Source organism: Lithobates pipiens, unplaced genomic scaffold (assembly GCF_037356315.1).
Source record: "Lithobates pipiens isolate NorthernLeopardFrog02 unplaced genomic scaffold, aLitPip1_a1.2 Scaffold_1, whole genome shotgun sequence".
NCBI classification, from domain to species: Eukaryota; Metazoa; Chordata; class Amphibia; order Anura; family Ranidae; genus Lithobates; species Lithobates pipiens.
Genome location: NW_027507685.1, coordinates 186,000,488 through 186,288,845, shown reverse-complemented (window position 1 = coordinate 186,288,845; position 288,358 = coordinate 186,000,488). Strand labels below are relative to the sequence as shown.

At 45.5% G+C, this 288,358-nt stretch overlaps 1 protein-coding gene across 6 annotated transcripts; it reads left to right on the top strand.

The window, feature by feature from the left end:
* Positions 1-109,954: 109,954 nt before the first annotated feature.
* GAPVD1 (GTPase activating protein and VPS9 domains 1) lies at positions 109,955-253,572 on the top strand. 6 transcript variants are annotated; one of them, XM_077479007.1, is made up of 26 exons: positions 109,955-110,063; positions 153,652-153,866; positions 169,261-170,104; positions 172,626-172,712; positions 179,577-179,711; positions 182,561-182,744; positions 190,455-190,606; positions 199,821-199,950; positions 211,346-211,477; positions 211,565-211,738; positions 215,585-215,725; positions 215,835-215,969; positions 216,058-216,177; positions 219,562-219,645; positions 226,153-226,514; positions 226,696-226,783; positions 230,374-230,451; positions 230,540-230,662; positions 232,408-232,534; positions 239,119-239,228; positions 242,431-242,590; positions 243,728-243,915; positions 246,276-246,489; positions 249,106-249,178; positions 249,270-249,467; positions 253,158-253,572. In XM_077479007.1, the coding sequence occupies exons 2-26, from the start codon at positions 153,682-153,684 to the stop codon at positions 253,296-253,298; spliced, it is 4,365 nt and encodes a 1,454-aa protein (XP_077335133.1). In that variant the 5' UTR covers positions 109,955-110,063; positions 153,652-153,681; the 3' UTR covers positions 253,299-253,572. The 6 variants fall into 6 exon arrangements, with proteins under 6 accessions (XP_077335133.1, XP_077335130.1, XP_077335132.1 ...); XM_077479004.1 differs by having other exon boundaries at positions 219,493-219,645; XM_077479006.1 differs by having other exon boundaries at positions 211,322-211,477; positions 215,838-215,969.
* The last annotated feature ends 34,786 nt before the right edge of the window (positions 253,573-288,358 follow it).

The window sequence follows — 288,358 nt, the reverse complement described above, 5'->3', positions numbered from 1 at the left end:
ACGTACCAGACGTAGGCGTACGATCGCTCCGACGCGCCCGCGGCGTGACCCGGCCAGTTCCCCTATTTAAACGTTCGCCTGACACTCCTGCATTGCTGGATTATCGTCAGCTCTCCTGAGAACCTGTACCTGTGCTTCCTGTTACCTGATCTTCTGTGCACCGACCCGGCTTGTCTGACCCGTTCCTGTTGTCTTCCTGGCTCCGACTCTTGGCTTGTACCTGACGTTCCAGATCTGCTTCCTGAACCCGACCTCGGCCTGTCTTGACCACTCTCTGGACTTCCGCTGCCTATTCTCGGATCTCCTAAGCACGGTTGCCCATCCAGGCTTGTCCATCTGCTACCTGGTCTCTACTATTGCTACCCGGCAACCCGTGCCACTGTGGGCACTACATCCCTGTGCCAACTTCAGGGTTGTGCTGCGTTCGGCCGCAAGGGGAGCCCTCTCAGCATTTCGGCCTCATCCTAGACTCTGACACATGTTTCATCTACGTACTCATCGTACAGTTTGTGCTGTGCAGGGGTTCTTACTTTGACTTTGACACAAGCCCTTTGGCTTGTGTCAAAGTCAAAGTAAGAACCCCTGCACAGCACAAACTATACGATGAGTACGTAGATGAAACATGTTTGGAAAACAGTCGGCTGGTCAGAACGGACACCAGAAACCAACGCTAAACAGCAAGGCCTGAAAGGACGACCTGAATAGCAGAAGCAAGCAGACAATAAAAAATGCCTTTCAAAGCGTACTATACCAAGATAGAGTCCACAATGAGAAGCAAATACTTAATGACTGCACGCACTGATTATCAGATACGCAAAGACAAGCACAAACTGAAGAGCAGTAGCGATCTGAATCACTAATCTGAAAAGCGCGAATCGTCTTTCACCAAACTTCTACTAAAACACGAGATCAGCAGAAGGAGCCCAAAGGGTGCCGGACGTGGTGCTGAACTTCCTTTTTCTAGTCCCGCCATACACGGCTTACGTCACCGCGTTCTTGGCAACCGTGAAATCAGACAACTTGGCCCGACCGTGTGTATGCAACAGTTTCGGACACAACGGGCGGGCAAAATCCGACGGATTTGGTTGGCAAAATCTCCGACCGTGTGTACGTGGGCTTATACCTTGTACACACAGTCGGACATTTCGACCACAAAATCCGTTGGATTTTTTCCGACGGATTTTGTCCTGAACTGGTGTTGCATACACACGGTCGGACAAAGTTGACAGAATTTCCGATCGCCAAGAACGCGGTGATGTAAACCGTGTACAACGGGACTATAAAAGGGAAGTTCAGCACCACGTGCTGCATCCTTTTGGCTCCTTCTGCTGATCTCGTGTTTATCGCGTGTTAGTTAGGCCAGGGACCTGTTCTGCCATCATTCAGGTCCTGCAGAAGGACTATATTAAGGTAATATTTCTCATTTAACATCACATTCTATGTATTTAATGTTTGCTAATGTATTGTATTGTTTTTGTCCTCCATGCATATTTGCCTTCACTAACCTCCCCAGCATGCTCTTCTGGGCCCATACACCTCTAGCCCAGTCACTTAGCAATGTATTTTGTGAGCTCCATAGTAGTGCTTTCCCCTAAACACCCCCTAAAATCTGTAAAAATGTTATGTGTGTTCTTAAATTCATGCAGAGTGCCAGAGGTTTTGTTTTTTGCTGGGCCAAACTCATTAGGACCCCCCCCCCCCCAATCGCTAAGTCAGCTGATACAAATCCTCTATCTGCTGACTTTGCCAAACCCATACACACTATACCTACCTTTTTTGTGGTCAGATTTATGGATGAATTCACCAAAGCATGTTGTGCAAGGGCCTGCCTCAATACTTTCAAATGCTACTGTTTAAAGTTTTTTTATCCTATTATTATCATGATAGGTAATAGCAGAATGTAAAAATGTGCTTCCATTTGTTCAGTGTGTATTTTTATTTTTTGGTATTATGACACTTTTTACCTGTCCAGTGGGCTGCCAATAGTGTAAGTAAGGAGCAGCTGGCCAAAGTATCACACATTATTTATGCATTCAGCTCTCAATGAAGTGGAGAGGGTTACCTGTCCAAAACATCCCCACCTCTATTTTTTTGCAATGGGCCATCAGATGGGGTGAGGAATCTGATAAGGGGACCTTATACTTTTGGCTTTAAATACTAATTTCCAAAAATGTTATACTGATCTTGGCCAAAAATGTTTGTGTCTAATCAGCTTGCAATTTTGATGTGCAAAATGACAATTTTTTTTTCTTGTTTGACTCCACAGTTTCCTTCACGTCACAGGAATGGCAACCTGTGGCCTCCCATTTTGCCACCCAGTGGGACTTTCCCAATTGTGGAGGTGCAATTGATGGGAAACACGTCCGCATCATCCCGCCCCCCCAACTTGGGCTCCTACTATTATAATTACAAGGGGTATAATAGTATCGTGATGTTGGTGGTGGTGTCAGCGACATACGACTTCCTGTATGTGGACATGGGGAAAAATGCCCGGATGTCGGATGGTGGAATGATCGAGCAGACGGAGTTCTACTGGCATCTCCAGAGTGGCAGTCTGAGCTTGTCACCTTCAGAGGAGAATGTGGAAGGACTCCCCTTCCCCTTCGTCTCGTATGAAGCGTTTGCGCTGGAAAACCATATTATGCGGCCATTCCCGATGAGGACCCTTACCCCAGACCAGAGGGTTTTTAATTTCCAGCTGCCCAAAGCTAGAAGAGTAGTTGAGAACACTTTCGGGATAATGGCCAACCGGTTCCACCTATTTTTGACACCCATCCACATGGCGGAATATAAACTGAATCATATTGTGCTTTCCTGCTACATTCTGCACAAAAAAAGTACTCTCCAAACTATGTGGCCTCAGTTGGGCCTGACACAGACTTATTACCAGAACATGCCAACTTGACAGCCCTTGAATCTGACCGTCCTGGCTTACCCCTCCAAAGTGCTTGTGAGGTCAGAAACCGATACATGGAGTATTTTGCGGGTAGGTGGGCCATTGATATGCCAGACAATGTCTGAGAGGTCTTTTTTTTAATAAATTTCACTTTCAAACTGCAATAATATTTGTATTCATTTACTGCTTGGGTTTGTTTTAGGTGTCTCCTAGCCTTCTTTTTAATTTTTTTTTTTTGGGGGGCCTTTTTCTTCAACAGTGCAAAACTTTTTTTTCTGTGTGAGATGAGGTGACAGTCTCTTCTTCAGATAATATTATTATGCTGTGGGTCTGCTACACACACACCTTGTTTTTGTTGTTAATGTATGTAATGCATTACTGACAAAAATATTGCTCATTTTCAGCACCATGATAGAAATGTGTGGAGTCATGAAAATGGCGTGATTGAGGAAAATTAAAAAGCACTGTGGGTGTTATTTACTAAAGGCAAATCCACTATGCACTACAAGTGCACTGTAATAGTATAGCCAGTGCACCAATTTGTTATATGGAATACCAATGTGGATATTTTAATAGAGATTGGGATGTCAAAGCCATTATGTACAGTACTAGAGTCTCATTTGACCCTGACACACCACTATGCGCCCTTAAACACTTTCCCAAAAGGATTCTTTTTTTGCACGTACATAAACAACTGTTGTGTACTGTAATGCCGCATACACACGTAGCCAACTATCCGGCGGACTTAGTCTGACGGACTTCCCGCCATACTATCCGTCGGACTTTCCGAACGAGCTACTTGCCCACACACGGCACTTTTTCAGCGGACTAATATGGCGTACTAAGTCCGCCGGACTATCCGCCGTACTTTTGAAATGAACGGACTCGCCCACACACGTGGAGGAAAGTCCGCTCATTTTGAGCGCGTCTCCAGGTAGCCGGGGCCAGCGAAGGAGGCGTCGCTGGCCCCGTCATCTGGTATGGACTTAAAGGGGAACCCCTACACCGAAAAATCGGCGTGGGGGTCCCCCCCAGGTCCACATCAGACCCTTGTCCGAGCACGCTACCCGGCCGGTCAGGAAAGGGAGAGGGGACGAGCGAGCGCCCCCCCCCCCTCCTGAGGCGTGCCAGGCCGCGTGCCCTCAACATGGGTGGTGCCTTGGGGAAGGGGGGGGCCGCGCAGCCCCCCGAACCCAAAGCACCTTGTCCCCATGTTGATGAGGACAAGGGCCTCTTCCCGACAACCCTGGGCGTTGGTTGTCGGGGTCTGTGGGTGGGGGGCTTATCGTAATCCGTGTGCCCCCTTTAATAAGGGGGCCCCCGGATACCGGCCTCCAACCCTATGTGAATGAGTATGGGGTAAAATGTACCCCTACCCATTCACCTGTAAAAAAAAGTAAAAAAAACACAACACACAAGGGTTAAAATAGTTTATTGCACAGCTCCGGGGGTCTTCCGTCTTCGGGGGTCTTCTCGCCGGACTCCTCCGCTATCTTCTGCTAGCTCTTTTACTAGCGGAGGAGCCCAGCTTTCTTCTTCGCCGCCGCCCTCTTCTTCCGACTTCGGGGGTCTTGTCCCCCTCTTCGGGGGTCCTGTCCCCCTCTTTGGTTCTTCTTGCCGGGCCACCACGCCTTCTTCTAGCTCTTTTACAAGCAGTGGCCCGGTCTTCTGTCGCCGCTGTCGCCGTCTTCTGTTCTTCTCTTCTTTTCTTCTCTTCAGATGTTGCCTCGTCGCTGCCTCCGCTCACAATGGCAGGGACGCGGCGTGCGGCGACTTATATAGGGACATCTCCAGATGATGTCCCCACCCATTATGATGACACAGTCCCAGAGGATGCTAGGAATGTGACATCATAATGGGCGGGGACATCATCCGGAGATGTCCCTATATAAGTCGCCGCGCGCCGGGTCCCTGCCATTGTGAGCGGAGGCAGCGACGAGGCAACATCTGAAGAGAAGAGAAGAAGAGAACAGAAGACGGTGACAGAAGACCGGGCCACCGCTTGTGAAAGAGCTAGAAGAAGGCACGGTGGCCCGGCAAGAAGAACCGAAGAGGGGGACAGGACCCCGAAGTCGGAAGAAGAGGGCAGCGGCGAAGAAGAAAGCCGGCTCCTCCACTAGTAAAAGAGCTAGCAGAAGATAGCGGAGGAGTCTGGTGAGAAGACCCCCGAAGACAGAAGACCCCCGGAGCTGTGCAATAAACTATTTTAACCCTTGTGTGTTGTGTTTTTTTAACTTTTTTTTTACAGGTGAATGGTTAGGGGTACATTGTACCAACCAATGGCCAGGGTTGTCGGGAAGAGGCCCTTGTCCTCATCAACATGGGGACAAGGTGCTTTGGGTTAGGGGGGCAGCGCAGCCAGCGACGCCTCCTTTGCTGGCCCCGGCTACCTGGAGACGCGCTCAAAATGAGCGGACTTTTCTCCGCGCGGTAAAAGTCTGCTCATTTCAAAAGTCCAGCGGACTGGCACACGCACTGCCGTACTGTCTGCCGAAAAGCGAGTTTGGCGGACAGATTGGAGTGCAAAACTACTTTCTTAGTCCGCTGGACTTTTGGGTAAAAAAAGTCCGCCGGAGGCTACACACGGGCGGATTGTCCGGCGGACTTGAGTTTGCCAGACTTTTTCACCGGATTGTTTGATCGTGTGTACGCGGCATAAGTGATACTTTTTTGATTTGTACTAACATCCAAATTTTCAGGACAAGCTATCAGGGTGTAAGCAATACTAATACCTTTCGAATATACACAAATTTGTTTAAGTTAACCCACCAATTGAAAATTGATCATTTTAATGGCAGCCAAGGAATATTGCTACCTTAGTCAACTTACTTGAGTAGTAAGTGGAAAAATAGCACTGGATCTGTGGGGTTATCTCACTGGTATTGCTATCTTAACCCCCTGTTGGTATTCCTGAGTCTGGCTTGGGGTGGAATTTCAGTACCATTAGCGGTAACCCCAAGCCAGACTTGGGATCCCATTGCAGGATACAGGGAGAGTTACTTACCTTGGATCCTGCGATGTCCTCCCCGTTGTGTGTGTGAGCTGTCCTCTGCCCGATTCACACAGTGCCCGAGTGCCACTAAGCTCCATTCCCTGTGACGCACGGGAGTGGAGATCGGAGCCAAATTCAAAAAAGTAAAAACACACAATACACATACAGTACTGTAATCTTACATATTACAGTACTGTATAAAAAAAATACACACCCCCTTTGTCCCTGGTGGTCTGTCCAGTGCCCTGCATGTAATTTTATATTATAAATACAGTTTTTTCTGCCTGGAATTTGGAGATTGTCCATAGAAACCAAAAAGTGTCCCTTTATGTCAAAAGTGGTGATAGACCAGCTAGAAAACAGCGATAATAAATTATAATCACTTGCAGAATTGAGCGATAGTGATTTGTGGGGAAATTCGTCATCAAACACTAAATCTAATGATGGCGACAATTCTGCAACTGAGCAAATTTCAGTGTTTTTGATTTGATTACACTATTGAATATTTTTTATTATTATTATATTATTATTTGTTATAATTATTTATAGTTATTTATTATATTATAATTTATGATTTTGTGTTTCATCTACTATCATACCCAGGATAAGTTATTCCTAAGAATTGCAGGCCTACAATATAAAACGCCAAATTTCCATGCAAAATAATGGTACTGCTTTCAGCCCCTAAAATCAGAAATAATCATACCGCCAGGGAGGTTAAAGTGGTTCTATGCATTATGGTAAAAAAAACTTCTGGGTGCAGCTCCCCCAAGCCCCCCTTACACTTACCTGAGCACCATCTCAATCCAGCAATGTGCATGAGAGCAGCAGTTCTCCTGGGTCTTGCCTGCCTCTTTGGCTCGCACAACAGTGAGAGCAATTGGCTCCTGCTGCTGTCAATTACAGCCAGTGAGCCAATGAGGAGAGAGGGCGGGGCCAAGCCGCGCTATGTGTGAATGGACAATGTCCATTCATAGGAGTATGGGTCAGAAGCAAGCCTGCTTGAGTGCCCCCATAGCAAGAGGCTTGATATTGGGGGGCACTTGGCAGGGGGGCGGAGCCAGGACCACCAGTGGGGGACCCAAAAAGAAAAGGACTGTGACTGCTCTGTGCAAAATCATTGCACAGAGCAGGTGATTATAAACTGTTATTTTACAAATAAGCTATACATTTAGAATCTCTTCATTATTGATGTTGATGTAAATGACCTGGTTCCTGGGAAGGCAGCTTCTACACTCCAGGGGATCTCCAAGGTCTCCTTGGCTTGTAGTGTAATGTAACAAATATGGAAATTATAAAGCCACACTGCCTCTAAGAGGTTCAGATACAACTTCCAATAAAAGTCAGGGGGATGATCCAAAAAGCAGCCAACATGGGGTCCAATGGTTTCGCCTTCATCAGGGCTTGATTGACAACAGTGTGAAAAGACTAGAAGTGAGCTGGACCTATAAGTGTATTTCTTCCAGTGTGATTGCAAGCAAACCAGCTACTGACAAGGTCTGTGCCCCTTTAGAATTTTATTGCAATAAAGTATCTGGACCTCTTAGCAGTGGTGTGGCACTTCAATTTCCATTTTTGTTACTTGGGAGGTAAGTCCTTCTAAAAATGTAGCATATTGCCTCTGTTAGGGAATACAAACTGATACAGCGTATGCCATTGTGTATTTAACGGTATTTCCTCTTCCCCACCTTTATTATTCTTGATAAGCTGCCACCAAACCATATTTCCAGTTAATGCTCCTGTTTTGCCTGGGGTAGCAATTACTGTTATAATCTATTTCCTTAAATTAATGATGGACAACGCCAGATGAGTATTATGATGCATAGGTTAGATATCATCTGAAAAATGCTCATTTTTTTACTTGGAACAGATTATGATGCATTTCACCATCCTTTTGGCAGGAGAATCACAAAGCACATTGCATTATTGGAGAAAAAAAAAACTAGTTCATTCTTGCTCCTGTTTTTTCTTACCATTAGTTGTTAAATATTAGCTTGGTGTCAATTGCATATTTACTGTAAAATACTTGTTTTGAGGAACAGAGCAAATTTCCCGAAAGCTACATTTTTTAATGTTTTGGGACTGTTGGTAAAGTATATTGCTGAGGCCTGGTTTAAATTTAGCATATGTTTTTTTTATTAACCACTTAAGGACCGGAAGGTTTTGCCCCCTTAATGTCCAGGCCATTTTTTGCGATACAGCACTGCTTCTCTTTAACTGACAATTGCGTGCTCGTGTGACATTGTACTCAAACAAAATTGATGTCCTTCTTTTCCCATAAATATAGCTTTCTTTTGGTGGTATTTGATCAGCTCTGCATTTTTTTTATTTTTGTGCTATAAACAAAAAAGAGCAAAAAATTTTGAAAAAAAAAACAATATTTTTTACTTTTTGCTATAATAGGTATCCCCAATTTTTTTTTTAAACCCCAAATTTCTTTATCAGTTTCGGCCAATATGTATCCTTCTATATATTTGTGGTAAAAAAAAAAAAAAAATCACAGTAGGCTTATATTGATTGTTTTGTGCAAAAGTTATAATGTCTACAAAATAGGGGACACATTTATGGCATTTTTTTAAATGTATTTATGTTTTTACTAGTATTGGCAGCGATCTGCGAATTTTTGCGGGACTGCGACATTGTGGCGAACAGATCGGACACTTTTGCCAAATTTTTTAGACAACTGACACTTATACAGCAGTCAGTGCTATAAAAATGCACTGATTACTGTGTAAATGTCACTGGCAGGGAAGGGATTAACACTAGGGATCAGGCTAGGCTACACTGGCGATCAAAAGGTGTTCCCTGGGAGGTGTTTTTAACTGTGGGGGGATGGGACTGACTGGAGGAGGAGAGAGATCAATGTTTCTAATCACTAGGAACAGCAGATCTGTCTCTCCTCCCCTCTCAGAACGGGGATCTGTCTGTTTACATTGACAGATCCCCATTCTGGCTCTCTGTGGAGTGATCGCGGGTGGCCGGCAGACATCTCATCCAAAGCCCAGAATTTACACAGCTTTTGTGAGCTTCAGAAGGCAGAGTGCAGGGATCTGACATAACACACTGCCCAGCATAGACCAGAGAAATTAGTGTAATCTGAGACCTGAGACAAGTGAATGGGCACACACCCCCTTTACACAGTCTCACAGGGAAACATAACAGCTGAGGCAGTCTATGAGCTGCTGTGTGCCGGAGGGGGGGTTAGGCCATCTCCCGGGATTGTCTGGAGTTGGCATAGACTGTTATGCCACGTACACATGATTGCGCATTCCAACAACAAAATCCATGTTTTTTTTCCAACAGATTTTGGCTCAAACTTGTCTTGCATACACACGGTAACACAAATTTTGTCGTAAATTCCAAACATCAAGAATGTGCTGACATACAACACGTACGACGGCACTATAAAGAGGAAGTTCAATAGCTAGTGCACCACCCTTTGGGCTCCTTGTGCTAATCTCATGTTAACAGAAGTTTGGTGAGAGACGATTCATGCTTTTCAGCCTCGTGCTTTTCCGATCGTTAATGCTCTTCAGTTTGTGCTTTGTGGGTTCGTATTTATATTACGTATTTAATTCTCGTTTCTGATTTTAAGCTCCGGCCTTTCTGTTTTTCAGTGCTTTCTGTTTGTTTGTTTTGACCAGCCGACCGTTTTGAAGACATGAGGACCCTCAACCTGGGCCAGAGGTTTTTTAACTACCGTCTGCCCAGAGCCAGAAGAGTGGTGGAGAACGCTTTCAGGATAATGGCCAACTGGTTCCGCCTATTCCTTACATCAGTCAACATGGCGGAATATAAACGTAACCATATAATTCTTGCATGCTGCATTCTCCACAACTATTTAAGGAGAAATTCAATTAACTATGTGGCCTCAGTTGGGCCTGAGACTGGACTTCAGAAAAAAACCCTGACAGCACTTGAAGCTGGCCGTCCTGGCTTTCCCCCGAAGTAAGACAGAAGTATGTTGAGTAGTTTGCTGGTAGGCGGTAATTGATATTTTAAACATTTTAAACATTAAGAAACATTTTCCAAACAAATGTTTTACTTAAACTGAAATAAGATTTACTGCATGGGTTTCTTTTTGCTGTCTCCTAGGTTCTCCAATGGGCTTTTGTTTTTGGCCATTTTCTTCAATAGTGCAAATGTAATTTATTTGATACATGAGGTGACAATCTTTTCTTCAGCTATTATTATGTTGTGGGTCTGCTACACACACACCTTGTTTTTGTTGGTAATGTATGTAATGCATTAATGATAAAAATATTTATCATTTTCATAATATCATATTCATGATATTCATCATTTTCAGCACCATGAATGAATTTTGGTGAGTCACGAAAATGGCATTGTTGTGGCAAATTATAAAGCACTGTGGGAGTTATTTACTAAAGGAAAATACACTTTGCACTCCAAGTGCACTGCAAAGTGCACATGAAGCTGCACTTGAAAATGCAAAGTGGATTTGCCTTTAGTAAATAACATCCATTTCAGTGTAGACACCAACTTAGTCTAAAAAATGATATTGAGCCTTGAAAGAACAAGCCACACATTGTTGAGTAGAAAACTTTTTACTCTGTGCACATTGACATGTTTAGTTAGAAAAGGGTTTTTAAACAAACCAACATATTTTAGTAATACATTTTTTTTTTGGACAGTACAAATAGCCTTTTTTTGTGTTAAAACAGGCATGTTTAACCACTTAAGGACCGCCGCATGGCAATGTACGTCGGCACGATGGCACAGACAGGCACAAGCACGTACATGTACGTGCTTGCCTTCCAGCGGGTGGGGGGTCCAATCGGACCCCCTCTTGCTGGCTGAGGCGGTCCGTTTAGCTTCAGAAGCGATCCGGAATGAGGGGATAGCCATTGGTTTCTTGCCATACCCTCTCGATCGCTCCTGGCGAATGAGAAGCTTCCCCCGCCTGTGTAGTGTAAACACAGGCAGGGAGGAAGTGATGTCATTCTCCTCGAGGCGGTCTTTTTGACTGGACTGCGAGGAGAACACATAGTAAGTGCACCAAACACTACACTGACACGTAGGTACACATAGGCACACAAATTACCACCACCTCCCAGTCACAGTGTCACTGATTGCAGTGATCATTTATTTACTGATCACTGCATTTAGTGTCAGTTGTGTCAGTAAAAAGTGTCAGGGCAGTTAGTGTTAGGTCCAGGGTAGCCCCCTACCCCCCTAATAAAGGTTTAACCCCCTGATTACCCCTAGAGTTAACCCTTTCACCCCCTTTTGCCAGTGTCACTAAGCGATAATTTTTCTGATCGCTGCATTAGTGTCACTGGTGCCGCTAGGTAGCTAGTTATTTTTTTAGGTTCACCGCCAGGTTTTTATAGCGCTAGGTACCCCCATATACTACCCAATAAAGGTTTTCACCCCCTGATTGCCCCTAGAGTTAACCCTTTCACCAGCGATCACCGTATAAGTGTCACTGGTGACGCTGGATAGCCAGTTAGTTATTTCGTTATTTAGGTTCCCCGTCAGGTTTTTATATAGCGTCCGGGACCCCCATATACTACCTAATAAAAGTTTTAACCCCCTTATTGCCCCCAGGTAACCCTTTCACCCCTTTTGCCAGTGTCACTAAGCGATCATTTTTCTGATCGCTGCATTAGTGCCACTGGTGCCCCTAGATAGCTAGTTATTTTTTATGTTCACCGCCAGGTTTTTATAGCGTTAGGTACCCCCATATACTACCTAATAAAGATTTTAACCCCCTGATTGCCCCTAGAGTTAACCCTTTCACCAGCGATCACCGTATAAGTGTCACTGGTGACGCTGGTTAGCCAGTTATTTAGGTTCCCCGTCAGGTTTTTATATAGCATCAGGGACCCCCATATACGACCTAATAAAGATTTTAACCCCCTGATTGCCCCTAGTTAACCTTTTCACCAGTGATCACCGTATAAGTGTTATGGGTGACTCTGGTTAGTTAGTTTGCTTTTTATAGCATCAGGGCACCCACCATTTATTACCCAATAAAGTTTAACCCCCTGATCACCCAGCGGGTGATATCAGTTAGGTTTTAGGGTCAGGGTCTGCGTCGCCCCAGGCAGAGCTAGGTTAGTGCCAGTACCGCTAACACCCACAAGCAAAGCATACACCTCCCGTAGTGGTATAGTATCTGAACAAATCAATATCTGATCAGATCTATACTAGCATTCCCAGCAGTTTAGGGTTCCAAAAAAACGCATTGTTAGCGGGATCAGCCCAGATACCTGCTAGCACCTGCGTTTTGCCCCTCCGCCCAGCCCACCCAAGTGCAGTATCGATCGATCACTGTCACTTACAAAACACTAAACACATCACTGCAGCGTTCGCAGAGTCAGGCCTGATCCCTGTGATCGCTAACAGTTTTTTTTGGTAGCGTTTTATATTTAAATCCTGAAGGCAGTGCTTGGTTTTCGGGGTCCTGTACGTGGCTAGGCTCCCAAAAAGTCCCCCACATGTGGTATCCCTGTATTCGGGAGAAGCAGCAGAATTTATTTTGGGGTGTAATTTCACTTATGCCCATAGCATGTGTGAGCAATATATCATTTAGTGACAACTTTGTGCAAAAAAAACTAAATTGTAATATTCCTGCAACTTGTGGCAAAATATAAAATATTTCATGGACTCAACATGCCTCTCAGTAAATAGCTTGGGGTGTCTACTTTCCAAAATGGGGTCATTTGGGGGGGTTTTGTGCTATTTTGGCATTTTATGGCCTTCGAAACTGTGATAGGTAGTGAGGAGTGAAATCAAAAATTTGCACCCTTAGAAATCCTGAAGGCAGTGATTGGTTTTCGGGGTGCCGTACGCGGCTAGGCTCCCAAAAAGTCCCACATATGTGGTATCCCCATACTCTGGAGTAGCAGCAGAATATATTTTGGGGTGCAATTCCACATATAACTATGGCATGTGTGAGCAATATATCATTTAGTGACAACTTTTTCTAAACTTTTTTTTTGTGTCATTATTCAATCACTTGGGACAAAAAAAAACAAATATTCAATGGGCTCAACATGCCCCTGAGCAATTTCCTTGGGGTGTCTACTTTCCAAAATGGGGTCATTTGGGGGGGGGGGTTGTACTACCCTGCCATTTTAGCACATCAAGAAATGAGATAGGCAGTCATAAATTAAAAGCTATGTAAATTCCAGAAAATGTACTCTAGTTTGTAGACACTATAACTTTTGCGCAAACCAATAAATATACGCTTATTGACATTTTTTTTACTAAAGACATGTGGCTGAATACATTTTGGCCTAAATGTATGACTAAAATTTAGTTTATTCGATTTTACTTATAACAAAAAGTAGAAAATATTTTATTTTTTTAAAATTTTCAGTCTTTTTCCTTTTATATCGTAAAAAATAAATATTGCAGACGCAATCAAATACCATAAAAAGAAAGCTCTATTTGTGAGAAGAAAAGGACGCAAATTTTGTTTGGGTACAACATTGCATGACCGCGCAATTACCAGTTAAAGCAGTGCAGTGCGAAATTGTAAAAAGACCTCTGGTCCTTAGGCTGACAATTGGTCCGGGGCTTAAGTGGTTAAAACAATAACACAATACACAACTCAGGAACTTACAAATAGAGATGGACGAACTTTCGACGGGACGTAACGCGAACGCGGCCAAAAGTTCGCAAACCGCAAAGTTTGCGGCGGGCCCCATTGACTTCAATGGCAGGCGAACCTTAAAAACCTACAGGTCATATTTTCAGCCACAAAATACTTACTAGCTGTGCACACATAGTCCCACCACATGGCCACTGACATAACACATGTATGAAGTGAATCTGGGATCGACAACTACAAGCATTCTTTTTTTTATCTGTGAAATTTTGACAATTCAGGACTCGGGAGCTCATGAAGGCAATGGATGAGAGGAAAGGTCAGGGTAGGTTATGAAGAGGGTGCAGGAGATGATCACCAGCACCGTGATAGAGAGCACTGACACCAGCACCGTGATAGAGAGCACTGACACCAGCACTGTGATATAGAGCACTGACACCAGCACCGAGATAGAAAGCACTGACACCAGCACCGTGATATAGAGCACTGACACCAGCACCGTGATATAGAGCACTGACACCAGCAATGTGATAGAGAGCACTGACACCAGCACCGTGATATAGAGCACTGACACCAGCACCGTGATATAGAACACTGACACCAGCCCCGTGATATAGAGCACTGACACCAGCACCGTGATAGAGTGCACTGACACCAGCACCGTGATAGAGTGCACTGACACCAGCACCGTGATATAGAACACTGACACCAGCACCGAGATAGAGAGCACTGACACCACACCAGCACCGAGATAGAGAGAGAGCACTGACACCAGCACCAAGATAGAGAGCACTGACAGCAGCACTGATACCAGCAACTCGCTGCTGGGCACCAAAAAGATCACACCGCTCAACCTCTTCAAACAGGAGGGTACGGGCATATAGTACGGTGTGCTTTTTTTATACAAGGAAATGAGACAAATGTAGAAAAAAGCTCTGTGTGCTCGATTAAATAAATCATTTATAGAAATATACATGATCTACTGGTCACATGTGTTGAATTCCTCCGAGATCATCCGATCTGAGATTCCTGCCTCATTCTTTCTTATAAATGTCAGGTAGTCAACACTGTCGTGAGCTAGACGAGTGCGCTTATCGGTCACGATCCCCCCTGCTGCGCTGAACGTCCTTTCCGACATGACACTGGACGAATGGCAAGCCAACAGTTCCATTGCAAATTGGGCAAGCTCTGGCCAGAGGTCAAGCCTGCCCACCCAGTAGTCCAGGGATTCATCACTCCTCAGAGCATCCACAACGGCCGTTAACCCAATGTAGTCGGACACCTGTTGGTCTAGGCATTCCCTGATGCTGTATCCGGATGAGACCTGTCAATGGGTCGGCTGAAAGAATGACCTCATATCAGAAGTCACCAACACATCTTCAAACCGCCCTCTTCTTGCAGGCGCTGTTGAATTGGTACCCGCAACTCTTTCTCTGGGAGTGGTAATTCCTCCTCTGCCAGCGCACGCAAAAGCAGAATGCAGCATTTCTCGAAGCAAGGCCTGGAAGTGCTCCATTCTGACAGCCCTCTGTGACAGTGGTAACATTTGCGCCATTTTGTGTTTGTAGCGGGGGTCCAAGTACGTTGCCACCCAGTACTGGTCTTTGACCCTTGTGCTTTTTATACGGGGATCCCTGTTAAAACACTGGAGCATGAAGGCCCCTATTTGCACTAAACTGGAAGCGGTGTGTTGGCCTGGCTCCTGCTCATCATCCAGGATAATGTCGTCCTCCTCGTTCTCCTCTCCCCATCCACGCACAACAACAGGGATCCCAGAAAGGTTTAAAGCATGCTCTTCTTGCTCCTCCTCATCCGCCCCGGCACCATCCTCCTCTGACTCCTCTTCAGACTCCTGTTGTTGACTTGTCTCAAGAGTAGCCCCCCCGGGAATTCATCCAGCATTGCGACTTCCGCATCTTGCTGCTCCTGCTCCTCCACGGCTTGATCAATGACACAACGCAATGCACGCTCCATAAAGAAGGCATAAGGTACCATGTCACTGATGGCGCCATGGCTGCAACTGACCAGTTTGGTGATCTCATCAAATGGCCGCAGAAGTCTGCATGCTTCGCTCATGAGCAGCCACTGGCATGGTGAAAAAAACCAAGCTCCCAGAACCTGTTCTGCCACAGAGTTCGTACAGGTAGACGTTAACTGCACGTTTCTGCTGGAACAGCCTATCAAGCATATAGAAGGTTGTGTTCCATCACGTCGGGCAATCGCAAATAAGACGTCTGACCGGCAGATTGTGTCACCGCTGAATGTCAGCAAGGCGAGCCATGGCCGTGTAAGATTTTCGGAAATGGGCCGAGATTTTCCTTGCCTGCCGCAAGATGTCCTGGACCCCAGGGTATTTTACAACGAATCGCTGCACGACCAAGTTTAAGACATGTGCCATGCATGGCATGTGCGTAATTTTGTCCTGTTTCAATTCACTAAGCAGATTGGCACCGTTGTCACACACCACTTTACCAACTGTCAAATTGAGTGGTGTTAGCCACTGATCTGCCTGTGAACGCAAAACTGAAAGGAGTGCAGGGCCAGTGTGGCTCTTGGCTAACAGGCACAACAGATGCAGCACAGAATGGCAACGTCTCACCTGGCATGTCAAATAGGTTATGGGGAGCTTGGGCAGCGAAGGGGAAGAGACACTAGCAGCGGAAAAGGAGGAGTCAGCCGAGGAGGAGAGGGAGGAGGATGGAGTAGGAAGAAGAGAAGAGCCAGGCCTGCATGCAATCCGTGGCGGTAAAACCAAATCTACACGAGTGCCACGGGTTACATGCTTGATGGCCGTCAACAGGTTCATCCAGTGGGCAGTAAAAGTGATATACCTTCCCTGCCCGTGTTTGCTAGACCACGTGTCTGTGGTCAGATGTATCTTGGCACCGACACTGTGTGCCAGAGATACATTCACTTGCCGCTGAACATGGCCATATATCTCTGGGATGCCCTTCTGTGAGAAATACTTCCTTCCTGGGACCTTCCATTGTGGTGTTCCAATGGCCACAAATTTTCGAAAGGCCTCCGAGTCCACCAGTTTATATGGCAGTAGTTGTCGGGCTATCAGTTCTGACAAGCCAGCCGTCAACCGTTGGGCAAGAGGGTTATCCGGCATCATAATTTTTTTACGCTCAAATATTTGGCCCAAGGAAGCCTGCCTTTTTGCAGAAAAACGTGAGGATGGCGTGATGAAAGGTGGAGTGGAGGACAATTGTAAGGAGAGAGGAGAAGTAGAAGACGAGGCTGGATGGTGAGAGCCTGGAGTGTGGCTTTGTGTGTTCCCTTGCTCCCACTGGGCTCGGTGATGGCAGCTCATGCGCCTTCTTAAGGCGGTCGTCCATAGGTGAGTTTTGGGCTTACTGTGACTTATGCGTTAACTGCAAAGATTGCAGATGGCAACACTATTGTCAGCAGCGGACACGTTAAAAAAAGCCCACACTGCGGAGCCATGTGCCAGCATCCTGGGAGCGCCAGATGTGACCGTACATGGTTGATGCCTCACTCCTGATACATTAGCAGTCTACTTTGTCCCTCCTGTGCAATGTAAGTTCTTCCTGCTTCTCCTCCCTATCTGCTGGTCCATATCTCCCTCTGAACTCCCCTCCTCTTCCTCTCTTGTGGGCACCCACGTGACATCACTAGACACGTCATCATCGACGTCACCTTCCCCACCGCTTTAATTAGAGATCTAGATTAGAGAGTAGGCAGCAACACCGGGGACCAACCTCCTTGGGCTGCTCTGGATATTGTCGTTAGACTGCTGAGTGGCGGTTGTTGCTACCTCCTCTTCCTGATCCAATGCCAAGAGTGGCTGCTCATCGGAAATGTCTTGATATGGATCGGAAAATAATTCCTGTGACTCAAGCGGAAGGTATATGGTGGTGGTGGTGTTGGTGGTAGTGTCTTTGGGGGTGCACACAGCAGAGAGTGAAGAAGAGGGTGCAGATCGAGAGGATGAGGAGGGTGCAGAAAAGTAAGGCTGAGTGAGCCACTCAACCAAGTCTGGTGCGTCCTTTGACGTAATCCCACGCACCTTCTGCAATTTGCCACTTTGACTCAAGCCTGTTGCTTCTGCCCTACCCCTACCACCCCTGCGGAAGGGCCTGCCTCTTCCTCTGCCTGTCATTTTTTAAATGACCCTATGACAAAAGTCTCTAGAGAAGTGCAGTATGTATGTAGAAGAAGGTATATAACACCCCGCTTCAATCTGTCGTTTTTGGGGGCCACTGGTCTATCACACCAGTTATAATACATTTTTTTTATTGCATTTGTCACTCTTTGTAGTATCGCTGCAGAACCGCTCAGCAGTCACAATGCTGCACAGTGGAAATGCACTATACTATGCTTTCTATATGTGAAAGTATTTTATACGTGTATTACACACCTATATACTGCACACCAAATAGTACACCTATGCCAGTCCTTAAAAGGACCTTTGTGGACCTAGTAGCTAGTGATTTGCAGACTGTCCCTCAGCCCCTACACTGATAAAAGACAGCTGCAGAAACTAGCAGTAATCTGCAGCACAGCCCTGCACCAGCACCCTATATATTGTACACCTATACCAGTGCTTAAAAGGACCTTTGGTGGACCTAGTAGCTAGTGATTTGCAGACTGTCCCTCAGTCCCTACACTGATAAAAGACAGCTGCAGAAACTAGCAGTAATCTGCAGCACAGCAATGCACCAGCACCCTATATATTGTACACCTATACCAGTCCTTAAAAGGACCTTTGTGGACCTAATGGTAATAGCTAGCTAGTGATTAAACTGACTGTCCCGGCTGCACACAGCGTCCTGTCACTACACTGACAAAAGACAGCTGCAATCACCAGCACAGCAGTGCACTGAACCCTATATACTGTACTACACCTATACCAGTCCTTAAAAGGACTTTTGTGGACCTAACAGCTAGCGATTTGTGTCACTACAGTCTGTCTCTGCTCCACATAGCAACCTATCCCTACACTGACATAAGACAGAATGTAAAATGGCCTCCAGATCAGGTCTATTTATAAAGTAGGGGGTATGTCCAATTGTCCATGTGCTGAAATATCTCAATTGGCTGTCCTGTACCCCATGATGGATGTGTCATCATGGGTCAAAGTTCTTTCACACTGTAAACACATATGTCCGCCGGGCGAACAGCGGCTATAGTCCGCCGGTTTGGCGAATCGCCAACACGCAAAATTTGCCGCGAACCGACCACCGGGTGAACAGTTCGGCCATCCCTACTTACAAAGTTCAACTTTGACAAAGTGAAGGCAATATCAGACATTATTATGTCCAAACTGTGTTGATCTTGCCTTCATCGGATGGGGTGATGTCACCCCTGTGAAAACCAAATTTTGAAGATGCACACAAATTGACAGTCAAAATCGGGATTTCCCTCCTGATCCCATGCCTAATGTCAACACATGCTAGCTCCCATCATGGGGGATCAATGGACGTGTTTCAGAGGTGCAACCCCTTGCTCTCAGCTACGTGAATTGCCAGGAAGGGTTTGCACCCCAAAAACACGTACCTTGATATTCCGTGATGCCAGATAGCACATGTTGACACACTGTCTGCATCTTCAAATTTTGGCTTTTAAAATTTTGGAGAAAAATTTGAAAAATAGAAACAATTTTATAATGTTGGTGTGTTTTCGATTCTGCCTAAAACATCAATGATGTTTTTGAGTATTTTGTCAACATCATTGATGTCTTCCTTGATCTTCTGTAAACCTCGATTGCACACCATGATCTCCCCGATGAAGACATGCACTTGCACTTGTGAAATGAGATTCTTTTTCCACAACATCCACATTCCCTAAAAGAAAAAAACACACCATGTAAATATGCAGGCATTCATCTATTACTTGAAGCTGTGGTCTCGGGCACTCACCTGTTGTGGTCACTATTTCGCTAAATAAACCTCTCCTTCCTCCATATCTTCTTGCTGTTGTTTTTGGATTTCCTCTTCTTTAGGAGGTTGGGGGTCCCTGGTGACCTCAGATGACCCAAGTCTTTTCTCCCCTATGCGAATGAGGTATACTTAGCAGACAGATATTTGAGGCAAGAAATAGGAATATGCAAGTGTCGTACAACTGTCTGTTTTGGCAGAGTTCAAAGCTGAAGACATGATTTTATCCCTTTACAAAGCTGGAATACTTACTTTTTTGTTAAAGTATCACACATGTAGACACCCCTTGTATCCACTGGAGCACCTGTGTGGGACACCCTAAAAAGTTTGTTCAGGTGTCCCCACACTAGTGCACCTGCATCCATATGTGTAAACAGCTGCTGAGTGTCCTCTTCTTACACTGAATCAAGTTTGCCTTTCATTCTAGTTACAAACCCAACTAGACGACAATGTACTAAACTAAATAGGCATGACCAAATGTAGTTAACCTGCATCTGCAAAAAACATTGTTTTAGTGGGCGAACTAACAATGTTTACTACAAACGATTACTGTGCCCACGAACCTGAATCTTGCCATTTTATACTGTACAACAGTAAAGAAAAGCACATGGAGCAGCACGAACATAATAAGAAGAATAGGAACACACAACAAAATACTTACTTTTTTGTAGCACTCTCTGGATTCTTTTGTACTGATCCTGCTCTGCTCCCTCAATTTGAGGTCTGACCATCGTTTCCTTGGTTGATCCTTTGATTGCCGTACCCCAAAATTCTTCGGCTGACTTTTCACAACTTTAGTCATGATCTTGGCATTTCTCACATTTGGGTTGCTGCTTGTTCTAACGAGAAGTGTCCCCCCATATGATAGTGTCCGCCCTATACTGCGCATCTGTTGTCGGAAATTCCGATCATGTGTACACAATTCTGACGCACAAAGTTCCACGCATGCTCGAAATCAAGCAGAAGAGCCGCACTGGCTACTGAACTTCAATTTTCTTGGCTTGTCTTACGCCACCACGTTCTTGACGTTCAGAATTTCCAACAACATTGTGTGGCCGTGTGTATGCAAGACAAGTTTGAGCCAATATCCGTCAGAAAAAAAGAGTGGGAGGTAACATTGTCATTTTCGACAATGCCTCATATATTAATATGTGTACCAAGATTTTGCGCAATACTGAGTGGTATCGGCGAGTCCCGGCCGATATAGTTCCCAAGTACAACGAGTTTTATTCTCTCGTAGATACCGCATATTCACATCAGGTAATCACTAAACAAACTTGGGAATATATCCGCAATAAATTTCCCCGCACCTCTGTGTTTTACACATTACCCAAGCTTCACAAGGACGCAAAAAAAACCCCCTGGTAGGCCTATTATTTCCGGCATGGGGCCATAAGCGACGCTAGCAAACTCATAGATGAATTCCTTAAACCTTTGGTCATAGCACTGCCCTCTTTTGTTAAAAACACGTTACATTTCCTTCAGATTTTGGAAAACTTACGAATTCCGGATAGCGCTCTTTTCGTTACAGTGGATGTAGAATCCCTCAATAGTTGTATTCCCCATACCAAAGGGTTGGCGATTATCAAACATCTCATACAGAGGGAACAACATTTGGACCCCATGTATGGTGAATTTGTGGGCTCTATGCTAGATTTCATTTTACAACACAACTTGTTTACTTTCAATGGCTCCCATTACCTCCAGGTGCAGGGGGTAGCGATGGGCACTTGTTGTGCCCTGTCCTATGCCAACCTGTACCTGGGGGAGTGGGAGGCCATGGTCCTAGATGACAAGGACTTATCGATGTACTCGGACCACATTCTATGTTGGTACCAGTACATCGATGACATCTTCATCTGGGATGGCTCCCCTGACCTTTTGGAACAGTGGTTGTGTAGAATCAACAAGAATGACTTTAATTTGCAATTCACAATGTCCTTTGATTCACAACATGTCACCTTTTTGGATGTTGAAGTGTACTGAAAAGATAAAGGTCTCATTGGTAGTAAACTGTACAGAAAACCCACGGCAGGTAATTCCATCCTTTACGCCTCTAGCTTCCACCCGCAACCTTTGCTAAATTCCATCCCCTACAGTCAGTATCTGAGGATACGCCATAACTGTTCTGATGAGTCTGTTTTCAGGGAGGAGGCGAATAAGCTCCGCGACCGTCTATTGTCGTGGGGTTATTTGCATGCCTCCCTGAAACGCTCATTTAAGCAAGCCTGTACCCGTACTAGTGAATCTTTACTCCATTCCACCAAATCCTCTGATGATATCAATATCACCAGAATCATTACGAGATACAATACTCAACTCAATGATATAAAAAATTATCGCTAAATACTGGCACTTGTTGGTGTGTGACCCCTCTCTGGGGAAATTTGTCACCCCTACACCCCATTTTACCTTTAGAGGGGCCACCTCCATTGGTGACAGATTGGTAAACAGTGAATTTCGGGGAGAGGACAGGAACCGCCACTGTAAATTTAAGGGTACTTTCATATGTGGCAAATGCCACTACTGTAAATGCATGCTAGTACAAAAAAAAAATCAGACTTTACCCAATGGCCAAACTTTTTACCCAAGACATTTTGCCAATTGCCGCACGGCAGGGGTAGTATATTTGTTACTTTGTGAATGCCAATGCTTTTATGTTGGTAAAACGAAATTAGAGTTTTGGAGAAGAGCATACAGACACATTACTAGCATGCAGTCATGCGACCCAGATCTACCTCTGGGCCGACATACGACTGTAGTCCACAACGGTAAATTCCCTAAGATCCAGTTTTTAATTTTGGATCGTATACATCCTAGTCCTAGGGAGGGCGACTGGAACAAAATCCTTTTACAAGTTGAATCTCGCTGGATTTTTAAACTAAAGGCTACACAGCCACCAGGCCTTAACGACTGTATTTGGTTTAAACCATTTCTTGAAGGGTTCTCAACAGGACATAGGGAAAAATAACCGTATTATTATAAATAGGCATTTTGTATTTATATACTATTATATAATTAGTAAATAATTTAATTACATATTTTTTTGTCAATTACCATTATTGTTATTTATTATTATTATTATTATTATGATAATGTTTATCGGTAATTAATTATTATTTTTTGTTCATATCTTTATTATATATATTCTTGTCATGTGGTTTTCTGGTTTTCCGGGCTCTTTAAATCTTTATGATTGACAATTTCATAAGTTTCTATTTATTATTCATTGATATACATTTTTTCCCCTTTTTTTGCTTTTTCCTTTTTATACTCCACACTGTCTATTAGTGTCGCTCCCATACACCTTTTTTTTTCTTTTTTCCCCCCTTTGGCTCAGTGTCCCGATCAGGGATCACCCGACACACAAAGCCGCCAGGATTTATTTATGATGGCGGCTTGGGAGGAGATGCGACCACTGTCTTGTACAGCGGCCGCCCTCCATCTTGCAACCCCAGCGGACATGCGCTGTCTGCTCGGGGAAGCTTGACGTGTCGGCGGGTGGAGGGGGCGGAGCCCCGTTTCAGCGCTGATTGTTTACGCCAGCTGATTGGAGGGCTCTGCCTTTTTACAGCTTGACCGCACACTCGTCGGCACTCCACAACTGTCGTTGTGAGATGCTGAGCGAAGGGTCTTGCTGCCTCTCATCTGTCCATACCTCCAAGTAACTTCTGTTCATGTTTTTTTCTTCACTGGCTACCCCTATCTTTTTGACTTGGAGCCCTGTGAGCCTTTGGTTTGACCACAGAGGCTCCGCCATTTTTTTTTTTTTTTTTATTCCCTTTTTTCATTTTTCTTGTTCCTTTTTTCTTCAGGGTCTTCTGCCATTTATGCCTCAGTGGCCCCCTCGGTGTACAACCTGTAGCCAATCCCACTCCACTGGACAAGGAATTGGGGTCCCCTTTGGGCTCCCCCTATATATGTTTTACACTTTGGAGCTCTATCAGAAAGGCCAGTCCTGAGCACTGGAATACTAAGCATGACATTTGTTTGATTTATTTTAATTATTCATACACTACATGCATCTACTCCTGTAATTATACATTTAAGTACGATAATGTCTATATGTACCCTCATTTCCTTTTGGCTGTTCTGTCTCATTAACACCCTGTTACTTGTGCTCTTTTTTAGAAAGGTGCCTTTTTCTTTATACCTACCCCTGATGAAGGAGACCAGCACTTCTCCAAAACGCATAGGGTTTTTGAGCACCCTGGCCTACCTTATGTTACATGGGTGACTCCTCATCTACTACTGTCACCCCATTACAGATATTACTGCATGTATTTTAATCATGTTATGATTTTCATATATGTTTTTTGATTGTTATATCTGTACACACATTTTGTTAAATACTGTTTTATTCTACCCTTGATTACTGTACATGCCGTGAAAGTCCAAACAATAGGGGGTTCTCCTTTTTTCAGAACTCTCTTGTAGGTTAATCTGCTATGTTTGCGTGTTATATTCACTATGCGATTTTCATCAATATGCTGTCATTGTTTGCAACTTCCATCCATTTGTGTAAGTATCGTGGTCCTCCTCCCTCACTCACTCTCAGGTCTGGGCGCTCTTTGCTTCACTCCCGGCATGTGGGGTCCCTTTTTTACCCCTCCACTTTTTGGTGGGTGGCCTGGGATATTGTTATGGCTATGGGTTCCCCAGTTCCCAGGTTTTTCTTTGTTTTGCACTCCACCCTGGAGCGCTGACACCAGCCGCTCACGAGTCGGCAGCGTGGTGACACAGGAAGTGACTCCACTTCCTCTGGGCAGGCTTGTGCTGCGCGTCATCATGCCGGGGGACTTTATGGGTGGCGTTTCCCAGCAATTTCGGCCACGTCTCTCTGCCCGTCTACTGAGGCCAGCTGATGGCCATCACAATCAATGTATCAGGGAATTATTAGACCAGACTGTGTGGACTGCACAGAGAAAACCCAAAAGGCATGTACCGTATATACTCGAGTATAAGCCGAGATTTTCAGCCTCTTTTTTGAGGCTGAAAGTGCCCCCCTCGGCTTATACTCGAGTCATCGCTGTCTGCCCGCTCGATCAGCGTGTCGAGCAGACAGACAGCGGCCATTCTATAATTCAAAAGCCGCGCCTCCGGCTCCGCCTTCGCCTGTGATAGGCGGAACACTGAATTTCCCAGCAGCCTGTGTTCCGCCTATCACGGACATCGTATCATCCTCGTACTACGGACGAGGATGATACGATGTCCGTGATAGGCGGAACACAGGCTGCTGGGAAATTCAGTGTTCCGCCTATCACAGGCGAAGGCGGAGGCGCGGCTTTTGAATTTTACAATGGCCGCCGAGGCGCCGACGAAGAGGGCACGGGACGGAGGCAAGGCAAGGCACGGCACGGGACGGGACGGGACGGAGGCAAGGCAAGGCACGACACGGGACGGAGGCAAGGCACGGCACGGGACGGAGGCAAGGAGGCAAGGCACGGGACGGAGGCTCGGGACAAAGGCTCGGGACACAGGTAGGCTGGACACACACACACACACACACACACACACACACACACACACACACACACACACACACACGGATGGATGGATGGAGACACACACACACACAGGGATGGATGGATACACACACACACAGGGATGGATGGATGGATGGAGACACACACACACAGGGATGGATGGATGGAGACACACACACACAGGGATGGATGGATGGATGGATGGAGACACACACACACAGGGATGGATGGATGGATGGACACACACACACACAGGGATGGATGGACGGACACACAGGGATGGACGGACACACAGGGATGGACGGACACACAGGGATGGACGGACACACACACAGGGATGGACAGGCATGTCTCACCCTCGGCTTATACACGAGTCAATAAGTTTGCCAGTTTTTTTGGGGGTAAATTGGGGGCCTCGGCTTATATTCGGGTCGGCCTATACTCGAGTATATACGGTAGGTGAAATAACAATAGTGTTTATTATAAGTGACAAAAAAGTGAAAACAAACAGTGCACTACCAACCACAAACAACAAGTAATATATACGATAAATGGGAAATACCAGAGTCGTAAACAAAAGCCAGACCGAGGTCATACATTGGGGAATCAGTAGATGGGTAAGGATAGGGAACCAGCAGGAGAGGGAGAGGACGGGTGGATGGACTGCAGAGCAGGGATCTTTAGGTAACAGGATACAAGAGGGACAGGTCCAGGATGGGCTCAGGATCGGGAGGGATCAGGTCGGGTAGATACAGGCTCAAGGTCCAAGTACAGGCAACAAGGTCAGGGCACATGGAGAGAGCAATACCAAGGCAAGCATGTAAGGGGTTGCCGGGTATTTATAAGCCTACCAATGATTAACCTCACATAACAACTGAGCGCAGAAGGTGCTGTCTGCTCCACACTGCCGGAGTACACCCGCTGGTGGGCACTGGTACTACAGCCCAAGGATCCAACAGTGCCACCAGGAGGTAGGTCCTCTTATTACAGGCCCTGGGTGTTAGAAGACACCCGCTGGTGGACACTGGTACTGCAATCCAAGAGACCAACAGCGCCACCAATGGGTGGACCTTTTCATGACAGTACCCCCCCTCAAAGGAGCAGCCTCCGGACGCTCCAACTAGATGTAATTGTCCAAAGTTAATGGCCTTAACCCAAACCGCACAACGGATGAGGGCACTTCAAGCTGGGCACCGGGTACTTCAAGCTGGGCAGCGGATATGTCAAAGCAGACAGCGGGCACATCAAAGCAGGCAGCAATCTCCGGGTCGTCGGGCTGGGCTACAGGCTCCCGGACCTTAGGCCGAACAGCAAGTACCATAAGGGCAAGCTGGATCACAGGCACCGGCTCAGCAAGCTGGGTAACGGGCCCTGGCCTAGCGGGCTGGGTGACAGGCCCCGGCTCAGCGAGCTGGACAACAGACACTGGTCCAGCAAGCCGGTGACGTACTCTGGTTCAGAAGACTGGGTAATGGGCACCGGCTCCGCAGACTGGGACTCGGGCACCGAAACTTCAGGCTGGGACATGGGCACATCAGTCTGGGAGGCTGGCACATCAGACTGGGAAGCCGGAACATCAGACTGGAAGGCTGGCACATCCGGCTGGGAAGCAGAGAGATCAAACTGGAAGGCTGGCACATCAGACTGGGAAGCTGGCACATCAGACTGGGAAGCAGAGACATCAAACTGGAAGGCTGGCACATCAGACTGGGAAGCCGGCACATCAGGCTGGGAAGCCGGCACATCAGGCTGGGAAGCCGGCACATCAAGCTGGGAAGCCGGCACATCAGACTGGGAAGCCGACACATCAGGCTGGGAAGCAGAGACATCAAACTGGAAGGCCGGAACATCAGACGGAAAGACTGGTACATCAGACTGGGAAGCAGATACATCAAGCTGGGAAGCCGGAACATCAGGCTGGGAAGCAGAGACATCCAACTGGAAAGCCGGAACATCAGGCTGGGAAGCTGGCACATCAGACGGAAAGACTGGCACATCAGATGGAAAGACTGGCACATCAGACTGGGAAGCAGAGACATCAAGCTGGGAAGCTGGCACAGCAGGCTGGGAAGCTGGCAGCAGGACATCAGACTGAAAGGCTGGCACGTCGGACTGGAAGGCAGGCAGCGGGACATCAGACTGGAAGGCTGGCACGTTGGACTGGAAGGCAGGCGACAGGACATCAGACTGGAAGGCTGGCACGTTGGACTGGAATGCAGGCACTAGGACGTCCGGCTGGGTAGCTGGAACTGGGACGTCCGGCTGGGTAGCTGGAACTGGGCTTTGTATGTAGGTGCAGGGCTGTAAGAAAATAAAGTATCTGGGCAAAAGGAAGACCAAGGAACAGTGGCAGGAGGAGGGTTTTGTGGGATTGTTGCAGGTGGAGGAGAAGAGGCAGGTGGATTGAAGGCAGGATAGGTGCTACACTTGGTGACAGGATAATAGTATTTGGTATGAAGTGGAGTAAACTGGGCTGTAGCTGAGGTTGCCATAGGCAATGGGGAGATAGATACTTGGGAAGGCAGGTGATTAATGACAGGACTGGAATGTTGTGGCTTAGCTAAATGCAGGAGATCTGACCATGCCTTTAGCACAGGTTGAACAAACGCTGATTCACACACAGCCTGACTAACCAGAGATTGCACTGAATGGATGCAATCAGACAACACCTGCTGTGGACAAGAGGAATAACATTCCATGAAAAAGGCTGGATCATCCTCTAACAACCATACCAGAGATTCAACTTGGCCAGAATTGAAGGGGGGAGAAAAATCATCACTTCCTTCGGGATAACATGATAGGGCTGGCTTTGCACATAATTTGATTAAGGGCTGAACTTTCTCAAATGACATGTAGCCCTGATCCACCAGGGAATGAGCTGATTGGATGGTTTCCATCAGCTGGTCACTATTCCACCTTTTTAGAAGCTGGCGACAATACTCACCATCCTCTTCTGCCAGCAGAGAATAATAAGTGATTTCATTTAAATCCATATTGGCAGACTAACAGGTCAGGATAGTTCCTCAATGCAGCCACGTCTGGTCAGGGATGGCCTTGGTATACTATCAGGGAATTATTAGACCAGACTGTGTGGACTGCACAGAGGAAACCCAAAATGCATGTAGGTGAAATAACAATAGAGTTTATTATAAGTGATAAGAAAGTGAAAACAAACAGTGCACTACCAACCACAAACAACAAGTAATATATACAATAAAGGGGAAATACCAGAGTCGTAAACAAAAGCCAGGCCGAGGTCATACATCGGGGAATCAGTAGATGGGTAAGGATAGGGAACCAGCAGGAGAGGGAGAGGACGGGTGGATGGACTGCAGAGCAGGGATCTTTAGGTAACAGGATACAAGAGGGACAGGTCCAGGATGGGCTCAGGATCGGGAGGGATCAGGTCGGGTAGATACAGGCTGATCTTACTTGTCATTCTTTTTTACAGACCTTAACCTTTTGCAGCCTTATTGGAGCTGCCAAGTCTTTATCTTGTGCTCCATTGGATGCACTTAATATACCCAGTAGTGACCCTTTGTTATGCCTTATATTTTTTAATATAGTGACATTGGCTCAGTACAAGCAGGACCTATTTGCTCCATAGTCTTGAGTCCTTGTAGTGAAGCACTGGCTGCCTTGTTTTTTTTTGAATTTGTTGGGCCCTGGAGTGGATCGTGTATGCTTCCCATGGTTGGAATCACCATTAGTTCCATCTTTTATCCCTCAGACTTACCCTGTGTGGGGTTATTTTATCCTGTAAGTAGTCCCCACACATGGTTAAACATACATGATTATTTCTGTATACTTCCTGAGTCCTTTGCAATTGTTATGATATTGATTACTTTACTTTTGTTAATTACTGTATACTAAACTGTACTATTTGCATACTTTTTCTATTGTAGACATTCTTTACCCATCTGACTTAAATTAACCTCTGAAGAAGGACTTTGTAGGCCGTAACATGTAAGGTGTTTATGTCTGTATGAATCATCACTAGTCCGTTAGTTTCAGGATTGTGGTTTCTTCAACTGTACAATTGGGTATCAAACATTGTTTTTATTTACTGATCTATATGCACATTATTGCTACATTTAATAAAATGTATACTTTTTATACTGAATATTTTGGTCTGTCTATACTAGACCCCTAGGAGTTCCAACCGTGCCCTTTGCCATTAGTTTTTTTTCCTTGTTCTTAAAGGCACAGGGCACGGGCAGGTGTTGGGCTACAAGAATTAAGAGACTGCATTTAAATAACGCAGTAGGAAATTGACCAGAAGCAGAACAATACTGTTTACAGAGAATAGGTCTAACCGATGTATGTCTAACTTTTATTTTTACTATGTGGCAGGGGGTAAGGGGGCAATGAATATATGCTATATGACGTGAGATGGTTTAGGTAAACACTGTTTTTGCACTTGGGTTATTGTCGTTTCAACTGATACGGCAGCGAGCTATGAACAAAAAGGTAGCTCTAAAAGCAGATGATCAGCAACAAGTAAATGCTGCACTTGGAGCACCTACCAAAATGGTCCTCATACACATTGTAAGGGATCTTCCCGGGGTAGGGTGTGTTTGGACACAGTTCACAGCAGACTTGGAATTTATAAAGCAGATCTTGGCGTTTATTCGTGGTACAAACAGTCCAGCAAACAAAATATACAGCAACACCGTGCTTTCTAAGTACAACAAAAATAAAAGTCCTAGCCCGGCTGGGCGCTTACTAACAGGTTCTGCTCACCTATCTGACACTTACAAACACAGCGTCTTTCACCTGGATATCGCAGGGTGAGTTTTAGCTCCAGCAGTGGCTGTGCTTGCAGCTTCCTCAAACACACAGACTGTTCGTTTCCCTGGCTGAGAGCAATCACCTGCAGACCCTGCAGAGCCGTTAGCTTCCCAGGCTAATTAGGATCAAAGCTCACCTGATCCCAAACCCAGGACTGGATCGGGGGATGTGGAATGACAGGTCCCTCTACCAAACCTACCTGCCATTCCATATAAACCCAGGCCCGGCAAAATTAAATAACAACTCAGCAGCATATCGCTGCTGAGAAACTGATCCATCCTGGATTTACCATCTCACACTGTGTAGCAACCTAGGTGAGATGTACACCCCCTCGATCACTTCTCCAGTGACATGTCTACATATCCCCCCCCTCTTTTTCAGACCGGAGGGCTGAGCCTTTTGTCCCCACAGACAACTTACCCTTGACAATGCGTCAGCATTTGCCTGTAATTTCCCTGGCCTGTGTTCCACAGTGAAATTAAAGTTTTGTAGGGAGAGAAACCATCTAGTCACTCTTGCATTTCTCTCCTTGTTTAACTTCATCCATGTTAGGGGGGCATGGTCTGTCACCAACTTGAATTTCCTGCCTAGCAAGTAATACTTTAACGATTCTAGGGCCCACTTCACTGCCCGCATTCTCCACCAATTGTAAGGGATCTTCCCGGGGTAGGGTGTGTTTGGACACAGTTCACAGCAGACTTGGAATTTATAAAGCAGATCTTGGCGTTTATTCGTGGTACAAACAGTCCAGCAAACAAAATATACAGCAACACCGTGCTTTCTAAGTACAACAAAAATAAAAGTCCTAGCCCGGCTGGGTGCTTACTAACAGGTTCTGCTCACCTATCTGACACTTACAAACACAGCGTCTTTCACCTGGATATCGCAGGGTGAGTTTTAGCTCCAGCAGTGGCTGTGCTTGCAGCTTCCTCAAACACACAGACTGTTCGTTTCCCTGGCTGAGAGCAATCACCTGCAGACCCTGCAGAGCCTTTAGCTTCCCAGGCTAATTAGGATCAAAGCTCACCTGATCCCAAACCCAGAACTGGATCGGGGGATGTGGAATGACAGGTCCCTCTACCAAACCTACCTGCCATTCCATATAAACCCAGGCCCGGCAAAATTAAATAACAACTCAGCAGCATATCGCTGCTGAGAAACTGATCCATCCTGGATTTACCATCTCACACTGTGTAGCAACCTAGGTGAGATGTACACCCCCTCGATCACTTCTCCAGTGACATGTCTACAACATACAATAAAAAAACATTTTATACCCCAAAAGAAATGAAACCCTAAAATACCACTCATCTGAAACAGAAGCCAACTTAGGAAAAAAAGAAAAAAAATGCACATTTCAGGCCTGAACAAAGAGCAGATAGCTACTGTAACAGGGGCGGATTCAGGGGGGCAATTAGGATAGCCTATTTAGAGGTAAGCAGTAGTTGAGGTGGGAGATGACCAGGGAGTGGATTAGAAGCTTTGTGTTGACATTGCTTAGGAAGGGGCGTATCTTGGAAATGTTGCGGAGGCTGAGATGGCAAATATTGGATAGCGATAGGATGTGGGGCCGAAAGGTTAGTTCAGAGTCCAGGATTACACCTAGGACCTTGGCATGGGGGGACAAGTTGATAGTTGAGCCATTGATATTGACAGAGAAATCAGGGGAAGTGGAACCTGAGGGAGGAAATATCATGAGCTTTGGGAGAAACCAGGGAGGTGGTGTAGATTGAGAAAAGGAGAGGTCCAGGAACAGAACCTTGGGGACCCCAATGGAGAAAAGAAGAGGAGAGGAGGAAGTAGAGTTGTAAGTGACACTGAAGGAGCGGTGGGATAGGTAGGATGAGAACCAGCAAAGAGTACAGTCCGCATCTGGGCGCAGGCGACGTGGCAAGTGACAATCCGCAATGTGTGGCAGGTGACGTGGCAAGTGACAATCTGCATCTGGTGACAGGCGACGTGGCAAGTGACAATTCGCAACGTGTGGCAGGTGGCATGGCAAGTGACAATCCGCAACGCGTGATGGGTGACGTGGCAAGTGACAATCTGCATCTGGCGACAGGGGTAGTGGCAAGTGACAATCCGCAATGTGTGGCAGGTGTCGTGGAATTTTCGTAAGATATATTTTAATGTATTGTCATAAGAGTCTGCCAGGGTTAGCACTCCTGAAGGCCACTCTAAAATGCTGACTGGGGCAGACTGACGCTGGTTGAGATCCATTAGGTAGTGGAAAACTTCCTGGGATTGGAGAGAGGTGTTTGCAGAGTGGGGGTATGTCCACGAGCGAAAGGGCCCCTGTGCATTGCATCGTCTGAGGGGATATGTTTGCTCTGCAAGGATCGGTTATGGGCGCATGTACGCTCTTTGTCTCTGCTGTGTCTGATCAGCACGTGTCGAGATTCGCAGCATGCACCTGCTGATAGCCTTCCATCTACAAGGAAGGGTAGCATAATCCAGGTATGCATTGTTCTCTGGAACAATGCATAATAAGGATTTCTATCGGAATTGTAGTCATCGTTCATCTGTTATTGTATGGCCTCTTTCACACTGATGTCCCGTTCAGGCCCGCCTGTCAGTTTTTCAGGCGGACCTGAACGGGTGCTCCATAGAGGTCTATGGAGCGTCGGATGTCAGCGGTGACATGTCCGCTGACATCCGACCCGCTCCGATCCGAAAAAGTGTAACGGAGGGAAAAGCTATTTTTCCATCCGTCTGCGGATCGGATCGGATGACGACCGGCACTGCGGTCCGTCGTCATCCGATCTCCCATAGGGGAGAGCGGCGCTGTGACAGGTCCGTCCCTGCGCAGTGTGCAGAGACGGAGCTGTCATCTCTCTGCTCAGCGGGGATCGGCGGAGTGATCCCCGCTGAGCAAACGGATATCCACGGGGCGGATCAGAACTGATCCGCCCCGTGTGAAAGGACCCTATATATTAATTTATCCTGTGCTACATCCTGTTTTGATCATTCACATCCTGTGTTGTTCATTTCCCAGGTCACAATCTGTGTAGGAGGTGATTGGCTGTTGAAGCCAATCCCTCCTCTTTTAAAATGTATTTTGTTGTCTGTGAATAAAAGAAAGAGGTAACTGCTCAAAGGCATCCGTGCTTAGATGAGGACGTAAGAATGTGGTAATGTCTGTTTACTGGGGTATGGGGAACCAGAGGGGAGGAATGGCTGAGGGGAGACATGGATCAAAAGGCTGCATTATACCATCATGGTGGAAGGGTGCTTATTAGCACAAGAGTGTAGTGCAATATCCTAGACACAGGCAACTTGGCAAGTGACAGTCTGAATCTGGTGGCAGGCGACGTGGCAAGTAACACTTTCACTGATTCTGCATTATAGTGAGTTTAACTATTTCATTTTATATAACAATGTAATAATCGAAATAATGCGCTTCAATCATCCTGACACCATAACAACCATGGCGCCGTGATGAAGCCATTTCCCTGTACTGTACTGTATATAACAGCTAGCAGCAGTGGTGGCCTAATGGACAGGCTGCCACTGGCTAGCAATTATTATTGACTGCGGATCCTGCTCTAATGAAGGTCTGAATAAGAAAATATCTCAGCTTGGGTTGACCAGACCAACACATATTTGTACTGGTTCAGGAAACAAATGCCCCCCCCCCCCCCTTTCTCTTGCTGGCTTCATTCTCTTGCATTGCATGGAGATTCTTTGCTCTCTGATATACAAAAACTAGAAGCTACAAATTATATTAAAACATATGTTGTAAAGTAAACATACTCAAACGTTAAAAATGGCCAATATTTATTTATATTTTTGAAACATCGTGAACTCCATTTCTTCCCACTGAATTGGAGCTTTAGTTGAAGGCCTTTTCCATACCAATGTTAACATTTCAGCAAAAAATTGGAATACGCTGTGAATTCCATTACACTTTTCCTTCCACAGTTATTAAAAAGCAATTAATGCAAACATTTCCGGCCTTCCCTGTTTTTACCACATGGGACAAAAAAGGTTACAGTCAGAGAAAAGAGGTTACAGGAGGACAAAGAGAGAAAATGTATTTAAATGGAACATACAGAGAATTGTGACTTTACTGATTAGAAGACACTGATAGATCACTAAGATCATTTTTAGTAAGACTTTTTTTACTTGAACATTTATATATATATATATATATATATATATATATATATATATATATATATATATATTGCACTACCCCCTTAGGGGCTGCTAATTTTGTTCTTTTACCTTATGCCAGCCTGCTCCGGTTCTGATCCTCCCATGCAATTCCTCGTTCAAAAGTTTTTATTTTATGTTAAAATAAATTACATGTACAGAATATAAGACAAATTATTTGATACCAGAAATAAAAAGACATATTGAAGTACGGATGATATAAAGCAAAGAAGAATTTCAAGATATTCTCGTGGAAATGACAATAAATGACCTTATATATTTTAGAATTTGAAAACATTCTTATAGCTGAGTTTTAAACATTTTAATCACAAGAAAATATAAATATGTCTAAAAGAAAATATATGATTTTAAAGTTTTGACCATAACTTCTAAAGTATGTTTATAGTAAGTATTATATAGTAAGAGAGGAACATAAAAGGTATATAGGAGGGGAAGGGGAGGGAATAATTCTCTGGAGGAGGTTTTATATATCAGCTAATGTTGTAATTCTATAAAAAATCTTAATCACCATAACAATAAAACTCGGTTATCAATATTATCTGACGTATAATATTTAATCCAGGGTTTCCATATGATATCAAGCTTTGTCATCTGGTTTTTATCTATAGTGTCCATTTTAGCATGGATGAAAGATTGATTAATTCTACGTTTGGTTTCTGCAATAGTCACCACGTCTGTTTTCCACGCATTGGCTATAGTCTGCTTTGCGACTATCAGGAGTGTAAGAACTAATTTGAATCCTCCCATGCAATTCCATAACACAGCACTTCACACTCTGAACTTTTCAAGTTGCTTTATTTGGGAATAGGGATGAGCTTCGTGTTCGAGTCGAACGTACGTTCGACTCGAACATTGGCTGTTCGTCTGTTCGGCGAAATCCGAACATTTTGGTCCGTTCGTGTCAAATTCGTGTGGCGCTCACGGCCCACAATGCACTGCGATGGCGCAGTGCATTGCTGGCTCATGATTGGCCAAGCATGCACTGTGACCCCGCATGCTTGGCCAATCGCAGCGCCAGCAGCGAGGAGAGCCATGATTGGCCACAGGCAGGATGCCTGTGGCCAATCATAGCTCAGGCTGTGTAGTGCACGCCCCACACTATATAAGGCTGCCATTGCGGCGGCCTCGTGTAGTGTGTTGGAGTCTGAAGCAGTGGGTGTTCTGTGTACCTTTAACACAGTACACACCGATCGTTTTCGGCTGATTTCCTATCTTGCTGTTGTGTAGTGGCTATTGTCTGCGTGCCCTGACCGCAGTATACACCACTATATTCACCTCACCTATATAGCTAGTGATCTATCTTTAATAATAGAGCTTGCAGTCAGTAGTGTTAGGAGATAGTGCGTGCTGTCTGCGTGCTCTGTACTCAGTACATACCGCTATATCCACCTACATAGCTGTTCTCTATTTGATCCCACTTGCCATCTGCAGGAGTTATTGGAAGTAGTGTGTGCCTCCAGCACAGCACAGTATACATCTGTATATACCCCTTTATCTCTGCTGTTTTCTGGTTGTTGTCTGCGTGCCCTGACCGCAGTATACACCGCGATATTCACCTCGCCTATATAGCTAGTGATCTATCTTTAATAATAGAGCTTGCAGTCAGTAGTGTTAGGAGATAGTGCGTGCTGTCTGCGTGCTCTGTACCCAGTACATACTGCTATATCCACCTACATAGCTGTTCTCTATTTGAGCCCAATTGCCATCTGCAGGAGTTGATGGAAGTTGTGTGTGCCTCCAGCACAGCACAGTATACATCTGTATATACCCCTTTATCTCTGCTGTTTTCTGGTTGTTGTCTGCGTGCCCTGACCGCAGTATACACCGCGATATTCACCTCACCTATATAGCTAGTGATCTATCTTTAATAATAGAGCTTGCAGTCAGTAGTGTTAGGAGATAGTGCGTGCTGTCTGCGTGCTCTGTACCCAGTACATACCGCTATATCCACCTACATAGCTGTTCTCTATTTGAGCCCACTTGCCATCTGCAGGAGTTATTGGAAGTTGTGTGTGCCTCCAGCACAGCACAGTATACATCTGTATATACCCCTTTATCTCTGCTGTTTTCTGGTTATTGTCTGCGTGCCCTGACCGCAGTATACACCGCGATATTCACCTCACCTATATAGCTAGTGATCTATCTTTAATAATAGAGCTTGCAGTCAGTAGTGTTAGGAGATAGTGCGTGCTGTCTGCGTGCTCTGTACCCAGTACATACCGCTATATCCACCTACATAGCTGTTCTCTATTTGAGCCCACTTGCCATCTGCAGGAGTTATTGGAAGTTGTGTGTGCCTCCAGCACAGCACAGTATACATCTGTATATACCCCTTTATCTCTGGTGTTCTATAAAAAAGGCATCTGCAGGAGTTAGTGGGTGTTGTGTGCCTCCAGCACAATATAAACTACCCAACTGCTGTTTTACCCAACTCCCTTCAGGCCATTACCATGTCTGGAAGGCCAGCAAGGAGAGGCAGACAGGCGCGAGCCGATAAAAGAGGGCAAGCAGGCTCTGTGTCTAGAGACAACAGTGCTGGTCGTGGACGCGGTGCATTGTCATCAGCACGTGGCCATGGGACATGCTTGTCCTTCTTTTCGGCAGCTGGACATGTTGAACCGCAACATGCCAACGACTTGGTAGAGTGGATGACCAAGCCCTCTTCATCCTCCTCATCCTCTCTCACCCAGTCTCAGGGTAGTAGCAAAGCAGCTGCCAACGCATCGTCTTCCCTCCTCTCAATGTCATCATCAGTGACTCCTTCCCTAGACCCACCACGTCCTCCTGAGGAGTCTCCTGAACTCTTTGAGCACAGTGTTGGGTACATGCTCCAGGAGGATGCCCAGTGTTTTGTGGGCTCTGATGATGACACTCAGCTAGAGGAAGGCAGTAGCGTGAGCGCAGAGAGAGGGGATGCTCAAGAAGGACAGCAATCTGGCAGTCATGTTCCACAAGCTGCAGCATACTGCCAGGTTTGCTACAGCGATGAAGAGGGAGGGGATGATGAGGGCACTGACTCCACGTGGGTGCCTGGAAGGAGGGAGGAGGAGGAGGAGGCACATGTCCAACGAGGCAGGATGCCCTCCGGGGGCCAGCTTAGGGGCAGCACACCGACTGAATCACACCGCAGAGCTCCGCCTGTGCAGAGCGCTGCCTCTGCGCGTTATTCTAAAAGTTCTTTGGTGTGGGCCTTTTTTGAGACGAGTGCATCAGATCGCACCGCTGCTATTTGCAACATATGTCTCAAGCGTATCTCACCTGGCCAAAACATCAGCCGCTTGGGCACCACATGCTTGACCAGACATATGTTGACCTGCCATGCAGCTCGTTGGCAAGCGTACCTCAAAGACCCACACCAAAGCGGACCTCTCCTTGCTCCTCATCAGCTGGCATCTCCAACCCCACTAGACCTTCAGTCCTCTCTGAAACCTGCTCTGAGAGGAATGAAGGTGTAGAATTAGGTGTGTCACAGCCAAGTGCTTCCGGGAACTCTGCTAGCGGTACACCCACGTCCGATTATAGCAGGCAAATGTCCCTGCCCCAGCTGCTGGACCGGCGGAAGAAGTTTACTCCCAGCCATCCACATGCCCAGCGGTTGAATGCTAGCTTGGCTAAATTGCTAGCACTTCAACTGCTGCCTTTTCAGTTGGTAGACTCTGCCCCCTTCCGTGAGTTTGTACAATGTGCGGTTCCTCAGTGGCAGGTCCCCAAACGCCACTTTTTCTCACGGAAGGCGATTCCGGCTCTCTACCGGCATGTGGAAGGCAATGTCCTTGCCTCGCTGGACAGGGCGGTCAGCGGTAGGGTGCATATTACCGCTGACTCATGGTCCAGCAGGCATGGACAGGGACGTTACCTGTCTTTCACGGCCCATTGGGTCACTCTTCTGGCTGCTGGGAAGGATGCAGGACAAGGTGCAGTAGTGTTGGAGGTTGTTCCGCCACCACGCCTCCAAAATGCTACTATTGGTTGTGACACACCTCTCTCCTCCACCCCCTCCTCTTCTTCTTCCTCCATGGCCTCTTCCAGTGCTCTGTCCTCAGAACCAGCGGTGCTCCGTAGGCGTTCCAGGGGCTACGCAAGTACGCAGGCAAAACGATGCCATGCCGTGCTTGCGCTGGTTTGTTTGGGGGACAGGAGCCACACTGGGGCGGATGTTTTGTCAGCTCTGCAGGGGCAGGCCGAGAGGTGGTTGACGCCATGCCAGCTTAAGCCAGGAATGGTGGTTTGCGACAATGGCACCAACCTCCTCTCCGCCCTCCGACAGGGACAACTGACCCATGTGCCCTGTGTAGCTCACGTCCTTAACCTGGTGGTGCAGCGGTTCTTGGGCAGGTACGCCGGCTTACAGGATGTCCTGAAGCAGGCCAGGAAAGTCTGTGTGCATTTCCGCCGATCATTTGCCTGTGCTCGGCTGGCTGAGCTCCAAAAGGAGTTGAACCTGCCCAAGAACCGCCTTATATGTGACATGCCCACCAGATGGAACTCAACATTGGCCATGCTGCAGCGGCTGCACACGCAGCAGAGGGCCATCAATGAGTACCTGTGCGACTACGGCACCAGGACAGGGTCAGGGGAGCTTGGTTTTTTCTCACCACGCCAGTGGGGCATGATCAGGGATGCATGCACTGTCCTGTCACCGTTTGAGGAGGCCACAAGGATGGTGAGCAGTGACAGTGCATGCATCAGTGACACTGTACCTCTTGTCCACCTCTTGGAGCATACGCTGCGTGGAATAATGGACAGGGCACTTGAGGCAGAACAGAGGCAGGAAGAGGAGGACTTCCTTGCCTCTAAAGGCCACCTTTATCCAGACAGTGTTCCTGCTGTGCCACCCATCACACAGGAAGAGGATGAGGAGGAAGAGGAGGAGGAGGATGATTGTGTCAGCATGGAGGTGGAGGCTGGCACTCAGCAGCAGCAGCAGCAGTCTTATAGGGATGGTTTACAGTCCCAAGAAACACGTGGACTTGTACGTGGCTGGGAGGAGGTAGCTGCGGATCATGTTGTCCTTAGTGACCCAGAGGACTCCGGACCAAATGCCTCAGCTAACCTACGCTGCATGGCCTCCCTGATCCTGCAAAGCCTGCGGAAGGATCCTCGTATTCTTCGGATCAAGGAGAGGGACCATTACTGGCTGGTCACTCTCCTTGATCCACGGTACAAGGGTAAGGTTGCCGACCTTATCTTGCCATCGCAGAGGGAGCAGAGGATGAGACATCTCCGGGAGGCCTTGCAGAAAGGTCTGTGCAACGCGTTCCCAGAGACTGGGAGGTTACAAACTCCTGGTCCTGGACAACGTGTTGCTGAGGCATCGGTCAGAAGGAGCGGTGGAGAAGGTGGCCGTCTGACTAATGCTTTCAGACAATTTTTTAGTCTGCAGCCCCAAGGTATGATCAGTTCCAGCACCCATCGCCAGCGTCTGATTTACATGGTGCAGGAATACCTAGGGGCAAGGTCAGACTTGGACACCTTTCCTACCGAAAATCCTCTGGCTTACTGGGTCTTGAGGATGGATCACTGGCCAGAGCTTGCACAGTATGCAATTGAGCTACTGGCCTGTCCTGCATCCAGCGTTCTTTCGGAACGCACCTTCAGTGCTGCTGGTGGCTTTGTTACCGATCACAGGGTGCGCCTGTCCACCGAATCAGTTGATCGACTGACCTTCATCAAGATGAATCAGTCTTGGATCACCCACAGCTACCAAGCACCTGAAGCTGATGTAACCGAATAATTTTTTTTGAAATACCACATCCCTTCAAGACTGCCTATGCTGATGCTGAGTGACTGTCCTGTTATGTTGATTGTCTATCCTCTTCCTCCTCCGCTGATATGTTGGAAGAACATTTTTAGTTCTGGGTGATGCCAGCAGCCCAATTTTTCTGCCCCTGTTTAACAGGGGCGTTTAATTACAATTTTTGATGCAATGCTTTGCAGCAGGGCTAATTCCTGCAATAAAACTAGAGTATATGGCAGAGGTTGCAGTGTGGTGGCACCAGCACCAGTGCCTAAGGCCCAATTTTTCTGCCCCTGTTTAACAGGGGCGTTTAAGTACAATTTTTGATGCAATGCTTTGCAGCAGGGCTAATTCCTGCAATAAAACTAGAGTATATGGCAGAGGTTGCAGTGTGGTGGCACCAGCGCCAGTGCCTAAGGCCCAATTTTTCTGCCCCTGTTTAACAGGGGCGTTTAAGTACAATTTTTGATGCAATGCTTTGCAGCAGGGCTAATTCCTGCAATAAAACTAGAGTATATGGCAGAGGTTGCAGTGTGGTGGCACCAGCACCAGTGCCTAAGGCCCAATTTTTCTGCCCCTGTTTAACAGGGGCGTTTAAGTACAATTTTTGATGCAATGCTTTGCAGCAGGGCTAATTCCTGCAATAAAACTAGAGTATATGGCAGAGGTTGCAGTGTGGTGGCACCAGCACCAGTGCCTAAGGCCCAATTTGTCTGCCCCTGTTTAACAGGGGCGTTTAAGTACAATTTTTGATGCAATGCTTTGCAGCAGGGCTAATTCCTGCAATAAAACTAGAGTATATGGCAGAGGTTGCAGTGTGGTGGCACCAGCACCAGTGCCTAAGGCCCAATTTTTCTGCCCCTGTTTAACAGGGGCGTTTAAGTACAATTTTTGATGCAATGCTTTGCAGCAGGGCTAATTCCTGCAATAAAACTAGAGTATATGGCAGAGGTTGCAGTGTGGTGGCACCAGCACCAGTGCCTAAGGCCCAATTTTTCTGCCCCTGTTTAACAGGGACATGTAATTACAATTCTTGATATAATATTTCACAGGAGGGCCCCTTCCTGTGCCCACCCAGAGTAACGGTGAGGACTTATAGTGTTGTGGCACCAGCACCACAACCACCAAAGGTCAATTTTTCTACCACTGTTCAACAATGGCATGTAATTACAATTCTTGATATAATCGTTCACAGCAGGGCGCTCCAGCGCCCACCAAGAGTCACTTTGAGGGCTTACAATGTTGTGGCAAAACCAACACCTTGTTCCGCCATTTCTGCAGAGCATATAGGGCAGGCCTCTACTTTCAAACATCCAATTTACAAACATCTCCTACTTGCAAACGGAAGGAGACAACAGCAAGTGAGATGAAAAAAGATTGACGACAAAACAAATTATACAGGACTGGAGCTACACTTTAAAAATGTACCAGTTGAAAATTACAAACAGATTCAACTTAACACAACAAACCTACACAGTCCCTGTCTTGTTTGCACCGCCTGTATACTGCTGTTCTGAGTATATAGGGCCTGGGGGGCCACACGCATTTCCTTTTTTTAATATGGGTATGGGGTTCCCCTTAATATGCGTACAAGACCCAAATAGGCTGGTAATGGGCAGGGAGGGCTACCCATGCCATTTTTCTCAATGATTTTCAACCATATTGCAGGAACCAGATATAACATTAAAACCGCAAGCAGTTTTAAATGGTGTTATTTCCGTTAAATGTCATTTTGTGCAGGGACTGTTCTAAACACGGGAAACACGTGGCACTTCACAGGCATACTACAGACACCCCACAGGCACCATATTTAAAGGAATATTTCACTTTTTTTTTTTCACTTTAATCGTCATTAAAATCAGTGCTCCCGCCAAAACGGCCGTTTTTAAAACTTTTTTTTGCATTGACCCATGTCCCCTGGGGCAGGAGCCAGGTCCCCAAACCCTTTTTAGGACAGTATCTTGCATATTAGCCGTTAAAATAAGCACTTTTCATTTCGAACGTTCGAGTCCCATTTGGGGTCCGTTCGAAAGTTCTGGTGCGAACCGAACCGGGGGGTGTTCGGCTCATCCCTATTTGGGAATACATTTATAGGGCGGTCTAATGAAGCATATGAGATGCCCTGTTAATTCCCAAATTTGAAATGAAAGGGAATATTAAATCATAGCCATAGCTTTTTGGATTAGATTTCCCTGTCAGCGATCCCTCTCGGATTTCTCTCTTTCTTTAATGCACTCTCGCTATGGGCAGCTGGGCATCACTCTGAATAATGCTGTGGATGTTGAAACTCAAAGTCCTAGGCCTCCCCACCTATTTCCATGACTTGCAGTGTCTAACTTCCTTCACTAGCCCGAGAAGTTTAATACTGTGGTCCTTGGATACACAGCACAGAATTTCTGAATAGATCCACTGGGTTTGCACTCCCTTTGCACTCTCCTAACAACAGTCCATGCTCTACTCACAGAAGGTTGTTTCTCAGTCTTCTTCCTCCTCTTAGTTCCTACTTCCTCCTCCCGCACAATCCAGTACATCCCCGCTTGGGACGTCCCGGTATTCCTCCAGCGTTAAATGAGGACTCCTGCTCCCGGGGACCCGACTTCAGCCTCCCTGGAGTCACCTCCGGCTGTCTGGCCCCAGGATCTCTCAACTCCCGGGCCTTCAAGCCCCCTCCCGGGCCTCTGGTCCCAAACCTCCGGATCTCAAACTCCCTTCCTTGAACTCCCGAGGACATTTGACCCCCCCTTTTATGAGAGACCTCCTTCTGTGACCACAAAAATGAACCACTGGTCAAGTCTCTCACATGAGGTTTCCTGCCACTCAGGTCTCAGCTCATCCTCTCTGTCCAGCACACCCACCGTCCAGCAGAGGAGACATCCCTGAGCCCAAGTGTAGGCAGTCACACCCCCTTCTACTCTGACACTCCCAACCCCAAATCCACAACCAGGCCCAGCAAAAAGACATGGCCCTGGCCGAATTTACCTATCTCTACACCCCACACAATCAAAAACACCACTAGGCACCTACCAAAAAGGTAGGGGGTGCTATATATATAGATCTTTTATATATATATATATATATATATATATATATATATATATATATATATATATATATATATATATTTTACATGAGTAAAAATAGGCACTATTATTTGGAAAAATAAAGCTGCCTATATTTGTATAAACAGTGTGGAAATGTCTTTGTTAAACCTTAGGAATTCAATGGATTTCTTCATAAATGGCTCCTGAAATGTCATCTGATATTGATCTAAATTGTAATAAAGACTGCTGAACAACAAATATATTTTACACTGTAATATCGTTATTCAAAAAAGTTTTTTTTAACATTTTTTTTTATCCCATATGATATTTTCTGCTATCTGGTGCTCCGTTAGAGAGGATTTCCCTCATTTACTGCTCTGAAGAAGTGAAACTTCAAATTAACACCATAACGACCCAAATCCATCCCAACTCTCATAACCTCCAACATTTTAAGTAAAATAGGTACATCTTGCCCTGCACCAACATTCTTCCCACTTTCCAGGTAATGATGAGGGGATCACTTGCTGGCAAAAAATAGGTGTGATTACATTGCACTAAATATTGGCCATATACTAAATGGGCATATTAGCTGCATTTTATGGGCATAAAGTCTGCATATGATGGGCACAATTGGCTGAATATGATGCGCAGAGTTGGCTGCAATTGATGGCACAATGAGGCTGCAATTGATGATGTTTTTGTTTCAGTATTTTTCAGAATTTTTCAGTTCGTTTGCGCTCCCCCACAAAAAATTTTGAGTACCAGCTGCCAGTGGTTTTGAATGTGTTCTTTCTTTTCTGGGCATGCGTAGTCTGAGTACATATCTCAAAAAAGGGTTAATGGCTGTGGTGTGCCTTCACCTGCCTGTGTCATTTCCTCCTTCTGGAGGTGATATATGCAGAAGGGACTGTACAGCACTTATAGCAAGGGATAATGAGAATGTTATGTTTTTTTCTTGATTTTGCACTAGCTGTGTTCCTATGGAAACTGCTCGTAAACTGTGTGTATCACCAGGCTATTTCACTAAGAGAAGTTCTGGTTAAGTAGCTATGTTTGGTCTGATTTATTTGAGGAAGAGAGAATGCGTTTTTACAGTGTATTGGTGAACTGGGGAACGAAGTGTACAACTACAAGTTTACCTCTTGGGTTATGAAGTAAGGAGAGCAGTAAGCTCGAAAGAAGGAACAGTAGTGACTAGTGATGGAAGTTCTATAGGTAGGGCGACCTGGCCTTTGGTGCACTTTACTGATCACCTGGGTCCCTATCTTGGGATGCTCAAATTGGAGCCCTCCTAGATAATGGACCTGTGTGCAAGGCCTCATGAATTAAGTACTAACAAAAAAATTATCTCCTTGTCTTTTTGTACCGAATAGCCAAGCCATTGTTCTCTACTGCCAGCATATGCTGCCTTATGCTAAGACCACTGGCTGAGGAAGCTGTAAACACCCCCATAAAACAGTACTGTACCAGCTAAATCAATGCCGTTGGAGAGCATATGCACTTCAAAATTAAAGCGGTTCTTCACCCTAAAGGGGAAGTTCCGCTAGTATTATCCCTCCCCCCCTCCGGTGCCACAATCGGCACCTTTCGGGGGGAGGGGGGTGCAGTTACCTGGATAATCCAGGTAACTGCACCCACTTCCGGCCAGACCGCCGCATGGCTCCGCCCACCGCCGCATGGCTCCGCCCCCCGTTGTGTTCTGGGAAACACACAGTTCCCAGAGACACAGCGGGGAACCAGCGCAGCGCGACTCGCGCATGCGCAGTAGGGAACCGGGCAGTGAAGCCCTCTTGCTTCACTTCCCGATTCCCTGACAGAGGATGGCGGCGGTGGCTGCAGCGAGACGAGCGATCGCTCGTCATCTGCCGCCGACATCGCTGGAACCTGGGACAGGTAAGTGTGATATTATTAAAAGTCAGCAGCTGCAATATTAGTAGCTGCTGGCTTTTAATATTTTTTTTTTTGTGCAGCTCCTCTTTAACTTACAGTGTATTGGTGAACTGGGGAACGAAGTGTATGAATAAATGAATGAAATATTTGTATAGCGCACAATGCGAACTGAATCGCCTCTAGGCGCTGTACAACTACAAGTTTACCTCTTGGATTCTGAAGTAAGGAGAGCAGTAAGCTAGAAAGACGGAATGGTGGTGACTAGTGATGGAAGTTCTATATGTAGGGCGGCCTGGCCTTTGGTGCACTTTATTGATCGTCTTGGTCCCTAACTTAAGATGCTCAAAATGGAGCCCTCCTAGATACTGGACCTGGAACCACAGTGTGCAAGGCCTCATGAAGTACTAACAAAAAAATTATCTCCTTGTCTTTTTGTACCGAATAACCAAGTCATTGTTCTCTACTGCCAGCATATGCTGCCTTATGCTAAGACCACTGGCTGAGGAAGCTGTAAACACTACCAAGCCAACGCAGTGACACGTGACATAAGGCTAATTCCCCCGTAATGTATGTGTTAAGATTTTTTCAATCTTCAGAGAATTTATGAACTCTGATTCAATCACGGAAATATTCGGTTCAATAGAAAATTCATAAATCGGATGCCAGGCATTGGCTTGTTGCCTGTTTGTTAATGGGCTATAAATAAATTCTATTAGTCACAGAATGTATATTTGAAAAATGCATACCTGTTTATCTATCAAAACTGCATGTAAATTCGTTCTGTGAGAATGGGGCAAAAATCTAATTTTCTCTAGCTATATTTTCTGCAATTCCAATGTGGAAATGTGGAAAATACCACATTATGGCCATAAGATGGGGCTAAGGAGTATACTTATTACTATCATAGTCAGTCCCATCTAGTGGGCATTCAGCAATATTTTCCACATTTACAGATTCGAATTACAGAAAATTACACAATTGGTGAGGTTCAAAAAGGACCTCAGTCCATGCAATTCAACCTGTGGTGTGTGTGTATGTGTCTATGTTAATAGTACATTGTATACCACTGTATGTTGTGGTTGTTGAGGTGCCCACCTAATAGCTTTTTAAAACTATCGATTCTCCCTGCTGATACCACTGCTTGTGGAAGAGAATTCCACAACCTTACTGCTCTCACAGTAAAGAACCCTCAACGCAGTTTATTGGTCTCCTCCAAATTTAGTGAATGCCCATGTCTTTTTAAATTCCCTTTCACTCGTTTTTTACCAATGCTAGGGTCACCAGCTTCTCTGGACTCTCTGCAGTTCCAGCACATCCTTCCTGAGGACTGGTGCCCAGAACTGGATGGCATATTCAAGATACCGCCGGACCAGAGTCTTGTAGAGCAGGAGAATTACTGTTTTATTCCTGGAGTGAATCCGCTTTTTAATGCATGCCAATATTCTGTTGGCTTTGCTTGCAGCAGCTTGGCATTGCATGCCATTGCTGAGCCTATCATCTCCTGAGATCCCCAGGTCCTTTTCCATCCTAGATTCCCCCAGAGGTTCTCCCCCCCCTAGCCAGTAACTTGCGTTCTTATTTTTGGTCCCCAAATGCATTACCTTACATTTTTCAACATTAAACCTCATTTGCCATGTAATTGCCCACCCCATTATTTTGTTTAGGTCTTCTTGAAAGGTTTGTGCCAAAGTTATCCCCCTGCTTAACTTGGTATTGTCTGCAAATACAGCCAGAGAACTTATGATTTTGCCCCATGTGCACAGAATCTATTTACATGCAGTGTTGATGGATGGATGTTTTTTTTAATACCTCCTTAGGCCGCGTACACACGGGCGGATTGTCTGGCCAACTTAGTCCGCTGAAACGTGTTTCAGCGGACAATCCGCTCGTGTGTGGGCTTCAGCGGACTTTTTCAGCGGACAGTCTGGCGGACTAAGTCTTTCGGAATTTCCGTAATACAGTCCGTCCAAACTTGGTTTCAGCGGACAGTCCGCTCGTGAGTAGGCAAGTTGGATGGACTAAGTATGGCGCATGCTCAGAAAGGATTTACACGGCCGAAGGTTGCATTGCAGTGTATTGGACGTCGAATTTCTAGTCCCGTCGTACGTGCCGTACACGTCATCGCGCAAGCTTTCAGCGGACTGTCTGTTCGTCGTGTGTGGTCAAGTCCGTTCATTCAAAAGTAGGACGGACTGTCTGTCGGATTGTCTGACGAACTTAGTTGGCCAGACAATCCGCCCGTGTGTACGCGGCCTTAGAGTTTTTCTGTTCCACGTTTACTATAATGGAATCTGGAAATTGTTACATATCTCTATAATACATGTAAATAAGGGATTAGACTTTCCTATTGGTATAAATATTATCTCTCTACAGTGTGGTACGTGTATCTATTCATGTGGCTCTTCCCTCGAGAGGAACTCCTGTTCAGAGTTATTTTTCCAGTTTTGTTGCGTTTCAGGCTCAGGATTTCCAAGCACCATGCCCAGAGTTTGTATCTGTGTGATTACCATAGCTTGAATGACACCTAGGGGCAGTGTCTAAAATTACTTCTTAAGCCCCATACACACTATCAGATTTTCTGCTGATTTTTGTCTTCAAAAACCATGTAATATGAGGTCAAACCTTAGGAGTTTCAATGTGTATGCAATCAGGCAGGCCCTTGCACTACATGGTTTTGGTAAATCTGAAGACAAAAATCAGCAGAAAATCTTATAGTGTGTATGGAGTTTAGAAACCCTGTGCATTTTTTATTATTATTATTATTATTTTATGTATTTAGAGTCAGGTAACTTTTTTTTTTTTTTACTTTAGATCTCTCAGTTTTTTTTTTGATGCTTCCCTACTGGTGATATTTCTGACCTGGTGACAAGCTTGTCACTGCAACAGATGGCGAGATCTCTAACTGAGAAATATTAGCAATAAAAATAAACTATTTTCAGATGTCCAAGGGGGATGGTAGAACTATTATTGGTTTTTATTTCTATTGAAGATATCCCTTCATATGGTGTCCTTCATACAAGGGATACTGAGCAGAAAGCTACTACAGAACAGATGGTACATGGCTACAAATGTGCCACTAAGTGTGACTGCACTACTGCGTTTAACATTTTTATATTAATCTTCTCTCCCAACGTGAATGTCAGTCAGCATTTTCACAAACTAAGAAAAATTAAAGGGATTTTTTTTAAATCAGTTTCGCCCATAGTTTATTGGGGGGCAGATACAGCCAGCTTCAGAACTGATGAGTTATATCTACCTCCACAAAGACAATTGGCAAAGCTCCCAGTAGTGGTGATACTCCTGCAGGGCCGGACTGGGAATAAAAACCAGCCCTAGAAATAATTTCATACCAGCCCCAGAGCATTATTATACCAGCCCCACAGCATAACGTTATTATTTTCTTGTTCACAAAAGGGAAAACCATACATTAAAAAGCACATTTGAAGAGTGTGTTATATATAGATAGAGAGACGTGGAATTTACAAACAGCACCAATTGTTTACTGGCAAAAAATCATGGCATTTAGGCTACTTTCACACTGAGGTGCTGGGCGCGCTGGCTGTAAAGCTGTGCTATATTTAGCGCCGCTTCACCATCGTTTTAGCTTTTTTTTTTTGCGCTTTTCGGCAGCTAGCGAGGCAGTTTTAACTCCCGCTAGCAGCCGAAAAAGGGTTAAAACCGCCCGCAAAGCGCCGCTGCATCTGCGCTTTGCAGGGGGGTTTGGAGCGCTGCCCCATTGTTTTCAATGGGAAGGGGCGCTTTAGGAGCGGTAAATACACCGCTCCTACAACGCTCCAAAGATGCGGCTTGCAGGACATTTTTCAGCGTCCTGCAAGCGCACCGCTCCAGTGTAAAAGCCCTCGAGCTTTCACACTGGAGAGACAGCAGCGGCTGTTTGAGGGCGCTTTGCAGTCGCTATTTTTAGCACTCTAGCGCTTGCAAAGCGCCTCAGTGTGAAAGGGGCCTTACTGGCACATTTTTTACTGACACTGCAAAAAAAAGGTGCCAAAAATGGCAGTTTTCAGTGCAAATATCAAAATTTACGCTATAAACATATAGCTAATGCTATTAGCAATGTGTTTAAGTTAAACAAAAGTCAAAAACCATATTTGTCCATTTATATGAAGGTCAGATTAATATAACCCAGCACAAGAGTTCCCCCTTACATCAGAAGGATTCCCCTTTTACAGTGCAAGGGAACTCTGACATAAAGGGGAACATTGCAGATCATGATCTAAGCGGGACCACTGCATTCGCCTTTATATCAGAGTTCTCACTTACATCAGGGTCTGCAGCATTGTCCTTTACATCAGAGTTCCCCCTTGCACTGTAAGGTGGAATCCTGCAGACTATGATGTAAAGGGGAACTCTGGGAATGTGGGGAGGACTCTGATGACCAGAGACCATCTTCTGCAGAAAGAAAACACTAAGATAAGAAAGTTTACCGATATAAGGGGGAAATCTTTATATCAGTGCCCCCTTACAATATTGTATTGACCTCCCACCCCCCTCTCAGGCTGGCCTGGCATTGCTGTCACTAACTTCCTCTCAGGTGCACCGTGCAGGGCTCAGTCAGTCGGCTTCAGCTCGGTGGCTCTGGTTTTATCCCATAGTTTCCTCTCCACAGTCCATACATGTCTGACTTCTCCCTTGACCCCCATCCTAGCGGCACTCCCACTCTTGACTCCTCTCCAGAGGATGTCAGAGGCTGCAGATGGCACAGGGGAGGCCAATGGCTGCGCAGGTGATGACAGGGGTGGTCAGAGGCTGCGCAGGGGATGACAGGGGAGGTCAGAGGCTGCGCAGGGGACGATAGGGGAGGTCAGAGGCGGGAACGAAAGGAGAGGTCAGAGGCTGCGGAGTGGAGAACAGGGGAGGTCAGAGGCTGCGGAAGGAGGAACAGGGGAGGTCAGAGGCTGCGGATGGGGTAACAGGGGAGGTCAGAGGCTGCGGAGGAGGGGGGACAGGGGAGGTCAGAGGCTGTGGAGGAGGGGGGCAGGGGAGGTCAAAGGCTGTGGAGGAGGGGGGCAGGGGAGGTCAGAGGCTGTGGAGGAGGGGGGCAGGGGAGGTCAGAGGCTGCGGAGGAGGGGGGACAGGGGAGGTCAGAGTCTGCGGCGGAGGGGGGACAGGGGAGGTCAGAGGCTGCAGGGAGGGACAGGAGGTCAGAGGCTGCAGAGGAGGGGGGACAGGGGAAGTCAGAGGCTGCGGAGGAGGGGGGCAGGGGAGGTCAGAGGCGGAGGAGGAGGTGGGACAGGAGGTCAGAGGCTGCAGGGGGGACAGGGGAGGACAGAGGCTGCATAGGGGGAACAGGAGAGGTCAGAGGCTGTAGAGGGGGGAACAGGAGAGGTCAGAGGCTGCAGAGGGGGGAACAGGGGAGGCCAGAGACAGCAGGGGGGGACAGGGGAGGCCAGAGGCAGCAGGGGGGCAGGGGAGGCCAGAGGCTGCAGGGGGGGAACAGGGTAGATACAGGTGTATACTGTGCTGTAGGCACACAACACCCACTAACTCCTGCAGATGCCTGTATGAGAGAACATCAGCAATAAAGGGTGGATACAGGTATATACTGTGCTGGAGGCACATTATACAGGTGTATAATGTGCTGTGCTGTAGGCACACAACACCCACTGTCTCCTGCAGATGCCTGTATAAGAGAACAACAACAATAAAGGGTAGATACAGGTGTATACTGTGCCGTGTTGTAGGCACACAACACCCACTAACTCCTGCAGATGCCTGTATGAGAGAACACCAGCAATGAAGGGTAGATACAGGTGCATGCTGTGTTGTGCTGGAGGCACACAACACCCACTAACTCCTGCAAATGCCTGTATGAGAGAACACCAGCAATAAAGGGTAGATACAGGTGTATACTGTGCTGGAGGCACACAACACCTACTAACTCCTGCAGATGCCTGTATGAGAGAACACTGGTAATAAATGGTAGATGCAGGTGTATACTGTGCTGTGCTGGAGGCACACAACACCCATTAACTCCTGTAGATGCCTGTATGAGAGAACACCAGCAATAAAGGGTAGATACAGGTGTATACTGTACTGTGCTGTAGGCACACAACACCCACTAACTCCTGCAGATGCCTGTATGAGAGAACATCAGCAATAAAGGGTAGAAACAGGTGTATACTGTGCTGTGCTGGAGGCACACAACACCCACTAACTCCTGCAGATGCCTGTATGAAAGAACACCAGCAATAAAGGGTAGATACAGGTGTATACTGTGCTGGAGGCACACAACACCCACTAACTCCTGCAGATGCCTGTATGAGAGAACACCAGCAATAAAGGGTAGATGCAGGTGTATACTGTGCTGTAGGCACATAACACCCACTGACTCCTGCAGATGCCTGTATGAGAGAACACCAGCAATAAAGGGTAGATACAGGTGTATAAACCCACTAAATCCTGCAGATGCCTGAGAAAAAAAACACACTGTCCCTGCCTATCTAGCTCTTTCCCTGCACACCGGAACACACTACACAAGGGCGCCGCGCTGGTGGCGTTATATAGTGTGAGGGGGGCGTACTACACCCCCCCAGCTATAATTGTCCACAGGCATCCTGCCTGTGGCCAATTATTGCTCTCTTCGCTGCCAGCGATGTGATTGGCCAAGCATGTGGGGTCACAGTGCATGCTTGGCCAATCATGAGCCATCAATGCACTGTGATGGCACAGTGCATTGTGGGCCGTGAGTGCCACACGAATTTGGCGCGAACAGCCCATAACGTTCGGTATTCGCCGAACGTGCGAACAGCCGATGTTCGAGTTGAACATACGTTCGAATCGAACACCAAGCTCATCCTTACTCCTGAATCTACAGCATATGCTCAGGAGTAGCAAGCGGTGAGCAAATAGTAATAACAGAAGATACCCTTCCTGAGGAACATCTTAGCTATGGCAACAGGCCAACAACAAAGAAAGAACAAAGATAAGGATTTTATGGCGAGTACAAAAAATGTTCTCCTTCCAACATTTATTCATGAAGAGGCAACAGGACTTTATTCTGAAATAAATGGGATGTCCCCAGGCAGTCGCTAAGAAAAAAAAGGGGGCACCAAACAAAGTGCTAAGCTATACTGACTCGGAGTGCGAATCGGGGGGAAGGAAGGTGACACTTTCTGAAACTCTAATGGAAGGGAAGCTGAGGCCTGCCCATAAACCTTGTACAGTAGAGACAGGAAATTCTACAGGAAAGAAATATAGGATGTGAGCCAGAAATACTAGCTGTTCTGACTTTGGAAAGAACCAAAGATTGATCAGAGTGCAGTGGGAAGTAGCTAATATGAAGACCAGGAAATATCACAGACTGACTCATTCTTGGATCTTTAAAAAAGAAGTTGCAGTCAGTACAGAAACAAATGAAGGCTGGCTGTGGGGTTCTGGCACTATCAGCATGGTAATTAGTACTTAATGTTATGGGTGTAGGACATGTTGGCAAAATTATGAAACAGTTCCAAGGATGGTTTCATGTGGCACGACTTTAAGAATCTCATTGAATATAAAGTTAAAACTGGGCAGAGAGGTAAACATGGATGAAAGGGCAAATCTATTGGCCCCTAGGATAGCACTTAGTTGCCAGGTTGTACTCATTAAGCAGATAGAATTACAGTGCCTTGAAATAGTTTTCATACCCCTTGACATTTTCCACATTTTGGCATGTTACAACCCAAACCATTAGTGTTTTTTATGTGGATCTTTTGTAATAGACCAACACAAAGTTTCACATAATTGTGAAGTGGAAGGAAAATGATAAAAGGTTGTCAACATTTTTTACAAATTAATTTCTGAAAAGTGTGGCTTGCATTTGTATTCAGCCCCCTTTACTCTGAAATCCATAATGTAAAGTAAAACCAGTTGCCTTCAGAAGTCACCTGATTAGTAAAGAGAGCCCACCTGTGTGCAATTTAATCTCAGGATAAATACAGCTGTTCTGTGAAGCCCTCAGAGGTTTTTTAGAGAACCTTAGTGAACCAACAGCATCATGAAGGCCAAGGAACACACCAAACATGTCAGGGATAAAGTTGCAGAGAAGTTTAAGGCAGGGTTAGCTTATAAAAAAAATCCCAAGCTTTGAACATATCACGGAGCACTGTTCAATCTATCATCTGAAAATGGAAAGAGTATGGCACAACTGCAAACCTACCAAGATATGGCCGTCCACCTAAACTGACAGGCCAGGCAAGGAGAACATTAATCAGAGAAGCAGCCAAGAAGCCCATGGTAACTCTGGAGGAGCTTCAGAGATCCACAGCTCAGGCGGCAGAATCTGTCCACAGGACAACTAGTAGTTGTGCACTCCACAAATCTAGCATTCATGGTAGAGTGGCAAGAAGAAAGCCATTGTTGAAAGAAAGCCATAAAAAGTCCCATTTGCAGTTTATGCAAAGCACAGCAAACATGTGGAAGAAGATGTTCTTTTATAAATATTATGTATGGCAGAAAACTAACACTACACATCACCCTGAACACATCATCCCCAGCGTGAAACATGGTGGTGGGAGCATCATTTTGTGGGGATGCTTTTCTTCAGCAGGGACAGGGAAGCTGGTCAGAGTTGATGGGAAAATGGATGGAGCCAAGTACAGCACAATCTTAGAAGAAACCCTGTTAGAGTCTGCAAAAGAATTGAGACTGGGGTGGAGGTTCACCTTCCAGCAGGACAACGATCTTAAACATACAGCCAGAAAGGTAGTAGAAACTGCACTACGGCTGCACTGTATTGTGTACTGTGTACACCACCAGACCAGTAGTAGCAACTGTACTACGGCTGCACTATATTGTGTACTATGTACATCACCAGAAAAGTAGTAGCGAGGATTGATTATGTAGGTGGGCCTTAACACCAGTCTGGCCAGGCTGTATTTAGAAGTTCTGTCTGGTCATGTAGACGGTGAGGTGCACATGACAGGCCAGAACCAGGTCTGGTTGGATGTTTGGGTATCGGCCTTCTCTGAGCCAATCAGTGGGAGTGCTGGGGCCCACTGAGGAGTCTGGGCAGGGGGTACTTAAGCAGTGTGGGTCATGTGGTTCGGGAGAGGTGTTCATGAGACACGTGTGGTCTGTTCTGGTTCCAGGAACTGGGTAGTCCCGTGAGGGGTCGCGGTCATGGGGTGTTAGACATCCCGCAACATGTTCCTGTTAGTGGCCCCTGATGGACCTGCCTGGTCTGGGGTGGGGATCTGTCTGTTCCTGAGTCTCGGAACCTGCTGGTCCGAGGTGCAGTAACTGAGGGAGGATTCAAAGTGTCCAGGTGTACTCTTGGCTTGGAGGGACACCGCAGCTCATGGAAGTGACCGGGGGAGGACTCTTCAGAGGAGGGTCGGCAAGTGGCATCCTGAGAAGTGCCTGGTTACTGAGTTGGGAAGGACACTGGCAAATTCACACTTTTCCAGTACCATTGAGGAGACTAGAAATGTTCCAGGTAAGGCGGAAAAAGGTTCCTGTTCACCCTTAGTTGATTGATCAAGTTTCAGTTAACGTGCTGACTGCCATGATCTCTGGCTAAAGATCTGTTCAGCCTTGAAGTACCCAGCTGCGAGTGGCTACTCTCTGGGTGGAAATAGAGACTTTGCTAGACCTGCAGTTCAAGGTGCCTGAGTTGTTCACCTGTGCCCTTTGTTCCCTAAGAGACTGTGTTATCTGAAGGTTCTTGATGCAAAATAAAACCTTTTTTAAAGAGGACTTCATCAGTCAGTGTTAAAGTCGTTGGGTATCAACCCTGGGAACCCTTAGACGTGGAGGAGCAGGCCACGAGAAGGTAACTGGTAAGCCCATTAAGTCAAGGCTGCCTGGCAACGGGTTATGGCCGATACATATATAAAATCAAATACACTGCCACTAACTGAATAACCTGCCTGCTTAATTTAAATCAAGCTATCTTTCTGTCCACACCAACAACATTATACCGTGTAGGCAGCCTTATATAGTGTGGGGTGTGGACTTAGTCCCCCTGAGCCATGATTGGCCAAAGTCACCCTGCCTGTGGCCAATTATGGCTCTCTTAGCTGGAATTGGCATGCTGGTCAGGTGCGTGCTTTGATCAATCATCATACAGAAATGCACTGCGATCTCGCAGTGCATTATGGGGCGTTCCGTGTCACTCGAACTTGCTGCGAACGCCCCATAATGTTCGTTCTTCGGCGATTTCATTTGGAAATCAAGGTCCCAGAGTCTGTAGGAAGAGTGGAGAGGCAGAGAGTCCACGTTGCATGAGGTCCAGTGTGAAGTTTCCACAATCAGTGTGGATTTGGGGACTAGAGACATATTACATGAGACATCTGTAACAGGGCAAGAGGAAAACCTGGCCGTAACAACCCCGCCCCACAGAGGGTGGCACCCTAACCCGATCGACCAATCAGAACTGCCTTATCCCTATTTGACCACATCCAATATGGTGGTCGAGATGCCTGATGAAGGAGCACGTATGCTCCGAACGCGTGCAACGTAACGAACGTCATCACAGCGTGACCCCGCACGACCAACGAACGGACCTCCCTGACGCTGCTACACTGGGCCGTGAGACGCTGGGAACCACCGGCGCCACCGGACGAAAGAAACAGCTGAAAGAGAAACCGCTTCTCCTCGGGAGCCCTGCGATGTCCCCCAGAAACCTTTCCTCACACGTAAAACGTGATGTGCCTGAAACATTCTGGTAGAGAGTGAGTGTATTACTTTACAAATAAATACCTGTGATCTAAAAATACTGCACTTAGGTTGGCGCTGTTTTTCTTCTGCTTGTATATCTTCTAAAGGTGCCTTCTACCCTTGAACATGCTGCCTACCTGCTTGTGCTAAGAAATCCTCCCTTTTCCATGGCTATCCTTACAACTATTAACTATTGACTATAACTAGTGATGGACGAACGTTTCGCCCGGCGGTCGTTTCGCGGCGAATTTCCGACTTTCGCCGTCCGCGGGTTCGAACGCCTTTTTCCGTCGTTCGCCCCGGCGGACTTACGTGTTTAATGTATACAAGAACTTTAACCTTTCGTGACACGTTTATCATGTGTTACAGGACAACCAATTGAGACATGACAGCTCATGGACACTTGGACATTCCCCCTAACCTATAAATACACCCGATCCGGTGGCCATTTTACATTCTTTCTTCTGTCACTGTAGGGAAAGGATCCTGTGTGGAGTAGGGACAGAGAAAACGCTAGCTATTTGGTACACAAAAGTTCTTTTCAGGACTGGTATAGGTGTTAGGTCAGCAGCCTGAGTTTCTTTTGTCAGTTTAGATAAAGGGACAGAGCGCTGTATGCTGCTATTTTAGGGACAGCTCAGCCAGATTAGTCTTTCTTCATCATCATCATCATCATCATCATTAGCTGTTACTATCAGGTCCACAAAAGAGCTGTTCCAGCTAATCGTTCCAGCCTACTCTTTTTTGCCAATTTGTATAGGGACAGGCAGGAAGCAGTGTGTCAGGCAGTGAGGATAATTTTAAAGACTTGCTGTTACTATTAGTTCCACAAAGGTTCTTTTCAGGACTGGTATCAGTGGTACGGTAATAGGCTTGTACACGTATAATATTCTTTCTTCCAAATATAGAAAGAATATTATACTTGACTGCTGCCCTTCTGCTGCAGTCTGCTAATCATTCACAACTCACTTGTTCCACAAAGCTCTTTATCAGGACTGGTAACTTGGTCTGTCTAGGGTGCTACGGTACATAGGCTTGGGTGCGGTACAGTCTGCTGTTCTGTAAGGACCGCTATCGGTCCACAATACATAGGGTTGCCGTGCACTACTGCTGACCGCTGCCCTATACTGCAGCAGTCCTTCAGCGGTATAGGGACTGACGCACAGTCTGCTAAACACTAATACACAACCTGCTTGGTCCACAAAAGTTCTTATAAGGACTGGTAACTTGGTATAGGGTGCTACGGTACATAGGCCTGAGTGCGTTACAGTCTGCTGTTCTGTAAGGACCGCTATCGGTCCACAATACATAGGGTTGACGTGCACTACTGCTGACCGCTGCCCTATACTGCAGCAGTCCTTCAGCGGTATAGGGACTGACGCACAGTCTGCTAAACACTAACACACAACCTGCTTGGTCCACAAAAGTTCTTATAAGGACTGGTAACTTGGTATAGGGTGCTACGGTACATAGGCCTGAGTGCAGTACAGTCTGCTGTTCTGTAAGGACTGCTATCGGTCCACAATACATAGGGTTGCCGTGCACTACTGCTGACCGCTGCCCTATACTGCAGCAGTCCTTCAGCGGTATAGGGACTGACGCACAGTCTGCTAAACACTAATACACAACCTGCTTGGTCCACAAAAGTTCTTATAAGGACTGGTAACTTGGTATAGGGTGCTACGGTACATAGGCCTGAGTGCAGTACAGTCTGCTGTTCTGTAAGGACCGCTATCGGTCCACAATACATAGGGTTGCCGTGCACTACTGCTGACCGCTGCCCTATACTGCAGCAGTCCTTCATTGGTATAGGGACTGACGTACAGTCTGCTAATCACTAACACACAACCTGCTTGGTCCACAAAAGTTCTTATAAGGACTGGTAACTTGGTATAGGGTGCTACGGTACATAGGCCTGAGTGCGTTACAGTCTGCTGTTCTGTAAGGACCGCTATCGGTCCACAATACATAGGGTTGCCGTGCACTACTGCTGACCGCTGCCCTATACTGCAGCAGTCCTTCAGCGGTATAGGGACTGACGCACAGTCTGCTAAACACTAACACACAACCTGCTTGGTCCACAAAAGTTTTTATAAGGACTGGTAACTTGGTATAGGGTGCTACGGTACATAGGCCTGAGTGCAGTACAGTCTGCTGTTCTGTAAGGACCGCTATCGGTCCACAATACATAGGGTTGCCGTGCACTACTGCTGACCGCTGCCCTATACTGCAGCAGTCCTTCATTGGTATAGGGACTGACGTACAGTCTGCTAATCACTAACACACAACCTGCTTGGTCCACAAAAGTTCTTATAAGGACTGGTAACTTGGTATAGGGTGCTACGGTACATAGGCCTGAGTGCGTTACAGTCTGCTGTTCTGTAAGGACCGCTATCGGTCCACAATACATAGGGTTGCCGTGCACTACTGCTGACCGCTGCCCTATACTGCAGCAGTCCTTCAGCGGTATAGGGACTGACGCACAGTCTGCTAAACACTAACACACAACCTGCTTGGTCCACAAAAGTTTTTATAAGGACTGGTAACTTGGTATAGGGTGCTACGGTACATAGGCCTGAGTGCAGTACAGTCTGCTGTTCTGTAAGGACCGCTATCGGTCCACAATACATAGGGTTGACGTGCACTACTGCTGACCGCTGCCCTATACTGCAGCAGTCCTTCAGCGGTATAGGGACTAAGAGTTTTGTCACAGGGTGATTTAAAAAATGACAGGCAGAGGAAGAGGCAGGCCCTTCCGCAGGGGTGGTAGGGGTAGGGCAGGAGCAACAGCCTTGAGCCAAAGTGGGAAGTTGCAGAAGGTGCGTTCAATTACTTTAAAGGACGCACCAGACTTGGTTGAGTGGCTCACTCAGCCTTATTCTTCTGCACCCTCCTCATCCTCTCGATCTGCACCCTCTTCTTCACTCTCTGCTATGTGCACCCCCAAAGACACTACCACCAACAACACCACCACCACCACATACCTTCCGCTTGAGTGCAAATGGGGGCCTTCATGCTCCAGTGTTTTAATAGGGACCCCCGTATAAAAAGCATGAGGGTCAAGGACCAGTACTGGGTGGCAACGTACTTAGATCCCCGGTACAAACACAAAATGGCGGAAATGTTACCGCCGTCGCAGAGGGCTGTCAGAATGCAGCACTTCCAGGCCTTGCTTCGAGAAATGCTGCATTCTGCTTTTGCGTGCGCTGGCAGAGGAGCAATTCCCACTCCCAGAGAAGGATTTGCGGGTACCAATCCAACAGCGCCTGCAAGAAGAGGCCGGTTTGAAGATGTGTTGGTGACTTCGGATATGAGGTCATTCTTTCAGCCGACCCATCGACAGGTGTCATCCGGATCCAGCATCAGGGAACGCCTAGACCGTCAGGTGTCCGACTACATTGGGTTAACGGCCGATGTGGACGCTCTGAGGAGTGATGAACCCCTAGACTACTGGGTGGGCAGGCTTGACCTCTGGCCAGAGCTTGCCCAATTTGCAATCGAACTGTTGGCTTGCCCCTCATCCAGTGTCCTGTCCGAAAGGACGTTCAGCGCAGCAGGGGGGATTGTGACCGATAAGCGTACTCGCCTAGCTCACGACAGTGTTAACTACCTCACATTTCTAAAAATGAATGAGGCATGGATCTCGGAGGAATTCAACACATGTGATCAGTAGACCATGTATATGTCTATAAACAATTTTTGGAATCAAGCACACAGACCTTCTTAATTCATTTGGCTCACTTCCCTGACCCAAAAAAGCACACCGTACTATATGCCCCTACCCTCCTCTTTGAAGAGGTTGAGCGGTGTCATATTTCTACTGGGGCTGCTTATTATGAGGGGTTCCCACCATCCCTGTGCTGTGCTGACTTCCTCCTGGGTGTTCTTATTATGAGGGGCTCCCACCATCCCTGTGCTGTGCTGACTTCCTCCTGGGGGTTCTTATTATGAGGGGATCACACCATCCCTGTGCTGTGCTGACTTCCTCCTGGGGCTGCTTACGGTGCTGCTGTCAGCGCTGTATGTCACGGAGCTGCTGTCAGCGCTGTATGTCACGGAGCTGCTGTCAGCGCTGTATGTCACGGAGCTGCTGTCAGCGCTGTATGTCACGGAGCTGCTGTCAGCGCTGTATGTCACGGAGCTGCTGTCAGCGCTGTATGTCACGGAGCTGCTGTCAGCGCTGTATGTCACGGAGCTGCTGTCAGCGCTGTATGTCACGGAGCTGCTGTCAGCGCTGTATGTCACGGTGCTGCTGTCAGCGCTGTATGTCACGGAGCTGCTGTCAGCGCTGTATGTCACGGAGCTGCTGTCAGCGCTGTATGTCACGGAGCTGCTGTCAGCGCTGTATGTCACGGAGCTGCTGTCAGCGCTGTATGTCACGGTGCTGCTGTCAGCGCTGTATGTCACGGAGCTGCTGTCAGCGCTGTATGTCACGGAGCTGCTGTCAGCGCTGTATGTCACGGAGCTGCTGTCAGCGCTGTATGTCACGGAGCTGCTGTCAGCGCTGTATGTCACGGAGCTGCTGTCAGCGCTATATGTCACGGAGCTGCTGTCAGCGCTGTATGTCACGGTGCTGATGTCAGTGCTCTGTATTACGGTGCTGCTGTCAGTGCTCTGTATCTCCTGCACCCTCTTGTTTGCCTACCCTGGTCCCTGACCTTCCCTCTCCTCCATTGCCTTCATTAGCTCCATAGTCCTGAATTGTCAGAACAATTTCCCAAATAAAAAAAAAATGCTTGTAGTTATCGATCCCAAATTCACCTCATACATGTATTATGCTATTGTCCAGGTGGTGGGACTACGTGCTACCCCCTAATAATTACCCCGTGGCCGCAAATTCGACCTAAAGGTTTGCGAAATTCGCCTCCCATTGAAGTCAATGGAGCCCGCGGCGAACGGTCGTTTTCGCGAACGTTTGTGTCCGTTCGCGTTTCGCGTTCGCGAAACGTCCCGTCGGAAGTTCGTCCATCACTAACTATAACCTATGATCCTGTCAGCTACCTATTGACTATTATCTGCCATATCTACTGCCATATTCACTAAGGACTGCAAAACTCTGCGGAGCAGCAGACTTGAAACCCTAAATCTGTTATACACATAAACTATAGCAGATACCCCCATTTCCCCATCCCATTTCTCTCCCCTCCATTTTTTCCGGGTTTTTTCCCCCAAAACCCCCCCCCCTTTTCCTCCCCCCCTCCCCCCATCCTGGATATATATAATCCAGCAGCGCAACGCACAAAAAAACATTTTGGTTTACCAAGAGGAAAACATAGATTAGTGTCTGCAGGGGACCTGGACCTACACAAAATGTGCCAAAAGACCACAGGTTGGCCAACATAGGTTAAGATATTCTAAATGAATAAATGCTTTTGTTTGACCAAACCCATCATTCACCACCATCGTATTTCTCCAGGAGGGGTCCCAGGTCTTTCTCGCTCTTAGCAAAGCCCTGATTATACTGTATCATATTCTAAGCAGAAATGCAATCTAATGATGTACCAGATTCTATCAATCCCAGATCCTGTATTGTAATTTAGGCCTGCAAATCCCATTACTTTATGGATTTAGGACATTTCTTTATTTTATTCAACTGTAATAAGAATTTAAGCACAACTTCAGCAAAAAAACAAGATAAAAATGAACAGTGCAAGAATGATAAAATAACAAATCCAGTTTTTGCTGCAACATTCAACTTGAGTCCAGAGAATTGATATTTTCATTAAAGTACTTTTTTTTAACCACTAGATGTTCTCATTCTGATGACCAGCATCATTCAACCCACTTCCTCTGAGCCCAGTTCCAACTGGACCTGTCCCAGTCTGTGAATGGACAGTGGAAAGAGAAGCAGCACAGAGATGAGCTTACCTTTCTGCTGATCATGGTTTCTCCACTTATCTGCATTCTTCTTGTCAGAACATTGACTATTTGGCTCCTTGTGCTGCTTCTTCCTCTCAAACTCCAGGCCTGCTGTACAGGGACTGGAGCCAGCTCAAATTTAGGAACGTGCACTACATGTATTGAAATAATGCATTAAAAATTATGTATACCAAAAACTCTTGTCAATTTTGGATAGAAGAGGGAAAGTTAAACTACTGGCAGTTTGTTTTTTGCTGACCATGTCCTACTGTGGAGACAGGACAGGATGTGAGAGTAAATTTCTATAAAGCAAGGGAAATTACCTTCTTAGGCAGTTCCCTCCAAAACAATGGTCCTCCTTGGAGGACTGTAAAATGTTATATTTCCCATCATTTTTCAGTGCCATTAGCCAACAGGACAAATGAAGATGATGAATCTCCAAAGTGGACAAAGGGTCCACTTGATTTACGTTGCCCTCCATCATGAAGGTGTTGAATATTCATAAAAAATATACTCAATGAATATCATGATAGAAAGGTGACTATAATATATCTTACATTGGACAAACTGATAAAAACAACAAGCAAAAAATATTATAAAAAAGTATAAAAGAAAGCATCAGAGAGGAGCAGAAAAGTCAGCTACAGTATAAAAAGAATACTGTATACTCTATGTGCTGACAATTGCACTATTAGCCTTAAACCACTAGAAGGAACCAAAGTACCTACTAAACCACAGAAAAGCCAGGTCAACTAATTCCTTAGAATACTGAAAATAAATTGTGTCACACTGTGTCAGGGACTTAAAGCGGTATTAAACCCAAAACCGAAAATGCATAATATTGCAGCTTACCAATCATTAAATGCGCTGGCTGCATTTTATTTTATTTATTTTTTGTGGCTTTTTCCCTCTGTTTTCACTGGTGATCTGGCCAGTAACATACCTTCTCTATTAGAGAAATGCCACACTGGATGAAGGCGCATATGAGGCACAGCAGAGAGCAGCATTTCCAGTCTGGGGGGAGGCGAGTGTTAGATTTAATTGCAGATTTAACTACACTAACAAATTGAAGCCAAACTCCAGATAATACTTTATAATCAGTTACAGTTGTTTTTTTTCCTTTTGGGAAAAAGATTTTGCATGAATAATTAAAAACTGATCATTTTAATCACCCTTGTCAGTGGTATATGGTTTTTCTCATCCATGTATTCTGATACATTCTGTTGGAGAGCTTGTTCTTTGAAAGACAACAGACTCCCTGGCTGGATCACCATAAGAAAATAGAAGAAAGCCTAAAAAGAAAGCTAATGCAGCCATCACATCTAAGAATTGGTAAGCTGCAATTTAATAAATGTTTTCTTTTGTGTTTATTACATTTTTAAGGTTGGGTTCACGCTGTTGTGCGGAGCAGCTCACAGTAGGGGTCTGGTGAGTCCCTGTTCTGCGCTTCAGGGATGAATCAGGCCAGAAGACATACAGGACTCTTCTACAAACTGCTTCGCAGCTGTCCGGGAGATGTGTGAACCGGCTCCATTGAGAGCAAATCACAGTCTTCTGTCATGTGAATTGGATGCGGGGAATCCCATACCAAATTTGCACTAGTGTGAACCCAGCCTCACTGTATTAAAGCAGAGCTTCACCCAAAAGCTGAAGCTCCGCTTGTTTACTTTCTCCCCCTCTCCGCTGCTACATTTGGCACCTTTTGGGGGGGAGCAGGTACCTGGTTTTGATAGCTACCTAGTCCCACTTTCAGCTGACTTCATTGCGGTGACCTCAGCCAGAAGTTCATCCCCCTCCTCCTCCTTCCCCTGTCACCGGGCCATTCACAAAGCGCATCGCGCTTCACGCATGCACAGTAGGGAACCGGCTGTGAAGCCGCAAGGTTTCCCTTAGCCAATTGAAAAACTTATGGAAGAGTGGCAAGAAGAAAGCCATTGTTGAAAAAAAGCCATAAGAAGTCCCGTTTGCATTTTGCAAGAAGCTATGTGGGGGACACAGGAACCATGTGGAAGAAGGTGCTCTGTTCAGATAAGACCAATATTGAACTTTTTGGCCTAAAAGCAAAACACTATGTGTGGGGAAAAACAAACACTGCACATCACCCTGAGCACACTGTGAAACATGGTGGTGGCAGCATCATGTTGTGGGGATGCTTTTCTTCAGCAGGGGCAGAGAAGCTGGTCAGAGTTGATGGCAAAATGGATGGAGTCAAATACAGGGCAGTCTTAGAAGAAAGCCTGTAATGCCCCATACACACGAAATTCTGCCAGCAAAAGTCGGATGTGAGCTTTTGGTCAGAAATTTTGACCCTGTGTATGCTTCTTCGGACTTTTGCTGGCAGAATTCCAGCCAGCAAAAGATTGAGAGCAGGCTCTCTATTTTTCAGTTGGAAAAAGTTCCGATCAGAAATTCCGATCATCTGTACAAATTCCAACATGCAAAATTCCTAAGCATGCTCGGAAGCATTGAACTTCATTTTCTCGGCTCATTATAGTGTTGTACGTCGCCGCATTCTTGATGGTCGAAAGGTCAGTGAACTTTTGTGTGACAGTGTGTATGCAAGCCAAGCTTGAGCGGAATTCTGTCGGAAAAACCATCCAAGTTTTTTCAGTGTCTGCAAAAGACTTGATACTGGGGTGGAGGTTCAACTTCCAGCAGGACAATAACCCTAAACATACATCCAGAGCAGGGCCGTTTTTAAGGCAGGGAAAAAGGGGCAGCTTCCCTGCCCAAAGCAGCTGCCTCATACTTGCCAACTATCCCAGTTTAAATTCCCTTATCCCTTGAAGATTTAGTCCCGTACTGTGTCCCGATACCTCAGTGTAAACTGTTGCTGCCTAGCTCTGCCTTATTGCCATGTGTAGATGACTCACCTGCAGACCCTGTGTTTACATGTAAATAATCTGCATTGATATGTAAATAGTCATGGACCATGGCATTGATATGTAAATAGAGGCAGCATTCATATGTATATCATGTCCCCTGAAGTCATATCCACCATCACTTCTTCTGAATGCTGCCCACTGGGGAGGTAAAGGAACATGCTTTAAAGTCCTGCCTACAACTGCGGTCATTAAGCCTAATATCGGTAAGCAAATTGGAGGTGGAACCCTTCTTCAAAATAACATGGTGCCACAGCACCCTGAATTTTGGTTCATGTGAATATGCAGGCAGGCAGTGAGGAGATAAAGTGCTGTAATCTTTAGCCCTTGTACACACAGTCGGACATTCTGACAACCAAATCCGTTGGATTTTGTCAGACGGATTTTGTCCGAAACTGTTGCATGCACACGGTCGGACAAAGTTGTCGAAAAATCCGATTGTACATAACGTGATGACGTTATTTAGTTACGACGGGACTACATTCAGGCTAGTAGCCAATAGCTTTGGTCTAGGAATTTGATCTGAGCATGCGTGGCACTTTGTCCGTCGGAGTAGGCTACACATGATCGGAGTATGTCCGATCGGAGCATTTTGTCTGAAAATTTTACCGGCAAGTTGGAAAAGTTGGTCCGTCGGATATTCCGACGGAAACAGTCCGATGGAGACCACACACAGTCGGAATATCCGACAAAACAGTCCGATAGGACACATGCCGTTGGAATCTCCGACCGTGTGTACAAGGGCTTAGCAGCCAATCAGTGAGCAGTAATGCTGTGCACTAACCTCTTGCAACCAACTGGTGAGCAGTAATAATGTGCAGTAACCTCTAACAACCAATTAGTGGGTGGTAAAGATGTTCTGTAACCTCTAGCAATCAGTCAGTGAGCAGTATTGATGTACAGTAATCTCTAGCAACCAATCAATAAGCAGAAGTCATGTGCTGTAACCTCTAGAAAAAAACAGTGAGCCATAAAAGTGTGCTGTAACCTCTAGCATCCAGTCAGTGAGCGGTAATGATACACTGTAACCTCTGGCAACCAAACGCAATCGCTGCCTGATCTGATTCAGTAAACTGATTTTGAGTCTAGCTGCTATTTATTGTATGTCTCAAAGCATGTGGAGAGCAAAATTGCATGGAAGAGGGGGCCCAAGAAAATGTTTGTTTAACCAGGGTCCAATCAATATTAAAGATGGCCCTGATCCAGAGCTACGATGGAATGGTTTAGATCAAAGCATATTCATGTGTTAGAATGGCCCAGTCAAAGTCCAGTTGTGAATCTTTGTCAAGACTTGAAAATTGCTGTTCACAGATGCTCTCCATCAAGTCTGACAGAGCTTGAACTATTTTGCATAGAAGGAATGTGCAAAAATGCCACTCTCTAGATGTGCAAAGCTGGTAGAGACATCCCCAAAAAGACTTGCAGCTGTAATTGCAGTGAAAGGTGGTTCTACAAAGTATTGACTGAATACAAATGCATGCCACACTTTTTGCTTATTTATTTGTAAAAAAAATTGAAAATCATTTTTTATTTTCCTTCCACTGCACAATTATATGCCACTTTGTGTTGGTCTATCACAAGTTTTTGGTTGTAACATGACAAAATGTGGAAAATGTAAAGGGGTATGAATACTTTCTCAAGGCACTGTATATCCCATGGTTTGTAGACGCCATAACTTTTGCGCAAACCAATCAATATACGCTTATTCTGATTTTTTTAACGAAAAATATATTGCACAGTATATCACCAAATTAAGTGAATAATTATGAACATATAGTGAACCATACAAAATATAAGAAATATATAAAATTCCTTCTGTGTAATGGTAACAATAGAGCAAACATTTGCCACAGGTAAAAGAATATCACATTCCACTGTGTACAAACCAAAGTCTCTGCCAATAAATTCACATATGTGGGACTAGATAATCAAGCCTTAATAAACCTTCTGAGTAACAGATGGTTCATTCAGAGATTCCAATGCTAATTCCCATGGATGAACTTCCAACTTTCAGTAGGCTTCCATAACATGAAAAACAAAGAACAAACAAGACCATTGCGCAGATAGTATAACGAAGTGATCCCTATTTAGTTAAGGTGAACCTCACTCATGCTTCCCTGCAGGATAGATCGCATATGAAATGATCAGTTGCATACAGCATAACACTGGGATCTCTTCATATGCTGACAGTGCACACAAAACACTGCTGGTAACGTCACAGGCTCCTCCTCCCGACTAGTTGTGTCACTGGACATGTGACTTTTTCAAGGGTAAAGCGCAATTATTCATTTAAAACAATTTATTTTTGTATATCAGTTCACATTTATAATTGCAGCTATATTATTTACCTATGTTTTAATATTCATTTCTCACATATTTTAATATTTATTCACATCAGCGCTTTAGTATATTTGTACATATATTTTATCAAAAATATGTTGCAGCATACATATTGGCCTAAATTTATGAAGAAATTTGAATTTTTTTTTATGTTTTAAGATATGTTTTATAGCGGAAAGTAAAAAATTATATATATTTTTAAATTGTCTATATTTTTTTGTTTATCGCACAATTTTTTTTAAAATTAAAATAAATCAAATACTACCAAAAGAAAGCTCTATTTGTGGGGAAAAAATCCTATATATTTTATTTGGGTACAGCGTGGCATGACTGTACAATTGTCAGTTAAAATAATGCAGTGCCTGGTCATGTAAATCTTGCGGCAGTCAAGTGGTTAAAACAATCTACGGAGCTAGCCAGAACCAACTCTTGAGGGAGTCTATTCCACATTTTCAGAGCTCTAAGGGCATCTAAGACTGCACATAATATGGTCACTAGAGTAGCTGATGAATTGATTTATTGCAAGCAAGACAAATTAATGCGTGCCATAATGCAGGTTACATCGTGACAAGTCTATCAGGTTCAGTTCACACACTGCACACTGGGACTCTGCTTTTGTTTTCCTTTTTTATGTATTTTTTCACTTGAAATATTTCAAAATTGTGTTATGCTGTTATTTTATTAGCGCTGCACCTACTTTACTTATATACAAAATAATGGAAAGCCTGAAAATGTGACCTGTTGGGGGTACTGGATGACTGGAGCTAAGGTTACCAAGAGCAAAATCTGGCCCTGACTGCAAACATAATTTTTCAGGGGGAGGTATAAAAGAAAAAGATCCAGTGAAAAAGCACCTGCATATGGACTAGAGTTGTTACTTATCTTCATTTTGGGCATTATCTCTCCAGCCTTGCATAGCTAACAGCTAATATACACTTTATCTCTGCCATTATATATTCACCATCTTCTGTATGTGCTAACTAAGGATGAGCTCGGTTTTCGACTCGAACGCATGTTCGACTCGAAAACGGGCCGTTCGCCTGTTCGGCGAATTCAGAACTTTGCGGACCGTTCGCACCATATTTGTGCGGCGCGAACGGCCCACAATGCACTACTCCATCTCAGTGCATTGCTGGCTCATGATTGGCCAAGCATGCACTGTGAGCCCGCATGCTTGGCCAATCACAGCGCCGGCAGCGAGGAGAGCCATAAATGGCCACAGGCAGGATACCTGTGGTCAATTATAGCTCAGGGAGGTTTAGTACATGCCTCACACTATATAAGGCCACCAGCACGGCGGACTTGTGTAGTGTGTTGGCGTGCAGGGAAAGAGCAAGATAGGCAGGGACAGTGTCTTTTTGCTTGGGAACCTAGCGTTGTTACAGTGGGTGTTGTGTGCCTCCTGCACAGTATACACCTGAAGCTACACCTTGTTGCTGGTGTTGTTCTGATTCTGTAATACAGGCATCTGCAGCAGTTACAGTGGGTGTAGTGTGCCTCCTGCACAGTATAAACCTGAAGATACCCCTTATTGCTGGTGTTCTGTTTCTGTAATACAGGCATCTGCAGCATTTACAGTGCGTGTTGTGTGCCTGTCAGGGCTGGCTTGTCCAGCTCACTTCACCTCTGCCTTCGCCTTGGTCACATCACAAGAAACCATCTCCTGCGGTTCTGTTTAAAGACTGGCTTGCTGACATCCCTTCTGGCTCCTTATCCTGCTTACTGTTGCTCTACTTGGATCCCTGTCTTCTGGCTTGGCTGAATACCCGATCTGGTTATTGAACTCTGGCCTGGCTGACTACTCGATCCGATTACTGGACTCTGGCTATGCTTTGACTACGCTTTTTCTATTTACCTTTTTATTTTTATTTAATAAACAAGTGTGATTTAATTGTACTTCTGTCTTGGTCTGATTCATGGTTTCTGACAGCAGGCGAAGGCCATGAATTCAGAAGATACAGTCAATCCACTTGTTGGTAATATTTTTTCCAGATTGGATGAGCAAGATCACCGCATGGATCAGTTTGCCATGGTGTTACAAACGCTCCTGAGTCGCACGGCTCACCTGGAATCCCCCATGGTGGCTGTTCCAGTACAACCTGAGTCACAGGCCATCCCTGCTGCTGCACCAGTCTCTGTGCAGGCACCCGCCTCGAGCATTACCTCTATAAGAGGTCTGTCTGGTTCCGCTCCGCTTCCCCAGCGATTTGGGGGTGATCCAGTTCAATGCAGAGGGTTTCTCAATCAGGTTGATATATTCTTCGAGATGCTGCCCCAGGCGTTTCCCACGGACAGAAGCAAAGTAGGTTTCGTGATATCTTTGCTTTCTGAGAGAGCCTTGGCCTGGGCTAACCCTCTATGGGAGACGCAAAAACCTGTTGTCTTGAGTTACCCTGAGTTTGTGGCCTCCTTTAAAAGGGTATTTGATGTTCCCGTAAACTCCGCTTCTGCTGCCAAGTGCCTCATGTCCATCAAACAGAGTATGAGAACTGTTGCCGACTACGCCATTGACTTCCGTACTCTGGCAGCAGAGGTTGCTTGGAACAATGAGGCCTTCGTGGCTGCTTTTTCTCATGGTCTCTCAGATTCCATCAAGGATGAGATAGCAGCCCTAGATATACCCACTGAGCTGGAGAGCTTGATCTCATTTGCCATCCTCATTGACTCCAGACTCAGAGAAAGACTTTCTCTTAAGGAGCGCTTGCGGAAGCCTCCTGTATGTTTGCCTCCAAGCTTTGTAGTCCCACACATGCCTCCCTCACCTCCCATGCCTCCTGGTACCGAGTCGGTCAGTGAAGATAAACCCATGCTCCTGGGCTTCAAGTGTCTCTCTGCGGATGAGAGAGCCTTTAGGAGGAGGGAGAGATTGTGCCTTTATTGTGGCCAGGCAGGTCACTTTTTGAAGTCTTGTCCTACCCATCCAGGGAACGCCCGAACCTTAAGGTCCTGTCATGGACAGACCTTAAGTGGCGTAGTTTCGTCCCCAGTTCTCCAGAAGGATAAGCCCCTGGTTTCGGTCACCCTTTCTTGGGCTGAGTCATCCATCGAGATACAGGCTCTAATCGACTCTGGGACTGCAGGCCTGTTCAATGATGCTGCATTTGTTTTGCAGCACTCTATTCCACTGCAGCTGCGTGACACTCCACTTGCCATTGAGGCTCTTGATGGGAGACCTTTACAGCCTGCCCATGTGACTCATGAGACGGTTCCATTGTCCATGGCAGTAGGGGCTCTTCACCATGAGATAATCCAATTCTAAGTTATTTCCTTACCCAGGTTTCCGCTGGTTATTGGTTATCCTTAGTTACAGAGGCACAACCTCTCTTTTGATTGGCTTTGTGCTGAGGTTCTCTCCTGGTCACCACAATGCAGTGAGACATGCTTCCTGAAGGTATCCAAGGTCCTGTGCACCTCTTCACTCCCCTCCCTGCCGGAGGAGTACCGCGATTTTAGCAATGTCTTTGATAAAGGTCAAGCTGGTAGTTTGCCTCCACACTGGTCTTATGATTGCGCAATTGACCTTCAACCTGGTGCCATACCTCCTCGTGGCCGGGTTTACCCTTTGTTGGTCTTGGAGGATAAGGCCATGGAGGAGTATGTTGCTGACGCACTTTCTCGAGGTTTCATCCACAAATCCTCGTCTCCTGCTGGTGCTGGTTTCTTCTTTGTGAAGATGAAGAGCGGTGAACTGAGACCTTGTATAGATTATAGGGGTCTCAATCGTGTCACGATTAAGAATGACTACCCGATTCTATAGATTACAGAGTTATTTGACCGCCTCAAGGGAGGAACGGTTATCACGAAGCTTGACTTGAGAGGGGCATACAATCTTGTGCGCATTAAGGAGGGTGACGAGTGTAAAACTGTGTTTAATACCAGAACAGGCCATTATGAATACCTGGTAATGCCTTTTGGCCTTTGTAACGCCCCGGCAGTTTTCCAGGAATTTATTAACGATGTCTTGCGAGATTTGTTGCAGTTATGTGTGGTGGTTTATCGCGATGATATCCTCATATTTTCCAAGTCCCTGGAGAGCCACCACACAGATGTCTGTTGTGTGCTTCAGAAACTAAGAGAGAACAATCTCTATTGTAAACTGGAGAAGTGCGAGTTCCAACGTGAACAGGTTATATTCCTGTAATTTCCACTGCTGGTTTTTCGATGGAGCCAGAGAAACTTCCGGCAATCCTACAGTGGCCTCGACCCATGGGCTTACGTCCTCTGCAGCGTTTCCTGGCTTTCGCTACTACTATCGGAAGTTTATTCGTGACTTCTCATCTCTGGTCAAGCCCCTGACTGATATGACCAGAAAGGACGGTAACCCACAGAGTTGGTCTCCGGGGTCCATTAAGGCCTTTGAGACTCTCAAGGCTGCCTTTGTTTCTGCTCCTGTGTTGGCACAGCCTGATCCTATGTTGCCTTTTATCCTAGAAGTTGATGCTTCTAAGACTGGAGTTGGCGCCCTTCTGACTCAACGTCCTAACTCTGAGAGCGCTATACATCCTTGTGGCTACTTTTCCAAGAAATTGTCACCTGCTGAGTGCAATTATGAGATTGGTGACAGAGAGCTGTTGGTGATCATTTTAGCCCTGAAAGAATGGAGACATCTCCTTGAAGGTACCACTGCACCTGTTCTTATTCTTACTGACCATAAGAATCTTACATTCTTGTCTGAGGCTAAACGACTCTTTCCCAGAAGGGGCGCGATGGGCTCTTTTCTTGTCGAGCTTTAATCACATTGTCTTATTCTTACCCGGTACTAAGAATGTAAGGGCTGATGCCTTGTCACGACAATTTTGCTCCACTTCCAAGTCGGAGTCGGTTTCGGTTCCTATGATTCCTCCTGAACGTATCTTGACTACGGTTCGCACCAGTCTTACTTCTCCTTTGGGTGACAAAATTCTTGCTGCTCAGGTCCATGCTCCTCCTGAGAAACCTTGTGACTGCTGCTTTGTCCCAGAGAGTCCCCGTACTGCAGTGCTCCAGACTTACCATTCTCCCAAGGCAGCTGGCCATCCTGGGAAGAATCAACTTATTTGGGCCATTTCCCAACAATTCTGGTGGCCTAGTCTACGGGCTGATGTTACTGCCTTCGTAGCTGCCTGTCCCGTGTGTGCTCAGAGTAAGACTCCACGACACCTTCCAGTGGGCCTCCTACAATCCATACCCAATGGAGAGAGGCCCTGGACTCACCTGTCAATGGATTTCATTGTGGAGTTGCCCAACTCCCAAGGCAACACTGTTATCCTTATGGTGGTTGATCGGTTCTCAAAGATGTGTCATTGTATTCTACTTAAGAAGTTGCCTACCTCTAAGGAACTGGCTTCCATTTTTGCCCAGGATATCTTTCGCTTACATGGGCTACCCAAGGTGATTGTCTCGGACAGGGGCAGTCAGTTTGTCGCCTGGTCCTGGCTAGCCTTTTGTGCACAGTTGGGAATCCAGCTTGCGTTCTCTTCTTCGTATCACCCGCAGTCTAATGGGGCCGCAGAGCAAGCCAATCAGTCCTTGGAGCAATTCCTACGTTGCTATATTTCTGACCACCATAACAACTGGTCAGACCTATTACCATGGGAAGAGTTTGCTCACAACAGTGCCTTGAATTCTGCCTCCCGATTGTCTCCATTTATGGCGAATTATGGTTTCCAACCTTCCATGTTGCCTGACTCGTTTGTTTCGCAGAGTATTCCTGCATTAGAGGAGCATCTCCGTGGTCTTCGTTCCACTTGGGTACAAGTCCAGGAGGCTTTGCGTCATGCTAATGATAGGTACAGACTCCATGCTGACCGCAGACGCCTGCCTGCACCTTCCTACCAGTTTGGGGACAGGGTCTCGCTGTCATCTCGCAACCTCCGGCTTCGTGTTCCCTCACTGAAGTTTGCACCTCGGTTTATTGGGCCTTTCCGTATCCTTCGCAGGATTAACCCAGTGGCTTACGCATTGGACCTTCCTCCTAGTTAGGGATGGCTGAACGGTTCGCCCAGCGGTCGTTTCGGTGCGAATTTCGGCTGTTCGCCGTCCGCCCGAACTGCGGACTATTGCCGCCGTTCGCCCGGCGGACTTCCGTGTTTACTGTGTAAAAGAACTTTGACCTATGATGACACATCCATCATGGGGTACAGGACAGCCAATTGAGACATTACAGCACATGGACACTTGGACATTCCCCCTAATTTATAAATAGACCCGATCCGGTGGCCATTTTACATTCTTTCTACTGTCACTATAGGGAGAGGTTGCTGTGTGGAGCAGGGAGAGACTTCAGTGACCCAAATCGCTAGCTATTAGGTCCACAAAAGTTCTTTTAAGGACTGGTATCATGGTTTAGGTGTTAGGTGTAGTTCAGGATATAGGTTTGAGGCACTGCTGTGCTAGTGATTGTTGCAGCAGCCTGAGTGTCTTTTGTCAGTGTAGAGAAAGGGACAGGACGCTGTGTGCAGCAGGGACAGTCAGTTTAATCATTAGCTGTTACTATTAGGTCCACAAAAGTCCTTTTCAGGACTGGTATGGTAAAGTAGTACAGGATATAGTTTTGAGTGCTATTCAAGTTATTGTTCCAGCAGCCTGTGTTTTGTCAGTTTAAATAGGGACAGGCAGGAAGCTGTGTGTAGCAGTGAGGGACAGTCAGTTTAAACAGTAGCTGTTACTATTAGGTCCACAAAGGTTCTTTTCAGGACTGGAATGGTAATAGGCTTGTACACGTATAATATTCTTTCTTCCAAATATAGAAAGAATATTATACTTGACTGCTGCCCTTCTGCTGCAGTAGTCCTTTATCAGTATAGGGACTGAGGTACAGTCTTCTAATCATTCACAACCTACTAGTTCCACAAAGGTCCTTATAAGGACTGGTAAGGTATAGGGTACTTCATAGGGTTGCCACCTTTTCGCCAAGCCAAACCCGAACACTTTAGCGGCGCACTGCAATTTGTTTTGTAGTACATGCTATAGGATTGTAGTAGACTTGGGATACCTTTGAGTTACCCTAGGAGAGTAGTAAGGAGTAGTAAGGAGGTGCGCATAGCTGCTGCGAACAGTGGCTGTGGCCAAAGGGGTATGGTTAAATAAAACAAACTCATTTGTGTGACCATAAAATATGAATAGATTAATAAAAGAGATGTCACAGTTAAAATATGAACCTAGCCTACCTTAAAAGTGGACACTGTCAGTCAGTAGGGCAGAGGATGGTGTCAGTGGGCAGAGTGCGGTGTCAGTGGACGGTGTCAGTGGGCAGACTGCGGTGTCAGTGGGCAGAGTGTGGCGTCAGTGGGCAGAGTGCGGTGTCAGTGGGCAGAGTGCGGTGTCACTGGATGGTGTCAGTGGGGCAGAGTGCGATGTCACTGGTTGGTATCAGTGGGGCAGAGTGTGGTGGCAGTGGATGTGTCAGTGGGGCAGAGTTCGGTCTCAGTGGATGGTGTCAGCGGAGCAGAGTGCGTGGCAGTGGATATGTCAGTGGGGCAGAGTGCTGTGTCAGTGGATGGTGTCAGTGGGGCAGAGTGCGGTGGCAGTGGATGTGTCAGTGGGGCAGAGTGCAGTGTGAGTGGGGCCGTGTCAGTGGGGACGAGTGCCGTGTCAGTGGGGCCGAGTGCCGTGTCAGTGGATGGTGTCAGTGGGGCCGTGTCAGTGGGGCCGTGTCAGTGGGGCCGTGTCAGTGGGGCCGTGTCAGTGGGGCCGAGTGCGGTGTCAGTGGGGCCGAGTGCGGTGTCAGTGGGGCCGAGTGTGGTGTCAGTGGACGGTGTCAGTGGGGCCGAGTGCAGTGTCAGTGGGGCCGAGTGCGGTGTCAGTGGGGCAGAGTGTGGTGGCAGTGGATGTGTCAGTGGGGCAGAGTGCGGTGTCAGTGGGGCCGTGTCAGTGGGGTCGAGTGCGGTGTCAGTGGGGTCGAGTGCGGTGTCAGTGGGGTCGAGTGCGGTGTCAGTGGGGCCGAGTGCGGTGTCAGTGGATGGTGTCAGTGGGGCACAGTGCGGTGGCAGTGGATGTATCAGTGGAGCAGAGTGCGGTGTCAGTGGGGCCATGTCAGTGGGGCCGAGTGTGGTGTCAGTGGGGCCGAGTGCGGTGTGAGTGGGGCCGAGTGCGGTGTGAGTGGGGCCGAGTGCAGTGTCAGTGGGGCCGAGTGCGGTGTCAGTGGGGCCGAGTGCGGTGTCAGTGGACGGTGTCAGTGGGGCCGAGTGCAGTGTCAGTGGGGCCGAGTGCGGTGTCAGTGGGGCAGAGTGTGGTGGCAGTGGATGTGTCAGTGGGGCAGAGTGCGGTGTCAGTGGGGCCATGTCAGTGGGGCCGAGTGCGGTGTCAGTGGGGCCGAGTGCGGTGTCAGTGGATGGTGTCAGTGGGGCACAGTGCGGTGGCAGTGGATGTGTCAGTGGAGCAGAGTGCGGTGTCAGTGGGGCCGAGTGTGGTATCAGTGGGGCCGTGTCAGTGGGGCCGAGTGCGGTGTGAGTGGGGCCGAGTGCAGTGTCAATGGGCAGAGTGCGGTGTCAGTGGATGTGTCAGTGGGACAGAGTGCGGTGTCAGTGGGGCCATGTCAGTGGGGCCGAGTGCGGTGTGAGTGGGGCCGAGTGCAGTGTCAGTGGGGCAGAGTGCGGTGTCAGTGGACGGTGTCAGTGGGGCAGAGTGTGGTGGCAGTGGATGTGTCAGTGGGGCAGAGTGCGGTGGCAGTGGATGTGTCAGTGGGGCAGAGTGCAGTGTGAGTGGGGCCGTGTCAGTGGGGCCGAGTGCCGTGTCAGTGGGGCCGAGTGCCGTGTCAGTGGATGGTGTCAGTGGGGCCGAGTGCGGTGTCAGTGGGGCCGAGTGCGGTGTCAGTGGGGCCGAGTGTGGTGTCAGTGGACGGTGTCAGTGGGGCCGAGTGCAGTGTCAGTGGGGCCGAGTGCGGTGTCAGTGGGGCAGAGTGTGGTGGCAGTGGATGTGTCAGTGGGGCAGAGTGCGGTGTCAGTGGGGCCGTGTCAGTGGGGTCGAGTGCGGTGTCAGTGGGGTCGAGTGCGGTGTCAGTGGGGCCGAGTGCGGTGTCAGTGGATGGTGTCAGTGGGGCACAGTGCGGTGGCAGTGGATGTATCAGTGGAGCAGAGTGCGGTGTCAGTGGGGCCATGTCAGTGGGGCCGAGTGTGGTGTCAGTGGGGCCGAGTGTGGTGTCAGTGGGGCCGAGTGCGGTGTGAGTGGGGCCGAGTGCAGTGTCAGTGGGGCCGAGTGCGGTGTCAGTGGGGCCGAGTGCGGTGTCAGTGGACGGTGTCAGTGGGGCCGAGTGCAGTGTCAGTGGGGCCGAGTGCGGTGTCAGTGGGGCAGAGTGTGGTGGCAGTGGATGTGTCAGTGGGGCAGAGTGCGGTGTCAGTGGGGCCATGTCAGTGGGGCCGAGTGCGGTGTCAGTGGGGCCGAGTGCGGTGTCAGTGGATGGTGTCAGTGGGGCACAGTGCGGTGGCAGTGGATGTGTCAGTGGAGCAGAGTGCGGTGTCAGTGGGGCCGAGTGTGGTATCAGTGGGGCCGTGTCAGTGGGGCCGAGTGCGGTGTGAGTGGGGCCGAGTGCAGTGTCAATGGGCAGAGTGCGGTGTCAGTGGATGTGTCAGTGGGACAGAGTGCGGTGTCAGTGGGGCCATGTCAGTGGGGCCGAGTGCGGTGTGAGTGGGGCCGAGTGCAGTGTCAGTAGGGCAGAGTGCGGTGTCAGTGGACGGTGTCAGTGGGGCAGAGTGCGGTGTCAGTGGACGGTGTCAGTGGAGCCGAGTGCGGTGTCAGTGGACGGTGTCAGTGGAGCTGAGTGCGGTGTCAGTGGACGGTGTCAGTGGGCAGAGTGCGGTGTCACTGGATGGTGTCAGTGGGGCAGAGTGTGGTGTCAATGGATGTGTCAGTGGGGCAGAGTGCGGTGTCAGTGGGGCCGAGTGCGGTGTGAGTGGGGCCGAGTGCAGTGTCAGTGGGCAGAGTGCGGTGTCAGTGGGCAGAGTGCGGTGTCAGTGGACGGTGTCAGTGGGGCAAAGTGCGGTGTCAGTGGACGGTGTCAGTGGGGCAGAGTGTGGTGTCAGTGGACGGTGTCAGTGGGGCAAAGTGTGGTGTCAGTGGACGGTGTCAGTGGGGCAGAGTGCGGTGTCAGTGGACGGTGTCAGTGGGGCAGAGTGCGGTGTCAGTGGATGGTGTCAGTGGGGCAGAGTGCGGTGTCAGTGGACGGTGTCAGTGTGGCAGAGTGCGGTGTCAGTGGACGGTGTCAGTGGGCAGAGTGCGGTGTCACTGGATGGTGTCAGTGGGGCAGAGTGTGGTGGCAGTGGATGGTGTCAGTGGGGCAGAGTGCGGTGTCAGTGGACGGTGTCAGTGGGCAGAGTGCGGTGTCACTGGATGGTGTCAGTGGGGCAGAGTGTGGTGGCAGTGGATGGTGTCAGTGGGGCAGAGTGCGGTGTCAGTGGATGGTGTCAGTGGGGCAGAGTGCGGTGTCAGTGGGGCAGAGTGCGGTGTCAGTGGGGCAGTTGACTTTTAATTACCAAAAAATAAAATAAAATAAAAAATAAAAGATATGCACAAATAGAGAAGAAAAGATATTAGATAAAGGCTACTGAGTGGGCACTGCACAATGAAGTACTTATGCCAGGATGAGATGGTACTGCAGGGAGAACTAGACTGCAATCTTCAACCAGCAGCCCTGGAATGTTCCGGGAAAGACCAGACTGAACTGCAGGAAAGTGAAGACCCTCAGCTCTGCACTCACCCAGCATTCTGTCTGTGTCCCCTTATCTCGCTCGGCAGGCTCTCTGTGTGTGTTCCTCTCGTTTTCTGGACAGGTCACATGATCGGCTGGCAGAGGGGAAGAGCCGAGGCTGTGTGTCTGCAGGGCGGCTGTGAGGGGGGAGAGAAGTGCCAGTGTCCACTCCGTGCAATGTGTCTCAAACACAGCGCCGGAGACTCGGCCAGAGCGCCGGGCAGTGCAGGCAGGGAGGGAGACACCTGCACGGGGAATCCCATTACAGAGTAATAATAGGAGACTCCTCAGCACTGTGTCCGGGGCTCAGGCGGACTGATCCCTGGACATAGGATTCAAAACCCGTACTGTCCGGGTGAATCCCGGACGGGTGGCAACCCTAGTACTACAGTACATAGGGTTGAGTGAGGTACAGTCTGCTATTCCTTAAGGACTGGTATAGGTCCACAATATATAGGGTTGAGGTGCACTACTGCTGACTGCTGCCCTATACTGCAGCAGTCCTTTATGAGTATAGGGACTGAGGTACAGTCTGCTAATCATTCACAACCTACTAGTTCCACAAAGGTCCTTATAAGGACTGGTAAGTAGGGATGAGCCGAACACCCCCCTGTTCGGTTCGCACCAGAACCTGCGAACAGACCTAAACTTCGTGTGAACTTTAGAACCCTATTAAAGTCTATGGGACTCGAACGTTCACAATCTAAAGTGCTCATTTTAAAGGGTAATATGCAGGTTACTGTCCTAAAAAGTGTTTGGGGACCTGGGTCCTGCCCCAGGGGACATGGATCAATGCAAAAAAAAGTTTTAAAAACGGCCGTTTTTTCAGGAGCAGTGATTTTAATAATGATCAAAGTGAAACAATAAAAGTGTAATATTCCTTTAAATTTCGTAGCTGGGGGGTATCTATAGTATGCCTGTGAAGGGGCGCATGTTTCTGGTGCTTAGAACTGTCCCTGCACAAAGTGTCATTTGTGCAGGAAAAAAAGTCTTTTAAAATCACTTGCGGCTAAATTGTCGGGTCTCCGTAATACAGAGAACACTCAATGAGTGATCTCTGTATTAGCCGACAATTCATTCATTCATTGATTAAAAAAAAAAAAAAAAAAGCGTGGGGGTTTCCCTAAATTCAATTACCAGGCCCTTCAGGTCTGACATGGATATTAAGGGGAACCCCGTGTCAAATTAAAAAAAAAATTGACGTGGGGGTCCCCCCAAATATCCATACCAGACCCTTCAGGTCTGATATGGATATTAAGGGGAACCCCGCATCAAATTTAAAAAAAAAATTGACGTGGGGGTCCCCCTAAAAATCCATATCAGACCCTTTATCCGAGCACGCAACCTGGCAGGCCGCAGGAAAAGAGGGGGGGACGAGAGAGCGGCCCCCCCTCCCTCCTGAACCGTACCAGGCCACATACCCTCAACATTGGGAGGATGCTTTGGGGGTCTGTGACCCCTCAAAGCACCTTGTCCCCATGTTGATAAGGACAAGGGCCTTATCCTCACAACCCTGGCCGTTGGTTGTGAGGGTCTGCGGGCGGGGGGCTTATCAGAATCTGGAAGCCCCCTTTAACAAGGGGACCCCCAGATCCCGGCCCCCCCCTGTTTGAAATGGTAAGGGGGTACAAAAGTACCCCTACCATTTCACAAAGAAAGTGTCAAAATGGTTAAATAAGACAAACACACTTTTGAAAAATTCCTTTATTAAAAATGAAAAAAATAAAAAAAAGATTCCAGCGGTGCTAATCCACTCTTGCTATCCAGCGACGGATCTCCGGGGTCCAGCGATGGATGATCATATCCAGCGACGGGGGATCTCTCAGTCCAGCGCTGTCCATACATCCTTCTTCTGTCTCCACTCCGGAGACAATGCAGAGAGCCCAGCGCTGACGTTTCTTATATTAGGAGGGCGGGGCCACCCGTCACCTGACCCCGCCCCTCTGACGCTGGAGAGGGAAGCCAGGGGTTCCCCAGTGACGTGTGGGTGACCCCGCCCCCTCTGATGTAACGCAGGTTTCCGTTACATCAGAGGGGGCGGGGTCACCCACACGTCACTGGGGAACCCCTGGCTCCCTTCACCAGCGTCAGAGGGGGCGGGGTCAGGTGACGGGTGGCCCCGCCCTCCTAATATAAGAAACGTCAGCGCTGGGCTCTCTGCAGTGTCTCCGGAGTGGAGACAGAAGAAAGATGTATGGACAGCGCTTGACTGAGAGATCCCCCGTCGCTGGATATGATCATCCATCGCTGGACCCCGGAGATTCGTCGCTGGATAGCAAGAGTGGATTAGCACCGCTGGAATCTTTTTTTTATTTTTTTCATTTTTAATAAAGGAATTTTTCAAAAGTGTGTTTGTCTTATTTAACCATTTTGACACTTTCTTTGTGAAATGGTAGGGGTACTTTTATACCCCCTTACCATTTCAAACAGGGGGGGGGCCGGGATCTGGGGGTCCCCTTGTTCAAGGGGGCTTCCAGATTCTGATAAGCCCCCCGCCCGCAGACCCTCACAACCAACGGCCAGGGTTGTGAGGATGAGGCCCTTGTCCTTATCAACATGGGGACAAGGTGCTTTGAGGGGTCACAGACCCCCAAAGCATCCTCCCAATGTTGAGGGTATGTGGCCTGGTACGGTTCAGGAGGGAGGGGGGGCCGCTCTCTCATCCCCCCCTCTTTTCCTGCGGCCTGCCAGGTTGCGTGCTCGGATAAAGGGTCTGATATGGATTTTTAGGGGGACCCCCACGGCAATTTTTTTTTTAATTTGATGCGGGGTTCCCCTTAATATCCATATCAGACCTGAAGGGTCTGGTATGGATATTTGGGGGGACCCCCACGTCAATTTTTTTTTTAAATTTGACACGGGGTTCCCCTTAATATCCATGTCAGACCTGAAGGGCCTGGTAATTGAATTTAGGGGAACCCCCACGCTTTTTTTTTTTTTTTTTTTTTTTAATCAATGAATGAATGAATTGTCGGCTAATACAGAGAACACTCATTGAGTGTTCTCTGTATTACGGAGACCCGACAATTTAGCCACAAGTGATTTTAAAAGACTTTTTTTCCTGCACAAATGACACTTTGTGCAGGGACAGTTCTAAGCACCAGAAACATGCGCCCCTTCACAGGCATACTATAGATACCCCCCAGCTACGAAATTTAAAGGAATATTACACTTTTATTGTTTCACTTTAATCATTATTAAAATCACTGCTCCTGAAAAAACGTCCGTTTTTAAAACTTTTTTTTGCATTGATCCATGTCCCCTGGGGCAGGACCCAGGTCCCCTAACACTTTTTAGGACAGTAACCTGCATATTACCCTTTAAAATGAGCACTTTAGATTTCTCCCATAGACTTGTATAGGGTGTTCCGGCTTTTCGAATTTGCTGCGAACAGCCCAAATTGTTCACTGTTCGCTGAACAGGCGAACAGGCAATGTTCGAGAAGAACATGAGTTCGACTCGAACTCGAAGCTCATCCCTACTGGTAAGGTATAGGGTACTACAGTACATAGGGTTGAGTGAGGTACAGTCTGCTATTCCTTAAGGACTGGTATAGGTCCACAATATATAGGGTTGAGGTGCACTACTGCTGACTGCTGCCCTATACTGCAGCAGTCCTTTATGAGTATAGGGACTGAGGCACAGTCTGCTAATCATTCACAACCTACTAGTTCCACAAAGGTCCTTATAAGGACTGGTAAGGTATAGGGTACTACAGTACATAGGGTTGAGTGAGGTACAGTCTGCTATTCCTTAAGGACTGGTATAGGTCCACAATATATAGGGTTGAGGTACACTACTGCTGACTGCTGCCCTATACTGCAGCAGTCCTTTATCAGTATAGGGACTGAGGTACAGTCTGCTAATCATTCACAACCTACTAGTTCCACAAAGTTCCTTATAAGGACTGGTAAGGTATAGGGTACTACAGTACATAGGGTTGAGTGAGGTACAGTCTGCTATTCCTTAAGGACTGGTATAGGTCCACAATATATAGGGTTAAGGTGCACTACTGCTGACTGCTGCCCTATTCTGCAGCAGTCCTTTATCGGTATAGGGACTGAGAGTTTTGTCACAGGGTCATTTAAAAAATGACAGGCAGAGGAAGAGGCAGGCCCTTCCGCAGGGGTGGTAGGGGTAAGGCAGGAGCAACAGGCTTGAGCCAAAGTGGGAAGTTGCAGAAGGTGTGTTCAATTACTTTAAAGGACGCACCAGACTTGGTTGAGTGGCTCACTCAGCCTTACTCTTCTGCACCCTCCTCATCCTCTCGATCTGCACCCTCTTCTTCACTCTCTGCTATGTGCACCCCCAAAGACACTACCACCAACAACACCACCACCACCACATACCTTCCGCTTGAGTCACAGGAATTATTTTCCGATCCATATCAAGACATTTCTGATGCGCAGCCACTCTTGGCATTGGATCAGGAAGAGGAGGTAGCAACAACCGCCACTCAGCAGTCTGACAACAGTACCCAGATCAGCCCAAGGAGGAGGTTGGTCCCCGGTGTTGCTGCCTACTCCGAGATCTCTACTTATAGCGGTGGGGAAGGTGACGTCGATGAAGACGTGTCTAGTGATGTCACGTGGGTGCCCACAAGAGAGGAAGAGGAGGGGAGTTCAGAGGGAGATATGGACCAGCAGATAGGGATGAGAAACAGGAATAACTTACATTGCACAGGAGGGACAAAGCAGACTGCAAATGTATCAGGAGCGAGTCATCGACCATGTACGGTCACTTCTGGCGCTCCCAGGACGCCGGCACATGGCTCCGCAGTGTGGGCTTTTTTTAATGTGTCCGCTGCTGACAATAGCTTTGCCATCTGCTATCTTTGCAGTCAACGCATTAGTCGCGGTAAGCCCAACACTCACCTAGGGACGACCGCCTTAAGAAGGCACATGAGCAGCCATCACCGAGCCCAGTGGGAGCAACGGAACACACAAAGCCACATTCTAGGCTCTCACCGTCCAGCCTCGTCTTCTACTTCTCCTTCTCCTCTCTCCTCACAATTGTCCTCCACTCCACCTTCCATCACGCCAAGCTCACGTTTTTCTGCAAAAAGGCAGGCTTCCGTGGGCCTAATGTTTGAGCGTAAAAAAATGATGACGCCGGATAACCCTCTTGCCCAACGGTTGACGGCTGGCTTGTCAGAACTGATAGCCCGCCAACTACTGCCATATAAACTGGTGGACTCGGAGGCCTTTCGAAAATTTGTGGCCATTGGAACACCACAATGGAAGGTCCCAGGAAGGAAGTATTTCTCAGAGAAGGGCATCCCAGAGCTATATGGTCATGTTCAGCGGCAAGTGAATGTATCTCTGGCACACAGTGTCGGTGCCAAGATACATCTGACCACAGACACGTGGTCTAACAAACACGGGCAGGGAAGGTATATCACTTTTACTGCCCACTGGGTGAACCTTCTGACGGCCATCAAGCATGTAACCCGTGGCACCCGTGTAAATTTGGTTTTACCGCCACGGATTGCATGCAGGCCTGGCTCTTCTTCTCCTCCTCCTCCTACTCCATCCTCCTCCCTCTCCTCCTCGGCTGACTCCTCCTTTTCCGCTGCTAGCGTCTCTTCCGCTGCACCGCCCAAGCTCCCCAGAACCTATTCGACATGGCAGGTGAGACGTTGCCATGCCGTGCTGCATCTGTTGTGCCTGGAAGCCAAGAGCCACACTGGCCCGACACTCCTTTCAGCTTTGCGTTCAGAGGCAGATCAGTGGCTAACACCGCTCAATTTGACAGTTGCTAAAGTGGTGTGTGACAACGGTGCCAATCTGCTTAGCGCATTGAAACAGGGCAAAATCACGCACGTGCCATGCATGGCACACGTCTTAAACTTGGTCGTGCAGCGATTCGTTGTCAAACACCCTGGGGTCCAGGATATCTTGTGGCAGGCAAGGAAAATCTCGGCCCATTTCAGAAGATCTTACACTTGCTGACATTCAGCGGTGACACAATCTGCCGGTCAGACGTCTTATTTGCGATTGCCCGACACGATGGAACTCAACCTTCTATATGCTTGATAGGCTGCTCCAGCAGAAACGTGCAGTTAATGTCTACCTGTATGAACTCTGCGGCAGAACAGGTTCTGGGGAGCTGGGTTTTTTTCACTGCGCCAGTGGCTGCTAATGCGCGACGCATGTAGACTTCTGCGCCCATTTGAGGAGATCACCAAACTGGTCAGTCGCAGCCATGGCGCCATCAGTGACATGGTACCTTATGCCTTCTTTATAGAGCATGCATTGCATCGTGTCATTGATCAAGCTGTGGAGGAGCAGGAGCGGGAAGATGAGGAAGTCGCAATGCTGGATGAATTCCCAGGGGGGGCTACTCTATCTGAGACAAGTCAACAACAGGAGTCTGAAGAGGAGTCAGAGGAGGATGGTGCCGGGGCGGATGAGGAGGAGCAAGAAGAGCATGCTTTAAACCTTTCTGGGATCCCTGTTGTTGTGCGTGGATGGGGAGAGGAGAATGAAGAGGACGACATTATCCTGGATGATGAGCAGGAGCCAGGCCACCACACCGCTTCCAGTTTAGTGCAAATGGGGGCCTTCATGCTCCAGTGTTTTAATAGGGACCCCCGTATAAAAAGCATAAGGGTCAAGGACCAGTACTGGGTGGCAACGTACTTAGACCCCCGGTACAAACACAAAATGGCGGAAATGTTACCGCCGTCACAGAGGCAGAGGAAGAGGCAGGCCCTTCCGCAGGGGTGGTAGGGGTAAGGCAGGAGCAACAGGCTTGAGCCAAAGTGGGAAGTTGCAGAAGGTGCGTTCAATTACTTTAAAGGACGCACCAGACTTGGTTGAGTGGCTCACTCAGCCTTACTCTTCTGCACCCTCCTCATCCTCTCGATCTGCACCCTCTTCTTCACTCTCTGCTATGTGCACCCCCAAAGACACTACCACCAACAACACCACCACCACCACATACCTTCCGCTTGAGTCACAGGAATTATTTTCCGATCCATATCAAGACATTTCTGATGCGCAGCCACTCTTGGCATTGGATCAGGAAGAGGAGGTAGCAACAACCGCCACTCAGCAGTCTGACAACAGTACCCAGATCAGCCCAAGGAGGAGGTTGGTCCCCGGTGTTGCTGCCTACTCCGAGATCTCTACTTATAGCGGTGGGGAAGGTGACGTCGATGAAGACGTGTCTAGTGATGTCACGTGGGTGCCCACAAGAGAGGAAGAGGAGGGGAGTTCAGAGGGAGATATGGACCAGCAGATAGGGATGAGAAACAGGAATAACTTACATTGCACAGGAGGGACAAAGCAGACTGCAAATGTATCAGGAGCGAGTCATCGACCATGTACGGTCACTTCTGGCGCTCCCAGGACGCCGGCACATGGCTCCGCAGTGTGGACTTTTTTTAATGTGTCCGCTGCTGACAATAGCTTTGCCATCTGCAATCTTTGCAGTCAACGCATTAGTCGCGGTAAGCCCAACACTCACCTAGGGACGACCGCCTTAAGAAGGCACATGAGCAGCCATCACCGAGCCCAGTGGGAGCAACGGAACACACAAAGCCACATTCTAGGCTCTCACCGTCCAGCCTCGTCTTCTACTTCTCCTCTCTCCTCACAATTGTCCTCCACTCCACCTTCCATCACGCCAAGCTCACGTTTTTCTGCAAAAAGGCAGGCTTCCGTGGGCTTAATGTTTGAGCGTAAAAAAATGATGACGCCGGATAACCCTCTTGCCCAACGGTTGACGGCTGGCTTGTCAGAACTGATAGCCCGCCAACTACTGCCATATAAACTGGTGGACTCGGAGGCCTTTCGAAAATTTGTGGCCATTGGAACACCACAATGGAAGGTCCCAGGAAGGAAGTATTTCTCAGAGAAGGGCATCCCAGAGCTATATGGCCATGTTCAGCGGCAAGTGAATGTATCTCTGGCACACAGTGTCGGTGCCAAGATACATCTGACCACAGACACGTGGTCTAACAAACACGGGCAGGGAAGGTATATCACTTTTACTGCCCACTGGGTGAACCTTCTGACGGCCATCAAGCATGTAACCCGTGGCACCCGTGTAAATTTGGTTTTACCGCCACGGATTGCATGCAGGCCTGGCTCTTCTTCTCCTCCTCCTCCTACTCCATCCTCCTCCCTCTCCTCCTCGGCTGACTCCTCCTTTTCCGCTGCTAGCGTCTCTTCCGCTGCACCGCCCAAGCTCCCCAGAACCTATTCGACATGGCAGGTGAGACGTTGCCATGCCGTGCTGCATCTGTTGTGCCTGGAAGCCAAGAGCCACACTAGCCCGACACTCCTTTCAGCTTTGCGTTCAGAGGCAGATCAGTGGCTAACACCGCTCAATTTGACAGTTGCTAAAGTGGTGTGTGACAACGGTGCCAATCTGCTTAGCGCATTGAAACAGGGCAAAATCACGCACGTGCCATGCATGGCACACGTCTTAAACTTGGTCGTGCAGCGATTCGTTGTCAAACACCCTGGGGTCCAAGATATCTTGCGGCAGGCAAGGAAAATCTCGGCCCATTTCAGAAGATCTTACACTTGCTGACATTCAGCGGTGACACAATCTGCCGGTCAGACGTCTTATTTGCGATTGCCCGACACGATGGAACTCAACCTTCTATATGCTTGATAGGCTGCTCCAGCAGAAACGTGCAGTTAATGTCTACCTGTATGAACTCTGCGGCAGAACAGGTTCTGGGGAGCTGGGTTTTTTTCACTGCGCCAGTGGCTGCTAATGCGCGACGCATGTAGACTTCTGCGCCCATTTGAGGAGATCACCAAACTGGTCAGTCGCAGCCATGGCGCCATCAGTGACATGGTACCTTATGCCTTCTTTATAGAGCATGCATTGCATCGTGTCATTGATCAAGCTGTGGAGGAGCAGGAGCGGGAAGATGAGGAAGTCGCAATGCTGGATGAATTCCCAGGGGGGGCTACTCTATCTGAGACAAGTCAACAACAGGAGTCTGAAGAGGAGTCAGAGGAGGATGGTGCCGGGGGGCGGATGAGGAGGAGCAAGAAGAGCATGCTTTAAACCTTTCTGGGATCCCTGTTGTTGTGCGTGGATGGGGAGAGGAGAATGAAGAGGACGACATTATCCTGGATGATGAGCAGGAGCCAGGCCACCACACCGCTTCCAGTTTAGTGCAAATGGGGGCCTTCATGCTCCAGTGTTTTAATAGGGACCCCCGTATAAAAAGCATAAGGGTCAAGGACCAGTACTGGGTGGCAACGTACTTAGACCCCCGGTACAAACACAAAATGGCGGAAATGTTACCGCCGTCACAGAGGGCTGTCAGAATGGAGCACTTCCAGGCCTTGCTTCGAGAAATGCTGCATTCTGCTTTTGCGTGCACTGGCAAAGGAGCAATTCCCACTCCCAGAGAAGAAGTTGCGGGTACCAATCCAACAGCGCCTGCAAGAAGAGGCCGGTTTGAAGATGTGTTGGCGACTTCGGATATGAGGTCATTCTTTCAGCCGACCCATCGACAGGTGTCACCCGGATCCAGCATCAAGGAATGCCTAGACCGTCAGGTGTCCGACTACATCAGGTTAACGGCCGATGTGGACGCTCTGAGGAGTGATGAACCCCTGGACTACTGGGTGGGCAGGCTTGACCTCTGGCCAGAGCTTGCCCAATTTGCAATCAAACTGTTGGCTTGCCCCTAGTCCAGTGTCCTGTCCGAAAGGACGTTCAGCGCAGCAGGGGGGATCGTGACCGATAAGCGTACTCGCCTAGCTCACGACAGTGTTAACTACCTCACATTTCTAAAAATGAATGAGGCATGGATCTCGGAGGAATTTAACACATGTGACCAGTAGACCATGTATATGTCTAGAAACTGTTTTTTTAATCAAGCATACAGACCTTCTTTCTTCATTCGGCTCACTTCCTTGTCCAAAAAAAGCACATCGTACTATATGCCCGTACCCTCCTGTTTGAAGAGGTTGAGCGGTGTCATATTTCTACTGGGGCTGCTTATTATGAGGGGCACCCACCATCCCTGTGCTGTGCTGACATCCTCCTGGGGCTGCTTATTATGAGGGGCTCCCACCATCCCTGTGCTGTGCTGACTTCCTCCTGGGGCTGTACCTCTGCTGTGCATATTATGAGGGGCTCCCACCATCCCTGTGCTATGCTCATTATGAGGGGCTCCCACCATCCCTGTGCTATGCTCATTATGAGGGGCTCCCACCATCCCTGTGCTATGCTGACATCCTCCTGGGGCTGCTTATTATGAGGGGCTCCCACCATCCCTGTGCTGTGCTGACTTCCTCCTGGGGCTGTACCTCTGCTGTGCATATTATGAGGGGCTCCCACCATCCCTGTGCTATGCTCATTATGAGGGGTTCTTACCATCCCTGTGCTATGCTGACTTCCTCCTGGGGCTGCTTGCGGTGCAGGTGTCATTGCTGTATGTCACGCTGCTGATGTCAGTGCTGTATATCACAGTGCTGGTGTCAGTGCTGTATATCACGGTGCTGGTGTCAGTGCTTTATGTCACGCTGCTGATGTCAGTGCTCTCTATCACGGTGCTGCTGTCAGATCACTCTATCACGGTGCAGGTGTCATTGGTGTATGTCACGCTGCTGATGTCAGTGCTCTCTATCACGGTGTTGGTGTCAGATGACTCTATCACGGTGCAGATGTCATTGCTGTATGTCACGCTCTGGTGATCATCTCCTGCACCCTCTTCTTTGCCTACCCTGACCTTCCCTCTCCTCCATTGCCTTCATGCGCTCCACAGTCCTGAATTGTCACAACAATTTCACATATAAAAAAAGAATGCTTGTAGTTGTCGATCCCAGATTCACCTCATACATGTGTTATGTCATTGGCCATGTGGTGGGACTATGTTTGCTCAGCTAGTAATTATTTTGTGACTGCAAATTTGACCTGTAGGTTTGCAAATTTCGCCTCCCATTGAAGTCAATGGGGCCCGCCGCGAACGTTCCGGTTCGCGAACTATCGGCCGATTCGCGGTCCGCGTTTGCGAAACGTCCCGTCGGAAGTTCGTCCATCACTACTCCTAGTATGCACATCTCAAATGTGTTTCATGTCTCCTTATTGAAACCATTGGTCTGTAACCGATTTACCACCTCTGTGCCACGTCCTCACCCTATTCAGGTTGAGAACCATGAGGAGTATGAGGTACAATCCATTGTTAACTCCCATAGGTTCTGTGGGCACATACAGTACCTGGTGCATTGGAAGGGGTACGGTCCGGAGGAACGCTCCTGGGTTTCATCCTCGGATGTACATGCCCCTGTCCTCCTCCGCGAGTTCCATAGACATTTTTCCCCCAAGCCCGGTGGTCCTCCGTGGGAGAGGGGTCATTGAGGAGGGGGTACTGTCAGGAATGGCTTAGCCCTTCATTCTCTGGGCTGGCTGCTCAGCTGTCAGCTAATTGCCAGCTCTCATCTCTCTCCACAGTTACCAGCTGTTCCTTATACAGCTCGTCTGACCTACCTACTTAAAGCTGTCCAGCTCACTTCATATCTGCCTTTGCCTTGGTCACATCACAAGAAACCATCTCCTGTGTGTCTGTTTAAAGACTGGATTGCTGACATCCCTTCTGCCTCTTTATCCTGCTTGCTGTTGCTCCACTTGGATCCCTGACTTCTGGCCTGGCTGATTACCCGATCTGGTTATTGAACTTTGGACTGGCTGATTACTCGATCTGGTTACTGGACTCTGGCTATGCTTTGGATATGCTTACTCTATTTACCTTTTTATTTTTATTAATAAACAAGTGTGATTTATTTGTACTTCTGTCTCGGTCTGATTCATGGTTTCTGACACTGGGAGAGGTTGCAGTGTCGTGGCACCAGCACCAGTGCCTAAGGCCCAGTTTTTCAGCCCCTGTTTAACAGGGGCATGTAATTACAATTTTTAATGCAATGCTTTGCAGCAGGGCTCATTCCTGCACTCCAACTAGAGTATCTGGGAGAGGTTGCAGTGTCGTGGTACTGGCACCAGTGCCTAAGGCCCACTTTTTCAGCCCCTGTTTAACAGGGGCATGTAATTACAATTTTTGATGCAATGCTTTGCAGCAGGGCTCATTCCTGCACTCCAACTAGATTATCTGGGAGAGGTTGCAGTGTCGTGGTGCTGGCACCAGTGCCTAAGGCCCAATATTTCAGCCCCTGTTTAACAGGTGCATGTAATTACAATTCTTGATATAATTTTTCACAGCAGGGCCCGTTCCTGTGCCCAACGAGAGTAACTGTGAGGACTTACAGTGCTGTGGTACCAGCACCACCACCACCACAACCACCAAAGGCCCAATTGTTCTACCACTGTTCAACAATGGCATGTAATTACAATTCTTGATATAATAGTTCACAGCAGTGCGATCCAGCGCCCACCAAGAGTCACTTTGAGGGCTTACAGTGTTAACTTGTGGCAACACCAACACCTTAGGCCCCCATTTCTGCAGAGCATATAGGGCAGGCCCCTACTTTCAAACATCCAACTTACATACGTCTCCTACTTGCAAACGGAAGGAGACAACAGGAAGTGAGATGAAAAAAGAAGGACGGCCCAAAAAATTATACAGGGGTGATAACCCTTCCCTATGTTTTCCAAAAAGCTTAAAAATAGATTTTTTGACTGGAGCTACACTTGAAAAATGTACCAGTTCAAAATTACAAACAGATTCTACTTAACACAACAAACCTACACAATCCCTGTCTTGTTTGCACCGCCTGTATACTGCTGTTCTGAGTATATAGGGCCTGGGGCCCCCACCCTTTTACTTTTGTACAAGACCCAAAGGGGCTGGTAATGGGTAGGGGGGCTACCCATGCCATTTTTTTTAATGATTTTAATCCGTATTGTCGGAACCAGACATTAAATTAAGCCCTTGTACACACGGTCGGACATTCTGACAACCAAATCCGTTTGATTTTGTCCGACGGATTTTGTCCGAAATTGTTGCATACACACAGTCAGACAAAGTTGTCGGAAAATCCGATTGTACATAACGTGATGACGTTAGTTCGTTACGACGGGACTACGTTCAGGCTAGTAGCCAATAGCTTTAGTCTAGGAATTTGATCTGAGCATGCGTGGCACTTTGTCCGTCGGAGTAGGCTACACATGATCGGAGTATGTCCGATCGGAGCATTTTGGTGGAAAATTTTACCGGCAAGTTGGAAAAGTTGGTCCGTCGGATATTCCGCCAGAAACATTTCGATGGAGACCACTCACAGTCGGAATATCCGACAAAACGGTCCGATAGGACACATTCCGTCAGAATCTCCGACCGTGTGTACAAGGGCAAAAACTGCAAGTAGTTTTAAATGACTTTTCTTCCGTTAAATGTCATTTTGTGCAGGGACTGTTCTAAACACAGAAAACACGTGCCACTCCACAGGCATACTATAGACACCCCCCAGGCACGATATTTAAGAGAATATTTCACTTTTTTTTTCATTTTAATCGTCATTAAAATCAGTGCTCCCGAAAAAACGGTCATTTTAAAAAATGCATTGATCCATGTCCCCTGGGGCAGGAGCCGGGTCCCCAAACCCTTTTTAGGACAATATCTTGCATATTAGCCTTTAAAATTAGCACTTTTGATTTCGAACGTTCGAGTCCCACAGACTTTAATGGGGTTCTAAAGTTCGTACGAATTTTAGGTCCGTTCGCAGGTTCAGGTGCGAACCGAATCGGGGGGTGTTCGGCTCATCCCTAGTGCTAACAAATAACATATTCAGGTATTATATAACATAAGCAAATGTGTGTCTGTCGATAAAAGTGTTAATCTAGGCCGAGTTGTTTTTGACTTCTGGTTATTTAACCACTTGCTTACTGGGCACTTAAACCCCCCCTGCCCAGACCAATTTTCAGCTTTCAGCGCTGATGCACTTTGAATAAAAACTGCGCGGTCATACAACACTGTACCCAAATTAAATTTTTATCATTTTTTTCCACTAATAGAGCTTTCTTTTGGTGGTATTTAAAGTGGTTGTAGGGGGCGTGGCCTGGACATGGCGGAGTAGAGACGTGCATTGCTTGAGCTCCCGGCCGTCTCCCACCTTACCTGTGGACGTTTTCAGCTTACCGCACTATGCCAACCTCAAAAAAGCGGGCAGCGCTAAGGAAAAGCATACCTGCTAAACCGGCTCTTCCCACGCCGCAATCTGGTGATATTGAGCGGCTTTTCCAGCTTTCTCAACTCCGCTCCCACTGGGCCCTGTCATGGCGGCACCACGTGACCACGGAAGCGGAGGCCGCGCTGACTGCGCCTCGCCGGACCTCGACCCCGATGCCTCCACTTCGGATCCACTGCCGGACACCCCATCGGCTTTCCACCGGGAAGTTCCTGACACGCAGCGGGTGGCGGTGCCGACGCTACAATTGGATGCGGAGCTTCGCTCGCTATTGCACTCCCTCCCTACCAAGTCAGACATCACCTCGCTTATTGGAGCGGTGGAAGCTGCTCACCGTAAGGAGATAGCCCTCGTCCGAGAGGAGGTGAAGGTCCTCAACACCAGAGTGACTGGCGGCGAGACGTCCTTGGCGTCTCTGGAAGAACGGGTGGCGGCTTTGGAGGACGTTCGGAACACCCAAGCGAACGCTTTGCTGATGCAGCAGCTGAGGCTGGAGGAATTTGAAGATCGTAGTCGTAGGAACAACCTGCGACTACGGGGTCTCCCAGAAGCGACGGGGCCGGAGGATCTAACGGACACGGTGGCGGCGATATTCCGGAGCATTCCTGGAGTTGACCTACCACCTCGCCTGGAATTTGATCGGGTTCATAGAGCCCTTGGCCCACGATCGACGGACCCCGACAGGCCGCGCGATGTAGTCTGCCGACTGCACCACTACCAACACAAGGAGGAGGTCCTGCGGAAGGCCTGGGAAGCCCCTGCCGTGGAGCTTGATGGCGTGGACCTGAAAATTTTACCGGACATATCCCGTGCGACACTGCAGAGGCGAGCCCTATTAAAGCCTCTGCTGGAGCTGGCCCGACGTAGAGGAGTAACTTACCGCTGGGGCTACGCCTTGTCGGTCACGTTCCGAAAGGACCAGCGGTTTTTTACGCTCCGCCACCCCGGCTCCTTGCCAGACCTGTTTGCCTTTTTAGCGGCGGACCCCATTACCCTCCCGGATTGGCTGGCTCCTCTGCCCCGCGTCCAGGGTACAGAGGCAGGTCCTGGGCACCGGGGAGGCCTGCCGCCCAGACAGCAGAGAGGCCGTCGGAGGCCCAGAGCGCCCTCTCCGGAGATCTCCCGGGAACTCTGAGGTAACTTTTTCCTTTGGACTTCACCCTCTCCCTTCTCCCACTTACCGCGGCTGATGCCGCTGACTCCCAGGACGGCCTGTCCACCTCTGTCCCCCTGGTGACCGGCTGCGTTTGGCCAGCTCTCCCCTGTTCACTGGTCACAACCGTGATAGCTGATGTGGCTCCCCCCCCGACTCCCTGGGCCACACGCTGCGGCGGTGGTCCACCACCTCTGCCCGAACCGCTGTGCAGCTCCCCCCCCCGCTGATGTACATGTTGTTGCGCGTGACTTGTTTAGGGATGCTGATTGACGTTGCAGAGACCTCTCTGCCTCCTGCTCTGACTCTCGGGGTCCCCTGAGGGATCTGGACCCTACTGTGCTCTGGCCTACGGGGGTCTTCCCCCGCAACGCATGATGTCTCGCTCTCCCTGGACTGTTGGTGGGTTCCTCCGCTCCCCCCCCCCCTGTTGTTCTGCCCTCTGCTACCCGCTCACGCCTGTTCCCTATGACCTACAGTGGAAGTGTCTGCCCGCCCTCCTGGGAGTCTTGGGTGCACTGTTATCTATGTGGCGGCTTGAGGATCGTACGGAGCTGTCGTTCCGAAGAGGATTGTATGTTCTGTGGGTGGGGGCTCTGGACCTTGTGGGGGGTGGGTGGGGTGCTGATAGATCTCCCCCTGATGTGACTGCGGGGACACCCTCCCGGAGATATTTGGTGAACGCTGCTCCACCCTCGTCTAATGGTTTTGGTACTGGGGTTGGGTGAGGGCGGAGGTTGTGTACAGGAGCGGAGGGGACTGAGGTTGGGTCTCCTGTGTTGGGGCGAGACGACCGATGCGTGGCACCCATACCTAGGTCTCAGTTGGCACGGGTGGGGCCTTGTATCGCCCGGCTCGGCTACTCAATCGGGGGCCCACGTGTCCTTTTTTTTTTTTTTTTCCTTTCCTGGGTGTGGAGGCGGGTGGGAGGGGTTGGGTAGGTGCCCATTTATGGGCACTCTGCGGATAGTGCGGGGTCTCAGTACCTGGCTGTGAATGCGTATGGCCTGAGCCGTGCATTGTCTGGGTTCGGTTTACCTTTGTAGCTACTGTAGTTCCTTAACTGTTTTTCGACCTTGCTATCTGTTCACTGGTTAAATGCGGGATGTTTGCTATTTTGCCGATTTTTTGTTTACTTATGCTTTTTTCTTTCCTCTTTTTGTGTATAATTTTATCTGCAGATGTGCATTGTGCTATGGTGATACCACAAGGTGGGTGGCGGGCTTAGGGAGCTGTTCCCTGTGCTCCCTGCCCGGTTCACTCCCCCCATAGGCTAGCATGTTTTGCTAGAGGGTATGTTGTATCCTCGAAGCATTGTGTGCACATAACTAATTTAGTTTTTACTGGAGACACAGGGCGCTAGGCCCGGTTTCCGATCACAGTTCCCCTTCTTTGCTTTCTTGTCTTTTCCTTCTTTCCTGTTCGTTCCTCCCTCTCCCCCCACTTCCCCTCTGTCTTTCCCTTGCCCCCCCTTACCCCCTTTCCGGCTCCCTCCGTCTCCCTTGCGCCCCCTCCTGTTCACCTTCCCTAGTTATGGCCTCGTCTCGCCTCCGCCTTTTATCGCTTAACGCGAAAGGCCTCAATACACCCGAAAAGCGGCGTATCCTGATGGCGGACCTGAAAAGGCTGCACACGGATATTGCCTTTATACAAGAAACGCATTTTAAATCCCGTGCGTTACCATACCTCCGTAATAGACACTACCCTTTCTCATACCACTCTATAAATCCGACAGCCAAGTCCAAAGGGGTCTCCATCCTTCTTTCCCACAAAATCCCGTGGAAATACCAGGATTCTCTGATAGACGCTGCCGGCCGTTATGTTTTCCTGAAAGGTCTCGTTGGCACGGTTCAAGTGACTCTGGCGTCCATATATGCACCTAATGAACTTCAGGCCGCTTTTGTGGAGGGAATTATGGAGAAACTGCAGGGCTTTAGAGCCGGTCAGTTACTGTTGGGTGGGGACTTTAATGTGCCCTTATTGCCCTCTGTGGACACTTCGGCTGGTCGTACCTCCTTGCCGGTGAGTCAACTTAAACGGGTTGCGAAAGCGCTCCATAATTCCCAACTGATTGATTTCTGGAGGCTACAGCACTCTAGCGAGCGGGACTATACATTTTACTCCTCTGTACATAAGGTCTACACCCGCATTGACTACTTTATGATCCCTCACTCCCAACTACATGCGGTGGAGCACTCCTCCATCGGAAACAGGACTTGGTCGGACCATGCACCGATCTTTCTGACGTATCTACTATCTGACACCCCGCCTCTAGCGACCAGATTTTGGCGCCTCAATGAAAGCTTGCTGCAGATCCCAGAGGTTCTAGAAGATGTGACCACGACACTGCGCCACTACCTCCGGGAGAATGGTCTCCCGGATTGTGATCCGGGGGTACTTTGGGAGGCCCATAAGGCTGTGGTTAGAGGGGTTCTTATCAAACATGGGACATGGCTTAAACGGGAACGCACTAAACTTCTCGACCAACTCTTAGAGAAACTACACATAGCGGAAGCCCGACATAAACATGCCCCTACACACTCCTCTGACACCGATGTGCAATTTCTTCGGAAACAAGTAACAGACATCCTCTATTACAGGGCTAAAGCAGCCATGCAATCCTGTCGTAAAATGGCCTACGAATCGGGTGACAAATGCGGGAAACTGTTGGCGGGGCTGATAAGAGAACGTAAACTCTTGACATATATTCCCCACGTTGTTGCGCCTGGGGGACGGAGGGCTACTTTACCTCGGGATATCACTCGGGAATTCCGTGGTTTTTATTCCGATCTTTATAATCTCCAGACTGACCCGCAATCGCGGTCGGATATGGAGGATTATATTGTAGCATCCCATCTGCCCTCTATTTCACCGGAAGCCAGAGCAGAGCTGGAGGCCCCGATAACCTTGGTGAAGATTCATAAGGCTATGGGGTCCATGAAGCCTGGGAAGGCCCCGGGCCCGGACGTCTATACCCTGCAGTACTATAGAACATTGTTAGATCTGTTGGGTCCGTCTATGCTCAAGCTATTTAATGCAATAGGCTCGGGCGGGTGCTTTCCTAGAGACTTCTTGAGTGCCCATATCTCGGTGATACCCAAGGAAGGGAAGGATCCTGCATCCTGTGGTAGTTACCGGCCGATATCTCTTCTAAACATTGATTTAAAAATATATACTAAAATCCTGGCCACTAGGATAGCTGCCCATCTCCAACACTTAATCCACCTAGATCAGGTTGGCTTTATCCCCTCTAGAGAAGCCCGGGATAGCACCACGAAAGTGTTAAACCTGCTCCATGTGGCGACAACCACGAAAACCCCTTGTGTTCTGCTGAACACAGATGCCGAAAAGGCCTTTGACCGTGTGAGCTGGTCATTCATGTTTGCAGTGCTCCGACATGTGGGATTGGGGGAGAGAATGCTCAATAGCATAGCTGGAGTGTACTCTACGCCCACAGCCCAGGTTAAAGTTAATGGGGCGCTCTCGACCCCTTTTGCAATAACTAATGGGACGCGGCAGGGATGCCCCTTATCCCCTCTTTTGTTTGCGTTATCCCTGGAACCCTTTCTGGCTATGGTCAGACTTAACCCCGATATACAAGGGGTGCGAGTGGGACGGTCACAGCATAAGATTTCAGCTTATGCTGATGACATGCTTTTTACGCTGACCAATCCAGGGATATTGTTACCAAATTTGTTACGGGAATTTGAGAGATATGAGAGGCTTTCCAACATGAAAATAAATTTCACCAAATCTGAAGCTATGGGTCTCATGTTGCCGCCCCGATTGCTGCCTGCTCTACAATCCTCCTTCCAATTTAAGTGGACATCTACCGCCCTGACTTATCTCGGGACTAAAATCCCCTCGGACCTGTCGGACCTCTTTGAAAAGAATTTCCCCCCTCTCCTCGCTGGGGTGAGGCTGCTTCTGGACTCATGGCGAAAAGGGATCCATTCATGGTTCGGTAGGTGCAACCTGTTGAAAATGTGCATTTTGCCCAAATTTTTGTACCTTTTTCAGGCGCTGCCGATTAAGATTCCGCCCATGTACTTTAAACAGGTCCAGACCTTGTTCACCCGTTTCGTCTGGGCACAGAAGCGGCCTCGGGTACCTCGATCCCAACTCTCCCTACCGAAATCCTATGGGGGGTTGGCACTCCCTGACGTTAAACAATACTACTCTGCCGTACACTTGGGTAGGATTTTGGACTGGGGTCGTAATCTTGCTACTAAACTATGGGCACAAATTGAACAACAACAGTGCCCCTTTCCATTGAAAACAGCTCTCTGGTGCCACGAGGCATTACCACGAGCGGTGAAATCTCACCCCCTCATAGGTACCACGATCTCTCAAGGCGCAAAGGCGGCATTGCAATATTCTCTGACGACCACGACGTCCCCGCTGACTCCGATATTAGGTAACCCCTGTTTTGCGCCTGGGCTAGCTCGGACACATTTTCGACCGCTATGGGACTCCGGTCTTTCTATGGCCTCTCACTTTGTCATGCGGGATGGCTGGACTTCCATCCCGGATCTTGTGGACCCCTTAGGTCCGTATGGTCTGGACTTTTGGAACGCCTGCCGCCTGCATCACTTTCTCCACTCTCTCCCGGACCCCCTAGACTATACCAGACCACTCACTACTTTTGAAGAATACTGTTCTGACACTGAACCGATCTCCCGAACCCTTTCTAAAATGTATGTCCTACTTAATACACCTACACAACCACCTCACATCGCGGGTCTCACTAAGTGGGAAGCGGACCTGGGCCGCACTTTTACGCAACTACAAGTTAATAACATACTGCGGTTCGCTTTGCGGCCCTCGCTTTGTACCAAAATACAAGAGACGAACTACAAAATTCTTGTACGGTGGTACCTGACGCCTAGTCGCCTTCACCTTATCTATCCGGACGCATCTGAGTACTGCTGGCGCTGTCGCGAAGGACGGGGTACAATTTTTCACGTTTTTGGTCCTGCCCTAAGCTTTCGGAGTTCTGGGCCGCGGTCCGGACCATATCTCAGAAGTTTACCGAATGGCGAATCCCTAATGACCCGGCCTTTTTCTTACTACATGTTTCGGACATACCTCCTAAGACATACGCACGATCGATTCTACGTCACTTAACGAATGCGGCCAAGTCCTGTATCCCCTTGCTTTGGAAACAAGAGACGCCGCCTTCAGCGGCAATGTGGGTAAAGAGGGTGGAGGATATAAACAAAATGGAAGACCTGGTGCTTACAGCTCAGAATCGGCAGGAGACGTATCGTAAGACTTGGTCTCTCTGGAACATGTTTGTGTACTCGGATGAGGGCAAAGCCTTTTTTGGCCGTTAATTTACTGGCCACTGGGGTCTGACGTACCGCGTAGGTGAGGCCGATCCCGCCCTGCCCCCCCCCCCCTCACCTCCCCTCTTCACCTTACTTCTTCCCCCCCCCCCCCCCCGCCCCTCCCTTCCTTTTATCCCTCTTCTCTGCTATTCTTTCACTTTCCTTTCAATCTTCACTCTCTCTTTCGGCCGCGACTCCGAACATGCTCCCAATGACCTTGTGCCGAAGCGCCAAGTCAGGCTTCGGCGTGATTCCTTCCTATGCAGAGGCGGGGACATCTCTGCCGGCCCTGGCCAGGGGGGTTTAGTCTCCGAGGCCAGCAGATAAGACATGGTTTCCTGATAGTCTATATGTTCCCTTGCCATTACTTATACCGCATGTTTGTGAGGCTGCGACCTCTTTTGTCTCTCCTGTTATACTTGCTGTTGTTTGTTTTGGGGTTCTCCCAATGTATGTCTTTATTGTTCAAAATTCTAATAAAAATTATATTTGCAAAAAAAAAAAAAAAGTGGTTGTAAACCCTTACAAACCACTTTGACCTACAGGTAAGCCTAGATTAAGGCTTACCTGTAGGTCCAAGAAATATCTCCCAAACCTGTACGGTTTAGGAGATATTTCCCCGAAGACGGGCACCACTATCTACGGCGCATGCGCCGTAGACAGCGGCGTGCAGGCGCACTGAGCGGGGCATCGTCGATGACGGCAATGCCGCGAGTCTCGGCTCCCGTGCGCATGCGCGGGAGTGACGTCATCACTGCTCCGGCGAATCACAGCGCCGGAGCAGCGAGACCCACGGAGACCCACCAAGAAGATGGACGCTCAGAACTACAGGGGACAGCGGTGACTTCGCTGGCTCCTGTGTCAGGTAAGTGACACATAATAGACTACTATGCGATGCATAGTAGTCCATTATGCTTTGCCTTTACAGGGAATGAAAGAGGAAGTAAACTCATCAGGGTTTACTTCCTCTTTAATGACAGCTGGGAGTTTAAAAAAAAGATGCAAAATTTAAAAAAATAAAATCATGTTTAAAAAAGTTTGTTATAAAATTTTGCAAACAGGTAATTTTTCTCCTTCATTGATATGTGCTGATAAGGCTGCACTGGTGGGCACTGATAGGCTGCACTGGTGGGCACTGATAGGCTGCACTGATGGGCACTGGTAGGCACAGATAAGGTGGCACTGCTGGGGACAGATAAGGCAGTACTGATGGGCACAGATAAGGCGGCACTGATGGGCACAGATAAGATGGCACTGATGGGCACTGATAGGTACCACTAATAGATGGGACTGATGGGCACTGATAGGTGGCTCTGATAGGTGGCACTGATAGGCACTGGTAGATGACACTGATGGGCACTGATATGTGGCACTGAGGTGCAGGACTGTTGTTGAGGCAGGTTGTGGGCACTGATAGGTGGCACTGTGGGAACTGATGGGTGGCTCTATGGGCACTGATAGGTGGCACTGTTACCTATTCTTAGGTGGCACTGGCAGGGGGCAGGTGGGCACTGATGAGCTGGCGCCAGCTCGCTGTGATCGGGACTGATGCCCCTCTCACGGCTGCCAGTGATCGGCTCTTTTTTTTTCTTGGGACTGTAAAAATAGCCGATTACCGGCTCTGTTGTCATCACATGATCAGCTGTCATTGGCTGGCAGCTGATCACGTGGTAGCTGGTCGGGATCAACCCCTTACTCCGATCTGTGATCCAGCGAGTCTCATAGACTCGCTGATCACAGAGTGCGCCGCAGGGGGCGCGCAGGCCGCTTGTGCACAGGACAAAATTAATAGACGTCGTCCCGGCAAAGCAGGTCTGCACTGTAGCTGTCATTCAGCTATAGCGTGCATCTCTAGTGGTTAATACACTGGTATGGATTATTGCCCTATCAGACAATATTTTAGCTGGACACACACTATCTTAAAAAATTTTATTTCACACTGGTAATCACGGTGGAGTGCAAGCTGATTGTGGAGAGAAGCAAGAGGAGACAGTAGGGGGTTGATTTACTAAAACTTTAGAGTGCAACATCTGGCGCCACTGTGCATGGTAGCCAATCAGCTTCCAGGTTTTTTGTCAAAGCTTAATTGAACAAGCTTAAATTAGAATTGGATGATTGGCTACCATGCACAGCTGCTCCAGATGTTGCACTCTTCAATTTGAGGATTGGGGAGGGGGAGTACATAGCAGGTAAGCATAACATGCTTGTTATTTTAAGTAAAAAAATAAAAACCTTTACAACTGCTTTAAACCTTCCTTTTCTGAAGTCTTCACGGCAGTCATATGATGTTCTAAGGTTTTCTTTGCTTTTACTTTGGTCCCTAATGATGCATATGTGATGATGCCGTGACCCTCTGTAAGGAAGGTATAGTTCAATCCTGCACCTGCTATTGGTTGATGTCAACATTAAGACTCACAGCATTCAATGTTAGTGAAAATATTAAGTCAAATAGTGAAGTTAGAAGGGCACTAGGACGAGGACCCAGATCTTGGAGAATGACACAACCTGGCTCAAAAGTGTTGTATTAATACCTCCATGATTGAAGCAAATCATAAAATACTGGTACATGGTAACTACAAAATTAGCATCATATGTCCCCAGCACCTTCCCTGAGTACTTAAAAACTCCCCATGGCAAGTTCTACTGGGCTGACCAATGGAGGAGGTCCAGAAATCCCAACAAACTAATATCTTTCATATTCTGGGCTGTCGGGATAGAAATTTCTAGTTCATGGAGGGCTCTGTCTATCTCATTCCCACTGATACATTCAATGTGATTTTGGATAATGAGAAATGAGAAAATGTTACTTATACTTTATACTTTACAAGATAGGATTCCTCTATTTGAAAAAGCATGGGACCCTTGGATACGTTAACTTTCAGGGGAAAATTAAATAGTATAACTGACTGGACTCACGGTATGGAAAGAGAGATTGGAAGCATCTCCTTGTTCCCTTATTCTTTCTTTTTATTTGCTTTTCTCTTCTAGCTTCCCTTAGTTTTTTCCCTTGCTATGTTTATGGTATTTATCCATGTGTGTTACAGTTTTCGCCAGCACTGTAGAGGTTGTCATAAGCTTTTTTTGATACAGGGGTTCCCATTATTGTTACCCTTTTCCCCCAGTTTTCTACGCCTCCTTATCTCAGGGAAATTAGCAAAGGTTTGTTAACCACTTCAATACCGGGCACTTAAACACCTTCCTGCCCAGAACAATTTTGAGCTTTCAGCGCTGTTGCATTTTGAATGACAATTGCGCGGTCTTGCTACACTGTACCCAAATGAAATTTTTATCATTTTTTTCCCACAAATAGAGCTTTCTTTTGGTGGTATTTGATCACCTCTACGGTTTTTATTTTTTTGCGCTACAAATAAAAAAGTACCGAAAATTTGGAAAAAAAATGTTTTTTTTGTTTCAGTTTCAAAACTTTGTAAATAAGTACGTTTTCTCCTTCACTGATGGGCACTGATGGGCACTGATAAGGCGGCACTGATGGGCACCAATGATGTGGCACCAATGAAGTGGCACTGATGAGGTGGCATTGATGGACACTGATATGTGGCACTGATAGGTGGCACTGATGGGCACTGATAGGCGACACGGATGGGCACTGATAGGTGGCACAAATTGGCACTGATAGCTGGCACGGATTGGCATGGATGGGCGGCACAGATGGGCATGGATAGGCAGCACAGATGGGCATGGATAGGTGGCACAGATGGGCATGGATGGCACTGATAGGCGGCACAGGTGGGCACTGATAGGTGGCACAGTGGGCACTGATAGGCGGCATTGTATTATGTTATACTGTACTAATGGATGCCAATCAGTGCCAAACAATAATGCATGCCAATCAGTGATGCCCATTGTGGGCACTGATTGGCATCCATTATGGGCACTAATTGGCAACCATTGTGGCACTGACTGGCATCCCTGGTGGTCTAGGGAGGATTACCTTTTGCTGGGTATCCCTGGTGGTCTGGTGGCGTCCCTGGTGGTCCAGTGTGGGCATCCTCGGGGGGGGGCTGTGCTGATAATCGATCAGCACAGACCCCCCCTGTCAGAAGAGCAGCCGATCGGCTCTCCTCTACTCGCGTCTGACAGACGCAAGTGAGGAAAAGCCGATCACCGGGTCTTCCTATTTACACTGTGATCAGCCGTGATTGGACACGGCTGATCACGTGGTAAAGAGTCTCCGTCGGAGACTCTTTACCGAGATTGTAGTTGCCGGGTGTCAAACTGACACCCCGCAACAACGATCGCTGCGATGCGCGCCCCCGGGGGCGCGCAGTGGCTCATAATCCTGATCACGTCATATGACGTCCGATCAGGATTATGCAACCACTTTGCCACCGTCAATTGCCTATAGGGCGGACGGCAAGTGGTTAATATGGTAATAACCCTGAGTACATGTTCCACAAACATGTTGGAAACCTTGCGTCATATCAGTTTGGAAAAAATACAGTGCATAATAATATATGACATGCTTTGTATTTTGCATGACTATTTCAAAAAACCCCAAAAATGATTGGAAAATAAAATGTTAAAGTGATACTAAAGTCTTGTTTTTTTGTGTTAAAAATAACAAACATGTTATATTTACTTGCTCTATGCAGTGGTTATGCACAGAGCCGCCCCGATCCTTCTCTTCTTGATTACCTCTTCAGCTCTTCTGACTCTTGCAATGTGGGCACCTGAGCTGAGCCGCAGCTCTCTATGTCCATTCAGACACGAAGCCCAGACCCGGCCCTCTCTTTTCTCATTGGCACACTGACTTTGATAGCAGCGGGAGCCAATGCCGCCTTGCTGGCATCTTAGCCAATGAAGAGGGAGAGTCCGGGGCAGCCGAGACACTTCTGCAACATTGCTGGAACGAGATGGGCTCGGGTAAGTATTAGGGGGGCTGAGGAGGGCTGCTGCACCCAGAAGGTTTTTTATCTTAATGCATAGAATGCTGGAAAGAAATGGGAGGTCCCATTGATATCACCTGTAGGTCATCCAGCTCTATTCTAGGTCACTCCCAACCCAGATCACCAAAACACACCCAGGCTTGGCTGCAGAGCCGGACTAGGAATAAAAACCAGCCCTGGAAAAAATGTCATACCAACTCCATAGCATTATTATACCAGCCCAACAGCATAGCGTCATTATTTTCTTGTTCATGAAAGGGAAAACCATGTATTTTAAAGCACATTTGAAGAGTGCATTATATATAGATAAGACAGGTATGAAATCACATAGGGATTTCTATATAAGCAAAGTCCAGTTAAAAGTGGTCAGTCATCAAGGGGGACCCCAGGAACTCAGAACATGAGGGGGGGGCACCTTCCTCAGAAAGAACACACTAAGGTAAGGGGAGTGGATTACTGATATAAGGGGGAAACCTTTATATCAGTGCCCCCTTAGGCTCGATTCACACAGGGGCGACACGACTTCAGGACGACTTTGTGAGGCAACTTGGAGATGACTTGAACACGACTTAGACACGACCTGGGGCGACTTACAACACAACTTTAAGTCGCCCCAGGCCAGGCGACTTTTGCCGTGGCCAATCAGAGAATGAGCTCTGAAGGGGGAACTCCACGCCAAATTTATGAAAAAAATTTGGCGTGGGTTCCCCCTCCGAGAGCATACCAGGCCCTTAGGTCTGGTATGGATTCCAAGGGGAACCCCCTACGCCGAAAAAACGGCGTGGGGGTCCCCCCCAGATCCTTATCCGAGCACGTTACCCGGCCGGCCAGGAAAGGGGGTGGGGACGAGCGGGCGGCCCCCCTCCTGAGCCGTACCAGGTTGCGTGCCCTCAACATGGGGGGTGCCTTGGGGGAGGGGGGGCGTGCGCCCCCCCACCCCAAAGCACCTTGTCCCCATGTTGATGAGGACAAGGGCCTCTTCCCGACAACCCTGGCCGTTGGTTGTCGGGGTCTGCGGGCGGGGGGCTTATCTCCATGGATGCTGGGACTGTCTCCATGTGACATCAACCCATGTGACATCAACCGATGACCCCGCCCCTTGTTCCTATATAAGTCGCCGCGCAGCGCGTCCATGGCATTGCGGCCGGAGAGAACGTTGAGTCAACATCTCCAGGAGAAGAAGAAGAAGAAGAACGGAAGGCGGCGGCGGCGACAGAAGACCGGGCCACCGCCTGTAAAAGAGCTATAAGAAGAAGTGGTGGCCCGGCAGAAGAACCGAAGAGGGGGACAAGACCCCCGAAGTCGGAAGAAGAGGCCGGCTGCGAGGAAGAAAGACGGGCTCCTCCGCTAGTAAAAGAGCTAGCAGAAGATAGTCCGGCGAGAAGACCCCCGAAGACGGAAGACCCCCGGAGCTGTGCAATAAACTATTTTAACCCTGTGTTGTGTTTTTTTAAAACTTTTTTCACAGGTGAATGGGTAGGGGTACATTGTACCCCATACTCATTCACATAGGGTGGGGGGCCGGTATCCGGGGGCCCCCTTATTAAAGGGGGCTCCCAGATTCCGATAAGCCCCCCGCCCGCAGACCCCGATAACCAACGGCCAGGGTTATCGTGAAGAGGCCCTTGTCCTCATCAACATGGGGACAAGGTGCTTTGGGGTGGGGGGGCCGCACGCCCCCCTCCCCCAAGGCACCCCCCATGTTGAGGGCACGCGGCCTGGTACGGCTCAGGAGGGGTTGCCCGCTCGTCCCCACCCCCTTTCCTGGCCAGCCGGGTAGCGTGCTCGGATAAGGGTCTGGTGTGGATCTGGGGGGACCCCCACGCCGTCTTTTCGGCGTAAGGGGTTCCCCTTGGAATCCATACCAGACCTAAGGGCCTGGTATGCTCTCGGAGGGGGAACCCATGCCAAATTTTTTTCATAAATTTGGCGTGGAGTTCCCCCTTCAGAGCTAATAATTCTGTCAAAGTCGCCTCCGTATAGACAGAGATCCGACTTGGAGGCGACTTCCATTGAAATCAATGGGTACAAGTCGCCTACAAGTCGGATTCAAGTAGTACAGGAACTTCTTTTGAAGTCGGAGCGACTTCAGTAGCGTGCATTAAAATGGCTCTCATTCACTTACATTGATTTTTAACTGTTGTCCGACCTGAGGCGACTAGGGGCGACCTGAAGTCGGATCAGAGTCGCCCCTGTGTGAACCGAGCCTTACATTATCGTATTCAGACTCCCTCAGAGAATGTAGACATGATACAGGAGATGGCCAGAGACTGCAGACATGATACAAGAGCTCAATGCAGCCTCACCAGTGCCCATCAAATGCAGCCTAATCAGTGCCAATCACACGCAGCCTCACTGTGCCCATCAGTTGCAGCCTCACTGTGCCCATCAGTTGCAGCCTCACTGTGTCCATCAATGCAGCCTCACTGTGCTCATCAATGCAGCATCACTGTGCTTATCAAATGCAGCTTTACTGTGCCCGTGAATGCAGCCTCACTGTGCCCACGAATGCAGCCTCACTGTGCCCACCATTGCACCCTCACTGTGCCCACAATTACAGGCTCACTGTGCCCACAATTGCACCCACACTGTGCCCATTAATGCAGCATCATTGTGCCAATTAATACAGACTCACCACCGCCTGGTAACACACACACACCGGGCATCTCCACCTGTGTATCACGGAGTTGGCTGGGTCTGTGTTTGGCGACCGTGCTGTAACAAGGCCCCGCCCCCCTAGACCGGCTCTCATGATAGGCGGAACACTGATTCAATCCACTATTACATGAGTCGGTCTAGGGGGGCGAGACCTTCTTATAGCACGGGATACACAGGAGGAGAGATGGAAAGAGAGGAGTGCTGCAGCCGCAACTCAAAGTGACCCCAGGACAGGCAGCCTACCGGGAAATTTCCCGGTATCCCGTTAGGCCAGTCCGGCCCTGCTTGGCTACCAGCCAAGCTTGGAAATTTACCTACTTTTCTGCTTATTTTTGTCTTCAGATTGACCAAAACCATGTAGTGCAAGGGCCTGCCTGATTGCGTACACATTGAAACTCCTAAGGTTTGACCTCATATTACATGGTTTTGGTAAATCTGAAGGAAAAAATCAGCAGAAAATCTGATAGTGTGTATGGGGCTTTAGGCTCGATTCACATTTATACATGTTGCTTTTGAGCGTTTCTGCAGTGCTTTTTGCGGTGCTTGCCGCGTTTATGGACATACCATGATTTGCGTTTTTCTTTTTTTTTTACACTATATCTAGCTGGTTGCTAAGGAGAGGGCTGGGAATGAGTCGTCAGCTGAGTTCACGCTGAATATAAAAAAAAAATGCTGGCTAAAAAATTTAATTGAGGAAAAAATGGCGTGGTCCCCCCCCCCAGGTCCATACCAGGCCCTTGGGTCAAGTATGGATTCGGAGGGGACCCCCATGCCAAAATCTTAAAAAAAAGTGGCGTGGGGGTCCCTTCCAAGATCCATACCAGACCCTTATCCGAGCATGCAGTCCAGCAGGTCAGGAAAGGGAGGGGAAGAGCGAGCGCCCCTCCCCCCCCCAATCCTGAACCATACCAGGCCGCATGCCCTCAACATGGGGGGATGGGTGCTTTGGGACAGGAGGGGCTCTGCGCCCCCCCTCAAAGCACCTTGTCGCCATGTTGATGAGGACAAGGGCCTCTTCCTGACAACTCTGGCCCCAGATCCCAGCCCCCCACCCTATGTGAATGAGTATGGGGTACAAATCTTCGCCGCTTCTTCCTCCATCTTCTCCCACATCTTCATCCTCTGGTCTTCTCCTTCTTCCGCTCTTCTGTCTCTGGTGTTCAACTTCCTCTGCGGCTGCCGCTGCTGCTGCGGATGATCCTCCTCCGGTGATGCATCCCGCTGATCTGTCAGCGCCGATGTCCTGCATGCCGTAAATAACGAGGGGGCGTGGCAATTGGATTACGTCACTCGATGACCACGCCCCCTTGTGACATCACTGCCCGGGGCATGATGGGTCCATGACGCTCTGCGCCCCACACCCCAAAGCACCCATCCCCCCATGTTGAGGGCATCCGGCCTGGTATGGTTCAGGAGGGGGCGCTCGCTCGTACCCTCCCTTTCCTGACCTGCCGGGCTGCATGTATGGATTTTGGGGGGACCCCCACGCCATTTTTAAAAAAGTTTTGCTGTGAGGGTCCCATCCGAATCCATACTAGACCCAAGGGCCTGGTATGGACCTGGGGGAGGGGGGGGGCACGCCATTTTTTCCGCAATTTTTTTTTTTAGCCGGCATTTTTTTTTTTTTACATTCAGCGGGAAGTCAGCTGACAGCTAATGACTCATCAGTTGTTAATGTCGCCGAAATCCTAGCCCTCTCCTTAGCAACCAGCTATATACAGTGTAAAAAAAGAAATAAAAAAAGCAAATTGCAGTGAAATCGCAGTAAAACCGCGGTAAAAATGCGGTACTTGCATTTTGGATGCGGGTCCATTGAATTATATTACATGCAAAACGCTGCATTTTGTGGGAAAAAAGTCCCTGACCCTTTCCAAAAATGCAGAGGCACTAAAATGCATTGATGTGAACATGTTCCATAGGAACCCATGTTAAAAAATGTCCCTGTGTAGCGCTGGTATCCTTGTCTTCTGATGTGTATTAGCAATTATAATGAAAGTCTATGGACGGTTCTATAGCTTAGTGTTTAGCGCCATCTAGCGGCCAAATACTGAAAGTGAACTTAAATGATTTTTGGTTTTCAAGCATTGAACTATTTACAGGAAGTGACTGTTATTTACATTGGAGAGTTGACCCTTTTACCCAGGATGCTGAGTGACCTACCCATGGACACAATTTATTGCATTGCATGCTGGGTAGGAGATAAAAGGACCCTGAGTGGCCATTTTAGGTCTCTTGGGAACGCATGGCCTGCCTGTGAGGACTTGTGTGGAGGCCTCCCGTTGGAAACGGCATTTCCCTGAAGACTAGAAAAAGAGGCCGGGTGGCTGCCAATAGAAATTGAGCTGCGGCATCGCCCACCTCTAGGGTTGCCACCTTCCAGGATTCACCCGGACAGTTCGGGTTTGGAATCCTGTGTCCGGGTTTCAGTCTGCCTGAAACCCGGACACATTATTTAGACTGGGCTGTGGCTCCCCAAGTAGCTTAGATAGTAACACAAAAATCTGTTGCCATTCGGGATCTGCTCTCTGAGGGTAGGTTTGGCATCACTGGGGGGGGGCATGATGTTAGTAAGAGCAGTTTGGCCACACCCACTGTTTGCCGCAGCACACTGCATTACCACTTTCCTTTGGCATCCAAAGGTGTCCCAGGTCTTTTATAATCCTATAGTGTATACTAAAAAAAAATGTGCCCTGTTCCGCTAAAGTGTTTGGGTTTGGCTTGAAGAAAAGGTGGCAACCCTACCCACCTCCCGCTGCCAGTCTGTCTGTGACCTGATGTGGAAAAGGCGGGGGTGGGCTCAATTTCAATTGGCAGCCACCCCGCCTATTTTGTTCTACCGACTGCCTGTGCGATCTGTTTTTCTGTAATGGCGGCGGAGAGAGTCTCCGCTGCTAGCGGACACCTAATGAGAGGGGGCTTCACTTGGGGACACCCGATGAGGGGAGCTCCACTGGGGGACACCCGATGAGAGGGGTGCTCCACTGGGGGGACACCTGATGAGAGGGGGGGCTCCACTGGGGGACACCTGATGTATGGAGGGACTCCGCTAAGATTGCCTGGTGTAAGGAGGGACTCCGCTGGGGACATCTGATGTAAGAGGAACTCCGCTGGGAATGCCTGATGTAAGGAGGGACTCTACTGGGGATACCTGGTGTAAGAGGGACTCCGCTGGGATTGCCTGATGCAAAAAGGGGCTCTACTGGGGATACATGGTGTAAGAGGGACTACACTGGGATTGCCTGGTGTATGGATGGACTTTGCTGGGGGCATCTGGTGGCAGGCGACATGGCAAGTGACACACTCAGGGCTTCCACTAATTCTACATTATGGTGAGTTGAACTATTTCATTTTATATTACAATGTAATAATAGAAATAATGCGCTTCAATCATCCTGTCACCATAACAAACATGGTGCTGGGATGATTGAAGCGCTAACACCAGGTGTTTGGAGTATCTTTATCTGCTGATTTGCTATACTCTGGAATACACATTTCTATTGTGGTGTAGGATCTGGGCCTGCTGTCCCTCCATCCCTCTTTCCTTCGTTCTCTCACCTTCCCTCCGTCTTTCCTTCTTTCTCTCTCCCTCCCTCTTTTCCCCTTTCTTTTTCCATCTCTCATTCATCTCAGACTCTAACCACAACCCCATTTGAACCACGCCCATATAAGCCACACATGTAAACCACGCCCAATTGCTGTTGTGGTGCGCGCCACTTTTTTTGTCACGCCTACAAGTGCATGCCCCACCCCCTAATTATGATAAGACTGCCTACAGCCAAAAAAGTGTCCCTATATTTTTTTTTACAATGTAATGTTGGCAACTACGATGACACCAATAATGGGGGCAATACTATTGTACCCTATGACGTTAGTGAATGGGGGGGGGGGGGGGTGTTGTACCAACACCAAATACGAGGAAGGGGGTTATTACTGTACCCAATGTCACCAAAGAATGGAGTTTTTTTATGTCCCTACTGGCACCAATAGGGGGAGCTGTTATTATTGTACCAACTGACACCAATGTAGGAGGGTGTTTTTTTTTTTTGTACCCACTGACACTAAGGGGTGCAGAGTTTTTTTGTTGTCACTGCTACTGACAAATGAAGGGGAGTTATTTTTGCTGTCACTATCACCAATGAAGGAGGCAGGAGGGAGGAAGCACTTGAATCCCTTCTTTACAAGGAACTGCCGGCTGAATATTGAGGTACTGAAATGATACTTGCAGCTGCATCATCATTCCAGTATAACCACTTCAATCCGCAGTGGTCATGAGGTCCTACGTGTAATAAGTAGTTAAGAACCCCTGTCGGGTCTTTAATGCTGTGTCCCCATTAAGGAGATTCATCTATATTTGTCTCGGTGACCGTTATCACCCAACGTGAAAGTAATCCTCACGTTTTGTGTTGTCACCAAAACAGGAAGTCAGGGGAAATCTTCCAATGGGGACACCCCAGGATTTCCTCACTTTGGAGAGATTTCCTCTCACTTCCTGTTTAGCTATGAGACAGGAGGTGAAGAGATATCTCCCCCATTAGCCACAAATGGCAAAATAAACCTAACAGGGGTTATAACCCCTCCCTTACTCTATCCAAAGTCAGGGAAATAGTGTCGCCTTTGGTTACACTTTAAGACAAAATGTATTAAAAAGTAAGAACAACAATACAAAAGCCACATACAAAGGCCATTGCGTGGTGCAATAATGTGATGCGTTTCCTTTACGTGACATCCAAAGCGTTGCCCAGCAACTCTTCCGGGTCAAAGGTGGGGGGCGCGCGATATCAGTCCGGATTTCCGCTATTCGGGTTCTCTGACGAAAACATCGTATCGCGCATGCTCGAAGGGGCACGCGCTGCTCTCACGTGTTCTGTGTGGTCAGACTCTCGCGCATGCGCCATGTTCCCTCACCCTGCTGCTTCCGCGCATGCGCGCAGTGTAGCGTCTGGGAGGTTGCGGCTGACAGAGAGTTCAGCGGAACCAGAGGGCGGAGATCGGGCCCGAGTGATCCGTGTGAGTCAAAGGGGGACGGTGGGGAGGAGGGAGCCCCCGTGTTCTGTGCGGGGGCCACACATTGTGGGGGAGCTCCATGAGATGGGGGGGGGGGGGTGTTGTGTCATTGAGAACTGTATGAGGGGGTCCTATGTGTGTAGAATGTATGAGGGGGTCGTGTGTGTGTGTGTGTGTAATGTAATGTATGAGGGGGGTGCGTATGTGTGTAGAATGTATGAGGGGGTCGTGTGTGTGTGTAATGTAATGTATGAGGGGGGTGCGTGTGTGTGTGTAATGTAATGTATGAGGGGGGTGCGTGTGTGTGTGTAATGTAATGTATGAGGGGGGTGCGTGTGTGTGTGTAATGTATGAGGGGGGTGCGTGTGTGTGTGTAATGTATGAGGGGGGTGCGTGTGTGTGTGTAATGTATGAGGGGGGTGCGTGTGTGTGTGTAATGTAATGTATGAGGGGGGTGCGTGTGTGTGTGTAATGTAATGTATGAGGGGGGTGCGTGTGTGTGTGTAATGTAATGTATGAGGGGGGTGCGTGTGTGTGTGTAATGTAATGTATGAGGGGGGTGCGTGTGTGTGTGTAATGTAATGTATGAGGGGGGTGCGTGTGTGTGTGTAATGTAATGTATGAGGGGGGTGCGTGTGTGTGTGTAATGTAATGTATGAGGGGGGTGCGTGTGTGTGTGTAATGTAATGTATGAGGGGGGTGCGTGTGTGTGTGTAATGTAATGTATGAGGGGGGTGCGTGTGTGTGTGTAATGTAATGTATGAGGGGGGTGCGTGTGTGTGTGTAATGTAATGTATGAGGGGGGTGCGTGTGTGTGTGTAATGTAATGTATGAGGGGGGTGCGTGTGTGTGTGTAATGTAATGTATGAGGGGGGTGCGTGTGTGTGTGTAATGTAATGTATGAGGGGGGTGCGTGTGTGTGTGTAATGTAATGTATGAGGGGGGTGCGTGTGTGTGTGTAATGTAATGTATGAGGGGGGTGCGTGTGTGTGTGTAATGTAATGTATGAGGGGGGTGCGTGTGTGTGTGTAATGTAATGTATGAGGGGGGTGCGTGTGTGTGTGTAATGTAATGTATGAGGGGGGTGCGTGTGTGTGTGTAATGTAATGTATGAGGGGGGTGCGTGTGTGTGTGTAATGTAATGTATGAGGGGGGTGCGTGTGTGTGTGTAATGTAATGTATGAGGGGGGTGCGTGTGTGTGTGTAATGTAATGTATGAGGGGGGTGCGTGTGTGTGTGTAATGTAATGTATGAGGGGGGTGCGTGTGTGTGTGTAATGTAATGTATGAGGGGGGTGCGTGTGTGTGTGTAATGTAATGTATGAGGGGGGTGCGTGTGTGTGTGTAATGTAATGTATGAGGGGGGTGCGTGTGTGTGTGTAATGTAATGTATGAGGGGGGTGCGTGTGTGTGTGTAATGTAATGTATGAGGGGGGTGCGTGTGTGTGTAATGTAATGTATGAGGGGGGTGCGTGTGTGTAATGTAATGTATGAGGGGGGTGCGCGTGTGTGTGTGTGTAATGTAATGTATGAGGGGGGTGCGTGTGTGTGTGTAATGTAATGTATGAGGGGGGTGCGTGTGTGTGTGTAATGTAATGTATGAGGGGGGTGCGTGTGTGTGTGTAATGTAATGTATGAGGGGGGTGCGTGTGTGTGTGTAATGTAATGTATGAGGGGGGTGCGTGTGTGTGTAATGTAATGTATGAGGGGGGTGCGTGTGTGTGTAATGTAATGTATGAGGGGGGTGCGTGTGTGTGTAATGTAATGTATGAGGGGGGTGCGCGTGTGTAATGTAATGTATGAGGGGGGTGCGCGTGTGTGTGTGTGTAATGTAATGTATGAGGGGGGTGCGTGTGTGTGTGTGTGTAATGTAATGTATGAGGGGGGTGCGTGTGTGTGTGTAATGTAATGTATGAGGGGGGTGTGTGTGTGTGTGTGTGTGTGTGTGTGTGTAATGTAATGTAATGTATGAGGGGGGTGCGTGTGTGTGTAATGTAATGTATGAGGGGTGGTGCGTGTGTGTGTGTGTGTAATGTATGAGGGGGGGTGCGTGTGTGTGTGTGTAATGTATGAGGGGGGTGCGTGTGTGTGTAATGTAATGTATGAGGGGGGTGCGTGTGTGTGTGTGTGTGTGTAATGTAATGTAATGTAATGTATGAGGGGGGGTGCGCGTGTGTGTGTGTGTGTGTAATGTATGAGGGGGATGCGTGTGTGTGTAATGTAATGTATGAGGGGGGTGCGTGTGTGTGTGTGTGTGTAATGTAATGTATGAGGGGGGTGCGTGTAATGTAATGTATGAGGGGGGTGCGTGTAATGTAATGTATGAGGGGGGTGCGTGTAATGTATGAGGGGGGTGCGTGTAATGTATGAGGGGGGTGCGTGTAATGTATGAGGGGGGTGCGTGTAATGTATGAGGGGGGTGCGTGTAATGTATGAGGGGGGTGCGTGTAATGTATGAGGGGGGTGCGTGTAATGTATGAGGGGGGTGCGTGTAATGTATGAGGGGGGTGCGTGTAATGTATGAGGGGGGTGCGTGTAATGTATGAGGGGGGTGCGTGTAATGTATGAGGGGGGTGCGTGTAATGTAATGTATGAGGGGGGTGCGTGTAATGTAATGTATGAGGGGGGTGCGTGTAATGTAATGTATGAGGGGGGTGCGTGTAATGTAATGTATGAGGGGGGTGCGTGTAATGTAATGTATGAGGGGGGTGCGTGTAATGTAATGTATGAGGGGGGTGCGTGTAATGTAATGTATGAGGGGGGTGCGTGTAATGTAATGTATGAGGGGGGTGCGTGTAATGTAATGTATGAGGGGGGTGCGTGTAATGTAATGTATGAGGGGGGTGCGTGTAATGTAATGTATGAGGGGGGTGCGTGTAATGTAATGTATGAGGGGGGTGCGTGTAATGTAATGTATGAGGGGGGTGCGTGTAATGTAATGTATGAGGGGGGTGCGTGTAATGTAATGTATGAGGGGGGTGCGTGTAATGTATGAGGGGGGTGCGTGTAATGTATGAGGGGGGTGCGTGTAATGTATGAGGGGGGTGCGTGTAATGTATGAGGGGGGTGCGTGTAATGTATGAGGGGGGTGCGTGTAATGTATGAGGGGGGTGCGTGTAATGTAATGTATGAGGGGGGTGCGTGTAATGTATGAGGGGGGTGCGTGTAATGTATGAGGGGGGGTGCGTGTAATGTATGAGGGGGGGTGCGTGTAATGTATGAGGGGGGTGCGTGTAATGTAATGTATGAGGGGGGTGCGTGTAATGTATGAGGGGGGTGCGTGTGTGTAATGTAATGTAATGTATGAGGGGGGTGCGTGTGTGTAATGTAATGTATGAGGGGGGTGCGTGTGTGTGTGTGTGTAGAATGTATGAGGGGGTCCTGTGTGTGTTAGAATGAGGTCCACTGACTTCTCTCTCAAGATCAATGGCACAACTATCAATCTGCCCCCACATGGCAGGTTGCTAGGGGTAACCCTAGACCCTGAACTGTCCTTTCAGGCCCACATCCAATCCCTGTCCAAATCATGCCGCCTTAGCCTCCACAACATCTCAAGGATACGCCCCTTTTTAACCAATGACACCACCAAGCTTCTAATTCACTCCCTGGTTATCTCTCTCCTCGACTACATCTCACTCCTCATTGGACTACCTTTATGTACACTATACGCCCTTCAGTCCATAATGAATGCTACTGCAAGACTCATTCACCTTACCAACCATTCAGTGTGCTCCACCTCTCTGTGCCAATCCTTGCACTGACTTCCACTCACCCAGCTAATAAATGTAAAGTACTAACAATTTACAAAGCCGTCCACAACTCTGCCCCTAGCCACTAACCTAGTCTCAAAATACCAACTAAGCCGCTCTCTTAGGTCCTCCCAAGACCTCCTGCTCTCCAGCTCCCTTGTCACCTCCCATGCTCACCTACAGGATTTCTCCAGAGCTTCTCCCATCCTTTGGAACTCCCTACTCCAATCTGTCTGACTGTCCCCTAATCTGTCCATCTTTAGACGATCCCTGAAAACCTTTCTCTTTAAAGAAGCTTATCCTGCTTCTAACAATATACTGTCTTACTTTCTCAATCAGCTCCCCCCCCCCCCCACAACAGCTATTACCTTTTTGTATCAATTGTTGACCCTTCCTCCTAGATTGTAAGCTCTAGTGAGCAGGGCCCTCTGATTCCTCCTGTACCAAATTGTAATGTCTGTCTTAATTTTGTTACGTGCTGCATAAACTGTTGACGCTATATAAATCCTGTATAATAATAATGAGGGGGTTCTGTGTGTGTACATTGTGCGAGGGGTCATGTCTCTACTGTGAAGGAGGGTTCCAGTCCTATGTCTCTGGATAGTCCCTGAACTGTATACAGAGGTGATCTGTGGATGATGGGGTCACACATGAAGTCATTTGTGCAATTTCTGCCTCTGGGGTCCAACATTCACTGAGATCTCCCCCACCAATCCCATGGGACCTGTCTTTACCATACATACTGGAGGATGACTGATAGAGGGCCAGCCAGGAAAGCCATACAGACAGAAGATCAGGCAGGGAATACAGAAGACCAGCAAGACAGACGTAAGGTCAGGCAGGACAGATATACCAGGAAGAACTGAAGATCAGGCAAGACAGACATACAGACAGACCAAAGATCAGCCAGGCATTATATTGCAGAAGACCAGGCAGGACAGTCAGACCAGGCAATACAGACCAGGGAGGATGGACAGAACACCAGCAAGATGGTTGTAAGGCCAGACAGGATAGTCAGACCAGGGAAGACAGAACACCAGGCAGTACAGACCAGATAGACATGCTGGGCAATACAGACCACGCAGGACAGATAGACCGGGGAGGACAAAAGGACAGGCAGCAAAGTCAGAGCAAGAAAAACAGACGAGGAAAGACAGATGAAAGGATAGATGGTAGACCAGGGACGGCAGATGAACCCTGCAGGACAGACCAGACTGTACCAATTAGGCGACTTTGACTTCTGTCCTGCCTGGTCTATTTCTTCTAGGGATGGTCGTCTTGTACTCTCCGTGTTCCTGAATTGGTTAACAGTACAGTAAAAGAATGGGGACACGGAAGTGTTTATCTACAAGCTATATGTGACTTTATTTAATGTAGAACTAACTTTGTTTTTTAATTATGTGTAAAGTAATGGAGAGTATAACCCCTGTCAGTCTGTGTCCCACTGGGGAGATTTCACTTCATTTCCTGTCCTATAGCCACGACAGGAAGTGATAGGAAATCTCCCCAAAGTGAGAGAATCTCTTGCTGTCACCAAAACTAGTCCTCCATTGGAAGATTTCCCCTCTTTTTTTCAAAATTTGGGACTTTTTCCCATTTTGGTCTTTTGCATAGCTGTCCCTTCCAATCAGAGATCCATGAACAGAGTGAATGGCACTTTGATGACATCTGTTCAGCTTTTTTCCTCCAGCCTGAAACTGGAGCACAACAGACCCATGGTAGATCTATGGGCAGGCAGATTTAAATGGGCATGTATCACTTTTATCTCCTTTTCCCGTGCCCTGCTGCATTCTGAACACAGGAGGTTGGCTGTTCATCATGGACACCATTCAGAGAATGTTTTGCATTCTTTGGTTGCATAGCGTTTTTATTGGATGAGACAAAGTGATGTCCCCTCCCTGCCTCTCCACCTCACGATTGGGGAACTTTTTGCATTAATTTAGAATACAGAACCTTCTATGAATGGCACTTGCGCCAGGCTACCGACCTTCCTTTGTTCATAAAGTATCAGAACCAGCCGCTCAGCCTGGGACCTGGCAGCAAGTGGAGATCCCTGGAGCATTGCTGTCTACTAGAGTGATTTCCAGCTTCCAGGGGCATCAGCCAGGATCTCTCTATCTCTCTCGTTATATTAAGCCCCATACACACTATCAGATTTTCTGATGACTTTTTCCTTCAGATTTACCAAAACCATGTAGTGCAAGGGCCTGCCTGATTGCATACAAATTGAAACTCCTAAGGTTTGACCTTATATTATATGGTTTTGGTAAATCTGAAGGAAAAACTCAGCAGAAAAACTGATAGTGTGTATGGGGCTTTAGTCTAAGCTAGATCAACGTAACAATGTCTAAAATATTCCTACCTGGAATTCTTTAACCACCGCCCGCTGTATAAACAATTGGTGGGATGGTTCTGTTTTTCTTGGAAGACGTTCCCCCCCCTCCCCCCCCCCACTTTTGCCACACTTGCACACCTACAGGGGCACGTGGCGAACTGCGCTGTGTTTTTGGGACATGGCGCATCTTAGTAAAGAGCCGGCTCTTTACCCACGTAATTAGCTGTGTCCAATCACAGCTAATCGCATGTAAACAAGGAAATGCCAGTTATCTGCTTTCCTCCCCTCACACTGACATTTTTATTTGTATGAAAAAACTCCCTTTTTATACAAAAAGAAACATTTTGCCTTAAAGTGTTACTAAAACAGCAAAATCTGTATATGGAGCCAGCATGTTTATTATACTCGCTGTGGAACCTAAGGGGTTAGTCCTGTACGTTGTGAAAAAGGCTGTTCTCTGATCCTCCCCTTCTTCCACTGTTCCCCTAACCAAAGATGTTTTGAAAGCATAAAAAAATGGGGATACCTAGCAGCAGACTGGTTAACGTTCCCATGCTGACCTGCGTTAACCCCTTGTCCACAGCCAAAAGCCACTACAGTGGACCACAGCAATGGAAGAAGGTAGTCTGATGAATCACATTTTCCCTTTCATAATGCGGATGGCTGGGGGCGTGTCATTTACCCAGGGAAAAGATGACATCAGGATGCGGTATGGGAAGAAGGCAAGCCAGTGGGGCTGTGTGATGCTTTGGACAATGTTCTGCTGGGAAGTCTTGGGTGTTTCTATTCATGTGGATTTTACTCGACATGTACCACCTACCTAAACATTGTTGCTGACCAAGTATGCCCCCCTCATGGTTATGGTATGCTCTACTGGCAGTGGCCTCTTTCGGCAGGCTAATGCGCCCTGCCACACTGCAAAAATGGTTCAGAATGGTTTGAGAAACGCAACGATGACTTTGAGGTGTTGACTTGGCCTCAAAATTTTCCAGGTCTCAGTCCAATTAAGCATATGGGATGTGCTGGAAAAACAAATCTGACTTGGTGCCAGATATCACAGCATAGCTTCAGGCTGGGTTCACATGAGTGTGAATTGGATGCGCAATCCCCGCATCCAGTTCTCAATAGCAGGAGATTTTGACCTACTCTCTATAGAGCAGATTCTCATATATTTGCAGCAGGTTCCGTGTGTTTTGCAGAAAAACGCTGTGCGTCTTTTGGTCTGTTTCAGGCCTGAATTCAGCCCAAAATTCGGGCTGAAATAGGACTTGAAACGGTGAACCAGCATGCTCCGGACCCCTGCTGTGAGCCACATGTGTGAATCGAGACATTTAGTGGAATCCATGCCTCACTGGGTCAGGGCTGTTTTGATGGCAAATGGAGGGGGGCCTGCTTAATATTGGGTGGGTGGGCATAAAGTTATTGCCGATCAGTGTATGCCAGACTTATTGTATGCATCATACATTCTATCTGGCTAATGGCATGCAATGCCAAGATGTTTTTTTTTTTTTTTTTTTTTTTTTTTAAAGCTAGCAAAATCCTTTCTTCTGTTTATATAACTATGCAACGCCACATGTGGAAAGGCTTCTTCAGAGTAAGAGCTGTGAACAGACTTCCTCAAAAGAACCTGGCAAGCTCAGTTGGTTGTCTTTTTATAATACGATGTGTTCCTTAATGCACAAAAACATATAGGTAATAACACCAGACAGTATTGATCCAAGGGATATTTGATTGAATGTCGGATCAGAAAGAATTTTATTTTTATCCCTGCTGGAGCAACTTGGATCTTGCTTTGTTTTGGTTCCCTTTTTTTTTTTTTTCCTTGCGCTGAATCGACTGTGGGTATAGGGTTGTGCATTTGGAGGTTTTCTATTGATTCATATGTTTCTATTAGGTAAGCATAACCCAGCTTGTCGCATGACACAACACAGAGCAAACTGCTTCCCTCTAACCAGTAGTGGCAGAGCACAATGGATTACTCACTAGGTCACATCAAAGCAGAATGACGTCTTTGCCAGGAGACTTTCACGTCACCCAAACAACTGACTACCATACTGCCCTGATGTCTGATACAACAGTAGACCAATTACAGAATAAGGTGTAGCACACAAGAATCCTCTTGAATATTCCATTACTCTGCCATTGTTTAATCCAATATGTAGGGAACAGAAAACTAATGTTGGTTATGTCATGGCAATTTTCCAAATGAAAACACATTCTCTGTCCTGCCTTTAGAACTGCTTTTCCCTGCTCATTTTTAATTTACTAAGTTTGGATGTACAGTGCTTTTTCCACCATGCAGCGGCTAGTAAATGGGCGTTTTTTGCTGCGAATGCACATTAACATGCACATGGATACCTTGTGTTGACTCGCAGCAATTTTACATGAGCATTACTAAGTTAAAATGCATTCTCTGCGATTAGGTGGACGTCTTTATAGCATGCGTTTCTGCTGTTAAGGAATTTTTTCTCTCTGGGAGTCTCTTGGTCGGGGGGGAGCCAACGGTTGCCCTCCAGCTATTCTGGAACTACATGTCCCATGATAAAAACAAAGGTTTGACGTTTTATATGAGGCACAGGGCATGTGAAGCCAAGTGCCTCCATCCTTGATTCTTGAGAGAAAAAAGGAAGGAGGATGGGACTTAATATGAAGCATGCATCCGGGGAGATGATAACACATAAAAATTGGTCTGGTAGGTACCTAATAATATAATGGCATCTGCCAAGTAGGGTTTATACATCCTCATCTTTACGTTTTGACAGTGGTTCTAAAGGCTGGGTGTTTGTTTTTTTTCCCCTTAAAGTGTTTATAAAACAAAACAAAAAAAAAAATCAAAAATAAATCATGTTCCCTTATAGCAGAGTAAACAGTAAAATGCTTGTGCTGTCTAAACTGTAAAAAAAAAAAAAAACTGGCTGATCCTGCCACTTCCTGCCCTCCCACCTGTAAACTGAACACGGTTTATTATGGCTGTTGAGCCCTGACACCGTAATCAGTTTTAGGTGCCTCTGTCATATGCAGCTCTGCTCTGTCCTTCTTTCCCTGCCTGTCAGCTCCTGTGATTGTGTAAGCCCCCCCCCCGCCCCTATTCGTAGTACATAAAAATATACAAAATATCTCTGGCAGCCCCTCCTTTTTCCCGCGATAACTCTGTATAAGTGTTTGTTTAAATCAATGCCTCTAATATCTTTTTATTCAATTGTATCTTCAAGCTGGTCACATGACTCCCAGCCGCTCCCTTACTACGGTCCTGGGCTACCGCGGGAGGTGCTGAGTGGCCAGCTCTGTGGTCACGTGACCTCCCAGCTGACGTCGGAGGGAGATCTCTGCCCCTCCCACTGTAGCTCTGGATCATTGTAGCAGAGAGTTGGAGTCGCGTGACCGGTCTAAAGATACCTGGGGGAAAAAAAGGTATTCCGAGGCATAGATTTAAACACTTATACTGTGAGTTGTCACCAGATAAATGAGAGGGGCTGCCAGTGAAAGCATTTTGGAGGTGACAGTCACTTTAATGCATTAAAGGAAAAAAAAAACCCTCAGCCCCCCACTCCTGACTTGATTTTCTATGCAGCGATGCACACAAGATAAGCGGCTTTCTCAGCCCCTCTTCCTTCTCATAGGCTCAGACACAGCAGCGAAAGCCATTGTCTCACACTGTTGTCAATCAGAGCCAGTGAGAGTGGTGGGGCCAAACTGTGTGTCTGGACACATAGCGGCCTGCTATGGGGCACTCAGCAGGGGGAGGAGCCCTGATGCCTGGTAGGGGACCCAAGAAGAGGTGGATCTTTGTGTAAAACAATGTTTGCTTTTAAAAATCACTAATTATGATTTTTAGGTTCCATGGGCATACGCAGTTTTAAAGTGTGACATGTTTGTTATTTATTTACTCTGCATAACATCTTTGTAATTAAAAAAAAAAGAAAAATAGAAAAATTGGTTTGTGCTTTGTCCTGGAAATTTGAGTTGAACAAATATCATTCATAAAAAAAAAAAAAGCAACCACCATTTTTATTCTCCAGGGCCTTAAAGTGTAACTTAAGGTCCGGTTCACCCTGAGGCAGCACGACTTACAGCGCGACTGCCTCAGGCGACCACTGCAGCGACTTGCAAAACGACTTCTGTATAGAAGTCAATGCAAGTTGGCTCAAGTCGCCCCAAAAGTCATACAGGAACCTTTTTCTAAGTCGGAGCGACTTGAGTCGCTCCGATTAGACCGGTTCCATTGCACAGAGCGGGACACGACTTGTCAGGCGGCTAAGTCGCCTGACGAGTCTCCCCTGTGTGAACCGGCTCCAACCCTTTTTTATTTTATTACATTAAAATAACAAAACTATTATACTTGCCTGTTCTGTGCAATGCTTTTTCACAGAGCAGCCTGGATCCTCCTCCTTCTCAGGTCCCACTGTGGAATTCCAGGCCCCTCCCTCCTGCTGGGTACGCCCCCTCTGTCTCAGGATTGGCTCACTGGCTGTGATTGCCAGCAGCGAGAGCTAATGGCTCTTGCTACGGCTTAAAGCCATTCAAGAGTGCGAGTCCACGGAGAGCCAAGGTGCTCAAGGATATCCGGTAAGTATTAGGAGGGCTGGGATGACAGCTGCACACAGGTTTGTTACATAGAATGCATGAAGGTAGAAAACGTGCCTTTACAACTTTAAACAAATGTATAGTGTTTGAGGTAATTTTCTAGGAAAAAAATATAATTTTTTTCATGCTTGTGAGAAACGTCACAATTGACCTGGGAGTCAAGTGGTTAATGTGTGTTGCGCTGTAATCCGATGGGTGGCACTGCATTTAAATGCAGAACATTCCTTTTACACCAAGTGAACTGGGCCTGTTGAAAACAAAGGATTTCAGCTTGTGGTTGTATTGAGCAGTACAGCAGTATGTGGTGTGAATGGGTCCTTGTGCAATTAAAATACAAACCCGGTGCCCATGTTTCTGGTCTAGAAGTGGTCTGAATGTGAAAGTACAGTGTCCAGAAACCAGTATACATCTACTGTGCTCTGGTGCCCACTTATGTGTGCAGTGCCAAGGCATTGCTAACATAAACTTGGCTATGTTCATGTAGAGCTGTCCTTTTATTTTATTTTTTATTTTTTTTTTAAGCAATGTTTACATGACAGGGTTGCCAACGTTATCATGGTTTCTGGTGAATTCAAACTATAGGTGCCTTTTTCTTTTTTAGGTAGAAGGTCTGCTTTAAAATGATCCTTGGTCCACCAACCATCTAACTTATCCTTGCCTTATCCTTGCCTTATCCTTGCCTTATCCTTGCCTTATCCTTGCCTTATCCTTGCCTTATCCTTGCCTTATCCTTGCCTTATCCTTGCCTTATCCTTGCCTTATCCTTGCCTTATCCTTGCCTTATCCTTGCCTTATCCTTGCCTTATCCTTGCCTTATCCTTGCCTTATCCTTGCCTTATCCTTGCCTTATCCTTGCCTTATCCTTGCCCACCTGCTGCTGCGGGCTTCATTAAGGCTGTTGCTGGATGGTGTACCATACCTGGCCGATGCCCCTGGAAGCTGGAAATCTCTGAAGTAGACCCCCGCTACTCCAGAGCTCTCTATGTACTCTGGGGTCTTGTGCCCTGCAGCTGGTTGACGGCATACCGGATGGATCAATCTCATTGGTCATTTGGGGGGGAATTGTCCTCGCATTTCAGGGCCTCAAGAAATGATTCATCATTATATATATATATATATATATATATATATATATATATATATATATATATATATATATATATATATATATATATATATATATATATATATATATATATAATTTTTTTTATTTTTTTTTTCCAAAATGCATCAATTTTTGAAAAACACATTTTTTACTTTTTGCTATAATATCCCCCAAAAATATATAGTTTTTTTTTTTTTTTTTTTTTTTTTTTTTTTACCTCAGTTTAGGTCGATTACGTATTCTTCTACATATTTTTGATTATAAAAAAATTACAAAATAAGTGTATATTGATTAGTTTGCGCAAAAGTTTTATAGCTTCTACAAAATAGTGGATAGTTTTTATGGCTTTTTTTTTTTTTATTGTGACTGCAACATTATGGCGGACACATCGGACAATTTTGGAACCATTCACATTTATACAGCAATCAGTGAGATTAAAAATGCATTGATTACTGTGTGAATGTGACTGGCAGTGAAGGGGTTAACCTCTAGGGGAGTGATGTATGGGGTTAAGTGTGTCCTAGGGAGTGATTCTAACTGTGGGGGGAGGGGCTCTGTGTGTCACGACAACGATCACAGGAAGCTGTGATTGGTGTCAGTAGGCAGAACGGGGGAAATGCTTCTTTTACATTAGCATTTCCCCGTTCTTCCTCTCCATGAGAAGATCGCGGGTATCCCCGTGGACATTGATTCCGCGGGACCCGCAATCACACTAGTGGCGCTCGCTGTGTGCGGCCACAAACCGCTTTGAAAGGGCAACGTACAGGCACGTTAATATGCCTGTGTGTGCCCTTCTGTCGACATATATGTAAGAGTGAGCCAGTCTGCAAGCGGTCAAATGGGGAAATATGTAAATATGTTAAATGGTCCGATGCTGCATCTGTCACCCCCCCCCCCCCCCACTTTTAGACTCAAAACCAAGCAAATCAAAGACCGCTGATGAGTGATCATTTCTCAGTGGTCTGTAAGCTGGTGACTGTCAGTCACTTGCTTCCTGCTCTGCTCCCCCTCAAGGTCACTGGAGAGCACTGTGCTGTGGAGGGGGCTGGCTCATCCTCTCACTAAATAGGGGATGGATTTATGGCATGGGACATCGACGTTGCTGTCTACAGATCAGACACTTTTGACTCATTTTTGGGACCATTTACATTTATACAGCTATCAGTGCTATACAAATGCACTGATTACTGTGTAAATGTCACTGGCAGGGAAGGGGGTTAACACTAGGGGGCGATTAAGGGGTTAAATATGTTCCCTCGTGTGTTTCTAACTTGGGGGGGGGGGGGGGGAGACTCTCCTCTCCTGTGAGAATGGGGATTTGTGTGTGTTTTACATAAACAAATCCCCGTTCTGGCTCTTGTGCCTGCAATTGCGGATGGCCGGTGAACATCTTGGCCGCTGGCCATGCGCAAGGGGTTCCCCGCTGTGCAGTGGGTGCGTGCGTGCCTGCTATAGCTCTTTATCCACTTACCGGGCATTTATACACCTTCCTGCCCAGACCAATTTTCAGTTTTCAGCGCAAAACTGTACCCAAACTAAATTTTTATCATCTTGTTCCCACAAATAGAGCTGTCTTTTGGTGGTATTTGATCCCCTCTGTGTGTTTGTTCTTTTTTTTTTTTTTTCTAAACAAATTTAAAAAAAAAAGAGCGAACATTTTGAGAAAAAAATGTAATATTTTTTTTGTGTTGCAAAACTTTGTAAATAAGTAAATTTTCTATTTCACTGATGGGGCTGCACTGACAGCCACTGAAAGGTGGCACGGATGGACACCGATACACCGATACACTGATGTACACTTAATGATGGTATGTATGCCAATCGGTGCCATACAATGCCTGCCAGTGATGACCATTGTGGGCACTGATTGGCATCCCTGTTGGTCCTAGTGGCGTCCCTGGTGGTCCAGTGTGTGCATCCGAGGGGGGGGGGGGGCTGCGCTGATGATCAGCACAGACCTCCCCTGTCGGAGGCGCAGCCTATCTACTTTACTCAGACTGACACACAGCATCAACGATCGCTGCGATGGGCACCCCTTCTTTGCCGACGTCATATTGCTGGTGGCAAGTGGTTAAGGAGCCGACGTACCGGTATGGCGATTTCGTGGGAACTAGCCGACCAGCTGGTCACCAAATGGTTGCTCTAATCACACCCCCCCCCCCCCACACACACACAGTAAGCATCCCTTAGGGGGACATTTAACCATTTGATCGCCCCTGGCTTTAACCCCTTTCCCTGCCAGTGTCAATACAGTAACGGTGTATATTTTTAGCACTGATCACTGTATTAATGTCACTTGTTTCCTTAAGAAAAAGTGTCCACAAATGTCAGATCTGTCCGCTGCAGTGTCGCTCTCCCACGAAACAAAATCGCTGATTGCTGCCATTTCTAGTACCGGACCAATGCTGCGTCCACCTAGGTAAGTATGATGGAGAAAACCCCCAAACCCATACTCCTCTTTTTAGACTTGGTGCACACTACTGCGACTTGGGATCCAACTTGTCAGACCTCAAGTCGCCCCAAGTCTCTTGACATCATCAATTCCATTCTAGTTAGTGAGAGCCGTTTTAATGTACACTACTGAAGTCGCTCCGACTTCAGAAAAGGTTCCTATACTATTTCTAGGCGACTTGTACAAAAATTCAATGGAAGTCGGATCTCCATGTATATTGAAGCGAATTTACAGGAAAATAAATTTGTTTACCCAGGCAAACCCTTCCCTCCCAGAGAGCTGATTATTCTCTGATTGGCCAAAGTCGTTTGTCCTGGAGGCAACTTTAAATCACATTGTAAGTTAAAGTCGCCTTGCAAAGTTGCGTTGTAAGTCGGGCTGCCCCTGTGAACCGAGCCTTAATGGACATCATTCGCAGAGCTAAGCTCACGCCATTGATCTGCAAATGAATGGAATGATAGAAAAGTGTCAGTTTGTTCATTTGTATCATTCAATATTCACACTGCACAAATGCTGTTTATAAACACTGATTCAGACTGCTTTTTTGACAGCTGCAATACCTTTGCATAGCAGAGAGACTGGACATGCTACACACCTCCCATCTACAATGACAAGTTTTTTTGTTTTTTTTTGGGTGTGTAGCATGCCCAAAGCCAGGAACTAGTTAAAGTGGCACTAAAGCAATGTATGTATTTTTTTATTTATTTTATTGTGTGTTTGTGTGTTTTTTTTTTTTTTTTTTTAACATCCGTTTACCATTGGGGAAATTTCCCTTAGCCAAAAAACAAAGAGTGAGGGAGTCCCCGATTTGTCACCAGAACTAGTGTCCTCGTTGGCAGATTTCCCCTCTGTTCCTCTTCTGGTGACAATCCAAAGTTTGAGTTTTTTTTTTTTTTTTGACGATTGGTAATTATGCTAAACCGCACAAATAGTAAGGGTTAATCTTCCTACCAGGGGAGTAGACAGTGTTGTATTCCTCCCTCCCCCTCTACCCAAAGCTTAAAAAAAAAAAAGTTTCACCTTTTAATTATACTTTAAAGATGGGCAGTGAGTTGACAGGAATTGTCATGATGGTTTGGGTGATGTCAGGGAAATTCCTCTTTTAATGCAACACAATATCGTTGTGTTGTACCGTGTTGCAGAAGAATACTTTTTCTGAGGGCTCTATAGCTGATCACAAGCTGTGGATGGGGTCTGTTCATTTCTTGGCGTAGTGCTGAAGTGAATCTGTCACTGACATCCTGCAATTTCATCATTGAACCCCACCAGGCGCTGCTGACACTGGGTGCTATTTTAAAATGAGGTTGGGACAAATAAATGCTAACTTGGCTCTGTTTTAAATAGTTGTCTGGTATTCGGTTGGTTAAATGCAATACCTTTTATTATCCATTCACCTCTGACTCGTCCTCCCTTCCCAGTGTATGGCTTTCCTTGCTAGTCCTCATCTGACTAACTTTCTGAATTTGATTGTTTTTTTTTTTTTTTTTTTTTTTTTTCCCCATTTGCCTTACATTTTGCTGCATCAGTAAGAATTGGAACTTGAAAAAAAGAGGTAGGCTCATAGTTGCATAGTAGGTGAGGTTGAAAAAAATGCACAAGTCCATTTTTTTTTCTACCCAAAATTTCACTGGCGTTGCAAATTTGTTTATTACTTGTATTTAATATAGTCCCAACAATTTATGCAGCACTTTATATAGTATAGATTCATATTATTATATGTATATTATGTATTATTATATATATTATACAAACACCCCAATTAATGCACATCTAATGGAGTTTGATGAGTTTTATCTGGCACCAAGCCTTCAGTTGCAGATCCTTTACCCCCTGTGACTTTTAGAGGTGGAACCTCCATGATTCAGACTTGCTTTTCCAGCTTCTCTCGCAGATGCCCAATTGGATTGAGATCTGGAGTATTTGGAGGCCAAGTCAGCACCTCGAACTTGTTGCTTTCCTTAAACCATTTCTAAATTCATCACTTGGATTTTGGTTGTGGACACGGGTCGGCATGGGCACCCTGATCAGACTGTGGCTACACAGCTCGATGTGTAACAAGCTGCGATACACTATGTTCTGACACCTTTTGTATAGGAATACGCATTAATGTTTTCATCAATTTGAGCTACCGTAGCTCTTATTGAATTGGAGTACACACGCCCACCCTGTTGACAGTTCACCAGTTTTCTTTCCTTGGACTCCTTTTGGTAGATTCTGACCACTGCAGACCAGGAACATTCAACAAGAGCAGCAGTTTTGGAGTGACTCAGAGTGTCCTGATTGGGATTTGAACACAGGACACTAGTGTTGTGAAGTACTAACCACTGAGCCGCTGTGCTGTCCCAGATAGAAAAATATCACTGATAGTTTTCAACTGTAATCATGATTTGGATTGACTGACAATTTGCATAGCAGCCAAGATGGCATCCCCTTTTCAGCTAAAAGCTATTTGGACTAAATCTTCCTGGGGCGATGTAGGGTCTTTTTTTGTAAGAAAAAATAAAAATAAAATCCATTAGTTGAGCCGTAGGCCTCTTAAACCGAGAAATCCAGATGGTGTCCCTAAATTTGAAGGGTGCCTCTTGTCATGCTTCGATGTATCCCTTTTATTGCAGAAATATCTGAGGATTGCAAATGTAACCCCTGAATTTTTTTTTAATTAAGCTGATAGCAGATGTCAGTGGGTGTTATCATTCAAGAGACTTATCCAAAATTTGTTTTTGGAGGGATTAGCCCTTTTACCTATCCTTCCTGCCAAATAAACTGAAAAACAAAAATGGTGAAATCACTGGTCATGCTCCCCTCTCCAGATCCGCACTCACAAGAGTAGGCCTTGCGTTCCACTGGACGAGAAGCCGGAAACCAGAAGTGACGCGATGGTGAATATTGATTCGCTAAAATCAAAAGTGGGAGGGTTGGGGGTGCAGAGGACAATCTGAAACAAGCTAATTAGAGCGAAGCCCCAAATCTCATGCTTTTCAAATTTTACAGACCTAATGGACACCCATTAGTCCAAGGCCCTGCACAGTGCACACACAAACAAAATTGTTTTTATTTTTTAATAAAATAATATGACTAACGGTTTTTAATAGTGCAGTGAAATTTTAGCCAGCGACACACATCGGCCGAAAATTTGTTTTCGGCAAGCAAGAGAGTGCAGGTAATGTAGCTGAAAAGGGGCTGGGGCCACCCCACCGGGTACCGCACATGTATCATCCTGGTGCGCCCCTGTCGGTCTCCCCTCCTCTCCTCACGAGTGTCATGAGATGCAGCCTCACCAGTACCTGGTAGCGCAATCCCGTGCTGTGTCACAGAGCTGGATCTGAATTTCCGTGCAGCCGATGTCCCGGCTCCCTGGACCACTTCTTGTGATAGACGGCACACTGATCTAGGGCTGCAACTAACTATTATTTTCATAATCGATTAGTTGGCCAATTTATTGTTTTGATTAATCGATTAATAACCTTAAAGTGGGTCAAATTGACATTCATTTTTAACCACGGTGACGGGAAAATTTGGTAATAAAAAACTTCTTACTCAAAGGAATTTTAAGACAGTGTATATGGTTTTCGTTCAGAAATTACATTAATTTTAAAAGCAGGATGTTAAAAACAAGTGAAAATTTCAAACAAAATTCTTTCATTCAGTGAACGTACAAAGATTTTTCATCTGAATATTCTCATCTGAAAATTGATCCATATGACCAGCGTAAGGCTCGGTACACACCTATGCAGTTTGCTTTTGATCTGTTTCTGCAGAGCTTATTGCTGTACTATTTTTGCGCACGTGATTTTACTGCAATTTGCATTTTTGCTATTTTTTTTATTTTTATTTTTTCTGGGGCAGATTAAAAAACACATTGCTGCAAAAACGCATTACATGCTTTTCTGCAGCTTCTCCATTGAAGTATATTGAACCAATAAAGAACCATTTTGCGTTAAAAGTCCCTGACCCTTTCAGTTGTGAACGTGTCCCATAGAAAACCATGTAAATGAACTGTAGTGCGTTTCTGCAAAAAGCACCAATAAACACAGATGTGAACCAGGTCTAAGACTTTTAGTAACATAATGGGGTTAACAAATAAAATAAAAAAAATAGCTCTTTATAGTAGAAAAAAGCAGATAATCACTACTGTAAGGGGTTAATTTTTTTTACTGTAGAACTGAAAGTAATATTTACAGTAGCGATTATTTGCATAGTATAAAGGGCTCATTTTAGTTTTTAACCCATTGTTACTGGCCGATTAATCGATTATGAAAATGGTAATCGATTAATTTCATAATCGTTTAGTTGTCGATTAATCGATTAGTTGTTTCAGCCCTAGACTGATCCAATGCCGGGAATCATTGTGCCGTGCCCCATAGGAGGTGGAACATCGTTGCTGTGGCTGCACGGCAATTCAGATCCAGCTCTGTGACACAACGCGAGATCACACCACCAGACACTGGCGGGTTGTACCTGATGGGCACTGCATGCTGCATTGATCTCTTGTGCCATGTCTGCCGTCTCTGACCTTATTAGCAGTGTGTTTAGGAGATTGCAGAGATGGGCAGACTGCATTTTTCTTGCACTAAAGGTGCCAATAATGGACAACAATAAATGTATATTTAAATTGATGAAATGAATTAAAAGTGCAATATTACCAATTTTTTTTTTTTTTTTAAGAACTATCCTTTTTGTGCTAAGGCATCAAAATTTCCATTTGGTGCACCCCTAGTTTTTTAACATGTTAAAGTAGCTTTCTTCTTTGGCAAGCTCACTTTGGGGGGGTAGTAGCGCCACTCCTTGACTGGCCGCCACTGCTTTCTGCTGCCTTTTTTTTTTTTTTTTTTTCGGTCTTAAATTGGATTCGTAAATGCTTGCTAGCATGAGTTTTTCTCCTAATTGTGATGAATGAGAATTGTAAAAAGGTCCATTTCATGCTAATAATTAAAAATCTTAAGTGGCGCCCTTTTATATTTACCGTATTTTAAAAGAAATCCTTCAGTGGCTCTCCAAAGTGCTGACCTGGCACAGGTATGCAGAACAAGAGTACTCTGAAAGTCAACAAGCAAAATAGCTAGTGCCCTGTGATTTTTAAATGATGATCTGATTGGATGGTTGAGGTATTACCATCAAGAAGCTGAACTGCTGGCTGTTATGTAGTTGAGTTCCCACTGCCATCCTTTCATCGCAGTTGCTGCTAAGACTTATTTTTTTTTTTTTTCCTTCAGTTTTGCTACAGTATTACATTAAATTGGTACACCTTGTAATTTTTTATTTTTTTGCCATAGATCGGAAGTACTGATCTTCTAATCTGCATGTTCTTGGACAAAGTAGACCTCAAAGACCAGAAGGGAGCAGCAGACCAAAATCTGATAAAGAAATCCAAGATGTTAATTTTTAGTAAAGTCATATAAAAACAGCCAATGCGTTTCTAGGGCAGCACAGCTCCCCCTTCACTAGGGCTCAACACAAAATAAAACTTGGATGGCCTCAAAGAAACTGGTACTTCCCAGATATTCTAAATCATATTGAAACCTCCTTGGAGAGGAACAACCTGACAGCAGTTGCTGAGTAGCAATGGAGAGAAGAGATGATGATGAAGGGGAAGTAGTGCTGCTCCCAAAATCTGACTTTATCAACAATCTTGGACTTTTTATCCTTTTTTGGTCTGGCACACCTTTCTGTATTTTTTCATATGTGGGTTGTCTAGCTCAATGGTAGATATATTTTTAGAGAAGTCCATGCAGAACTGTTTTAAAAGGATTGGTGGCCCACTTCTAACTAGCAAAATTCCACAGACACCATTGCCCATGTGAAGGGTTTTCTCCAGCAAAAAAGTTAAAAACGAGAGTATGAGCCACCTGGCTTTTTCAGCTTTGTAGTTGTAGCTGCTTGGCTCACTCAGCCTTTAGTTGTAGTGCCTTGTTGCATGGGCCCACTCGTGGCATCTGGATAGAGATTCTCCTGATTCCCCCCCCCCCCCCCCCAGCTCTCTCCCTCTTACAAGACTTAGGCCTCTTTCACACAGCTGATCCGTTCAGGTCCGCCTGTCAGTTTTTCAGGCGGACCTGAGCGGATGCTCCATAGAGGTCTATGGCACGTTGGATGTCAGCAGTGACATGTCCGCTGGCATCCGACCTGCTCCAATCCAAAAAAGTGTGACGGAGGAAAAACCTACTTTTCCATCCGTGATCTGATCGGGTGACTATGGACTCTGCGGTCTGTTGTCATCTAATCTCCCATAGGGGAGAGCGGCACTCTGACAGGTCCATCCCTGCGCAGTTTGCAGAGACGGACCTTTCATCTTCCTGCTCAGCGGGGATTGACGGAGCGATCCCCCTGAGCAAGAGGATATCCACAGGGCGGATCATCACTGATCCGTCCCATGTGAGAGGCCTTGGACACCCTCCAGTCCCCTCCCGAATGGGAGCCTTGAGTTATGGTCAGGCCTGGCTCATAATGCAGTTTGCACACCTGTGCACTCATGCCCTGCGAGTCTCGAGCAAGACCTGGACACAGGATTGAAGGCTTTGTTCCACCCAAGACACTTTAAAGCCTTCAAGCTCCAGGCTCCAATCTGGGATTACGAGCCCAGAGAAAACTGAAAATGCTCACAATAAACACACTTTGCATTAATATGAACCTTGCCATTCCTATATTTCCATAGTGGCAGGGCCTGGCACTGTCACAATTATGAGTTATGCTACTGTAGGGTGCCAATCGAGGGAAGCCTTGCTGTGTGGGAGTCACCTTGCCAAAGTTTGAGTTTGTTTTGAAGTTTTCCTTTATCTGACTACACTTGCAAGTCTAAAGTTTCCAACACCCCTGAGTATGCGGTTCTGGAGTCAGTGACAACCAGGCAGCTATCGTTTAAAAAAAATTGCCTAGCGATCACTGATCTTTAGGCAATCCATGGTGCAGTATATTGTATGCAGCAGTCTTCCCATACTTATGTATATATACATTTATTTTTTAATTTTTTATAGTCTTTATAATTTTAAATACAATACAGCCAAAAAATAGAGTACCGTATATACTCGAGTATAAGCCGAGATTTTCAGCCTCTTTTTTGAGGCTGAAAGTGCCCCCTCGGCTTATACTCGAGTCACCGCTGTCTGACTGCTCGATCAGCGTATCGAGCAGACAGACGGCGGACATTAAAATTCAAAAGCCGCGCCTCCTTCTCCGCCTCCGCCTGTGATAGGCGGAACACTGAATTTCCCAGCAGTCAGTGTTCCGCCTATCACGGACATCCGCTCATCCTCGTACTACGGACGAGGATGAGAGGATGTCCATGATAGGCGGAACACAGGCTGCTGGGAAATTGAGTGTTCCGCCTATCACAGGCGGAGGCGGAGGCGCGGCTTTTGAATTGTAGAATGGCCGCCGAGAAGAGCGGCGATCCTGGAGCGGCGATCCATCGGCACGGCACGGGACGGAGGAGGCACGGGACGGAGGAGGCACGGGACGGAGGAGGCACGGGACGGAGGAGGCTCGGGACACAGGTAGGCTGGACACACACACAAGGCTGCACGGACACACACACAGGGATGGATGGATGGGCACACACACACACACACACACACGGATGGATGGATACACACACACACAGGGATGGATGGATGGATACACACACACACACACAGGGATGGATGGATGGATGGATACACACACAGGGATGGATGGATGGATGGATGGACACACACACAGGGATGGATGGATGGACGGACACACACACAGGGATGGACGGACACACAGGGATGGACAGCCATGTCTCACCCTCGGCTTATACACGAGTCAATAAGTTTTCCAGTTTTTTGGGGGTAAATTGGGGGCCTCGGCTTATATTCGGGTCGGCCTATACTCGAGTATATACGGTAATATAAAACAAAAAAGGATTACAGATATACTAGTATAACATGTCATAGCTTTGGCAGTGAGGGCTGATCCCATACATAATGAAATTAAAATATACGGAGAACATTATAACACAGGATACGCAGATGACCCCTTCATGAGATACAAGGACCAAACGTGGGTCAAGCTTGGCTATGACTTGTGCAATACAGAGTGAACATGGGGCACTCAAACGCTAACAACTTAAGCATGAATATAGTTTGGGGTCTGCCCTCCTTTTTATTTTCAGCCTGTTCCAAAGAGCAACAGAGTTACTCAACCAGTAGTTGTTTAAAGTCAGCTGTACATGTAATCTCACTCCAATGAAAGCCACATTTTCTGAATTTGGTGTGAGTGTTCTTGATGGAGCTTAGGAGACTTTCCATCTCCCGGATATCCTCAACTCTTCTGAGCTATTGTCATATTGTTGGAGCTTGGGCCGACTTCCACAGTGCCAGTAAGCAAGCCCGTGCCACGTTGACAAGTGATTAAGCAATGATTTTTAAATTGGAATTGAGTTGCGATGTAGAAGGCAAAATTTAAGGCTTTTTAGGGAGTGAGCAATTGGTGAAGTTCTGAGTTATTTCTTGAATACCTGTCCAGAAATTATCCAAAGAGGGACATGACCAGAATGTGTAATAAGTTGCCTTTGCACTGTTTGCATCTCCAGCATAGCTCTGACCCTGAAAGGTAAATGGTGTGCAAGAGGGCCAGGATGTGACGCCAATGGTTTCTTATACCCTGATTCTTAGTACTTGTTAAATATTTGAGAATCTAAAACGCATAGTAGTTTTGTGCATGCTTCCAGGCTTGGTGTGATCCCCAGATTGTGTTCCCATTGATCTAAAGCGGCCTTTCTCAACCTTTTTAACACAGAGGAGCCCTTGAAATAGTTCTCCAGTCTTGGGGAAGCCCTGCTAAAGATGAGAAATCTACAAGTCATGATACATTAGTGTGATGGTCGGTGGGAAGAATGGTCCTTACACTTGTGGTCATTGGGAAGAATTGCCTCCTTACAGATAGCTAAAAAGATCAATGGTGTCAGTGGGAACTTATCCGACAGGCAGACATGGCCCAATGCTGAAGGAACCCCTAACAACCTCCTGAGGAGCCCTGGTTGAGAATCACTGGTCTAAGGGTACAGGTGACAGAGGCACCTGCCAGAAGCCATTTGTAGGTAGTAGAGCGGAGCTGTTTGATCGGGCCCTCACCCTGACTCATGTCCATAAGGCATTCCTTCCCCTACTTCAGGCTTGAGGTGAAGGAAGAACCTGATCTTGTTTGTTTCAGACACCAAACATTTATAGGTGGGCATGCGCAAGGCTGAGGTTTTCACTTCTGGAAATGGTAAATTTTGTGTTCGTTCAGTTGCAGTGAAGCCCTTGTCGTATCCTCTCTTCTGACTTGAAGGGAATCGTTATGTGTGGGAACGTTGGCAATACCTGAAACAGTGAGTGTTCCCTGCAGAGTGGGAGGTATAAAACCTTCAGTGTCTTCTTCTTTTGCCTCCATTATATATTTCTCCATAGAATGACGTCTAATGTCAATTAGTCAACCAGTTTAAACATGTTCTGGAGCAGTCTGCATCTCTGCTAGCTTTGCTGGGACTCCTGCAATCTTCTTTTTTTTCTTTATTTTTTTTCTACTAATTTTTGTTTCTGCTGTTGAGAATATTCTGCTAATGTGTACTGTGTGCGGTGTATTTTGTACATTCATTTGGTAGCTTAGAAACCGATAGAGGAAGTTCTGTTCTTGGGTGTTCCATCTGCAGGGAGCCATCAGTGAGCAGTTCATACAGAAACCAATGTGACTGGGACAGCTTTTTTTCTTAACTAACGTACGTGTGTGTGTGTTATTTTTTTTTTTTTTCTCCTTTCCAATTTGATAGCCGTGATTTCCTTCTGCATACACCAATCAGCCATAACTTTATGACCACTGACAGGTAAAGTGAATATAACATTATCTTGTTACAATGGCACCTGAAAGGGAGTGGAGATATATTAGGTAGCAAATAACTTTGACGTTAAAAGCAGAAAAAAAATAGGCAAGTGTAAAGCCTAGTACACACTGCAAGTGGTGTGTGGGGTTTTTTTTTTGCCTTCAACCCAGCGGGCTGAATGAAAGAAAGCTGACAGCTCAGCCACTGTACTAACAATCTGATATTAGTACAGCGATCTCCCCTGCTGTTCTATTGGGATCCCCCCCCCAGTACACTCCGCTCAGCACACTCTTAGCCATTGAGAGTACTCATCATTAGCCGATCAGCTGACCTTTTGGCCTGGCTCCAGTACATATGGGCCAAATGTCTGCTGAATTCTATTGAACTGGCTGATGCCACCAGACGTTCCTGTGTGTGGGGCTTAAGGATTTGAACCTTTTGCCAAATTGTAATGGCTAGGTGACTTGGTCAGAAAAACTCAAACTGCAGTTTTTATGGTAGGGCAGTGGTCAGGACCTACCAAAAGTAGATGGGAAGGAAAACTGGCAAAAGGGTCATGGGTGGCCAAGGCTCATTGATTCACGTAGTAAGCAAAGATTACTGAAAAAAGTAATGCTGGTTCTGATGGGGGTCAAAAAGTTGGGGGGGGGGGGGGCATGCCCATTCTTTCCTGCTACGATCATATTTAAAAGATTTTCAAGGTATGACCATTTTATTATTATTTTTTTTACATAGTTACATTGGTCTAGCTTGGATGCAGTATAAGCATGTATGTGTGGGAACCCTCTGTTAGCTGGAAATCGCTGTAGTAGTCACTGCTATTACAGTGCTCTCCACTAGCTTTAATGTTCCGTGCAAAGGCTGGATTCACACCTATGCAGTTTTGGTGCTTTTTGCATTTTGCATATTTGCCCTACGGTCCATTTAACATGGTTTCCTATGGAACATGTTCTGTAGAGCAAATCTGCAAAATGCACTAAAAATGCATAGCTGTGAATCCAGCCTAAGTGTCTGCCCTGCTGCTTACTAAGCACTGATTACTCGGCACAGACACTGTTTAGCAAGCACTTTGCATTTCATCAATTAATGCCCCACCCCATTCCACCTCACCCAATGAGGACACTCTACAGCTTTTCAATGAATGTATTCTGCTGTTCCACCTCATCCAATGGGAGAACACTGCACTTATTGAGAAAATGGAAAGTGTTTTCTGAATGGCGCTCATGCTGTGCAACATCCTTTTTCCAGTAAGTAGCAAGTCCGTTTCTCAGCAGGGGACCTAGAAGCTAGTGGAGAATCCTGTAATAGATACTTTCACACTGTAGCCGGGGCCACATTAGCAATATAGAGCTGCTTGTTTTTTAGCGCTGTTTAAGCTGCGCTTTCCAGGTGCTAGCGGGGAGCTTTTAATTCCCCCCCCCCCCCCCCATCCTGCAAGTGCATCGCCCCAGTGCACTCTGGGCTTCCACACAGTGTGAAGGGGGTCTAATAGCAGTGCGTACGAAAGTGGTTTCTAGCTAATAGCGGGATCTGACAGGTATGGCACTTACATATATACTTTGATCCAAGACCAGTGTAACCATGTAAAAGTTACTATACCTGAACTTCATTTTAAAATTGTAAAGCTTCGTCTTATTTTAATAAAAAAAAAATAAACAAAATAAAAACCTATTATAATTACCTATTGAATTGGACAGAGTAGTCCCTAACCGCCTCTTCTGGAGTACCCTGCTGATGCTCTTGGCTGCTCCCATGTGTATGCCCCCATAGCAAACCATTATACTACCACCCAATCGGCTGTCTATCTCTTATGCAGTGCTGTGCATGGAGCCGGCCTGTCAGGTGAATGTGCACCAGCCTCACCGTGAGCCCGGTAGCTTGGCGGTTTAGGGAGTGAGTATCGATCTACAGCCGAAGCCACTGGCTACACTGCGTGACAGTGTGAAAAGATTACAATATCTGCAACATCGTGATTTAATGGGTGTAATGCTCCATACAAGCCTGTTCTTGTGAGTGTATCTTAACCGCTTAAGGAATGCCTCACGCCGATGTTCGTTGGCAGAATGGCACGGCTGGGCGCAAGAACATACCTGTACATTGCTTTTTAAGTGCCCAGCCGTAGGTCGGGAGCGTGCCGAAAAGCAAAGGTTACATTTTTGTGTGAACCTCTGCTTTTAAGTAAAGAGAGAAAAAATGAAGCCTTTACAAACCCTGAGACCCCTTTCACACCACACCGCCCATTGCGTCGGCGGTAAAACGCCACTATTTTTAGCGGTGTTTTACCGCCGGATTTGCGGCACATTTCGGCCACTAGCGGGACGCTTTTACCCCCCGCTATCGGCCGAGAAAGGGTTAAAACCGCCGGTAATACGCCGCAATAGAAGCCTTTTGCCGGCGGTATTACAGCGCTGCCCCATTGATTTCAATGGGGAGCAGCGGTGGAGGAGTGGTAAACACACCGCTCCTTCATCGCTCCAAAGAAGCTGCTGGCAGGACTTTTTTCTGACGTCCTGCCAGCGTACCGCTCCAGTGTGAAAACCCTCTGGGCTTTCACACTACATACAATAGTGCAGCTTCTTTAGGGCGGATTGCAGGCTTTATTTCTAACGCGATAGCGCCTGCAAAACGCCCTGATGTGAAAGGGGTCTTGAGGTACAAAAAAAAAAAAGCCTTTTTGTCTTTAGAACCAGTTTAAGTATCATATCTTAAATGTTACTAAAACCTATTTCACATAAACCACATGGCACATTTAGTGGCACTCTAGTAGGTGACTTGTCCCTCTGTGTGAATTTCATATTGTAAGTCGGTTTTAAAGCATGTGGAAGCTGCTGACAGCGCAGCACTGTGATCTATATATTATAAGAGGGCAGACTTGTATGATGACATGGCACATTTCATCTGTCTGTCTTTTTTACATTTTTGATATGGTCAGCCTCATCATTCTGCTTTATGTTGATGAGTCACTGGGGATGTAAGCTGGAATGTTACAGAAATACTGTCTACTCAGCAGTTTAAGTGATAAAAAAAAAAACTGAAGGAAAATATTAAAAAAAATATATATATATTTTTTAGTTTAGTTTGATTATTCCCCTCCTAAGGTCTACAAATAGAATTTTTTTTTTCCAGTTCTGTGTAATGACCTGAAATCTGACAGAGTTTCCTCATACCACTTTAAAGTAGGAAGCTGAAAAACATTTCAGGATGAAAGTATGGCAGCTTTTCTCAACTGGGGTTTTTTTTTGGTGAAAGTTCAAAAGCAGTTATCTTTTATCCTTGTTTATTATTATTTGGTGGGGAGGAACATTTCCTGACATTTCTGTCAGTTCTTTCTGGCCAATGACTTATTACTAATTGAGTGAAAATAAGTGTGTATGTGTATATGTGTAATATGTAATATACTTTTTTTTTTTTTTTACCAATAATTGGTAACTCATTTGTGAAAGTGAGGATGGGAATGGCAACTCTGGGACATCTACCTTGAAAAACAAGTGTGCATTACGTAAACCGAATTGATGCACAGATGTTATGGTGTGTATCCAGGGTGGATTTGATTTAAATCGCTAGTAAAGAGGCTTGGTTTAAAACAACTCAATTTAAAGTTGTAATTATTAAAGGGCAACTGTCATCTGTCCCGCAGCGGATCTGACCTGCTGTTTTCCCCCCGACAGTCTCATTCATTTTAATGGGACAGCTGGTGATGCAGCAGTGACACAACAAGGTGAGGGACATGGATGGCGGCAGTAGGTGAGTGGATGCCCGCTAAGAGGCGCTGCTATGATGGATCTGAAATGACAGGTGCTCCTTAAAAGGACTTATTCTTGCAGAGATAGATATATATGTATGTATGTATGTGTGTTCAAGTAAAAAAAACAATTCAATCATACAGTTTGTAGTTTTACATAGATTTGCAAAACAATGGGATAAATGAATATTCCTGAATTTTGTTTTATCTCATGGTTGCTGTGACATTGTGTGAATGCATTAATACAGTGCATGAGGTCTCAGATTGCAGAGCTTGGATTCATTGAGGTTTACCAAAATTGTAAATATTGCAGAATATACAGCCGCATGCAACATAACTAAGCTCCATTTCATGCTGAATAAACAAAATTATTAGTATATCTTAACCACTTCAATACTGGACACTTTTTCACCTTCCTGCCCAGACCAATTTTGAGCTTTCAGCGCTGTCACACTTTGAATGACAATTGCGCGGTCATGCTACATTGTACCCAAACTAAATTTTTATCATTTTGTTCCCACAAATAGAGCTTTCTTCTGGTGGTATTTGATCGCCTCTGGGATTTTTTTCTGCTAAACAAATAAAAGACCGAAAATCTTGAAGAAAAACCATGTTTTTTTTTTTTTTTTTTTGTTACAAAACTTTGTAAATTTTCTCCTTCACTGATGGGTACTGATGGGGCTGCAGTGACGGGCACTGATGGCCACCGATGAAGTGGTACCAATGAAGTGGCACTAATAGGTGGCACTGATATGCGACAGACACTGATAGGTGGCACGGATTGTCATGGATAGGTGGCACGGATAGGCGGCATTGTAATTTAAAGAATTGTGTAGAGGTCGACCGATATGGGTTTTTCTCTGGCCGATGCCAATATTTAGAAATCATGGCTGCTGATGGCCGATTATATGATGCCGAATTTTTTTTCTTTATTTTTTTTTTTTTTTTTTTTTTTTATCCCCCTTCATCTCATAAAACCTAACAGACACCTTTCCCACTGGGGTGTTTTTTTAAGGCGCTTTTGTGCTAAAAATAGCGTCTGTAAAGTGCCTGCAAAACTGCTCCCCTGCAGTCTGTGTGAAAGACATAGTGCTTTCACACTGAGGCGATGCGCTGGCAGGATGTTAAAAAAAAAAATAAAATCCTGCAAGCAGCACGTGTGGTGTATACCACTCCTGCCCATTGATATTAATGGGCACCACTGCCGAAGCGCATGCAATGCGATTTGGCAGCGGTGCTTCACGGGTGCATTTAACCTCTTCCTCGGCCTCTAGCTGGGTTATATGCGCCCCACTAGCAGCTGAATAGCACCGCTAAAATGATGGTAAAGCACTGCTAAAACTAGCAGCATTATACCATCAAAAACGGGTAATCAAAACTTTTGGGCAAAAAAAAATGGGCTAACTACTGTTTTTTTAGTTGTGTGTGTGTGTGTGTGTGTGTGTGTGTGTACCTTTTTATCAGCTCAATCGGCCGATGCCGATTAATTAAAAAACGGCAAATATCGGCCGATATATCAGTCGACCTCAAGTATTGTGGGCACTGATTGGCATTCATTATGGGCACTGGCTGGCATCCCTGGTTGTCTAGGGGGGCATACCTGGTTCTAGGTGTCCCTGGTGGTCCAGTGTGGGCATCCTCGGGGGGGGGGGGGGGGGGCTGTGCTGATAATCGATAAGCACAGACCCTCCCTTGTCAGAGGAGCAGCCTATCTACTCGCGTCTGACAGACGCGAGTGAGGAAATGCCGATCACTGGCTCTTCCTATTTACACTGATCAGCCGTGATTGGACACGGCTGATCACGTGGTAAAGAGTCTCCGTCGGACTCTTTACCGAGATCGTAGTTGCAGGGTGTCAGACTGACACCCCACAACAATGATCGCCGCGGGGGCGCGCAGCTGCTTAATATCCTGATCACGTCATATGACGTCCAGTCAGGATATGAAAACCACTATGCCGCCCCCCCCCCCCCTGCACTCTTTACTCAGTGCTGAGAGATGGAAAAGAGCTACAAAGTAACAGTTCTTTTAGATCAAAGTTATGAACTTCGGCCTGTAAATTAAGTCAGTTTAAAGCGGTTCTTCACCCTAAAGGGGAAGTTCGGCTAATCTGATCCCTCCCCCCCTCCGGTGCCACAATCGGCACCTTTCATGGGGGAGGGGGTGCAGTTACCTGGACAATCCAGGTAATCTGCACCCACTTCCGGGCAGACCGCCGCAGACGCCCCGCCCCCCCATTGTGTTCTGGGAAACACAGTTCCCAGAGACACAGCGGGGGACCATAAGAGACGCGCAGTTGCGCATGCACAGTAGGGAACCGGGCAGTTAAGCTGTAATGCTTCACTTCCCGATTCCCTGACAGAGGATGGCGGCTGGGGCAGCAGCGAGATGAGCGATAGCTCGTCATCTGCCGCCGACATCGCTGGACCCTGGGACAGGTAAGTGATTTTATTAAGTCTGCAATATTAGTAGCTGCTGGCTTTTAATATTTTTATTTTAGGTGCAGAACCACTTTAACCACTTAAAGACTAAACATTTTTTCTGGCACTTGTTTACAAGTCAAAATTCAGTATTTTTTTGCTAGAAAACTTATAACCCCCAAACATAAATATATATACCCTAAAAAAATGATCGTTGCAGTATTTTATGCCACACTGTATTTGTGCAGCGGTCTTTCAAACACAATTTTTTGGGAACAAATACACATAAGCAAACAAACCATGAGTCTCATTTTATCCAGAGTCGTGCAGCTCTACTTAATGCTCTCTCAGCAGTGACTGCCTGGTGTTTTTTAAACTTAATGTATAGGATGCACTAAGGTTAAAAAACAAAGGTTTACAACCCCTTTTTAAGGGGTTGAAAATTTCAATGTATTGCAGGATTTTTAAAAAATGGGAAAATTTTACATTGTGGCTGTCAAACGCTGTCGCCTCCTCACTGCCTGATTTTAACCCTGTAAATGTTGCACCGTTACACCACAGCCGCATTCAGCTTAAAGCGGTAGTAAACCCGCACATTTTTTTATTTTATTTTTTTAAACCTGCAAAGCAAAAGGCATAATGAGTTAGTATGCACCGCATACTAGCTCATTATGAAATACTTACCTTAGAACGAGGCCCTGACATCTCGCCCGATGCACGCCGAGGAAGCTGACATGCTCCCTCTGCGTTTCTTCCGGGTATCGCGGCTCCGGCGCTGTGAGTGGCCGGAGCCGCGATATCGTCACTCCCGCGCATGCGCGCGGGAGATTTCATGCCGGCCGGCCACTGCCGGATTTTCAGGCCGAGAATCCCCTTGTGCGCATGCGCCGCTGCAGTCAGCGGCGCATACCGAGGGGAATATCTCCTAAACCGTACAGGTTTAGGAGATATATTTTTTTACCTACAGGTAAGCCTTATTATAGGCTTTCCTGTAGGTAAAAGTTAAAAAATCGAGTATACAACCACTTTGAGGATGGAAATTCAGCTCAACATCTACCACCCCCAACCGTTGGTGTAAACCAGGGATATGCAATTAGTGGACCTCCCAGCTATTGCAGAACTACAACTCCCATGAGGCATAGCAAGACTCTGACAGCCACAAGCATGACACCCAGAGGCATGATGGGACTTGTAGTTTTGCAACAGCTGGAGGTCCGCTAATTGCATATCCCTGGTGTAAACGAACCCAAACTGAGAAACGTAGAGCTGTGCAATAGCTTTGATTTTATTTTGGTACTTGGTGCACTGAGCTTTAAGTCTTAGGGAAGTAAAAAGTATGTGCAGGCACAGCTTGGTGTTTTGTAACTGCTTTGGTCTGATTTATGACTTCATAGACACGTCTGGTTTAATAAATAAACCACAGACGTGCTCCGTTTTTATATCTTGTACATCTGAAAACCTCACAAGATGTCAGTTCCTTGCGGAAGAGATTTGTGTTTATAGGTTTAGTGGCCATTTAGTCTTGGCCCGCCCCTATTTTTGGAATTTGCAGAAAATGAGCACAAATAGTTTTTGAGCCGCGCACAAAGTATTCTTTGTGAGTTCCTACAAGAAGGCATTGGCAGCTCCGCAGAGATGATCTCGTAGGAAGATTTCTTCTTCTGGTAGGAGAAAGCCACACGTTACAAGTTTTGTTTTACAGTAAAAACATGTTTATTTTTTTGTAGTGTGCAGTTCTGTTTGTAGACATTTTAGCTGTTTTTTTATGATTGTAGACAGATTATTGAACAAGCATGAATTGGTTTTAAAAAAAATTGAGTGACTTAGTTTGGTTTTAATGTTATCCTTGACTCTTATGTAAGCTTATATAACAGGCCTTCAGAATATCGTTCATTAGAATGGTTATTATAGGGCAGGGATATTCAATTAGCGGACCTCCAGCTGTTGCAGAACTACAAGTCCCATGAGGCATAGCAAGACTCTGACAGCCACAAGCATGACACCCAGAGGCAGAGCATGATGGGACTTGTAGTTTTGCAACAGCTGGAGGTCCGCTAATTGCATATCCCTGTTATAGGGTCATAAGACAAATTACTTATTGTAAAGCAGTATTAAACCCAGAAGCAAACATTTTAGATGGCTACATTTTTTATTTTTTCTCTAGGCTTTCTATCTTTTGTCATCTGGTGATCTGACCAGTAGGTTTATTGGTTTTCAAAGGAACAATCTCTTGTGGATGTATCAGTTACAGGGAAGAAACAAACCATTCAACACTGGCAGAGGTGTTTACAATGATTAGCTTTTATTCGTTTGTAAAACTTTTATCCCAAAAGGGGAAAAACGGTTTGCTGTAACTACTTGTAAAGTATTAGCTGGAGTTTAGATTCAATTTGTTAGTATATTTACAGTGGTTGTAAATCTCAGACATGAACAAAGCATATCCCTCTATAGTGTGTACTTATGTCCGTTAAGAGCATAAAAAGAGTTGTAAAGTCTCTCTAGGTTTTTCGCATTGATGCATTCTGCGTGTTAGGGTGAAAAAACCTCCTGTGCTGCAGCTGTTCCCCAGAGCCCTCCTTTTTCTTACCTGAACCCGAGAGTTCCAGCAACGGGGACAAGCACAGCAGCTCAAGCTGCTGTCTCGGGTCCTCATGGGATAGATTGATATTAGCAGGAACCATTGGCTCCTGCTGCTCTCAATCAAATCCAGTGACACAGGGTTGAGTCCCACTGTGTCAATGGACGCAGCAGCAGGACTCGGGAGTGCGTCCGCACGGGTTCCCCCTTGGAATGTGACTCTCTCTGGGGGTGCTCGATGAAGAGGAGGCACCAGGAATGCGACCGGGGGACCCCAGAAATGGAGGATCGGGGCTGCTCTGTTCAAAACCCTCGCACAGAGCAGGTAAGTATAACATGTTTAAAAAAAAAAAAAGTTGCATAGTAAGACTAAAGGCACCAGTCCATTCAGTTCAACCTGAGTGAGTGGCTACAATTGTTCCTATCCCTGTACATTGCACACTCACATCGGTCCCTACCCTCAAGGAGCCCACAATCCAAGGTCCCCATTCATATACTAGGGCCAATTATGGACAGAAGCCAATTAACCTACCTGCATGTCTTTGGCGTGTGGGAGGAAACTGGAGTACCCCCCGGAGGAAACCCACGCAGGCACAGGGAGAACATGCAAACTCCAGGCAGGTAGTGTTGTGGTTGGGTTTCGATCCTGCGGCCCTTTTAACTGCTAGGTGAGAGTGCTAACCACTACACCACTGTGAGGGCGGCACCTTTTAAGTGCCAGTTCACACAGGGCTGACCTGTCAGGTGACTTAGCCGCCTGACAAGTCGTGCTCCATGCATTGCAGTGGAACCATTCTAATAGGAGCGTCTCAAGTCGCTCTGACTTGGAAAAGGGTTCCTGTACTACTTTGGAGTGGCTTACATTGACTTCTATGCAGAAATTGTCTTGCAAGCCGCGCTGAAGTTGCGCTGTATGGGGCGGCTTAAGAATTTGAAGCTGCCCCTGTGTGAACCGGCATGGCGTGTCTTTTCTGCCTGTTGGTTTGTTCCTCTATCGGCCTGAGTCACTTCTGACAAGCGCTGCTGACACCAAGAGAAAAAAGGTGACATGGGAGGGACTTCCAGCTTTTTGACAGTCATGGCTCTGTTCCTGTGTGCTATGTGGAAGGTGTGTTTTTTTTTTTTTTTTTTTCCTCCAATCAGTTCTCAAAGCTCTACTGGATGAGCTCTGCAGGGTTTAACTTAATCTGTCCTCCCCCTTTTTTCTAAAATCTTAGATAAGCTTATAAATTTAGCACTTTGAATGTTGAGTAGAGAAGCCTGCAGAAAAACAGATACATCTTATGTAGAAAGATTTGTTTCACCTGACAGTGCTGCTGGCTGCTGTGCCCATTGGGCTCATCCATGCACAGTGGGGGCACTCTAATACATGAGCTGTTACTGGCCAGATCACCAGGTAAAAACGGGGGGGGGGGGGGGGGTGAGAAAACTAATGCAGCCACCACCGAATGATTGTGCTGCTTGTTTTTCTTTCTGAGCAGTTATAGTAGTTATTCCAAAACCTGGTAAAGATCCCTCCTTTATGCTCTAACTATAGACCAATATCCCTCTTAAACATTGACTTGAAATTTTTTGCCAAAACCTTAGATAATCGCCTTTCACCACTATTGCCCGAGATAATACACAAGGACCAAGTGGGCTTTGTCCCTGGCCGTGAAGCCAGGGACAATACTACCAGAACGATGCACCTGATGGCCTATGCACAAAATAACCACATCCCGACTTGCTTTCTCTCCTGCGATGCAGAGAAGGCCTTTGATGGGGTCAGTTGGCCTTTCCTCCAAGCCACCCTTTCCCAGATAGGCCTAGGCCCAATCATGCTCTCACGCATCATGTCCCTTTACTCCAAATCTTCGGCTACGGTCCTAGTGAACGGAACACAATCAGAAAAGTTTGATTTCCAACGGTACCAGGCAAAGGCTGTCCCCTCTCCCCACTCCTGTTTGCTTTGGTAATTGAACACTTAGCCAAAGCCATGAGAGCCATCCCAAACATACCCAGGCATACATACCCCTTCCTCTTAGTATAAACTTTCTCTCTATGCGGATGATCTCCTTCTCTGCGTGACCCAACCCCATATTAGCATCCCGTCCATACTTTCAGAGATACAGGTTTGGACGTCTTGGCAACTATAAGTTAAACATCTCCAAAACAGAAGCACTGAATCTCTCCCTACCACAACCCGCCCTCTCCTCCCTTCAAACCAATTTCTCCTTCCAATAGCAAAGTCCATCTCATACTTTGGTAAGCCATCCCAATGCATATTGCAGATATATACGCACTTAACTTTAGCCCATTATTTACAAAACTTGGGCGTCTCGCGGAAACTAGAATGGAAAGACCAATGTCATGGTTCGGATGTATGAACGCATTAAAAATGGATATGCTCCTCAAACCTTTATATTTCAGGCCTTGCCAATAGCCCTCCCATCCTCTTTCTTACATATGCTTTGCTCCTATGGCCATCAGATTCGTCTGGAAGGGCAATCGCCCAAGACTGAAACATAAGCTCCTATGTTCCCATTCCTCTAAAGGAGAGATAGGCCTTCCAGATTTTGAACTCCATCATACGTCAACGCTGGTCTCTAGAATGGTTCCCCCGTCCTTTAGCTAAAGCCTCCACCTTGGTAGAACAAGATCTCTCCCCGATCGACCTCTGTGCACTGCTTTGGGGACACGAGTGAACCCACAAATCTCCCAACATTATCTCCCCTTACTAAAGATGCTCTCACAATTTGTACTGCAAAAGGGAGAACTATGCACTATCCACTGACCCAGGCCCCTTTACCCCTCTTTTTGACAACCCAGAAGGTAGCTTGACACAAACTCTGGACAACTATAATAGAACTTCCTGGCCCACAGCACAACAATTTGTCCACAGTACTTCGGGCACCTTTTGTAACAGACCGATCCACTGCAACCTCCAACACAACATGGCTCACCCGCTTTCACCTGACCTCTTATTGCAAGAAACGTCATAATTCCAAACAGATCCACAGACCTCTTGCGCGCTTTGAACATATATGCACTTTTACAGAAACCCCCAGACACACCCTGTCACTGATTTATAAAATGATTCTAGACCATACACTCACTACCCTACCGAACTACACAAAAACTTGGTCAGAGGAGCTGGGGAGCGACATATCAGCGGTAGAATGGAGTAAAGTCTATTTACCCACAAATTGTCTATCTCAAGCTACACTCAAGAGAAAAACTACAAGCTGCTATCTAGAGTGCCAACCAATCTCAGGATCATGTATCCCTCGGTCACCAACATCTGGTTGAGGTGTAGCTCTGAAAAGGTTACATACAAGCACATCTGGTGGGATTGTGACAAAATCTGACCATTCTGGACTCGGATCTTCCAAATCTACTCTGAAATATATGACAAACCCCTCTCTCCCCTTCCATTGCCCTCCTTTCCATACTACCTGGTACTGTCAAATCCCCAAAACACGGCCTCCTGAAATTTTTCCTTAGTGCAGGTAGGCAGCGAATTCCTAGACAATGGAAAACATCCAACCCCCATCCCTTATAGAATGGGTGAACAAGATAAACAGTATCATGCTTATGGAGCAGATGCAAGCCAAATCCCCAGATAAATATGCCAAATTGTCCTTTATCTGGAGTATTTGGAGGAATTACTCTGCCTCAGAGAAACTAAAACCTAGACTCTTAACAGTGACTAAACAAAGAGAGAAAATAGATATGGCGCTATACCGGTATGTGAGGACTCTCAGTATGCTGGCAAATAAAGTGTGGACATAAATGTGCTATGTTGTGTTGGTGAGCATCACATAAGTGGGGGCACATATAATTCTCAGCGTGCTGGTTGATTTAGTACAGAAACACGTATTGTATATATTTCTCAGCGTGCTGGTTAATAAAACCCAAAAACCACAAAATCACAAAATAAACACAAAATAAAGGTCACGATATCACAAAACCTTGTGACCCTATTAAGAAATGCTTATCTCTATATCATAACAGTATATGGTTATTAGTAAGGTGCAAGTGCAAATAAATTCATATGTGCCTTGAAAAAAAAAAAGTAAAGCTGAAAATAGGACTAGATGTGGTAACTGGTGAAATAACCGTGAGTGTTATACTAATATGCAAAAATAAAATGCAAAGATAAAATAAAATAAAAAGTGAAAAATGAAATATCACAGTGATGGCACAATCTAATATTTAGTCCAATTGTGATGCTATATAATGAACATAAAAATACCATAAAAACTAAATGCAATAAAAATTTAAATGCAATAAAAAGATATAATACGAAAAAAGTTAATAGAAATATAAAAATATAAAAATAAAAATGTGTAAAAAATGTGCAAAAGATGTGCAAAAAATGCAGGTGAATTGTGAACATTAAACGTGGTGAAACAAGTCTCTAGTAAGTGACGGAATGTTCCGCAAGTGAAAAAAGGAGGGGGGTGATGGTTTCCAGCTGTGTTCTTCACATTCGGTGGCTATTAGTGTGTTATATTATTATGCTCTCACCGGAAAAAGGACCCCATCCGGGGTGGATCAACTTTCACAATATTAGCTATTGTGCCGCTCTCTGGCTTCCTTCAGCTGTAAAAGTTAGGGATCCCTCGTTCCTCCGTGAGTGCAGTGTGCCACGTTTATATAAGGTAGAGAAGAGGCACATCCATAGTGTGATACCGTTTTAAAACTTTGTTTTTATTGCAGCAAATAGATTAAAACTACTTACAAACAGGCTGTTTAAAAGTGCGGTAACTTTAAAATTCCCGCTCTGTAATCTCCGTCTGAGCTCGAGGTGTACGCTGTCTGGCCACGCCCTACGCGTTTCGTCACACGGACGTCATCTGGAGCCCAGAACAGTGACTACCCCTTACTCAGACAACCCACCCCCTAAAATGGGGTCCTTGTACCATGATCTGTTAACACCTAGTTGGTCAGAGGCCTGCCGCCTCCCTTCCCTGCCTTCACTCTCCCCCTTCCCTCGGCTCCTTTTTTCCTTCTCCTCAAATTATCTTACTACTAATATCTTTCTTACTTTAATTTTCCTCCAACCTATTCCCCCTTGGCTATATCTAGCCATACCCTAGTCCTAATTTATATAGCATTTAAATTGGTCCTGGGACCTGATATATACCAGCACTTTTGTACGGATAAAGTTCTTGAGTTTTGCATATATTGATTTCCCTGGCTTCTGGGCACAGCAGGCTGCCAATGGGGTGCCCGGGCCACGCGAGAACACAGTACTACCAATGCTTGTACAATGTTTTATAATCCTACCTCAATGACTTTCACTCGTTATATACGCATAAAAGACATAGAATGTACTACTTATTTAATGACTTGTAAATGTTCACCCAGATAGCCCGTTGTTGGGCGCCTGGTCTTGTATCAGTTTTCTTTTTTGCTTTTCCTCTTTTCTGTTTATATATGTTCTGAAAACAAACAATAAAAACGTATTTAACCTGAAGATGGGGAATTCCGGACATGGAGCTGTTTGCATCCAGGTTCAAGTTTTCACTGATCAGTTTTCACTGATCTATGCGTTCCCTCCTGTTCTGCTACTTCCGCACCTTCTTTGCAGGATCAAGCAGGAAGGGAAGGAGTTGATTCTAGGGGCTCAGATCTTGGTTTGCAGAGACCGTAAAGATGGCTTTAGGGGACCCCTGTGGACCCTACGGCCATGGCCAGACCTTCTCTCGCAAGGTCCAGTATTCCATCCTACCTTACAAACGATAATTTGGCTATTGATACCCACATTCTGAAAGAACCGCCGGCTGTCCGCTTCAGTCATTTCTACTTTGGTTAATGCTAGGAAGCCGGCCTCCAGAGTTATACTGTAGAATCTGGAAGGCGTATGTCTGCTGGTGTGAATCCAGGGGTTGGCACCCCAGCAAATGTCATAGGTAGGATCCTTGAATTTCTGCAGATGGGATTAGAAATGAAGCTGGCTTTGAGTACTATCAAAGGCCAGGTGTTAGCCTTATCAGTGTTTTTTTCAACGACCGCTTGCTTCACACTCTGACTCGTGGCTTTATTCAGGGGTTGATGCGGATTAATCCTCCAGTTAGGTCACCCCTGAACCCTTGGGATGTAAATTTTGTTTTGTAGGCATTACAGAAACAGCCTTTTGAGCCAATATGAGATATTCCTTTGGTCCTCTTGACAAGGAAATACTATTTTATTTTTTTTGGTTGCCATATCTTCTGCAGGAAGAGTCTCAGAGTTGGCTGCTCTTTCTTGTAAAGAGCCATATTTGATTATTCATAGGGATAAGGTTGTATTACGGTCTCATCCTAATTTCCTACCAGAGGTAGTGTCAGGTTTGCATTTAAACCAGGGTATTATTCTGCCTTCATTTTTTCCTGAACCTCGTTCTGCGGAAGAAAGGTCACTATGTTCTCTTGATGTGGTGTGAGCAGTGAGTCTATTTGAAGGCGACCGCTCAAATTCGTAAAACAGATGTTTTGTTTGTGTTGCCAGAAGGTCCTAAAAGAGGACAGGCATCGTTGAAATCTACTATTTCTAAATGGATTTGTCAAGTGATTGTTCAAGCTTATGGTTTAAAAAGTAAAATTCCACCTTTTTATATTTAAAGCGCACTCCACCAGGGCTGTTAGTACTTCCTGGGCAGTACATCACCAAGCCTCCATGGCTCAGACCTGCAAGGCCGCAACTTGGTCTTCAGTCCATACATTTACCAGATTCTATTAAGTAGATGTAAAAGGTCATGAGGATATCGCCTTTGGGCGCAGTGTACTGCAGGCTGCAGTAGAAGTCTTCTAGTCACTTAATGCCCTACTTTTGTTGTGTCCCCCTTCAGTTGGCATTGCTATGGGACTTCCCACATAGTAACTACTATGGCTCTGTGTCCCGTACGATAAGAAAATAGGATTTTTAAAACTGCTTACCTGTAAAATCCTTTTCTTTGTAGTATGTCATGGGACAGAGGTCCCTCCCTTCTTTGGTATTCACTTTTCTACAAAAACCGAGGCACTCCCAGTGGTGGAAGGGGTTATATAAGGAGTGGACTTTTTGTTTTGGAGTGTAACAGTGTCCATCACCTGAAGGTGGCCTATAACCCACATAGTAACTACTATGGCTCTGTGTCCTGTGATGTAATTCAAAGAAAAGGATTTTACAGGTAAGTGGTTTTAAAAATTCTATTTTTTTGCTAGTGTCCTGCAGTTGATAGACCTCTTCCATACAGAGAAGTTTCTGTGCTTTGAAATGCTGTGCTGTCCATTTTAACCACTTAATCCCTGAGCCTCTTTTTGAGATGTGGTGTTTACAAGTTAAAGACTTATCGAAAGCGGACCGCCGCTGCTGCCATAACGATATCCCCGTTCAGAGTAAGGACTTATATCGCCGTGCGGTGGCCTGACGGTGGTTAAAGCAGAACTATACTACACTCCAGTGCTGCAGTGTCTTGGGGCTCTTTGCCAGCCACTGTCATTTTCAACTCTATCGGCTTTCAGGTATCGCTGTTCAGCCATTTTCATTGGCCCATCTGATATGACCTCACTCCTGCACATGCGCAGGAGTTCATTCATCCCGGCATTGCTCTTGCACTGCTCAGTGTGCAAGGTGTACAGGCGGGTAAGGAACTTTAATGCAGAAAAGACATAGTGGGGCTGATTTGCTAAAACTGGAATATGCAAAATCTGGTGCAGCTCTGCATGGTAGCCAATTCACTTCTAACTTGAGCGTGTTCAAATAAGCTTTGCCACACAAAAAAAAAAACCTTCAAACTTGTTTCTATGCACAGCTGCACCAGATTTTTTCTTCAGGTTTAGTGAATCAACCCCACTATGTCTTTCCTGCATTAAAAATCCTATCTTTTTTTGCCAATTTTTTTTTTTTTTACAAAACTATTTTGGTTAAAGTTTCACTTTTGACATCTTGACTAGAGGTCGACCGATATATGGGCCGATATTTGGCATTTTTTAATCAGCATCGGCCGATTGTGCTGATTAAAAAAAGCCGATTACATGTTCAGCACGACTTGCAAAAGACTTCTGTAATAGAAGTCAATGTAAGTTGCCTGAAGGACTTTCCTCCTCTCTGGGCAGGCTGCCAAGAAAAGATCAAAGTGATACAATGTTTCTTCTTCAATGGGCTGAACTCCCTGTGTAGAAGTTCTCAGTTTAACCATTTAAAGACTAAATCTTTTCTGACACTTGTTGCTTACAAGTAAAAATCCAGTATTTTCTGCTAGAAAATCACTCGGAAGCCCCAAAAATTATATATATTTTTTTAGCAGAGACCCTAGGGAATAAAATAGCGGTTGTTGCAATATTTTATGTGACGCGGTATTTGCGCAGAGGTCTTTCAAACGCAAGTTAGCCCTTTTTTGTACGAAAAAAAAAGTTTTGAGTACCTGTTTTTTGTGTATTTAATATATATATATATATATATATATATATATATATATATATATATATATATATATATATATATATATATATATATATATATATATATATATATATATATATTCTAATCTACATTATACATACAAGTGAACTGATTGGAGGTTTGTTTGGTTTAATAAATGTGTAAGAAATTTTCTGCATCACTTATTAAGGCTGCTTTCGCACTGGATCGGGCAGGCTTTGACGGTAAAACGCTGCAAGTTTTAGCAGCGATTTACCATTTTCGCCCCGCTATTCGGCTGCTAGCAGGGCAGTGAAGCACTGCTGCAAAATCGCGTTGCATGTTCTTCAGCAGTGGTGACCATTCATTTCAATGGGTAGGAGTGGTGGAGGAGTGGTTTACACCGCTCCAAAGATGCTGCTTGCAGGATTTTTTTTTTTTTTTAACATCCTGCCAGCGCATCTCCTCATTGTGAAAGCACTCGGGCTTTCACACAGACTGCAGGGGTGCAGTTTTGAAGGCAATTTACAGGCGCTATTTTTAGCCCAAAATCGCCTGAAAAACGCCCCAGTGTGAAAGATGTCTAACTTAGATTTTATGAGATGAAGGGGGGAGGGGGGGGGGGGAGGAAAAAATAAATAAAAAAATCGGCCTAACATATTGGCTCAAAAAAAATCAGCATCATATATCGGCCATCGGCCACCACGATTTCTATATATCGGCATCGGCCAGAGAAAAACCCATATCTGTCGACCTCTAATCTTGACTAGTTTGAGTTGGTGACCACACTGGACTGATTTTAAATGGTTACTAGTAGTTATTTGGTAGTTTTTCGATGGTGGTGTTGTCCCCCCTCTGGGGGTTTGGGCCTGCTACTGAAAGCCAACAGCGCTGTCTCATCAACAGAAACAATACTTGAATAAGGAGGGAGGCGTGCTTTTTGTCCACAATAATGCAACGATTTTTACAAAATACTCATTGTATACTGCTTATGTTTGTACGTTAGCCCTGAAGGGGGGGGGGGGGGTTCAGTCCCCCAAAATGTGTTGGGTCGATCTGTACTGTTTCGATAAACAATTGTATTCTCCCATCAGGTGTTACTATGTCACTGCCAAAGGTTGTGGCAGTGAGGTCTTCCCACGTGGATGTGATCCCGAGACGCTGTGACGTCACTCCTACATGGACGATGCATCACCATGGCACACAGTGCAGACTGCAAATGTGGTCTGATCTGCACATGTGCTTCTGAGATGACCTTATCACTAACAGACGTCAACATTTATGACAAAAGGGACCACTAGGGTGTCTTCTGTTATAAAAACCCTGCCCGTCGGCTGTTTTTGTAAATGATCTTACTACTGCTTTAATATAACATTTGCGCCGATACTTAAGTATGTTTTACAGTTTATCAAGCCTGTCCTGTGTAGTGATGACATACTGTGCACTTGCTGCTACGGAGTTTGTTTTTGGGGAAAAAATAAAATTTACAATTGTTTCCGTACCATTTATCAATCACCTAGTATAAAGCTTTGACTTCAGGCAAAGTGGTAACATGGGGTATTCAGTGTTAAGCGTAAGCCTTTTGATGTATACTTATAGGTAGATGTCATAACGAACATAATGGAACAAATAAGTAATAAAAAAAATCCAGCAGCCAACGTACGGTGTATTCTAAGGTGACCGAAAATTTATAGGTAGGTATATAACTTGAAAAGAGGTACTACAGAGTGAGGAAGAAGGGAGCATTAAAGGAAAAAGAGGCATCAAGGTTCTTAGTCCTGGAGAAAGGGATAGTGCTTATTAAGAGCCAGTTAGAAATCTAGCGTGAAGGAAAAAATTAACATTATGGCCAATGTGATTCTCCCTGATGGGGTATTCCAGGAGGAAAATGTGTCTCTGCTAAATACGGGGGGAGGAGCAGGGAGGGGGGGGGGGACTTACCAGGAGGCCCCGGCATAGGTGTTTTTTTTTTCAGTCTGGTCAAACTATTACGAAAGTTCTAATAGACAATGGAAGGACGGTGGTTGGAAACTGTATCTAGCATGCCATGTGGAGGAGAATTTGGAGGGGTGGTCATTTGCGATGCAGATGAGTTCTTCCATTTCTGCGATTTTTGGATATGCTGATGACCCATCAGATAGAGGGAGCGTGGGTTGAGCCCTAGTGAACTGGGATGCATAGCTTAATTGTGTTTTATCTTGTGCATCGCTAGGGATTTAAAGTAGGATTTGTGGGGATTGAGGTGTGGTGTAAATTTATGCTGGGGTAAAGTCTAAATGTGTGTCGTGACCTATATCATGCAGTGAACTTCTGACTAGAATGTTTTGGGCCATGGGCACACCCAATTGTGAAGGAGCGAGGCCATAGCATTTTGGATTTAATCTGCTAGTATCTCAGATTTTTAGCTGATTTTTTTATTTTATTTATTTTTATTTTTTTAGCAGGTCCGCTGGTCCTTAGAACGCCCCAAAATGGTGAAGCCGGAAATCCACACCCTCGCCCGCCACCTTAAGCAGGAGAAGCTGTATGTTAGCTCAGAAAAACAGCTGATCCAGCGGTTGAATGCTGATGTTTTAAAAACTGCAGAGAAGCTCTACAGAACGTCTTGGATTTCAAAACAGCAAAGGATCAACTTAGATAGACTTATTATAACGAGGTAACACACCAAGTAAATTTCAGTAACTTTAATGTTCTGCATAAATATCTGACATTTTACAATTGTATGCCTACAGTTTCCTTTTCCATAAATGCTGTACATTCCTTTTTTGTCATTTTAAAAAGCAGTCCTTGAGTTTTAGTCAAGTGACATTTCTTAGCTTTACATCGTGTCATCATTCTGCTGCAGGCAATAGGAAGTATTTCCCCCTTTTCCTCTCCCCAGTGATCGGACAATAGCATTGTGTGTAGTGAGTCGCTAGGTGTGAGGCAAAAGCAGGGGCTGATCCATGCAAGACATTCGTGAACACAGCCATGAACTGCACAAATACTCGAGTTTACTTCATTTCTTTATCTCCAAGCCAGCATCTTGGTCCAGAAATTAGATGCTGATCCTGGATGATGCCTGAACAAGTTGTCTTTGCCTGCTATAAAGCGAGGCAGACTAATACCTTCTTTCTTCTTCCTGGAGACCACCCCCAATGGTGACCAGACAAGGGGAAAATGGACTATCTCTGCACACATAGTTTTGATGGGGAATAGTTTAAAAAATAAACTAATACCAAATGGTTAAAAGGCAGTCCTCCAGGCCTGCCCCTTCAGTTTTTGTGTTTCCTGCTGGATGGGAAGGAAGCATGTGAGGAACCTGGGGTGCTCCATGTTCCAGGATTGTCCTGGGAGGAGGCCTCTGGGGAGTACCTTCTCTGCCCAAGGCGCCCCTCTGTCTAAGTGCAATGAAGAGAGGGCTGCTTGTACACCGCTGCCTATAAGCTCGGGGAGAGTTGGACCTCTGAAGAGCGGCGGATTCCCTACCTCCATTTTTTTTTTTTTCCCCGCACAGTCCGGCCGTTGTTCTTCATCGGAAAGAAACGTACTGCGCCCAAGAATGAACGGCATCCACAAGGCATGCGAGACGTCCGTTCCGGGTATGGTTGCGAACATACGTGCATCTGAAGAGGGGCTTCCATGTTCCAATGAACAGAAGTGACAATACTTCCGGCGGAACCGCTTCATCAGAGGGTGCCAGGAAACGAAGGTTCCAGTTTCCAGGCGCAGGGTGTGTGGCTTGGTGGGCGTCCGGAGCCTGTGTAGATCCAGCAGAGGCTGTGACAGACACTGTGGAGCCATGGAGGGCACTGCAGCAGTTCAGGTGGTCGACTCCGGTTCTTCTGGCACCAGCACCTCCCAGGTAAGCGTGGTGAGGGCAGACCATGGCTTACTCTGGGAGGGAATAAGGTCCTTGTGACAAAGGCCTTTCCCTGGGTGGGGAACCACAGGTGAAGGGCTCCTTCTCCGAGTACAGTGGTGGCAACGGTTGGGAACAGGCTTTCATGGTTTGTTTTCTGTCTTGCTTTCAGGGTAAAGCACAGGGCAGAGCCCAGATACAGCCTCCAAGGAGAAAGTGTGCTGTTTGTGGGACAAAACTTGGGCCCAACTGGGAGAAGCCGATTTCCCCCGAATGTGTCAGTAATTTATCTAAGGATGACTCCATGACTGAGTGTCAGAAGATCCTTTCGTCAGTTAAAGATGAGGTTGCATCCACCATCAAATCGTTTAGAGGAATGATGGATAGGATGCAGGGTCCCTTGGTGCCTTTATCAGGACGATAAGTTTGCCCTCCCTGTCTGAGCCCAGTCAGGAGGATAGGGAAGTTAGGAAGAGGGAGCCCAGGTCGCTGGCCTCTTCCCAGGTAGACTCGGGGTCTGACTCTGAGGAAGATTACTCTGGAGGGTCCAGGTACAAATCGACATTGGACAATGTGGGGGATTTGTTAAAAGCGATCTAGAACACTCTAGAGATCAGAGGAGTCGGTACAGCTTTCTAAGCATGACCTCATGTATCAGGGGGGGATCTGCTTAGAAATCCAGAGTTTTTCCTGTGCACAAATCTCTAGTGGAAGTGATCTTGCTCGAGTGGGAGCACCCTGAGAGGAGACCATTCTTTTCGAGCAGTCTCAAACGCAGATTTCCCTTCGAGAAAGACGCGGCCCAGCCTTGGAACAAGGTTCCTAAGTTGGATGCGCCGCTAGCAAAGGTCTCAAAAAAGACTGATCTGGCCTTTGAACTAAGATCCCTTAAGGATCCAATGGACAAAAGGGGTGATGTGCTGTTGAAGAGGGCTTGGGGTGCCTCCTCTATTGCATTCAAGCCTGCCCTTGCAGCCACCTGTGTGGCTAGAAATTGAGTGCTGGTTAACCCAGTTAGTCACACATTTCTGCAGGTATGTCCCGACAACAGCTGTTAAAGGCCTTTCCCTTATTGTTTAAGGGAGTTGGGTTCCTAGCCGATGCTTCTGCGGAGTCAGTAGAGCTAGCGGTTAGGTCTGCGGCTTTGGCTAATGCGGCAAGAAGGGCCGTATGGCTGAAAGCCTGGGCGGGACATGCAGCATCTAAACTCTGGCTTTGTTCAAGCCCGTTTATATTAGAGATAATAAAAACGGTTACAAGTTGGAGTGCAGTGGCATTCCCCCACCTACCTTCCTAGTAACCAAGTTACCCAGAGACCGGGAGAAGGCAGAGGCCCTGAGTCTGATGTTGGGAGAGTTGTTAGATCAACAGGTCATCAGCCGGGTACTAGATGCGGAACATGGACATGGGGTATATTCCCACGTGTTTGTAGTTCGAAAGCCATCAGGCAAATTCAGGTTGATCCTCAATCTCAGACCCCTGAACAGGTTTATCGGGTACAAGCGGTTCAGGATGGAGTCTATTTTTACGATAATGAACCTCCTGTTTCCCCGAATGCTTTATGACAACAGTCGACCTCAGGGACTCATATTTGCATGTACCGATATATCAGGAATTCCATAAATTCCTCAGGTTGGCTGTAAGGGCGAACTCGGAAATCCTCCACTTCCAGTTCATGGCTCTTCCGTTTGGCCTAGCATCCTCTCCCAGTATTTTTACAAAAGTCCTGGCAGAAGCTCTAGCTCCGCTATGTATCGGGGCCATTACAGTGATCCCATATTTGGTCGATCTTCTTCTGTTTGTCGCCCAGTCCTAACGGCAGCTAGAAGAGGCTCTACAGAAGGCGCAACACTTCCTGCGTTCTCTTGGTTGATCACTCAGGACAAGTCACAGTTGATCCCAACCCAGGAAGTACTGTATCTGGGTTACAGATCTGTAGAAGGGAAGGTGTTTCTCCCATCAGAAGATAAAGAAGGTAGGTCTGGCAGTAGTGTGGCTTCAGACCAATCAGGAAGCCCAGGTCAGAGATGTCAAGAGTTATAGGCTTAATGACATCCTGTTTCCCAGCAGTCCCTTCTGCAAGGATCCACCAGCGCCCGCTGCAGGCTCTTTGGCTGCATTACTGGGATGGCAGCCAACAGAGTTTGGATCGACCCATGCCAATACCCACAAGGGTAAAAAGGACTTTGTGGTGGTGGCGAACCAGTCACAATTTAGACAGGGGTCTGTTGTGGTTCAGACCAACAGCTCTGGTGCTGACAACAGACGCCAGCTCTTTCGGCTGGGGTGCACACCTGGAAAAAGATCTGGCTCAAGGATCCTGGTCTCAGGTGGACACCAGACGGACCATAAATAAGAGGGCGATGGCAGCCTTCCAGCAAGAAATAAGGGCACAACACCTCCAAGTAAGATCAAACAATGCAGCTGTTGTCACCTATATAAACAAACAAGCGGGGGGGGGGGGGGGTGTTTGCAGAAGATAGCGGGAGAGATTTTCTCTTGGGCCAAGATGAATCTAGCATTGCTGTCAGCGGTTCATTTAAAGGGGGCTCAGAACTCTCTGGTGGACTTTCTCAGTCGCCAGTATGTGAAACAGGACGAATGCTCCCTCAACCAGGAAGTCTTCGAGCAGGTGGTGAGGACTTGGGACATACCAGAGGTGGATTTGTTCACCCCCTGAAAGCAACAAGAAGGTTGCTCAGTTCTTCTCCCTGCACTCGCAGGATCAAGCCAAAGGGGTAGATGCCTTCGCCAGTGCGTGGCACTTCAACCTATGCTATTCCTTTCCCCCAGTAAGGCTGGTTGGCGGCCTTCCTTCAGAAATTTCAGACCCAGGTAACGGATCTCATTCTGATAGCCCCATTTTGGCCAAGAAGGGCTTGGTTTGCAATCCTACAGAAATTGACAATATATCCTCTGATTCATCTTCCGAGGAGGGAGGATCTAGTCACACAGGGTCCTATCCGGCATCCTCAAATAGACCCTCAGGCTTACAGCGTGGTATCTGAGGAACAGCTGTTAAGGGCCCAAGATTTTTCAGAAAGGGTCACCAAGACTCTTAGAATGCCGTAAGCCAGTGACCAGGGCTATTTGCACCTAGGTGTGGAAGAGGTTCAATTCCTGGTTGATGGGGCAGGAAGATCCAGGTATTCCAGCAGTGCTGGACTTCTTCCAGGCAGGGGTGGAATTAGGGCTTTCAGCACTGTGAAGGTACAGGCTGCCGCTTTAAGCGTCTTTCTTCAGGTCCCCCTGCAGCAAGATCATTTTGTAAAGAATATCTTTAAAGCCCTCTCCAGGTCAAGGCCAGTGACGGTCAGAGCCTGTCCCTCCTGGGACTTGGCCTTGGTGCCCCCACAAGGAGTCCCTTCGAACCTCTGGAGAAATCTGATGCTAAATGGGTATTTTTAAAATCCGCTTTTTTGATTGCAATTACCTCAGCCAGAAGAGTGAGTGAGTTGCAGGCGCTCTTTATTAGAGACCCTTTTTTATTGATTTTGGAGGATAGAGCTGTGCTTAAAACGGATCCTAGTTTTCTTCTGCTTTTCACAGAACTCAAGACATTATCCTGCCAACATTCTACTCCTCCTCAGCGGGTGATGAGGAAGGAGGATTTAGTTTAGTTGATGTTAGGCGTAGCCTTTTAGTTTATTTAAAAATTAGCAAAGTGTTCAGGAAGTCGGAATCTGTGAGTTTTGTGGTGTCACGCAAAGGACTTAAGGCATCTATATCCACCATCGCCAGATGGATTAGGATGACTGTTTTAGAAGCATACAGGTTGGCAGGGAGGCAAGCTCCTCTAGTTAAGGCACATTCAACTAGGGCGGAGTCAGCTTCGTGGGCAGAGAAGGCCGGTGCCACTCCGGAGGAGATCTGCAAAGCAGCGATGTGGTCCAGCTATTCCAAGTTTGCAAAGCATTACCGCTTGGACCTGGCTGCTAAGGATCAGGCATTCAGGAGAAAGGTCCTCCAGGCAGTGGCTGTCCTGGAAGACTCCTAGAAAAAGTTACCGGTAAGTCTAACTCTGCTTTCTTTTTTTTTTTCACATAAAAACATATGTCACACTGGTAATGTGACACCCTAGCTAGTATGTAGAATACAGGGTGTATGACACACAAATCCTTGTATGTCTGTTATCGTCTACAATTTTATCCAAATTATCTTTAAAGTGTAAGTTCACCTTTACAGAAAAATCTGTAAGGGGAACTTACACAGAACCCCGTTCCGCACCCCCGTAGACCTGGACTGCGGCAATCTCCTGTTCTGAGCCCCAGTAGTCCAGGGCTTAGAAATCCCCCTCGGCTGAATGTCCAAATCGTACCTCATCAGGATGGACATTTTGGAGCATTCTAATTGGTCAGCGCCGACCAATCAGAAGCCACATAGCCCATTCTGTCAGCTGGGAAAAAGATGCGTGGCTACCGAGGGGATGTCTGAGCCCGCCAGACTCCTGACGTGGATATACCGGGGCTCAGAATGGGAGACTGCCAGGTCAGTGGGGGGGATGCGGTGGTCCTGTGTAAGTTCACCTTACAGATTTTTCTGTAAAGGTGAACTTACCCTTTAATGAAATACAGCAATGAGCCAAAGCAACTCCTTAAATATATGTTTAATACAAAACCTGATACAAACATAGGAGGAAGCCACATGCATGTTTGCCAACAAGAGCCAGCATCTACGAAAGGCCAAGGCAGATGGTGCCAATATGTCTCTCCTATGGTGGGGGATGCAAACAGCGCAAGAGAGGGAAAAATAGATGAAGAAATGTGATGTGCTGTCATGCAGCTGTATATGGTGGAGAACATTAGCTCATTAACAGATTAAATTTTTTTTTTTTAAAATGCAAGTATTCAAGTGATTTATATACAGTAGTATAGAGCAAGATGTGGGATGTTACACAGTATTGTTACTCATACCATTCCAATAGGTGGAATATATCGGTTGAATTTGCACATTGCATTATGGATTGAAAAGGTATGCCTTTCTAAAGTCATTCATCTGTAGTTCATGCATCCATTTGTCTGGAGTAGAGGTGGGGTGATTGGGCATACCCACTGTATAGTTGACATCCTTTGGGAAACGACTGGCAATCCTAAAGTTGTTAAAGCGGTAGTAAACGCGCACGTTTACAAAAAAAACAAAAAGGGGGAAAAAAAAACCCTGCAAGGCAAAGGTATAATGAGCTAGTATGCAGCGCATACTAGCTCATTCTCAAATTACCTCAGAACAAAGCCCCCGTATCGGTGCCCAGGTTCATGGCTCCGGTACTGTGAGTGGCTGGAGTCGCGATGATGTCGCGCTCACACTCAGGAGTTTTCTTCCCGGCAAGGTCCGGCAACGCTGCCGGACCTTCAGCTGGGGCATTCAGAGCGCATGCGCCTGCTGACATCAGCAGCTGCATGCATAGGCAATATCTCCTAAACTGTACAGGTTTAGGAGATATTAACTTTACCTACAGGTAAGCCTTATAGAAGTGTAAAATTTGAGTTTACAACTGCTTTAAACCTTCGTCTTTTTTTTCTCTAGTCTGTCCAGGACAGCACTAGAGATAGGCTCTACCTCCAGAGGCAGGAAACGCAATCCAGATCTTTAAAGGGCGGTCTTCGTCCCTTCCCCTTCAGTCTTTGTGTTTCCTCCACCGGAGGAGGAGGAGGCTGGATCAGGAGCTCTCCTTGCCCTGATGGTGGGAGAGCCCATAACAGATGGGGAAGGAGCTCTGTGTACCTGTTTAGGTAGCAGACATCTGAGGTCCTCCGGTCCAGGGCTGGCGTTCCCTCGCCTGACGATAAGTTCAGATTTAGGCGCAAAGTCAGCCGTGGGCGGGCACAGGCTTAGAGTTCCGGCCTGTGGAACGCAGGAGGAGGACAGAGGACTTCTGGCAATCCGGTTCCGGGTCACATGGCGAGCGTGGACGATCAGAACCTTGGCGGCCATTTTAAAAGCCCTGACCACATAACGAACGTGCTGCATCACAAACTAAGGGAAAAGCCTCCAGGTGGTCAGGCGAGATTCCGGATATGGATGCAGTAAAGTGGCAGTGGAGCCAAACCAAGTCAGGTAGGCAAACTCAGAGGTGCCTTGTACCTACAGGGCTGGGAGACAGGGGGGAGTGATGGACTAATCAATGCAAAGGCATTATGAAATGGTCCAGGTGTGCTTCTCCTCCCTTCCTCTCTCAAACAGGATCCGGACTAAAGTGTCTTGCGAATCCTGTTGGTGGGGTGCACATAAATGTTTGGTGAAGGCATCCTACTTTTGCTAAGGTTTCGCTGATGTTAGCTTGTCTGTTTTCCCTTCCTTTCTTCTCTCCTCCTTGTCTTAGGCTCTGCCCAAGGAACCAGAGAGGTCGGGGGGGGGGGGGGGGGGGGGGGAGAGATGTCCTTCATGTATGAATAAAATGAAAGGATGGGTTAAACCCCTTTGTAAACCCTGCATAGACAAATTAGGCTATAAGGAAGCTACGGGGGTTTGTAAGGATTTTATTTCTGGGGTGCAGAAAGAAATGCTATCCATCAAGACAATGCTAGCGAACCTTGAGACCCCAAAACCAGCCGCAGTCCCCCCTGCTTCCACCCCAGAGGAAGGTGACGAATCAGGGGAAGAGGAATTCGATTCACTGGATGGCCTAAGTGAGACTGGGGCAGTTCCTCCCACAGTGGGGAAAAAAACTACCCAAAATACTTTTTATTCTGAAGATCATCAGGGAGAGTTACAAAATTCAGTTCACACACCCCATCTACAAGGATGTGTCTGACCAAGGATCCACAGAAAGCTTTGCTATCGCAAATTGGTGATTTAATAGACCAGAGGGTTCTAGTGCCAGTTCCAACAAAGGAAATTAACCATGGTTTCTACTCGCATGTGTTTGTAGTGAAGAAACCGTCAGGCAAATTCCGGTTAATTTTGAATCTAAAGTTACTAACCAAATGGGTAACTTACAAAAAAATTCCGGATGGAAACAATTTTTACAGTGAGGTCAATACTCACTCCCGTTTTTGTTTCATGGCCTCCCTCGATCTGAGGGACGCTTACCTACACATCCCCATTCACGAGAACTCTCAAAGTATTTAAGGATAGCGATTCAATGGGGAAGGCAGACCTGATGCTTCCAATTCGGGGCTCTGCCATTGTCTATCTTCCTCCCCCAGGATATTGACCAAGGTCCTGGCGGAAGCATTGGCTCCCTTGAGACTGAAAGGGGTTGCGGTCATACCATACTTGGACAACCTTTTATTCTTTGCCCCCTCAAAACTCCGACTGCAGGGAGACCTGAGGGTAGCCATCTCTTGTCTAAAAAGACTGGGGTGGTTAATAAACAAAGAAAAGTCGCACTTGACACCGACACAGGCCATACAGTATCTAGGTTTCCTGATAGACTCTGTGTCACAGAAAGTCTTCCTCAGAGGAAAAAGTTGAAAAAGTGAAGGCGACGGGAACATTTTTGCAGAGCAATCTGGCAATTTCCCTCCGCTCTGTTGTTCATCTCTCCACATATTAAAGAAATGCAGTCTGCTCACATAATTCGTTATAAAAACATATTTGCCATTCTAAAGGAGGAGGGTTTCCGAATTGGCAGCCTTGTCCTGCAAGTCGCCCTATCTGGTTATCCACAGGGATAAGGTGGTGTTGTGTCCTTTCTACAGAAGGTGGTCTTGGATTTTCATATCAATGAGGACGTTGTATTATCATTGCTGTATCCTAAGCCGAAGCACTCTAAAGAGGTGGCCCTTCACGCTTTGGACGTGGTTAGGACCCTGAAGGTATATTTGTCTGCCACGGCTCCCTTTCGGAAGTCAGACTCACTGTTTGTTTCAGTAGCTGGTCCCAAGAAAGGCATGGCGGTCTCGTCGGCCACCATTTCCAGGTGGGTCAGACTGATTGTAGTACAAGCCTACGCCTTGAAGGGGCAGGTGCCCCCCTTTCCGGTCACGGCCCACTCCACAAGGGCAATCGGAACGTCTTGGGCCTCCCGACACCAAGCGCCAGTCGCTCTGGTGTGTAAGGCGGCGACCTGGTCGTCTGTCCATACGTTTACCAAGTTTTACAAGGTAGGCATCAGTGCGTCTGCTGATGCCTGTTTTCGCCGCAAGGTTTTGCAGGCGGCCGTGTAGTTGCAATGGAATATGCAACCGATTTATTATTTGTTTCCTGTTTTTTTTGCAAAAACACAGTACTGTTATGTTAATGCACTGTTGCATTACTTCCGCAGTTGGCTGCGGTCTTGGGGATACACTCCTGTTGAGGATACCCTGTTTTTTTGTGGTGGTTTTCCATGCACTGCTGTTGTGTTTTTTTTTTTTTTTTTTTTTTTTTTTTTTTTTTTCGGTTTAGTTTCACTACTTCCCACCTGCCATGGTGGATGAAGTTTTTATGCTGTTTTTTCCCACTCCTCGTTTGGCACTGCTTGGGGACATCCCATTTTGTTAGAGGAGCTATGTCGGCCGGTGAATATAAGAGAAATTAGGATTTTTTTTGTACTCACCGTAAAATCCTTTTCTTTGTAATTCATCAACTGACACAGCAACCACCCCTCCCCCCCCTTTTTTTTTTTTTCTCTCTACGTTATACTACTTGTTGACGTACTGAGGCTGCTAGGGCAGACTGTGGGGATTGTAGCCTAGGGACCGCCCCACTGGGCGGAACTTAAGTTCTGAAATGTTGTATTACAACTTTGCCTAGTGATAGGGCTAACAACCCATTTTGTTAGAGAGGTGCTGTGTCGGTCGGTGAACTACAGAGAAAGGGATTTTACAGTGAGTACAACGCCTATTTTTTTCATCTGAGTTTTACAAGGGTGTTGTAAAAATGACTGTAGCAATCAGACAGCTACAACTTATGTAGGAAGACTTGTTTCATCTGTGTTGCCTCAGGCTGTTCCATACACTGGGTATATGGAAGGATTTACATCCATTTTTGAAAGGAAGTAAACGTTCATCTGTTTAACCTATAGCAAGGGTGTCCAAACTTTTTTATTATTTTTTTTAAGGAGGGCCAGATTTGATGAAGTGAATAACTTTGCCGGACTAAAGTGTCTTGCGAATCCTGTTGGTGGGGTGCACATAAATGTTTGGTGAAGGCATCCTACTTTTGCTAAGGTTTCGCTGATGTTAGCTTGTCTGTTTTCCCTTCCTTTCTTCTCTCCTCCTTGTCTTAGGCTCTGCCCAAGGAACCAGAGAGGTCGGGGGGGGGGGGGGGGGGGAGAGATGTCCTTCATGTATGAATAAAATGAAAGGATGGGTTAAACCCCTTTGTAAACCCTGCATAGACAAATTAGGCTATAAGGAAGCTACGGGGGTTTGTAAGGATTTTATTTCTGGGGTGCAGAAAGAAATGCTATCCATCAAGACAATGCTAGCGAACCTTGAGACCCCAAAACCAGCCGCAGTCCCCCCTGCTTCCACCCCAGAGGAAGGTGACGAATCAGGGGAAGAGGAATTCGATTCACTGGATGGCCTAAGTGAGACTGGGGCAGTTCCTCCCACAGTGGGGAAAAAAACTACCCAAAATACTTTTTATTCTGAAGATCATCAGGGAGAGTTACAAAATTCAGTTCACACACCCCATCTACAAGGATGTGTCTGACCAAGGATCCACAGAAAGCTTTGCTATCGCAAATTGGTGATTTAATAGACCAGAGGGTTCTAGTGCCAGTTCCAACAAAGGAAATTAACCATGGTTTCTACTCGCATGTGTTTGTAGTGAAGAAACCGTCAGGCAAATTCCGGTTAATTTTGAATCTAAAGTTACTAACCAAATGGGTAACTTACAAAAAAATTCCGGATGGAAACAATTTTTACAGTGAGGTCAATACTCACTCCCGTTTTTGTTTCATGGCCTCCCTCGATCTGAGGGACGCTTACCTACACATCCCCATTCACGAGAACTCTCAAAGTATTTAAGGATAGCGATTCAATGGGGAAGGCAGACCTGATGCTTCCAATTCGGGGCTCTGCCATTGTCTATCTTCCTCCCCCAGGATATTGACCAAGGTCCTGGCGGAAGCATTGGCTCCCTTGAGACTGAAAGGGGTTGCGGTCATACCATACTTGGACAACCTTTTATTCTTTGCCCCCTCAAAACTCCGACTGCAGGGAGACCTGAGGGTAGCCATCTCTTGTCTAAAAAGACTGGGGTGGTTAATAAACAAAGAAAAGTCGCACTTGACACCGACACAGGCCATACAGTATCTAGGTTTCCTGATAGACTCTGTGTCACAGAAAGTCTTCCTCAGAGGAAAAAGTTGAAAAAGTGAAGGCGACGGGAACATTTTTGCAGAGCAATCTGGCAATTTCCCTCCGCTCTGTTGTTCATCTCTCCACATATTAAAGAAATGCAGTCTGCTCACATAATTCGTTATAAAAACATATTTGCCATTCTAAAGGAGGAGGGTTTCCGAATTGGCAGCCTTGTCCTGCAAGTCGCCCTATCTGGTTATCCACAGGGATAAGGTGGTGTTGTGTCCTTTCTACAGAAGGTGGTCTTGGATTTTCATATCAATGAGGACGTTGTATTATCATTGCTGTATCCTAAGCCGAAGCACTCTAAAGAGGTGGCCCTTCACGCTTTGGACGTGGTTAGGACCCTGAAGGTATATTTGTCTGCCACGGCTCCCTTTCGGAAGTCAGACTCACTGTTTGTTTCAGTAGCTGGTCCCAAGAAAGGCATGGCGGTCTCGTCGGCCACCATTTCCAGGTGGGTCAGACTGATTGTAGTACAAGCCTACGCCTTGAAGGGGCAGGTGCCCCCCTTTCCGGTCACGGCCCACTCCACAAGGGCAATCGGAACGTCTTGGGCCTCCCGACACCAAGCGCCAGTCGCTCTGGTGTGTAAGGCGGCGACCTGGTCGTCTGTCCATACGTTTACCAAGTTTTACAAGGTAGGCATCAGTGCGTCTGCTGATGCCTGTTTTCGCCGCAAGGTTTTGCAGGCGGCCGTGTAGTTGCAATGGAATATGCAACCGATTTATTATTTGTTTCCTGTTTTTTTTGCAAAAACACAGTACTGTTATGTTAATGCACTGTTGCATTACTTCCGCAGTTGGCTGCGGTCTTGGGGATACACTCCTGTTGAGGATACCCTGTTTTTTTGTGGTGGTTTTCCATGCACTGCTGTTGTGTTTTTTTTTTTTTTTTTTTTTTTTTTTCGGTTTAGTTTCACTACTTCCCACCTGCCATGGTGGATGAAGTTTTTATGCTGTTTTTTCCCACTCCTCGTTTGGCACTGCTTGGGGACATCCCATTTTGTTAGAGGAGCTATGTCGGCCGGTGAATATAAGAGAAATTAGGATTTTTTTTGTACTCACCGTAAAATCCTTTTCTTTGTAATTCATCAACTGACACAGCAACCACCCCTCCCCCCCCTTTTTTTTTTTTCTCTCTACGTTATACTACTTGTTGACGTACTGAGGCTGCTAGGGCAGACTGTGGGGATTGTAGCCTAGGGACCGCCCCACTGGGCGGAACTTAAGTTCTGAAATGTTGTATTACAACTTTGCCTAGTGATAGGGCTAACAACCCATTTTGTTAGAGAGGTGCTGTGTCGGTCGGTGAACTACAGAGAAAGGGATTTTACAGTGAGTACAACGCCTATTTTTTTCATCTGAGTTTTACAAGGGTGTTGTAAAAATGACTGTAGCAATCAGACAGCTACAACTTATGTAGGAAGACTTGTTTCATCTGTGTTGCCTCAGGCTGTTCCATACACTGGGTATATGGAAGGATTTACATCCATTTTTGAAAGGAAGTAAACGTTCATCTGTTTAACCTATAGCAAGGGTGTCCAAACTTTTTTATTATTTTTTTTAAGGAGGGCCAGATTTGATGAAGTGAATAACTTTGCCGGCTGACCATTTTGCATGACTTTCTTTGAACCATTAAAATTTGGTCTAAGTGTGCTTGTTCGAGCAATAATACACTGCCCAACAAGAATTCTCTTGCCTTTTGTGGCTCTGTGTGAGTAAAGAGATGAGCTTGGGGGTGTTATTTGGATATACCGTATTTATTGGCTTATAACACGCACCTTCACCTTAAGAGGGAAGTTTCAGGGAAAAAAAAAAAAATTTTTAAATAAAGAACTGTGAAGCAAAATAAGGGTCAGTGCCCATCTGTAGCCTCACCAGTGCCATAAATGCAGCACCCACCATTGCCAGGAATGCAACACCCCCACCATTGCCATCAGTGCAGCCTGATTGATGCCCATACATCTGCAGCCTTGGAGGGGACGGGGGGAGGGACGAGTACCAAAAGATTATATACAGGAAAAACTCCTGTTTTCTTGGCGGCCTCTTTAACCACTTCCCACCCGGCCAATGTACATATACGGCCGGGTGTGAGCCGCCTCCTTCTGACTGGACGTTCCTGAACGTCCATCAGAAGGAGGGGGATCGCGCGTGTGCCCGCGCAGTGGCGCGATCCTGATGCACTTGTGTCAACCAGACACGGCACATCTCGTGATTGGCCCTCCTGATAACATGACGGCCATGTCCAATCATGGCCGTCATGTAATGTAAAACAGCCGGTTGCTAGGTAATCGACTCTCCTCTCCTCACACGGAAGTCGTCGCTGAGGAGAGCAGATCGCTGCAGCCGGCTGGTGATCAGTGAGTATGAGCTGTTTTTACAGTTTTTTAATCGCTGATCACTAGTCTAGTATAAACCTACAGTGTAAACACACATGTCACCACACATGTCCCCGAAACACACATGTCCCCAAATAATAAAGACATGTCCCCCACATTTTCATCCAGTGGTAGCGCAGGAGACAGACTTCCTATTACAGAGGCTGCTGTGTAAACCGGATATTCTCCTGTGTATGGCACTCATCCCACTTCCTCCTTGTCCCCTCCAAGGCAGCCAGCATATAAATATTTTTTGACTCAGGCGCTGGGAGATCATTGGGGGGCCCCAAAAGATATGTCCAGATAACCAGGCGGCCCATTCAAAACCGCAATGTGGGCTGTGATTGGCCCGTGGGCCGGACTTTGGACCTGCCTGACCTATAGGTAAGCCTATATTAAAGTGGATGTAAACCCTCGCATATACCCAGTGAAGTTAATAGCCTCAGATGATACACAGAGATGAAACAAATCTCCCTACATAAGTTTTACATGTAGATCTGCCCTCTTCAGCTTTTATATATTATTTATAACGTTCAGATCCTGTTAGATTTTTCTCATCCTCATCAGCACTGCAGTGAAGTCTGGGCATACAGCCAGGACCGCTGATTAGGAAGAAGGGCGCGCACCCCCTCTTCTCATAGGTGAAGGCTTTCAGCTCCGTTTGTTGAATTTTTCAGCTCAGTGCTAATCTATATATAGCATCCTCCCCAACACAAAATTCTGCCTGATTTATCTCCTGCATCGGAGAGCTTGTCAGAAGTTCTCATGCTGATAACTGAAGAACAGGGCAGGACAAAGCTATGGGACTTTGTGCTTTGAAGAGCGATAAGAAAACGCTGCAGATATGTGCGCAGCTCAAATTTTAAAAAATTGGGTTTAGATCCACTTTAAGGCTTACTTGTATATGTAGTGTAAATATCGCCTAAACATGCAGTTTAGGAGACCTTTACTATCCTACAAGTCAGTTGCGTCACTGGTGCATGCGGTTTGAAGGAACGGCTGTCCGTGACGTTTCTTCAGAGCAGTGTGCCGTGACTAGCTGCTCCCGTGCGCATGTTCTGTGGCTGTCCGGAGCCACGAACCCCCAAGGAAGACAGAGTATAGATGGACGCTGTCTCCAGTATGACATTGCATCTCTGGAAGGCTTAATTTTGAGGGAAGTTTCACATAATGTGCTAGTATGTGATGCATGGGACATGCGTCATTACAAGTAAATTATGCAACTTCCACTTTATATCCTTAGTAGTGAGGGTTTACAACCACTTTAATTCAGTTTAGAGACAGGTTACCATCAATAGAGCATCTTCCACATAGGGAGTACATTCGCTGCTTTAAAAGATTTCTTCTGTGACTGTGTACTATCACGCAACAGTACATGCCTCACCCTTTAGGGAAATTCCGCAAAAAGGTAAAGATCAAAGTACAAAATGCAGAAATGGTTTTTATATCTTCATCTGCTCTGATTTATGCAATTTTTAATCTGAAGAAGCCCACATTTTGCTTGTATTTGCTTTTTTGGTAACTCTTAACACCCATGACCATGTAAGTTCTTACATTTTTGGGTTGGCTTTAACGCATTTTTTTTTTCCCCTCCTAGTGCTGAAGCCTCTCCAGCTGAGTGCTGTCAACATGCCAAGCTCCTGGAGGACACCCAGTTTGTGGATGGATACAAACATCTAGGTTATCAGGAGACCACATACGGTGAATTTCTCAATCGACTACGAGAAAATCCACGTCTCATTGCCTCATGTCTGGTGGCTGGAGAGAAACTCAACCAAGAAAATGCTCAGAGTGTCATACACACCGTGTTCACCTCTCTTTATGGCAACTGCATTATGCAGGAGGATGAGAGCTATCTGTTACAGGTTTTACGGTATTTAATAGAGTTTGAACTAAAGGAAAGCGACAACCCTCGTCGTTTGCTTCGGAAAGGGACTTGTGCCTTCAGCATCATCTTCAAACTTTTTTCCGAAGGACTTTTCTCAGCTAAACTGTTCTTAACGGCAACTTTACATGAACCTATTATGCAGCTGTTGGTTGAGGATGAGGATCACCTGGAAACTGATCCATGCAAGCTAACCGAGAGGTTCTCTCCAGCCCAGCAAGAGAAGCTGTTTGGGGAGAAAGGAAGTGACGGTTTTAGGCAGAAGGTCCAGGAGATGGTTGAATCCAATGAAGCTAAGCTAGTTACACTGGTTAATAAGTTTATTGGTTATTTAAAGCACAACACTTATTGCTTCCCACACAGCTTGAGGTGGATTGTCTCCCAAATGTTTAAAACACTTTCTTGCGTGGAAGGATTGGATGTTGGTGAAGTGAGATCTATGTGCACTGATCTACTGCTGACTTGTTTCATCTGTCCTGCGATTGTCAACCCTGAGCAGTATGGGATTATCTCAGATGCACCCATCAATGAAGTGGCAAGATTCAACCTAATGCAGGTGTGTGGGACATCGGAAGCGCTATGAATGTACTTGGTCTTTTTTTTTTTTTTTTTTTTTTGTATCAAACACTTATAATCCTTGTGCTGGTGAAATCCAAATCTCCTAGATCACGTTGTAAACTGACATGCAACCATTGTCAGGGTTTTAAAGGGTAGGGTTACATTTTTGCTGTAAAGTAATTTGGGGCTTTAAAATAGAATTCCAGTTTACAGCTAAAATTTCCCACTCCCCCCTCCTAACACCTTTGCTTACCTGTGCAAGAAAGACGCATGTACTTAATATTTTTAGGACACTCTGGTCTGATCATGTGACCCTTTTCTCCTCCTGTATCAGCCGCCAGTGTGCCTGCAGGGGAGAGAAGGGAGCAATGACAGATGTGGCATTTAAGCTTAGTGGTGACATCACAGCATTTTGGCAGATTTTACCTTTTTTAGGTCTGCTTTAAAGGATAAGTTTGCCTTTGGGAACATGTCACGTGTCACCCATTTTTAGGATGGAACATGCTCCTGCACCCACTGTTAGACTTTGAAAAGAGCATGGCTATGCGGGACTCCACCACATGGCTACATCGTTAATTCAGAGTTTGCCTTTTTTTTTAGTTTAAAAAAAAGGCAGTTTATTCTTAAATATCAGTGATAAATATAAATAACCAACTATATGGTTAGGGAGCAAAATATCTAATCCACTCTGAGAATAAGACAGAAGAGATATACCTATTAGAAGAGATATACTGCATTAACTATTAGAGGAGAGATGTACTGTATATGCTATTAGGGTATATACTAGTAAAGGGTGAATCTGGTAAATATCAGACTCTGAACAAATTTTTTTTATTTAAAAAGAACAAACTGTCTTCTTTAAATAAAAAAATAAAAGTAATTTTAAGAATGTTTGTTTGATTTTCTAATCCTTAGTGGGTTAAAATCGACGTTCATTTTCAACCACAGTGACGGGAAAATTTGGAAATAGAAACTTCTTGATCAAAGGAATTTTCAGACGGTGTATGTGGTTTTCGTTCAGAAATTGCATTTTAAAAACCGAATGTTAAAAGCAAGTGAAAATTTCTAACAACTTTTTTTCAGCGAATGTTCAAAGATTTTTCGTCTGAATATTCTCATCTGAAAATTGATTGGTGGGGCCAGTAAAAGGCTCGGTACACACCTATGTAGTTTGCTTTTGATCTGTTCTCCAGCACTATTTTGCTTCGATTTGCATTTTTTTTTTTTTTTTAATTTCAACACTGGAGTTTTTTTTTTTTTTTTGCTAAATAAACGAAAAAAGACTGCAAGTTTTTTTTAAAAAAAAACACATTCATGGCGGGCACAGGCTAATCAGGACACTGTTAATTAGTGCCCTGATTATTATTGTACATGTCCCTTTACAGAAGCCAGTTATTGTCTCTTCTTCCTTCCGGCATGACAAAAGAAATGCCCATAACTGGCTTATGTTTACATTGTGATTGGACACAGCTGATCACATGATGGAGCTGTTAATTGGCTCTTTACCTCAACCTGTGATCAGAAATGTCCAGAGGACTGATCGCAGGGTGATGTCATACGAAGGCCTCCTAGAACTGTCTGGCCGCGCTGTAGTAAATCGGCTATAGCGAGATTGGCAAGTGGTTAAAGGTGAACCTCTCCTTTTTAGACAAAACTATAATAAGCAATGGTGGTTATGTGAAAATATTTAAGTCCTGCTTAAAGTGGTTGTAAATCCTTACAACACACTTTGACCTACAGGTAAGCCTAGATTAAGGCTTACCTGTAGGTCCAAGAAATGTCTCCTAAACCTATACGGTTTAGGAGATATTTGCCCGAAGACAGCCACCACTGTCTACGGCGCATGCGCCGCAGACAGCAGCGCGCAGGCGCACTGAGTGTGGCATTTCCAAGGACGGAGCTGCCGCGCGTGTCGGCTCCCGTGCGCATCCGCGGGAGTGACGTCATTGCGGCTTCGCCAAATGACAGCGGCGGAGCTGCGAGACCCCACCGAGAAGTTGGATGCACCAGACTACAGGGGACAGCGGTGACTTCGCTGGCTCCTGTGTCAGGTAAGTGACACCTAATGGACTGCTATGTGATGCATAGTAGTCCATTATGCTTTTCCTTTGCAGGGAATGAAAGAGGAAGTAAACTCATTAGGGTTTACTTCCTCTTTAAATAGCTTTCTGTTTTTTTTAAAGATCTATAATTTTAAGAGGTATTGAATTTTTTATTTTTTTCTCAAGAATAAAAAAAAAAAATGCCCAAGAATAAAAAAATGAAAAAAATCTGATTAAAGGGTTTACCACTTTAATGAGGAAAGCGTAAAGACACTTTTTTATTGGGCTGACCACATTAGCATCCCAGCCTAATTGTATAAGTCACAGTATAATGAAGACTATCAAAGAGATTATTTAGAAGAGGATATTGATGTATTTTTGGCAAGTGGAAGGGAATGGCATGAATGCATCTAGTTTGAATTCTGATCTCTTATAACAAGCCAGTCATTCAGGTCGTCTTCCGCTTCTTTGCTCTAGGTTGGCCGCCTCTTGCAGCAGTTGGCACTGACTGGATTTGAGGAAGTAGATTCACGCAGCAGGAACAATCTCAGCAAGTTTGATAAAGTAAGTCTTATACAGGCAGCAAGTAAAGCCTGAAGGATGAGCTTTATTTACTATGGTTTGTTTTAGCAGGAATGGAGTACCTGTTTAACAAACGTTTTGTAAATGTAATTTTTGATTTTTAACTATGAAGTATTGCACATGAATCCCTTTTTTTTTTTTTTTTTTTTTTTTATAATATCCACATACTAAAATTACAACATTTATAAACTGGCTGTTTAATTTCCTACCTGCTAATGGTCATATTATACGAACTTTAATGGAAGTTGTTTTCAAAGGGGATTTACAGAATTGTTTTTTTTTTTTTTTCCTTGATTTATGTTATGGTGCAAAACGTCATATGAGCCTTAGATCACAAACATACTTTGTATATGGTTTTTCTATATCTTCTGGATTAGTGTGTATAGCAAATAGCTGATGTTAGAATTCTGAAAGCTTATTATGCAAAAAAGGAAGCAAGACTAAAATGTGATTTGTCCCTAAAGTGTAGCGGTGGGGTGGATTAAACAAAAAATTTACATAAAATGTTCACGAGGTAGCTTGGCACTGCCAAGATAGGACAATTTGTGGGATTTACTAAAACAGCTGCATCAGATTCTGTTGGCATCAGTGTATAGTAACCAATTGGCTTCCAGGTATTTTCTAAACTTAACTGAACAAGCCGAACTTAGAAGCTGATTAATTACTATGCACAGCTACACTAGATTCTGTGTAACGGTTTTATCAACTTGCATTGCTAAAGAGCATCATCCATGAGAAGTCATGTGGCAGAGGCAGCAGACACCAACACTGTGTACCTCAACTGGTGAGATAATGTGGTACCGCATGCCCTTGGCCTGACCTAATCAAATCATGCCCCATAGAGCGCAGATGAGGCTTGCACTGAATCCTTAGCACGGGCAGAGAAACGTAACTGAGCTTGCACTGGCGATGGCACGGTTTCTAAATCATCTTTCCATAGCATATAGTGCACTCGTTTTAGTAAATCTCCCCTAATGACTCCCAAGGGTAGGCAACCTTTGACAGGTAGAGATCTACTTGGGCAACATGAAAGAGATCAAAGATCACTGGGGTGCAGCACCTTTTTTTTTTTTGTCCAAATCAAATGGACGACACCAAAAACGTATAAAGAGGTCAATAGTAGGTAGAGCAATGTGGGAAGTAATTACTGGCACTCGTCCTTTGGCTTGTGTTATTTTTTTTTTTTTTTTTTTTTTTTTTTTGACACGTGGCTAAAAGTCAGATGCAACAGTGCTACCATGTTTCAGCCACAAATGGCCTTACTCTGGGTCAGTAGTGGGGTAGGGCAGTGTACAGAGGGCAGTACAGCGGTCTGTAGTAAGGTAGGTATTCCTGTTCAAGTTGAATTTGATTCTTTGCAGTGCGATTTGAGCTCATTGATTTTGTATGGGCTCAAATTGCACCTCAAAGGTATCGATACCTGGTATCGGCAAAACTTGACCGACAGTATCCGATACTGTTATCGCCAAAATTCTAAAAAAGTAAACCAATAGATCCATCACAGATCCATCTAAGGATTGGTAAGCTGCTTTGTTTTTGCTTTTTTGGTTTTATACTGCTCTCATGTCAAGTGGCATTTAATCACAATATCATTATGGACCCATAAAGCATTCAAAAAATAAAAATAAAAAATTAGACATACAGACATCTTTTATTCACCAGATCATATTTGCACAGGTTCGACATGCTAAGATGAGGGGGGAGCACCTGTAGAGCCATGGAGAACTATAGATTATGGTTATTGAATGCTGGTGCTCTTTTTCTCCCCAGAGCCCCATCTGTCCTATTTTCTCTTATATTCACCTACCGACACAGCTCTTCTCTTAGACCATTGGGTTTTATACCTTTCCCTTTAGGAGACACTAGGCAAAGTTGTAACACAACACTCAGAACTTTCAGTTCCGTCCAGGGGGGCGGTCCCTTAGGTATCAACCCTCCACCCTGCCTTGCAGTAATCAGTAATCCGTTTTATTTTGCCTAGTGAAGGAGACAGACCTAGGAACCCTGTGGGCCCATAGGTCCGTGTTTATTATTTATTTTTTTTTAATGCAGAAGCTTTGCTTTTTGTGCAAGATGAGTGATCCTGTGATCTTCGATCAACAGCCGGCTGGGTGACAGGCTGGTTCACTTATCCTTGTAGTCTCCCCAGTCCGGCCATCAAGCGTGTGCAGGTCGCAGCTTCGGCTTGGCAGGCCACGACATACCTCAGCTCCAGAGGTGGTCGTGAGCTTTTATGCTTCGGGGCATACATATGACCGGGCTACTGATGATTGTGTCACAGTATGCCGAGGCCAGTAGCTACCCTGTACTGATCAGGAGTAGATCTACAATGGAATGTCTCCCAGCTCTTCAGGACTGGTAAGTGCAGCTCTCCCTGTTGTGACGGGGCTGAGCAGCTAGGCATTCCTTGGGAGGTTGATTCGGGGGCCCTCTCACCTCCCTATCTTCTCTCCCCTGTCCCGATCTTCCCTCCCTCCACCCTTCGAGGGGGGAATGCTGCATGTGGCTGCTGAGCGGTGTGTGTGTGTGCCTATATAGGGGCTCTTTGTGGGCTCTCACCTGACATGGGGGGGGGGGGGGGCTGGCTGAATGGCGGTGGTCCTGGGACCTGTATGGTATGCCCCTGGAAGGTGCCTGTGAGGGTCTGCTGGGAATGGTGCAGCGCTGTGGCTTTGCAGTTTTTTTTTATATCTACCTTATGGCGATGTTTGGCGGCCATTTTAGGTGTGGGCAGAGCAGGCTGACTGTCTGGGCTTCAGCGGCCATTTTCTATGTGATTTCTATTTAAGGCACTGGCAGCCATTTTCTGGAAGCCTGAACATATTTCCGTGTTCCCTGACAGCAGCATGGCTCATGTACTCACAGCCTTTTTTTTCCCCCTGTGTTTACCGTCTGTGTCCTGGATGCTGAGCGGCCAATTTATGAAAGCCTGAGCATTTTTTCTGATCGTTTTAGCGAGATCGTTCCAGCAGTTATCACCAACTCTGTTTTGGTTTCCTCTGCACCTGGGCGCACTCGGACTACAGGCACCACTTGTGGACAGCGCAGAACTCCCACAGGTCAGGAAGGCTAAGGAGTCACGCGGTAGGCAAGGTCCCCTTTTTCTGCTCGCTAACGGCTTTTCAGTCCACCTGGAGCTTCGGTATAACTTCCCCAGCCCGACAGGACAACCACGTATGGACAAAAACGTCCCTGGAACCGCAAGCCTGCGAGTATAAGTGCTACCGCATGAAGGTTTGTCCCTACCCATGTCTCGGGTGGTGGGTCGCCTTCAAGAGTTTTCAGCCCGATGGTCCCCTCAGTTTTCGACCAATGGACCTGCGATCTGATTTCCTTAGGCTGCAAGATAGTTTCTCTCTTGGTCACCAAACAGATTCTCCCTCTCCAGCATACCCGTGTCCCCGGCTCACCTGGAGGCCCTCTTGGGGGCAGTAAGGGACATGCTGAGTCGCAGGGTGGTTGTTCCGGAATCGGAACATTTCCAGGGACTCTACTCAAATATGCTTGTAGTTTCCAAGAAGGAAGGGGTATGTCCCATCTTGGACCTAAAAGCCCTCTATTACTTTGTTAAAGTGCAGAGGTTCAGAATGGAATCGGTTCGCCCAGTAGTTGCTGCACTCCATCAAGGGTACTCCCTGGCACCCTTGGACTTCCAGGATGTGTATTTGCACATACCCATATGCCTGTGACAGCAGAGGTTTCTGCGATTTGCAGTTGGGGAAGCCCACTACCAGTTTGTGGCTCTCCCTTTTGGTCTGGCATCAGCCCTCTGAGTCTTTAATAAGGTTTTGGCTCCGGTATTGGCGTTGCTACGGCAACATGGGGTCTCAATCATGCGATATCTAGGCGATCTCCTCCTGAGAGCATCTTCTGTCCTCAGAATTAGAGGAGGGTGTGGCGATCACCATGCAGACTCTGCGAGAATTTGGGTGGGTGTTGAACCTAAAGAACTTAGTGTTTGTACCGACTCAGCATTTGGAGTACCTAGGCTTGCTGCTAGACTCAATGGAAGCAAGAGTTTTTCTCCCTTCAGATGAACTGCAGGTGGTCATTTCTTTGCTTTTGAATGCGTGTCCCGGAGCTCATGGTGGTCTCCTTTGGGGCTGTACCTTTTTGCCCAGTTCTACACCAGAGTCCTGCAGAAGGAGATCTTGTCAAAATGGGACAGATCTCAGTTGTCCCTGGATCGTCACATTCAGGTGAGCCAGTCAGTCAGAGAATCACTGATCTGGTGGCTGAGGTCCCTGGTGATTCAGGCCGGAAAGTCGTTCCTACTTCTAAAGTGTACAGTGATCACACAGGACGCCAGCCTTTACAGCTGGGGGTGGAGTAATGGGGGTGCAGTTGACTCAGGGCCTCTGGTCAACGGAAGAATCTAAGTTGCTGATCAATCTGCTCGAACTGAGAGCGATCAGGCTGTGCCTCTCCACATGCTCAATGAGACTGCAAGGACGTCCGATCAGGGTCCAGTCAGACAATGCCACTGCAGTGGCATACGTCAATCACCGGGGGGGGGGGAGCGAGTAACTCAGCCGCGGCACAGGAGGTCACTCGCATACTTTGGTAGACAGAGCGACATGTACCGGTTTTGTCGGCCATTTACTTTCCCGGAGTGGAGAACTGAGTCGCCAGATGCTGGACCCAGGAGAATGGGCGTGGCATCCAGAGATATTCAGGTTACTGTGCCTGAGGTGGGGCACACCAGACATGTATCTTCTGGCCCCCCCCGTCTCAGTCGGAGTGTGCCAAGATTCCTGTCCAGGATAAGAGATCCATGGGCAGATGCGTCCGACGCTCTGGTGGCTCCGTGGGATCAGTACCAGCTGATCTATGCCTTTCCTCCACTGAAGCTGTTACCACATCTGATTCGCAGAGTGGAAGCCAAGGGGATCCCAGTAATACTGGTGGTCCCAGTGAGGACTCGGTGTCCCTGGTACGCAGATCTGTTGCGTCTGGTGGTAGACGCTCTATGGCGATTGCCATTATGAGAGGCCTTCTGTCTCGAGGTCCGATTCTCCATCCTGCTTTACCATCGCTGGCTTGAACCGCATGGCTATTGTGAGCCAGGTGTTGAGGAACCGGGGTCTGCCAGACTCGGTGATCCCAACTATGTTGAGGGCACGGAAATCTTTTTGGAAGATATACCATCATACCTGGATGGCCTACATATCCATGTGTGAGGAGACGGGATGGCATCTGCGATCCTTTTCTATATCCAGGATCCTGCTGTTTCTCCAGCAGGGAGTGGACCAGAGATTGGCGCTATGCACCATCAAAGGACAAATCTCAGCCCTTCCACCCCCCCCCCCCCCCCCAACGACCCGCGGCATCGCATTACTTAGTGAGTACCTTCGTTCAGGGGGTACGACACGTAGTCCCTCCGGTGCGTCCACCGCTACTTTCATGGGATTTGAACCTGGTGTCAGCGCTTCAGAAACCGCCGTTTGAGAATATCAATGAGATTCCCCTTTTGACTCTTTCCCAGGAAGTGGTCTTTCTAGTGGCCATCACCTCAGCCCAGGAGGGTTTCGGAAATGGCGGCCTTGTCTTGCAAGTCGCCCTATCTGGTTATCCACAGGGATAAGGTGGTGTTGCGTCCACAGCCATCCTTTCTACCAAAGTTGGTCTCTGCTTTTCATATTAATGAGGACATTGTATTAGCATCGCTTGTGTCCTAAGCCGAAGCAACCCCAAGGAGGTGGCCCTTCACGCCCTGGACGTGGTTAGGGCCCTGAAGGTGTATTTGTCTGCCACGGCTCCCTTTCGGAAGTCAGACTCACTGTTTGTTTTTGGTGGTTGGACCAAAGAAGGGCATGGCGGTCTCGTCGGCCACCATTTCCAGGTGGATCAGACAGATTGTAGTACAAGCCTACACCTTGAAGGGGCAGGTGTCCCCCTTTCCGGTCACGGCCCACTCCACAAGGCCAATCGGAACGTCTTGGGCCTTTCGACACCAATCGTCGGTCGCTCAGGTGTGTAGGGCGGCGACCTGTTCGTCTGTCCATACGTTTACCAAATTCTACAAGGATGCCTATTTTGGCTGCAAAATTTTGCAGGTGGCCATGTAGTTGCAATTGAATATGTAATCAATATTTTTTCCTGTTTTTTCGAGAAAAAAAAATGCCATATTATGTTAATGCACTGTTGCATTACTTCCGCAGTTGGTTGCGGTCTTGGGGATCACTCTTGTTGAGGCTACCCTGTTATTTTGTGGTGGCTTTCCGTGCACTGCTGTGTTTTTATTTATTTATTTATTTTTTATGCGTGTTTTTTTTTATTTTTTTCCCACCCCTCGTTTGGCACTGCTTGGGGATGTCCCATTTTGTTAGAGAGGAGCTGTCGGTCAGTGAATATAAGAGAAAATAGTATTTTTTTTGTACTCACCGTGAAATACTTTTATCTATAATTTACCAACTGACACAGCACCCGCCCCTCCTTTTTTATCTTTACGTTATACTGCTTGTTGACGTACTGATTACTGCAAGGCAATGTGGAGGGTTGATACCTAGGGGACCGGCTGGCAGAACTGAAAGTTCTGAGTGTTTGTGTTACAACTTTGCCTAGTGTCTCCTAAAGGAAAAGGTATACACCTAATGTCTAAGAGAGGAGCTGTGTCGGTCAGTGAATTACAGAGAAAAGGATTTTACGGTGAGTGAAAAAAATCCTATTTTTTTTTTTATTTATTTTTTTCCCCTTCTATCCTTGTTGGCATAGGCATCTGTCCTTTTTGCTCTTAACTCTGCAGAACAGAGCAATTATATTGTAATTCAAAATGTAATCTTAAAGGTTTTAAGATATTTACAGTAAGCAGGTGTATTTCATGTTTCATCTTCCCTTTCTCCATAGAGCTGTGTTGCTGCATTTCTGGACGTCGTGATTGGAGGCCGAGCAGTAGAAACGCCGCCTTTGTCCTCTGTGGATCTGCTGGAGGGCCTAAGCCGCACTGTTGTCTACATGACTTACAGCCAACTGGTCACTCTGGTAAATGTCTAAATATTTTTTTTTGATTGTTGAATGAAACCTGATTATTTAGGAATATAGCTTGTTGTGAAGTTGGTGTTGGAAGATTCCCTCTACTACAGAAGAGGGAATTTTAATTCACCCCTTCTTATAAAATCATGTTTGTTGCTTTGAAGCCTGAAATGAAGACACACAATTGTTTTATCCAGCTGTATTTACTCAGTTTAAGGCCTCATTCTCACAAGGCAGACTTGCTTCCACGGAGTCTGCCTCTGTCCACCAGCTCAGTGGGAGATCTCTCCGTTGATCTCCGCTGAGCCGGCGGATGACAGGTCTCCCTCTGCTCACTGAGCGGGGAGCTGCTTGTAGAGCGCCGCTAGTTTCTATGGAGAGATCGGATGAAAACGGACAGCATGTCCGTTCTTATCCAATCTCACTCGATCTGCCAGCGACGGATCCGAATGTAGGGCCATCCGTCTGCTTTTAGCGGACCGGGTCAGATGTCAGTGGACATGTCCCCGCTGACATCCGTCGCTTCATAGACTAGCATTGTGAGCCCATTCAGGTCCGCCGTCAACACTGACCGGTGGACCTGAACGGTCCGACAGTGTGAAAGGGGCTTAAGTTAGATCTGTCACTTGGATGTGAAAGATCCAACACTCCCCCCCCCCCCCCCCCCCCCCCCAAAAGCATTTTCTGATGCTATGTAACAAGTACAGAGAGTTTTCTGACAGCTGATGGAAAAAAAAAAAATCCAGCCTACCAAGTTTATGTCTACATCAGATAACTATAAACAAAGTAACATTTCGTTCTCAGATCAAAGGAATGAACTTTGCCTGTAAATGAGGTCAGTTTAACCTCTTAAAGACTAAAGCTTTTTCAGACATTTGTTGCTTACATGTTATACTCTGTATTTTTTGCTAGACAATTGGAACCCCCCAAATAAGTGTGTGTGTGTGTATGTGTGTGTATGTATATATATATATATATATATATATATATATATATATATATATATATATATATATATATATATATATATATATATATATATATATATATATATATATATATATATACAATTTTCGAGCGAGACCCTAGAGAATAAAAAGTAGATCCTTGTAAGATTTTATGTTGCACTGTAAAAATACACTTTAATAAGAAAAACACAGTAAAGTTAGTCCAATTTTTATGTATAATGTGACAGATGTTGCGCCATGAGAGAATCGTTATCTTTATTCTAAGCAAAAAAAATTGTGATTCTCATTTTAGCCAGAATCGTACAGCTCTGTGTGGTCATTTTTGCAATGCGCTTTGGGTCATTGTCTTGTTGGAAGGTAAACCACCTTCCCATTGACGACTTTCTGGCAGAGGGCAGCAGATTTTCCTCCAGACTTTGATGGTTTTCTGCCCCTTCAATTTTTCCTTCTATCCTGACAAGTGCTCCAAAGTCCTTGCTGCAGAGAAACGCTCCCATACAGCAGGGTATTACTACCTCCATGCTTTACTGTGGGAATGGTGTTATTTGGATGATGAGCTGTATTGGATTTCCGCCAGACATATCATTGTGTGTTTAGGCCAAATAATTACATTTTAGTCTCATCTGACAATAATACCTTTTTCCATGTGGCCTCAGAATCCTCAAGGTGCGTTTTTTTGGCAAAGCTCAGTCATGACTGCGTGTGGGCTTTCTGGAGGAGCGGGTTTTTTCTTGCAACCCTCCCATACAAGCCACGTTTGTGGAGTGTTTGATATTGTTGTCACATTCACACAATGACCAATCTTTGTCATAAATTCCTGCAACTGCTTCAGAGTTGCTGTAGGTCTCTTAATGGCCTCTGTGATCCGTTTCCTCCTGGTTCTTTCATCCAGTTTGGCGCAACATTCTGATCCAGGGAAGGTCTGTTATACCAAATTTCTTCCACTTCTTAATACTAGACTTGACATTGATGAAGCTTTTTAGAATGTTCTGCATCTGTCTCCTGACTTGTGCCTGTCCACAACTTTATCCCGGAGATCTTTTGACAGTGCCTTGCCATCCATAGTTGATGGTTTGCTTCAGTTACACTGCCAGGGACTTAAATGCTTCAGGAAAGATCTTCACACCGAACAAATCAAAATGACCACAGCTGATCACACTTGAAGGTCAGATGGCTTTGTGTGCCATTGAGAAGGCTATTGACTACACCTGATTGAGTTTTTAAAAGTAATTTTTTTGGAGGGGGGTGATCCTTTTTCCAACACAATGATTTTTGCTTTTCAGTTATTTATTTTTTTACATGTTAGTGCAACAAATAACATTCAAGTGAAAGATAACACCGAGTAAAAACAGCCAGATAAAACAAATGTGTGTCTTCATTTCAGGCTGCAAAGAAACAGAATCTGATTTAAAAGGCGGGTGACTCTTTTCTATACCCACTGCAGATACTGTAATTGCAGGTCTGACCGGGGGGTGCATAGCTCTATAATGCCCCACCATGTGTCCCTGACCACAGGTCCCTATATGATATGTAAATGGTGCAGTATCTCTATGCAGGCTCATCCGCTCTACTTATCATAGTACTGGCTATTTTCCACTCTTTCGCTGTATGAACAAAATCATCAATTTTATTTGCAAATGGCCTGCTCTAAAATCTAAGTGGTTTCTGTTGATTAGGTGGATAGTTATAGAAGTCTGTTCTTGCGTGACATCCATTTCAGAAAAGTAAATTGGTATTTCACGTGTATTCTGGCAAACTTTCAATAAAACTGAGTCATTTAGCATGTGCTGTGGATTAGGCAAATTGGGGAATTTTTTTTTTTGTTTTCCATTTGTGAGCATTTTTAATATTTAGACGATAGTAATAATGCTGATCCTGCTTTTCCTACAGCTGGGATTCTTGCGCAGTGTCATCTCTAGTGATCATTTGCGGGAAGAGGATCGAATGGCCCTGGAAAACCTTTTGGCTACAGTGCCTCAAACCAAGCCAGGGAAGAATGATAGTACGCCTTATAGTACCCCTCAGTTGTCTCCTGCTACAACTCCAGCCTGCAGGAAGAATAGACTGCCTATAGGTGAGTGGAAAGTGCACACAAGGCTGAATTATTACTATGACCAAGATAAAGTGTACCTGTTGCTGCACACAAGAGTCAGCTATTTTTGGTGTAAATTTTTTTTAAATTGAAATACGAAGTATCTATTCAGTTGGTGAAATAAAATGTGCGCACACACACACGCGCCCCGCTCACACCATGTGCAGTTAGGCCCCTTTCACACAACTGTTCTGATCAGCTCTGCCTGTCAATTTTACAGATGGACCTGATCTGAGAGTCAATTCATCTCTATGGAAAAGTGGGTGAAAACTGACTTGTGTCCATTGTACACCCATCTACATCCGATCTGATTCAGTCCGCTAAAAGCAAATGGAAGAGGATCCATCCTCTTCTGTGTAATGGGATTGGAGGTAGACGTGTCTAAATGGACAGCTGGTTCGGTTACACCAAACCGCCCATAGAGCAGAGCAGAGAGGGCTTGGACTATGTCCGCTCTGCATGAACTGAACGGACACGGACCCGTCATCCACCCGGATTAATGGACTGTTCCTCTGCTGAGCAAAGCAGATCTGCTTTTTGTGAAGGGGCCTTACTTGTGTTTTTTTTTCCCCATGGATATATGCAGGTAACTGCAATGACACAGGAAAAGTTTCCTGTGTGTCCTGTTCACACCAGAACACCATGTTTTCACTTTGTTCCAGAGCTGTGCAATTTTATGCAAATTGTTGTCATAATATTGCACCTTTTTGGATGGCACTGCATGGCACAGCAAGTGTAGTACTGCGCTGCTGTGCGATGACATGAATGATGTGTCCCTTTATAAAGTTCTTAAAAAAAAAAAAAAAAAAAAAAAAAGCAATTGCAATATAGCGCACCATATACCCCCCCCCCCCCCCCCCCCCCCCCCGCTGCCTGCACACTAAACTGCTGCAATTTAGTTTTTTTGAGCTAATGTGAATGGGCCCTGAAAATATATCTAATCTTTAGCTGGATGACAAAAAGTTTAATACACTGTGTATTGTATTATAAATGGTTGCAATTGTTTGAACAAAAATTTAAGTGGAGTCAGGTGCAGCATGTGTGTGTGTCTTTTTTTTTTTTTTTTTTTTTTTTTTTTTATGAAAGCTGCAGGTTTAAAAAAGATTGAAAACCACTTATAAATTCACCTTTTAAAATCTAAATGTTATGATATTTTAGTCTCTTGGGATAAGATCTACTTTAAAGCTTATTTCCACTTTTGCAGATAAATTGAGATGACATCTACTTTAAATATATATATATATTTTTTCTTATTCTTTTAAAGTAAAAATGTTTTTTTTTTAATCATTTTAGATGCTTATTGGATATAAGCATCTTATTTTGTACTTGGTGTACAATCCCTTTAAAGTGGTTGTAAACAAATGCATAATGAGCTAGTATACATAGCATACTAGCTTATGAATTTCTAACCTGAGATCGAAGCCCCCCAACCCCCCCCCCCCAGTGGTCCTCGTTCACCGCTCCGGCGGCCGACATCTCTCCCGGGGGTTACTTCTGGGTATTGAAGCTCCGGCGCTGTGATTGGCCAGAGCTGCGATGACGTCACTCTCGCGAATGCGCCCGGGAGCCTCTGGTAACGACAGTCTAACTAAAGCATGGGCATGTACGTGCCATTGCTTAAGTGTGACTTGCATTGGATGCCTCACCCAAAATAAGTTATTTTTTGTATTTTTATGGTTGAGATGGACTTTTTTCAATCTAACTATGTAAGTTCTTGTACTACTTTTGGGCAACGGGCATCCTGCGATTCTGTTTGCACGATTTTACCAAGATTGTTGCCTGACCAATCGCACCATGATCAGTGTTTGACGCGTCAGGATTCCGCCCGAGATATGGAATGCCAAGATGTGAACGGAGCCTTAAAACGGAGAAATACAGGAGTCTTTTCTTGGTAGTTATGGAGGGAATTGTTAAAGTGGTATTAAACCCAAAAATGTTATATTACAGCTTACCAATCATTTTTAAGCCTTTTTTTTCTTCTGTCTTTACCTGGTGATCTGGCCAGTAGCACACCACCTGTATTAGTGCCCCCACTCTGGATGAAGGCGCACAGGGGCACCTATGGACAGCAGCATCGTCTTCAGCCTTAGGGGGTGGTGGAGGAGAAAGGGGAATGTTAGATGGACTAGCATATTTAACCACTTGCTTACTGGGCACTTAAACCCCCCTCCTATCCAGACCAATTTTCAGCTTTAAGTGCTGATGCACTTTGACTGAAAATTGCTCGGTCATACAACACTGTACCCAAATAGCATTTTTATTTTTATTTTTTTTAACCCAAATAGAGCTTTCTTTTAGTGGTATTTGGTCACCTGTTTTTTTTTCTTTTTTTTTTTTTTTTTGTTAAAAAAAAAAAAATGAATACAGAATTTTTTTATTTTGTTATAAAATTTTAAAACGGGTAATTTTTGTCCGTCATTGATGTACGCTGAGGAGGTGGCAGTGATGGTCACTGATCGGTTACATTGATAGGCAGCACTTCTAGGGGGCACTGGCACCACTGGTGGGCGTTGATAGGTGGCACTTGTAGGCACTGATAGGTGGCATATGAGGCATAATCGCCTCTTCCATTTCGGGACCGATGTCCCTTTAAGCTGTCAGCGTGAGGAGGAAAAAAAAGCAATTACCGAGCTTGTGTTTTGATCATGTGATCAGCTGTCATTGGCTGACAGCTGATCACATGGTAAGGGGACGGGATCGGTGATTACCTGAGTCTCGGTGAGTCTAAGCAGAGCGCACGCAGGGAGCGTGCACAGGGGAGGCCGTCCTATGAGGGTCTCCTGGGAATTCACATCATTCAGCCATCGTGCGGATGTCAAGTGGTTAAATACAAATTTAGCACAAACGCCAGTTCACACTTCATAGTCGGCTACAGTAAACAGTTTTTATATATATATATATATATATATATATAATAAATGAAAGCTGAGCATTATAAGCGCCTCTGGCAGTGTTGGTGTCATCCTTGTGACTACAAGAGAGCTTATTCTGTTGAAAAACAGCAGACTTAATGGCTGGAGCCCCAGATGAAAAGCCTAAAGGAAATGAATGCAGCCATCACATCTATGCATTGGCAAGCTGCAATATAATACGTTTGCTTTTGGGTTTAATACCACTTTATTAACAAATGTTCCCAACGTGGTTGGTGCATTTGCCTGTGCATACAGCCCATTACATAGTTGGTAAAAAAAAACTTTGCACCATGCAGTTTCCCACATCTAAAAACGTGCCGTGTTTTCAGATGCAATGGGGTTCTTATTGAGAATTAATGGTACCCAAGCGTGTCTGCAGGGGCTTGAGGCAAAATGAGCGGCTTTTTAACAGAAGTGCAAGGGTGCCATTCTTAATGCCACCCACGTGTGTGTGTGTGTGTGAACTTAGCCGAACATGGCAAATCGAAGTGAAATACAATTTGCACGCATCCTTTTACTATGTATTAAATAGTTTCTGTTAAATTGACTTTATGATCCTAATTTTTTTGTCACTAAAAAGTGTATGACTTGTATGAATTATTTAACTGCATTCTGTCTCTGTAATCACTGACTCACTAACTCCCCAGGGCAGCAGCTTGCAGCCATGACAGTGTGGGACACGTCTGCGTCAAATCTCTCTGCTCATATAAACCTGGTGACCCCTTTTGGTGTGTAACTGAATGTTCTTTTCTCATGCAGGGACACTTCTGCGATGTGACTAAGCTTGCCTTAAATTCACTTAAGGTTCTATAAATACAAGTCAGATTTTACAATAGTGCTGTATTGTGTTTTTCTGTACTAGTTATATGTACAGTATTGATCTCCTAGATGTGAGAATTAAGTGTGTATAAAACCTACACTAGCCCTGTGTATTTGTCACATTTATAGACTTTAATGAGCATTAATGTCCAAATTAAACTTTCAGCTGAATTCCAGGAATTTAGCAAACTTGCAAAAGGTGCAAGCACACGAGACGAGTAACATCCAAATTAGGTGCATGCCAGCTCCGGGACTCTGTTACTTAGTGGATATAAAAAGTCTACACACCCCTGTTAAAATGTCAGTTTTCTGTGATGTAAACAAATGAGATAAAGAAAAATCATTTCAGAACATGTTCAACCTTTAATGTGACCTCTAAACTGTACAACTTGGTTGAATAACAATTTGAAATCTTTTGGGCCAATCAACGCTGTCACACCTTTTATTTAATTTCTTATTTTAAATTGCCCGGCTTTGTGATCTAATTTATTAGTATATTATCTTATTAAGTTTCCAAAAACTTTCAGATTTTGTAATATTGGACAAGCTTAGTTCACATCCAGTTTCTCTCTTCTCTAGCAACCATCATTGCAGCAGTCACAGAAGCTCTACCCATCGCTTGCATGTTCTTTTAGTGTGTTCTTCATATATGTATACAGTGCTGAAAATTGTTTGAATGTTCTCAATTGAGTTGCTTTTTTGCAGTGGGGGTCATTCACTAATCTACTTTCATGTAGTATTATATGCTGGGTTCATAGAAGTGTGTAAGATTCACAGTAAATAGAGGCTGAAAAAAAGCCAACAGCATGTACTACTTTTGCCTTCCATACAGTGTTATGGTGTTTGCACGTCCTGCTTTGCTTTCTGTAAATCTTTTGATGTTTGGATCTTGAGCTTATTCACCAAATGGTGAGCTCACACCTAGAGTATGACATGTTAGGTGATCAACCTTTGTGTTAACGTTTTTGTATTACTATATTGTCTGTATTTACGTATAGCTCTATATTTTCTTACCTTTATTACAAGTGCCATTATCAGGGTAGTGCATGTTAGTGAAATATTAGCTTTATTTTTTTTTTTATCAATTTAAGTTATGAGTGGATAGTCTAACCTGAGGACCATGGAAAGGCCCCTTTCACACCAGTGGACCGATCAGGTCCGCCTGTTTTTCCGGCGGACCTGATCGAACCACCCATAGTGCTCTATGGGGAGGCGGGTATCAGCGGACATATGTCCACTGTCACCCACCCCGTATCCGTTTGCTAAAAACAGATGGATGGGGAGCCGTTCCCCATACGTCCATCAGATCAGATGACAATTGGATGGAAATGGACAGGCAGTCTGTTTTCATCCGACCGCTCCCATAGAGAACCGCAAACTGTCTCCTATACAGAGCAGACATGTAAGCCGCCTGCTCAGCGGGAATCAGCAGAGAGATCCCCCACTGATCATGGCAGATCCACTTCGATGGATTCAGCTCTGAAAGGGGCCTAATATACACATGCCTAAAATGAGCTATTGCCAATTCCAAATGGGCAGCCTGTCCTTCCCATTTATTTATAGAGCATCCAGGGGAATCTGCTGCACCTCTGTAACAGATTTTTTTTTTGCCCATCTGGTTGCCTTACACATTTGTTGCCAGAGCTGTTGTTGGGTGTCGCGTTTTATTTTTTATTTTTTTCCGTGAGCATCTTTTAAAAAAAATAAAAAATATTTTAGGCCTGAATATTTCATGAAACCCCCCAAAATGTGAAGCACAGTGGTTAAGTGGTTAGCACTTTCACCTGGCAGCAGTTCGGTTTGAATCCCAACCACAGCACTACCTGCATGGAGTTTGCATGTTCTCTGTGTGCCTCCATGGTTTTCCTCCAGTTACTGTGTTTTTTTTTTTTGTTTTTTTCTCCCACACTCCAAAGATATGCTGGTAGGTTAATTGGCTCCTGTCTAAATTGTCTCCAGTATGTGTATGTATGACTGTGAGTTCGGGATCTTAGATTGTAAGCTCCTTGAAAGCAAGGGTTGATGTGGATATATAACGAATATGTAGAGTGCTATGTAAGTACCTGTAATAAATAAAGCAAATCTTTTCGTAATGAGGACACCTGGAGAATAAAATAGGGGTATTGCCAATTTTTTATTTCACACGACATTATTAGTACAACTCTTTTTTTTTTTTTTTTTTGGCATTTTTACTAAGTCTTTTGATAACGTTCTTTTAGAGCACACAAACACAATGTTTTGCCCAATTTATAAGTACATTTATGAAAGATGAGGCTGTGCTAAGTAAATAGATACCTAGCATGTCAAGCGCTGGAGTTCAATAAAACGGCACAGATCATCAGTTTAGAATTAATAGTGAATCGTGGTCTTACAATTCTAGCTCTCAGTCCGGCATGTGTAGCAATATGTAACGTAGTGCAATCATCATTTTCGTGCGTAGGCACCTTGATTTGTTTACATCCTTGTGTATGTTGGGGGGGGTTAAAAAAATTTTGGGTCTTTAAGTGCTGGGGTTAAACATTTATTTTTCCATACAAACTACATTTTTAGTACATAGGGCACCCTTTGTCCCATATGAGATAAAAAATGTAATTTTATCTTTTTTCCCTGGACAGGTTCTCTTTAATGAGACCAGGGTCAGTTCACACCACAAAGTCCCCCAGATCCACTCTGCATTCGCTTTTTTACTGCGTTTTTGTGTTGTGGTTACTGGGGTCTGGTACTTTTTTTTTTTAATGCTTTTTACTGAGTTCAGTACTGTTCTGTGTAGGAAAAAAGCAACACTTTTATTTATTTTTTTCCCTCCAGGAATTGAAAAGCACTGGAATGCACTGCTGTGAATAATGCCATTGAAACCCATAGAACCTACTTGACTTGCTTTTTATTTATTTACTTTCCTTGCTTTTTATTTATTTATTTTTTTAATGCGCTGCATGTGATGTGAACTGGCCCTAAGAGTCTCACCTTCCCTCCATTAAAGTTACAGCAACTTAGAGTGCAAATGTACCAGGGGTGTTTGAAAGCGATCTGGCTTCTAGTCACTGTCAAGTGTTGTATTTATTACAGGTACTTGTATAGCGCTAACATGTGCTTTCAAGGGGCTTACAATACATACATATACAAGGGCAAATTTGGACAGGAGCCAATTAACCTACCCACATGTCTTTGAAATGTGTGAGGAAACCACACGGGAGAATATACAAACTACGTGCAGGTAGTGCCGTAGTTGTGATTCGAATCAATGATCCTAGGACTGCCAGGCAGAAGTGCTAACCACGTAGCCACTGTGCTGCCCCAGTATTTCCAGTGATTTTTTTTTTTTTTTTTTGTACGATTGGAATGTATTTTCACAGGGAGGCTTTGGCACTCTGTAGACATACAATGGTTACATCTAGAATTCCAATGTGACCATGTAGAAAATTACCATTGTGTGCGGTGTTTGTTTGTCTTTTGATGTAAAAGCACCCCATACATACTCAAATATTAGTGTAGACAAAAAAATAAATTGTGTTTTTTGGCACCATAAAAATCCCAATATACTATGACTGGAATTAAACCATATAATATAATATAAGGAATGTGCTGTAGAGGAAGGTCTTGGGCCCGAAGACTCCCCTCCTAATTCAGCAAACTTTTTAAGATAAACAAAGAATAATGGAAGGGTTGAATGCTTACCTTTCATGAAAAAGTGCTGCTATAGAGCATTTCTGTGCTAGTCATGTGATCAAAAGCATTCAGAAAAAGGACATTTTTGCACTTCAATCCTTTAATTACTCCTATCAATCACGGTAGGGCTATAACTTTTTCTTGATGTGGAATATTGAACGGGGAATGGAGAATACTGTTACTCAAGTGTCATAGTTATACCTGTCTGTGCAAAAAAAAAGGGCTTTCTGTTTAGCTGGGTATCTTGGCAGCAGAGCTGATTTATGGTGGTTTTTCTTTTCTTTCTCTGTAATAGTTACCCGCAGTAGGAGCAAAACCAACCTGTTGGAGCCTGAACACGAGAGTTCCCCACAGGATGTCGCACCTTCAGGACAACCAGAGGAGGTTCTTGTAATATCTCTGGGGACAGGGCCCCAACTTACACCTGGAATGATGTCTGAGAATGAGGTACTTAGAAATGCTACTTTATCATAGTGCCATTGTTTCATATCTGATGGAATATTGGCTTGGGCAAAGATAATAGAGATGGAGAGATTTACTATTTTTATTTTTATTTAATTTTTTTACCAGGTTATATATAATTTCAGTGACTTGTCACATGGGGTAAAAAGTTGTGAGGTCAGGCCTGTGCTCTGTCAGAATAGGAAACTCGTCAGATTAGCTAACGGAGGTGACGTTTCGTCAGCCGCACATGCTTTCCAGCAATACCAGATTTGCTAATGTGACAGAACACCTGCAGTCAAAAGGCGGCAGTGGTCATCTTACTACACCAAGCTACATCTTGAATTTCACAGTAATTTTAGCAATAAAGTGAGCATATAGTTTATTGATATTTGTGATGTTTACATGTCCATCCAGTTCAACCACAATAAACAAAATAAAAAATATCATACAATCCAATATACCCAATTCTATACCCACAGTTGATCTAGTGGAAGGCAAAAAACCCCAGCAGAGCATGATCCAATATGCAACAGCAGGGGAAATTTCCTTCCTGATCCCCCGAGAGGCAATTGGATTTTCTCTGGATCAACTTTACCTATAAATGTTAGTACCCAGTTATAACAATCAACTGTGCTGGCCAGAACCACCTCTGCAGGGAAGTCTATTCCACATTTTCACAGCTCTTACTCTAAAGAAACCTTTCCGTATTTGGAGATGAAATTTATTTTCCTCTAGACGTAAAGATTGCCCCCTTGTCCTCTGTGTTGACCATAAAGAGAATAACTCAACACCAAGTTCACTATATGGACCCCTTATATATTTGAACATGTTGATCATATCCCTCCTTTATATTCTCTCGAGAAGAGGAGAATATTCAGTTCCTCTAATCTTTCCTCATAACTGAGCTCCTCCATGCCTCTTATCAGTTTGGTTGCTTTCTCTGCACTTTCTCCAGTTCCCCCAATTATCCTTTTTGAGATCTGGTGCCCAAAACTGAACTGCATATTCCAGATGAGGTCTTACTAATTTGAACAGGGGCAAAATGATATCTCTCTCGAGAGTCCATACCTCTCTTAATACAAAAGAGGACTTTGCTCGCTTTGGAAACCACAGCTTGACATTGCATGCTATTATTGAGCTTATGATTGACCAAAACCCCCAGATCCTTCTCCAATATGGAGTCCCCCAGTTGTTCTCCCCCCTAGTATGTATGATGCATGCATATTCTTAGCCCCCAAGTGCTTAACTTTACATTTCTTCTTGCAGCTTCTTTCAAAATGTAACATCAAAACCACATCACAGATGTCAACATACAATACTGATATACGGTCACTTTATTGCTAAAATTACTCAAATTCAAGATGTAGTTGGGTGTAGTAAGATGTCCACTGCCGCCTTCTTCTCGCTGCAGGTGTTCTGTGAGATTAGCAAACCTGGTAGTGGTGGCATGCTTGCGCAGATGACGGAACGTCCCTTCCGTTTGCTAATCTGACGGGTTTGCTATTCTGACAGAACACCTGCTCAAACACCAGCATAATGCCAAGCCTGCACAACCAAATAAACAGCAAGTCTATATTCGGTAAGTAGCTACGACCACCATTTTGTACAATGTAAGAATTCTGTAAGAAGGTGGGGTTTGGGTTCATGAAGAAATTGGCTGACTTTTTGGTCTGCTTCCAGCTTTACAGTTAGGATTGAATTGCACCTCAATGTGGAGGATACATCTCGTGTGTGTGTGTGTGGGGGGGGGGGATTTATAATGGAAGGGACAGTTTCCGCTTTTGATATTTACAAGAAATGCAATAAGATGTAAGAGGGCAATCAAGGCTGTTAAAAATAGATTATGAAAAAGATATTGCTGCAGAAATTAAAACAAACCCCAATAGAATTCAACAATAAGTCAGGAGGCAACACAAAGACCTTTTTGAATGATGAATACTGGTATTCACAGAGAAATGGCAAATATGCTAAAAAAAAAATTGTTATTGTTAATACTGATACAAAGGAAATAATCTTATTTTGGTCAGAAATATGGGTTTAAAACAGACGAGAAAAGCTAAATGTGAATAAATAGCCAGGACCTGATGGCTTTCACCCTCGAGTCCTCAGGGAGCTTGGCTCAGTGAAAATAGGATTTTTATATACAGCTTACCTGTAAAATCCTTTTCTTGAGAGCACATCACGGGACACAGGAGCTCATTACATAGTGAGTTATATAGGCACCTCTGGTGATCTGACACTGGTTAACCCCAATTTAAGGAGAATTCCTCCCCTATATAACCCATCCCATATGGGAGGCACCTCAGTTTTGTAGCAAAGAAATAGGAAACCACGTAAAACCCTGTGTCCTGTGATGTAATCTCAAGAAAAGGCTTTTACAGGTAAGCTGTATATAAAAATCCTATTTTCTTGATCATACATCACAGGACACAGGAGCTCATTGCATAGTGGGATGTCCCAAAGCAATGCTCAGATTGAGGGGAGGGAGACACAGATCATAATTATAGACCGCCATGGACCGGAGGACCTAAACTGCAGCCTGCAGTACACTGCGCCCAAAGGCGATATCCTCTTGCCCCCTGACATCCACCTGATAGAATCTGGTGAATGTGTGGACTGATGACCAAGTTGCAGCCTTACAGATCTGAACCAGGGAGGCCTGGTGATACACTGCCCAAGAAGCACTTGCAGCCCTAGTAGAGTGCGCTTTCACTTGAAAAGGAGGTATTTTCCCTTTAACACTGTAGGCCTGAGAAATAATCTGTCTAATCCACCTTGAGTGAGTGGATTTTGATGCTGCCTGGCCCTTCCTAGGGCCTTCCGGCAAAATAAATAAGCAATCAGTTTTCCTTATCTGAGCTGTATTGCCCTTACCACATCCAAAGTGTGCAAAGATTCTTCTTCTGCGGACTGTGGGTCCGGAAAAAAGGATGGTAGGAATACATCTTGATTCAATCCCGAAACCACCTTAGGTAGAAAGGACCTGTTGGGACGCATGACCACCTGGTCCTTATGAACAATTAGATACGGCTCTTTGCTGGAGAGAGCTGCTAGTTCTGACACTCTTCTAGCCGTGGATATGGCTACCAAGAAAACCAATTTTTTGGTCAAAAGAACTAATGAAGCCAGATGCAAAGGTTCTAAAGGTTGCCCCTGCAAAGCCGAGAGAACCAAATTCAGATCCCATGGGCATACCGGAGGTTTGACTGGCGGCCTTATCCGCATAGCCCCCTGGATGAAAGCCCGCACCAGGGAATGCGATGCAAGTGGCTTCTGAAAAAAACACTGACAAGGCCGAAATCTGCACCTTGATAGTGCTTACGGCCAAATTCATTTCTAGGCCTGACTGGAGAAAGGCCAAGATCCTGCTAATGACATACTTTCTAGGATGCCATTCCCTGAGTTCACACCAACATATGCCCTCCAGATTTTGTAGTAAATAAGCCTGGAGGCCAGCTTTCTGGCATTAACCAGAGTAGAAAGGACTGGCCCCGAAAGCCCACGGTCTCTCACAATGTGGGTCTCAGCAGCCAAACCGTCAAATTCAGACTGTGTAAAACAAAATGGTAAATTGGACCCTGTGAGAGCAGATCTGGCCGGAGAGGGAGGATCCACGGCCTGCCTACTGCCAACTTCATGATCTCTGCGTACCACGGTCACCTGGGCCAAGCCGGGTCTACCAAAAGAACCGATTTTTGTCTCCCTCTTGACTCTTCCCAGGAACCACGACAGAAGCGGGCATGGAGGGAAGGCATAAATCAGATTGTACTGATCCCAGGGAACTGTCAGAGCATCTGACCCCTGAGCAAGTGTATCTCGTGTTCTTGACACAAATTTGTCCAGTCTTCTGTTGAACCTGGACGCAAACAGATCTACGTCTGGAGTACCCCACCTGCGACATATGTCCCAAAACACGTCGGGATGCAGAGTCCATTCTCCTGGGCACAACTGCTGGCGGCTCAGAAAATCCGCCTGCCAATTTTCCACTCCTGGAATGAAGACTGCCGAAAGGCATGGAACATGCTTTTCTGCCCAGACAAGTATGCGATTCACCTCTTTTTGCGCAACCAGACTCCTGGTACCACCCTGGTGATTGATATAGGCCACTGCTGTGGCATTGTCGGAATGAACCCGAACAGGGTGACCCCGTAGTCTGGAAGACCAGTTTATGAGAGCCATATAAACTGCCCGGATCTCCAAGACATTTATGGGCAATAGCTTCTCGATCGCAGACCATTTCCCCTGCAAGCACGTCTCCCCCAACACTGCTCCCCAGCCTGTCAGGCTGGCATCTGTCGTAATAACCTTCCATGGAAGAGGAAGAAAAGTTTTGCCTTTCAGCAAATTCTCGGTTTGTAACCACCAGACGACTCTTGCATGTCCCTGGGGATAGACGCATAGGAAGATCCAAGGTTTGGGGCTTCCTGTTCCAAGCCGCAAGGATGCATCTTTGCAGAGGCCTTGATTGGAACTGGGCGAATGGAACAGCCTCGAAGGAGGCAACCATTTTCCCTAACAGTCTCATGCACAACCGAATGGGGGAAGATCTCCTGCCCAGAATTAGACGCACCAGATCCCCATTGGCCAAGGCTTTTCGCCTTGGAAGAAACACCTTGCCCTGAGCAGTGTCGATAAACATACCCAGGTATTCCAACCTGGTAGCAGGCTGTAGGGACAACTTTTCTAGGTTTATAATCCAACCTAGGCGTTCCAGGTGTTCTAGTGTTTTGGAAACACTGTGGTTCAGGGACGCTACTGTTTTCTCCATGAGAAGCAAGTCGTCTAGATAAGTCGTGAGGCTATACCCTGAGTACTTAGGTTTGCCAAGAGAGGGTCCAGAATCTTTTTGAAGACTCGAGGGGCCGTAGCGAGCCCGAACGTCAAGGCCACAAATTGAAAATGGCGCCGCTCTACCGCGAACCTTAGATACTTTTGGTGTGCGGGAAAAATTGGCACATGGAGATATGCATCCTTGATGTCTATTGATGCCATAAACTCTCCCCCTTGCAGGGAGGAGACCACAGTGCAAATTGACTGCATTCGGAAGGACCGGATGCATAAAAACCGGTTCAGATCCAGGATAGGTCTGACACTTCCATTTGGCTTCGGAACAGTGAAGAGATTAGAGTAAAACCCTGAACCCTGTTCTTTTGGGTCCACTTCTACTATCGCCCCTTGGGATAGTAAGTGATCTAAGGCCAGAAATAGCGGTTTTTGCTTTACTGGGTCCCTGGGCATCCTTGACCTTGGAAAGCGAGAAGGTGGAATCTCCTAAAACTCTAGTTTGTAGCCCAGAGATACCGAAGAGATCACCCACTTGTCCCGGATCTCTTCCCGCCAGGCTTCCGCAAACTGCAGGAGCCTTCCCCCCACTCGGCCGAGCGGGGGCGCCCCTTCACAAGGAAGCTTTTGGGCTCTGCTTGGCAGGCTTTCGCCCCAAAGTCTTTTTCTGCCCCTGGGCCCGGCCCTGAGCCTTTCCTGTAGAGGAGGGTTGAGAAGGCCGTCGCCACTGCTTAGAGCTTGATGCTCCTGGAGAGAGAACGCCTAAATGATGGACGTTTGCTCCTTTTGACTGGAAGGAGAGTAGATTTACCCCCTGAATTTATTTGGACGAATTTGTCTAATTCTTCTCCAAACAGACGTTCCCCTTTAAACGGGAACCCAATCAAATGCTTCTTGCATGATAGCTCAGCTGCCCAATTCTTTAGCCATAGGGCCCTTCGCATGTGTACCAACAGGAGAGACAAACGAGATGCTTGTTGGACAGAATCCAAAATCGCATCAATCATGAAACACAGAATTTGAGGTATTTCTGCATAATTCTCCACTTCCTCACTGGGAAGGATGCCAAGCATCTGCTTAACCTGTTCCTTGAGGAACTGACACAACCCCACGGCTATGACTGTAGGTTGCACTACAGCGCCAGTCATAGAAAAGGAGGCTTTTAATAATGTTTCCAACTTATCAGTTGTATCTTTAAATAACTGAGCATTATCCAACGGACAGGTCAGGTATTTATTCACACAAACTGCCGCATCGACAGATGGGACCCCCCATTTCTTGGTGAAACTTTCCTCCAGAGGATAATGCATAGAAAACCTTTTAGGAGGAGCAAACCGTTTATCGGGATGTCCCCAATCCTCATACAACAATTTATCCATTAAGGGATGAATTTGGAAAGGAAAAAGCAGTCTGTGGGACTTTCCTGACTCTCCATCAGAGCTGCGTGGGACCCCTGTATTACCTTTATTGTGGCAGGGATTGCAGTGGAGACATGAGACCTCTGGAGAACCAGGCTTCACTGAGCGTGTGTACTGAAAGGCATGCAAGTATGAATCAGGTTGCTCTTACTCCCTCTAGTGGTGGAAACCAGGTAAGACAAACTACTACTCAAATTAAGAAATCCATAATATAATTTTATATAGGATTAACTTCCCTTACCTGTCCTCGCCACAGGAATTGCTGAAAACAGACAGATTCCAGCCTTCACCCATCACGGCGGGCAGAGTTGTGCCAACCTTCAGTTTTTTTGGGGTTCTTTTCTCAGAAGAACCTCCTACCTGGACCTTGTAAAAGACTCTGCCAGAAACTTTCGTGCCACTATGTAAATAGTACACCAAGTCTGGTTTTCCCAGAGCCCAGTCTTCCAATAGGAGAGGACTTGCAGGCAAAACCTAGTTTCTTCGGATGACTAGGCCCGGGTACCATACCATCTTGGGAGTCAAAATATCGGCCCAAGATATTGATCCGGTTTGTTGTAGGCCCCCGCAGGGACCTGCACAGAGCTTTCTTCATAGCACATGTTTTACATGACCAACCACCATAGACACTGGCGAAAAAACTGAGGTTATATAGGGGAGGAATTCTCCTTAATTGGGGTTAACCAGTGTCCAATCACCAGAGGTGCCTATATAACCCACTATGTAATGAGCTCCTGTGTCCCGTGATGTATGATCAAGAAAGCAAGGTTTCCTGGTTCTGGTCCTGGTTTTTAAAGACACTTTATTTAGTAGAACGACACCAAATGATTGGTGTAGAGCAAATGGGTTTGCCTGTATTTAAATGGTCTAAATTTATACTCGGAAACTACAGATAAGTGGTTTGCAAGGTGTTTGAGGATATGCTAAGGGACTCTGTAGAATGTCTGAGAAAATGGTATTGGTAAGAACCAACATGGAGTTTTGAAGGGCCAAGTCCTGTCAGGCTAAGCTTTTGGCAAAAGTGAACGAAGCGTTGGGCAGAGCTAAGGCAGTATATGTAATTTATCTGTATTTTGAAAAAGCATTTGACACTGTGCCCCACAAATGCTTAATTTACAAACTGAGGACTATAGGTGTGGAGACAATTCTATGTACATAGACAGAAAGGTGGCTTTGGGAAGGAGTACAGAGGTGGCGTGGCCCAGTGTTCAGTCTTGAGGCCAATGCAGTTTAACCTGTTTGTAAATTACTTGAGAAGAGGTTGGAATCGGGAGTTCAATTTCAATGTTTTGCTAACTTTCATCTAAGAAAATATCGCAGAATAGCAACACTACTGGAAGACCCTGATAAAATAGAGGGATGGGGGGCTACTTGGCAGATGAGGTTCAATATTGAAATGCCATGTATTTGAGTGCTAAAAACTTGTATGCAAAAGGCTCATTAGGAGTTATAGGAACGGGAGGGATCTGTGATTAAGGCTGCATTCACACTACAGTGTTTTTGAATCACGGGCAGATTTGACAGCGCTGAAGTGTGGATGACAAAACACAGGACTCGCATTCGAGATGTCATTCATTTGTATGACTCCTCAAATCACGGTGCCGGTCTGCCGCCATTTTTGCACTATAAAACTTGCTGCAATTGCAGCATGCATGTCACCCCAAAGTAGCTCCTGATTTGAGGTGTCATTCAAATGAATGGCATATTGAATGCTTGAATATGCAGTACAGTTCTGGTCAGTATTCAACTAGAAGGTTGTCTTAGACTTGGAATGAGGTTCAGCAAAGTTGAATGACTTTAATTTACTTCATGAAGAGGTCCTCCAGCCTCTTATCAAACATGTTCAGACACATTTTAAGAGGGTGCATGATTGACAAATCCATCATCACTGTAGTGACGGTAGCAAACCATTTCATTTGAGGTCCCTTACAGGGGAATGGGTACAGCTTGAGGTTGGAGGAAATTAAGATGAACTGTAAGGCTCCTTTCACATGGGCAGATCGGCTCATCTGTTGCCCTCCTATGGAGTGGCAGGTGTCAGTGGACATGTGTCCATTGACACCCACCTACATCCGATCCTCGCCATTAAAAATGGATGGTTTCTCTGTTCACCATCCACCTGGCAGATCGCATCTGACGACAATCGGATGTAAACAGACAATCAGATCTGCTGCTGTAGTCTGCCTGTCTGAAAAGGCCCTAAATAACCCCCTGCGCAATTTCAGTTTAAAGCAACAAAAATTTGGCAGTTGTATCTGATAGGATTGTTGATAATTTATGGCCATAATAAACCGGGGTATGTATATTAAATGGTATTGTAAAAGATATATTTGACTTGTGTTATTTGACATTTAGGGCTTGCTCACACCATACATGCATGAATACTGATGGTAAAACCAAGCAGATTTCACTTGCAGAGACATAGGTTTTCATGCACACTGGCATCCATTTTCTTGTACGCCCATTATGTGCCCTATTCACACCAATGTTGGTGGCATGTCAGTTCTTTTTCTGCGCAGAAGAAATCTGCGCCTGATACCAGTGTTGTCACATAGAGAACAATTGAATTTTTTTGTGTCCCTGAAGAAAAACTGACGTCTCTGCATCATGGTGTGAATGAGGCCTTCGATTTTTTTTTTTTTTTTTTGTTTTTTTTCTTACTTTTGCCATCAGTGTAGAAAGTTTGTGATGGTACTGAGACCTTAGGGCAGGGGTCTCAAACTGGCAGCCCTCCAGCTGTTGCGAAACTACAAGTCCCATAAGGCATTGCAAGGGTGACAGTTACAAGCAAGAGGCAGAGGCATGATAGGATTGGTAGTTTTGCAACAGCTGGAGGGCCGCCAGTTTGAGACCCCTGCCTTAGAGACTTTCAGCTGAAACGAGTTTTGCAGCATCTTTGAAGGTCAGCTGGTTTTGTTAGAAGTTTTTAGCTTTATAATCATTCCAGCTTACCGCATTCATAAATTTTTGATCTTTTGTTGATTCTGTGCTGAGTACAATTGTATGTTCATATGCAGGTTCTAACCATGCAGCTTGTGGATGGTGGCCAAGCAGATGTTCCTGTGGATGACAATAAACTTCATGGGAAGCCAGATAAGACCCTACGCTTCTCTCTCTGCAGTGACAACCTTGAAGGCATTTCAGAAGGTGAATGACTAAACTAATTCTGTCTTAAGGTTTGGTACAGATCAACATTCAATGTCTGTATACATTCAGCACTTGTTTGAAACCTAACTTGTTTGAGGTCAAGGAGAGACATGTTTATGGGTCTCTTCAGTATAACCGTAGAATTACTTAAGGACAACTAGATCAATATTAAGCTGCCGTTGCTTTGATTGTAATGTAATGCATAACAAAATTATGTCCAAATCCTCGGCTGCGTAGGGCATTCCTCTTCATAAGCAAGATTTTTCCTTTTCAAAAAAGGGTTAATAAAAAAATAAAATAAAAAAATAAAGGCAATGACAGTAAACAAATGCACTCAATATGAGCGAACAAAAAAGTACAGTACTTCTTACAGTGAAAAAAATTTCTGTCTTACAAGTACGCTGCATTTCTCAGCATATTGATCCCAATACACATGTAGAAAACACCATAGAAACACAAAAGTACATTGTTTTTTGTGATATAGTTGCGCGTTGGTTACAGTAAGAAGGGCAGAAGAACACTAAGCATCCCACACTTTATTATACTTAGTTGGGCAACCCCTGTGTTCAAATACGAGTTTTTCATAGGTTAATTCCTGATTCACTAACCAAAGCCATGTAGGGATGGAGGTGCGAGCTGGATCCACTTGAGTGTTACAGCTTTACGAGCCATAAATGTCTACAGTAGCATAGTCGTAATATGTCCATTGATCCTCGTTAAGGACCCCCATCAAACACACCAGTGGGGTACATGGAGCAGGAATTGATAAGACCGCAGACAATATCTCCGTCACCTGTTGCCAGTATCTCACTATAACTGGACAGAGCCACATAACATGCGTGAAATCCGCGCACGGACATGTGCACCTAGTGGTGGCAGAGGTAGGTATACGGTGGAATCTGACCGGAATCAGGTATGTTTGATGTAGAATATAAAGGTGGATTCGTTGTGGACTGTCAGAGATGCAGATAGATGGGCGGAGCATGCCTCCATGTGCAAGATCTTTTAAAGGATAAGTTCACCTTTTTGGAACATATTACATGTTCCACTCATATTTATGTTTAAGCTTTTTGAGTATTTGCAGGCAATACAGGTTTGCAATACAAATTGCAACTGAACAAATGTATCCAGACGTCCACCCGTATTTAGGGTGGATCATGTAACCTGTTTCAGCAGCTGCAGCCTCTCCCCCCTTACCACTCTCCCTTATAGTCACAGCAAGCAGGCATCTTCTCCACCTGCCTGGCCACATCATAGTTCTATAAATGGGAAACTAAAAGGACCAACAGCCTTTGGGGTTTTCAACTTGTAGTTCTCAGTAAACTACCATAAGCTGAGAGCGCTCTGGTAGTTCATTGTCTCTTCCTGTCGGTGTGTATCTGCCTGCCCATATGCGGTACGAGCAGACAGATACAGACAAGTCAAGTCTACAGGAGTCCTGCATGGTGCTTTACAGGCTCAAAGTAAAAAAAAAAAAATTATTTTTTCTAACCTGGAAAAAAAAATGTAGATTTTAATATAAAAATATATAATTTTTTTTTTTTTTTACGTCAACTTATCCTTTAACACTTGGAAAAAAAAAGCTTAAAAAATGCCTAGTGTTACTAAACCCAGAACCCTGCATTCATTATATCTGGTCTCCCACAGTACACAGAACATGAAATGCAATAGTTTTAGTAAGTATAAATTGCTAAATACCTTTTCTCATCAGCAGTATATAGCAGTCTTGTGACTTCTATTAGTGTCTGACTGAGAACTGGTTAAAGCTTCTAGGAGGCGTTTTCATACTACACTGACTGTCCTCTGAGGATGCAGGACCCCTGACCCTCTGGACATTGCTGATTGACCTGTGCTGATCACATGCACTCTCCCAAGAAAAAAAAAATGCTAGCAATATACTCCAAACTGAGCATGTGCAGAGTGACTTTGTACTATCCGGACATATTTTGGTGTCGGAAGAAGAGGAGGATCTGTGCATACCGGATTAAACTGCCTTTTTACATAATGCACAGGATTAACCCCTTGGGTTCCACAGTGAGTATAACAAGCTTGGCAATTGGCAACCCCCTCCACAGCCATTTATAGGAATTATGTCTCAAATACCGTATTTATTGGCGTATATCCCAATCACACTCACACAGAGACACACAGACACAGTCCCACCTCCGGCATTGGACCGGTGTTCTATTGATCACAGGAGCTGGTCCAATGCCGATGGCGGAGGTGGGACTATATGTGACTGCCGAATGAGAGCCGAGTAAACGGGAGATGGCTTGGTGATTTCCTGTACTGTTGGGGCTGCATTTATGAAAGATGGCGAGGCTGCATATGGGTATTGAGGCTGAAAATTAATCAGGCTGCATTAAGGCTAAAAATGGACATTAGAAATAATTCAAATTGTACCAGCGATCAAGCCTACCCCCTTTTTGTCCTTTAATTTTATAGGTGCGCTGCAATCCCAATCGAATTCCCCCACCTTATGGGTTACAAGTGAATGTACAATATATATTGGGGGAGGCGCAATCCCCCAATATATATTGTAAAAATGAACATTAGTCAGGCTGCATTGATGGGAGATGGGCATTGATCTGGCTTCATTGCGGCTACAGATGGGCACTAATCAGGCTTCATTGATGGGCACTGACCTTTATTTTTCTTCAGAGATGTTTATTTAAAAAAATAAGTTTATTACCTGAAACTTCCCTCTTAAAATAAAGGTGCATGTTATACGTCGATAAATACGGTAATTACTTATGCTGCATGACACTACCATCCATTTTTATTTTTATGGCTAACAATGGTAACTTATAGAGGTTTCCTTATAAAAAAAAATTTTTTAAATATGAGATATTTAATCAGGTATTCTTGTATAGGTTTGGCAAGCTTTTCAGCTTGGCACAGTTATCCTTTTGTTAAAATAGCAGAAATAAAGGAGGAAAATCCAACTTGATTTTTATGTACTTAATGTCCATTTTACCAAGGACTTCTTATTCTGTTCTTTTAGATGTATTTTTTTTTTTCTTGGAATATATTCTACTAGAGCTCTGGTAAAGGGTCAGTGGTCATAAAGTAAAATATATGGCTGATTGGTGCATAACATAGTGCACACTTGCCCTGCATGGTTATACTGAAACTACTATAGCCCTATACTGTACAAACATTGCAATTTTCATTGTTTGGCTGTGTGTTCCAGTATTTTATGTTGCAGCTAATTTTATTTCCTAAGTCCAGATCTAAAATGTATCTATACTCAAAAACAAAACTAATATGTTGCAGATTACCAGTATTTTGTAATGCATTGGTTTATTTCTTTAAAGCTTTTTTCCCCCCTCCATTTTCATCTTATGATTCTGCTCTGATATGGGGTGACAGCGCACTCACTATGCTGCATCTATGGAGGAGATACTTTTTCACCCTAGGCTGTTTTGATTTTACCTACAAACACCACCTCCTCTATATACATAGTTTAGTTTACAAAATATAGCTTGGAGAGCTATTCAGTGCGGTACACAGGAGGTTACAAGAAAACTGGGTTTCTGTTGGGATAAACAAGTATTTTGTTTGTTCTAGAACAGAGGTAAGTACAGTCTGAGGGCCACATCCGGCCCATGGGGACATTTTTCTTGCCTGCAGCTGGAGTCCTCATTCACTGCAGGGACAGTCTCTGCTTAAGCTTTCTCATGTTTACGGAACCTGAGCTGCATATCTGGTGCCCCAGCAGTATGCCGTACAGGTCCTCAATCCATCCCGGTGCCATACTTTTGGTTGCTTAGTCCACCAGCATCCTAGCAACCAATGAAGTACTTCTGTGCAGACCTGCTGCACCTAGCTCCCATCCCACTGTTAACATCATTGTAAGTGTGCTTGTGTAACAGCGGGGCAGGAGCTGAGAGCTGTAGCAGGTCTGCACAGCCTGTCTAATCACTGTAATCATTGTCTAATCAGCAAGGCACACTATACAGTGGTAAAGTACGTTGATGCCCTGGAACTTATAGGGATACACTTGTGTGAGGGGGAAGGGGGTGGTCCTGATGTAGATACAAATGTAGAGCAGTGAAGGGGCTACAAATGTGCGAGGAGAATTTGATGAGGAAATGGATGTATTGCGGTTCTGACGAGAAAGAACACAGGTGTAAGGCCTCATGCACATGAAGTTTAGCCACATTGCATGATGCTCCACATTTAGGTGCAGATGAAGGATACAGGTGCATCATCCAGCCCTGCTGCCAGTAGCCTGTCAATTCTATTTTCTTATATTCACCGACCAACACAGCTCCTCTCTGTAACGAATGGTTGTTGGCCCTATCACTAGGAGAATACTAGGCATAGTTGTAATACAACACTCAGAACTCTTAGTTCTGCCCAGGGGGCAGGGACCTCAGGCTACAAACCCCCACCCTGCAAAGCAGCATCAGTTTTATTTTGCCTAGTGAAGGAGATGAATGATTCTGTGATCTACTATCAACATCCGGCTGGGTGACAGGCTGGATACCCTTATCCTTTTAGTCTCCCGAGTGCGGCCATCGAGCGTGTGCAGGTCGCAGCTATGGCTCGGCAGGCCAGGACATACCTCAGCTCCAGAGGTGGTCGGTGAGCTTTTATGCTCTGGGGCGTACATATGACGGGGCTACTGATGTCTGCGTCACAGTATGCCGAGGCCAGTAGCCTACCCTGTACTGATCAGGAGATCTACAATGGAATGTCTCCCAGCTATTAAGGACAGGTAAGTACAGCTCTCCCTGCTCCCCCGGCCGGGCTGAGCAGCTGGGCATTCCCTGGGAGGTTGATTCGGGGGTCCTTCTCTTCTCTCCCCTGTCCCTATCTTCCCCCCTGATGCATGTGGTACTGAGCGGTGTGTGTCCCTGAGGGCTCTCATCTGGGATAGGGGGCTGGCTGGCTGGTGGTGCCTGGATCCTGTGTATTTAGCTCCCGGGAGGTGCTTGTGAGGTCTGGCTGTGTTTTTGGTACGGCGCTATGTCTTTGCCACTTTTTTGTCTCTGTGCCTCATAGAGCTAGCTGGCGGCCATTTTAGGTGTGGGCGCGGGCAGCATGTCTTCTGGTCTTCAAACGGCCATTTTCCCAGTGCTTTCCTATTCAGGACACTGGTGGCCATTTTCTAGAAGCCTGATCACGTTTCCGTGTTCTCCAGCAGCAGCTACATGTGCTCTCAGCTTCCTGTTTGTCGTTACTGGATGCTGGGCGGCCTTTCTATGTAGTCTGAGGGCTTTTTTCAGATTGTTTTTACGATCGTTCTGACGTACTGCCACCGGCACAGTTTTGGTTTCCTCTGCACCCGGGAGCACTAGTGGTCTACAGGCAATGCTGTGAACAGCGTGGAACTCCTCAGGGTTGTGAGTCCGGTGGGTTAGAACCCCTCAGTCACCGGCAGCAAGGAGGGTGGGACTTGTCACTGTCTTAAGTCCCCTTCGGGTGGCAGACAGGGTAGGGTCAGCATGGCTTCAGAAACTGATGTTTCTTCCCCCGAAATCCAGGCAATTGCAACCGGGTCACCTGCAGACTGCACAGGTCCCATGGACACCCTGATGGCGGCCCTCAATTTGTTCGTTGCCAAGATGGAGGCGGTGTGTGGGAAGAAAGGTGCTAAAAAGCGGCCCCTAAACCCCTCGTCCTCTGGGGAGAGCTCTGACGCAAACTCGGGTCCTGCTGAGGCCAGTGAGCCCTGCTCTGTCTTGTCAGACTGCGCCGACCAGGACCGTTCAGACAGTGAGGATGAGTCCCCGTCCAGGTGCGACAAAGCGCTTGTTGGAGCATTTATCACAGCTGTGCGTGATACCCTGAAGATTCAGGAGCCAGCAGATCCCTCTGCTGATTTTGCTGGTCCCTTTTGGGTCCCGCAAGCCAGCACGTTCACCTAAAGTGTTCCCGTATCTGGCTTATTTTGACAAGTTCATTTACAAGACATGGGGTCGCCCGCCACGGACCTTGTCGGTCCCCAAATACATGGCGGTGCATTACCCATTTTGAGGAAAGCCTTCTCAAGAAATGGTCGGCTCCTCCGGTCATGGACCCCCCAGTATCCAGGTTAAATAAAGTAACCACGATCCTGGGTTGAGGGGACTCCTACATTCAAGGATCCCATGGACAGGAAGGCCGAGGCAGTGGCTCGTTCCTTGATTACGGTTGTGGGGTCTGCCGTGCGACCTGTACTGGCATCCGCACTTGTGTCGCAGACACCGAATGAGTGGGCAAAACTTTTGCACCATGAATTGGGAGAGCAACGGGCTTCTCCTGTCTCTGCGTGGAACTAGCAGACCAACTTGTGCAAGCCTGCAAATAAAAGTGCTACCGCTTGAAGGTTTGCCCGCACCCATGTCTCGGGTGGGGGGTCGCCTTTGAGAGTTTGCAGCCCGGTGGTCTTCCCGGTTATCCGACCAATGAGTCTACGATCTGATTTCCACAGGCTACAAGAGTTTCTCTTTTGGCCGCCAAACAGATTCTTCCCCTCCAGCATACCCGTATCCCTGGTTCGCCGGGAGGCCCTGTTGGGGGCAGTAAGGGATTTGCTGAATCGCAGGGTGATTGTTTCGGTTCCAGACTTGGAAGGCTTCCAGGGATTCTACTCAAATCTGTGGTTCCCAAGAAGGAAGGGGTACTTCCGATCTTGGAGCTAAAAGCCCTCAATCACTTTGTGAAAATGCAGAGGTTCAGAATGGAATCAGTTCGCTCAGTAGTCGCTGCACTCCATCAAGGGGACTCCCTGGCATCCGTAGACATCCAGCATGCGTACCTGCACATACCCATATGCATTCGACATCAAAAGCTTCTGCGATTTGCAGTCGGGGAAGCCCATTACCAGTGTTTGGCTCTTCCTTTTGGTCTGGCATCAGCCCCCCAAATCTTTACCAAAGTACTGGCTCCATTTTTTGCGTTGCTGCGGCAACCTGGGATCGCGATCGTGGGATACCTAGACTATCTCCTGAGAGAATCTTCTGCCTCAGAATTAGAGGAGGATGCGGCGATCGCCATGCAGACCCTGCAAGAATTTGGGTGGCTGTTGAACCTCAAAAAATCTGATGGTGCCAACCCAGCATCTGGAGTACCTAGGTTTGCTGTTGTACTCCAGGGAAGCGAGAGTTTTTCTCCCTTCAGACAAATTGCAGACTCTCACATCCGTGGTCAAACTGCTGATGAACCGCAAGTGGTCGTCACTCCACTTTTGCATGCGAGTACTGGGGCTCATGGTAGCCTCCTTCGAGGCAGTACCTTATGCCCAGTTCCACACCAGAGTCCTGCAGAAGGAGATTTTGACAAAATGGGACAAATCTCAGTTGTCCCTGGATCGACAGATCCAGGTGAGCCAGTCAGTCAGACTCTCTGATCTGGTGGTTGAGGTCCCCAGTGATTCAGTCCGGAAAACCGTTCCTTCCTCTGAAATGGACAGTGATCACAATGGACGCCAGTCTATCCGGCTGGGGTGGAGTGATGGGGGTTTAGTCGGCTCAGGGCCTCTGGTCAACGGAAGACTCCGAGTTGCCGATCAATCTGCTCGAATTGAGAGCGATCAGGCTGTGCCTCTACACATGGTCAATGAGACTTCAAGGGCGTCTGATTAGAATACAGTCAGACGCCATGTCGTACGCCTGTCGTGTACGTCAATCACCAAGGGGGAACAAGAAGTTCAGCCGCTGCACGGGAGGTCGCTCACATCCTTTGGTGGGCAGAGCGACACGTACCGGCCCTGTCAGCCATTTACATCCCGGGAGTGGAGAACTGGTAGGCGGACTAAGTCGACCGATGCTGGACCCAGGAGAATGGGCATTGCATCCGGAGATATTCAGGTCACTGTGCCTGTAGTGGGGGCACAACAGATGTCTCAATCGGAAGGTGCCAAGATTCGTGTCCAGGACAAGAGATCCGTGGGCCGATGCGTCCGACGAGCTGGTGGCTCCGTGAGATCAGTACCAGCTGATCTACGCCTTTCCTCCACTGAAACTGTTGCCATGTCTGATTCGTAGAGTGGAAGCCAAGGGGCTCCCAGCAATACTGGTTGCCCCAGATTGGCTTCAGCGTCCCTGGTACCCAGACCTGGTGCGTCTGGTGGCAGACGCTCCCTGGCGACTGCCGTTGCGAGAGGACCTTCTGTCTCAAGGTCCAATTCTCCATCCTGCTTTACCATCGCTGGCTTTAACGGCATGGGTATTGAGTGCCAGGTGTTGAGGAACCTGGGTCTGTCGGACTCGGTGATTCCAACTATGTTGAGGGCACAAATCTTCTTCTTGGAAGATATACCATCGTACCTGGAAGGCCTATATAGCCATGTGTGAGGAGAAAGGATGGCATCCGCGCTTCTTTTCCATATCCAGGATCCTGCTGTTTCTCCAGCAAGGAGTTGACCAGAGATCGGCATTAAGCACCATCAAAGGGCAGCCTTAGCCTTTTTTTTTTTTTTTTTTTTTCCCCCAACGACCCCTGGCATCGCGCTCCTTAGTAAGTACCTTCGTTCAGGGGGTACGACACGTAGTCCCTCCGGTACGTCCAGTTATCCCTTTGGGATTTGTACCTGGTGTTGTCGGCGCTTCAAAAATCGCCGTTTGAAAATATCAGGGAAATTCCCCTGTTTACTCCTTCCCAGAAAGTGGTCTTTCTAGTGGCCATCACATCGGCCAGGAGGGTTTCAGAACTGGCGGCCTTGTCCTGCAAGTCACCCTATCTGATTATCCACAGGGATAAGGTGGTGTTGCGCCTGCAACCGTCTTTTCTACCGAAAAGGTGGTCTTGGCTTTTCATATCAATGAGGACATTGTATTACCATCTCTGTGTCCTAAGCCGAAGCACCCTAAGGAGGTGGCCCTTCACGCTCTTGACGTGGTTAGGGCTCTGAAGGTGTATGTCTGCCACGGCTCCTTTTTGGAAGTCAGACTCTCACTATTTATTTGTTTCAGTGGCTGCTCCAAAGAAAGGCATGGCGATCTCGTCGGCCACCATTTCCAGGTGGATCAGACGGATTGTAGTGCAAGCCTATGCCTTGAAGTGCCCTCCTTTCCGGTAACAGCTCACTCCACATGTACAATCGGAACGTCTTTGGCCTTCTGATACCAAGCGTCTGTCGCTCAGGTGTGTAAGGCGGCGACCTGATCATCTGTCCACATGTTTACCAAGTTCTATAAGGTAGATACCAGTGCATCGGCTGATGCCTGTTTTGGCCGCAAAGTTTTGCAGGCAGCCGTGTAGTTGCAATTGAATATGCAATAGATGTTTTTTCCTGTTTTTTCGATTAAAATGCAGTACGGTTATGTTAATTCACTGTTGCATTAGTTCTTCAATTTGGTGCGGTCTTGGGGCTCACTCCTGTTGAGGATACCCTGTTTTTTTTGTGGTGGTTTTCCACACACTGCTGTTTTTTTGTGGGTTTAGTTTCACTACTTCCCACTTGCCATGGTGGAAGAAGTTTTTACCCACCCCTTGTTTTGGCACTGCTTGGGTACGTCCCATTTGTTAGGAGCTGTACTCACCGTAAAATCCTTTTCTCTGTAATTCACTGACACACAACACCCGCCCCTCCTTTATCTTTGTTTATACTGCTTGTTGACGTACTGATGCTGCTTTGCAGGGTGGGGCCTTGTAGCCTGAGGGACCACCCCCCCTGGGCGGAACTAAGAGTTCTGAGTGTTAACACTATGCCTAGTATTCTCCTAGTGATAGGACTAACAACCATTTGTTACAGAGCGGAGCTGTGTCGGTCAGTGAATTACAAAGAAAAGGATTTTACAGTGAGCACAAAAAATCCTATTTTTATTCCACTGCTGTTGATTTATTTTTGGGCCCTCGATATTTGTTCTAGAAAATTTGCTTCGCCCCAAATATTTAAAGCTAATGCTGCCACCACATCCAAAGACTGGTGGGCTGCCATATATTACAATTTTGTTCTTGAGTTTGAATTTACTTTTAAGGCTCTGTTCACATATGTGAATTGGATGCGTTTTTTTTTTAACTGCATTCGATTCACAGGACACTGAGCCAGTTCACATATCTGTGGTGCACCTCAAATTCAATGCGAATTTATAGAGTCCTATGCATTTTCTGAGCACTGAATTGGGGCCCACCCTCCCCCCAATCCATACCCAGGCCCTTAGGTCTGTTATGGATTTTGAGGGGAACCCCACACCAAAATAAAAAAACTATGGAAAATTTAAAATTTAAAATATACCAGACACTTATCCGAGCAGGAAAGGGGGGGGGGGGTGTTATCATCCGGAACCATACCAGGCCACATGCTCTCAATGGGGGTGGGGTGATGCCTTGTTGAAGGGGACAAAGGCATCTTCCCCACAACCCTGGCCGGTGATTGTGGGGCTCTGTGGGCGGGGATCTTTTCGGAATCAGACGGGAGGCCCCCCCAGATCCAGCCCCCTCCCCCAATGTGAATGAGTATGGGGTACTACTCATTCACCCAAAAAGTGTCAAAAATAAACACAAGCAGTTTTTTACTTTTTTTTTATTTATTTATTTTTTTTTTTCTACTACAAAAACCTTGTCTTTGGATCCAGTGTCAATCACGATGAACCCCGCTGTGAAAGCTCTGTACCCGCCGCTTGCTTTCACTGTCTGGGTGGCCCTGCTCCTTTAGTTAAGAACTGTCAGTCGCATCCCTAGATGCCTCGTATGCTTCGTCATTGATTCAGCATGCTTCGTGAGATGATGGCAAGGGGGGTAGGGCCATCCATCCCCCCCATGCTTGTGGCATGTGGCCTGGTATGGTTTGGGGGCTCTCGCTTGGCTGCCCTCAAGAACCCCCACCCACCCCCAGGCTGCATGCTCAGATAATGGTCAGACTCTAAGGGACCCCCATGCTATTTTTTGAAATTGTATTGCTGGCAATTTAGTTTACATTCAACTGTCAGCGGGGAACCTGCTGACAGCTGATGAGTCATCAGTTGTTAAGGATATGGCAGCCAGCTTCCTGTCGGGCTCCACTACAATTCAGCTATTAAAGATGCCGGTGGCCACCCGCTCTGACAATTTTCATCTGAACCGTATCTGAAATCGCAGCTCAACAGCTGCTTTGAAAATTCACTGTGAAAACTGACCAAGAATTCTCACCGCACATGTGTGAACCTAAGTTTTGCTCTATAAATTGGAGTGCCGAAAACAGATTCGTATTGTAATGAATGTTCTAGCCTTAATTGGCAGGCTGTCTTTGTCGGCGTCGCTGTTTTCCTTTCAATTGCTTTTAGTAAATACTTTTTAGGAGTTAAGATTTTTTTATTTATTTTTTCTAACATCCATGGCTCCAAAAACAAAATCATTTGTTGCCAGACTTCACAATTAACAAATTATGAATGTTTGCAGTGTCTCTTGAGAGAACTTTTTCAAATGTTTTGTGATTTGGTTGAAAATGTCACTAAAGCAGAAGAGGAAAATCCGTGTTCAACAGGTCCCTCGAACAGATCCAACTCTGTGTCGTCTCTGGATCTGGAAGAGACTGGGGAGTCTGTGTCAGAGCTGGGAGCTGGACCATCAGGCAGCAATGGAGTAGAAGCATTGCAGCTGCTGGAGCATGAACAAGGTGAGAAAGAGATGATCTTCATTCATAATTGTGCTGATAGTAACACAGCTGGCCAAAGTTAATTAAAACCTCCTCTTGTGTGTTTAGCTACCACACAGGACAACCTTGATGATAAGCTACGCAAATTTGAAATTCGAGATATGATGGGGTTAACAGATGACAGAGATATTTCTGAGACGGTCAGTGAGACATGGAGTACGGATGTTCTAGGCAGTGACTTTGACCCCAACATTGATGAAGATCGACTGCAAGAGATTGCAGGTGAGTGAACTGGAAAAACAATGATTAAAAGCATATAGCGTATTTATCGGTGTATAACACGCACAGGTGTATAACACGCACATTCATTTTAAGAGGGAAGTTTCAGGAAAAAACTTCAATTTTTGTATTGGCATGTAACACGCACACGCTATTTGCACCTGATTTTCATGGTGAAAAAGTGAGTGTTATACGCCAATATATACAGTATATAGGCCGTATTTAAACATTCAGATTTTTATGCCATTTGTTTAATTTTCCAAATATTTTCTTTCTAGTCTATCAAGGCACACTGGAAGTGTTTAACCTTCGGGTAATACTGCTGCCAATACGAAGACTGGACAATGGCAAACCTTAGGCCAGCCAAGAATGACTCCTCCCACTATGGGAGGAGTTATTCTTGGCTGGCCTAAGGTTTGTTTGCCAGTGTCCATTCCGGTTGACGGCAGTATAACCCTCTGTGAGGCAGGCTGTATGGGGCCATAGGAGTTCCAATGGCAGCCCTGTCTGTCTGCCTTTATGTATAGAGGGGGTGATGTGTAATTTTTTTTTCAGTAATCGGTGTTAGAAATTCTTTTTCATATTAGAATTGAAGCATTCTTAGCTTGTAGGATACTTGACCACTTAAGCCCTGGACCATTTGGCTGGCCAAATTCCAGAGCACTTTTTGAGATTCAGCACTGCGTCGCTTTAACTGACTATTGCGTGGTCGTGGGACGTGGCTCCCAAACAAAATTGCATATTTCTTTACTTTTTGCTATAAAATCCTCCAAAAAAATATAAATTAATTTTCTTACATCAGGGGACACAGAGCCATAGTAATAACTGTGGCATATATATATCGGCGTATCAGGTGCTGGACACTGGCACACCTCTTAAGGCGTGAACTTCCCCCATATAATCCCTCCCTTTACTGGGAGTCCTCAGTTTTTTTCACCGGTGTCTAAGGTGTTGGGCATGTGGTAAGGATGTGTTGTAGTAAAAAGGAAAAATAAGAAGGATGTGTTGTAGTGAGCGCCACGGGCAATAATCGTTTGAGAGCCAGCCATCCTGACCGGATCCGTTCTGATGTCTCCATAATGGACTAAATGAATGTTACCCGGGCCTTGTCATCCAAAGACACAAGGTTTTTGCTTGTGAATGCTTTTAAAGCTGGGCCCTGGGATCCAGTACATTTTGGTAGTAAAGCCAATAATAGTTTGGCAGGGTCGTCTTCTCGCAGGTCCAAGATTGCGGGATTACCTGAGTGTATCCCAGTTCCTGAAGGTTTCCTTTCAAGGGCTCGGAGCCTACCATGAAGGGCGAAGGCTGGGTTTTATATCTGATAAACACTGCGGCGAGGAAAGGTAGGGGAGATATTTTCTCAGGAATCTCGCCTTCCCTGTATTGTTTCCTTGATTCTGTCTCCATCCTTCAGTTGCCATTGCTATGGGACATCCCACATAGTTATTACTATGGCTCTGTGTCCCCTGATGTAAGAAAAGAAAATAGTTTTTTTAAAACAGCTTACCTGTAAAAATCCTTTTCTGTGATGTACATCAGGGGACACAGAGGTCCCTCCCTTCTTATTATACACTTTGATTGCTTGGCTACAAAACTGATGACTCCCAGTAATGGAGGGGTTATATGGGGGAAGTTCACGCTTTAAGAGGCGTGCCAGTGTCCAGCACCTGATAAGTCGATATATAACCCACATAGTTATTACTATGGCTCTGTGTCCCCTGATGTACATCAAAGAAAAGGATTTTGCAGGTAATTTGTTTTAAAAATCCAATTTTTTTTTTTTTCCCCCCTCAGTTTAGGCTGATGCGTATAATTCTAATTCTACATATTTTTGGTTAAAAAAAAAACCTAATAAGCGTATATTGATTGGTTTGCGCAAAAGTTATAGCAGCTACAAAATAGGGGATCATTATATATATATATATATATATATATATATATATATATATATATATATATATATATATATATATATATATATATATATATATATATATATATATATATATATATATAATATTTTTTTATATATATATTAGTAATGGCGGCAATCGGCTTTTTTTTTTTTTTTTTCAGATCTGCAAGGCCACAACTTGGTCTGCAGTCCATACATTCACCAGATTTTATCAAGTGGATGTAAAAAAGGGCATGAGGATATTGCCTTTGGGCGCAGTGTGCTGCAGACAGCAGTATAGGTCCTCAAGTCTGTTGTCGCCCTACGTGTTGTCTCCCTCCCCTCAAATAGCATTGCTTTGGGACATCCCAAATAGTAATTACTATGGAGCTCTGTGTCCCGTGATATACGATATCGGCTTACCTGTAAAATCCTTTTCTTGGAGTACATCACGGGACATAGAGGTTTCTTCCCTGTTCTTCTGGGGCTATATGTATATTGCTTAGCTACAGAAACTGAGGTGCTCCCAGTATGGGAGGGGTTATGTCCTTTTTAGGGTAGTGTCCATCACCTGAAGGTGGCTAAAACCCACATAGCAAATACTATGGTGCTCTGTGTCCCGTGATGTACTCTGAGAACAGGATTTTACAGGTAAGCTGTTATAAAAATCCTATTATTCCCACTGACAGTAATCGCATGTAAAAAATATCCAACAGGATGGTTGTACCCAAGTTGATGGAATGATTTAATCAGCCTGCATAAATTGAAATTGATTTGGTCCCAGCTGAATCGATTGAATTTTTAAACCATGTATGGCTGGCTTAAAGTGGTTGTAAAGTCCAAACGGTTTTTACCTTAATGCATTCCTTGCGTTAGGATAAAAAATGTTTAGGTATCAGCATCGCCCCCTCGGCCCCCCTTTACTTACCTGAGACCTCATTTGATCCAACGCCGTGCACGTCTGCAGATTTTTTTCTCCTCTTACTTCTGGGTCTCGCTGGCTTTGTTGGGTTCCATTTGGCTTCCAGTGCTGTCTAAGCCAGTGACAAGGAAATGGGGGGGGGGGGGGGGGTGGGTGGGGCCAAGTCCTACTGTCTGTGTCAATAGACGCAGCAGAGGGATTTGGGTGCAAGTATGCACGAATGCCCCCATGGGAGGTGGCTTCCCATGAGGGCACTGGCCAGAGGAGGGGTCAGGAGCGCCAGCGGGGGACCTGACAAGAGGAGGTTCCCACCCGCTATGTGTAATTCCAATGCACAGAAGTAGGTAAGTGTAGACATGTTTGTTTGTTTTTTGTTTTATTTTTAATTACCTTTTACCCACTTCCCACTTTGTACAATCCTCTGTTTTCTAATGCTAGGTCCCCCTGTGTACATGCTTTATTAAAACCAATGCTGCCCATACCTTATTTCCAAGCACTTCTCCGCTCTCTTAATCTGAGACCTGCAGGGGGAGGGGCCAAGAATCCCTCCTGACATCAGTCGGGAGGGGAGAGGCGTCCCGTCACGTGAACGCCAATCGGTGCGTGGAAATGCGGTATAGGCAGCATTTTAGAAAGCATGTATAAGGCCATTTAGCATTAGAAAACTTTAACACAATCCTCATTGTTGTTTCAGCAGAAGGGGTGGACACTTACTAGCTGACAGGTAAGGGGAGAGGATGGGGGAAAAGCAGAGAGGAGAGCTGCAGATGACAAAGGCATGTAAACTGACCACAGTGCCAGGGCTCAGCAGCCACGATAAACTGTGGTCAGTTTACAGAGGGGAGGGCATAGCCAGATAGGATTAGTCAGGTATTTCTGGTGATACAAGGGGCCAAATTACACAGCACTGCTGGTATTCTTTAAAGGTACAGGATCTCTCCCCCCCTTTTTTTTTTTTTTTCTGTAAAAATGGAAATGCTGCTCTTGGGTTGCACTGACCCTATGTGTTTTTTCATTGTTGTGTTTTTAGGCGCAGCTGCAGAGAACATGCTTGGTAGTCTGCTTTGCCTCCCAGGCTCTGGCTCTTTACTGCTTGACCCATGCACAGGCTCCACGATTTCAGAAACCACCAGTGAAGCATGGAGTGTAGAGGTGCTTCCCAGTGATTCTGGTGAGATGCAATGCCAAGCTATTATTTTAATGGTTCACGTGTGTCTTGTTTGTTAAGCTACAGCATTAAAAGCAGCAACACCTTGATGACATAAGTGGTTTTTCCTTAGAAGCACCTGACTTGAAGCAGGAAGAGAGGCTCCAAGAGCTGGAAAGCTGTTCTGGCTTGGGCAGTACATCCGATGACACGGAGGTGAGAGAGGTCAGCTCAAGGCCCAGCACCCCAGGACTGAGCGTTGTGTCAGGTATTAAACAGTTCTAGTTTTTCTATGACTTCGTCAACTTCAGACTTTCATGTGACTTCAGAAGCCAAATTACCTATCCTTATTCCAGGCATCAGTGCCACGTCAGAGGACATACCCAACAAGATTGAAGACGTTCGTTCAGAATGTAGTTCTGACTTTGGAGGAAAGGATTCGGTAACAAGTCCCGAAGTAGAGGACTGTGTTCATAGTAAGTACTGGGGTGGACATGTCTGAATATAGCGACAGTTTTCTCAATGTAGAGCTCCAGGCAAACCTTTAAATGCATAATTGAAATACATTTATTTTTTTATAGTATTTGCAGTTTTGGAGAGCCGTACTTGTGATACACACACTCCTGTTAGTAAGATCTCTCTGCTTCTTCTTGGTCAGCTTTATTGCCTCCTAGGTCAACTCATAAGACACAGGGTGGCTGATTCAGTGTCCATATTAGAAGATAAATTGCATTATGAAGAAACACTGTGTCGCCTGTCTGTCCAGTGTGAACAATATGTGTCAATCACAAGATTGGGTATGCAAAACAACAAATCTGTTTAGCAGGTATTGCCTAGTACACACAATGCGATTACCAGATTATTTATTTTTGTTTTTGCATGCTAGTCTCATATTGAAAATGAAGAGTTTACTAAAGTTACGAAAATTCTCATTCAACAAAATCAAAATTTGTAAGTGATGTCATGTGAGGCATTTGTATTTTTCAATGACAACTGTGCTGATTAAACAAAAAATTCTTACGATCTGGTATTGTACACTATGGAAAAATTTTAGTGCTTCTCTCACCGGATAATTTGGCTGTGTACGAATGATCAGATTATCATACTATCGCTTCGAAAGCAGTATTTTTGTACCAGTTTCTGATTGTGTGTACGGACTTTAAGGCTTCGTTCAGACCGGCACTGACACTTGTTCTGCAAGGAGGCTCCCTTTTTTTTTTTTTGCGCCAGCCTCTGCCCCAGGCTGCGCGTGGGCAGCCTATATAAATGGATGCAGACACAAGCTTTCTCTGTCAAAATGTACAGCACTTATTCCTACATTAACATAATCCTTAATACAAATTCCTAATGCAATCTTATAAAGAAATGTGCCAAAAAATGAAATGAAAGGGATTAGGTAATAAAAAAAGGCCCTCTTTGTTATTGCATACAGGCGTAGATGCAGATGCTGCATGGACAGAGCTGTATGTAGCCGCATGTCAAAATTCGATATACAGGCAAAAATGGATGCATGAAGCCAAAGGCAGATGTGTGTGTGTTTGGATCCATGCACCAGCTTGTGCCATGGCAGCCCCTTTTCTTTGTGACCCCATAGTAAGCCACTTGCTATGGGGGCTCACAGTGCATACCTGCTCCTGAGCTGTGTGTCTGTGGAGCAGCACTTTATAGATGCACATAGTGGGGCTTAGCCGCTCACCCACCACTTCATCCCTGCATTTGATTGACAGCAGCAGTAGCCAATGGCTCTTGCTGCTGCTCGAGTCCGTGTGAAGAGGAAGGGAGGGAGAAGAGATGCAGCCATGCACAGCACTTGATCCGTTCACACAGGGAAAGGGATGACAAAAAATAAAACGTTTTTACCTATTTTAAAGTGTTTATTTAAAAACAATGCCTTAACAGACATGTCATATGTACCTGCTGTTTGCAGTGGTTTTGCACAGAGCAGCCCCGATCCCCCTCTTCTTGGGTCCCCTGCTGGCATTCTGGACCCTTCCTTGCCGAGTGCCCTCATATCAAGCGACTTGCTATGGGGGAACTTGTGCATGCTCACTCCAAATCTGTCTATAAGACAGAGCATGGCTCAGCAGTTCCTCATTGGTTGTGTTTGACCGCTTCCCTGCTTTCTCTCAGCCAATAAGGCGGCAGAGACCCAGGAGAGCAGCCACTTTCATGCACATCGTTTGATTGGGCTCAGGTAACTAGAAGGGGGGCTGAGGGGGGAGCTGCACACTGAAGGTTTTTTGTCTTCATGCATATAGTGCTTGAAGGTAAAAAAAAACGTTCAGCCTTCAGAATCACGTTAATGCAAGGAATGTATTAAAGTAAAAATGTTTTGGCTTTAGAACCATTTTAGTAATATCTCCATGTTTTGGGGAATGGTGACATTTTGGATACAGTCAGCCATTCTGAAAAGTGGCATTTAAATACATGACCTCCCAAAATTGAAGCACATCCAGCTAGTGTATAGCTATAGCAATATTTGGAGTGACTGGCACATACTGTTCTTAGGTGGTGGCTAGTTGGTGAAAACAAGCAAAATCAATGCATGCCGGTGCATCAAAGTCATTTGATGAAGAGCTTCTTTGTTATGCAGCAGTGTTAGATGAAACAAACCTTTTTTTACATCGGCCTTTTTACCTCAGAGAAACCCTTAATGTCTTGAGGAACCCCTGCTAATTGGTGGTAAGTGAGAAAAATGCCCCTTACATTGGTGGTCAGTGGGAAGAATGCAACCCTTATGGGCCCATACACACGATCAGCAAATAGTAGGAAAAATACCACTTTCAAAGTGGTCATATGATAATCTGATCATTCATTCTCAGGTTTCGAGAGCTGATCACAACAGTTCATCTGTTAATATCTGATGGAACAAGCACGAAAAATGTTCTCGTACAATACCAAATTGTACGATTTTCGTTGAATCAGTAAAGTCGTCGCTCGAAAACAAAATACAACACATTACATCACTTCTGCATTTTTATTCTGTAATCACCCAGGGTTCCCTTTAAAGCCTGTTTACTTGGACCTTAGAAAGCAAACTTGTTTTTGTAGGATGCAAAATGTTTAGTTGGTGCTATTAGTAGACACTGTTTGACAGTATAAAGGTCAGCACTGAATAGAAAGTATAAAAGGATCCTTTTGGAGAAACAGAAAACAGTTTTGCTGCCATTATAGTACTGACAGACATATAGTATTTATGTTTACATATAAGTACTCAAATAATCCAGGTATACAAAAATCAATCAAGTAACCGAAGAATAGTGTAATATTCCTAACGTGCAGCTTGCAGACCACTGTAAAGGTTATGTAGTCTATGAACAATGACATTACCCCTTCCTTGTGGTTTTTGTTCTATTGCCAGTTATAAGTGATAATGGGATCTATGCCCCAGGACTGACAGTCATGGAAATGACCATGTAAGCAACAATCTAAAAAGTGTAGGGGGCTTGTAGTGATTTGGGGTTCATATTCAGGGTTAGAAATGTTCCCAGTTTTAGAAAACTCATTATGCTTTGCAAATGCTTTCTTGGCAATACACCCTATTTTTATTTATTGAATGAGTTATGTAAAAAAAAAAAAGGGAGGAGGGGGGCTTAAAACTTAAACTGAATGTTAAAATGGTTAGTTTCTTTTTTAGATGCTGCTTAAACCCCTCAACCCCCCCTCCCCCCCAAAAAAATAAAACGGCTTTGGCTGCAGTAGTAACCCTCTGCAAACTACTGTACTTGAATGCCCCTTTACTAAACTACTATTATTTTCCTGTTTTTTTTTTTTTTTTATTTGCATTTTAGCCTCTCGACCAAGTGCGCCAGAAGGCCCCAGCCAAAAAAAGACAAGTAATATGCCTTGTTTATTTCCAGGCGTACATCATATCGCCTCACCACCATCCCAAACTGAGTCCTTGTTAGCCATGTTTGACCCATTGGCTCCAGCATCTAATGAAGGTAATGCTTTGTATTATTTTGTCCTCATGTAAAAATTGGAAGAAAACAAATTGTTCTGAGAGGGTGTATTATCTAATGTGAACCTTCTATCATATCAACAGATGGGATGGGGGCTCTCCTATAAATTGATGAGTGGGGAGCGGCAACAGGTGTAGGTTTAGAAACAGAGGACCAGGCACCATGTGCACAGGCTGGATCCTAAAAACACCTCTGGGCACAAATAAGAAGTAACAGGATTCTCACAAGCTGAAATTTCACCATGGTCTAAGAATACTCATTTAAAGCTGAATTTTAGTTGTGGATGTTTTATACTTGGTTATGTTGTTCCAAGCTGGACCAATGTAACCATGTACAATGGATATACAAAGTATGCACGCCCCTGTTAAAAATGTCAGGTTTTTGTGCTGTTAAAAATGAGACAAAGATAAATAATTTCAGAACTTTTTCAACCTTTTTAATGTGACCTATAAACTCTACAACTCAGTTGAACAAGCTGAAATCTGTTTAGGTGGAGGGAAGTAAAAATAAAAAAAATGGTTGCATAAGTGTGCACACCCTTAAACTAAAACTTTGAAGCACCTTTTGATTTTATTACAGCGCTCAGTCTTTTTGGTTATGAGTATCAGCATGGCACATCTTGACTTGGCAATATTTTCCCACTTGTCTCAAAAACACTCCAAATCTGTCAGATTGTGAGGGCATCTCCTGTGGATAGCCCTCTTTAGATCACCCCACAAATTTTCATTTGGATTCAGGTCTGGGCTCTGGCTGGACCTTTCCACAACTTTATCTTCTGATGAAGCCATTCCTTGAGTTGGATGTATGCTTTGGATCGTTGTCATCCTGAAAGATGAAGTTCCTCTTCATGTTCAGATTTCTACTAGAAGCCTGAAGGTTTTGTGCCAGGCGCATTCCCCAGAACAAAACTTAGAGGAGGTGGAAAAAAAAAAAAATTCAGCAGCTACAAATACTGGGGCACTTACCTGTCCAGGAAGCCCGCGATGTATGCACCCCAGCCAATCCTCGGATTGACTCCCGGCTGTTGCCACCGCCATTCCTGGTAAGGGAAACCAGTCGTGAAGCGGCTTCACAACGGGTTCCCTACTGCGCATGCAATTTCTAATTGGCCCGACGGCAGGGGAAGGAGGAGGGGAGTCGCGACCCATCTCTAGAAGTGGGGGAAAGGTACCTGTCAAAAACAGGGCCTCCGTTCCCCCCCTCCCCCATGAAAGGTGCCAAATTTGGCACCGGAGGGAGGGGGGGGGATTGGGGGAAGAGGCGTAAAAGCAAGAGTTCCACTTTTGGGTGGAACTCTGCTTTAAAATATCCAAAAATAAATTATGATATACAATACAAGGAAATGCATATAATGTACACTATGCAATGACCACAAAAACTAATAATGAAAATGACATGTGGAATTCTCACCCATACTAAAGTCCTTGTGCCATCATACAAAAGCAGTCTTTAAAGCGGGAGTTCGGCTGTCTTTTTTTTTTTTTTTTTTTTATTTATTTATTTATTTATTTTTTTTTAAAAGTCAGCGGCTACAAATACTGCAGCTGCTGACTTTTAAAATAAGGACACTTACCTGCCCAGCGCGCCCGCGATGTCGGCACCCGAAGCCGATCTCCCGATCGTCTCTTGGGTGCTGCTGCCGCCATCTTAGGTATGGGAATCAGGAAGTGGAGCCTTGTGGCTTCACTTCCCGGTTCCCTACTTCACATGCGCGAATCGCGCTGCGCAATAAGGATGGTCCCCGCTGTCCCTGGGATCCTTATGTTTCCCAGCGGACAGCGGGGGACCCGCAGGAAGTGGCGCAAATTCTGCGGATATTTATGCCGGAAGTGGGTGCAAATACCTGTACTGTACAGGTATCTGCACCCCTTTCCCCCCCTGAAAGGTGCCAATTGTGGTGCCTGAGGGGGGGGGGAGGGTTCCAATGAGCGCAAGTTCCACTTTAGGGTGGAGCCCCGCTTTAAGTCGTGAAAAAAAATTGTGTAACTAGAAGGGAGATTCCACGTGACATCAATGTTGAGGTGAGGACACAGACAATAGAACCACCACCGGTTAGTTAGGAGGCTTACCAGTGTGAGAGGACTCAAATGGGCATATGCTCAATGAGTCAACAAGGCTTATGGTGCAACCACCAAAATATGGGACCTCCACATCTGGGTTCCAGATCACGTTGTAAAGCAATCCATTTGGTCAAGAAATGTCGCCAAGAAGTGATCTTCAGAAGCAGCCAGCTTGTCAGACCAAATCCTCAAGTGTTCAAAATAGCATGACCAAAAAAGAAAATAATCCACATAGTGTGAATCCGTATAAATGTAAAATTAAAAGAAAATTGGAAACTCTCACATTTAGAAAGTGGATCAAGCACTTAAAGAAAATGTAAGTTTGTGGGCAACGCAATGACATCAGCATGGCTCTGCTGATGTCATTCCCATAGACGCACTCCTAAAGCTTGTGGACAGCCTTCCCAGAAGAGTTGAAACTGTTATAGCTGTAAAGGGTGGGCCAATGCAATATTGAACCCTATGGACTAAAACCGGGATGCCGTTAACGTTCTTGTATAGGTAGGTGTCCCAATACTTTTGGTAATATAGTGTATATATGCGTGTTGCCGTATGGACTTTGCTCTTCCACTTTCTACTTTTCTCCTCTGGCAGTGCCAAACTTACCAGCGGGATACATGTAAAAATTGAATGGAATAGACAGAACTCTGTATAGTGCTCTCTCATAAAAATAAATAAATAAATAAAAACTCATAAAATGAACATTCCCTTCGAAAAACGCACATTAAAAAAGTGCCCAAAGTGCATTGAATCGAGCATATCCTATAGACCTGAGTACACAACAGCTCCCAGATACCACATCAGCATTGTAAGTGTGTTGTGCTCAAAAAGTTTAATGTCATAAGATTTTTAGTAAGTTGTACAAGGAGCACTTTCGGTCCCATTCTCTTTTTTTTTTTTTTTTTTTTTAAATGCAATCCGCCAGTGAGTTTGGTAGTCAGTGGTATAAAGTGAGCGTTTTTTTTATATGAGCACTGGGTATTGCATGGATTGTGCTAAAAAAAAAAAGAGCGGAAGACATTGAGAATTTCACAGCACATTGGTGGCTCTCTTCATTGAATTGCAATGTATGGACATCTGATTTAACATATATATTCTGTGATGATTTATTTCAATTGAGAGGGTTTCATTTAATATTTTATATTGCGCTGCATCAAAGTATTCATACAACTGGAGTTTCCGTCTGTTTGATCTTTTATGTGCTCATAAGTGCCCGTTCACACAGGGGCGACGTGACTTGCAGCGCGTCTCACAGACGCGACCTGCACACGACTTCAGCGGCGACTTGCAAAATGACTTCTGTATAGAAGTCAATGCAAGTCGCCTGAAGTCGCCCCGAAAATACTACAGGAACCTTTTTCTAAGTCGGAGCGACTTGAGTCGCTCCTATTAGAACGGTTCCGTAGTACAGAACGGAGCGCGACTTGTCAGGCGGCTTAGTCGCCTGACAAGTCGCGGTAATGTGAACGGGCACTAACAGTGAGTAATTTACTCTCTAGTGTATTTTCAGTATAATGATTTTATATGTAGGTGGTGTATTTTATGAACTCATGACTTGGGAGTTCATTTACACAAGATATTTTGTTCTGTGGAATGTTTTTTTTAGGGCTTGTTCAGAAGTGTGTCATCATGTGTTTAAGCAGCATTTATTCTGCCCTTTTAAAGCCTCATAACCGCCCTTCCACACCTGCTATGAATATTACAATCTGCACTACACAGTGCTGTTCATACAAGAGCTGTAGCATTGTGTCATGTTAAAAATAAACAGTATGTCCCTTTAATGAAGCATCAACACTTGTCAGCCGCCTCCATTGATTTTAATAGTAATGCTCTATAAGCACACCTTAAAGTGTACCTTCAATCATTTTCCATCTATTAAATCTTCTGCCCTTGTTTTTATCTTTGGATAGTAAAACATTTTTTTTTTCTGCTAGTAAATACCTTATACAGCCCACTTCCCATTTCTTGTCTGGCATCATGCACAGCTCGCGCTCTCACTCTCCTGAACCGTCAATGGGCAGGTTGAACGTGCTGTTGATTAACTGTTGACAAATGTCTTTCTTGCAGCCTGTGGTTGCAGGAAAGAAATTCGCACTGTTGACCAGCCTTGGGGGGGATAGGCAGTGGAGGCTCCTCTATCCCAGGAAGCACAGGAAAATGGCGAACTAGGACAGAGCAGCTCCAGACACTTCCTGTTTGTACAGAGTAGCTGTGTGCAGGGTGGATTTGATTAAACCAGTTCAGCCTCGGAAGATTTGGTTGCTGAATGACCAGGCCATTTTTTTGCGGTTTGACACTGCATCAGTTTAACTGACAATTGCGCGGTTGTGCGGCGTTGCACCCAAACAATTGACATCCTTTTTTTTTTCACTAATAAAGCTTTCTTTTGGTGGTATTTGATCATCTCTGTGGTTTTTATTTTTTGCGTTATAAACAAAAAAAGCGACAATTTTGGGGGGAAAAACACAATATTTTGTACTTTTTGCTATAATATCCCCCTTTTTAAAAAATTGGTTTGCACAAAAGTTATAGCATCTACAAAATAGGGGATAGATTTTATAGCATTTTTATTGCTTTTTTTTTTTTTTTTTTTTTGTATCGGGACTGCGACATTATGGCAGACACGTTGGACACATGACACATTTTTGGGATCATTGGCATTTATACAGCGATCAGTGCTATAAAAATTCACTGATTACTGTAAAAATGTCACTGACAGGGAAGGGGTGAATTGTGTTCCCTGTGTGTTTTTCTAACTGGGGGGGAGAGGGGACTGCCCTACAGCGGATGACAGATCGTGGTTCCTAGCTATTAGGAACTCGCCATCTGTCTCTCCTCACAGAACACACATGTCCCTGTTATGCCTCTCGTGACCAGCGGACATTGCGACCGTCAGCACCCCCGTAGTGCAGTGTGCACTTCTGCTATCCCGCTTAAAGGAGCCAATGTACAGCTATGACGGCTCACGCTGACCTGCTGCAGTACAATGACGGTGGCTGGTCGGCAAGCGGTTAAATCCAGTCAGTTTTTAAATCTCTAGTAAAAAGCCTAGTTTTAAATTTAAGTTGATTTAACTCATTTTTAAAGAGCAACTGTCATCTCTGTCCCGCAGCGACTCCTCCTCTGACCTGCTGTTGTGGAGTCAACAGCAGGTCAGAGGAGGAGCCGCTGGGACTGCCAGTGGACAGTCCCATTCGCTTTAATGGGATGGCTGGTGACGTGGCAGTGACACAACAAGGTGAGGGACGTGGCAGCAGGTGAGTGGATGCCCGCTAACAGGCGCTGCCATGATAGATCTGAAATGACAGGTGCTCTTTAAATGTAAGGACTTATTCTTGCTACTAGTTAGAATCTTTAATATTTGCAAACAAAATGAAGGTTCCCTATTTAGAATAAGCTATCGGGTTCATAAAACAGCGATATCAGAACTTGTTCAATCATACAGTTTGTAGTGTACATAGATTTGCAAAACAATGAGATAAAACAAAGTTCAGCAATATTCCTTTATCTCATAATTACTGTGAAATTGTGTGAATACATCAATGCAGTGCATGTTATCTTATGATTCATCGAATGAGTTTACAAAATGTAAATAATGCAGAATATATAGCCTCATGCTACATAACGAAGCTCCATTTCATGCTGAATTCATTTGGGTACAGTGTAGCATGACCGCGCAATTGTCATTCAAAGTGCATTACCGCTGAGAGTTTAAGTGGCCAGTAAGCAAGTGGTTAAAGAGGAAGTAAAGCCTCTTATAAAAAAATTAAAAATTGCACCCTGCAAGGCAAAACCATAATGAGCTAGTATGCATAGCATACTAGCTCATTATGAATTAACTGAAATTGAAGCCCTGGCATCAGCCCTCGTTCGCCTCCTCCGACGCTGCCATCTATCCCAGAGTAACTTCTGGGTATGGCAGCTCCGGTGCTGTGACTGACTGGAGCCGAGGTGACATCACTCCTGGGCATGCGCACTGTTGCCGCCACTAACGGTATGATCGTCGTTGGAAACGGCACGCTCACTGCCCCTGATGTCTGATGAATTATTTATTTCTGGTCTTTTTTTTTTTTTTTCTTTTACTATAGTCTAGTGATCCTTCTGGTAACACAGTTCTCGCTGTACTGTTTCTGTAGAGGAGCAGCATTGTCTCTATTGGGCTAGAAAACTCACTCTCTGGTTCTTATTGTGAGAAGGTGGTCTGTAGTCCAGAGTTGAACATGGCAAGGCTGAAAACACAGCTTGAGATAATGCTGCAGAGTTTCTGAATTTCTGACTTGATCAGTAGGCATTTCTTAGCACTTATCGAACAAATATAACACTTTCATTAATGTGTGTGTGTCCGAGAGGGAGCAAATAAGAAAAGTTATTAGTTTACCAACACAAAGGCATTCTGGCTCTCATTCATGTTTCTTTTTCCCCTTTTCAGTGGTGCGCCCAAAAGTTCACTATGCTCGCCCCTCGCATCCACCTCCAGATCCCCCCATTCAGGAAGGAACAACAGGAGGAAATGAGGCCCGGTTGCCTATATTTGGTTCCCATGTTTTTATTCCCACGGACTCTGATGCTTATAGGCAGAGACACTCTTGCCCAGAGAGATTGGTGCGGAGCCGCAGCTCAGACATTTCAACATCTATCCGACGGCCAATGAGTGATCCTGGTTGGGCACGCCGAATAGGAAATGAAGATAGGGAGCTGCCACCTGGTGTAGCAGGTTTAGGAGCAACAGCAACCATGAATGTCTCACAGTCTTCATCGTCCTCACCAAGCAAGGACTCCTCAAGAGGAGAGGTTTGTCACCTGCATCATAAAAATATATATATATATTAATATATTTTTTCTATACAGATGTCTTAAATGAAAATGCGTTTATCTAAAGGTGGATGGTATGCAAAGATGTGGCAAAGGCAAATGTTCATAACCAGTACCATAAAATGTACCTTTTTTAAAATCTCTAATTTTATATTTTCAGCCAGAAGAAAGGAAGGACAGCGATGATGAGCGCTCAGACCGCAACAGACCATGGTGGAGGAAGCGCTTTGTGTCTGCAATGCCAAAAGGTACTGAAGAAGTTATTTAAATTTTAAGCTCTCATCTTTTTTTTGCTTAATTGTTTGATATCTCCATCACTTCTGTGGCGCTGTACAAGATGGTTATGAATGCTGCCCAACACAATCGTAAACTTAAGACCCCTTTTCACACCACATATTGTGTCGGCGGTAAAATGCCACTATTTTTAGTGGCGTTTTACCGCCGGATTTGTGGTGCATTTCGGCCGCTAGTGGGGCGCTTGTACCCCCGCTAGCGGCCAAGAAAGGGTTAAAACTGCCGGCAATACGCCGCAATAGCGGGCGTTTTTGCCGACGGTTTTACAGCGCTGCCCCATTGATTTCAATGGGGAGCAGCGGTGGAGGAGCAGTAAACACACCGCTCCTTCACCGCTCCAAAGAAGCTGCTGACAGGACTTTTTTCTGACCTCCTGCCAGCGCACCGCTGTATTGTTAAAGCCCTCGGGCTTTCACACTACACACAATGGGGCAGCTTCTTTAGGGCGGATTGCAGGCGCTATTTCTAACGCTATAGCACCTGCAAAACGCCCTGGTGTGAAAGGGGTCTAAAGCAGAGTTCAACTCAAAAGTAGAACATCTGCTTTTCCGTCGCCTCCCCCGGTGCCACATTTGGTACCTTGCGGGGGGGGGGGGTACCTGTCTCCCGGAAGTTCGGCCCTTTCTACCTTCCACCGATGGACCAATTAGCTTGGCGTGCTTCACGCATGCGCAGTAGTGAACCAGCTGTGAAGCTAAAAGGCTTCCCTCCTGGGTTCCCTTACCAGGAATGGCGGCGGCTGCACCTGACAGCCAATTCCAAGATCGGCTGGGGTGCCGACATCGCGAGGGATAATATATTTAGTCAGCCACTACAAATACTGTAAATTTTACTGTAAATGACTGTTTAAATTTTTTCATAGGGCGGCAGTGGAACTCCTCTTTAAAGTACAGCTAAAGGCAAAATCGATAGATTGGAGAGGGATTTGAACATCTGACAGTTTTTTTTTTTTATTGCAGTCTGTGCCCCTGTTAGGGACATTTATCCGATTTTTGTCTTGTTTACCATTATCATTGAAAGGGAAAGTAAAAGAAAATCCCAAAATTGTGTTCCTAGAAAAGTAAGAGGGGAAATCTTCCAAATGGGTACACTAGTTCTGGTGACCTGGGGGGCACCAAGAATTTCCAGTTTTTGCTATTGGACAGGAAGTGAATCTCCTCAATGGGACCGAGATGACAAAATAAACCTTCAGGGGTTTATAATCCCCCAACCCCCCCCCCCCCTTACTCTATTAAAATGGCAGGGGGAAGAGTTTTGCCTATAGTTCCACTTTAACCACTTACTGACCGGCTCATGTACATATACGTCGGCAATTTGAAGATGGATAACTTGGTAATGGCTGCACCTTCTGCCACAACCGAGTATCCATCTTTAAATCCGGCGGTCCTGTTTCCAATAATGGTCTCTGGATTTGCCGCAAGATCACCATTGTCGCCAGCGGGAGAGATGCCACCCATTGCTCTCCCGCTCCTTCCGCCCCTTACTGGAGGGCCCCCACCCGTCTCCATACTATAGCAGGGCGGAAGCGACGTCTTAAAGGCACATTTTTTTATTTTACTGCATTTAAGTCCAAATATGAGATCTGAAGTCTTTGACCTCAGATCTCATATTTAAGAGGCCCTGTCATGCTTTTTTTTTCTATTACAAGGGATGTTTACATAAAGGGCAAAATTAGAGCCAAACTATCTAATGAGCACCTTGAGAATTGCTACTACATCATCAAACCAGAAAACTGTGTCAAATATCACACTAGTTTCTTTTACTTTTATGAGTAAAAAAATTGCAAAAAAATGTTATTACTCAAATGACACTTCAGCTGTCATTGCATACAGCGGAAGCCAGTCGGCGAGTGCACGGTACCAGATGTCCTCTGGCACCTGCCAAGGTAAACAATGCAGTTGCCCTTCTGACACGGAAGGGATAGAATTTGAGTCCCTGCAAAGGGAATACATTCCATCTCTTCCTCTAGTAAAATTGCCTCACACTGGCTAGGCACACGGTTAACCCTTTGATCGTGCCTTATGTTAACCCCTTCCCAATGAGTGTTATTAGTACATTGACAGTGCATATTTTTTTTAGCACTGTATTAGTGTCAATGTTTGCCGCTATAGACGCTGATCGCCGCCATTACTAGTAAAAAATAAATAAAGCTATCCCATAGTTTGTAGACGCTAATACTTTGGCTCAAACCAATAAATATACGCTTAGTGGGATTTTGTTTTTACCAAAAATATGTAGCAAAATATATATTGGCCTAAATTTATGCAGAAATTTGATTTTTTATTTTTTTTTCCAATTTGTTAGATATATTTTATAGCAGAAAGTAAAGAATATTGTGGTGGTGCCTGGGGTTTTTTTTGTTTTTTTTTCAACATTGTCAAGCCTTTTTGTTTATAGCGCAAAAACTAAAAATGCAGAGTTGATTAAATACCACCTAGAGAAAGCTCTATTTGTGGGGAAAATAAAGGACATACATTTTATTTGGGTACAGGGTTGCATGACCACACAATTGTCCGTTAAAATAATGCAGTGCACTAATGCATTAATTCCAGCCGCTGTATGCGATGTATGTACCCGCTGATCTCAATTATTGATACTCGACCTATTTAAGACTTGTTTGGTCTCTATGGTTGTGAGTGAAAATGTTTTCATTGTTTTGCTTTTTATTGCAATTCTCTTTGTAACGGATTATGAATGTAATTTTATTTTATTTTTTTTGTAAACTGTACTCGTACTTTTTGCAATAAAGATTTAAAAAAATAATGTAGTGCTGTATCGCAAAAAATGGCCTGGTCATGAAGGGGGGTAAGTCTTTCGGTCAAGTAGGTAAGGTACAGCTTGTGTGTTTATATTTTTATATACATATTTACACACAGCCCCATTTCCAAAAAAGGTGGATGCTTTTCCTTTTTTGTCCTTGTCCCTTGCACACAGAGATTTCTCCAGATTATCAAATTCTTTTATTATGTACTGTGCCTTGTATTTTCTTCAGGGGTGCCTTTGCTAAATTGCCCAAAATTTATGCTGCTATTAATTTCAAAATAACCTTTTTTTTTTTTTTTTTTTTTTTTCTTAAAAGGGTACATTTTCTCAGTTTAAACACATGGTTTGTCTTCTAATATGAAGTTATGGGTTTATGAGATTTGCAAATCATTGCAATCTGTGTACAAATTATGTAGACTTTTTTTGGGGGGGGGGAATTGGTACTTGCAGTATATATTTTTATTTTTTTCTACTGGAAAAAAAATAAGGTTTTATTTCTGAAAAATCAGCCCTTGCAAGATGTTTTAATGTATATGTTTTACAGCGTATGGTTGACCTAGAAATTACTTTCTCCCAAGAAGTACTTAGAAACAGTCACTCTAATCATGCAGGGAAAAGTGATGGCATCTCTACAGAGTCCTCTGCATGGGCAAGTTGACAGTGTCTCAGCTTGTGGCTCAACAAAAAGAAATCTGGATTGGTACATCATTGCACTGTCACCATTATCTTCATCAAGGCCAAAAATAGAAACTAATAATGTTGATGATTCATGTTTTTTCAGCTCCTATCCCATTCAGGAAAAAGGAAAAACAAGAAAAGGAGAAGGAGGACCTGGGGCCAGACAGATTCCCCATGCCAGGTACAGATTTAGTATCTTTATTTGCTCAGTTTTTGTTGTCAGTATTTAAGCTGTTAATAGTTGACAAATAATAACTTTAACTTTCCAGAAGATGCAGGGTCGAGGCTGGGTCCACATTCTCAAGCTGCAGAGGACATTCTTGATAAGTACAGGAATGCTATCAAAAGAACAAGCCCAAATGATGGAACTGCTGTATCTTACGAAGGAACAGGTAAAATACATCCATACATATGCTTCTCTTTGCCTGCTTATTGTAAGGATAAACGGCATTTATCATAACAGGGCATCCTTTTCTAAATGCATTAAAGCAATGGACTGCCAGGATGTAACTTGCATTTTATATGCAACATAGCAGACAGGTGTGGATGAGAACATATAGCATATTTCACTTATCCCATCATTCTTAATGAAATATCTGCCCATTTTCAGGTTTATATTTAGACCCCTTTCACACTGGCGCCACGTTGACAGTAAAGCAGTGCTTGTTTTAGCGGCGGTTTAATCAGCTTTTGCACCAATTTTCGGGCGATAGCGGGGCAATTTGAATCCCTAAGGGATTAAAAACTCTTTTGTGTTACCGCACTTCCATTCATTGCAAGCGCAGGGGCATTTTTGGAGCACTGTATACAGCGCTCCCAACACCCAAGAGAATGGGAGGTTTTCAGGCGCTTTACATTTATTTTATTTTTTTTAATGACAAACCTGTTATACTTGCCTGCTCTGTGCAGTGGTTTTTGCTCAGAGCAGCCCAGATCCTTCACTTCTCGGGTCCCTCGCTGGCGCTCCTAGCTCCTTCCTCCTGCACCCACAGCAAGCTGCTTGCTATGTGGGCACCCGAGCCAAGCCGCTGCTGTGTCCATTCAGACACAGAGCCGCATCTCTGCCCCGCCCCCTCTCTCTCCCCATTTTCTCACTGACTGTTACCAATGGCCAATCGGGAGGGAGAGCCCCGAACAGCCAAGTGTCTTGTGCAACATCGCTGGATCAAGATGGGGCCGGGTAAGTATGAGGGGGGCAGCTTCAAACAGTTTTTCTATCTTAATGCATAGAATGCATTAAGCTAAAACTTTTTCCTTTAGAACCACTATAAATAACTGTTCCTTTTCCAGAGGCCCATACACACGATAAAAAAATAATCGTACGATAATTTCTGCCGATTATCTGTTTTTGCCTTAACAGCTGGAATTGGCTGTCGAAGGCACTATACTAACGGTGCAAGCTAGAAAATATTTATCGTACATGACTATAACGTTCAATGTGTACAGTAATTGTACTGGATAATCGAGTAGAAAATAACATTAGCATTTTTTTAGCTCGGAAGCAAAGAACGACCCGGAACGTCGCCGCATTTACCTACGTTTTCCTTTGCCCGGGGTTTTTTTCCACGTCAATATTCTCGGTTACATCATGATCCACACCTTAATGGAAAATCAGACGATAGTTTGTCCATTTTTCTCATAGTGTGCACTAGGCTTAACACACTAACCTAGAATGGTTTCACTGCATTTTGGGGTTGGTTCACACATCTGAATTATACATGTTGAACGGTGTGTTAGAATCGGTGAAATCAAATGTTGATATGTGTAAAAATGAACAGCAGCGCAGATTAGATCAAATTTTGTTTTCTTCACATGGCTTTCCCCGTACACCAGATGTATAACTGCACAGTTCCCTTTTTGTTTTTTTTTGTTTTTTTATGAAAGCTCTGCCATCCAAAAGATATATACCTAATATTATACTGGAAGATATCTGTGATGATTGCTTCATATTTTCTCGCACTCTGGTACTCATACGCAATTGTTCATCGTTCTTGCACTACCTAATTTCCAGATTTATTACTGAAATCATCACATTGTATAAACTACTGTATTGCATATAGGTAGTTGTTCTCTTTGGACATTAATGGACATTGGATTTATTTTAGCTGCAGTTTGACTAGGGTATGCTTTGTTGCAGATGTAACGGGTTATGAAAGATTTCATGATCCTTCAAGGGAAGAAGCATTACCGAACATGACGTCTGATGACCTCCCAGATTCTGCCAGTCAGACAGCTCCTCCTCCTGATTCTGCCTTCTCTTATAGGTATGTACGAGCCCTTAATGTCTCTTCAGATAAAGTGTATCCGCAAAGAATTCACAGCCTTCACTTTTTCCACTTTTTGTTATGCTACAGCCTTCTTCCAAAATGAATTGAATTGATATTTTCCTCAATTCTACAAACAGTACCCCATAATAACAACGTGAAAGAAGTTTGTTTGAAATCTTTCCAACTTTATTAAATTTTTTTTTTATTAAACATCACATGTACAGAAGTATTCCTTTGCTCAATACTTTGTTGAAGCACCATTGGCACCAATTACAGCGTCAAGTCTTTTTGAGTATGATGCTACAAGATTGACAGACCTGTATTTTGGGCAGTTTCTAACATTTTTCTTTGCAGGACCTCTCGAGCGCCATCAGGTTGGATGGGGAGCGTTGGTGCACAACCATTTTCAGATCTCTCCATAGATGTTTCAATCGGGTTCAAGTCTGGGCTTTGGTTGGGCCACTCAAGGACATTCAGAGTTGTCCCGTAGCCACTTCTTTGTTATCTTGGCTGTGTGCTTAGGATCGTTGTCCTCTTGGAAGATTAACCTTCACCCCAGTCTGGTGGAGTGCTCTGGAACAGGTTTTCATCAAGGATGTCTCTGTGCATTGCTGCATTCATCTTTCTCTCAATCATGACTAGTCTCCCAGTTGCTGCCACCACCATGCTTTTCTGTAGGAATGGTATTGGCCAGGTGATGAGCAGTGCCTGGTATTCTCCAGACATGACTCTTGCCATTCAGGCCAGAGAGTTCAATCTTAGTTTCATCAGACCAAAGAATTTGTTTCTCATGTTCTAAGAGTCCTTCAGGTGCCTTTTGGCAAACTCCAGGCAGGCTGTCGTGTGCCATTTACTGAGTGGCTTCTGTCTGGCAACTCTGCCATACAGGCCTGATTAGTGGAGTGCTGCAGAGATGGTGGTTCTTTTGGAAGGTTCTCCTTTCTCCACACAGAAATGCTGGAGCTTTGTCAGAGTCATCAGGTTTTTGTTCACCTCCCTGACTAAGGCCCTTCTCCCCTTGTTTGTTCGTTTTTGCCAGGCAGCCCGCTCTAGGAAGAATCCTGGTGGTTCCAAACGTCTTCTATTTATGGATGATGTAGGTCGCTGTGCTCATTGGGACCTTCAATGCTGCAGAAATGTTTCTGTACCCTTCCCCAGATCTGGCCCTTGATACAATCCTGTCTTGCTGGTCTACAGACAATTCCTTGGACTTCATGGCTTGGCTTGTGCTCTGGCATGCACTGTTAAAGTGGTTGTAAAGGCAGAAGGTTTTTTACCAAAAGCCTTCTGTGTGCAGCAAACCCCCTAATACTTACCTGAGCTCCCTCTGTCCAGCAATGTCCACGAGTGTCTGAGCCATCCAAGATTCTACCTCCTGATTGGCTAAGACTCAACAGCAGTGTCATTAGCTTCTGTCAATCAGTCAGCTAGTCAAGCAGGGAAGAGGGGGCCAGACCAGGGTGGGGCTCCGTGTCTGAATGGACCCAGGGTGCTGGGAATCGGCTCGGGTGCCCCCATAGCAAGCTGCTTGCTGTGGGGCAACTAAACGGGGGGGGGGGGGGGCTGAGCTGGGCGTTGCAGGATCACAGAAGAGGACCCGAGAAGAGGTGGATCTGGACTGCTCTGTGCAAATTCGCTGCAACAGAGCGGGTAAGTATAACATGTTTATTATTTTTATAGGAAAAAAGTTGACTTTACAATCACTAACTGTGGAACCATATATAGACAGTTGTGTGCTTTTCCAAATCCTGTCCAATCAACTGGATTTACCACAGGTGGACTCCAATCAAGTTGTAGAAACATCTCAAGAAAGATCAGTGAAAACATGATGCACCTGAGCTCAGTGTCATGGCAAAGACTGAGACCCGGTTCACACTGAGGCGGCATGACTTGCAGCGCAACTGCCTCAGGCGACCGGGATCCGACTTTAGCGGCGGCTTGCAAAATTACTTCTGTATAGAAGTCAATGCAAGTCGCCCCAAAAGTTGTACAGGAACCTTTTTCTAAGTCGGAGCGACTTGAGTTGCTCCGATTAGAACGGTTCCATTGCACAGAATGGGATGTGACTTGTCAGGCGGCTAAGTCACCTGACAAGTCACTCCTGTGTGAACCGACTCTGAATACTCATGTGATTTTTATTTTTTTATAAATTTGCACAGATTTCAAACAAACTTTTTTCACATCATTATGTAATATTGTTTGTAGAATTTGGAGGAAAATAATGAATTTAGGACCTGTTCACACCACATGCAGTACAGTGCCTGCTGTGTTTTTTTTCTGCATCAAAAATGAATGGAAGGTAGGTTATGTATTTTCCAATGGCATAGTTCACACTAGTGCGGTCAGTTCTAGGGCTTTCCAGTTACAGGAAAAAAAGGGGTTGCATTTTTCCTGGATTGTACTGGAATGCACCAGAATGCAATTAAAAGCACTAAAAACGCACCGGACCCCAGTACAGTGAAAAAAAACAGGGTCGCCCTGGGACTTTAAATGAGGTGGTCACAGTTAGCCAATAAGTAACAAAAGTAATAGTAGTATAAATGTTTATTAAAATAATTGTACATGCATGGAAAGCATACTAGCTCAGCCAATGGATTTGCACATAGTAAAAGGAATAAATCAAGTTGATACAAGCATTAACCCTTTCATGACTAAGCCTATTTTTGGAATTTGGTGTTTACAAGTTAAAATCCATATTTTTTGCTAGAAAATTACTTGGAACCCCCAAACATTATATATATTTTTTTAGCAGAGACTCTAGAGAATAAAACGGCGATTGTTGCAATATTTTATGTCACACGGTATTTGCGCAGTGGTGTTTTAAACGCAACTTTTTGGGAAAAGGGACACTTTCATGAATAAAAATAAAAAAAACAGTAAAATTAGCCCAATTTTTTTGCGTAATGTGAAAGATAATGTTACGCCGAGTAAATAGATACCAAACATGTCACACTTTATAATTGCGCGCACTTGTAGATTGACGACAAAGTACGGTACCTAAAAATCTCAATAGGCGACGCTTTAAAAATTTTTTACGGTTAGCGTTAGAGGAGGTCTAGTGCTAGAATTATTGCTCTCGCTCTGACTATCGCGGCGATACCTCACATGTGTGATTTGAACACCGTTTACATACGCGGGCGCGACTTAGGTATGCGTTTTCTTTGCTTCGCGGGGACGGCGGGCGCTTTAAAAACATTTATTTTTTTTATTTTTTTTTATTTTAAAATAACTAAATTGTTTTAAAAAAAATAAAATAAAAAAAATTGATCACTTTTATTGCTGTCACAAGGAATGTAAACATCCCTTGTGACAGTAATAGGTGGTGACAGGTCCTCTTTATGGAGGGATCGGGGGTCTAAAAGACCCCCCACCCCTCCTTTACACTTCAATGTATTCAGATCGCCGAAAACGGCGATTCTGAATACCGGATATTTTTTTAAAACCGGCGCCATTGGCAGCCGAGTAAACGGGAAGTGACGTCGCTTCCGTGTTTACGATGAGGAGACTGGAACGAAGCCGATTACGGCTTCGTTCCAGTTCCTCCGCAGCAGCCGGAGCCATCGGACACGGAATCGGTGCTCCCGATCGAGCGGGAGCACCGGTAGCAGCGGCGAGAGGCGGCGGGAGGGGGGGACGTCCCCTCCCGCTCCTCCGGAATAACAGCCGAGCGGCTTTTAGCCGCATCGGTTGTTATACCTGGATAGCCAATCGCCTGCTGCAAAAAACGGTACCGGGATGATGCCTGCAGGTGCGGGCATCATCCCGGTATAACCCCCGGAAGCCGAGTACGCATATCTGCGTACGCTCGGCGGGAAAGGGTTATACAATGCAGTATATACCAATGCACGCATCAGAAAACCCGACGAGCGTTTCGCAAGATCATTGCTCACTCATCAGGGGTGCATGCGGATGAAGTGTATCTAAATAGACAAAAAGATGTGTCACAGTGGTAAATACCAATGAACAAAACCACAGTTTCCATCGCTGACCCCCCAAATGTAAACAAGGCAGAGCGCGTTCTGTGAGGGAGGAAAATGGAGATCTTGTGTTTCTGCTAGGCAGGAACATGGATCTCCTTTTTTTTTTTTTTTTTTCACCAGTGACAGCATTGCCCCCACAGTTAGAAAGCACTCCCTTGGAGCACTCTTAACCCTTTGATCACCCCTGATGTTAACACCTTCCCTGCCAGTGTCATTTATACAGTGACTGTATTGGTGTCACTACTCTCCAAAAAGTTTCGTGAAGTGTCAGATTTGTCTGCCACAATGTCAGTCCCACTAAACATCACTAATTGCTGCAATTACTATTAAATAAAAAATCCATAAATCTATCCCATAGTTCGTAGACACTATATAACTTTTGTGCAAACCAATCAATGTACGCTTATTGGGATTTTTGTTTACCAAAAACATGTAGCAGAATACAAATTGGCCTAAATTGATGAAGAAATAAAAAAACGCAGAGGTGATGAAATACCACCAAAAAGCTCTATTTGTGGGGAAAGAAAGGACATCAATTTTATTAGGGTACAGTGTAGCACGACCACGCAATTGTTAAAGCAACGCAGTGCAGTTTTGCAAAAAAATTACCAAGCCAGGAAGGGGCTAAAACCTTCCAGAGCTGAAGTGGTTAATAGAGTGCGGAAACTTTTTGAAGAACCCTCATATTTCTCTCAGTACAGAAATTCTTCATTTAAATGTTTTTGGATTGTGTAAGTGAAAATGTTGTGCTGGGTTTTTAGGGGCTCGTCTTTTAATGTCCCTTTGGTGCCTACTCTTTTGGAGGATCGATTTTTTTTTTTTTTTTTTTTTTTTTTTTTTTTTTTTTTTTGCAAATGGCAAAAAGTATTGGGGCCTTTGACATTTTGTGTTAATGACTAAGGATTTAGTAGACTACATGGAAAACCATCAAATGAACCTTCAACAAATCAGACCCAGATAACTAAAATTTAAGTTTTACTATATTTTGACATATAATGAGAAGAACACATACTGCAGAAGATAGTTCTTCTTCCTAAAGTTAGAGGATGGCAACAAGACAAGCAAGAAGCTGGCTAGATTCAGTCATAAAGTATAAAAATGTTGTTGACATTCTGGACAAAAATGCTATCCATATCAGGAATTGGCAGCACTTAAAGTGGATCTTCACTCTTTTAATCTACATTGATTATTTTTAAACCTTATGCTGCTAGCAATAGCAAATAGAAAAGTAGATCATATTTGTTTTTTGATTTTTACATTTCTTCTGATACTTCCTGATTCCATGCCTAGGCAAATTGTTTTACCATTCAGGAGGGATGAAGGGGGTTTCTCAGCTAATCGCATGCCTGATCTAAGGGAAGATGGATCCCGCCATATTTATTGGTGTATAACACATGCCGGCGTATAACGCACACCTTAATTTAAGAGGGACGTTTCAGGGAAGAAACTTTTTATTTATTTTTTATTTATTTTTTAATCACTTTGAAGCACAATAATGGTCTGTGAGCCTCAATGCAGCCTAATTTGTGCACATCTGCAGCTTTTGTGCAACCTGATCGGTGCCCATCTGCCCCATCAATGCAACTCGCCATCTCTCCTTGCAGGAAATCACTGAGCCATCATCTGTTTACTTGGCTCTCATTCAGCAGTTACATACAGTCCTGCCTCCGCCATTGGCATTGAACCAGCTCCTGTGATAGACAGAACACTGGTCCAATGCTGGTGGCCGGGCCGGGACTGTGTGCATGACATGAGAAGGCAGCTCTGTGATTTCCAGCAGCACGTTCCCCTCCGAGGTACGCAGTCGGCATATAACATGCACCTGCAATTTTCCCCCTATTTTCAGGTGGGGAAGTGCGTGTTATACGCTGATAAATACGGTAAATGCTACATGAATCATTTGCCCTTGGTCAAGATGACCACAGCCAGAAATGCTACGGGGAGGGTGTGGAGGGTTTCAAAATCTCAGCAAAATAAAGCATGGAGACATGGATGGATGGAGTTTGCTTTGAATGTCAGAAACAAATGAAATCATGTTTTTGGTTTGTGGTGCTCAGATGCAATGTAGTTCCACTTTAATAAATGCAAATCATTGGTTCCATGTCAGGTTCACTTTATACATTTGCAATTTCTAAACCACATTACAAGCATTCATAGTCTTTCAGTTCATACTGTATGTATGGTAGGGGATGTTGTACCTTTTCTGGAGAGGGATTGCTTGCTGTTAATCATTTAAGATACCCTGCAAAGCCCTGGGTATCATATCCTTGCTATATAAATAAGAAATACTAAATTGGGAAGTAGAACCAGATAAATGCTTTTTAGTTATGTGTTATTGATTTGATAAGGAGCTGTGGGAGGGATCCACCCCATTAATATTGTGTTGATGGGGGATTCGAGTGACGTTCTTTCCTGCAACTCATGGTTGCCTTAGTGTTTCTCCTATGGCAGTGATCGCCATCACTGTCCTATGGGCTACAAAGCTGAAGAGTTGATGTTTTTTCTGTTTAGTAGGAAGGTTGATGTTGGTGTGATATGTATGACCCATCCTTACCATGGATTATATAGTACAGATATTCACTAATTATTATCTTGTTATAGGGATGCAAAGAAGAAGTTGCGATTAGCATTGTGTTCTGCAGATTCAGTTGCTTTTCCAATGCTATCCCACTCCACACGTAATGGCCTGCCAGATCATACTGACCCAGAAGGTAAGTCAGTAGGTTTACAATACTGCTGTAAGTCTGAAGGTTCTCATTTATCCAGGTTCTGGTATAGCTAGTATTAGCTTGTTTCACAGCCTCACAGTATGGAAGAGGCTGTTTGGATAAGCAGTGAAATGCTTTCAGCATTACACTACAAGTCCATCTGAATGTGGACAAATGCTACAAGCTGTACGAATTGTAGACCTAAGATGGCAACCAGGCATGTGGGCACAATCCACGTTGTGCGTGTTTTTTTTTTTTTTTCCTCCTATTCATGAACACCCATGCTTCTGTCTTGTAATTGTGATTGATGCAGAGAGTGTGTGAATCCCTCCTCCACCCTTGTGTTCCCCTTAAATCAGAACTATACTCACCTTGGCACCAGCGATGTGACGTCCCAGAGCTCCCTGCCTGGGCACTCACCTCTTCAGGCCGCTGACTTCCAGGTCTGAATAACCGGCCGCATTCATTGGTCTGACGGAGGGTGACGTGCACAGGAGGAGTGTGGTCAGATTTGGCATTTCCAAATTTGTAAAGTGAGCTGTGTGTGCATGGCTCACTGTACAAATGAGGGACAAGCAAATGGTTAACTTGAATGCAGAAGAGACAAAGCATATCTCTTCTGCATTCAAATTCCTCCTTTTTAAATTTTGCCCTAAAGTTCCACTTTTTAAAGTAGCTTGTTTGCAGTTGCTTGGAACAAGGAATCTAATTGGGCACTGTGGGCGTTTTCTCAGGTTTGTCTAGAATCTTGTTTGATTTTTTTTCATAGACCTGCTCCTCTACTGTTGCAAAACAGAAAACGTGTCCAACTTATAGAGCTGGTTATTTTTGCCAGTGATTTAAAGCAATGTTAAACCCAAAAATATATATTTCAGTTTACCAATCATTAGGCTGTGGTGGCTGCATTCGTTTTCTTTTAGGCTTTTGTCCCTCTATTTTCACCTGGTGATCTGGACTGTAACACCTCCTGTATTAGAGTGTCTCCACTCTGGATGAATGAGCACATGGGCACCTTTGAACAGCAGCATTGTCAGTCTGGGGGATGGGAGTGTTAGATGGAGTTTAGCTTTAATTTAATTCTGCTAGTACATCTAACATTTTATAAGCAGTTGAGTCAAACCATTTTCTTTTTGTTGTAAAGGCTTTACATAAATGCTGATCATTAGTAAATGGTTTGCCTCGAACCTGCAACTGCTACTGCTGCAGAACAACTTGTTCTGAGCCCAAAAAAAGGAAACTACTGCAGCCATCTTATCTAAAAATTGGTAAGCAGCAATATAATTGTTTTTGAGTTGAATACCGCTTTGAAGGGGTTTGTGAAGGCAGAAGGTTTTTTTATCTTCACGTATTCTATGCATTAAGAGAAAAAGCCTTCAGTGTGCAGCATCCCCCTTAACACTTAGCTCAGATCCCGCTCTGTCCAGCGATGTCAATGAGTATCTCAGCCGTCTGAGATTCTCCCCTCTGATTGGATAAGACACCCCATCGGCGCCACTGGCTGTCGCTTCTGTCAGTCAGCTAGCCAATCGGGAGAGGGAGTGGGCCAGGGTTCCCTGTCTGAATGGACACCAGAAGCTGTGACTAGACTCGGGTGCCCCTATAGCAAGCTGCTGGCTGTGGGGCCAGGATCACAGAAAAGGGACTTCATAAGAGGAGGCTCCTGGCTGCTCTGTGTAAATTTACTGCAACAGAGCAGGTAAGTAGAATGTTATTTTTATGGGAAAAAGGGGGACTTTACAATCTGTTTAAGTTTTTTATATTGAAAGTCTTAACTGAATAATGAATAGTTGCTAAAGCACTGTGTATCAAACAAGTATGTGTGTTTTTTTTTGTGGGGGGGGGTTTCCTTCCAATACTCTTTCACCTTTTTCTTATCCTGTGTTGCATAATAGCACTGCTACTCTCCTACTACATCTTTCCAGCCACTTCCTGCACACATGTATATTTTCTAGGGACTGTCTTATGTCATGCAGATTTCTTGATGGTGAGAACAGTTGAACTTTGGCAGCAAACCACAGCAGTGTGCATCAGCACAGCCCTCTTGTCTCTGATGTGTGGGTGAAAAAAAAAAAAAAAAAAAAAAACAGGCACCTCTGAGCGTAGACCCCCTAAGCATTTAATATAGATGTAAGCACAATAAAAACGTGCATTAAGGTAATGGTGAACAGGCACATGTTCAGTGTTGAACGCTACATTGGCCTGGGTCGTACACTGAGTAGTTTGACAAAGGAGCGCACACTGTGTACATCTCTCCAGTGTGCATGCTCCAAAGCGTGTTGCGAGCACGCCAGTGACGCCAACGCTGTGTCCCAGCTCCTAACTATCAAGCTCCAGCTGCATTCCAACCCTCTGTTTTGGCTCCACTCCATCATAGTGGCATCCTGCTGGCCAGGACAGCCCCCACAAGAGGTTACATGAGCTGTGGGATCAGTGTACACCCTGGACCGATGTAGCGTTCAACACTGAACTAACATGTGCCTGTTCACCCTTACCTTGATGTGAGTTTTTTTTGTGCTTGTATCTATATTAAATACGTACAGTCTACGCTCAGAGGTGCCTGTTTTTTTTTCTGCGTGTTTGGAGATTGGTTCTACTTCCCCCTACAAGGGTGGCCCTGACATAGTGGACTGCTTCCCTTCACACAGAGCTGGAAGGTCAATGGACTATCTTGATGGACGTTTGTTTTATTTAGATAGACATTATTCTGGTTGTGTCACTACCCATCTGTTTGTCTCCGATGGCAAAGTCTGACAGGGTGACCACGCAGGGGTACAATTGGGCAGAGCATTGTCACCTTGTAAAAGGAAGTGTCTGCACAATGTTTTATGGTCTGATCACCAGACTTCTCTTCTTAATGAAAGCTGCAGATTTAAAGTTGAACTCCAGGCAAATCATTAAACAAACTGATTTAAAAAATGAAAAGGCAAAATACAGGGACCTTGGTGTAGTAGAACAGACAGAACTACATTTTTTTTTTTTTTTTGCAGTCCTGCTTCACAGGAACATTGTGTGTGATATTACATTTTGGGAAACCCAACACCTTATACAGAAGTTAGAGTTTTACTGTTGAGTTTGCATTGCCTTTTAATTTAAATTTACTCTTAAGCCTACAGTTGTGCTGATTATTTTTTTTTTTTTTTTGTTGTTGGTTAGTGTTACATATGCAATAAAAAAAAAACTCTTTATGATCCTGTCTTTGACACAGATAATGAGATTGTTTGCTTCCTGAAAATCCAGCTGGCTGAGGCCATAAACCTACAGGACAAGAACCTTATGGCTCAGATTCAGGAGACCATGCGCTGCGTAAGCCGCTTTGACAACCGGACATGCAGCAAGATCCTCACATCCATTGCAGAAGATTATAGGTATGGAAGACTAGTATTGAGTCTGTAAAAGATTTTTGTCCTGCATGTCTGTTGCATTCCACCTAAGATACTTATAGGCCAGAAATTTAAGGCAGACAATCCAATCGGATTGACTGGTAAAAATGAATTCCAGGACCCTTCCCCACAGCAACAAAAGAGTTTTAGCTGTCCAGGTTTACTGGAAATTAGAGCTTTAGTAAATTATTATTTTTATTTATTTTTTCCATTTATATAATGCTGGTTTTAATTGTCTAGGGAATAAGCATCAGATATTCAGAGAAAATTGGATTATACTGTTGCTTACAGGAAAAATGGACACTGACAAAATGCCACTCAGCCTCCCACTATGACTGATGTTTTGGGGGTGGAGATGGTCTGATTGGCATCATGTTACATGCTACGCCCTAGATATGGATGTAAAGTGGTTGTGAAGTGACTATCCTTAGGTGATACAAAGAGATGAAGCAAATCCTCCTGCATACATTTTACCTGTTTATCTGCAGCCTTCTCTACATCTGTTTAAAAGTACAGGATTTATAAATCTTGCCTGAGCGGTTGGAAAATGGGGCGGAGAGCTGATTTTGCACTCTGCAGAGCTCAGTGAGGAGAACTCTGAGCGCTGATTGGAGGGAAATTGCACACTCCCCTTCACACAGGAACAGAGCTGAGACCATCAATCGTAGGCAGTGTGCTGGAGGTCTCTCCCCGTCCCCTTTTTTTCTCTTGGTGGCAGGAATACTTGTCAGAAGTGATTCATGCTGATATCAGAGGAACAAAGCAGCAGACAGAATTGAGACCATTAATAAAGACACGTGCACACTATAGGATGATATCATTTGCTCATATTTCATGTCTGAGGTTTACAGACAATTTTAAGGTGGATGTGGCCGTTCAGAAAATTGTTTTATTGAAGTGAAGAACATTTGAACATATAATAAACGTGTTTAAAGCTTGTATGTCTGTATATATGTATATTAATACAATTTTTACTTTTATTTTTTTTTTATTGTAATCATTTTTGAGAGGCCTTTTGAGATAGAATGCAGCTGAACATGACATTGTATATATATCTAGACTAGACCCACCCACGCACATGAGAAGATTGTGCTTAGTTTCTTTCTTTGCTTTTTGTTACAGGAAAAGAGCCTCTTATATTGCATATTTAACAAGATGCCGCCAAGGATTACAGAGCACACAGGCTCATCTTGAGCGACTTCTGCAAAGAGTTTTACGCGACAAAGAAGTTTCCACTCGATACTTCACAACTGTTTGTGTTCGACTGTTACTGGAAAGCAAAGAGAGGAAGATTCAGGAATTCATTCAAGGTAGAGATGACCACAATAATCAGGTTTTTTGTTGACCCTTCATTGTAGGGCATGGCAGGAGAACATTAGTGATATTAAACCTTCCAATTTTTAAAATGACAAACATGTTGTTCTTACCTGTTCTTACCTGTTCTTACCTGTTCAGTGGTTTTACACAGAGCATACCCAATTCTTCTCTCCTGGGATCCCCCGCTGACGCTCTCTGCTCCTCCTCCTTCTCCATGTGTCATCACAGGAAGCCGCTATTGATAGACAGCTGCTCCCTCATCATAGCATTTGATGTATAGCATACTAGCTCATTATGAATTACTTACCTGAGATCAAAGCCACCACAGCGGTCCTCGTTCACCGCTCCGGGGGTTACTTCTGGGTATCACGGCTCCGGCGCTGTGATTTGGCCCGGAGCCGCGATGACGTCACTCCCGCACATGCGTGTGGGAGCCACCGGTAACAGCACAGTACAACTGAACAAATGACATGTACGTGCCATTGCTTCAGTTTGCTCAAGTGCGCATGTGCCGATGTCAGCACATGAAAATACAGGGATATCTCCGAAACCATGCAGGTTTAGGAGATAACTAGTGTAACTACAGGTAAGCCAAATTATAGACTTGCCTGTAGTATGAAGTGGTTGTAAAGGGTTTACAACCATTTTAAAATTGGTAATTTTATAAAAAAAATAAGCATTGCATACTTGCCTGCTCTGTGCAAAAAGAGGGGGGGGGGGGATACTGCAGCACAAAAACCTTTTGGGCTTTAGATCTACTTTACAAGTTTTTGCAAGAGTCAGCCAGAAATGGCTGGAAAATTCTATCTTGGATAATCTGGGTTAACCGAAAGTATTACCCGAAAAAAAAAGTTATACAGTGCTTTAAATGAACAGGATCTTTTTTTTTTTTTTTTTTTTTTTTTTTTTTTGTGTGTGTGTGTAACAGTCATTATCCAAGATTGAATTTTCCAGCACCAGGCAGGATCAGCCAGGTATTTTAGGTAATAGAGCCAAATACAGCACAGTGCAATGAGGCTTTTTTTATTACCTAAAATACCTGGCTGATGATCCTGCACACATGCACTGGGGACATTGATTTATATAGCAAAAGGGATGTTATTGAGTGGCTTAACCACTTTAAGTCATCTTTGTCCTGGCTGGCTCCCCTGCAGCATGAAAGGAATAAAGTTGCAATTTGATCTTAACCCGAGTCCGAGTGGAAACATTGCCATGACACTTTGGCTAGGGGATGTATGAAGTAATGGCTGGACCTTCATCCCAAGGATTTTTTTTTTTCTGCAATCTTTTAATCTATAGTACCCGTACCTTACTAGGAATAGAAAAAGGCTTGGTGTTCCCTAAGAGAAACTATTAACCTCATTGGTGTGATGTTTAGCGTCCCCCGCCGCTGCACCTATCATCCCTGAGTGTTCCCTGTATCCCCCTCCAGCTCCCCTCTGTGTCCTTCTCTGTGCTCGTGACCTCCTCCGGTCCCCCCAGCCCTCCTCCGTTTTTGACTGTCCATTTATGGCAGAGCATCATAAACCATGTTTACAATGCTTCAGTTTATGAATGGAGGGAAGCCGCTGTCTCCTCTCCATTGATGCTCAGTGTAGCTGAGGCTGCTGAGAAAGGGACTGGGGAATCTCTATCCTCAGTCCCTTTTGGTGTCTCAAAGGGGGTCTGTCCTCTCACCAAAGTATGTGTGTGTGTGTGTGTATATATATATATGTGTATATATATGTGTATGTATGTATGTGTGTGTATATGTATATATGTATATATGTATATATGTATATATGTATATATGTATGTATATATATATATATATGTATATGTATATGTATATGTGTATGTATGTGTGTGTATATATATATATATATATATATATATATATATATATATATATATATATATATGTATCAGTACTTGTCTTAAAGTGGTATTAGGACAACCCTACTATCCTACTTATTGTATCCACATACTGCAATGTAAGAGAGAGCTGCCCGTCAGTAGTCGGGGTTGTAGATGGGAAGATGTGCTTTAGCAGCAGGCCACTGCTTGGCAGATGCTATGAAATGCATTCTTGTGCTAGAATCCATGAACCAGCCCAAGACCTAACTGTAAAAGCAAAAGTGACCAGTCAGGCTAGCATTTTGCTTCTTTGTGACCATTCTGGAACATGACTGCATTAATTGATGTAGGGTTATGCTTTCCGTATGCTCTTTTGTGCTGGAGTTCAGTTTTATAATGGTTGCCCTAAATATGTAAAAATTCCCTGTGCTGTTTTCCTGCCAGGTTGTAGAACAACTGTGGGATATGGAATTACTATAAATTTGGCTGCTAGACTGGTTATGTTTTTCTTCCTCAGAATTTCAGAAATTGACAGCTGCTGATGACAAAACTGCACAGGTTGAAGAGTTCCTGCAGTCCCTGTATGGTACCATGGCCCAGGATGTCATCTGGCAAAATGCCAGCGAGGAACAGCTTCAGGATGCCCAGATTGCGATAGAGAGGAGTGTGATGAATCGCATCTTTAAGCTGGCCTTCAGTCCCAATCAGGATGCAGATGTTCTTCGTGATCAGTGAGTTGGTTTGGGAAAAAGTGATGGCCATGAGGGCAGTTAACTGAGGGCAACAAGGCTTGAAGGCGAATCTGCACTTTGCCTATAAGGGCCAAAACAAGAGGTTTACTTTAACAGCAGCCAGGCCTTCCAACACTCTTCTGCTTGGCCACTGAGGGCAAGGATAAACATCCAAAAACGTTAGATGTAAGGAGCATGTAGCAGCTTACCACTCCATGGGACAGCTCTGGTGCTTGGTTCGCACCAGCAGAACAGAAACAGGGAGGGGGGCTCAAAATGAAAAGAATTAAAAAAAAAAAAAAAAAGAAACGAGAGGGGTGGGGAGTAAAGGCAAGGGAGCCAAAGTTGCTGGTGGGCCCACCATCTTAAGTGCATATGTCATTGAACACTGGATGTCTGGGTTCAAACAGAATATAATCAGATTTATCCTGTGGTTGATTAGATACACAATATGTGGCACTCCCGGTTGCTTGAGGGATGTTTTCAGACGTCTGCACATGCAATCCAAATATTGCCACAGGAGATCCTGCTTTCTGTCCTTGTAGACAAACTTTGGCCTCTGTTCACCCATCCAAAGAGGCCAGTGGAAACGCATGGCATCTAAAATTCTTAACTGCACTCCTCTAAGGGTGAAAACTGTTAGCGCTCATGCACACAGGATGTTAGAAAAAATTAGCTGCAAAGCCACTACCAACGCCAGGATAAAGCAGTTGTAAAAAACTTAATAGCGTTTTGTATTGGTGTTAATGCCCATTTAGCCACTTTTAGCAGAGTTTCTCTGCCTCTATTTAAAATCGGTGGTTCCCTGTGAGAGCCCATTGATTTGAATATAAATTGCACCAGGAGTCGGGTCTTGATCCGACTTGCACGGCGACTTGTATGTGCGCTGATGATCTTGAAGGGGAACTCCACTCCAAAATGGGAACAAACGACTTGGTGCCCCCCCCCCCCAATCCATACCAGAGTCTAAAAGCTTATGCCTCCAAACACCTCTAACAGTTTTACATAGGCTAGCATGGGGCGTTTAAAAGCAGACGCCCCTAACAGCACCTGTAAAATATCCTGTGTGCATGAGCATGGGAAGTGTAGCCAAAGTTTTTTTTTTTTTTTTTTTTTTTTTTTTTTTTGGTGATGCTCCTCGTATGGATCACAAGAGTGCAGTTCAGCACGACTGCTGTCAGCTGATGTCTGAGACGGTCCAGGCTATGAAAAGATCACAACAATATAGTCGGGATACACCCGAAAGTCTGGATTGGTACCAGGCACAGCTCACAAGCAAGCTGCTGAGAGCCTGAGCCTGCCGCTCCTGCCCCCTCCACAGCCTAGCGTCCCAGTAAGTGCTAATAGGACAGAGCAGTCACTGGCTTTCTGCAGGTTGAAGACCAAAAGATGAGTGATCATCAGTGTTCGCTCAGTTCAAGGCAACAGGACAGCTGCAGCTCAGTTAATTTCTAGGTAAGGATGATTGCTTATTTCAATTCCCATACTTTTTTAAAATAACTGCTTCTCATGCAAGATTGCACTTTCTCACTCTTTTCAACATCTTAAGAAATTGTGCAGTCACGTACAAAAAATGGTCATTGGCCAACATGTTTAGGCTCGGTTCACATGTGTCCGGCCACGCTTTCAGCTAGTTTTTTGTTTTTTTTATAAGGAGTCCAATGTGGTTTTGTTCACTGGTTCAGGTGCAGATTTCTACTTGAAATCACACCTGAACCTGACTGAAAAACACACAGGACTTATTAAAAATTTACCAGAACCCGCAGATATGTGAGCTGGCTTCGTAGCAAGAGTTGCCATTTCACATATCAATACAAATTGGATGCGATTCTAAATGCATCCAATTCGCATACATGTGAACCCAGCCTCAATGTTAAAATGTACGTTTAAAGCATAACTAATCCCAACCAATTTTAACTGCTACCCAAAATGGTTACATTCAATATATAGCAAAGAGAGGATGGAGCTGCTCAACTTCCAAAAGTCCAGAATATGTTGCTGTCCTCCAATAAAGGGAAGTCCACCTGCTCCTCTAATTTATGGGATTTTTTAGATTTTCAGATGGTTGTCCACTTCTTGGCTGTAAGGGATAGGAGGGTTTGGCTCTGCTTTAAGGCCGCGTTCAGCCTGGGTTCACACAGGAGTGCTGCATGGACCCACATGTGATTTGGATGGGAATCGCACCACATTCCTGTTCAAATCACATGGGATTCTTTTCGGTATGATTTGAGCCCATTTATTTTTATATGTGCTCAAATCGCACCACAGGAAAAAAAAATCTAAATGTTCACACCCATGCGCTGCATTTTTTGATCGGTTTTGGGGTGTCATTAATTTAAAATGGACATCTGCAGCATATCGCATGAATGTGGTGCTGGAAACACAGGATTTGCGATTCATTGATCTATGCTAAATGCACAGGTGTTGCGCATCTCATGCAAGCAAGCCTATCCGTGCCCATTGGAATGCAATGACTAGAAGGACAAAGCTGCTGGTGCGAATCTCTGAACACACACTGCCCTCAGATTAGTGAGTTTGGAATGTCCTGTAGCTAGGCCTGTCTTTTGAGCGTACCTACTTGGTCTCAAATACCTAACATTCTCTCTCCTTCAACAGGGTTTTACATGAACACATCCAAAGACTGTCTAAGGTAGTGTCTGCCAATCATAGAGCTCTTCAGATCCCTGAGGTCAGTATAGCAAAGTTGACTTCTAGGAGGTTAATTATTTAGTGCCAAATACATTTTTATAAAAGAATGCTTTACATCCTGTATGTTTCAGGTTTACCTGAGGGAAGCTCCCTGGCCTTCTGCTCAAGCTGAGATACGAACTATTAGTGCTTATAAGACCCCTAGGGACAAGGTGCAGTGCATCCTACGCATGTGTTCTACAATTATGAATCTTCTCAGCCTTGCCAATGAATACTCTGTCCCAGGAGCTGACGATTTTGTCCCCGTCCTGGTGTTTGTTCTCATAAAGGTAAGCAACTGAAAACCTTTTTTTAATGCTGTTGCAAATCGTAGAAAGGTAATATGTTTAATCGGCCACCGTAGAGTTAATGCGGCAGGGTGGCCGCTTTGCACCAGATCACGTCTGGGGCGCTCGTGCGCTGCCAGCGATCTACTGATTGTACACAGCGGGAGCGGCGAGCACAATGTCCGCCGGAACCTGACGAGCGTTCAGGAGACAGGCAGAAACAAGGCAAACCACCATTCTGTGAGAGGAGGAATGTGCTGATCCTTTGTTCCTGCTAAGCAGCAACATGGATCTTTACATTGCCCCAGTCAAAGCACATCCCCCACAGTTGGTAATCACTCCCAGAGAACACAGTTAACCCTTTGATTGCCCCTGTTAGCCCCTTCCCTGCCAGTGTCATTAGTTCAGCGACAGTGTATATATTTAGCACTGATCACTATTCGTATCACTGGTCCCCAAAAAGTGAGTCCGATTTGTCCGCCGCAGTCCCACTATAAATCGCTGATTGCTACCATTACTAGTATAAAATGAATACAAATAATAAAAATATACCATAGTTTGTAGTCGCTATAACTTTTGTGCAAACGTGTGTGTGTGTGTGTGTGTGTGTGTGTGTATATATATATATATATATATATATATATATCTATACACTATACACTATATGCATATAAACATATATACAATATATACTTTTTGGGATTTTATTTTTAACCAAACATGTAGCAGAATATATTGGCCTAAATTAATGAAGACATTTTGTGTTTTTCTTTTTATTGTAAATGTTTTGTGTGTGTATATCAAATACCACCAATAGAGCTCTATTTGTGTGGGGACAAAGACACATTTTATTTGGGTACAGCCTCGCATGGCCAGACGATTGTCAGTTAAAGTAACACAGTGCCGTATCACAAAAATGGCCTGGTCATAAAGGGGGGTAAACCTTTTGGAGCTGAAGTGGTAAAAAAAAAAAAGTTTGAAATGGAATTTTCAAGATGGATACAATTCAAAAGAGGGATACTTGTTTGGTTATGATGTCCCTAGACCGATTTCTTGGCAAAGATTTTTGATGAGACGTAAAATAAACTAGGGCTGCAACTAACGATTATTTTCATAATCGATTAATTTATTTTTTTGATTAATCGGATTTAAAAAAAAAAACTGAAAAAGGGGAGAAAAAAAAATAAAATAATTATATATATATATATATATATATATATATATATATATATATATATATATATATATATATATATATATTATAATATAATTTTCACACTCACGTGTTCCTCCCCTCTCACATGGTGTCACTGCCCCACCTCCTCTCAGTGCCCCCCTCTGGTGTCTGGTTTTCTCACCCCTTCATGGTGACAGCGGCTCCTCCTCGGGGTGGTGTGGGGTGGAGTCCCAGTCCGGACCCGCCACACGTGACTCGGCCGACTCCTCCGAATGGACTTTACTCGGCTAGACTCGGCTCCTCTCACAGTCCCGCCCATCTCCACTGATTGCAAGAGGAGTGAGTGGTGCTGACATACAGAAAGCCGAGTGTACACGGCTAGACTCGGCTCTGCTCGCGGTCAGGGGCGGAACTGCAAGAGGAGCCGAGTCTAGCTGAGTACACTTGGCTTTCTGTATGTCACTAGCGCTTGCTCCTCTCCTCACAATCAGCAGGGATCGGTGTATAACCAGCACCCACGATTATCCCCTGATTTTAAGGGGAAAAACATGCATGTTATACGCCAGTAAATGTGTATGTGTGTGTGTATATACTATCTGAAGTGTATTATATACTGTACACCGCAGACTCCACTGTATATAAAGGTTATACTGGAGAGAGAGAGAGAGAGAGACCTCCTGAAGTGTATTATATACTGTACACCACTGAATGCACTGTATGTATATGTCTACACTGAATGCTGGCTATTAATAGACTAGACTGTGTGTATGTATACACACACACACACATATATATATATATACATACACATATATACACACACACACATATACATACACACACACACACACACGTTCCTCCCCTCTCACATGGTGTCACTGCCCCACCTCCTCTCAGTGCTCCCCTCCCCCCTCCGGTGTCTGGTTTTCTCACCCCTTCATGGTGACAGCGGCTCCTCCTCGGTGTGTCGGGGTGGTGTGGAATCTCAGTCCGGACCCGCCACAAGTGACTTGGCCGACTCCTCCGAATGGAGCGAAGGGCACCCCGAAGCCGGGAGATGGAGCACAACCTCCAATCACGGCAGCGCTGGAAAGCGGCCCAGCGAGGGCTTGCCGCGCCTGCGCTTTGCGGCGGGTCTATCGGAAGGCTGCTGGGTAGAGGAGGGAGGAGGAGCCGAAAGCAGTGCAGGCGCATTGCTGGCGGGACGTCCGCTGGGTGGAGAATGCAAGCAGGCGTAGCTGTGTGCTCATGGACATGGTGCATGCGTAGGACACGGGAGGATACACAGGGTTCTAACGGACGGGCAGGGGGGAAGGTGTGGACTAGGGGTTCAACGGATCAAAAATACTCACAGATCGGATCGTTCATCGGATCAGTGTCATGGATCGGATCAATTTTCAGATCAGCAAAAAAAATAACACTATCCCCGCCCCCCACAGCCACATTGTTTATTTAAATAAAAGGTATAACACTATACCCCCCCCCAATAAAATGCAGCTTATTACAAGCATAAAAACATAGTCAGCATATCACTGATGATTTGCACCAAGCTCACCACCGATCAAAGTTCCTCCAAACAGACTGCCGTGATGAGTCCCGGGATGCCTATTGGCGCAAATCGTCAGTGATATGCTATGTTTTTATGCCTGTAATAAGCTGCATTTTATTGGGGGGGAGAGATAGTGTTGTACCTTTTTTATTTAAATCAACAATGTGACACTGCCGAGCAAGTGGAAAGGCTTAGATAGGATTAGATAATAACTATCTAATGGTATTTATTAGGTTAGATTGGGTAATAAATGTAGTGGTACCTGCATAAAATAAGTTTTGAATGAGGGCAGGTAAGGCATCCAGCGTGACTCCTCCAGAATTCCTTTGCTTGGGCTGACACAGGCTGAACAACGCGCTGGGGGTGACGTCAGCGCGCAGTTTGCCGCTGGGTGTACCAAGATGGCCGCCAGCTCCGGAGCTAGGCCGCGGCCCGCTCTGTGGATCGCATGGTGCGAACCAACTAATCGATAATGGAAATCGTTAACAACGATTTTAATTATCGATAATATCGATTAATCGTTTCAGCCCAAAAATAAACTGGTTTTATCTAAGACAAAATGCAGAGTAGTCTTCCTAATCTAAAGGGAAATTAAACCTCTTAATGATAAAAATGGGCCCCAGGAGCTTTTAGCCATAATTTTCTGGTATGTACGGCAGATTTACCATGGATGAGATCCCCCATCAGTGCTTTTATTGGACACGGTTGCTTCCATTTTATCCCAATGGTCGTTCCGGGTTCTGGCTCTTCAGCTTGGTGGGGCCACGATGTCCCGCGCATGTACAGAAGCGTTACATCGTCCCAACATGAAGCCATGCTGCAGGGGAAGCATTTATGACGAGACCAATAGAATCTCTTCTGTCGTAAAAATCATGTTTTCCATTTTTAAATTTTTAAGTTGCTTTTCCCTTTTAATACCTTGTTGCTAAAACATGGACTATATTATCCTGTTTTCTTTTTTTTTCAGGCTAACCCGCCCTGCTTGTTATCTACTGTGCAATACATCAATAATTTCTATTCAAACCGATTAACTGGAGAGGAATCCTACTGGTGGATGCAGTTCACGGCTGCTGTGGAGTTTATTAAAACCATTGACGACCGCAAGTAAAAGGCAGATGAAAAAACAGTGACTGCTGGCTGCCAGCAGAGGGCGGCGGAGCCCTGCTCCTTGTATCATACTTGTACAGATGGTTGAGTTGGCCTGGTCTTTCTGGTGAAGGGGAGGCATGCAGTGCATCGTTAAGTCCCAGCTTGCAGAACCTCTGGTGGTTGGGAAGATTTAAAGGTGTCCAGATATGTTCCCTTTTTGGGAGGGAAAAGAAAATCAAATATGTGCTTATTTTCTTCTTCTTTTTTTTTTTTTTTTTTTTTATTTAACTCCTTTTCCCTTTCTAATGCTGCATCATTTTAATGAACTCTACTAAACAGAAAAAAAAATTTTTTTTTTTTTTACTTTTTTTTTTTTTTTTTTTGGTTTAGCAATACAAAAAGGGACCACATGCTCAAATATTTTTAGAGGAAAGCAAATGCATATCGTTACAGGATTTTAACTATAGCATATTAGAATTAGCTCTGGGGCTTAGTGGCAATAACTTATAAGAGTAGAAAATTCCACTTTCCTGCCTAGAGGAGTTGAAGTGCCTCGCTGCTCAATTGTGGATACCACCCACTTAAAAATGTATTTTGAAAAGAGGATGCTTGGAAGCCTTTCACTCTTCTTCCCACTCGTTCTAATCAATTTCCTCCATAGTCTTAAATTTCTATGTAAACGTATGTTTCTACTTCCTGAGAGGTGATGTATTATTTACATTTATTATTTGTTTCTCTCATCTACGCAAGAGCACAGCTTAAAGTATACCTAAACTCGAGAGCAAAAATGTAATTGATTGCAGCTTACCAGTCCTATCTGGTGGCTGTATTGGTTTTCTTTTCTTTTGTTTCTTTTTTTCTTTTTTTTTTTTTTTTTTTTTTTTTTTTTCCTTTTAGACTTTAGAAAAACTTGAAATCCTATGTCCCTGTAACTTCCTGAGCATAATGTTATCTTTTCCAGCTGTCTCCTGTGAACTTCAAACACCACCTCCATATATAAAAGAGATGGGGATAGGAAGAAGTGTTCTATAGCTTCCTATCTTGCCAATTTACTTTGGGATTCGTACAGAAACGCGTGCTGTGCAATGTTAGCCCAACTATTTTAAATTGGTTGAAATTTCACTGCGCCAAAAGTAGTACATGTGCTGCAACCGGATTGCATGGAACTTTTGTACCATATAATATGTTGTGGTCAAATGTACTGCGCTTGGGGTGTCAACTTATTATTGACACCTGCTGCAGTTTGCATCTGCAGTGCATATTGAATGTAGTGCAGGAAACGCTCCCAGGACGCAGGTTTTCCCCCAACCACGTTCTAGTGTGAATGGGCCCTTAGGGTGACAAGGCTGCTTCTCCACAGACAGTGCAGTGGGGAAGTATTGTCACACTAGGATAGAAAGTTTGTTACTAGCAAGATCACGCAGCCACCATATCTGAGGGCTTCTAAATTTATTATACTGCATATTATATTTTTGAGAGTATTTAACCCTTTTTCATCTGCCTTGGCATTCCTATAAACCATTCCGAATGCCCAGAGGGTGGGAAGGATTGGTGAACATGTGACTACTGTCACAGTATGATCAGAAGCCCGCTCCGCAGGCTACTGATCTGTAATCCAGACTAAGCTTTGACCGCCCAGGGACAAGCAATGAGCATGCTCTCGGCACATAAAGACCAGCCTCCCAGTGATGCATGTGTGCAGTGTATGCACGTTAAAGCCCACCCCTTTTGCCACATCGCGCTATGTATCAGGCTTTTGTGTTGTGTTTTTTTATTTTTTAACATGAAAATCAGGTGGTTGTTTAGGGGTTAAATTAATCCTGTGGCTAGACAACACGAAAAAAGTAAGGATGTGTGTATCAAAGCAGGAACTAGACCCCAGGTGCCCAACCTATGGCCCATATGCAGCCCTTTTGTACTTCCTGTGTGGCCTTTTGCAGACCCAGCAGTCAGTAATGGAAGCATTCATTTCTGAGGAGCTCATCTTAGATCATCATCTGTTGTATTACATCTGACATTTGACAGACTTCTGTCACATATTGAATATTGTGTGTGGCCCTTTGGAGCAGTCAGGGGCCACATTTAATGCCCCCTACATCTTGTAAGTTGAAAACCACTGCACTAGAACATGTCCTGTGCTAATAGTTGTACAGTACTTGGGGGTCATGTCCAAAACCAGGCTGCCAGCTCAGTAAACTCGTCTGTGCTGTGGAAGTATGGGCACATTGTAGTGCTATGTTTTGCCACTATATGCAGCCTGCTTTGATCCTCACAAGAGACTTCTGCTGCTTTTTTTTTTTTTTGTCCAGTCAAGTTTGCTTACAGTTCAGAAAATCACCCATTCAAAACGCACCTTTAAATTATTATTTTTGTTGGGAGGAGGGGGGGGGGGGATGAAAGATAAGGAAAAAGTTCTATTTTTTTTTTTTTTTTTGTCATTAGATGGCACACAGATCTACATTACTTCATGGGCTTTATTTAAATAACAAAGCATTGATCTGTTATAACCAATAGTTTAGTATAATCAGGTAAATGAAATCTAATTTCTGAATGGTTGCCATGTCTTCAATTCTTCTTCACACTTGCACTTTAGGATTAAATCATCAATTTAGAGTGGGGGTGGTCATTGAGTTTTATTTACTTACTGGGCTAAATGGAGTTTTGGGGTTCATCTTGTAAATTTGTCATCTTGAAGTTCAATCTTTCCAAAAGTCAACATACTTTTGTGACCTCTTTATCAAAGTTTCTCAGATATGCTGCACAATATACAACAGCCAACCAGATTATCAGTTTCTTTCTCCGAGGGCTGGTTCCCACCAGATGCAGTGGGACTGCTTTTGGAGGCAAGTCTAGCATAGTCCCACTGCATGGATAAGACAACATGCCTTGTCCCCTATATGCCAGATTCACACCATTGTGTTGCGGGGGTGTGCAGGCACAGTACACTGATAAAGTACTGCATGCAGTGCTTTTTATTGGCCCAGTGTGGTGAGAGGCAATCAGCTGCCTCACAGTGCTCGGCCTGCAATTGAACTTTGAGATGTCTTTGTGACATCTCAATAAATTTTAAGAAAAAACAAAACAGGAATCCACTGAGCTCAGTGTCTCTTCACTGTGCTGCGCTCAGCAGGATCACACTGCAAACCAGCCCAAGGCTGGCTCTTTTTCTCTCTGCCCTGGTGGCTGAACAAGAGAAATCAATTCCCCCATCCATTGTATTCAGGCGGCTGCAGCTCCTGTGGCTGCCTGTATATTCGAACAGAGACTGCATGTATAACGGGGTACAGTTCCTGTTCAGCTGATAATTTTCCACCCAGCTAAAGCTGTTCATGCCTTAGTGAATGTTCATATAAACCTTCTCGGTACATGACTTGACGAATGTCGTTTGAATGTACTTTAAAGTTTCATTTCCTTTTAACATTTGGTTTTGGAGCAAATTCCCAAACGAAAACCTGGTACACTGTTGGAAATTCATTAATTCCAGAAAAAATTTACATCCTTCTAATTTTCTTGAAACCCATGTCAATTTGACCTCACTAACAGTTTGTAAAATGAATGTTCTTAAGTTGAAAAATTTCAGATGAAATTTTGTTAGTGTATGGCCAGCTTAAAGTGGAATTCCAATCATACCCAAACTAAGCCTAAACCTGCTCCCACCCCCATTCTAAGACTATTCTGTCTACCCTGTAAAAGAAAGGATACCTATATTGGCCTATTCTGAAGCTGCTCTGGTTTGGTCACGTGATCGGTTTCCAGCACCAGCGTTTAGGGGGACCAACAGCTGCCCCATAATAGGCTTATGAGTGATGTCGTTGCCCAGACTTTGCAGTTGTCGCTGCCTCTCCTCTATACTGAAGCAGACGCTGGAAGATGGTCATGTGACCAGAGCAGCTTCAGAATAGGCAAGTAAATGGGCATCTTTTAGAATAGTCTTGGATTGGGGGTAAGAGTAGATTTAGGCTTGGAGTTTGATTGGTAAGCCTAGGTTCACACTGATGGGGTGCGAGTTGAATCTGTTTTTCAAGGAGCAGCAAATCGGTTGAATCTGATTTCAAGGAGCAACTCCAGTGCAAATGGATGTGGTTCAAAAATGTTTTTGATGCAATTTGAACAGAAGCTCTCTTCTTGTGCACGCACGTGCTCTCTTATGCGCGCGCTCACCTGCTCTCTTATGCGCGCGCTCACGTGCTCTCTTATGCGCGCGCTCACGTGCTCTCTTATGCGCGCGCTCACGTGCTCTCTTATGCGCGCGCTCACGTGCTCTCTTATGCGCGCGCTCACGTGCTCTCTTATGCGCGCGCTCACGTGCTCTCTTATGCGCGCGCTCACGTGCTCTCTTATGCGCGCGCTCACGTGCTCTCTTATGCGCGCGCTCACGTGCTCTCTTATGCGCGCGCTCACGTGCTCTCTTATGCGCGCGCTCACGTGCTCTCTTATGCGCGCGCTCACGTGCTCTCTTATGCGCGCGCTCACGTGCTCTCTTATGCGCGCGCTCACGTGCTCTCTTATGCGCGCGCTCACGTGCTCTCTTATGCGCGCGCTCACGTGCTCTCTTATGCGCGCGCTCACGTGCTCTCTTATGCGCGCGCTCACGTGCTCTCTTCTCTCACGCACTCTCTACCCCCCCCCCCCCCATTTTCTCAATAAGGAACAAAACACTCTTTAAAATCACATTGGTATCACACTGCATAAATGTGAACGTCCTCGATAGAAACGAATGTCATTTCACTTGCCATGCAATTCCATGCCTTCTGGCACGCATTCGAAATCACATCGGTGTGTGAATCAGGGCTAAGTCAATTTTTCAAGTGTCTTTTGTGGAGCCTGATGGTTTTTGGGGGCCCCATCCATGAGTGGAATTCCAGACGTCTATAGCTAGCTTTAGATGCAGATGTCCTGAGAACCTGCAATAAATGAGGCATGGTGATGGCTAGCCTCAGGAGCAGCTCAGTGGTGAAATTTATTTAATGCCTTTTTAAGTAGAGTAAACCTGACTGAAGTACAGGATTGCCGTGGCTGAGTCATTGAACCAAAATATGCAGATCAAGAAAGTCAGTGTAAAGTCATAAGTCCTTATCTACATGCTTAAAGCAAGAGTGTCAGCATGATGGTCGGGTGACTAGTATTTTGGAGGAAAGCTTAGAAATGGGAATCTCTCGGTTTTCTTTATGCAAAGTTTTGTGGGTAAATGTCTGTACCTTTACCGTCTATAAATGTGCCCTTGTGGACTATCCCTTGTTTCTACTCGGACAGGTCCTCTTGTGGTTTGTTTCTGACTTTTCCTTGTCTGCAGCCTTCTATGTACTATATATTTCCCAGCATAGCAGTTTATATAATATACAGATGTTCATCTATGCAGCAGCTCTGTGGGCAGCACAGTAAACCTCAGCCTGCAGGTTATGGATAAGCAAATATAAATGGTGTTCTCCCTAGAGGGCCTTTTCCAGGAATGACACCCAGCATCTGCAGAACCTTCTCCCCAAAAGATCGCCATTTGTGTTCCCCAGGCCAACTCCCCTGTGATTCCAGGATTGCTAAAGGGGATATCAGGATGGAGTGTTGAGCTCCTATTCACTAATCTCATCAAGGCTTAACGAACCCCGAAGTGTTCAGCTCTCTTAGAACTTCCAAGTTCAGAGCTGTCAGAGGAAAGCAGCAGATCTGGGTCTGTGTCCCAAATCTACCTGAGCTGGGGAGAAAAAAAAATAGGATATACCCCCATTAAGATTAGTCAGTCACAGAATAATACTATTACATAATATAAAAGTAAAGAACCCACAAACACCAACTTGGTATGCATACGTATTACGTAAGAATAATTTTAGGACTTTCAAGTTTTTACCTTTTTTTATTTTTTTTTTTTTTTTGGATTGCCTACTTAAAACTTTAGGTATGTTTTTTTGTTCATTATGCAAGCACATGCAACTTTGAGGCTAGATATATTTGGTATTTATTAACTCAACACAGTCTCTTCTTTCATATTTAATGAAAAATGTATTTATTAACTTGTGTGTGTGCATTAAAAAAAGCATTTTTTTTTTCTGAAAACAGATTACATTAACACTTGCAGTGATTTCACCCTGCCATATATTCATATTTTTTTTAACCTACCTGGCTACATTTTTCTTCCTACTCATGTTAAAAAAAAATCTAGGGGGAACACTGATATATTTACTGTAAAATTGCACATAAAATCACTTTATAAAGGATTGTAATGCCCTTATAAGAAAAAACAAAAGCACTGAAGCATTTACAGCAGTTGACACCTTTTCACAATGTTGCGCTTTTCCAGGGCATGAAAACTATTCCCTATTAAAAGATAAGTTCACCTTTGGGAACATGTTACATGTTCTACCTGTTAAGGTGAAACATGTAATATGTTCCCAATGCTACAGCCTCTCCCCTGACTCACCAACTATAGTGACAGCAAGCTGGCTATCTTCTCCATGAACTCCGTCACAATTTAATTTTAAAGTGTCCATGCAGGGCTCCACCACCCCGGCCACGTCATTCATTCAGAGTTTAGTGAATGAGAGAACTAAAAGTACCAGCATCCATTGCACCTGTCGGCTTGTAGTTCGCTGCTGCGTACTATAGATAGTTCATTGATGGTTCCTGTCATTGTGTAACTGCGTTTCCGTGCAAGGTACGGGCAGACAGCTTACACTGACAGTCTGCCAGAGCCGTGCATTACATCTGTGATCTACTGATTGTGGGTTCAGTGCTTTTCAGATTCCTAATGAAAAAAATGTTCCTACCTCCAATGTGCATTATATTTTGTGAAAGGTGAACTTATCTATTACATGTAAAATGTAACTGTTCAAACTGTAGGTGCACTTCACTTTAAAAAGTCCTGCAAGTCCTCTTTGGTGCAGTTTTTCAAAAGCCCAAGAAAAAGCCACCTTTCATTGTAAGTCAATGGAAACGCATCAAAAGCATATCAAAGTGAAAGGGCCCATACGTTGTACAAAAGCGCATCAGTGTGGAAGGGCCTGTAGTAGTGTTTCACTTAAGCGCATGTTACTCTGTCGCCCAAGGAGAGCCTTCCCCTTACCTCTATGAAATCACTCCCCAACCCAGATGCTACTGAATCTCCCTTGCTAGCGAGGGAGCAACCTTTAGCTCTCCTGGCTGATGAGGAAGCGACTCCAGAGAAACAGGAAAGTGGTCTCTTAGCAATCCTGACCTAGGTGCCTGGATCGCTCATGTGACATAGCACCTCCCTGTTCTACCCGCCTTTGCTAACTGCAGCCCTTGACTATATAGAGTTCTGTATGTAGGACTATTAAACAACAACAACAAAAAAAGTTTGTGTACAACCCAACCGTTCTTGCTGGTGCTTTGATATGAAGCTCTTTAAGTATGAATTGAACTGGTTTGATGTAAATATCTCAACTTGGTTGAGACTTTGGGCTTATAAATCATCTTATTAAAAAAGAACTCTGATTTTTCAATGCTTGTTATATGAAAAGTGCATAGGTAATATAATGTAATCTATACTTTAGAAGCTAATCTTTTGCTACAACAAAATTCTATTTAAACTGTATCATTTAGTACAAAACTTAACAGGCTACTTAAATTACATTTAGCAGTAATAATAAAGAATTTTAATTGAATTTTTGCCACAGGAAAGTGATTTATATATTGTATGTGTGGTATGCATAATTATTTCAGGACTATGAAACTAGAAACTGGAATATTATTTATTGGTAACCTTTCATTAATATTTATTGTTAACTATTGGATAACTTTTCATGAATGTTTGCTGCCATGCTTCTTCAGAGAGGCCCGAGGCCCAGTAAACTCCATGCTAGAAAATGTCCAACACACGTGACAGAGCCTCAGATACATCTGTCCTACAACAAGAGGCAGCTGTTACATAGCACTAATATTCATGGAATGGTAGCTTTTTAAATGGTGATTACACCGAGGTAATGGTAATGTACTGGAATGGACAACTGTCCTTCGCCCAGACCAGTAACCATCATCCTTTTTGTTTTTTTGTAACCTGCTCTGAAAGGAAAGTTCCTTTCATACCCAATACTCTTTCTTTCTCATAGTAGCCCACAAAATGGCTGCCCCCACTGTGTCTAGTCAGTGGGTGCAATCTGTAATTCCGTTCTTTTACCAAAGTCAACTAAACAGCAGGGATTTACAACTTTACATTTTAGATATTCATACCAGATGAAATATATTTCATAGCATTTTATTGTATTTATCTTGGAAACACATTTACAGATGGCATAGCAGAATAATGCCCGCTGTTCAACCTATATTTTCTCCCAGAATCCTTCAAGTCAACCTTTTTTCAGAGAGGACAAACCTTCAACATTTCTAGAGTCGCTAAATACTGACATAAAATCTATGAACTAGCTGTGCTTTGCTGTAAAGAAAGTAAACATTTTTAATTATTCATATGAAATAAAATAAAAAAACTGACAGGATTGCATGTGTCGTTATTGAAAATGTGTTTTTCTACTTGGTTTCATTAGAGAGCGGTTTAGAGAGCGGTTTAGTGTGCTTGTAAAGAGTACATTTTGCCTGGATTTCCAGATATAGAAAAGTATACACGGTTACATTGGACCAATGTAACCATTGAATATACCAGGGATATGGAAATTAGCGGACCTCCAGCTGTTGCAGAACTAAAAGTCCCATGAGGCATAGCAAGATCTGACGGCCACAAGCATGACACCCAGGGACAGAAGCATGATGGGACTTGTAGTTTTGCAAAAGCTGGAGGTCCCCTAATTGCATATCCCTGGTATATACCATGTTATATTCCCTTTGGTGCTGCCTCATAACAGAGGTAAACGTACATCCCTATGTCCCAGAACTTGGGGTGTATGCTTATCCTGATACCAATCTAGAGAACTAGTAAATGTAAAAGAGGAAAGGATCGCCTCTACTCCCGACCAGCCCAGGTGAACAAACTATAAGGAGCGCCCACAGCCTACATGTTTCCACCACACACCCTAAAGCTTGGACCAATGTAACCATGCATATACCATGTGCCTGGAAGATGGAAATCCCTGAAGCAGATACTGCTACTCCAGTGCTCTCTATTTGGTTTTAGGGCAAATGTCTAGTGGCTGCCTTGCTGTACTCTGAACCCAGGTGGTCATCCACTTGGCATGGGTGCCATTTAGAGATGTTGCCACCCTGCCTCTCTACCTCATCCAATCAGAGAACTTTGCATTAATTCAGAAAATGCAAAGCGTTCTCTGAATTTTACCTGAGAGTGGCCAAACTCCTATGTTCTGGATCTGCGCTGAGTGGCTGCTCTGCTGCATCTTGAAGTAAGTGGAGACCACTAAGGTATCTGTGTCTACTTCAGTGATTTCCAGCTTCCATGGGCATTGGCCAGGTAAGGTATATGCATAGTTACACCTGGAATTCCTCTTTACATAAAGAACTTTTAGTTACCAAGATGGTGAATTCCTCCTCCACTTGCCATATCTGACCAGGTCTGAAGAGTAGAAGTAAAACGTGGGTGGCCAGTACTTGCACATTATGATGCACTTAAAGAGGAAGTAAACACTGATGGGTTTACTTCTTTGTCTCCCTGCAAAGGTAAAGCATAATGGGCATCGCATAGTAGCCCATTATGTGTGTGTTGCTTACCTGACACAGGAGTCAGCAATGTCACCGCTGTCCCCTGTAGCACGGCTCATCCATCTTTTTCCAGGTATCACTGCTCCGGCCCCTCACAGCGCTGGAGCAGTGATGACTTCAGTCCCACGCATGCGCAAGGGAGCCGCCACTAACGGCATATCGCTGTTAGCAGCGGCATGCTGCTAATGGCGGTAGTGCGCCTGCCGGCGTTGTCTACGGCGCATGCACCGTAGACAGCGGTGCCTGTCTTTTTCTAAATATTATAGATATTTCTTGGACCTACAGCTAAGCCGTAATCTAGGCTTACCTGTAGGTCAAAGTGGTTTGTAAGGGTTTACAACCACTTTAACTCTTGTTCTGCTCTCTAGCAATGTGAGCTCACTGCCGTGCCATATCTTCTGCTTTTTCTGGGTCTGTCACATTCTTGCTCAATTGGCAGGCAGTGCTAATTTAAATCCCATGCATGCGTGATGGAGTTGCATTTTCTCATCACCTGGTTCTATTCTGAAATATGCTGGGACTGTACACTGTACATGCTCTGTAATGGGTGTACAGATAAAAAAAAATAATAATAATTTTGTGGTTTTGGGACACATACAGAGCTTGCACGGATATGCAGTTTAATATCGGGTGAAGCATGGTCCATGGTAAGATTGACAAAAATTGCAGCATTATTCACAACAATGTTATTCGTATGTTATTATTCGTAGTGCTTTTTAAAGTAGTATTACATTTCTCATTATGTTTAGGGGTCCATGAAAAACCAAACTTCATTAAGGGTTCTATGAGCTAAATTGGAGATCTGATTTAAAGAAGCTAGTTCACGTTGCAGTACAATACTATTGACACCTACACTGTTGTCCTGTTTGCTAAGATGCTATGGTACAAGGATCATGCAGGTATTCATATTTTTAATGCAAAAGTATGCTCTAGTTTTCATCTTTGAGTGGTAGCCAAAGAAACTTGTGTTTGTCACCAAAGTAGCATAGGAGCATATCTTGGTGGAGCAGACCTCTTTCATAGTAATGATGGACACGGAGACATGTCAGATAAGGGAAGGAAATCAAGAGTAGAAAATAAACATATTTATCAATGATGGCTACTTGGTAAAGTTATACATCAAAAGGTTAATGGCCCAATCTAATAATAAAAGGATTCACGCGTGTAATTATGGGAAATAGCATACCAGATTAATTGAAGGCAAGTATGCACAAAATAAAAAATGTATTCTCACTGGCACCATGGCATATAGTCCGCTACCTTCAGCGGAGTGGGCATTGAACTGTTCCCACCCAGTAAGTAGAGCACAGAGAAAAGCAGGGAGAGAACTACAGTATCTCTTAAGTGAGTACATCCCTCACATTTTTGTAAATATTTTATCTTTTCATGTGACAACACTGAAGAAATTACACTTTGCTACAATGTAAAGCAGTGAGTGTACGTACAGCTTGTATAACAGTGTAAATGTGCTGACCTCTCAATAACACACCACCATTAATGTCTAAACTGCTGGCAACAAAAGTGAGTACACCCCTAAGTGAAAATGTCTAAATTGGGCAAAATTCGCCATTTTCCCCTCCCTGGTTTCATGTGTGACACATTAGTGTTACAAGGTCTCAGGTGTGTTATCGCTCTTGCGCTCTCATACAGGTCACTGGAAGTTCAACATGGCAAAGAACTCTGAGGATTGGAAAAAAAATAATTGTTGCTCTACATAAAGATGGCCTAGGCCAGTGATGGTGAGCCTTGGCACCCCAGATGTTTTGGAACTACATTTCCCATGATGCTCATGCACTCTTCAGTGTAGTTGAGCGTTATAGGAAATGTACTTCCAAAACATCTTGGGTGCCAAGGTTCGCCATCACCTAGGCTATAAAAAGATAGCTAAGACTCTGAACCTGAGCTGCAGGAGGGTGGCCAAGACCATACAGCAGTTTATAAGGACAGGCTCCACTCAGACCAGGCCTCACCAAAGACAATGAGCGCTCGTCTCCATAGGTTGTCTTTGGGGAATAGATATGCATTCTGTCAGCATTGCTGCAAAGGTAGGGTTAGGGTCAAATTGGTCTGCATGGCTGTCGTCCCTGAAGGAAGCCTCTTCTAAAGGTGATGCACAAGAAAGCCCCCAAACCGTTTGCTGAAGACAAGCAGACTAAGGACATGGATTACTGGAACCATGTCTTGTGGTCTGATGCGACCAAGATGAACTTATTTGGTTCAGATGGGGTCAAGAGTGTGTGGCAGCAACCAGTTGAGGAGTACAAAGACAAGTGTGGCTTGCCTACAGTCAAGCATGTTGGTTGAAGTGTCATGGTCTGTGGTTGCATAAGTGCTGCCGCCACGGGGGAGCTATGGTTAATGAATTCAACATGTACTGTGACATACTGAAGCAGAGCATGACACCCTGCCTTCTGAGACTGGGCAGCAGGACACTATTCCAACATAACTACTCCAGGACGACCACTGCCTTGCTAAATAAGCTGAGGGTAAAGGTGATGGACTGGCCAAGCCTGTCTCCAGCCCTAAACCCTATTGAGCATCTGTGGGGCATCCTCAAACAGAAGGTGGAGGTGCGCAAGGTCTCTAACATCCACCAGCTCTGTGATGTCGTCACGGAGGAGTGGAAGAGGATTCCAGTGGCAGTCTGAAGCTCTGGTGAACTGCATACCCAAGACGGTTAAGGTCGTTCTGGAAAATAATGGTGGGCACACAAAATATCGACACTTAGACATTTTCACTTAGGGGTGCATACAGTTTTGTTGCCAGCAGTTTAGACATTAATGGCTGTGTTGTTATTTTGAGGGGACAGCAAATTTACACTTTTGTACAAGCTGTACACTCACTACTTTACATTGTAGCAAAGTGTAATTTCTTCAGTGTTGTCACATGAAGACATAATAAAATATTTACAAAAATGTTGTGGGTGTACTCATTTTTTGTGAGATACTGTATGTCCTGTACTCCAAGATATGGGATTTACAGGTATGCCAAAATTTGGCTTAATTGTTACCCAACCCTCAAATTACTACAATGCCTGTGTCCTGTACAATTAGCTAGAACAGCAGCAACAGACCTGAATAGAAAGTTTGCAGCAGAAGTGTTGTGCGCAGATAAACGGAGACTGAAACTGCAACCTGTTAAACATGTTGAAACCATACATTGAAAAACGAGTGGTGGCCTTGCAAGTTGGGGGGGGAGAAACAGGTGCTATATACTGCAACAAGCCCTACAACTCCAACATATTTTGGGAGAACAGGCAAAATAACTACCCAGTGGGTATTTTGCCTATTTCCTTTCCAAGTGCAAAAGGATGACAGTTTTATAGATGGACTACTTCCATGTGAGGAAATGGCAGATTGATCAATTTCCTAGAGGAGATGTGGCAGGTAGCCATTGATAACAGTCCTGACCCCACCCATAAGGTGTATTGTAAGTTGGTTCACATGCCTTCAAGGCAGAACATAGGAAGGGAGAATGACAAGGGGATTAGAAGAGCCCCATGGAAACAAGAAGGCCTGGCTTCAATGTGATGGGGGAGCAGAAGGCTTGGTTCTTACATATGCTCTTTAAAGAGCCCTTCAAACACAAGGTGTGCGTGTGGCAAAAGCACCTGAGAAGGGTCTAAGAGGGGCCCTGAACGTCGCAACAGGCAACAAAGAAGAACTGCAAATGGAAAGTGCACAGGTAGTGCAAAAGTCACACAACCTTGTGGGATACCAAGAGCTAGGTGTTTTTGGAAATTTGAAGGAACAGAAGTTGCAGAATGAGGAATGGGAACAAGTTCTGGGATGGAGTTCCCTATCATCCCATTAGGTGAGGAGGACTGCCTTATATGATAGTTTGCAAAATATAAGGAGAGATCTGCATGCCCCCCCAGGAAGGAGGGGCACCTGACCCCTATACCTGATGTTGGGTAAGAGAGGTGGGCAAGTGCCAGGGTACCTACAGACTGCATGTGGAGGGGGTAACAAATGAGAGGTGTACTGAGAACAGGGGCAATGCAACCTTTACTAATACTAAACTGGTGAAAGGAAGTGCTCAGTACTAAGCACTCCTGTGTTAATTTATAAATAGAGGGATCGTAAACATGAATAGTAATGTTTTATCCCTTATGTGTGTGAATGAACACAGGCATGTTCAGTACTGCGCACTTCCGTGTTCAGTAGTAAGTACTAGTCTGCAAAGGAGAAGCAGATAAGGACTCTGCCCTTGATGTATTTCTTTATCAAAAAGATCAAACATCCGCGGTTTGCTTAGAATAACAGTCCATTCAAACAAGGGGGCACACATCATGCACATGTGCTGCAGTACAGTGTTTCAACACACCACGGCACAGTGGTGTAGTGATTAGCACTCTCGCATAGCAGTAAAAAGGGTCGCTAGTTCGTATCCCAACCATGACACTACCTGCCTGGAGTTTGCATGTTCTCCCTGTGCCTGCGTGGGTTTCCTCCCACACTCCAAAGACATGCAGGTAAGTTAATTGGCTTCTGTCCAAAATTAGCCTTAGTATATGAATGGGGACCTTGGATTGTGGGCTCCTTGGGGGTAGGGACCTATATGTGTGTACAATGTACGGGGATAGGGACAATTGTAGACACTCACTCAGGTTGAACGGGATGGACTGGTGTCTTTATTCAACCTTACTATGTAACCACAGTGCTTGATTATTTATTTTTTATTACATTCATTTAATGCTGCACGACAGCACATTGTGATAAATTGTATGCATCACTTTATTTCAACACGGCACTGCAGATTGGGTATTACAACAATGCATAGGGTGGAGCCAACCTCCCAGATTTTTTGTGTAAGTTGCTTATTTACAGATTTTTGTACCCTTTTTACCATTTCACAATAAAGGCACAATTTTGAAATCTACAAATATTTGTTAAGTTGGGATAGTCATATCTTTTACAATCTAAAATGCTGCTTTCCAAGGGGGCACCCATGCTTGCTCACTCTTGAGGTCCTGCTGCTGCGTTCATTAATACAGACAGTGGGACTCGGTCATGTCCCCTGCTCCCATGGCAGAGGGCTTGATTGACAGCAGTGGGAGCCAATGTAGCAAGTGTTGACCCACCTTGACAAACCTGTTTCTGCACAGGATCAGCTTGGATGGAAGAATGCGTCTGTCCAGCAGCCAGATGAGGGTACGGGAGATGGAGCAGCTGGCTCATCTCAGCAGCAGGTCAAGGACCTGGGAGAGGATACAGTGAACCCCCATTCACCAGCTCCAGAGACTGGTGATTTAATAGACTTTTCTGCTGAGGAGGAACAACCCAGTGAACCTTCAGCAGAGGAGATGGCATCAAGGCAGAGCGCTGCAGACCTCTGCCCCACACCCATGGCAGTTCCGGAGGCCCAGGGTGAGATGGTGGCAGTTTTTCTTCCCCAGCAGCACATTCACAGTTTCGGAGCGGTGGTTGTCTTCCCTCCCCAATAAATATTGGTGCCCCTAGGAGACAGTACCAAGGAAAGATCTCAGCAGCTGGATGAGAGTACGAGAGATGGAGGAGCCGGCTTATCCCCCATGCGTCAGTGCAAGGACCAGGGAGGAGAGGAAGCCATCCGCACTCCCCAGCGGTAGTCTGAGATGATGAGAGGGGAGGAAGACATTCCCCCTCCCTAGCGACAGGCCAAGAACCAGGGTGAGGAGGTGGTTGTTCTCCCTCCCCAGTGGCAGAGCCACAGACTGGGAGTTGAGGTAACCGGCCTCCCTCCACAACAGTTAGCCAGAGCGGATGATGTGGGGTCCCAGCAGAAGTGCTGGCATCAGGGCGGAGAGCTAACAACCTCTGCCCAGCACCAGCAATAACTCTGTAGTTCCAGGGAGCCGGGTTAGGTGGCCCCTCGCCCCAGCAACAAGTTGACGTAGTGAAGCTCCTACTCCCAACTGAAGTGCTGGCAACAGGGCAGAGTGCCACTGGCCTCTGCTAGTAGACATGTGCAGAGTAAAATATTTCGTTTCGGAATTTCGTTTTCGTCCGAAAACTTAATTTATTTAGTTACTCCCGAAATTCGTTTTTATTTATTTCGTTTTTCGTTCAAAAATTGCATTCGTCCGAATATCCACATGAATTACGGTTGAATCTGTCTTTAAAGGCTTATGGTGTCTGTCGAATGTATAAAGAAGATTCGACGGAGCTAGTATGTAGCATACTTTAGAACCCCTGTTAAAGTCTATGGGACTCCAACATTCAAAATCTAAAGTGCTAATTTTAAAGACTAATTTGCAAGTTACTGTCCTAAAAAGTGTTTGGGGACCCGGGTCCTGCCCCAGGGAACATGTATCAATGCAAAAAAAAGTTTTAAAAACGGCCGTTTTTTCAGGAGCAGTGATTTTAATAATGATTAAAGTGAAACAATAAAAGTGTAATATTCCTTTAAATTTCGTAGGGGGGGGGGGGGGGGTGTCTATAGTATGCCTGTGAAGGGGCTCATGTTTCTGGTGCTTAGAACTGTCCCTGCACAAAGTGTCATTTATGCAGGAAAAGAAGTCCTTTAAAATCACTCGCAGCTATTATGAATTGTCGGCTCCGTAATACAGAGATCACTCATTGAAAGTCATTGATAAAAAAAATAAAATAAATAAAGCGTGGGGGTCCCCCAAATTCAATTACCAGGCCCTTCAGGTCTGGTATGGATATTAAGGGGAACCCTGCCTCAAATTTAAGAAAAAATTTGACGTGGGGTTCCCCCTAAATATCCATAACCAGACCCTTCAGGTCTGGTATGGATATTAAGGGGAACCCCGCGTCAAATTTAAAAAAAATTGACGTGGGGTCCCCCTAAAAATCCATACCAGACCCTTTATCCGAGCACGCAACCTGGCAGGCCGCAGGAAAAGAGGGGGGGGGACGAGAGAGCGGCCCCCCTCCCTCCTGAACCGTACCAGGCCACATGCCCTCAACATTGGGAGGATGCTTTGGGGGTCTGTGACCCCTCAAAGCACCTTGTCCCCATGTTGATGAGGACAAGGGCCTCATCCCCACAACCGTGGCCGGTGGTTGTGGAGGTCTGCGGGCGGGGGGCTTATCAGAATCTGGAAGCCCCCTTTAACAAGGGGACCCCCAGATACCGGCCCCCCCTGTTTGAAATGGTAAGGGGGTATAAAAGTACCCCTACCATTTCACAAAGAAGGTGTAAAAAATAGTTAAATAAGACAAACACACTTTTGAAAAATTCCTGGAGAGATGACCGTCCGTCGCTGGATAGCAAGAGTGGATTACCGCCGCTGGAATCTTTTTTTTATGTTTTTTATTTTTAATAAAGGAATTTTTCAAAAGTGTGTTTGTCTTATTTAACTATTTTTTACACTTTCTTTGTGAAATGGTAGGGGTACTTTTGTACCCCCTTACCATTTCAAACAGGGGGGGGGGCAGGATCTGGGGGTCCCCTTGTTAAAGGGGGCTTCCAGATTCTGATAAGCCCCCCGCCCGCAGACCTCCACAACCACCGGCCACGGTTGTGGGGATGAGGCCCTTGTCCTCATCAACATGGGGACAAGGTGCTTTGAGGGGTCACAGACCCCCAAAGCATCCTCCCAATGTTGAGGGCATGTGGCCTGGTACGGTTCAGGAGGGAGGGGGGGCCGCTCTCTCATCCCCCCCTCTTTTCCTGCGGCCTGCCAGGTTGCGTGCTCGGATAAAGGGTCTGGTATGGATTTTTAGGAGGACCCCCACGTCAATTATTTTTTAAATTTGATGCGGGGTTCCCCTTAATATCCATACCAGACCTGAAGGGCCTGGTAATTGAATTTGGGGGACCCCCACGCTTTTTTTTTTATTTATTTATTTATTTTTTTATCAATGACTTTCAATGAGTGTTCTCTGTATTACGGAGCCGACAATTCATAATAGCTGCGAGTGATTTTAAAGGACTTTTTTTCCTGCATAAATGACACTTTGTGCAGGGACAGTTCTAAGCACCAGAAGCATGCACCCCTTCACAGGCATACTATAGACAACCCCCCCCCTACGAAATTTAAAGGAATATTACACTTTTATTGTTTCACTTTAATTTTATTAAAATCACTGCTCCCGAAAAAACGGCCGTTTTTAAAACTTTTTTTTGCATTGATACATGTCCCCTGGGGCAGGACCCGGGTCCCCAAACACTTTTTAGGACAGTAACTTGCAGAATCTTTTCTCTCTTTTAAATCTTATTTCTCTGTTGATTATTTTCTCTATATAATCTTGGACTAATAGAGGTAAGGTTAAGCACATTCGACCACAGGTTCTATAGACACAGATTGTTGTCAGAGTCATGTCGAATCTCCTATTCTATATCGAACTGTTGTAACAATGAAAACGAAAATAAAGCATTTATTTATGTCGGATCTTTCGTTTTTCGGATTTTGTGCTTTCGTTATCGTTTGTCAAAACGAAAATAGCTGAAATTCGGACGAAAATGCATTCGGACGAAAACGAATGCACATGTCTATCTGCTAGCACCTACAGTGTCTCGACAGCTTAAGGGAGCCAGAGCAGTTGGCCCCTCTCCCCAGCAGCAGACCGAACCTCGGAATGGTAAAGACCACAACCTCGGTCCCACACCTACCAATGACCGTTCCCTGTGGCCAAGAATGGAAATCGTGGACCAAATATGTGGATTTACTCTGTCTGAATAATGCAGGTCTAGACCAGGTTGAGGTCTGGGACCTTGTTAGTCTAGCTTGAAAGGGGGAGAAATGGGACAGATCCAATCTGGTCAGGGGCTTTTTTTGAGGAATGCAGAGTAGCCTCTTGCTTACGGACTATGGGTCCTGGCTTTTGAGTGGCTCTATTCTTGGGAGGGCTTTGCCTGGGGGACCCATGGAGTGGTCTTGCTTCAGAATCGGGGTTGTCTCCCTGAAACACACGGTCTGTGGGGAGTCTAGGCCCGGATACATATTTGGGTCCTTCTGCCCAAACCAGCAATGATTGTGAGACTCAGGGTCCGTTCACACAGGGGCAACACGACTTTCAACACGACTTTTGGAGGCAACTTGGACGCAACTTGGACACGACCTGAACACGACTTACAACACGACTTTAAGTCGCCCCAGGCCAGGCGACTTTTGCCGCGGCCAATCAGAGAATGAGCTCTCAAGAGGGAACTCCACGCCAAATTATGAAAAAAATTTGGAATGGGTTCCCCCTCCGAGAGCATACCAGGCCCTTAGGTCTGGTATGGATTCCAAGGGGAACTCCCTACGCCGAAAAAACGGCGTGGGGGTCCCCCCCAGATTCATACCAGACCCTTATCCGAGCACGCTACCCGGCCGGCCAGGAAAGGGGGTGGGGACGAGCGTGCGCCCCCCCCCCCCTCCTGAGCCGTACCAGGCCGCGTGCCCTCAACATGGGGGGTGCCTTGGGGAAGGGGGGGCCCCACCCCAAAGCACCTTGGCCCCATGTTGATGAGGACAAGGGCCTCTTCCCGACAACCCTGGCCGTTGGTTGTCGGGGTCTGCGGGCAGGGGGCTTATCGGAATCCGGGAGCCCCCTTTAATAAGGGGGCCCCCGGATACCGGCCCCCCCACCCTATGTGAATGAGTATGGGGTACAATGTACCCCTACCCATTCACCTGTAAAATAAAAGTACCAAAAAAAACACAACACAGGGTTAAAATATTTTATTGCACAGCTCCGGGGGTCTTCCGTCTTCGGGGGTCTTCTCGCCGGACTCCTCCGCTATCTTCTTGTAGCTCTTTTGCTAGCGGAGGAGTCCGGCTTTCTTCCTCGCCGCCGGCCTCTTCTCCCGACTTCGGGGGTCTTGTCCCCCTCTTCGGTTCTTCTGCCGGGCCACCGCGCCTTCTTATAGCTCTTTAACAGGCGGTGGCCCGGTCTTCTGTCGCCGCCGCCTTCCGTTCTTCTTCTTCTTCTTCTCCAGGAGATGTTGCCTCAACGCTCTCTCCGGCCGGAATGCCAGGGACGCGCTCCGCTGCCACTTATATAGGGACAATGGGGCGGTGTCACATGGCTTTATGTCACATGGGTTCCCCAAGGCACCCCCCCATGTTGAGGGCACGCGGCCTGGTACGGCTCAGGAGGGGGGGGGCGCAAGCTCGTCCCCACCCCCTTTCCTGGCCGGCCGGGTAGCGTGCTCGGATAAGGGTCTGGTATGAATCTGGGGGGGACCCCCATGCCGTTTTTTCGGCGTACGGAGTTCCCCTTGGAATTCATACCAGACCTAAGGGCCTGGTATGCTCTCGGAGGGGGAACCCACGCCAAATTTTTTTCATAAATTTGGCGTGGAGTGCCCTCTTGAGAGCTGATAATTCTGTCAGAGTTGCCTCCGTATAAACGGAGATCCGACTTGGAGGCGACCTCCATTGAAATCAATGGGTACCGGTTGCCTACAAGTCGGATTCAAGTAGTACAGGAACCTTTTCTGAAGTCGGAGCGACTTCAGTAGTGTGCATTAAGACGGCTCTCATTCACTTACATTGCTTTTTAAATGTTGTCCGACCTGAGGCGACTAGGGGCGACCTGAAGTCGGATCGGAGTTGCCCCTGTGTGAACGGACCCTCAGAGTAGATGTTGATATAATCAGCTCAAACAAATCTTATACTGGGCTCTCCTTCTATAGTGTGTTTATTAAGGTATTGTGTGTTTTGTTAAGTATATCTCTCCTAGGTGTGCATTCTCATTGTTAATTGAGTCCCATATTGTTTCTGTCGGTCTGCTCATCTCTTGGAGATGTGATTAATATTGTGACCACTGTACCCTGTTATCGAACCATTGTGGGATGTAGGGATGAGCTTCGTGTTCGAGTCGAACGTAAGTTTGACTCGAACATTGGTCGTTCGGGCGTTCGCCGAATTCCGAACGTTTGGGCCGTTCGCGGCAAAATTCGTGTGGCCCACAATGCACTGCAATGGCGCAGTGCATTGCTGGCTCATGATTGGCCAAGCACTGTGACCCCGCATGCTTGGCCAATCGCAGCGCCAGCAGCGAGGAGAGCCATGGTTGGCCACAGGCATCCTGCCTGTGGCCAATCATAGCTCAGGCTGTGTAGTGCACGCCCCACACTATATAAGGCCGCCTTTGAGGCGGCCTCGTGTAGTGTGTTAGTTAGCATCTGAAGCAGTGGGTGTTCTGTGTACCTTCAACACAGTTACACACCAATCGTTTTTGGCTGTTTTCCTATCTTGCTCTTGTGTAGTGGTTACTGTCTGTGCCCTGACCGCAGTATACACCACTATATTCACCTCACCTATATAGCTAGTGATCTAGCTTTAATAATAGAGCTTGCAGTCAGTAGTGTTAGTGCGTGCTGTCTGCGTGCTCTGTACCCAGTACATACCACTATATCCACCTACATAGCTGTTCTCTATTTGAGCCCAATTGCCATCTGCAGGAGTTATTGGAAGTTGTGTGTGCTTCCAGCACAGCACAGTATACATCTGTATATACCCCTTTAACTCTGCTGTTTTATGGTTATTGTCTGCGTGCCCTGACCGCAGTATACACCGTGATATTCACCTCACCTATATAGCTAGTGGTCAATCTTTAATAATATCGCTTGCAGTCAGTAGTGTCACTCAGGAGATAGTGCGTGCTGTCTGCGTGCTCTGTACCCAGTACATACCGCTATAATCCACCTACATAGCTGTTCTCTATTTGGGCCCAATTGTCATCTGCAGGAGTTATTGGAAGTTGTGTGTGCTTCCAGCACAGCACAGTATACATCTGTATATACCCCTTTAACTCTGCTGTTCTATAAAAAAGGCATCTGTAGGAGTTAGTGGGTGTTGTGTGCCTCCAGCACAATATAAACTACCCAACTACTGTTTTACCCAACTCCCTTCAGGCCATTACCATGTCTGGAAGGCCAGCAAGGAGAGGCAGACAGGCGCGAGCCGATAAAAGAGGGCAAGCAGGCTCTGTGTCTAGAGACAACAGTGCTGGTCGTGGACGCGGTGCATTGTCATCAGCACGTGGCCATGGGACATGCTTGTCCTTCTTTTCTGCAGCTGGACATGTTGAACCGCAACATGCCAACGACTTGGTAGAGTGGATGACCAAGCCCTCTTCATCCTCCTCATCCTCTCTCACCCAGTCTCAGGGTAGTAGCAAAGCAGCTGCCAACGCATCGTCTTCCCTCCTCTCAATGTCATCATCAGTGACTCCTTCCCTAGACCCACCACGTCCTCCTGAGGAGTCTCCTGAACTCTTTGAGCACAGTGTTGGGTACATGCTCCAGGAGGATACCCAGTGTTTGGTGGGCTCTGATGATGACACTCAGCTAGAGGAAGGCAGTAGCGTGAGCGCAGAGAGAGAGGATGCTCAAGAAGCACAGCAATCTGGCAGTCATGTTCCACAAGCTGCAGCATACTGCCAGGTAGCAAACAGCGATGAGGAGGGAGGGGATGATGAGGGCACTGACTCCACGTGGGTGCCTGGAAGGAGGGAGGAGGAGGAGGAGGCACATGTCCAACGAGGCAGGATGCCCTCCGGGGGCCAGCTTAGGGGCAGCACACCGACTGAATCACACCGCAGAGCTCCGCCTGCGCAGAGCGCTTCCTCTGCGCGTTATTCTAAAAGTTCTTTGGTGTGGGCCTTTTTTGAGACGAGTGCATCAGATCGCACCGCTGCTATTTGCAACATATGTCTCAAGCGTATCTCACGTGGCCAAAACATCAGCCGCTTGGGCACCACATGCTTGACCAGACATATGTTGACCTGCCATGCAGCTCGTTGGCAAGTGTACCTCAAAGACCCACACCAAAGAACAAAGCGGACCTCTCCTTGCTCCTCATCAGCTGGCATCTCCAACCCCACTAGACCTTCAGTCCTCTCTGAAACCTGCTCTGAGAGGAATGAAGGTGTAGAATTAGGTGTGTCACAGCCAAGTGCTTCCGGGAACTCTGCTAGTGGTACATCCACGTCCGTTTATAGCAGGCAAATGTCCCTGCCCCAGCTGCTGGACCGGCGGAAGAAATTTACTCCCAGCCATCCACATGCCCAGCGGTTGAATGCTAGCTTGGCTAAATTGCTAGCACTTCAACTGCTGCCTTTTCAGTTGGTAGACTCGGCCCCCTTCCGTGAGTTTGTACAATGTGCGGTTCCTCAGTGGCAGGTCCCCAAACGCCACTTTTTCTCACGGAAGGCGATTCCGGCTCTCTACCGGCATGTGGAAGGCAATGTCCTTGCCTCGCTGGACAGGGCGGTCAGCGGTAAGGTGCATATTACCGCTGACTCATGGTCCAGCAGGCATGGACAGGGACGTTACCTGTCTTTCATGGCCCATTGGGTCACTCTTCTGGCAGCTGGGAAGGATGCAGGACAAGGTGCAGTAGTGTTGGAGGTTGTTCCGCCACCACGCCTCCAAAATGCTACTATTGGTTGAGACACACCTCTTTCCTCCACCCCCTCCTTTTCTTCTTCCTCCATGGCCTCTTCCAGTGCTCTGTCCTCAGAACCAGCGGTGCTCCGTAGGCGTTCCAGGGGCTACGCAAGTACGCAGGCAAAACGATGCCATGCCGTGCTTGCTCTGGTTTGTTTGGGGGACAGGAGCCACACTGGGGCGGATGTTTTGTCAGCTCTGCAGGAGCAGGCCGAGAGGTGGTTGACGCCACGCCAGCTTAAGCCAGGAATGGTGGTTTGCGACAATGGCACCAACCTCCTCTCCGCCCTCCGACAGGGACAACTGACCAATGTGCCCTGTGTAGCTCACGTCCTTAACCTGGTGGTGCAGCGGTTCTTGGGCAGGTACCCCGGCTTACATGATGTCCTGAAGCAGGCCAGGAAAGTCTGTGTGCATTTCCGCCAATCATTTAATGCCTGTGCTTGGCTGGCTGAGCTCCAAAAGGAGTTGAACCTGCCCAAGAACCGCCTTATATGTGACATGCCCACCAGATGGAACTCAACATTGGCCATGCTGCAGCGGCTGCACACGCAGCAGAGGGCCATAAATGAGTACCTGTGCGACTACGGCACCAGGACAGGGTCAGGGGAGCTTGGTTTTTTCTCACCACACCAGTGGGGCATGATCAGGGATGCATGCACTGTCCTGTCACCGTTTGAGGAGGCCACAAGGATGGTGAGCAGTGAAAGTGCATGCATCAGTGACACTGTACCTCTTGTCCACCTCTTGGAGCATACGCTCCGTGGAATAATGGACAGGGCACTTGAGGCAGAACAGAGGCAGGAAGAGGAGGACTTCCTTGCCTCTCAAGGCCCCCTTTATCCAGACAGTGTTCCTGCTGTGCCACCCATCACACAGGAAGAGGGTGAGGAGGAGGAAGAGGAGGAGGAGGATGATTGTGTCAGCATGGAGGTGGAGGCTGGCACTCAGCATCAGCAGCAGCAGCAGCAGTCTTATAGGGATGATTTACAGTCCCAAGAAACACGTGGACTTGTACGTGGCTGGGAGGAGGTAGCTGCGGATCATGTTGTCCTTTGTGACCCAGAGGACTCCGGACCGAATGCCTCAGCTAACCTACGCTGCATGGCCTCCCTGATCCTGCAAAGCCTGCGGAAGGATCCTCGTATTCTTCGGATCAAGGAGAGGGACCATTACTGGCTGGCCACTCTCCTTGATCCACGATACAAGGGTAAGGTTGCCGACCTTATCTTGCCATCGCAGAGGGAGCAGAGGATGAGACATCTCCGGGAGGCCTTGCAGAAAGCTCTGTGCAACGCGTTCCCAGAGACTGGGAGGTCACAAACTCCTGGTCCTGGACAACGTGTTGCTGAGGCATCAGTCAGAAGGAGCGGTGGAGAAGGTGGCCGTCTGACTGATGCTTTCAGACAATTTTTTAGTCCGCAGCCCCAAGGTATGATTGGTTCCAGCACCCATCGCCAGCGTCTAATTTACATGGTGCAGGAATACCTAGGGGCAAGGTCAGACTTGGACACCTTTCCCACTGAAAATCCTCTGGCTTACTGGGTCTTGAGGATGGATCACTGGCCAGAGCTTGCACAGTATGCAATTGAGCTACTGGCCTGTCCTGCATCCAGCGTTCTTTCGGAACGCACCTTCAGTGCTGCTGGTGGCTTTGTTACTGATCACAGGGTGCGCCTGTCCACCGAATCAGTTGATCGACTGACCTTCATCAAGATGAATCAGTCTTGGATCACCCACAGCTACCAAGCACCTGAAGCTGATGTAACCGAATAATTTTTTTTGAAATACCACATCCCTTCAAGACTGCCTATGCTGATGCTGAGTGACTGTCCTGTTATGTTGATTGTCTATCCTCTTCCTCCTCCGCTGATATGTTGGAAGAACCTTTTTGGTTCTGGGTGATGCCAGCAGCCCAATTTTTCTGCCCCTGTTTAACAGGGGCGTTTAGTTTTATTGCAGGAATTAGCCCTGCTGCAAAGCATTGCATAAAAAATTGTACTTAAACGCCCCTGTTAAACAGGGGCAGAAAAATTGGGCCTTACGCACTGGTGCTGGTGCCACCACACTCCAACCTCTGCCATATACTCTAGTTTTATTGCAGGAATTAGCCCTGCTGCAAAGCATTGCATCAAAAATTGTAATTAGAGTATATGGCAGAGGTTGGAGTGTGGTGGCACCAGCACCAGTGCGTAAGGCCCAATTTTTCTGCCCCTGTTTAACAGGGGCGTTTAAGTACAATTTTTGATGCAATGCTTTGCAGCAGGGCTAATTCCTGCAATAAAATTAGAGTATATGGCAGAGGTTGGAGTGTGGTGGCACCAGCACCAGTGCGTAAGGCCCAATTTTTCTGCCCCTGTTTAACAGGGGCGTTTAAGTACAATTTTTGATGCAATGCTTTGCAGCAGGGCTAATTCCTGCAATAAAACTAGAGTATATGGCAGAGGTTGGAGTGTGGTGGCACCAGCACCAGTGCGTAAGGCCCAATTTTTCTGCCCCTGTTTAACAGGGGCGTTTAAGTACAATTTTTGATGCAATGCTTTGCAGCAGGGCTAATTCCTGCAATAAAACTAGAGTATATGGCAGAGATTGCAGTGTGATGGCACCAGCACCAGTGCCTAAGGCCCAATTTTTCTGCCCCTGTTTAACAGGGGCGTTTAAGTACAATTTTTGATGCAATGCTTTGCAGCAGGGCTAATTCCTGCAATAAAACTAGAGTATATGGCAGAGGTTGCAGTGTGATGGCACCAGTGCCTAAGGCCCAATTTTTCTGCCCCTGTTTAACAGGGACATGTAATTACAATTCTTGATATAATATTTCACAGGAGGGCCCCTTCCTGTGCCCACCCAGAGTAACGGTGAGGACTTATAGTGTTGTGGCACCAGCACCACAACCACCAAAGGTCAATTTTTCTACCACTGTTCAACAATGGTATGTAATTACAATTCTTGATATAATCGTTCACAGCAGGGCGCTCCAGCGCCCACCAAGAGTCACTTTGAGGGCTTACAATGTTGTGGCAAAACCAACACCTTGTTCCGCCATTTCTGCAGAGCATATAGGGCAGGCCCCTACTTTCAAACATCCAACTTACAAACATCAGACAGCAGCAAGTGAGATGAAAAAAGATGGACGACAAAACAAATTATACAGGGGTGATAACCCTTCCCTATGTTTTCCAAAAAGCTTAAAAATAGTTTTTTTGACTGGAGCTACACTTTAAAAATGTACCAGTTGAAAATTACAAACAGATTCAACTTAACACAACAAACCTACACAGTCCCTGTCTTGTTTGCACCGCCTGTATACTGCTGTTCTGAGTATATAGGGCCTGGGGGCCACACGCATTTCCTTTTTTTAATATTGGTACGGGGTTCCCCTTAATATGCGTACAAGACCCAAATAGGCTGGTAATGGGCAGGGAGGGCTACCCATGCCATTTTTCTGAATGATTTTCAACCATATTGCAGGAACCAGATATAACATTAAAACCGCAAGCAGTTTTAAATGGTGTTATTTCCGTTTAATGTCATTTTGTGCAGGGACTGTTCTAAACACGGGAAACACGTGGCACTTCACAGGCATACTACAGACACCCCCCAGGCACCATATTTAAAGGAATATTTCACTTTTTTTTTTCACTTTAATCGTCATTAAAATTAGTGCTCCCACCAAAACGGCCATTTTTAAAACTTTTTTTTGCATTGACCCATGTCCCCTGAGGCAGGAGTCAGGTCCCCAAACCCTTTTTAGGACAATATCTTGCATATTAGCCGTTAAAATTAGCACTTTCCATTTCGAACGTTCGAGTCCCATAGACTTCAATGGGGTTCTAACGTTCGTTACAAACGCGGGGTCCGTTCGAGAGTTCTGGTGCGAACCGAACCGGGGGGTGTTCGGCTCATCCCTAGTGGGATGTTATGCGTTTATGCTTATGCTAATGTGTAGTTGATGTATCCAGGGTTGTGGGCTCCGGACTATCTGGGTTGCTAGTTGTTAATAAGATCACTGTCAGCTATTAGTTGCTAGATGTGGATTAGCTGATCTTGCATGGTATATATTCTGTGTGAATGTAGAATAAAGAGTTTGAGTTCCAGTTTGCAAGTAAGCTAGTGTCATCTAGCTCTTGGGTGCAATATTTAGCTTTGACACCTGGTTCCTTGGTCCATAATGGAGGAGGCTGTATCTTGACGGAAGCACCCAAGCTTGGTGCTGGACGGTCTGTCACAACAGCTTGTCTAAATGTTATGCAGCAAACTTTAAACAAGCTTTAACATGGTTTTTCTTCAGCAATGGAGTCTTGCATGGTGAGCGTGCTTACAGGCCATGGCAGTTAGAGTGCATTACTTATTGTTTTTTCTTTGGAACAATTACCTGCTAATTCCAAGTCTTTCTGATGGTGGTTCTTGGCTCTTGGAAACTCTTCTGATAATTTTCAGTCATCTGTCAGAAATCTTGTGAGGATCACCTGGTTGTGGCTGGTTTATGGTGAAATTATGTTCTTTCCACCTCAGGATTAGCGCCCCCAACAGTGCTCACTGGGACACTCAGAAGTTTAGAAATCTTTCCGTAACCAATGCCATCAGTAAGTTTTGCAACAATAAGGTTGCAAAGGACTTGAGAGAGCTATTTTCATTTACCCATCATGAGATGTTTCTTGTGTGACGCCTTGGTAATGAGACACCTTTTATATCAATTGAGACTGAACCAGCTGATATTTGCACAGGACTTCTTTCTAAATACTGATAGATTTCAGCTGGTGTCTTGGCTTTCCATGCCTTTTTGCACCTCCCTTCTTCATGTGTTCAATATTTTGTTCTCTGTGTCATTCCATTTTATTACACATAATGTATGAACTTATTTGTTTTGGTTTCTTTGTATGTATGGATGGATTGCATGGGTGGTTACTGACATGTTGTGAAAATTTCAAAAATTTCATGTCAATAGCACCTTTAGGCCCCTTTCACACTGGGGCGGGAGTGGCGTCGGCGGTAAAATGGCCCTATTCTTAGCACTGATTTACCGTCGCTTTAGCAGCGGTATTGCCGTGCTGCCCCATTGATTTTGCTCCTTCATCACTCCAAAGATGCTGCTAGCAGGAGTTTTTTTTTTTTTTTTACCATCCTGCTAGCACACCGCTCCAGTGTGAAAGCCCTCAGAGCTTTCACACTGGAGACACAGCAGCGGCTGTATCGGGGCACTTTGCAAGCAATAAAAATAGCGCCTGCAAAGTGCCCCAGTGTGAAAGGGGTCTTAGAAATATAATTTACCTAGAAAATGGTGACATGTTCAATACATATAAACAGTGGGTAAAATAAGTATGTGTGTGTGTGTATATATTATAATGTGGGAAAATGAGAATGTTGCTGTAAACTTTTTGACACAGTTTGTTACTTTCTAATTTAGTCAGTTTTATCGTTAAGTACACTGAGTGAGCAAACACATCCATCCAGATAAGACTGGCCCTATAATATAATGACCTTGCTTGTATGAATTTGTGTGCACACGTCGGAGTACTTCCTCCTAGCGTGATAATCCATAGTTAGAACATACATTGCTTGGTGTAACTCTGGTCTTTCTCTAGCTACATTTATCTTACTAGAAATAGGTTATATTTCACACAGTCTGTTGATGTATTCATACAGAACACAAACTATTGTATTAATTAAAACCGGTTCCTTCATCTATATATGCGAGGTGGATGGAGGAATCTTTACCACTGCACTATTGTATTCTGAGAGAAGGCACTCCGCTGTCAGAATACACTGATTAGTGCTACAGTCGCTGATCAAATTAAAATTTTCTGGCATTTCTGTTCAACAAAAGTGGATTATTAGAGTGACTTCTGTCCAGCAGGAATGGCCATAGATGGATCAGTATTTGGCCGGTCACTGCTGAACTGGCCAAATTTAAATCCATCTACCAGGCGGACTGACCATTCAGGCACTGCCTGGGGGGCCCCCATCAGGGTTGCCAGCCTCAGTAAAAGCAGGCTGGCAAGTCCCTGAAATGTCCCTTACTGACATCATTTTGATGTGAAAATCCTGAGGCTATAGGTGCGCCGCCTCTCCACTGCCTCCTCAGCCAATGGGAACACAGTGTACCCACCCCCTTCCCCAGCACGCTTTATTTGACATAAGTGCAAGAGAAGCCAACTGCTGGAGGGTAGGAGTGTACACAGCCTGCAGTGTGGGAGGGGCTGCAGCCTGATATAAGGTAAACTGGCTGAGCTGATTTAAGTGTATTCTTGTCATTGCTTACCCTGTGAGCAGGAGGAGGAGGGAGGGAGGCTGTATTCCCTATAGTAAGGTCAATTTTCTGTGTGAGAAGTGCACTGCTTCTAGAGGAAGGACACGTTCTGAACTTCGCTAACAATCTCTGCTACACCTCCCTACTCATTACCTGCCCACCAGTACACAGGCACATCATCATCATCATCCTCCTCCTCCTCCTCCTCTTCTCCTGTTTCACCACCTCCTATGTCTGTGAGCTGCTGGGGCACTCGAACTACCATCATACATATGTGTATGTATACTGTGCGTGCGCGCATACTATATGATCCATGTGTGCCCACTGCTGCTCAACAGAAGTTGATTTAACAATCCCGTGGGAAATATGCTCTGCCTCAGATCAGGCAGCAGAGCAGGTCTGAGTGCGTGCCTGTGCAGTGACATCATAGCACACATCATGCATGGCTTTTATTCAGATGGATGGAAGACCCACTGTCCAATCTGAGGCCAACCACAGCAGTTCACTATTCTGCTGGCTAGTTCAGAGTGGTCTTTTTTTTTTTTTTTTTTCTTTTTTTAAAGCCTTTTCCTGCTAGCTGCATACCACACAAAGCACTAAAGGTGCAAAGGCATGTGTAAGGTGACACTTTGGGGGCTCTGCCTTAAGGGGGGACTTTGCGGACTGTGATGTATATGGAGAATGTCGGGACTTTCATGTGAGGGAGGACTCTGATGTGAGCGTGGCACTTATCCTGACTGCTGTACTCTATATGTTGTTTTTTGTTACTTACTCCTGACCCACGCACTCTGTACATTATACTGTACATAGACCTGAGCAAGGTGTTCATTGTCTCAACAGTTGCTGGTTTTAATTAAGTTCTTCTGTAAGGTAGCCTCAGTTAGACACAAATTTCTTTTTTGTGCATAACAAACATATAATGGAAACATTTATTTTAAATATAAGAAGAAACTGTGCTACTTAAAAAACAGTGAAAGAGAAAGCAACAAACACAAAGATCATAAAAAAGGAGCTGTGCTAATAAATTGCATATAAATGAAAGTTATAAACATATTGAAATGCATGTGAGCTCAAAAAATATTGTGCATGACCAGTCCATTAACCACTTCGCACCCACGCTATAGCCAAAAGATGGCTACAGCCCGCACGCTAACTTACGGGAGGGCGTCCCTGGATGTCCTCCTGTTTACTTCCCCTCTGCGTGCCGCCGCGGGCACGCATCGGGGAGGTTCTGTGTTAGCCGTGTCCCTCAGACACAGCCAATCACAGATTGTGCTAAATGGCCAATCACAGCGGCCATTTAGCACTCAATCGCAGTGTCCAGTGGGAGGTGATCTTCTTCTAAATACGAGATTATTTCTCATTGCCGGCTCTCCCTCCTCACACAGAGACAACGTGTGAGGAGGGAGAGATGAACAGCTGCAGCCAGTGAACACACACACACACACACACACACAGTGAAACACACACACACACATGCCCACCTGTCCCCAGTACCACCTATCAGTGCCACCTGTCAGTGTCAAGTGTCCCCAGTGTCACGTCTCACCAGTGCCACTTTATAGTGCCATCTGTCATCAGTGTCACGTGCCATCTGCCATCAGTGCCACGTATCATTGTCCTGGTGCTCCAGAGCCTTCAAAAGTGTAATAGGTAGTCAACAAGTTAGTTGTGTAATTTATGCTCCTAGAACACGTGATGGCGCTCCCTGCATGTTGGGCCTTTCTCAGTGGCCAGGCTGTGAAAAAGTCCCACACATGTGGTATCGTAATACTGAGGAGGAGTAGCAGAATGTATTTTGGGGTTTCATTTGTGGTATACACATGCCATGTGAGAGAAATAACCTATTGCAATGACAATTTTGTGGGGAAAAAAAAATAAAAAAATCTTCATATTGCAAAGAATTGTGGGAAAAAAATGACAACTCCAAAAACCTCACTATCCCTCTTACTAAATATTGTCTGCTTTCCAAAAAGGGGTCATTTGGGGGGTATTTGTACTTTCCTGGCTTGTTCGGGTCGCAAGAAATGAGAAGACCAAATAATATCCACGAATTTGGGTTATTTTTTACCAAAGATATGTAGCAGTATAAATTGTGGCCAAAATTCATGAAAAAAATTAATAATTTGCAAAATGTTATGCAACAAAGGAAAATGCGTTTTTCTTCAAAAAAAAAATTTTTCAGTCTTTTTTCATTTATAGCGCAAAAAATAAAAAACCCTGAGGTGATCAAATAACACCAAATGAAAGCTCTATTTGTATGAAATAAAGTACAAAAAATTCATTTGGGTACAGTGTTACATGACTGAGTAATTGTCATTCCAAGTGTGTGAGCACCGAAAGCTGAAAATTGGTCTGGGCAGGAGGGGGGTTTAAGTGCCCAGTAGGTAAGTGGTTAACACAAAAACATATAGCTTGCTAACTGAATTGGTAAACAACTCAAAAAACACCACAACAGACGTGTGCACCTCTACCACACAGAGTGCATGCTTATTAGAAGACAAGCTAACCATGCTTGTGGCTATCAACCCAGCCAGGGCCTTTATCCTGAGGATATTGGGATACCAGCTCACAGAGGAGTTCTTGAGTGATGGAACAAGAACCAATACAACTCGATTTTTCCCAAGTTTATAGGCATAAACCAGACAAGGATACCCAGAAATGAGAGAAGCTCACCATGGTGTAAATCAGCCAAAAAAACATTCAATGTATTTGATAAAAGTTACTTACAGTGCCTTGCAAAAGTATTCGGCCCCCTTGAACTTTTCAACCTTTTGCCACATTTCAGGCTTCAAACATAAAGATATAACATTTTTATTTTTTGTGAAGAATCACCAACAAGTGGGACACAATTGTGAAGTGGAACGAAATCTATTGGATTTTTGAAACTTTTTTAACTAATAAAAAAAATGAAAAGTGGGGCGTGCAAAATTATTCGACCCCCTTGCGTTAATACTTTGTAGAGCCACCTTTTGCTGTGATTACAGCTGCAAGTCGCTTGGGGTATGTCTCTATCAGTTTTGCACATCGAGAGACTGAAATTCTTGCCCATTCTTCCTTGCAAAACAGCTCGAGCTCAGTGAGGTTGGATGGAGAGCGTTTGTGAACAGCAGTTTTCAGCTCTTTCCACAGATTCTCGATTGGATTCAGGTCTGGACTTTGACTTGGCCATTCTAACACCTGGATACGTTTATTTGTGAACCATTCCTTTGTAGATTTTGCTGTATGTTTGGGATCATTGTCTTGTTGGAAGATAAATCTCCATCCCAGTTTCAGGTCTTTTGCAGACTCCAACAGGTTTTCATCCAGAATGGTCCTGTATTTGGCTGCATCCATCTTCCCCTCAATTTTAACCATCTTCCCTGTCCCTGCTGAAGAAAAGCAGACCCAAACCATGATGCTGCCACCACCTTGACAGTGGGGATGGTGTGTTGAGGGTGATGAGCTGTGTTGCTTTTACGCCAAACATATTGTTTTGCATTGTGGACAAAAAGTTCGATTTTGGTTTCATCTGACCAGAGCACCTTCTTCCACATGTTTGGTGTGTCTCCCAGGTGGCTTGTGGCAAACTTTAGACGAGACTTTTTATGGATATCTTTGAGAAATGGCTTTCTTCTTGTAACTCTTCCATAAAGGCCAGATTTGTGCAGTGTACGACTGATTGTTGTCCTATGGACAGACTCTCCCACCTCAGCTGTAGTTCTCTGCAGTTCATCCAGAGTGATCATGGGCCTCTTGGCTGCATCTCTGATCAGTCTTCTCCTTGTCTGAGCTGAAAGTTTAGAGGGACGGCCAGGTCTTGGTAGATTTGCAATGGTCTGATACTCCTTCCATTTCAAAATGATCGCTTGCACAGTGCTCCTTGGGATGTTTAAAGCTTGGGAAATCTTTTTGTATCCAAATACAGCTTTAAACTTCTCCACAACAGTATTACGGACCTGCCTGGTGTGTTCCTTGGTCTTCATGATGCTCTCTGCGCTTTCAACAGAACCCTGAGACTATCACAGAGCAGGTGCATTTATACAGAGACTTGATTACACACAGGTGGATTCTATTTATCACCATCAGTCATTTAGGACAACATTGGATCATTCAGAGATCCTCGCTGAACTTCTGGAGTGAGTTTGCGGCACTGAAAGTAAAGGGGCCGAATAATTTTGCACGCACCACTTTTCAGTTTTTTATTTGCTAAAAAAGTTTAAAATATCCAATAGATTTCGTTCCACTTCACAATTGTGTCCCACTTGTTGGTGATTCTTCACAAAAAATTAAATTTCTATATCTTTATGTTTCAAGCCTGAAATGTGGCAAAAGGTTGAAAAGTTCAAGGGGGCCGAATACTTTCGCAAGGCACTGTACATTAGAAGCATAAGAGAAAGCATTGTATAAAAAAGGGTGGCCGGCTAACGAATACCCGTCCTCTTGGGACCACTACGTGACGTCAGCACGCCACTCCTCCTGACGTACATTTCGTCACAAGCTGACATCGTCCAGGGGCACATATATAATGGAAACATTTATTTTACAAACAAATGATCCTTTGAGATTTATTTGTGTCTGTGAGATTATCAGTTGCGAAACAGCAATTAGAATTTTATAGGTACAATGTCTATGGTATGTTTGCATTGTATATAGCAGATGCAGATTGTGTTCAATCCTCCTTTTAAGCCTCGTAAACACGATCGAATTGTTGGCCAACAAAACCATGGAATTTTGTACAAAGGGCGTTGGCCCAAACTTGTCTTGCATACACATGGCCACACAATGTTGGCCAACAAATACGAACGTAGTGACATACTATGTTGCTTTTCAGCTCTTTAGCGCCACCCTTTGGGCTCCTTTTGCTAATTTCCTGTTAGTAGAAGTTTGGGGAGTGTTGATTCACACTTTTCATTGAGGGTTTTTCAGTTCGCTTTTTTCATTTCGTGCTTTTCAGTTTCTGAATGGCCGTTCGTCAACCAGACATGTTGCGGAATCAGAGAAGATAACGTGATATTTATTATTGGCTTTGGAGTTATTGCTTTGACATAATTTTTTTGGTTGAATAATGATTTGATTTGGTATATTTTTGGATGCATAGAATGCACTTTTTGGTTAAGTTCTATTGGCAGATAGCATGTCTAATTTTATTTTCTTTTTTTTAATGCACAATAAAATAAAATGTGGAGAATAATACTTGGCTATGTGTTTTACTTCAAATGATATTTTGGGAGTAGGCAGTTACATTTAAAAAAAATACAATGTAAAATTGACAAGGGACAATAACCTAGTTGTATCTTTGATCTTAAAAACTATGGGATAATGGTGTTGTGTTAACATGCCCCCCCCCCCCCCCCCAAAAAAAAGCCTATGAAAATGAGTTTGCAATAACTCCATCAATATCACAAGCAAAGTAGCTTCATTATTATCCCATTAAAGAAGAAGAGAATGTGCGCTGCATTTCAAGATTTCACAATTTGCCACGTCACGAATGTTAATTCTCCATTACGAACGCTAATTTACAAGACCAACCGCTTCTGGCTTGTCCTTGCTTCCCGAGCATGCGTGTTTGTACTTTGGACTTTTGTCCGATGGACTTGTGTTGTACACACGCTTGGAAAATCTGACAACAGACGTTTGTCCGTGGAAAATTTTTAAACTTGCCATCCAACATTTGTCCCATGGAGCATACACACGCTCAGATTTTCCATAAACAGCCTGTCATCACACATTTCCCGTCGGAAAATCTGATCATGTGTATGAGGCTTAAGACTCTCCCACTGGCCATGCCCATCGTTTGCCATGGTGCGCTATGCATGCCGCATATCATCAACTTGTGCAGTATTTTGGGGGCCTATGATGCTGTTAAGGTGGCACTGCCTATGAGAGGCTCCTGGTGTCTT

Coding starts and splice junctions, on each gene's coding strand:
- GAPVD1 (XM_077479002.1), top strand. CDS start 153,682: ATGGTGAAGCCGGAAATCCACACCCTCGCCCGCCACCTTAAGCAGGAG. Junction 230,452..230,539: donor AGACAGATTCCCCATGCCAG/GTACAGATTTAG, acceptor TTAACTTTCCAG/AAGATGCAGGGTCGAGGCTG. Junction 243,916..246,275: donor GATTCAGGAATTCATTCAAG/GTAGAGATGACC, acceptor TTTCTTCCTCAG/AATTTCAGAAATTGACAGCT.